Source organism: Canis aureus, chromosome 16 (assembly GCF_053574225.1).
Source record: "Canis aureus isolate CA01 chromosome 16, VMU_Caureus_v.1.0, whole genome shotgun sequence".
NCBI classification, from domain to species: Eukaryota; Metazoa; Chordata; class Mammalia; order Carnivora; family Canidae; genus Canis; species Canis aureus.
Window position 1 is genome coordinate 35295099 of NC_135626.1, and position 283832 is coordinate 35578930.

Below are 283832 nucleotides of genomic sequence, written 5' to 3' on the forward strand. Positions count from 1 at the left end.
GAAAGGGCGCGGGAAAGTCTGAAGCAGGGTCTCTGCGGCGTCACCTGGGGTGCCGGGGCCGATCGTCCGCCTGGCTGCCGCCCCCTCCGCACAGGTGTCCCCACCGGGTGGCCGCCCCCCCGCCCCGCCGCGGCCCGCCCCGCCCCGCCCCGCCGCCCCCGCCCGGCCGGCGTCCGCGTTCTCAGGCCAGGGGAGGGAGCGCGCGGCGCCAGGGCCCCGGGTTCGAATCCCGACGCCGCCACTCCCCGCTGGGCGGCCTTAGCCGCGGCGCTCGGCCTCCCGGAGCGGCCGCCTCGGTGCGCTCACCCCCTCCTGCTGGGGACCGAGTGGGCGCTCGGGAAACGTCAGCTTCCTGCCCGCTTCCCGCCCCCTCTCGTGTTTCCCTCCTCGCTGTTCGCCCTCAGCTTTAAAAAAACCTCCCTCCCTCCCGCGCCCTTTCTCTTCTCGGCTCCGCGGTCTTCGCCAAACCGCAGCCTGTAGCAATGCTGCGCGCCCACCCGGCGCCCCGGGAGCCTCGCCGCGGCCGCGACTCGCCCCGCGGGCCACACGGCCACCCGCGCCCGCCCCGGCCCCGCGCGCCCGGCTCGCACCCGCCTCCACGCAGCCCTCCGGGGTCGCGCCCGGCTCGCGCCCCAGCCCTCCCGCCGCTGGAGCGGCGAGGACGCGGCGAGGCGGGGCGCGCGGGCCGGGGCCGTGGCGGGGTGGCCGAGGGCACCGGGCGGGGCGGCGGGCTCGGCCCCAGAGCGGCGAGCGCCAGCCCCGAGACCGCAGCCCGAAGGCAGCGCTGCAAATAGCCGCGGTTTCCAGCCGGTGCCCTGCCTTGCTCTCGGCCTTCCGGACCTTTGGGATTTTCTCTCCCCTGCTTCCCGCCGCCCTCTCCTCGGCCCGGTGGCCCCTGCCTCCTGCCCGCTGTGCACCCGCCACATCCTGTCCCACGCGAGGCGGCTTCTGCGCTGGCGGGGCCGGGAGTCCACGGAGGCCCAGGGTTCCAGAGGTCGAATGATCACGGAAAACAAGTGAGGATTCACTGAGGGCATACGATGCTCCAGGCACTGTGCTGAGCTCTTTAAAACTGGGGAAATCATCAGGTCTTTACCACCACCCAATGAGCAGCAGCTCCGATTTGCAGATGGAGAAACTGAGGCTTGAGGATACTTCTTAAGTCCTAAAGTCACCGTTTCGACTTGCAAAATGGGAAGCCATCTCCCCCACCCAGCGACCCATGCTGTCACTCTGCCCCCAGCCCTGTATTGCTTGCTCTTAGAGGCTGAGGCCCTGGTGGGAGGTGAGAAGCAGCTGACGGGGGTCTGGGCTGCTAGTCTGCCACCAATTCTTTTTTTTTTTTTTTTTTTTTATTTATTTATGATAGTCACAGAGAGAGAGAGAGAGAGAGAGGCAGAGACACAGGCAGAGGGAGAAGCAGGCTCCATGCACCGGGAGCCCGACGTGGGATTCGATCCTAGGTCTCCAGGATCGCGCCCTGGGCCAAAGGCAGGCGTCAAACCGCTGAGCCACGCAGGGATCCCTGCCACCAATTCTTACTGTCACCTAGAGCAAGCCCAACCTGCCTCAGATACTACATCTGTAAATGAAGGAGATGAAAAGCGAAACTCTTCCCTGTAAGGAAGAGCTCATCAACAACAGTGGAAAACCCAAAGTGGAAGGCCACACCCTTGGGGAAGTTCAGTGGGAAGCTGAGTGACTGTCATCTGGAGTGTTGGGACAGACCAAGAGCCCAGGGCTGCTGGAGCCAGAATCAGGCTGAGCTGGGGGATCTGCATTTTAGCACATGCCATAATTCTCAAGCCATCAGTTTGGGATTCACCAAAGAGATTGCTGGAGGGGAGTGGAGGGGGTATGTTGGGGGTGTCTGCCCCCAAACCTCCACACCTGCCCTCATCCATCTCTGCTATCACTGGCCTGGACTCAGAGTGACAGCACATTTCTTAAGGACCCACTGTGGGCCAAGCACATTCATATCACAGCTGCACTCTCAGATAGCTCTTGGCGTAACACAGCCCACCAGCAGGGCTGCCCTCGCCCAGCCGTCCCCTCTAGGAGAAATGGAGCACAGACCTTCCTCCAGGGGAGCAAAGGCCTCACACCAGGCTGTGAGGCTCAGTGAACAAAGCAAGGGCTGGACTTCGCATCCATTCTCCCTCTGGGTTGCCACTCCTGCACCACCCCCGCACAGAGCCACAGGAGATGTAAGCGGGAGATACTGGGAAAGCCAAAGAAGAGGACCAATCAATTCTTGCTGGAGTCAGGAATAGACTCAGAAAAACTCTATTGTGGAGGTGACCATGAAGCAGGCCCTTTAAGAATGGGTGGGAATACACCAGGTGGAAAAGGAGGTCCAGGCAGAGGCAACAAGCCAAGGTCAAGGTGTGGGGCAGGGAGTCTCAGTCTCATCTGGGAACAGATGGTGCAGCTTGTCTAGGACCAGGGAATGGCTTTGGGGCAGATGGGGAGGGGGCACGTCCTTCTCTAAGCCAGCACATACTAAGCTGAACATAGCTTCCCTGCCAACCATAGGTCTCTTCTGGACTATGAGATGTTAGAAGACAGGGTTGGCATCTTATTCATCCTCTGTAACCCCGTGCCTCACCCAGGCAGTAATAGTAACAGTAATGACAGTTAACGGTGTGAAATATTTACCTCCTTGCTCTGTGCTAAGGATGCATAACCTCATTTCTTTTTTAAAAAAAATTTAATTATTTATTTGAGAGAGAGAAGACAGAGGGAGAGGGAGAAGTAGACTCCCCACTGAGCAGAGCCTGATGTGGGGCTCTGATCCCAAGACCCCGAGATCATGACCTGAGCCAAAGGCAGATGCCTCAATGACTGAGCCACCCAGGCACCCCACATGGTCTCATTTCATTCTACAGCAACTTTGGAAATAAGTTATATTGTTAATCTCATTTTACAGATGAGGATTCTAAGGTTTAGAGGGGTTAAGTGATGTGTCAAGGTCACACAGCTATTTAGTGGTGCAGCTAGGGTTGGAATTCAGGTCTCTGACCACAGGATCCTTGTTCTACACTGACAGATGGACAGAAAGATGGATGGATGGATGGATGGATGGATGGATGGATGGATGGATGGATGGAGGGATGGGTGGATGGAGGGATGGATGGTTGGAGGGGTGAAGAGATGGGTAGATGGCTGGTTGGATGGACGGTTGGAGGGATGGAGGGATGGAGGGATGGATGGATGGATGGATGGATGGATGGATGGGAGACAGGGAGGAACTAAGTAGAGAAGGGCCTTGAAAGCCATGCTAGGAAGCCCAAACATTATGCCACGGGCCATGGGAGGACATTGGGAGGCTGTAAACAGGAAGACACATGTCAGGTTAGGGCTTTAGAAAGATCATTTTGACAGCAGTGGGAAGTAATTTAGAGCTGATGACACTTGAGCAGGAGGCCATTTTTCTAGCAAACCCCAGTTCTTCCTTATGAGGAGCTTTACCCCTTTAAGTGCTATGTTACTTCTCTTAGGGCAAGATGTCCATTTCTATACACACATGGGAACCCCCGATGGAGGGGAACCTCGGGAAGGGGGTGCGCTGTGATGGGGAGACAAGTGGTAGAACATTGAGTTCTGGAGCCAAGGCCTCTCTTACAGGGGAGCAGAGCACTAGGAAGGGAGGAGCCACACAGTCCTCCGCCCCATGCCCAGGATGAGAAGGCCCCCTCGGGCTTCCAGCCAGGCCCCCACACAGTGCCCCATTGTGCACCTGCCACCAAGGGAATGCAGCCAAAGGTGAGGCCAGTGTTGCATCAGAGTGCTAAGCCCTGGGATCAAGTGCAGGGGTGGCAGTGGAAGAGGTCTGGTCCCTCCTCTCGTATCATCGGCCTTTCCAGCCAGCCAGAGAAGGAGGGAAGGGAGTCACAGGAAGTGGCCCCAGGGGCCAGATAAGCCCAAGGAAAAGCAGGGTAGCTGGAAGGATAGAGAATAGGTGGCGCTTCCCCCCTCACACACGCCCCCAAACACACACTAAAGGAGCCAGAGAGAGGACGCAGACCTGTTGGTGGCAGCATCTTCAGGCCAAGAGGGGCTTCCAGAAGGTCCCAGGACAGAGCCGTACTCGCTATGCTGCTCTGCGTCCCCCTGCTTCTCCTGATGGGGCTGTCTGCATGCACTGGGACAGCTGCCGAGGACCTGGCAGTGGGAGCTGAAGCAGGGTCCTGGATAACCTTGACCCTGGAGGTACCTCGGGGCTGATCTGCTGTGGAGGGGTGGGGGGTGGATCCCCTCCACGGCTGCGCATCGTTAACCACGTTGCCTGGCCTGGCAGGGGCACATGTACATGGCAGCAATGGTGTGTGAGTATGTATCTGAGTGTTTGTGTTTTATTTCACACATCCTATGTTCCTGGCACTGTTTGAAAGGCTTCCTAAGTATTAACCAGTTTAACCCTCATATCAACCTTGTGGGGAAGGCACCGTTACTATCCTCATTTCACAGATAAGAAAACTGAGGCACAGAAAGGTCAAACAGTGTGTACAAGGTTATGCAGCTTCAAGAGCACGACTGCACGTTTGCCCAAGGTCAGATTCGGTGTGTCTGTCTATGCATCAGAGAACATTTTCCAGAATTTCCCTTCAAGGGGGTCAACTGGGGCAGGATCACTCTTTCATTTCACGTGTAGAAACTCTTATTTCCTGGTAAGTACTCAGTTTGATTGCCACTGTCTTCTACTAAACTGACCTGAATGCTGTCACTGGAGAGAAATCTCGAAATTCTGCACACGGCTTGTGTTGCACCCGTCTGAAGACTAAGATCCTGAACTTGGGCTGCTCCCAAGCAGACAGAGGAGCGAGGCCAACAGACCAAATAGGATCAGTGCTCAGTGGGGGCTTTCAGGAGGGCAGATGGGACAAACCTGAGCCTGGCTTTTCCAGTCCTGGGATGGTTAGGACCCTGGGGCCACTGCAAGAGCCATCGAAAGAACTGCCATTTGTGGCGAGTTTCCTTCCTGCTCTGTCTGAATGTGGAAATGTGTGTAGTAGAGAACACAGCAGGACCCACCTGGGTTCAAGTCCTAGCTTCTCTGCAGGCTCTGTGTGACCTTGGGAAGGTCGCTGATGCTCTCTGGCCATGAGTTTCCACACCTGTGAAATGGGAGGAGAGGGAAGTAGATCCCCAAGGGTCTTCTCAAGTATTTTTTTTTTAAGATTTTATTTATTTATTCATGAGAGACACACAGAGAGAGGCAGAGACATAGTCAGAGGGAGAAGTAGGCTCCTCGCAGGGAACCTGATGCGGGACTCGATCCCAGGACCCCAGGATCATGACCTGAGCCAAAGGCAGACGCTCAACCACTGAGCCACCCAGGTGCCCCATTCTCAAGCTTCGACATGCTTTGCAGAGTCCGAGTCAATCACCATAGGAGCTGGCCCAGGGAAGCTGAGCGGTGTGACAGGGAGCTCTCTACATCATCCACTTCACCTTGTGCTGCTGGGCTTTCCACCTGTGAGCACATCCCCCTGCAGCTGGGTCTCATGCCTCTTCTGTTTGCCAAGACATGAGAATGGGAGTAAAGGAAACATTCACACAAGTGAGGCAATGGAAGGAAGGAACGAGACGGTGTCAGGATGACCTGATCACCTTGCCAGCTCTGCGGGCTCCCTCACCTGCAGTTTCCCTGAGCTAGGGATTTGGGTTAAATGCATAAGGAAGCCTTCAGTAGGGGAAGAATCTTTCCTGAAGGAAATGGAACCAGCGTTCAGAAACCCAGGGAGGTAGGGAGAGAAGCTTAAGTCTTATTTAACTCATAAGTAGTTATCCTCTCCAGCTTGCATTTGAAGGCTGCCTTTTACCCAGGCAACGTGGTTTTCATGAGCTTTTCAGAAAGGAGTCCAAATCTCCAAAGAGACTTTCCCAGTTCCTGGCCAGGCTCGGCGACTCCTGCCCAAGACAAGCTGCCCCAGCCCTTGACATCCTGGGCTGCAGAGTGGAAGTGACTGAATCAGTCCAGGGCTCAGAGAACAACCCACTCCTGGTCCTGAATGTCAGGACCAGGTCAGCCGTGAGAGGCAAAGGGGTTCCCACTACACCCCAGCCAGGTCCCTGTGGGTCTCAGGTGCTCCAGTGCCACCCCTGGGGAAGGCGGGGACTGAAGAATGCGCCCCTGAACCAAGCCCAGGTCCCATCCTCTTCGCAGGTGGTTTGGGATACTCTAGGGCTCTAGCTGTCTGTCTTCAGCCTTCCTGGAAAAGGAGACCCTGTCCTTCCCCCTCTTCTCAGACTGTCAGAGAGGGGGCCCCTCTTCAACATTCTGTATCCTACACAGGCTGTGTTCTAGGCTTTGTGGCAGGTTCAGGGCACACAGAGATGTGAGGATGGTCTAATGACTGTCACCCACTGTCATCCTCTCCATTAGCATGCATCTCTCCCTCTCAGCATAGCTGAGCAAGCCCTTTGGGGGCTCAGCTTAAGACCAGAAATGGAGGTGACTTTTTGGCCAACATCACAAAGGCTGATGGAAAGAATGAGAACTTCAATCCAGAGCCCTTGGCCCAGAACTTTCACCCCATCAGCTCAAGGATGAAAATGTCTCTGCTCAGACGAGTGGCCTCCATCCCAGGCCCTATACCCTATTCCCTGTGGGAGGCCCAGGCTGTGGGCTAGGGTAAATCTGGGACAATGTAGAGAGTATGGGGGGAAGAGAAGATAGCAGCAGTGAGAGTGGGGGTACCAGGGACGCCACCCTGCCTACGGGGTACCCATTATGAGTTCATCAGCTGCCCCTACCTGTCTATGTTGGAGACATTTTCTAAGATGGCACAGAACCCATGCTCTGGAGTCAGACTCCTTGAGTTCAGACTCTGCCTCCACTACTTTCTGTGTGACCTTGGACACATCACTTATGTCTCAGTTTCCCCATCTGTAGAGTGGGGATAAATCATAGTCACTATGTCATACAGTGGCTTCGAAGAGTAAATGAGATTTTGACTGCACTGTTTGAGCCTTTGAGCCAGATGACTGGGACTCAAATCTGGCTCCGTCTCTCACATCCTAGCTGGTGAGCTCATACAAACCAATGTCTCTGTGCCTCAGTGTTTTCATCTGTCAAAAGGTGACCATACCAGTTCTTACTTGGTGTGGTTTCAGTGAGGATTAAATGAGTTAATACATGAAAGTGCTGAGACTGGTGCTAGGGATGTAGTAGGTGGAATGTTAACTATGAATTATTGTGCCTAGGCGCAGTTTTGTGTCAAGAATGCACCAGAACCAGGTGCCAGCACAGAGCAAGTGGCGTGACACTGCTGTCGCTCAGGTGGCCCTCCCTGTCCATCTCCAGCCCCAGCCTCCCCTTCCCCCGGCTCTAACGATGAACTCTCTGCTTCTCCAGGACGGTGGCATCCCGGGCATTCAGCTCCAGCTCCAGCTCCAGGAGGTGAAGAGGGGCAAAGCAAGCCAGTTCTTTGGGCTGATGGGGAAGCGGGTGGGAGGTGAGTGACAAAGGTGGGTGCTGCCCAGCAGGGAGTGATTCTGAGTGGATTCGGAGACACCAAGCAGAGGCCCGGCTTCAAGCCCAGGCCCCCAGGGGCCGGTAGGTGTCACCCATGCAATAGTGTCCAAATGAATGATCAGCAAACCCTGACGCTTTGGAGAGTTCATTATGGCAGGCTATAGTGATAAACCTGGGATAATCTCTGGCACATCGGGGTGCAGTCACCTTAAGGGTGAGAGCAGTGCCTCCCACCCTGCTGCTGTCCTTGCCGTCCACACTAGGGATGACTCTGGAGAGAGGTGGTGAAGCTGGACATCAGTGTCTAGATGAGTGCACAGCCACCAGCCAAGCTCCAGTCGATTCTGTTTGACTCAGGGAAAAGTATTAAATTGAACCCGTGTTCTCTGAGGGCTCTCTCCATGTGGGAGTCATGTCCCAGGGGGACAAGGAGCAAATAGACTGGACAGTTTTCTCTTTTTCATTGTCAATGTTAACATAAACATAACATAAAACATGTGTGTATATATATATTATCTATATAATATATATACATGTCTGGTTGGGATTCCCTCTCCCTACCCTACACTCTCTCTCTCAAAAAATACATAATTTTTTTAAAAAGATTTTTATTATTTGACAGAAAGTAAGAGAGAACACAAGCAGGGGGAGCAGCAGGCAGAGGGAGAGGGAGAAGCAGGCTCCTGGCTGAGCAAGGAGCCCACCATGGGGCTTGATCTCAGGAATCTGAGATCATGGCCTGAGCTGAAGACAGACACCAAACCAACTGAGCCACCCAGGTGCCTCACACATGAATCTTTAAAACAAACCATCAGTAGGTGAATAGTCAAAATATATTAGGCACACCCATAGCTTTTGTGCCCATTAAAAAGGATGAGACAGATTTGTGGAAAGATATGGAAAGATTGCCAAGATACCAGGTAAGTGGAAGAAGCAAGTTACATAATGATATGCATGCTAGGAGCCTACTTGTTTGTTCAATTGGTTTTCTTTACACTTCATACTTTGGGGCGCCTGGGTGGCTCAGTTGATTGAGCGTCCAACTCTTTGATTTCAGCTCAGGTCATGATCTCAGGGTCATGAGACTGAGCCCTGAGTCGGGCTCCATACTCAGTGATGAGTCTGCTTGAGATTCTCTGCCTCTCCCTCTGCCTCTTTCCTTGCTTGTACTCTCTCTAAAATAAATAAGTCTTTAAAACAATAAAAAAACAATATATTTACGCACACATACATGCAAATACATAGGCAAATTTCTAGGATAAATATCAAACCATCAACAGTGGCCACATCTAGGCTGGGAAGTGGAAGTAAGGGAGAGAGAGTGAAAGGGACCTTAATTTTTACTGTATAAACCTCTCATTACTTGATTGCTTTTACAGTGGGCATGTACTCAAAGACTGCTTTTGTAATTAAAAAATATGCACATAAAAACAGAGAAAACTGGCTGGTGACCAAATACTTCTGGCCTTAGTCTTCTCCTCCACACAATGTGTTCTGGACTGGGCTGCTTCAGGATTCTCTTCCAAATCCAACACCCTGTGAGGAGCAGGGGATGGGGACAGAGGAGAGAGATATACTGAGCACCTAGTATGCTGACATGTGGTGACATCTCACAACAATGTCCCCGTTAGCACCAGTGGGAAAACTAAGATTTAGATAGGTTAAATACTCTTCCAAGGATGCCCAACAGCGACCAGGCACCAGTGACTCCGAAGTCTCTGCATTTGCTGGTTCTCCCACTGTCTCCTGCCTGGAGCAGCCAAGTGGCCCAGGTATACGAGGTCAGTGGGAAGTGACCGGAATTCCACTGACTACCCACCAAAGGCATCGAACCCCAAAGAGCCAGGAGCCCTTCCCGCCTTACACCAAGCCCCCAGGGAAGCAGTGTGGCCCTCATTCCTTCTTTCTCTTTCACCCAGGAATACCTCCTATCCAGCCAGAGAGAAGAACAGGTAAGTGTTGCCCAGACCTTTCTTCCCCCAGCACGTTCCCTGGGGAGGGCTGAGTTGGCCTGGCCACTAACAAGTCAGGGAGGTGGGGGAGATGCTCTGGCCAGGGGCACCCCAGGCTGGCGTTGGAGGAGGTAAGGCCAGCATGGTTTGGCCACTCACTAGGCTTCCCAATTGTTTCCTTAGAAAGGGGGTCTGTGCATACAGGGGGAGGAGTTGCAGGGATAAGGAGGAGACAGGATGAATCTAGTTCTGCCAAAGGTTCAAAATCACTTTGGGTCTAAAGCCCAGAATTGGAAAAACGAACCAATCCCATTCCCCACACTGCACCTAGAAGGATCTGAAAAGTGCAAATCTGAGCAGCCAGTACGCCACTCAAAATCTTTGCTGTAAAGGGGGAAAAAAAAATCAAAAGAAAACCAACCAACCCTTAGCCACCACACCCTCAGTACTCTCTGAGGATCAAGTCCAATGCTCTGACGACTCACCACATCCTCCAAGCCCCACCTCTCCTTCCCCGACTGCGGGCTCTACCCGACGGAGCTGGTCCCCACGGCCTGGGCGCCATGCTGTCCTTGGCACGCTGTCCCGCACTACACTGCAGGGTCATGTGGCTGGTGTCCCCAGAGCAGAACCCCTCCCACCACGGGCAGTAGCAGGACTGCCACTTCCTCTGTGCCCGTAACACAAGCAGTTGCTATTAGAGGTGCCCACTAGGTGTCTGTGCAAGGAAGGGCAAAGGGAGGGAGAATGAGGGAGAAAGAGGTGGGCTTCAATGAAGGAATCAGTCAACGAATGAACCAATCCACGGTTTTTCCGCCAACTCCCAGGATGCTTGAGGAAGGACTGCATTTATGAGGCCCCAACTCTGGTCCTGGCCCTGCCATGCCCTTCTTGGGTCCCAGGACGGCCTTACTCTGCTGCCCTCTTTCTTCTCTGTGTCTTCTAGGTCCACCACCAGGGCACCAGCAAAGACCAACAGAGCAGAGCCTCCTGGGCAGGGTGGGGCCATCTCCGGAAGGTAGGTGAGAGCCTCTGGTGGATGGCAAGGGCCTCATGAGAAAGTGACCAGATGCCTTGCTGCCAGTTTCCATGGTGGGGGCCAGGCAGTCAGCCAGCCAGAGCAGGCTCCCCACAAGCCATTAGGCAGATGTCCGGTAGAAGAGAGCAGTTGAGGCGCAGGGAGGTGGTCCCTTTGGTGATCCAGATTTGAGACAGCCAGAGTCCTGAGCTGCACCCTCTCCACCCCCAACACACTCTGCTCCCCCTCTCGGACCAGCTGAAGCCACAGAGAATGATGTATGTTTTTTCAGACCCTGGAATATCCCCCTTATTCCCTCACTGATGAGTGATTGTAAGAAAGTCATGCCTTTAGTCTTAAGATATTTCCTGTCTTCAACAATTGTGTGGATCACTCTGGGAGGGGTCACACCCTCAGCAGTTATCAGCTAACACCTTCTGGCAGCGGCCACAACCCCAGTGGGTCCAAGGGTACATTCAATAAATGGATGAACAGGCCTGAAGGTAGGTAAGTGAACCAGGCGGCGGTGAAAGATCCGAAGCTCAAGGCAGCCGCCATGGGAGAGGCTCAGAGATAGTGAGCTCCCGTCTGCCCTCACTGATGCCTGACCCCTTCCCCTGGAATGCATCCTCTAGCAGGGTGCCTTTCTAGCTTCCCTGATAGAACACCTGCTCCTTCCAATATAGGCTCTTGGGAACAGAGATGGCAAGCCCTCTATTTCTCCCCTGAGATTCTTTTCTCAATGTCTGTGCTGTTCTATTTTAAGGGCCAAGGAAGTCACCCCAGTACCAAAATGGAAATGAATGTCCCTCCATGCAGTTTGTGGGCAGGAATCCCCTTCTCAGGGAAGGAAAGCAGCTTGCCCAAAGTCACACAGTGAGCAGCTGGGCCTAAAGCTGGGTCTCCCATCACCTAGTCCACAGAGCCTTCCGCATCTCTAGGAGGGCCTTTGGACTTTCAAATACTGGATTACCACTTACCTCCTTTTAGAGAGAATAGCTGAAGGCTGGCTCATCTGTGCCCTGGAGCCGCTTGAGATTGAGAACTGGAAGATAGGGCAGATGAATTTGTAATGGATTGCCTCAGATATCTACAGCCTGAGTTAGGGAGATGGAGGGCCCAGGGAGAAGTGACTAGGGAAGCCTTCCAAGGGTGGAGGACACAGACAAGGTTCCTGTAACCACTGTCATGTACGGAACTCTCCCCAGGCAGAGAGGATGAGGACCAGGGGCCAGAGTGAGAGCCCCCACCACAAACTCTGCAGAGGACTAAACCCTGCTCCTGCCCTGGATGTTACAGCTGACAGCCAGCCACACCAACCTCTTCTCCATGTGTCTCCTGTGCCCGATAATGGTGTGTCCCACCCAGCCTCACTGAACTCACTGCGGTTCCTTCCCTGTCCTCAGCCCTAAGCAGCAGTGATGCACACATGCCCTGTTGCAGTTGCAAGCTGGAGTGACCCTGCCCTCCCTCAGTGCTCAGTCCCCATCTCACTGCTAAGCAGGGCCAAGTGTCACCCACTTCTATGTCTCCTGTCCTGCAACCTAGTAGGGGCTCAATAAATGGACAAACAGCGAGTAGTTTCTTCTCTGGTACAGAGCAGAGAGCAGGAATGGCCTGGGCTCTACACCCTGCCCAGTGATTTGGCAACGCAGGCCGGAGTCGGGCCTTTCCTGAACTGCAAAGGGCAATAGTCAACAGCCCTGGTTCCCACCTTCAGATGGGAAAACACAGGTATGGAGGACAGCCTCCCGCCTGAAAGCAGACACCCTCTCCCTACTCATAGTCATCATCTCAACGCCCCAAATCCCTGGGTCTTCTGACCTGGAGAACTGGGTCCCAGATCCTTCATCAATTCTCGTGTATAACATGGCTATTCAACTAAAGGCTTTCCTTTTGGAACATAGGCAGTTGGTCATGCTCTGAGCACTGGGAAGAGCTCCAGAGGAAGGAAACATTTCCTACCCTCAGGGAGTCCCCAGTCTGATGGGGAGACCACTGTCACTGCGCTACTCCTGTGGTTAATGGGGAGGACGCAGAGGACCCTAGGATGCTTAGAGAGAGACACATCAGCCAGAATGAAATTGTGGAGGGCCAGGCTGGTAATAAGCAGGGAGGGCTGTGTGAAGGAACAAGAGAGACGGTTTGTTGTGAGCCCTCAGGCCTCCCCAGTGTTCCTCCTCCTACCTTGCTCTCAGTGAGCTGTATAGGAGTGGGGCAGTGCACGCCCTTTCCAGACACCACAGCAGGATCCCCCAGGTAACACACTATCAGATCCACTCCCCAACTCCTTACTTTCAGTGCCTGGTGCACACCCACCAGCCCCCATCTCCCCACCCACCAGTGCTGGGAGCCCAAGAGGCAGTTCACGGTCATAACCAAACTTGAAGGATCCTCAAAGATTAAAGATTTTATTTTTGAAGTTTGGGATGTTTAAGAGAAACTGGAGTCCCCAAACACGTGAGTTTCCCTCTGTGCCAGCACTTTGCCAGGAACCCAGATGGGACCAGGAAGATAGAAGAAGTAGAAGACAAATCTGTCCTTGGAGACCTAACACCTTCTAAGGGAGTTGAGATGTGCAAAGCCCATGCCTTGCTCTATTGGTCCTTTTCAAACCCACCTATGTTCCCTCAAGCTTCTGGTTTCTGCACATACCATTCTAGGGAGTTCTTACTCAGAGATCAATGTCTCTGTAAAGCCTTTCCAAGTTGGGAACCACCCATTCACCCCCTCCCCTGAGTTCCCAAAGTACCCTGCACATTCTTCCATGACAACACTTAACATATGATGTTCTAATTCTTGAGTACATGGACCACATCCGATTTATCTTTATCCCAGTGCCAGCACTAGCACTTGGCACACAGAGGTCCTTGGAAAGTTTTGTTGTTGTTGTTTTATTAAGATTTTATTTATTTATTCATGGGGGGGGGGCGGAGAAGCAGAGGGAGAAGCAGGCTCCATGCAGGGAGCCAGATGTGGGACTCGATCCTGGGACTCCAGGATCACGCCCTGGGCTGAAGGTGGCACTAAACCGCTGAGCCATCCAGGCATCCCAGGAGAATGTTTTGACAAAGGACTCACACTTTCTGTCCTCGCCAGGTCTGTCTCTAGAGAGCTATGAGGGAACCAAACTTAATGCAGGTACCTGAAATTAATAGCAGCTAAAACTTATTGCATACGCATCCTGTAGTTCTCAAACTCAGCATGTCCCAATGCTCAACTCTTCACCTACTGCCCCAACGCCAGTCCTCACTGTGGTGAGCATCTCCAGAAATGGTGCCTCTGTGTGCCCTGCTGCTCTATGAATGAGAAACCTGGGAGTTATCCTCCACTCCTCACTCCCAACATTGAAAATGTCCCCTAGCTCTTGGTTTCTCCAAAATCCATCTCAAACTCCTGCCCCCTCCACTACCATGGTTAATACAAACCAGTCTGCTCTTGCCTGGAGGGAAGCAGCCCTCCTTGCTTCCCATCTTACTGCCAGACCCACCTCCATCCATTCTCCATCTGGAGCATGACCTTTTGAAATGAGAAATTGTGTGTGTGGGGGGGGGGGTGGTGGAACATCTCTGGGTGGCTCAGTCAATTAAGCACCTGCCTTTGGCTCAGGTCATGATACTGTGGTCCTGGGATAGGGCCAAGCATTGGGCTCTCTGCTCAGCTGAGAATCTGCTTCTCTTCTTCTGCCTGCTGCTCCCCCTGCTTGTGTGTGGTCACAAATATTTTTAAAAATGAGAAATTGGGTCCTGCCATCCCCTGCTGACCACAGTTCAGCTCTTGGGATAAACCCGAGTTTATCTTGGGATAAACCTAAATCTCATTAAGGCCTCCAAGGCCCAGTGCTCACAGGTCATTCTTCACAAGCCTGGCTCTTCTCAGGCCCTTGCATACACCAAGGGCTTGCTTACAGTGGGATCTATACCTAAGTGCTCTCCACTGTCTGAACGCTGCCCCCATCCTGCCCCCATCCCTCCACTCTTCCTTGGACTATCTCCTCATTGTTCAGGTCCAGGATAAAGGCCCTTCCTCCAACAGGGTTTCCTCCATAACTGAGATCAACTACATCCCTCTAGTTCTACCCACACACCTTGTCCTTTGTCCCTTCATGGCACTGATCACAATTAGAAATTCTACGTATTAATATGTCTCCTACAGACACTTCAAGGGCCATGTGTTTTGTACAAATCAGGCATGCTGCAAAAACAATTTCCGTTCACAGTTACTATCCTTACTCCGTAGATGAAAAGCCACGTGCTTTAAGTTACACAGAGAATGGCAGAGCCAGGATTTGAGCCAAGGTGCCTTCACTTCAAACACCCAACCCGGGGCAGCCCTTGTGGCTCAGCGGGTTAGCACCACCTTCAGCCCAGGGCCTGATCCTGGGGACCCAGGATCGAGTCCCACGTCAGGCTCCCTGCATGGAGCCTGCTTCTCCCTCTGCCTGTGCCTCTCTCTCTGTGTGTGTGTCTCTCATGATTAAATAAAATAATCTTAAAAAAAAAAAAAAACAACCCACAAACACCCAACCCCTCCCTACCTTACTTGGTCTATGCCATAATCATACAGACCATTCTCTGGCAGAATTAAGACTTCACAAGGAATTACTTTTTAGCGGGGCCATTTCAACTCTTAGGAAAGAAACTTCCAAATATCTGCCTCCAGCAAACCAGTCTCTCAGGAGGATCCTTCCAGAGCAGATCACTTTAGGGAATGTTACTGTGTCCTCTTCTAGGAAAACCCCAAGGGAGGTTTTGAGAAGTTGTGATGTTAAGAAACATACTGATACTTTTTAACGGTCTTCCAAGCATATGACTACAGTATCCTTTTTGCCCATACTACTGCGCTCAATGGGCTTGGGAGGACTGTTGAAGTGGAAGATTTCCCAGTAAAAAGGGGAAAAGGGATAAAGACTAATCCAGTTGTACTTTGAGTTAGGTGTCAGAATGATGAAAGCTATGTAGGCTGTCAGCTTATGGAAAGCCTTGAAAGCGAGGCTCAGTGTGACCTTAATCCAATGAGGAAAGGGGAAGCCTGATGGATGAGCAGAGAAGTGACGAGCCACGTCTCGATAGGAGAACCTTCACTTTCCCGATAGTCTTCTGTAAGGAGGTAGCTAATATTCCCAGGCCAGGTAGGGAGGGGCCTCAGCCCCACCTTGACTGACAGTGCAAACAAACAGGGCTTGAACTGGCTCCCAGGGTGCCACTGGATGGAATAGGAATCACGCCCCCTAGAGTTACACAGGGTGGTGTCCCTCTGCCCAACACCTCAGGCAACGGGTAGATGGGACCTCCAAGCCAAACTGAATTCTACTCCTCTCATTTCCTGCACTTAACCCATTGCAGTGTATTGAACCATCCCCAAAACAATGGCTTATAAGCCTTTCTCACAATTCCCTTGGTTGGCAGGACTCAGCTGTGTTCCACTGGAGAGGTCTGGGATTCAGGTGCTACTGGCTACAGCTTCTCGGTCCTTGCATGCATGGTCTCTTACACAGTTTTGTTTACGTTAGCTCAGGCTTCTGGTGTGGAAATACTTCAGCTGGTTTCCAACAGCCAAAGCGGAAGCTGCCAGAATATCATATCTGACACATCCAATTAGTCAAAACAAGTAAAAAGTCAGGTCCACTCAAGAAGGAAAAAAATTCTTATTGGAAGGAGCAGAACACATACCCAGAAATGGCAGAAATTGCTGGTGGCCAGCTCTAGAGATGACCTAGGTTTGTGTGTGTGTGTGTGTGTCTGTGTGTATGTGTGAGACAAGAGTGTAGACTTCTAATAACATTGCAATACAAGCTGTTCCCAGAAACAAATACCCAGTTAAGAAAAGAGTAGCTTCTTGGAATGAATAGGACTTGTAACAGATAAAGGTGTTCTTAGAGAGAACAGCTGGGAGGAGGCATGGCCAATGTTGCCAAAGAAGCAGGTTATTTTCTCCACTCTTGGACATAAACACCCCAGTCCCCAAATGGTGACAGTATGACCTGCATGGACAACTACTGCACAAGACAGGAGAGACGAACCAGCACTAGAGATATTTGTCACCACTGGGCAGTCCTTTGTTTCCTTCTCAGTGACATTCACTGGCATTCTTAGAAGGTGCCACAAAGGGAGTGGGCAATTCTACTGACCCCATCAGCAGGAAACAGTCTGGAAGAGACAGCCATGCAAGTCTGTAGCAGAAAGTTCTAGGGCAAACTACGTGGATCTGGTACTAGAATTCAAGATCCTCACCAATAGCAAAGGGTAGTTTCCAGAATTCCTAGCACACATACGTATTTAGCAAGCAAAGGAGTTTTTGCTTTAATAACATTACAGAACCCTGGTCAGCATTTCGAATATACATGCACCTGCGAAGCATGGGAGGAAGTGGAGACACAAAGGGCTGGGCCTGATCCCTTAGTCACTCCACTTCACTCAGTGGTACCTGTTGGTTTGAGCCTGCACACTCACATCCCAGCTGAGGGTCTCAGAGTGAGTGAAGGCAAGGTTCACAACTGCTCACAGAAGCTTTCTTATACCCAAGTTTTCTTAACCCCAGTATGAGAATGGAATTCGAAAGCTCCATTTCCTGAACTGTAGACAAACGTGCATTTTTGCATCACATGTGTTCAAGATCCAATGCTAGGATTTTTCTCAAAAGGTCTAAAGAGGGAAAAAAAAAAAAAAGGTAAAGGAGCCCTGCTGAGATACACTGCTTGATCCTGGCACTACACACAAACTGCTGCTGGAGGGCCATTTGGCTTATCAATTGGCTCTTCAGACCAAGGCAGGTTTAGAACTACCCTTGAAGTGACCTCTAAGATGCTTTCTGTTCTGTAATCCCAGAGTGTGTGCTGTAAGCAAGCTGTGGTCTTTTTCTAGCAGCCTTTGACATGAAGCCCCAACCCTGATCTAAACCAACTGTCCTCACGTCAATTCCGCTGAGGTCATTCCTAACCCTAGGCAGGAAATCTGCCTAGAACTGCAGGGACAAAACAAAGTTAAGTCAAAAGCATCCTCTTGTTACATAAAGGGTAAACCCAAAGATTTGACTCACTATTCCCCCCTGTGAGAAATAGGGACAGGCAGAGGCATCAGAGGCCTCAAGATGGCATTAATGCATCTGGAATCTGAGAATCAGGGCTTGGTTCCCATAATCCAGCTGCAAGACCACTGAGCCTCCACCTTTGCCAAGAGAAGAACGTCCACCTTACAGAGGTGTGGTGAGGGACACCAGTGAAGAGCCAGTCCTTATTCAATAGTTTTCCTAAATCAGCAGCAGCGTCAGAATGTGGGGCTGGGGCTTCCTGGTTCAAGTCTTGGGCCCCCAATGGCTACTAATAGGATCAACTAAAATCCCTGCTTTCATCTGGAATTTCCCACTTTTTCTGCAATGGCACCCACCAGAAGCATGGAGGCCTATCTATGGCTGAAGCAAGGAAATCTAAAAAGGCAAGGAGAATTCATTATTACTAATGAACTAAAAGAATTGTGATTTCAAGGGCAAAGGTACTGACTGTACACCAAACTTCAAGTGTCCTGATCTCTCAGCATTCCAGTCTCCTGGTTCCTATTATTCACCCCCAGGTTTTCGAAATGTGAGGGAACAGAATTTCCTTTTGATACATATATGACAGGGAGATTTAGGCATACATCATTCTAAGAGTGCAGAAAGGGTCTTTTTTAGGCTCAAGCTGCTCTCCAACCCAGTCTCCACCCCGAGAAAGTGACATACGGGACTCTAATCTTACAAAGGAAAACCTTTAGCTTATCCATTGGGATTAGGTTTTCAACCCTACTGGCTTATGGTGAGCAAAACCATCCATGCATATACAATTTCCACCATACAGGAAAGTGTCAGCCTCCCTTTTCCTGCACTGGGTAAATGTTACAGGTTAATGCAAGGGCTTTCAGATCCTTTCTGCTGGCACCTTTGCCCTTGAAATCACAAGAAAATGAACTTAGGGATGAATTAACACTGAGGCATGGGGTTGAGTTCAGTGGGAAGAGCACAGGACTCTTGATCCTAGGGTTGTGACTTTAAGCCCCATGTTGGGCATACAGGTTTTAAAAAAGTAAGGAATATTTACTAGTCATTGTTATGCATATCTATTAGTCACAACCAAGAGAGGCAGAATTTGTCCTACCAACTAGACAAGTTCATAATAATCACTCCCTCTATAGATAGCCTGCATCACAGAAAAAAAAAAAAAAAAAAAACCCTCCACAGCCACAAACCACATCCCTTAACAGCCAGCTCACTGCTGAGGAAAGTAAACCCCAGGTGTACTCACTATTAGTAGCAGGTCAGCTGCACCCTTTTCAGACACAAAGAAGAGTTCCTGAATGAAACAGGCTTGAGCAGAGAACATGCTTTATTGAGGAGTAGATATAGAACAGCACATTCTACCACATGTGGGGAAGGGTTAGCTTCGGTAAAAGACCTTTACCCCTTAAGAAAACCCCCAGTGAAGTTGCTTTTGGATAAACTTTAACAGTGACACTGAAACTGGCAGGGAGCTGCCACTGAACATGCTTAAAATTAGCTCCCCCCAACCCACAGTGAGTATAAGTAGTGTACACAGATGACAAGAGAAAGGCACAAATGACCAGAGTCGGGATTGTGGGAAGGGCTCCACACGAAGACAGCAGTGTTGGAGGAGACCAAGTTGGGAAGGGTGGCATGTCATACATCAAAAGCTGCCCCAAGATAGCAGGTTATAATGGGCTGGAGAGAAATTAGAGGGAGCATTTCTTCCTTTGCTTGAAACCAAAAATAGAGCAGAGAACAGGGGGAATGGTGGCAAATCCCAAAAAGGAAATGGAGGAGGAGTTCTTGGAAGGGCAGGAGCACTTCAGTTCAAGAGGGAGGGCGAGGCACTGTCAGAGAAGCAAACACTGGGAGGGGGTGGCACTCTGCCTTGCTGAGTCATGGGCTTAGAGGAGATCTGGAAGTCATGTGCACTCATTTCCTACTTCTCCAAGGAGGTTTAGGCAAAAAAAAAAAAAAATCAATGCAAAAATACAGGTGTGCCAGATGAGACTGGCAGGTACGGTGGGGGGCGGGGGGTAGGTTCTGCAGTCTGATGAACTGGTTAGCATGCAGCATGAAAGGGAGAACCGGACACTGTTTAGCCCCTGCCAATGTAAAAAGGAGCAAGGGCTTACGAGAGAGGAAAACATTTAGGGCTGGGCACTTTCTGGTGAGGCAATGAGGACTGGTTTCCTTCCACTGACACACGATGCCCACAGGTGAACTCAAATCAAATTACAGAATCACCACCTGTCAATTCTCTCCATTTCATTCTGATTAAGTTATGTGCAGTTACCAAGACGAATCCATGGGAGAGTTTTAAAAAATATTGGTCTCTTGTCAGCTTGACACGGATCAAAAACCGGCCTTTCAATAAAAATGGCAGAAAAAATTTCAAGTGAGATAAAATCCAAAGGGAATGGACCCCTCCTAGTACACACACTCAGAAATGTTACCTCTTCCCTGCTCTTCCAAAAAAACCGCATGTAAGGAGTAATTGGAAAGGTCCTGGTGGTGGCAACCATGGTTTGAAGTCTGGTATCCGGGCAGCAAGAAGCACTAGTACAAAGTTTAGAAGACACAACACAACCTCATGGGGCTAGAGGACATGAGGAGAACCAGTGACTGGACAGGTACAGTACCAAACAGAACACCTTGGGTCAGTGCTACGAGGGATCTGCACTCAAGTCTAAACAGCGATCCCATCCAGGCAACCTCACTGAGGCCGAAACAACAGTTCCTCAGAACCAGCGTCTGCAGTGTACACGAGGGTCGGAGCCAGGACAGTCCTGAGGGGATGGCCTTCCCAAAGGATACTGTACTTGCCAATCACAAGAGCAACAGAAATGACAGACAGATCCCTAGGGTACGGATTCCTACTGCTGGGGTTCGCTGGCTCAGAGTAACAGGTCACTTTAAGTGCCCTTGGGAGGGGTCCATTTTAAACAGCTTGGATCCATGGTTTTATTGGAGTTAGATCTTTTGGCCTCTTTGGCTATCCACTCATCAATCAGGTCCTGCGGGAGAACAATAGGAAAAATGACTATACACATTCAATGAAAATACCTTTATATATGGATTCCAAAATGCTTGTTAGTGAAGAAGGAATCAAAGGTTTAATAATATACTAAGGTGTGAAGCAGGTATTAAAACTTCTCTTTTGATTTAGAAAATGCTTTCCCCTACAATCCATTTCTTCTGTGTTCCTCAGAAAGAAGTGAAAATCATTGTTCACCTTCCCTTAAACATGAGTCCACTTAAACAAGTTGAATTTGGGCATTGGTTGAGATGACATTTGTTAAAGGAATTTCAAACACCTCCACCACAAGGGGCACCTGGGCAGCTCTGTAGGTTGGGCACCTGACTCTTGGTTTCAGCTCAGGTGGTGACCTTAATATCTCATGAGACCAAGCCCTGAGTTAGGTTGAATGCTCAGTAAGGAGTCTGCAAGATTCTCTCGCTACCTGCCCTGACCCCTGCTTGCCCTAAAGAAATATCTCTAAAAAAAAAAAAAAAAAAAAAATTTTTAAAAATGTGCACTTCCACAAGCTCTGGAGTTAATGAGGACTCCTCTTTAACAGATGGGCAATTTGCTCCAATCTAAGAAAACCATAAATGACAGAAGTACTGTGTGACACAAATCTGCTTAACTGAGCTCCTTCACTTGTGCCATCCAAATTTGAGACAGCTTACTAAAAGCTTCTGATAAGATAGGAGATAAGCCTAACAGGCATCGATGCACAGCATACCAAAAAAAAAAAAAAAAAAAAGAAAGAAAAGAAAAAGGGAACGAGACCCAGTAAAAGATACATGTAGGCAAACTCCTTTAAGGAGTAAAGGCTATTGGGAAGCCCGGGTGGCTCAGTAGTTTAGCACTGCCTTCGGGCCCAGGGTGTGATCCTGGAGACCCGGGATCAAGTTCCACATTGGGCTCCTTGCGTGGAGCCTGCTTCTCCTTCTGCCTGTGTTCTCTGCCCCTTCCCTCCGTCCCCTGTGTGTCTCTCATAAATAAATAAAATCTTAAAAAAGGAGTGAAGGCTACACCTTTCAGGTGTTAAAGCCCCATTTACTCTGCTAAGCCTCAAGAGACATTCAGCACTGAGCCAGCAGCTGACCAAAACTTTACCTGTCTCTTTAGAACTAGATGTTTTCCTTTCCAGTACTTGAGCATCTGAAGGGCTTGCAGAGTACTGACAATGTCCACAGGATTCACAGCTGTCTCCTGGCTAATTTCTGAAATAGAAGCACTCCTAAGAACTGGGCCAAAGTGCAGACACCCACCCCCACCAGCCCCCCACCCTGCTTTAAAGGAAACCCAGATGGTTGGGATTTCTGATACTCAACCCAACTTGTTCAGAAAAAGTTTATGAAGCATTTATTTGATCGGTCCTAATAATTATGAAAGAGAACTACTACAGGAAGAAATCACTCTGGCCCCTAGAGATCATGGTCAGAGACAGGACAGACCTGATTTCTTCTACCCTTCCATAAACATACAGATGTCATACCAGCTCCTCTGTTAGCCAAGACTTAGAAAAAAGGGAACATTTTTCTTTTATCTTGACTTTAATTCTTAACAAAAGTGTTAACTACCCCAAGTTTGTGAAACCAAAATCATATAGCCATTACCAAAGGGCCAAATGCTCTGGAATCCTTAGACAACTTTCATGAGATCTCTGTAGTGGCCCACATCCAGGGGGCCTTCTCTTTGCAATGAAGAAACTGGAATGTTTCCTGGCATTAACTTCTTGGGTACCAGCTATCCTAAAGAGCCAAAAACCAACCTTTGATAGAAATCTCTTTGCCTTGGAAATTATGCAGGTAACGGAGAAGCACTTCTTTCCAGTAACTGCGATAGCTTATGAGCCCCAGGTCAGAGAGGGGACGCTCCGGGGAGCCAACTTTTTCTTCCACTTTGGAAAGCAAGTAACCTACAGGGGAACAAAATGCAGACACTGTATTTCATTCTAATAACAAACACCATGGTGCCAACATGGAAGGCTTGAGAAGGACAGGCTGCTTCATGGTACCAATTAGGCATCAGATATTCAATGAAATATGGGGTGGCTGCTGTACAGTGTGCTGCCTTGTGATAAACCACAGGGGAAGAATGGTGTGTTTGCATTTAGTTGTATTAGTCATTAAGAAAACTCTGCAAGGTTCCATGAGATAGAAACTTTAATAACAATGGTAATCTGTAGGTGCAAACTAGGAATAGAAATGGGAAGCCATTTCATTACATCGCTTTTTCTATTTGAGACTTTTAAGTTTTTATAGATTATTATCTCAATGCTGGATCTCACAAAGCCTCTGGTTCTAACATTTGAATGTTAAACATGATGGGGATGCAATCTGAAAAATCCACTCTGCAAAACTAACCTGCTTTCAACGAATAGGTTAGAATTACAAGAGTTGGAGTGAGAACTTTCAGATTAAAAGTAATTTATAATTCACAACTATCAATTCCAACGTGAATTCCATTTGGAATTAAGTAAGAATAATTGCATGTGGGGAGGCTTGGGTGGCTTAGCAGTTGAGTGTCTGCCTTTGGCTCAGGGCATGATCTCGGAGTCCCAGGATGGAGTCCCACATCAGGCTCCGTGCAGTCTGCTTCTCCCTCTGCCTATGTCTGCCTCCCTCTCTCTGACTCTCATGAATAAATAAAATCTTAAAAAAAAAAAAAAAAGGGGATCCCTGGGTGGCGCAGTGGTTTAGCGTCTGCCTTTGGCCCAGGGCGTGATCCTGGAGTCCCAGGATCGAGTCCCACGTCGGGCTCCCTGCATGGAGCCTGCTTCTCCCTCTGCCCATGTCTCTGCCTCCCTCTCTCTCTCTGTGTGACTATCATGAATAAATAAATAAAATCTTAAAAAAAAAAAAAAAGAATAATTGCATGTGTTTTCTTTAAAAGGAATAAAAATCACAAAATCAGGGAAATCTGAATACTGTAACTTAAAGTACTAAGGAATTTGGATTTTTTTAAAGATTTTATTTATTTATTCATTAGAGACACAGAGAGAGAGAGACAGAGACAGAGACATAGGAAGAAGGAGAAGCAGGCTCCATGCAGCCTGACATGGGACTCAACCCTGGGTCTCTAGGATTCAGGCCCCTGGCTGAAGGCAGCACTAAACCACTGAGCCAACCTGGGCTGCCCAATTTGGTTTTTTAAGACATGAAATAGAGCTTATCTTTTAGAGATGTCTAAGTAATTGAGCTTGAGAATAGAGGTGTAACAAGACTGGCCATGAGATGCTAATCACACTTACAGGGAGTTTTATTATCCAGCTCTTCTTTAAGCTTTATTTTAGGGACATTTTCAAACATATGAGCCCAGGTGGCTCAGTGGTTTAGCGCCACCTTCAGCCCAGGGCCTGATCCTGGAGACCCAGGATCAAGTACCATGTCGGGCTCCCTTCTTGGAGCCTGCTTCTCACCCTGCCTGTGTCTCTGCTTCTCTCTCTGTGTGTCTCTCATGAATAAATAAATAAAATCTTTTTAAAAATTAAAAAAACCTTCATTTTATGGACATTTTCAAACATTTATAAATGTTCCCAAACATGTCCATGAAATGAAATGAAAAAGTCCATGAAATGAAGTTTATAAAAAAAGTATTAACACCTATTCCAAAATACACAAGATATAGTTACCCATCCCCCCATGGATTATGCCATTTCCTGATTTCACCACTTCCCAGGGGGTATAAACATACAATTGGAAGGCTAACTCCAAGAATTGTAATTCTGACTAAAATGTCGTATGACAGTGAACAACGAATAAGATATAGTTGATTCTCATCATTTATAGTAGTTATGTTCTGCAAAGTCACTGCAAGCACTGAATTAGCAAACATGAAACATGCTCCTAGTGGAAACAGGGTTAGGTTTCTCAAAGTCTCTGGTCATATTTACAACCCATCATTATGGTCATCTCATTTTATGTGTTTGTTTACTAATACGTTTTAAAAAATACATTGTTGACTCATTAGCATCAAACTCCAGCCCAACACCAATGCTTGAATGAACCCTATCTAATACCAGTGTTTTCTCTGTAAGGCACTCAACAACAGCCTTTGTAGATGGCTTTTCTCAGCCCTACACCTAGGGGCAATTTAAAATCAGCAACCAGGGGGTGCCTGGGCAGCTGAATGGCTGAGCATCTACCTTCAGCTCAGGGCGTGATCCCAGGGTGCTCGATTGATCAAGTTTCACATCAGGCTCCCTCCCTGTAGGAAGTCTGTTTCTTCCTCTGCCTATGGCCCCCGCCCGTTTCCCATGAATAAAATCTTGGGGGAAAAAAAAAGTCAGCAACAAGGATGCTTCCGTGGCTCAGTCAGGCTAGGCATCTACCTTCAGCTCAGATCATGATCCCAGGGTCCTGGGATTGAGTCCCAGGTCAGGCTTCCTACTCAGGAGCCTGCTTCTCTCTTTCCCTTTGCTCCCCTCCCCCTTGGACTCACACTCTTTGTGTCTCTCTCAAATAAATAAAATCTTTTTTAAGGGATCCCTGGGTGGCGCAGCGGTTTGGCGCCTGCCTTTGGCCCAGGGCGCGATCCTGGAGACCCGGGATCGAATCCCACATCGGGCTCCCGGTGCATGGAGCCTGCTTCTCCCTCTGCCTGTCTCTGCGCCTCTCTCTCTCTCTGTGACTATCATAAATAAATAAAATTAAAAAAAAAAAAAAATAAAATAAAATAAAATAAAATCTTTTTTAAAACTAAAATCAGCAACAATATGCACAAAAATATGAAAAGTATGGCAATAATGGACCGATTGACTGCAAAAGTGCCAAAGAATATTGATTTGGGGATTAAAAATAAATTTGAGGGGATCTCTGGTGGCTCAGCAGTTTAGCGCCTGCCCTCAGCCCAGGGCATGATCCTGGAGTCCCGGGATCAAGTCCCACATCAGGCTCCCTGTGTGGAGCCTGCTTCTTCCTCTGCCTGTCTCTGCCCCTCTCTCTCTTGGTCTCTCATGAATAAATAACAAAATAAAATTTTTTTAAAAAATAAAAATAAATTTGACTGAGTAGGCAAATTCCCAAACACAGAATACACTTAATGAGGCCAAAGCCTCTATTAGGTATACAGACTGCTACTAGGCAAGTCCTTATAAAACTGCAATCCTTAATCAAGGAACAGATTTGAAGTCTTATGCGTGTATGTGCTGTTCCCAAGTCTCAAATAGGGATAATCCTCAAGAGCTTCCTTTCCTACCCTTTATTTCCCCTACTATCAGGTATCAACTGAATCCCGAATTTACTTAAGGGTCAAGATATACCAGGGCTGACCCTATGATGGTCAGATTCTCTCCACATATTCATTCACTTACTGCATGCCTCGAACTACAGCACTCATGGGACAAACCCCAAACAGTTCAGGTAGCCCCTATACCTCTTGGAGCCCAGGTCTTAGCAGATCCACTTACTGAAATCGATGAGCATCTTGCCATAGCCCTGTCTCATGTACTGAGGCATGGTGAGGATACATGACACATTGTAGTTGAGGAATGAATTCTTTTCCTAAAATCAAGAGCAAAACAGATGAAAGCAGGTCACAAGGGTCTGGAAACCAAGGTGTCAGCAGTCCCACAAACCCAAAATAAGGCTGCTTGCAAAATATCTGGTTAACTGGTCCTGGGGAGTGGCTGTCAGGCTCACAGCTGTTTCATCCACGCCCTTTACTGTGGCCAAAGCCATAAATGCCAGGCTTTCCCTTGCTCTGAGACTAGTCTCCGCTGAGAGGAGCTGATGGGAGTTCTTTCTAGTCACATAGCCAGGGCAAGTAGGTGTCAACTGCTCAAGTCGCTCAGGGCAACCCATCTGTAAATGTTAATTTTTCTAAAGGGAGTTGCCTACTGGAAAAGAGAGGGATCCCCAACAGTAAACCCCCATTTTGAAAGGGAGTCAACAATCAAATCACAGCCTGTATGGTTTCTTTTAGGTAAAAAAATTCATGACAGGTAACTTACAGAGACAGAGGGCTGGCAGGGGTTGAGTGGAAACAGGGAGTGTTGCTTAGGGGTTGTTTTCCGGGGTAACCAAAACGGAGCGTAGGGCCTGTGTGGCTACTGCACTACTCTGATGATACAAAAAACACTGAGTGGACTGTGTGCTATGAGAATTAGATTTCAATAGTTTATATTAAAAAATCATAAGCAAAATCTGACATTCAGCCTTCAAAAGCACAGTGGCAGTATCACAGAAGAAGCCCAGATAGAAAACCAGGCGAAAGGAACAGATTCCTGGTTTTAGGCTAATAACAGAGGGCCAAGCCAGAAGTGCTGGCTTGACTACAAAATGTGGGCTTCAGGGTTAGTAGGCAGGGCCTTGGCCAATAATTAAAAGGAAACTCCAACCCACAAGTCCAGAAATGAATAAACCAGAAGCTTTTAATAAAAAATCCTGTATTTTCATTAAATAATCTTTTATACATGGATTTCCGCAACCCTCCTCCCCAACCCTTAAGGGAAGGGATGTCACATCATTGCCCAGGATACTGCCTCTTCCTGTCAGTGATCTGGGTCCCCAAATGCCAACATCAATCACCCTGCTTGGGCCTGTAGCTTCTTAATCTCCAGATCCTGCTGACCTTGGAAAAATATCCAATCAAGTGACAGCCGGTATTGTCCGCTTCAGTCATAACATAAAACAGGAAGGGTTCCACATCATAATATAATGTCTTGTGGTCCAGAAAAAGCTTGGCCAACAGGCACAGATTTTGGCAGTAGATCTGGAAGCAGAGAAACAGAATTTATGTGTGGGCCAGGGATTTCGAAACTTATCAGATAAAGGCCTAAAATTAAGGATTGTAGCATCATTGTGGATGAAGCAGAAAGTGTGGTCAACAGCAGAGTCCTATCTTCTTTACAATGGGAGACGGAGATGGAACAAACTGCTTCTGAAATCTGTGAATATACACGCGCCACCACACCTCCTTACCTTGTTTTTCTTGCCATCCACTTCAAACACGGAGATGGAGCCTTTGCGATAGATCTCATCGCCAGGTGGGTGTTTCCACACACATTTAGCCTGTAAGAGAATGGAATTCATTATCAGAGAAACAAACCTTTCCCAATAAGACTGCTGCTCAAATGGAAAAATGAATCATAGGTCAATTTAGTTAGCAGAGATGACAGGCAGCTGGACACACTTGAGAACATACAGCAAGAATTGTTTTTTTCTTTTCTTTCCTTTTTTTTTTTTTTAGTAAAACAATTAAAGGCTTCTAAAATCATAGTAATGTGTTTATAGTATTTTTATAGCAGTTTAGAACAAGTTTTCTAGATCATATTCCGGCCCTGTTTCAATCCAGGAGATTAAAATCATCTACTATGTAAAAGCCAGATAAACAAAAAATACCCTCGATTATAAAATGCCCTGCACCAACAGGAAATTCTTAAGCAGCTTATTTCTAGCAGCTTAGAGTTGCTAAGTGAAGGCAGGAATACCTGACGTTCACTTTTACTGGTAAAGGTTGTTACTACCTAACCATTAGTCTTTCCTTTGGATTAGAAAAGAGGCCCCCTAACAATCAAGACTAACCTCCGCCAAAGTGTTTCTTTTGTTATATAAGGAATAGTCTTAGCGTGTCTTTCTGTAGCTTAAAAAAAGAAAAAAAAAGAAAAAAGAAAAAAAAGGGCAAGGTAGCCTGGTTTAGCATCAAGAAACTCTGAGGGTGGGTGGGCATCTGGCCACAAGGTGGTACAAGGTGCCTCTTTCCTCACCCTCAGTTGCTAAGATTTAATGCAGCCAGTCAGCCACTGCTGTAAATAGGTGAATTCTTAACAGGTTTTATGTAAATACATTAAAAAGTAGCATTCAGGAAACGTATGTATATGGAACATTTTCTACTAAGTTTTATTGTGACTTGGTCAACTCAAGAATCATGCCCAATTTGTCACATATGAATCCAAATACTAACTGGAATCGCCTCAAGAAAGCTCTATCCCTAAAAAAAATATATATATATATATAAAAAAAAAAAGAAAGCTCTATCCCTAGCCTGTTCCTATATCCACCCATTTATTCAGTGGTTCTTTCCAACAATAACCCAACTAATCCAACAACTGTTTAGAAACAAAAGCCAAACCATTAGTAAAATGACCAAAGAAGGCTCATTTCAGCAATGGGAATCAGAAGACGTATAGAAGAAAAAAAACACAGGTTTTCATTTCCTGAAATTTGATTTTTGTACCTCACGTAATCCAAATCCTCAAATATTCAAAATGTTTACATGACCCTCAATTTTTCCAAACCCTTTTTTACCTTCTGGTACTAGAGGTCTTGCCCTTTGGGGCTGTTTCATTGGTTAATGCCACTGAATAACCAGAAACAAAAAGGAATTAAAACCTACATGGTAAGCAGTTTACAACAGTAAGACTTAGTTTCGCACAGCAAAACCATGTTTTATTTTATCTTCATTGTCTACAACTGCAGCAGAGACCAGTCCTCTGGTACAATTATTCCCCACCAGTCCTAGCCCTGGCCTATCCCTCAGGCAGTCCTCCTCCAATCCACTCTGGTGTGCACAAGTCTGTAGAGTTTAATTCATAGGGGGCAGTTCTAGGCTGCAACACTCCAGACCATGTGTTCCAGAGATGGGAACACAAAAAGTTATCCCCCAGCCCAACTGGGGAGAAGAGTGGGAGAGAAACTGTGGGAAAGCCTGGGCTGTAGATGCTCAACATGCAGAAATCCCAGAAATAAAGGTGGAAGGGGAGGGAAAGAGGGAAACCCTAAAAGATCTTAGAGCCAAATTACTCTGGGACTACAGAAACAGGAAAAGGAAAGTGCCCCGCCCAAGAAGGCTCCTTCCCCTTTTCCCATCCCAGTTCCCAGAAATTCCTTTAAGATTTTTTTACTCCACAACTAAGGAGAGGAAAATGGCTTAAGGCTACAAAATACCTAGTGAGCATTTTTATGAATAAAATGAGTATCACGTCTTTCTTCCTATTTTGACAATGTTAAGAACTGTACAGAACCAAACTTCAGAAGATACCAAAGGATCCATTTTTTTCACTTCATAATTTGTCTCCTTTAAATAAGCATTCATTCAACACACATTTACTGGGCACTTACTGCCCACACTGGTTGCTATGGATACAAAGTGAGTCACCTAGTCCTGTCCCTGTCTAATGAAGTCCATCTAATGAAGTCTACTTGTTTTTATCTAGTTTGGGACACATAAAAACTGTGGGCAGAGGGAATTTATATCCCAAGGAGAAATGGTGAAGAGCAGGCAGCAAGAAAAGACAAGGAAATGTGTGTGACAGGATGTGATTAAGGGACATCAGCTGCTTGGAGTACCACTCAGCACCAGCCATGCCATACAGGGTGAATCCTCCCTACCCTGAAATGCGGCTTTCAATTTCCTACGCCTTTGCCCCATTACTATGGACCAGTGAGAGATGCGGTGAGACAGAGGTTCACCCAGATAGATATCAGCACCTAGAGCTCCTACAGGTCATGGCTATCACCATCACAGAATCCCAGAAAGCTTACCATGTGTCGGCGAAGTATCGTTTGGCTCTTCATGTATTTTAAACAGAATTCGCACATGTAGAGCCGTCCCAGTCGTGCATATTCTTCGGGATAAGGAGAATGGTACCAAGTGTCCAGCTCATAACGACCAAAAGCAATTGTTTTAATCATGTTGCTCCCCTCAGTGATTTGGCCTTGCAGCCTTAACTTCTCCTATTATAGATTTCAAAAAGCAGAAGGATTACAGGGTGCCTGTGTGGCTCAGTCAGTTAAGCATCTGCCTTCAGCTCAGGTCATGATCCTGAGGGTTCCTAGAATCAAGTCCCCCATGGGGTTCCCTCCTCAGTGGGGAGCCTGCCTCTTCCCCTTCCTCTCTGCCATTCCTCCTGCTTGTATGTGCCCGCGAACGTTCTTGCTCACTCTCTCCCCCAAATAAATAAAATCTTTAAAAAAAAAAAAAAAGTCGGGATCCCTGGGTGGCGCAGCAGTTTGGCGCCTGCCTTTGGCCCAGGGCGCGATCCTGGAGACCCGGGATCGAATCCCACGTCGGGCTCCCAGTGCATGGAGCCTGCTTCTCCCTCTGCCTGTGTCTCTGCTCTCTATCATAAATTAAAAAAAAAATTTTTTTTAAATTTTTTTTAAATTAAAAAAAAAGTCGGAAGATTACAATTGATTATCTTTGTTTTTAAAAAGCCAGCAATACACTTGTTTGCATGTCACCATGCTAAGCTATGTGAAAAAATATGACAGAATTGGCTTCTAATTCAGGAGAAGCTTGCACTAAAGAGGGCTACCTACCTAGACCTAGTCAGGAAGGCTTCTAGAAAATTCACCATCTACATTGCCTGCAAGTACAGACTGCAGCTTTTCTCTGCTCCCTATCCTGCTCTGAGTGGGCCTCATCTCTAGAACCTCATAACAAGTACTTGGTAAAATTTTGTTTTTAATCAGGCTGTACCAAACAAACCGTTTTATAAAGGCAATCTCCCACGAATACAAACGCCCCACTTTTACAAAACATTCTAAAACGAAACGGAAAAGATTATCTAGGAATACTTCTGAAACATAGACAGTGCTGTAACACTGGAATTAAAATTCTAGATAAAGTAGAAAATATCTGCATCTGTGAATATCAAGCTCTACTCAATGGCTAGGAGCGGACACTAGGAATTTTTTAATCCTAACCAGGTGGCGAGCTGGGATAGGAAATGCTGTTCCAGAGCACGACAGAGAAAGCAGCCACCAAAGCCCGCTGCCTCCAAGTTTCCGACAAGTCTATTTGAGCATTTATAAATGAAGTATTTGATGCAATTAAAAAAAAAGTAAGTAAGATATTCACTCTACAACCTAAGTATTCCTCAACACATTTAACCTGTTAAATCAGAGGTACCACAAATTTTTTTAAAACAAAGTTGTTGGAAATTCTCCTAGGGTATGAAAACGAAGGGAAACTAACTGTAAAACTTGACCAGGTCATAGATTAATTTCATAAAACACATAGCCAGCCTTTTCCATTATTCCTCTTCACTGTTCAATTCTTTTAGGGGATAGGCTGGAAAGCTCAGGAAAACCTGCAAAGACAAGTTCCTGGAGAGGTGGGGGGGAGGTGAGAGTGTTAAGAGAACAGGAGAGGCTTAAGCAAACAATCTAGAGGCTCTCAGAATTGCAAATTGCTCAACGGAGACCAAGGGCCATCTATAGTCTCACCCAGCCTCAACACTTCGACCAAACAGGTCCATCTGGGAGGTGAGGTGGAGAGGGAAAACCCATCAGGGAAAGAGAAGGGAATTAATTTTAAATATAAATGGGGTGGAGGACGATCAGATAAAAGGATACCTGGGGGGTGGGGAAAGAGATTCAAGCAGTAAAGGACATTTAATTCTTCATCAACTGATTGATCACTTTTCTTGGCAGTTCTACATGTCCTTCACAAGTGGTCCACAGCTTGAAGGTTTTAATACTCACCAAATCCTCTGAAGCCCGGGCTTGTGCTCTTCGGAAAAGATCCAAGTCATACTCGCTAGTCAGGTTTTCCAAGAGAGGTTCCCGAGTGTTCCCATAGGTCTGTCTGTGTTCCTAGGAAAATAATCAGAGTGTGATTCTCTTTGCTTCTAAGAACTTAATCTATTTCATTTCAATCAATGCCAACCAGAGGGCCAACCACAAGTATAAGCTATTTGTTTAGTGCCTACTATATGCCAGGCATTATACTAGGCACCAAGGACTGAGCATAAGACACAGTTATCAGGTTAATGCCAAAAACAACCATTATCCACCCTAGTGAATATAGAAAGAAAATGCTCCTACACTTCCTAAACAGTTTCATTCTTCTCTAAATGAGCAAATTGAGGGTCAGAATTCTAGGCCTCCACTTCATCTGAAAATGTGGACAATACAGATAAATAAAATATAACAAACCCAAAGGCACTACAAATTCCTAGAATCTTGAAATCCGGAAGGAGCCTTGGTGTATACTCTCAGATTTAAGAATAAAACAAAAACAATAAAACCCCACAAAATCTGAGACTTAGGGTCTGAGATTTTAGACTAAAAGGAAAAGCCTCAACAAGGAAGGGTATCTGCACTAAGTGGTCCTTGCTAAATTCTGTCTCTGTGGTCGCTGCATCCAGGACCCTTTCCACCCGTGGCCTGAAGCTCCTGCCTGAGATCTTCAGCCCCAGTGCATGGGAAATACAAGCTGGCCCCTTTAAAAAACATTGTACTAAATATTAAGGAAGAAGAAAGAGGCAATATTCATAGAAAATCAGTAGCATAAAAATAAGCCAGTTCTCACTAAGCATCAAATCTCACCATGGTACTCATGACAAGTATGCTGGCACCGGAAAGAAAGGTCACAAAGGAAACTTCTCTTTTAAACCTCTGATTCTAGCCCTTCCCACTCGGTCCTAACTCCACCTCTCACCCAGAGAATAGAAGACAATGGTTGTTAAGTGGAGTGGATGGCTCATCCCAGGGAGAACATTATAGAGTTCACATGTATATTAGCATATGAAAAAAACATTCACCAGGACCTTGACCTCTAATACAATTTCTTCCGGTTCTTCTGGGCCCCTGTGACCTGTATCTTTTGTTGTTGTTTTTTAAATATTTTATTTATTTATTCATGAGAGACTCAGAGAGAGAGAGAGAGAGAGAGAGAGAGAGAGAGGCAGAAACAGGCGAAGGAAAAGCAAGCTCCATGTGGGGAGCCCGATGACCGATCGGGGACTCCAGGATCACGCCAGGAGCCAAAGGCAGATGCTTACCTGCTAAGCCACCCAGGCGTCCTTTGAATTTGGAATGCCATCTAAGATTCAGGCTCTAAATATTTCTTCTAGTCTAATCAAAAAATTTTTAAGTTTAAAAAATCCTATCCAGCAGTTTTAAACAGGATGGTTGGATCCAAATAACCTAGCTCAAATTACTGGAAAGTAGATGTTTGTAAATTTTAGGAGCTTTTACTTCAGAAACTCTGTTTCCATATGATTTCTGGGCAAATTCTCTCTCTAAACCTCCGTTTTCAATCAACCAATCAATCAATCAATAAAATAAACCTCCGTTTTCTTACCTATGTAATAGTTTAAGACACCATCCATCAAAAAGGATTTCATAGATGATGGGAACAACATAACCACAGTGCCTAACCACTCAATAAATGCTATTATCATGTTACTTATTCCATGTCTACCCTACTTGTAGATAAAAACACTGAATTAGGCAGAGGGAAGCATACAACTTTGCACCTGACAACGCACTGGGGGAACCCTCCCCCTCTACAAACCCAGTAGTCTGGCGTAGGCGGTTAGCTACAAATTCGCCCACCACCCATTTCCTGCTGGTCCATTTCCATTTCATTCATAAGATTATCATTTTCAAGGCAGTGGGGATGACCAAAAAAGTAAACACATGGCTTGGCATATTTTTGCTTTAGTGAGGCTGTGCTAAGTATTCACAAACCATACATTAAATAATCTGGTGCCTAAATAAGCCAATATTCCAACTCCATGAAAAAATAAAAATACATACCAGAAAAAGACAAAAGATCATATAGCAAAACACATGGGGGGTGTGTGTCCTTCTCAGAGGGTGTTTTTTTTTGTTTGTTTGTTTGTTTGTTTTTTTTATTTATTCATGATAGTCACATAGAATGAGAGAGAGAGGCAGAGACACAGGCAGAGGGAGAAGCAGGCTCCATGCACCGGGAGCCCGACGCGGGATTCGATCCCGGGTCTCCAGGATCGCGCCCTGGGCCAAAGGCAGGTGCCAAACCGCTGCGCCACCCAGGGATCCCAGAGGGTGTTTTTTATTGGAATTTTTCTTCTCTAATACTTTTGGTATTTTCAGTAGGAAACACATTTGTTACCACATTTATAAATATCATTTATAAAACACATTTGTTACCACATTTATAAATATCATTCACATATATTTATAAATTATGTTTACCATAAATCTTTATACTTAAGTTAAACTTTAAGCAAAAATTTTTTGAAAAATTTTTTATGAAATGAGGAAATTATAGTTCAAGTTATTTAGATGAAAACAGAGAATCCAAAGCTGTACTTACAGTAAAATCCAAATTACATAAATAAGGCATTATGTAAAAGGTTAGGAAAATATCTCCTCAAATGCTAACCATGGTTACTTTTTAAGGGTATAGGATTGATGTTTCTTTATGTATACTTTTCTTATGTGTTCTGTACTCCCCCCCCCCCTTTTTTAAGATTTTATTTATTTATTCGTGAGAGACACAGAGAGAGAGAGAGAGGAGAGAGGCAGAGGGAGAGGGAGAAGCAGGCTCCCTGCAGGGAGCCCTATGCAGGACTGGTTCCTGACCTGAGCCAAAGGCAGATGCTCAACTGCTGAGCCACCCAGGGGTCCTGTGTTCTGTGTTTCCTATTACAAATGTGCATTACTTTTAGGGCACCTGGGTGATTCAGTTAGTTAAGCATCTGACTTCGGCTCTGTCATAATTTCAGGGTCCTGGGATCCAGCCCTGAATCCTTGGGCTCCCTGCTCAGCAGGGAGTCTGCTTCTCCCTTTCCCTTTTCCCCTCCCCCTGCTCAAGCTCTCTCTCTCAAATAAATAAAATCTTTAAAAAAAACCCATAAGCCCAAAATGTGCATTATTTTTAAAACTAGGAAGAAAGCTAAAATACTACACAAAAAATCTTGTTACAGACTGTATCACCCAATTAATTTTTATCATGCAGGAATTCTGTTTTCCCATTAAGATACTTTCCTACATACAGACATCTCCAACATCCTGGTATTTGTTCAATGGCTAAATTTAACCCTTTACAACTAAAGAGAGGTTTACAAACAACTACAGGATTGAATTTCTGTTTATCTAAATTATAAGGCCATTTTGTTTTTCAAAGACCTCCTGTTTCTACTCTTAACCCAGTTTGAGGAGGATTATGGTAAACTCTAAGGGCCAGAGGTGGGCCCTTCTACTGGAGAAAACCAAATGGCAGATCTGAAAAGCAGAGTTTAGAAACCAAAAACAATCAAATGCGACTGGTAAGAGTTCATGCTGTTTAACTTTTTCTCACCATATATTTCTCTTTCTGCTCTTTGCTCAGCCCAGAATTCCTTTTCTTCCTGAGTTCAGCCACCTTTTCCTTATACCGCAGCTGCCTCTCTGTTGGTGCCTAAAAGGCAATAAGAGGACACTGAGAAGCTAGCTAGAAAATGCATTATGTCAGTAAATTTCAAAATCAAAGTAACAACACAAAACCCAACACAATATGGGCAGGGAAAAAAATGCCACATGTGTTACAGTCACTCTGTAAATACTATGATGATTTTAAAATTTGAAATTGGGTTCCAGACCACCATAGTTACTGTCAGTTAATATGGGTTCAGGAATGTACTTATTTTAGTAGTAAACCAAACAAAACATAAATTAAGGAGGGAAGCCTCCACCAAAGCAACAGGAATAAAATAAAGATCATTTCAATTCAAAAAGCATTTCTTGAATGTTTGCTGTTTTCCAAGACACTGATACAAGAATGAATAAAACTTTTAAACTGAGTAACACGAGAACCCCAGACAGACAAAAAAAAGAATCGCAGCTACCACTCATGGGAGTGCTTATTACCTGCCAAGCACTGGGGATAGATATTTGTTAGATGACTACCCTACCAGGTAGGTAGTATTCACTCCTTGCTATTAACAAGGAAATACTATTTAGGGAGATTAGCTGACCTACCCGAGATCACACAGCTAGCATAACAGAATCACAGTATTCAAATCCAGATTTGTTTGGCTCCAAACCCAAACTTCTCCCTCCTCACCAGGCTTCCTCTGCTATCCACCTATAATCTAACCACAAAAACAGACATCCATATGATGAGCTATGTATATACAATATGTGACAAGTGCTAAGCCAGCATCCTGAGAACCTTAAAATGGAATACGTAAGGAAAAAGTCCCCGGTGGCAAGAGATCTGGGAAATTCCTACAACAGCTGAGAGATGCTCAAGGCCTTGAAGGATAAACACAATCTCTTCTTGGCACAGAGTTAGGCAGAAAGACAGCAAGAGCAAAGACCAAAGGCATTCATGAAGGAACAAGGAATTAAGCATAATCAATAAGCAGGATGTTCAGAGAAGCAGAAAGATTAGGGCAAAGCAGCATCTTGGAATCCAAGGCAAGAGAGAAGTAGAAGAAAAATGAGACCATCAACAAGAGTCAAATGCTAATAAGCACAAGTCACTGGTGACCTCGGAAACATGCCAGCACAGTGAGGGAGTTTGAAAGTAACAAAAGGTTAAAAAGGAGATGCAACATGAGGACATGGAGCAGCAAGTGTAATCTCTAAAATAATCAGGACTATCTGCGATTACTATTATTTTCATAAACAACATGAGCCCTTCATTTATGAAGCAAAAGTGTTTGTCTCATGAAATTTTACTATCTGGAAAGCAAATATGCTTCTGAACGTACAACTGAGTATGAGTCACTTAGAACTACCATGGGGAACAAGAGGCATGGTTAAACCTAATGCCCGTTCCCAGGCAGAGGAGATCCAAGACTTGGCTCTCAGACTGTGAGCGGCCAGAGCTTTAACAAGGCCCATACCTGGTGCCTGGTTGCATGCCTGTTGTTGTCATCTTGCCTGTGGGACAGCATCCTTTCTTCTATCTGCTTATCCCGGCTCTGTGCTCTCACCTGCAACCATCAACAATGTCAATAAATCCACCTGCTTCTAAGACTAAGTTTACTTAAAAGCATAAGAATACAATGGTAATCCCTTGAATTTATGTTGTGCTTCTACTTTCAAAGGGTCTTCGAGTTTATCACCATCTCTACAAAAATAGGTAAAGCAGGCTTCACGGTCTGCTTTCTCAGCCATTAACTGAGAATTAGAGAAGTGAAATCATCACAGCTACACGGTGGTAAGGCGAAGATTTTAATGAAGTCTGATTACTGAGCCTGGACCCTTTCCACCACGCAATGGAGAAGAAACAAGAAACCTAAGGAAGCACAAGAAGAGGTGCAAAGAAAAGGTTGGAAAGCTGGGGGTCAAGTCCATGGGGAAACTCAACTCTGCAATTCTGTGATCTTAACACCAATCACAGCTGTCCAACAGCTTCTACTTCACCTTCCGGAAATGAGGGCTCACATCCAACCAGCTGTCGCACTTCACACAAAAACTTAGCACAGTCAAACCACCACCACTGGCATTTTCCCACAAATCTGCTCCTTTCAAATATTCCCTCTATCGACAGATAGCAACACTTTTTAAACCACCATTGAGTCAAAAACTTGAAGGTCAACCTTGCTGCTGCTTCTCCCCTCATCAAATCCATCAGCAAGTCTATCAGGCTGGCCCCCTCCAAAACATATCCTAAATCCGATCAATTCTTACTATTTCCAATGATACAGCACCTAGTCCCGGCCACCAGCTACTGCCTGAGCTTCGGAGCAGCCTTCTAATAAGTCGACTGCGTCCACTCCTACCCTCTCCAGTCCATTTTCCACAGGCAAACAAGCTGTGATTTTAAAAAGCATTTATGAAATGGTATTACATCTTTGCTAAAGCCCTCCGAGTGCTTCCCACAGCCATCACAATAAAGACATACTCCTCGTGCCAAGGTCTAAAGGTCCTTCAGGATCTGGATCCTGCTTCCTCATTTCTGATCATGCTCCAGCCACACTGGCCTACTCCTACTGGTGGCCCCTCAAACTCCACATAGGGTTGATCCCCACCTCACAGCCTTTGTGCTTGCTCGTCCTTCCACCTACATCTCACCTCCTTGATCTTCACATAACAGTCTCTTTGCCATCAGCCATGACTCAGGTCCAATGCCAACTCCTCTGCAAGGTTCTTCCTTAACAACCTGAACAAAAGCAGTGCCGTACTCCCGTCACTCCCAAAACAGCCGTATCTCTGTATCTTTAGTTTTTTGTTCCTCACACATTTATCACTGCATGAAATTCTTCTTTATTCATTTGTATGTGTTTTGCCTCCCCCAATGAGAAAGTTAGCTCATTGAACAGTCTTTTCTCAGTCAGAAAATCCTCAGATACCTGGCACAGTGTGCAGTCACCGCAATCTGTAACTGAATAAAAATGGTAATACTCTTGATTGCAATCGTTTACCGGGAAACTCAAGGGTAATCAAGTATATGCAAGTACTTTAAAACTACAAAGCTTTCAATAAATGCAAGGAATTAGTTTAATTTTTCCATTTGGAATTCTAAACATAATAAAAATATGTATCTTTCAGAAATTCTATGGATCCTCCAAGTTCCAGTAGTAGAGATGGATTATGCAGAGCCTGATTTCTCTTGCGAGGAAGAAAAAAACTGAAGAAAAATTCAAGAAATGCTTTCCTTCTTTTTCCAGAATTTTCTTTCTCAAACTGAAATTTTTATTTTTCTTTTTAAAAAATAAATTGCTTAAAGTAACTTGTTCACATTGCCGCAAGCCAACAATTTAAAAAATTGTACCTTAGGAAAACTTCTATGTGAAACCATCCACAGTATCAGATCAGGATATTTAAAGACAAGAGGCAGAGGATAGCTCTCAAAAAAGAGACCACAGTTCTTTTCAGAGAAAGACCTAGTGCTTTGCTGGATTCTGATGCAGATGTTTTGGTCTCAGGCTAATGGGAAGACCTACCACTTGCTCTTATACAGAGCAGAAGAAATAATGACCCTCCTCACACAAGAGATTTGGACTGAAGAAAAATAAGAGTGTCTTCAACCTTAAAATCCATATAAGAATTCAAAGTATACATACTTTGTTAAAAGACTATAGAAGACATAAAGTAATTTCCCATCGTGTGGTCTAGCTATTGAATAAGAGAACTAATTCCTGAATCAGAAAGAACTAATATTAGCTAGGGATTCTAATTTTTCTTAGGATAAAACTGGCTCAGACAGGAATAAATCTGTGACCTTGGCGTTGTCAGAAAATAACAGCCACAAGAACAACAGTTAACACTTTGATGTAATGAGCTTGGATAACCTGTCCAAATACTACCCACGCAATCCATTTAATTAAGAACGTTTTCAACTCTTGCTTCTCCATTATTAGTTCCATTCCTGGTAGCTGCAACCCACACAGAACATATAAAATAGGATCTCAGACTCTCCTAAATCTATTACCCTCAAATCCCAAAGGTTATTTAGGACTATATTTCTCAAGAACTTAAAACAAGAACCAGCCAAGAGTAGGTGTGATTGAGGGTAACAAAAAGGAAAAGTATTCTGTAGAAACAGAGAGAAAGGAAAATAATTATGAAAAAATTTAAAGAACAAAATGTCTTCACAGATTCATGAGAAGAAAATCTAATGCATAAATATTGAGATCACATATTTATGCAAATTATTTCCTAATGGAATAGGTCTCTGGCTGTCATTGAAGTCAACTTTCAACGGAAAGTATCAATGCACTACAAGATGATATTCCAAGTATTCCATATATAATCTCCCTATTTCCTTCAAGCATTCATTACATACTAGAATTCTTTTATCTGTTTGACTATTTTTTTAAAAAACAACTGTACTTTTGTTTCCTTCACTAGAATGTAAGAAAAAGGACCCTGCCTATTTGTTCACATTGGATCCCCAGTGTTTAGTAGAGTACCTGACAAACCTTAAGTAAGCACTCACTGGATAACTATATGTCAAGTAATGAATACAATACCTTGCATTCATCAGCTGAGAGGTTATGATAGAGCGGACATCCTGAGATGGAGAAATGTCTCTCATGCTTTCCTGTAAGATGTCCTGTTAAAAGAAGGGAAAACTTAATCTCAAGATAAAAGATGTAAGCTCATAAAGTGATAGTTCTCTGTACGCCAATTGTGTTACCTTCCAAATATATTATTTTTATCCAATATATATCTGATCATAGATTGAATCTACCAAAGGTAAGTGATGTCAGGGCCATAACTTGCACCCACAATAAATTCTTTTCTTCCAGGCAGCCCCAGTGGCTCAGCAGTTTAGCGCTGCCTTCAGCCCAGGGCCTGATCCTGAAGACCCGAGATTGAGTCCCATGTCAGACTCCTTGCATGGAGCCTGCTTCTCCCTCTGCCTGTGTCTCTGCCTCTCTCTCTCTCTCTCTCTCTCTCTCTCTCTCTCCCCCTCTGCCTGTGTCTCTGCCTCTATCTTTCATTAATAAATAAATAAAATCTTAAAAAAAAAATTATTTTCTTCCACAGAATGGATCTGGCGATCTTTGAATATACTTGTAGTATGTTCAATATACTAGTAGTAGTTCCTTCTCTTCTTCTGATAATGTATTTCTCAAATTCCAAAAAATCGTAAAGCCATACATTTATTAAAAAGGAGCAAAAACAACATTTTCTTTTGGTGATATTTAACTTTTCTATGCTAAATTATCAAGTTATATCGATATTAAGTGTTGCTTCCTTTCTATTATGCAATGATATCAAACCTGAATTGAGCATTTTGCAATAATCCAAAAGAAACTTATGGAAAATGAAGAAGAAAATGGACTCTTCTATTATGGAAATAAACATATTTTGGCAATTTTGACCTAGATTAAATATATTCATTTTTTTGGAAGGGGGCTGATTCTGTTTAAAGACTTAGGCTTCCAAAACAATAAATAAATAAATTAATTAATTAAAGACTTAGGCTTCTTCTGTAATCAGATTTTTAAACAGGCAGTTAGTCTTTATAATAGCCAAGCTACAAAAGTAACTCAAGTGTCCATCCATAGATAAATGGATAAAGAAGACGTGTGTTCTACATATATATGTATATATGTATACACGGACACACACACACACACACACACACACAGACACACACAGGAACATTACTTAGCCATAAAAAAGAATGAGATCTTGCCATTTATGATATGGACGGACCTAGAGGGTATTATGCTAAGTGAAATATGATAGAGAAAGACAAATACCATAGGAGTTCATCCATATGAGGAATATAAGAAACAAAACAAAGGAACAAACCAGACTCTTAAATACAGAGAACTGGTGGCTGCCAAAGGGGTTAGGGGGTGGGGGGGGAGAAAGAGGTGAAATAGATTTAAAGGGGCTCAAGAGTACACTTATCTTGATGAGCTCTGGGTAATATATAGAATTGCTGAATCATTATATTGTACACCTAAAACTAAACACTGAAATAAATAGGAAGTTACCACAAGGCACTCTTATGAGAGGACATTAATAGCAATAATATAGAAAGCTCATTTTATCTAAAGGATATACCTCTTCACTTTTCTATTTTTCATGTGGTTTTGGGAAACACAGAGGGAACTGAACATTATTTCCTTTTTATAAGTTTCTTTAACCAAAGAGTTTACAAAACTTCTGGTTAATGAAGACAGCGGGATTTAAAAAATCATATGGGATTTAAAAAGTCATACATGATTTAGAGTAAGCTTTAAAGAATGAAAATAATTCACATATTGGGGGAGAAAGGAATCAATACATGATATGTAGATTGCCATTTCTCCAGGACTATATTATTAAAAATGTGATTTTTGGAGATCCATTCAATTTATCTTGCATAGAAAAAACTACCCTCAGTAATCCAACATCATTATAAAATGTAAAGTGTCAATGTTATAGAAACCCTCCTTTTTCTATAGATATTTCTTAGACATACTTCTATAGATATTTCTAAAATATTATGTATCTATAACTTCTGGGTAAATTATTCAAGTCATGTCTTATTTTAGAATATATGAACTAAAACCAATTTAATGTGTCTATATTAAAAGTGTTAAAAAGGGACAGTTAATTTATTGATCTAGCAATTCTACTGCTATAAATTTATTCCTACAGGTTTTCTAGCAAGACACTAAAATACATACATATAATGCTTCCATTACAGTATTATTCAAAATAGATAAAATGAGAAATAATCTAAATGTCAATCCATACTGGACAATCTTAAAAATTTATAAACTATGGGATGCTTGGGTGGCTCAGTGGTTTAGTGCCTGCTTCTGGCCCAGGGCGTGATCCTGGAGACCCGGGATCTAGTCTCACATCGGGTTTTCTGCATGGAGCCTGCTTCTCCCTCTGCCTGGGTCTCTACCTCTCTCTCTCTCTCATTCTCTCTCTCTCTCTCTCATGAATAAATAAAATCTTTATTAAAAAATAAAAATATAAAATTTATAAACTATCAATGTAATGAATTCTCTGTATTCTTTAAACAGATGGAACCCTAAGTATCTTTTTTTTTTTTTTTTAAAGATTTTATTTATTCATGAGAGACAGAGAGAGAGAGAGAGAGAGAGAGAGAGGTGGAGACACAGGTAGAGGGAGAAGCAGGCTCCACGCAAGGAGCCTGATGTCCGACTCGATCCCGGGACTCTGGATTATGCCCTGAGCCGAAGGCAGACGCTCAACCACTGAGCCACGCAGGCATCCCAGTAAAGTAAAATATCTAAGATGCGAAACCAACCATTATGTTTTCCCTTTTGCGATAACACAAAAGAAATATATATATATATATATGTGTGTGTGTGTGTATAAATGTGTTACACACATGCACACTTGCTAGAACCATTCATAAAAAACCCCCAAGAATAATTTTATATCTGGCGATATGAATAAAGGAAAACTTTTACTTATGCATTTCAAGGCTCCCTGTAGGGTTTTCAGTTTTCACAGGCACAGAATACTTTTACACCAAAATTATTTTTAAAAATTAATGACATTAAAAAAAAAATTAATGACATTATTTTGCTGAACATAAAGAGTGGAACAGGATCAAAGACAATTTCAGCAATGGATTTTTTTTTTTTTTAATTCAGTAATCTCTATGCCCAACAACATGGGGCTTGAATTCATGATCCTAAAATTGAGTTGCATGCTCCAAGCCAGCCAGGCACCCCTTATCAAAAAATAATTTTGGAAGTTCAGGTTCATATGTTTCAAACTTTGCCAGTATATTAATACGAGAAGTCAAAGTAAACTTTCCTCTGATGCAACAGATTTATATTTATCCTTTCATCTACTCCAAGGAGGTTAAGGACTGAGCATAAATAACATACCGTCAGGTCCAACGCAGACCTCATCTCCTCCTATCCATTCTGGTTGCTCTGTCCTAGGCATATTGGCCCGTAAGTGTGCTTCAAACTGCTTAAGCATTCTTGTGTCCCATACCCTTACCACCTGTTTGTGTGTGTATGGTTTGTATATATGCACAATACCTTACCCTCTCAGCACTCCCTCATTTTCCTTCAAGGAAATATCTCTAGCTGACGTATTATGTATCCACCTGTCTTGCCTTTCCCAATTAGACTATAAGCTCCATGACAGTAGGAACTTTGTTTGACATGTTCACAGCTACACCCCCAGAAACTCAAACCGTGTCTGGTATGTGGCAAACAGAGTACATAAAAGTAACAATTTAGGGAAGCATGGATAGTGACTAGCAGAGCTTGAGTCTCTTCCCTTGCCATATGAAAAGTAGATCCCCTTACCATCTTAAAGTACATTAGCTAGCTCTTAAATACTAATGTTTATATGATGATGTCTATTCTTAGTTTTTCATCATTTACCCAAGGATACTGATTTAGGCCTGAAACAATTCTTTTCTTTGAGTGATGACTGGTGTGATGGTTTAGGGGAACTTATTATATACTCTATGCATTCTGAGGAGTTGAAATTATCTGAGAGAGTGGTGCGAAGACCAGGAAAAGATCCAGATAAATTAAATGCTAGGGAAAACATACTGTGGGCCTGCAAAGCAACAGCTTACTCTGCTCTAACTTTTTTCTGAACCTGATGGCCAGGTTGAAAAGTTCACAGATTTGAGAAGCAGACTCAGTGGAGAAAAGCCTATAATGTCAATCAGTGCCTTCCAACTCTAGACAAAAACTTAAGCCCAACACTTGGAATGAAGCTCACTTAAGGAGCGTTAATAAGGTTTAAACCATCATAAGAATCTGTCAGTAAAAGGTAAAGGTCATAAAAAAAAAAACACTGAGATACTCATTTATCTGAGAAGAGATACTTGTCTGGTTTATATTTATCAAATATAGAAGACCTACAACCACCAAAGTCACAAAAGACCAGGGTCTCATCTGTGCCCTTTTAGTTTCATGGCCGTGCAAGAAGAATCTGTTTTTCTCATTTCCTTATCAGCTCTAACCATACAACCAATATTCTGCATTAAGCTCAAACTATGTACCACACAACAAGCCATTTTGAAGATAACTGGTCTTCGGTTTTATTTTTGCAGGAAAGAGGAGGAAATTTTCACAGGGAGCTTTCAATAAACTGGTGGGTGCATCCCACTTAATGTCCTTGCAACCAGATCTATTCTTATTGACAACAGACCAAGAAGCAAAAATACTTCTTGTTTGAGTGGGCAACCCAGTTGATATTCTGAGCACCACTGAAGAACCTAAAGAGCTAGATCACAAGAGAAGATGAAACATTTCTTCATGATCCTAATTTCAGAGGGCAAAAACCATAGAACACAGGTGTCAGAAAGCTGGTCACACTCACCTAGGGAGTTACAGCCTGGAGTAGGACACTTCATATTGAAATTGTAGCTTTCATGGAAGCGACGGCGCTTGGGACGATGAGAGAGATCGCTGCCTGAGTCCTTCAGGGACATGTCCTTGGCAATGCTCTCATCATGAGACACGTTGGGGCTGGAGATGTCTATGTCAGACTCAGAAGAAGGGGCATTTCCAGTTGGAGTTCGAGGTGGAGACTCATCATGATCAGCTGTATTTTTAGTTTCTAAAGCAAAGCAATTGGGAGAGCTCATAAATGGGGTTCATTTAGAGGTTTACTATTCAGAAGAGTTTATGGCTATCATTTAACCAGTGACTTTTAACCACTTATCTGCTATAAAGCTACTAGGAAAATGAAATTAACATCATTCTTTTGTGCTACTTTACATCCTAAGTAAAATCCAGTTTTGGGGGTTTACCTAATATATTTCACTTATCTGTGCTTCTCATAAGCCCCCCATCACAGGTAATCAAAACTGGATGGAAGTAAATTTTTCTTTAAAATGACTATCCAACTCTCCTTCCAGGAGACACACAGGATGGAAGAGAAATGAAAACAGGTGTCCTCCTTGATGACTGACTTGGTGTGAGTGTGAACGAACCTGACTCTTGAGCTAGCGTGTCAGTAATCTAACAATTCGGATTGTAAATCATGGGTTGTAAACCAAATGCCTACACTTGCTGGGCAAGGCCAAATAGAGAACCAACTGTCCACCTTAAGGAGACAACTACTTTTCCACTCCAGTAATCAATGCTGTGAGTGAATGGCCACCACACGTTCCCAGAGTTTCCAGTTTTTAAAAGAAACTAGTAACCCAGGTTTTTATGTTTTGATGTGAAATTCCCTATTTTCAAATGTTGGCAACAAACTTCTAAAAATGTAAACACTGAAGCACCTAAGAGGCACAGTGGCTTAAGCGTCCAACTCTTGGTTTTGGCTCAAGTCATGATCTTGGGAGTCCTGAGATCAAGCCCCACCTTGGGCTCCGCTCAACATGAATCTGTTGATACCTCTCCCTCTCCTTCTGCCCCCCACCATCTCTGCCTCTAAAATAAATAAATAAATTAAAAAAAAAAAAAAAAAGGTAAACGTTGTGCAAGCAAACTAACAGAGCATATTGGCAGGCTATATGCTCCTCAGTCTGTAATTGCTGCTCTAAGGCCTAATTTGGGCTGGTCAATCACAATCTCAACAGCTCACCATCCCTCATTACCAAAGATCACTCCTCCTCAAAAAACAGAGATAAGTGGACTGACAAGCATGACTTTAAGAAAATGTGGTTCAAACTTTCTTCATCTATAGGTAAAAGGGCTCCAGTTCCTTTTGCCTATTATGGGTCCAATCTAATAATTTAATTACTCTAGTCTTCAAGAGTACTCTAATACAAAACTATCCTCAGTGAGATATTCAAGAAAGCAATCAGGTAAACAGCATTTACCTAGCTGAATTTGGTCAGTATAAAGCATCTATCTGCAGAGTGGCCCCAAGCCTTCCTTAAGAGAAAATTGACCAGATCTTCTCTGTAATTGATCAAATCATCCCATACTCACTCACCTCTATCTGAAAAGTCAACCACTTGCTCTGTTTCTGAGCCAGACGAACGAGTCTGACGAAGGGGGTATTTTTTCGGAGTCACTGGGGTAGGCTGTTGCTGACTACGGGTCACTCTTCTGGTAGAATAAGCAGGCTCCTCAGTGCCAAAAGATTGCAAATTTCGAACAGGACTGGAATCTGATCCCCAATTTTAAGAGATAATAAAACAATTAGAGAAGAAGGAAATTTGGGTTTTATTATCCATATGATTTATTAGCTGTATACCCTCCTCTTTATGCCTCAGAAAATCTGACAAATAGGTAAAATACCTATTTTATTAAATAAAATATAAGCTAAAGAGCCAAGATCAGGTATAGAGGTACAAAATAGTATAGAATAGGAATGCCTGGGTGGCTCAGTGGTTGAGCGTCTGCCTTTGGCTCAGGGCGTGATCCCAGGATCTGTTATCGAGTCCCACATCGAGCTCCTTGCAGGGAGCCTGCTTCTCCCTCTGCCTATGTTTCTGCCCCCTTCTCTCTCTTTCTGCGTCTCTCATGAATAAAAATTATTTTTTAAATATATAGTATAGAATAGTTTAGCTCCTGGAATCAAGACTCTCATTCAATTCCACTCCACCATACCAACTAGCTATAGCATTTTGGGCAAGTTCATCTCTTCAAGCCTTTGTCCTGATCTATAAAAAAGGCAAAATACTAGTTGCACATTCCTCACACATTTACCATGAGAAGTGAGATATTTCATATAAAGCATTTAACGTGACTTCTGGTACCTAGATCTAGCGCTTTCTAAATATTAGCTGTATCCTCTCTTCCCTTATTCCAATCCACTAAAACAGATATTCTACTACTAAAGATATAACAATATACAAATATTTCCTTTCCTTAGGGATCGCTTAGGTTCTTTTCTTCCTGATTACCCTCTTGGATACTCTGAAGCAAAATCATAACAGATTTATGAAGAGCGAGGCAAGAACATAGCTTTTGGGATTCTTTGAGATAACAAAACCTATTCTGAAGCACCCAGCATCCTTTTTACATCTCTAATTTGATGACACTTAAAAAAGAACTAGAAAAAGATTCAAAGCTGAAATTAAAGCATATTTTAAATGACAAAGATCTTAAAGTGATAGGTAAATTTTACAGTTCTCCAAAGAAGAAAACTGAAATTTTCAAACTTTTGGGTTAAAAAAAGTTAGTACACAGCTAGGTTAGGCTCAATTCATTAAGAATCTACATTTTGCTTTTGAGAAGGCCACCTTACATAGACTACATTGTGAAGAATATCCCTAGAAGTTGTGCAACTCCACAGTTATGAAGTACAACAACTAGGAAGAGACCCAGGACCCAGGTATTTCCTAGCTGTTTTTAATATTTACAACTTTCAGATGTCCAAGGATGATCAATTATGCTTTGTAAGAATATTATGTCTCTTCCCTTGCATAAACTGCTCCCTCTGCCTACAATAACATTTTCCCATCTTTCCACTGTGAGTTCCTATTAGATTCTTTAGGATTTCCGGGCAGCCCTGGTGGCTCAGTGGTTTAGCGCCGCCTTCAGTACAGGGCATGATCCTGGAGACCTGGGATCGAGCCCCATGTCAGGCTCCCTACAAGGAGCCTGCTTCTCCCTCTGCCTCTCTCTCTCTCTCCCTCCCTCTCTCTCTCTCTCCCTCTCCCTCTCTCTATGAATAAATTAAAAAAAAAATCTTTAAATTCTTTAGGATTTCCACCTTGGACACCTGCCCCAAGTTGTCTGCTTCTTGGAGGCAGTTGTTGAACTTCCTAGATACTCTATGCAAACCTCTCAGAGCTCTTACCACAATGCATGACCACGATCAGCTGAAACATCTATATCTTGCACTGAACTGTGTGTGAGCACCTTAAGGGCAGGAACTATGATTTTTTTCTATCATGGCATTCCACTACACAGCATCATATCTGAATTACACCAGTCATGTATCAAAATTCTCACTATGCTAAAAAAAAAATAAAAACTTTCAAACTGAGAATCCAGAGACGACAGCTACATTTCAGCTGAAATGTTAAACTCAAAAATAAAGTTAAGAACAGTTGTTGAGAATGTTCCCATTTTCTTGCTTAAAAAACTGTTTTTCTCTCCTTCTGCAATGTGTTCATAAAGCAATAACCAAATTGGCACTACTTATGTGCTTGAAGCATATTACAAATTTTCCCCCTTAATTTGTTATCACCTATTGATCATCAGCTTTGTGTATTAACTACAACCTTCCTTCCACCATAGGGAATCCCAGAGCAGAACCAGGAGGGATTAGGGGTACCCTCCAAATCTAAGCCCAGATGGCTAATTGCACTAGAGAACCTTCAAACTACCTTTCAACACAGAGATTCTCCGTTCTTTACTACCAAAGCAAAATTCTAGGTATTTGCAACTGATAGTTTGGTATAACTAGTTATATCTACTAATTGTGTCTGGCTACATTACAGAAATAAATATAAGTTTTGGAAGTCTGAGAAGTACTGAACATCCTCCCAAAACAAGTTCAAGATACTATTTTAAATCCCTGAGTCTAAGCCATTCTAATAAAGTAAAGAGATGGCATTCCCATTTCCATGCTGATGGAAAAGCTGTAGGGAAAAGTTAAACGACTTAAGACATACATGTGTCACACACCATTATATTAGACATAGTTCCTTTGGATCAACAAATTGGACAATACCCCAAACAGAAACATTTTTAAAGACCTGATACTTCTGCAGTCATACACTCTGCATTTTACCAGATTCTGTCACCTACACCAAGCCAAGAGACCAGACCAGTTTCCACATTAACACAATAGTATAATGACCAGTGAGTTGGCTATGAGGCATGGTCAGGAAGAATGAATTCTTATACCTTGGGAACTCTGGCTCAGCCGGGCTGAGGAGCGGGTAACTCGGGCAGATCGCCGGGATGTGCCATCACTCTCTGAACTGTCTGTGTGCTCGAGATCTGTAGAAAAATCGGAATCTTCGGTTCCATCTGAACTACTGCCTGCATTCCTCTGTAACACCATAGATCCAGACATTAGCACAGAAGCATTTACTCTGTGGGTTTGTGTTAACACTGGAAATAAAATGAACCATGATACTGAAAATACTAAGGAAGGATTCAACTGCCAAACACTCTTTTCTTAAGGCATTTAAAATGGAACAACCTACAAATAAAGCACCTTTATTAAATGAACGAAAGAGAATTAATTCTTACTTTATTAACACTAATTCTGTAATAAGTCCATTTATCAGTCAGTACTACAAACTGGAAATAAAAGTACCCCATTCAAAATGGTCTGGCTGACATAACTATGCACTTAAAGTCCATGGTGGTGAGAAATCAATGCTAGAGTCCTTTTAACTTTAGAGCAGCTTTTGTTCAAAGTCTCCACAAACAGCCATCACATTATTTTAAACATCTACTAATTCTAAATATCATGGTCCACAACTCTGATACCAAGAGAACTTAAAGACTAAAATCCTTCTTCCTTATGTGGTCTAACTATGAAGTTTCTCCACACGAATACCAAAGTGCTTAAAAAAAAAAAAAAAAAAAGCAGCTTGCACATGAAGACTTGTAGATACTCAAAAAGAGATATTATCATCTCTTTAATTAATAATTATTTGTCAATTATTAGCTTCCTGAACCATGATTAGCCATACAGATAACTTTTAACAGTTGAACATTAACACTATACCCTTTACCAAGCCAAAAAGGATAGAGAATTTGCTTAGAAAACCATACAAAACTTCAAACTACAAGCCCCTTATTTTCTATTCAAAACCCTTCAGGCCAGTTGTGTTTGAAATTCATAACTTTTTGGCTTTTTGGAAGAGAGATATTTTGCATATATCCCGCAAGTAACGCCTCATCATCAAACACATTAGTATTATTTCTACAGCAGGACATATAAACAATCACACCCAATGAGACACACAAAAACTCTAAGTAGCCTCAGGATAGTTCAGGACAGATTCAGCCAACCAAGTAAGTTACTAAAAACACTTACATTTTCAAGAGCTCTTTGTATTTGGAAACTGCAGAAAGGGGACTGTGGACCTATTCCAAGGCACCAATACTATTCCAGCATTTGGTGAGCCTTAACATAAATACCGTCTACCAATGTAGACCATTTAAGAAGATAAAAGGTACAAATACTTTATTTGAAAACCTCTGTGAAAAGAAATATTTCTGCAGAAATGAGCAAGAATACCACACAACTTTCCAAATATATCAAGGGTAACCTGCCCAGAAAGAAGCAGAGGCTCCAGAGTCACAGAAAATCCCTAAGATGAAGGGAGGAATCTTATAGGTCATCTAGTCCAATTACCTAGATAGTTCGATCCCTGACCATCCCCTCCTGGTTTGACCCTGGAATTCAGCTCTTCTCTCTGGCTTCCACCATCTACTTCCCATCTTACTCCAAAGCATACTTAATTGCTACCTCACTTCCCTCCCACAACACTTAGTATATACCATATACCCCCAAGTAGAGAATTTACTAGCTCCTTCTACAGTTTTTTATGTCCGTTTTCCCCATCAGACTGTGATCTCCTTAAGCCAGGGATCATGTCTAATTAATTCGTGAATCCCCAGCAACTAGCAGAGTAGCAAGTAGTCAATAAACATGTGTTGAACTGAATTAGATTTGTTCTGTAGTCCTGGCTCCGTCGGCTACTGCCTAATGGGAGTGGCTTGGGGGCACTCCCATCAGGCCTGTTTGTACAGCTGCAAAGAAAAGGGATGGGGGTGTCCCTAGGTGACCTCAGAAATCCCATCTAACTCGAGAAAGTTTTTGCTTTACAAACGGCATTTTCTGGCCGCTGTCCAATTGGGCCAATAGGGAAAAATTACGGGCTCAGACGCAACAGGCCTGAGTGGGATCCCCCGGGAGTGGGCGCTGGTTCCCTACCACCCAGTCCTCTGCTTTGTTGTGCCCCCCGCCTGGAAAGGAAGGATGCTCCAAAACGCCGCCTATGCACCTATCAGCATCAGCGGCCGGAAGGGCGGGGATTCGCGCCACCCAATGGCGCTACTGCTACACCGCGCCCCCACGGGACAGACTGCCAAGCCAAGCCAATCAAGAGAGGAGGGATCGTTCTCCACAGCCAGTGGGAGCGCGGCAGGGCCGGGCCCCGACACCGCCCCCGCACGCGGGGAGGTGACCGTTGGACCCAAATGGGCGGTGCCACCAGCCAATCAATATGCTGCTAGGCGTTTCAGCGACCAATTACCGAGAAGAACGCCTCCGAGCCAGGCAAGCAGAGGGCGGGAATAGTTGCAAGCACAGGCCGAGGCCAGGATCGGGCCCACATTTTTCTGTTGGGTATGGACAGGAGGGAGGCTTGCTGAGCTAGGTTCGGGGAAGCGGGAAGTTGGAACCCAACCACTGTGAGGCGTGGCTAACTGCGTCACGTTGCTCAATCGACTATCCTCAGACACCCGCCATCCCTTCTGTCCTGTTCCCCTCACCTTCCTTCGCGGCATTGCCGGCGGCTGCGGCCCGACAGTTCCGATTCGGGCAGCGGCGGCAGCAGCAGCAGGAACGGTGGCTCCGGCGGGCTCCGTGGCGGCCTCTGTAGCAGTCCCAATCCTGCGGACGATCCCAAGTGCCTCCTGCTTCACAGCGTCTAGACCCTTCTGCGCAGGCGCCGCGGGCTGAGGCGCTTTTTCCTTCACTTCCGGCTGGGGCTCGCGTCACCTGACGCTGCGGGCCGGAGAGGGTGCTGGGAGGTTCGCTCCTCTTGCTGAGGCTAGTGAGCGCCATTTTGGAGTTGGGCAGAGAGGTAGCCCAGTGGTAGAAATCCAGGCCAGCCATTTTTAGTTAGGGGGTTGGTACATTTTGCGGACGTGGGCAGCCATTCTTGTTTGGGGCTGAAGCCTGACGGTAGAAGCTAACGGTTCTCATCTTTACCTTGGGCAAAATTTCCCTTCCCGGTCGTTTTAATTTCTGAAGTCGAGGAAGGAAACCCCCAGAATCCATCAGGTGGCTGAAGTTTAACCCCTTCGTTGCCTAATTGGCTAAAGGGCATTCCTGTTTATCGTATAAACTCAAAGTTGGGAAGGGATATTTTGCCCAAGAGATTGTATTTCAAAAGCCATCCTGTGTCTCAACGTGATGGGAATGGGGGCGTGTAAAAGGAACTAAGAAGGGTAGCGTCCATCCTCAGGAAGTTTGTTGTCTGGTAGAGGAGACATTGTCCTTGCCCGTAGAGAGCAGCAAGTCCTTCACGTCGCGGAAGGAGGCAAAACCATTCTCCAGCAGCGGTAGCTCCAAAGAGTTCCCAGTTTCGCTCTAGGGTGAGCGCCCAGCTCCTTCCCCGGTTCTGTGCGGGTGTGAGAGCCGTGGGTGGGGGTGGGGCGGGGGCGGGGGCGGGGCGGGGGCCGGTGAGGTACCAGAGTCAGAGGAGCGGTGAACCCCGTTTAGCCCAAGTGAGCCCTGGAGATCTAGGTGCTTGCGCCAAGAGTTGAGGGAGCGAAGAAGAGGAAGGAATATTTTTAGTGAAGCTAGAGTTTAAAAAAAAAAAAAAAAAAGCATGGCTATTTAAGTAGTAATAATGCTGATAATCAAAGGGTCAGTTTTGAAAGGGGGGAAAAGTTGGTCAGGGATAGAAGGTAAGAAGAGCCATTTTAATAAGCTGGGAAGTGGAGAGCAGACGTTGAGGATTTAACCTCGCGGCTTAAAATGCTTTGAGAGGAGCAAAGCCTGCGGAAAGCAACCGGGTGGAAGCCAGGCGTGCTCAGTCATTTGTTAGAATCCTGGACCCCAGTTTCACCTGAGACCCCCCTCCCCGAGCTAGATAACAAAGCAGCAGAAGGTAAACCATCTAACTGATGAGAAAAACAGAGGATTCTGAAGAGTTCAATGCCAGCACTGTCGTCGGGAATATTCTGGGCCGGTGGTAACACGGGCAGCAGCTTTCAGCATTTAGGATTTAGCTTTTGGTGTTTGGTATAAATACTTCTGAATAACCTACATAAGAACATGTTGGACAAGGGCTTCACGTTTCTTCCTCTCCTATCCCTTCTGCATTTAATTTCCCACTATTACTGTTACTTTGCACTTCCTCGTGTGCTCTTGAGGTCCGTCTTGGATGCTCTGGTGCTAAGAGCATATCTCGGCTTGGGGGTATCGTCCTTAATAGTGTGCCCAGACCGCACTCTACCCACAGTAAATGCTTGCTAGTCAATCAGAACGTTTACTGCCCTCACAAGTCTCTGAATGGATAGCACTCAAAGACGGTGAGATATCCCTCCCTGGAAATTAGTATTTTAGAATAAGATCCTATCCTGACTTAACTGTTCATCATACGAATACCAACATTACAAATGTTCAACGTTAATAGCTTACACTGGATTCTCAAACACTGCAGCTGACACTAAATAATTTATAGTTTCATTTAGACGTGGTTCTTGTCCTTGGAAACTGTGCACTCTGGAAGAAAGATGAAAAAAAAACTAACATCAATAGGATAGAAAGATGGTCATAAGGGAAATGTGTACTTAAGATGAAAGTGGAACAGCTAGGTGTATTTAGAATGAGTAAGAGGCAACCCTAAAAGCTTTTTTTCCCCTTCCTTTCTTTTTCTGAATCAAATATAATCTTTACTTTGAGGGTCATTTTAAAACATCATGGTACAATTAGCTCTTGAAGCAAGAACTGATGTTGGCTTCAGAATTTCTTGACTAGTTGCCCCTAGCCCATCCTCATCCACCAGACTTAACACAGGCAGCTCCGCTGTTTCTTCTGCCTTTACACTTTCACAAAGGCTTTTGTGAAGTCTCCTGCCTGGAGATTTGGGCACCTGGGTGGCTCAGACAGTTAAGCATCCAACTCTTTGTTTCAGCTCAGGTTGTGATCTCATGGGCCATGGGATAGAGCCTACCACCTCAATCTCCAAGCTCATCAGGGAGTCGGAAGATTCTCCCCCTCTGCCGCTCTCCACCACCACCCCTATCTGAAATAGATAGGTAACAGGTAAATCGAAAGAAAGGAAGGAAGGAAGGAAGGAAGGAAGGAAGGAAGGAAGGAAGGAAGGAAGGAAGGAAGGAAGGAAGAATTTGGTCGATGTTCTGTTCCACTTTTTCCTTTCCAAACATGTAATAGGAACTCCTGTTTATTTTATTCATAGCTTTACCAGTACCCAAGTACAGGGCCCCAATGTCAGATTTGGAACAGCTCTACTACTTCTTCCTGTCTGCATTGCTCTTAGACAGGTTTTTGAATTTGTGCCTCAGTTTTCCTATCTGTGAAATGGAAACACACTACTAGCCACCCCACAAAGTTGTTGTCAGGATCAAAGGAGACAATTGTCGTAAAGCGCTAGCGCAGTTCCTGCCGCAGTAAGTGCTCAGTAATTGGCTGCTGTTAATGATATTTATAATTCCCGTCATCCTAGTCATGGCTAACATGCTAATGTTTGTGAATATATCTTTACAAGGTCTAATGATTGTTGCTTTTATCCCTTTAACCCTCAAGTCAGGTCAAGAAACACAGAATGATTACCCAGGAATTCTGTCCCAGGTTTTGAGTCACACCAATATGGGCAAAACACCATGTTTCCCCAAGCCAGTAATCTCCTGGTCCCCAAACACTGTAGAGTATTAATGGAAAAATAGAAGGATGAGCAAGGGTCAGAAGTGGTACAGAGGAGGAAGTAGAGCGTTTTGTCTGGAGGGTAAAGGAAAGGATTTCTAGAATAGGTGAAATAAGAGTGGAGTTTTATAGGACAGATTCGTTTGCCAGCAGACAAGGAGAAGAGGGGCAAAGGGAACAGCATGTACAAAGGCACAGAAGTATGGAACAGCGTCATCCATGGAGGTTTTGAACTGCATGGTGAAGAGGCAAGAGTAGTTTTGGCAACACCCTGATGAGGATCCTGGACTGGAGGTGATGGGGAATCTCTGAAGGACTTTAAGCAGAGGAGTCCCATGATCACACTTGCTCCTTAGAGATCTCTTTCTGGAAGCCAGAACAGAGACTAATCAGAGTGGCAGGAAGACCAGTGAGAATCCTGCTATAACAAATAAACTTACCCAGAGTCGAGGAACTGAACAGGGCAGGGGTTGTGGGGCCTATCATTTTCTTTCTTGGATCTGTATCTTGTCTGCTCAGTCTTGCTTGTAAGCTCCCTAAAAGATTCCTCAATTTCCTTTCAAATGCTCCCATTGCCAGTGAAATGATAGGTGCCATATTTCAAATGCAAAGTGTAGTTGTTTGCTGTTTGCCTCAAAGGTCTGGGAGCTCCTGGAGGTTGGGAGCCTTGCCTGGCTGGCTACACTGCCTCCAGCTTCTTCCTTACTGCCTGACATCTCAAAGGGCTCAGTAAATGCAGTGGCTACTGCCAAGTATTGGCTCAGTTAGGAAAGACTTGCTCAGAACCAGCCACCCTCTCTCCACTAAGCCTGTTTTTGACTAGGGATGTGCCTAGGAGGGATTAGAGACAGTAGCTTCCTCTGTGTGAAGACAACTATCCTATAAGATGGAGAAGCATGCCTTGACCCTTTGAGTGGCTAGTGTAGCCAGGCCAATCTCATGACTTTGTAGTAGAAGTGTTGGCCTCATCTCTGTCTCTTTGGGAGAACCTCAGAGGTTGCCAGTGTGACCATAATTCATATTAAAAATCTTTTCATTCACAGCTGTCTCAAACATGGAATCACTAAGGGCCACTTCTTTCAAATTCTAGGGTTAGAGGTGGCCTGGAACTTCTCTTACCTTCTTGGCCACTTGTGAATTTGGTTCTTGTATCACCCTTATCTTCTACCACCCACCCCCATCCCCACCGTGGGGGAACATTTTGGACAGATCCCAGCAGGCTCAGGCACAGCTCCCCGCCTCTGCAGCTGGGGTTATAAATAACCACCAAAACTAAACAGTCAAATAACCACATTTTAAAAATTGCTAAAAAAAAAAAAAAAAAAAAAACACCCTAATCCTAATTCAATAGCAGTTCTCCCACTCTTGCACTTTTCTCCCTCCTTCCTCCACTTATCTACCTCCCTTCCCTCATCTAAGCTCCCCAGGGAAGTCAATCTGCGCACAAAGGCTGCATGTGATGAAGACATCCTTTTCCATATTTGACAGGGCCAAAGCCCTCCAGGGCTGTAGTTATAGTTACACAGTGTTGTTATGGCAGCAGAGGCCTCAGGGCAACATATGTTCCTGGGTGGTAATTGGGTTTGCTTTAACAGACTGTCTCTCCCTGGGTTCTCCAAGACCAAATTCACTTATCAAGAAGACCAGGGAATTGTCATTATGGATGGGCCTACTTTTTTTTTTTTTAATTTTAAGTAAGCTTTACACCCAACGAGGGGCTTGAACCCATGACTCCGAGATCAAGAGGTGCTTACTCTGCTGACTGAGCCAGGCAGGCGCCCTGCCTTCCTTCTTTTATGTGAGCAAAACCAAATTCTTCTTCATTCCCCAAGATGCAATGTGCCCAGTGATCCCAGGTTGAGACTTTTTGGATGGCAGGCATTTTCATGTATCTGTTCAACAAATATTTACTGAGCATCTGATAAGTGCTAGGATGGGGCTGGGAGCTGAGTGTACACAGTGGATAAGCAGACCTGGTCCTTCCCCTCCTAGAGCAGAGGATGTAGGACAAGTATATAGAGGGAGCTGGAAGAGTATGACTTTTACCTGTCTCAATCCCTTCTACCTTTTCAAACATTATTCACCCAGCAGAATTACACTAAATAAGGTGGTTTTTTTTTTTTTAAGATTTTATTTATTTATTTTTGAGTGTGGGGAGAGAGCGTGAGAGGAGGGAGGGGCAGAGGGAGAGGAAAAAGCAGACTTGCCACTGAGCAGGGAGCCCAACAGATGAGGGGCTAGATCCTAGGACCCTGAGCTGAAGGCAGACACCCAACTGACTGAGCCACCCAGGCACCCCAATGCTAAATAAGTTTTGAGAAAATAAGGCATCCTTAATCTCACTGCTGCCACAAAGCTACTTTTTTTTTTTTTGCCAAATACCTTCCAATTTTTTACCACATGAACACTTTTATTACTGTGCGTGTTTTTGTATAGATGCACCTATTGTTTACATAAAATTCCATACTTTTTACATATTCTCAACATGTGCCGTGTTTCTCTATGGTCTTCACAATTGTAATTATAATCATTATGTGACATTGCCTTGTGGTACCATGACATAATGTGCTCATTCTCTATGTGGGATTGTTGAGGGTCTTTTTTTTTTTTAATATTTTATTTATCTATTCATGAGAGAGAGAGAGAGAGAGCAGAGATACAGGCAGAGGGAGAAGCAGGCTCCATCCAGGGAACCTGATGTGGGACTCAATCCTGGGTCTCCAGGATCAGGCCCTGGGCTGAAGGCGACGCTAAACCACTGAGCCACCCAGGCTGCCCCTATATGTAAAGCGTCACCATCACCATGTGAGGGTGCCAATTTTAAGACACCGTTCCCAGAAGTGAGTGTTACTGCTTAATAAGATCTTGCAGTTTGGGGTGCCTGGCTGGCTCAGTCCCTAGAGCATGCAACTCTGATCTTGCAGTTGTGAGGTAGAGCCCCACCTTGGGTGTAGAGATTACTTAAAAATCTTGGGACGCTGGGTGGCTCAGTGGTTGAGCATCCACCTTCAGCTCAGGTCATGATCCCTGGGTCCCTGGATGAGTCCTGCATCAGGCTCCCTGCAGGGAGCCTGCTTCTCCTCCTTCTTCCTATGTCTCTGCCTCTCTCTGCGTGTCTCTCATGAGTAAATAAATAAAACATTTAAAAAAAATAAAAATCTTAAAAATGATCTTGCAATTTTAGTCAAAATTAAAACTGTGCCTCCAGTGTGCTTTGGATTTGATTTCTGGTTAGGACTTACTTCAGTCTGCCATGTGTTTCTTTACTAGTTCTGTTTCCTCTTCCATAAAATCCTACTTGTTATTCATTTCTCTACTGGGGTCCTGATGATTTTCTTTTTAAGTCTGAATCAGGAATAGATAGATGATGATAGATACATAGATAGATAGATAGATAGATAGATAGATAGATAGATACTCTGTGTGAGCCATATTCAGTTATGGAGTCATTGTTATTAAGAAAAGAGAACATTTGCTTCATAATTCTTGCCCTACTATTTTCTCCTCACTGTTTTGCTCTGGCTTCCCAGTGACCTCTAGGGGGTAAACTAGTCAAGCATGCTCGCTATTGAGAGAGAATACCCCATGAGCAGACCGTAGAGGTGACAGGCATGAAAGCAGTGATGAGGTAGGCTCTGTTTTACCTAAACAAGAGGAGAGGGGCCACTTTAAAAACTGTGGTCACTCTTGCCTACTACAGAAACCTTGAAGATGGTTCTCTCTGCAGACAGTACTTTCCCAGTGACCTAGGAGAAACCAAGTCCCAGGGAAAAAAAATTTCCCAAACCAGTTAAACTTTAGGACGATGAAAAAATGACCCTGAATTTTGCCATTTGTAAACTGTGGGTCATTTTATTTTGTTGGGAGATGCTTTCCCAGGAATGGGGGCTAGAAATGGGTCCCTGTGAGTCATTTACACATGCTTACCCAGCCTCCCTAGTGACTAACTGTACCCAAATGTGAATCAACTGGCCAAAGTTAGGGATGCAAGCTGCAACCAGAGAAAACATTTCTCTATTTAAGGCTAACCAGCACCGACGTGGTCCAAACCCACAACCATGGGCTTCTTAGTCTTGCTGTAACCAATATCAGGGGCTTAGGATGATTTTTTTACTAGTCTAGAAATTACTTGAGGATAAGTGGGCATCTGGTCATTTGCTTACCTGCCTCGCTTTGCCAGTAGATGTCACTACACCAAACCACATTCTCCAAATATAGGACAAGAAAGAAGGAGAGGCCTTGAGAAAGGCTAAGTCCATCCATTGTGTCTTCTCCCATGACTTCCAGTAATAAGAGTGGAAAACTATCAAGGATATGTAAATATATGTGATTCTAGACAGTAATGAGGCGTGAACAAGCAGGTCAAAACCCCAGGTTCTAGGCAATCAAGGGTTCTTACCCAGAAGCCTTCCCCAGATTGGGTGGGGAGACCAGCTGTATACAGGAAGGGTGGCAGGGTGAGCAGGCCATTTAAATGGGGGGCATACATGATAGAGTTATCTAGAAACAAGAGCCATAGTCTTGGGGGTGTTCCAAATGTCACTGCGGAGCTGATACCTCAGGCAAAACACTCCACCCAACCTCCACCCCTGCTCCTCTGTCCACATTAGCAGAGGCCATCCCTTGCCTGATGGCTGCCAGGCTGGGGCTGGCTTATCAGTCCTGGGACTCCCCAGTGCCAGGCAAATATGGCCACACCATGCCAGGACACTGGGAAAGTTGCTAGCAGTTCAGGCCATCATTACTGTTCTCCTTCAAGACAAGTATAAGTGGCATTAGTAATCTGAGAAAAAGAGCCATTGTTAACTCTTCTGTAGATTTTTGTTTCATGTGCTTCAGGAAAATAAAGACTGGAATCCTTACCTGACCTCTAGTATCCTGCATGGCCTGTCTTCTGTTTAATATTCCAGCCCATCCCACACAACCTCATTCTCTGTGTTGTAACCTCATTGGCCTCCCTACAATTCTGGAGTGCACTGGTTCCTTCTGCCTCAGGACCTTTGCACTTTACTCTGCCTACAGGGTTCTTCCTCATACCCTTCACCTGTTTCCATGAATCCCTTAGATCTCAGGTCAAATGTCACTTCCTCATGGAACTCTCTCCTAAAGCTTCCAGACTAGATCCAGGCCTCCATTTCTATACCCTTAGGCATCCTGTATGTTTCTTCATAGCTCTCGTCTCGGTTTGTAGTTATATCTTTATTTATGTGACATTTAGATTCTTTATCTTCCATCCTCTAACACATACCCCAGACCACAGGTTCCATGAGGGCAGGTTCCATTTCGCTTTGCTATTGCATCCCCAGTACCTAGCATAGTGCATGGTGCCCAGGAGGCACTCAGTGACTATTGGACATTTGAAAGCTGGCCAACAGATAATGAAGAAAACATAGTGTTACCCTTTTTTATTTTTATTTTTTTAAAGATTTTATTTATTCATGAGGGACACAGAGAGAGAGGCGGTGACACAGACAAAGGAAGAAGCAGGCTCCCTCAGGGAGCCTGATGCAGGACTCTATCCCCAGTCCCCAGGATCACACCCTGAGCCAAAGGCAGACACTCAACCGCTAAGCCACCCAGGCATCCCGTAGTACACACACGCATATAACATTCATATACAAAATATAGTGCCTAATTCCAGTCACTCAGCTCCCCAGGGAAAACCTATCAGAGTCCAGAGAAAGTCACGTAAATTATTAACCAAAGGAAAAGTGGGGCTTACCACTTGAAAAGACTGTGGAAAGATGGTAGCTGAGGATCTGAGCCCTGCATATGACAATGTAAAGGGGTTACATGCCCATTTGATGACCATTTGATGACCAAATCCCAAAGCACAAAGGAAAATCTTTTGAAAACCAGACCATGGGCTCTGCAGAGAAGTGACCTGCATGTGTTATTCGGCTCTATATCCCTAGCACCTAGTGTAATGCCTGGCACGTGGTAGGAGCTCAAGAAATGCATGGGGAACTCTTTTGTTGTTAAAGCTTAAAGGTATCGACTTAGGTCTGGGGATAAGGTTGTGTGCAGTTACTCGCTTGGGAAACCACAGAGGCCAGAAAAAAGAGAAAACTACGAAGAGGGTCAAGCAGGGTTCTTTTACATGTATAGACAATACCCATACAATAGACTGTTTCAGGGACATTAGGGCTATTCAAGGCTCATCCCTTGACCTTTTGAGATCACACTTATGAAGGGCAATTACCCGGGTTCTCATGAAATGCATCTTCTTCCCACCAGCCAGGACCAAACTGTACACTATATAAAGCCCCGGTCTCACCCTACCTCACGTTGTTACCTCTGACAATGCCCCCCAGACTGTTGGGCACATGCCCTATTGATCCCAGGGGCATATTCTACTCTGGTTTTTCACCAGAGAAGGGAAAATCCCAGAAGGTGGTGCCCTCCAATCAGAAGTAAAAATGGCTGCATCTCTCAGGGCAACCAAAGCCTAGGCCTGGTATTCCTGAGCCCACAGCGGGGAGGCCATTAGCCCCTATCCCAAGAATCCCTGCAACCAGCATCTCTGGCTTTTAGCCTTCCATCCCTGGCACTTAACCCCCTGGCCCCTTAAGCAGGGACATTTCAAATAGTTTTTCTTGGAGCCATGGAGGGTTCAAAAGAATTCTTGTACATTAAAAAAATAAATCCTCCCAAAACAGCTATTGAGCTGCTCGACCTCACTGATTTCTTCCCTGGCCAGACAGCATAAGGCTTACAGAAAAGGCTGCAGATTTGGATGTATGTCCATTAGTTTCATTCCAGCCAGTTCCACGGGTCCCGTCTTAGATGGTACCCGAGTCTTGGGCCCCAGGAGGGGTGAGGGCTGTATCTTGAAACTGAAGGCACAGGCATCAAGAAAATACTTTGACTCTTGTCAGTGGTGTTCTGATGCGTCATGGAAACTAGTCCCAGGGGCTTCCCCTCTCTGGCTTCCCCCCTCCGCTTCCAGCAGGCTATAAATCACGGGAGTATTAAATACTGTCTGGAGGACCCTTTTTACCCCACCCCTCTCCGGGGCTCCCTGTGAAGCAGATTTTTGCAGCACACTCAGAGAGAGAAAAGAGAATGGTCAACAGGGGTGCTCATCATTTATCAGCCAAACACAGTGGTCGGGCACTCTTCCCTGCCGTGTGCTGGGACAGGCTGGGCAAGAGGTGCAGCCAGTGTTTTCTGGCCATGGAGAGCACAGTCCAGCAAGAGTGTACCTAATTTGGCTGCCCTGCCCCAGAAGTGGGGAGATAGAGTCAAGGGGTTAGTCCTTTTGTGATTACAGTGGTTTCAGAATTAAAATACACTTTCAGTCCTGGATCAATTCTTACCTCCTCCTCTGCCAAGTCTTCCCTAGGGACTCCTCTTGTCACCTTTCTTTTGACTCCACGAAGAGCTTTCTCACTTTACCTGCCACAATACAGAAATTTCTTCTTGAGTCTCAGCTCCAGAGCTCTGGCGGCCTTGCTTAGAGAACGGCACCACCCTTCTACCTCCTTTCATTTTTTCTCATTTCTCCCAATGGAAATCCCCCAGCTTCCCAATTTTACTCTCCTCCCCCAAGCTGGAAAGCTTGGAGGGAGCAAATGGATTTGATCCTAGGCTAGTCCATTGAAGGAAAGATATGCCTTTGCTGAGGAGAAGTTCCAGAAAATGTTCAACTCCCACACCAGGAACAGCTGGAACCTGCCAGACTCACCTCCATAATTTCTGAGCACTGCTTTCTGCAATATAAACAAAGTCAGAATTCTAGAGAGTTTAGGGCTGGGGAGGTGGCAAGGAGGCAGGGGAGTGGGTAGTCTGATGAGTGGCATGAGTGATCTGGTCTGTATTTCTAACTCTAACCTAGACCTCTGGATAAGGGGTAGTAACCGCCCCCCAATGGTGGTTATACACATGGTGTATAGGTGGACCTCTCACTTCTAGCTCTATAATCTTCAACTCATTTCCTGACTTCTCTGATCCTCAGTTTTCTCACCTGTGAAATGGGAATAATTATATGTACTATGTAGGATATAATAACTATGAGGATTAAATGAGATTATGTGTGCAAACACTGCACAGCCTGTAGTAAGCATCAGTAAATGGATGTTTTCTCCTAATGCTGTGTAGCAGGAGCACATGGCCTTTAGCATCCTGATTATATTACTTCCTTCCTGAGGTCCACGTGTTACTGCCTCCCTAGGTAGTGCAGACTTCTTGGGCATTTTGAGGAATGCAGGCCCACTACTGGTTCAAGGGTCCCAGAATTTCTGATCTGTCTTGGGAAGAACTCAGAGATGAGTGGATAGGGCAGAGAAATTGACAGGGCTTTTGTCTAAACCCTCGGTTGACGTTCTGGGCAAACACCCAGGAGGTCAAAGAATTGGATAGAGCTTCTGGGTGGGACTTCTAAGGAAGGTGCCAACTTGTGTGATATTATCAGAATGGCATGGAAGAAGCAAGGCCAAACTGCTTCCTACCCCAGCAGAATACAGGCTACTACTTTGTAGACTACCAGGCCTTTGCCCAAGTTGATTGGAAGCAGGGGTCACAAAAGCCACTGGTGGAATGTACTGGAACATTCCAGGCCTTTCCGCCGTACAACCACACAACTCCTCGAGTCTTTGAGCCATCAGGGCCTTTCAGAATTGAGCACAAGCTCCTCACCCTCCATGATGCACAGTAGGAGCAACCACCTGCTCCAAAAGGAGAATGGTTGTCAGTGCCCTGAAGTTACTAAATGGGAGGAATGTCATTCTAGCCCTATGGGAATTTTTCATTAGATGGACTTAGTTGCCAAAGCCATTTTGTTGAGCCAGAGCCATCTTGTGGAATAGATGTGTTGGGTACAGGATATCCACAGGAAAAACCAGGAATAGACACCTAATTCAGTCAGGGCTGAAGAGTTGGACAGGATATAACTGGACTTCGTTGTTTCAGTCAGAAACAGGTTTACTGTGAAGCAAATGAAACTTTAAGAGTCTGAGCCCTTCACTTGCACAGAACCCTTCAGGGCCTTGTACCTAATTCTATAATTTCTCTACTCTTTAACTTAAAGAGGAACCCCTAAGTGATAAGCATTAGGCTTCACAAAATCTGGAACCTCCCCTCTTTTCAGTCTGCAGGACTTTTAGCCTCAACTTCCAAGAGTGATCAGAAACATTCAAGAGAAAAAAAAAGAAACATTCAAAAGTGGTCAGCTGGGGAACCAGTCAATAACTTAAATAACCAGCACCGACTCACCCCTGCCTGAGGCAGTGGCTCACATTAGTGCAGGCAAGAAATAGAGAGCAAGAGGCTCCTGGGTGGCTCAGTCGGTTAAGTGACCGACTCTTGGTTCTGGCTCAGGTAATGATCTCATGGTTGTGGATCAAGCCCCACATTGGGCTTGCGCTCAGCATGGAGTCTGCTTCAGGTTTTCTCTCCTGCCCCCTCCTACTCTTTCTCTTTCTCGAATGAATTTAAAACACACACACACACACACACACACACAAAAGGAGAGCAAATGGTTCCCTTTGCTCAGAGGAGAAGGGACAAACATACATAAAATGACTTAGGAAGAGTACCTGGGTGGCTCATGACATCTGCCTTTGGCTCAGGGCATAATACCGGGGTCCTAGGATCAAGTCCCTGCAGGTAGCCTGCTTCTCCCTCTGCCTATGTCTCCACCTCTCTCTGTGTCTCTCATGAATAAATAAAATCTTTTTAAAAATGACTTAGGAGAAGTGAGAAAGCTATCCATAAGCTAGCACAAAGTAATGAGCTGCAGGGCAGCCCCAGTGGTGCAGTGGTTTAGCGCCGCCTGCAGCCGAGGGCGTGATCCTGGAGACCCGGGATCGAGTCCCACATCGGGCTCCCTGCATGGTGCCTGCTTCTCCCTCTGCCTGTCTCTGCCTCTCTCTCTTGCTGTGTCTCTATGAATAAATAAATTAAAAAAAAAAAAACCTTTTAAAAAAAAAAAAAAGTAATGAGCTGCAAGCCAAACACCTAAGTCCTGAAGGAATCAGTAGTGCCTGACCAGGACAGTTGAGGAATGTTTGGAGGAAGTGAGGTCTCACTGGAAGTTGAAGCAGATGGTGAAGAAGAGGGAGTCGACGAGGGGAGAGTGGAGGCCGGGCACAGATCTCATATACCAAGGCCCAGAGAACAAAAGTGAGGAAGAATCTGTGGTGATATTTTGTGGTTATCTATTACAAAAGCTCTTTTGAGATAGTAGTTTGAGCTCTGAAAATAAGCTCTGGAGCCCATGCCCTGGGTCTAAAGGAAATCAGACTACAGACTAACTTTCCAATCACTCCTTCCTTCTGTTACATTTAGAATCTCTTTGCATTGGATCTCATGATACGTGATGCCTGACTAGGTGCCTTGGTGTGAGGGGAAGGGAGAGGGACTGGATGTAGAATTAGAGGGAGAATATTTAGGATGTTGTAGCTTATTTGCTCCCAGGTAATTGTATTTTTGAGGCCAATTTAAAGAAGGTAAACAGGAAGGGAAGTGGGAAGTCAAGAAGGCTGAGGGGTGCCCGGCTGGGTCAGTAGGTGGAAGATGTGATTCTTAATCTCAGAGCTGTGACTTTGAGCCTTGCGCTGGATATAGAGGCAAATTTTAAAAATACAGATCTTTAAATACAGAAATATTTATTTTAGAGAGAGGGAGAGAGAGCTCAAGCTGGAGTAAGGAGCAAAGAGGGCATGAAAGGGAGAATCTCCAACACACTCTATACTGAGCGTGGAGCCTGACGTGAGGCTCGATCTCCTGACCCTGAGACCATGACCGGAGCCAAATCCAAGAGTCAGATGCTCAACTGATTGAGCCGCCCAGGCAGCCCCCCTCAAATACAAATATTTAAAAAAAATAAAGGGAGCTGAGACTCTGTAGTCTGGGAGTGTGCATAACCTAACCTGTGTTCTCCGAAGACTCTGATCTTTGAGAAGGCCTGGGTGTGGGGAGATGCAAACTTCCCACCAAAGCACTGCTCTAGAAACCTAATGGTACCCCAAGGCACCCATGACCACATGGCAGAAGTAGCGTTCATTTTTGTGAGTCACCGCCTGGGTGCTGGTCACAGCGCTCTGTGTAGTAATGAGAGTGATGACCGAGACACACCTGTTCTCCTTAGGCAACTTCTCTCTTTTAGAAAGGAGGACTTCTGTAACAAATGAAAAATGCCAGCCTGGGTATTCCAGAGGCCAAAGAGCCAAATCTTTTGTCTCTCACAGTGACATTTTAGGGAGATAGGGGTAGCTCTATTTGTTTCCAGAGACATTCCCTTAAAAGATTAGAAGGGCTTGCCCCACATCCGAGATCCCTTGTTCATAAACATACCTAATTCCTTTTTAGGGGAAACAGCTTGATTGAAGTATAAATTACCACGAAATTCACTTATAACACATGTATAGTTGTGTGATTTTTCATAAATTTCTAGAGTTGTGCAACCATCACCACATTCCAGTTGTAGGTCATTTCTGTCACCCCACACAGTTTTACTGTGCCTATTTTCAGATAATCCTTGCTGTCCTTCCCAGCCCTAGGCAACCACTGATCTGCTGTCTCTATGAATTTGCCTTTACTAGACATTTCATATAAACGGAATCCTGTAATATGTGGTCTTTTGCATCTGGCTCCTTTCACTTAGCATCATGTATTTGAGGTCCATGCATGCTATAGCACATAGCAATAGTTGTTCCTTTTTCATTGCTGAATAGTATCCATCTACATTATTTTGGAAGTTATTTATGTTTTGAGGCAACACTGAACAGAATGCAGGAGCCCTGGACTTCTACCCTATCTCTGATTTTCTGAGTAGCCTCTGATCAGCCTTTCCCTTGTTTGGGCATCTATTTCCCCATCTCTAAAATCAGAGGGCTGATCAGGTGGATTCTCTAACATCTCTCTCAATTTTTTTTAAAGATTTTATTTATTTGAGAGAGAGAGCGAGAGAGAGCGCGCACATAAGGAGGGAGGGGAAGGGCAGAGGGAGATGGAGAAGCAGACTCCTTGCTGAGCAAGGAGCTGGACTTGGGGCTTGATCCCAGGACCCCGAGATCACAACCCCAGCCAAAGCCAGACACTTAACTGACTGAGCCACCCACATACCTTCTCAATTCTTAAAAACAAAAAACAAAAAACCCTGCTTTTTTTTTTTTTCAGGGTGCCACCAGAACTGGTATTCCGATATTTTGATGCCTCTGATTCTACATTTACCCTTCACCTGTTTTAAAATTTCTGCCATATCCTCTATTGTTAAGGACAAGGAATCGTCATTTTAAAAGGGCTGCAAGGGATCCCTGGGTGGCGCAGCGGTTTGGCGCCTGCCTTTGGCCCAGGGCGCAATCCTGGAGACCCGAGGTTGAATCCCACGTCGGGCTACCGGTGCATGGAGCCTGCTTCTCCCTCTGCCTATGTCTCTGCCTCTCTCTCTCTCTCTCTCTCTCTCTCTGTGTGACTATCATAAATAAATAAAAATTAAAAAAAAAAAGGGCTGCAATTTCACAGCAAAGTTTGATTCCCACTGAGAGGAAACAAAGAGTGAAGGAGTGAACATCATCTGGTCTGAAAGAAGGAAAAGAAGCCCGTGACACAAGTAAGCCAGAAGACGGGAAGCGGTTGGCTGCAGCAGGGGATGAAATGTGTCAGATGCAGCACCGAAGGTCGAAATCCAGGCCATCTAGTTACCTTGGGAGTCAGAGGGAAAGGATGGAGAGAGAGAGAGGCCACCAGAATGGGAGAAGTGTTGAGGGCGGGGACCCCTCCCTACTCTGTTCCCATAACCTCATTCATTCCTTCAACCCTCCTTCCCAATCCCTCTCCGGCTGCTCTGCTCCCTTCAGTTCTGACCCCATTTCCTCAGGATCTCATTCCCTGAGGAGCCAGGCCTGACATTTCAGACAGAGGCTGAGGAAAGGAGGTAGGTCGAAAAGAAACACTGTGTGTCTGTGTCATCTTATTTTCTCTTTTATTATTTTGAACCAGAGGGCCAAAGACATGAGCACTTGGAAATTCACCTGGAAGTTCAGAGGTAGTTCGCCAGGTACCAAGGAATATCAAGAGCTCTCCATGCTCTTAATAATTGTGACTGAGTATCAGGGTTTGGAGGGTAAAAATGGTGATCTGGAATTCCCATGCTTGTTGGTAATTGTGGCAGAAGTGCATAGGGTGAGGGTCAAGGTGCCCTGAAAGTAGGACCAGACAGCACCTTCAGAGCTAGAATGCTTCTCTTGGCTATGAGGACCCCAGCCTTCTCCTAATTCAGTAGCCAGCAGGGTTAGACTTCCCTGTTGATCCTCTGACCTGCCAGATTGCCCTGTAGCCTTTCGTTGGCAGTACTCCCTCAGACCCTTGCAACTTTTAAGACCCCAGACTTTAGAGGGACTACGTGGGGAGTGGCTGTACCTCCGACTCACTCCTATAGGAAAAATTACTCCAATTCTTTGCATCCTCATTTGTTTGTGACAACTGTGGATGTTCCTGAAGAAGGCTGGGATCAAGGAACCGAGCACCTGCTGTTTGAACCCTCTGAGGCAACTGATTCTCCTATAGCTGACAAACAATTTCTTGACATACGTTGTGTATGTAATCCTCCACTTTTGCTTCTGATCCAAACTCTTTGAAAGCAGGAACCACGTCATGTCTCAGTCAGAATTGCATTTAGCCCAGTACCATTTCTGCATACAGGTTTCTAGGCCTGCTGGGTTGTGAATTCCAGGATAGGGAGCATGTCTCTGAACATTATTGTCATTCCTTAGTGTCTAGCTCTGTGCCTGGTACACAGTCATCATCTGAATAGATTTGTGTTGAGTGAATTTTTTTTTAAAGATTTTATTTATTTGTCAGAAGAGAGAGAACACAAGCAGGGGGGAGCAGCAGGCAGAGGGAGAAGCAGGCTCCCCACTGAGCAAGGAACCCAATGCGGGACTCCATCCTAGGACCTGAGCTGAAGGCAGATGCTTAACCAACTGAGCCACCCAGGCATCCCCTGAATGAATTAATTATTGACAATCATGTTGCTAAAGATGAGGGGGGAGGGGGGGCCAGTAACAAAAGGGTTCTTGTTTGTTTGTTTTTGCAAGCTATACGATGCTTTGTAAGCAAGGCATCTCCCTTAGCAGCACACAGCCTCCCCCCAAAGCCATGGTTTCTTTCAGTGGAGGAAAAAGACAAGGGTTTATCTTCAGATGAGGTCTTCATCCCTGCCATCAAGCCCACACCAAGAGAAGCTATCAGTGATAGAGAAGGGAATAAGAGACAGCTGCGTGGGCATGATACCTGTGTAAGGAGAAGACAGGGATCTCCTATGCATGCTTGCCTTCTTACTCTTCCAGCTAGGTCAACTCGAGTGTCTTCTGCCAACAACTTATCAGGAAGAACCATGACTCTCTGGACTCAGAAGATCCAATTCTTCAGCTGTGCCACCTCCACTGGCTCTTCTTCCACTGTCCAGGTCCTCAATTCCTGGCACCTTGACTTTAGAACAAAATTTAAACACCATGTCCTTGAGACTACCCACATTACCTTTCTCTCCAAGGAAGACTGCATCTGTCTAATACTATGCCATTTTATCTTTAGAATAACTCTGTGAGGTTAGTGGAAGTGGTCCTTGCATAGAGAAAGGAAGCCACCTGCCCAAAGTATTTTAAGATTCCTTATTCCAGGGCTTTTACCTCTCACACACACTGTATAGCTTAACAAATAAAAATTATCCATCACCTCCTAAGAATGCCTGAGAATTTACATGGTAAGGGGTCCTAAAATGGAATATGTTGTCAGGAAAGAACAGATTTCAAGAGATCAACTAGTCATTTTTTGGCTTTCAGGTAGGCCAATGGTCTAGAAGCTGAGTGTTGGTTAGGAAAGTACTTGAATTTGGAGTCAAAAGACCTCAGATGTAAGTCCTGGGTCTGCCATTTACTGAATGGATGATTTGGAGCAAGTCACCTAACACTTAGCCTTCTATAAAATAGGGACAATAAGTCTGTGGGCTTTTTTGTTTTTTGTTTTTATTTTACATGCCTATTGTGAAAATTAAGTGAGATGATGTATGTGAAGCTATAAAGTTCTAGGCAAGTGTTAATTTTAATGTCAGCTGAATTTGCATCTTTGGAGACTGTTTATGTAAAATATAAATAGTAATATCTGTGTTCATAACAAAGTTTTATAAAAATAGGAGTTCCGGTCTGGTGTCAGGCTGCCTGAATAATCTTGGGCATGCTATTTCTTTCTGATACCTCATTAAAGTGGAATAATACCCATCTCATAGATGTGGTCATGAGCATTAAATGAATGAATGTATACACAGTACTTAACATGTAGTTGGCATAGAGAAAGAAACTCAATGAATGTTAGCTGCTACCATTACCGATTTTATTAATGGAGAGGTGGGGCAGGGCGGTCCAGTAAGATCTGATAGAGATCTGAGCTAGAAATCAAAAAGACTCACCTTTTTGGGTCTCAGTTTTTCTACTTGCTCTATAACAAAAATCTATGGTTTTCTTCTTCCAGATTGTCATGAGAATTAAAAAAAAAAAGTATATGCAGACTTTGAACTAATTGGACTTGAGGAACATTATAAATTGCAAGATTTTTTGTTTTAAGAAACTAAGTTTGTAAAGACTCTTGACTTTTTTTTTTTTTTTTAAGATGTTATTTATTTATTTGAGAGAGAGAGCATGAGCAAAGAGAGAGGGAGAGGGAGAAGTGGGCTCTCTGCTGAGCAGGAAGCCCGACTCAGGGCTTGATCCCAGGACCCCAGGATCATGCCCTGAGCCTAAGGCAGACCCTCAACCAAATGAGCCACCCAGCTGCCCCAAGACTCTTGACTTCTTATCAGTTCATCAGTTTTTGTTCATCCCTGTCTGCCTGTGGTAAAGTTGTCCTCTTCATGAAAAAAGAATATAGCATTTCCCAGCCAATAAAAAATATTTCAAATGTCAGATCTTTTTTCTTTTTAGAAGATTTTATTTATTTATCTGACAGAGAGAGCACGAACGCACAAGCAGGAGGAGTGGCAGAGGGAGAGGGAGAAGCAGTCTTCCCACTGGGCAGGATCCCAGGACCCTGGCATCATGACCTGAGTGGAAGGCAGACACTTAACCAACTGAGCCACCCAGGCCCCCCTCAAATGTTAGATCTTGACCTAAATCCCTCAAATATGCTAGAGTACACACACTCTTTGCAAAGAAAACCATTCTTTAGGATGTTCCATTGCCTCAATTTGTTCTGTATATGTAGGGTGATTTTAATATTCAACCAACTCTTGAATTTCCACTTTGGGTATTATCTGCTTTCAATACGTAATCACAGAATGACCTCTCTTAGCCTTGGAGGATGCTCCCAGATTGCCTCCTTTTCTCTGATTAGCTAGTATGGCTTCAGGGAATACCTTCATTTTAACATTAAAGTGGGCAAAAACAGAAATAGAAAGATAAATCTGAAGCAAGATCAAAAATAGAATTCAAAGCTAAATATAAATCTGGAGGGAATTATCCAATTATTTGTATGGTCCCTTATCGCAGACAATCCAGGGTTGATTGCCTTCTGCTTTTTCCTTATATAGAACAAAATGGTTAATAAATACCAAGTAATATTTTTTTTTCTTTTGAAGAGTAATAGTTTTTAATAGTAACTTAAATGCTGTTTTCCTTCCCTAATGTTAGCATGTGATTTTTACAATTACATGTATTTTCTTTGGGGACCATCTCATCTCATTTTGACTTGTAGGTCAGAGAGCATTGCATTGGGAAGACCAGGATTTGCTCATGGAATTACTGTACAAATTTGGGCAAGTTTCTCAGTCACTTTGTTCCTTCCACTCTGCTGAGCTAGACTTGGAATGGACGGCTCTGAAGGGAAATTCCCTGCTCCTTTTCAGTCTCAATATAATTTACAGGCTAGCAGCTGGGTGGTTTTTTTTTTTGGCGGGGGGGGGTGTTGGACCCACACCAGCTAGGGACTTGGAAACGTGGAGAAAGACAAATGTGGGTGTCACATGAGGCACTGTAGCCATTAAGTGCACGAATATAATGCAAATCGCATGCAAATATATGCAAACTTTGCATTAATTTATAGAATCTTAACTTTGGAGCTTGCAAACAGCACTGAGATCCTATGAAGATTCACAACTAATATTTTTAGGTTAAACCAAAAGTAATGCTTTATGAAGTTATCGCTTTCTCGGTGCTCGCCGGGTTCAACTATTGAAAGTTTGATACTCCTCCCTACCCCCCACAATGATTTCACTAGTGCTTGATTCCATCTTACTCCCGGCCCCACCCCCGCTTAGCCTGACGTCACGTGACAGTGTATTTGCATACTACCTGGGACTGGGTGTGACGCTCCCCTTTTCTGGGTCTTCTCATTGGCGGCACCGAAGAACCAGCCCCCTTCCGGGCAGACCAATCAGCGGCCCCTCGGACGGAGGAAAGCGGGAGGGGGCGGGATGGGGGCGGAGTCTTGGGTTGGATCGCTAGGCATCTCGACCAATCATCCTCTGGAATGGGAAGAACAAGCCACGGATTGGTTGGGGGGAGGGGTCTGGGGCTCTCTAGGCCAATGAGAGTTCTGGGCTGAGGGGGCCGGTCTCCGCCCCGCAGAGCAGATAAGCAGCCGCAGCGGGGGTTGGGGGGCTGTGTGGGGCTCGCTGTGGGGCCGAGGCGGGCAGGCGGTCGGGCGGGCGATGGCGGGGGCCGCAGCGGGCGGCAGAGGCGGAGGTCCCTGGGGGCCGGGGCGCGGAGGGGCCGGGGGGCTCCGGCGGGGCTGCTCTCCCCCAGCCCCCGCCGGCTCCCCCCGGGCTGGGCTGCAGCCGCTCAGGGCCACGGTCCCCTTCCAGCTGCAGCAGCCGCACCAGCGCCGGGACGGGGGTGGCCGCGCAGGTGAGCCGGGCCTGGAGCGGGTACCGGGGGGAGGGGGGAGAGGAGCCGTTGGGGGAGGGGGGGCGCGTGACGGGGGGAGGGGTAGGGGGAGAAGGGTGAGGGGGAAGTGGATGGGGGCGAAGGGAGAGAAAGGGGGTCGCGCAGAGTCTGCGAGGGCGGAGGGGGAGAGAGCGAGGAGCGGTGAGCGCTGCGTGCGCCGCTGGGACAGTGTGCAGGGAGTCGGGGCCGGGAGGTGAGGGGAGGGACATGGCAGATGGAGGCTGGCTTTGGGGGCGTAACCGAAAAGTGGGCAGAGGTGTCGTATGGGGGTGAGTGGAAGATGCAGGGGTGGCAGCGAGGTGTGAGGAGGGAGTGAGTGTCGCATGATGGGGGCGCCCTGTGCAGGCTGGCGCTGGAGTGGGGAGCCGGTGGGCGCTGGACGCCTGCACGGGGAGGGGGAGGGGCATGGAGGAGAGCCCCGTAGAGCCATGTGTTACTTCTCCAACTTGAGTTTGGCCCCAGCATCCCGCTCTCCGGCTCTGGAGTTCCTCCCCCCACCCCACTTCACGTGCACTTCCCTTTATGCCACATCCCGGAGCTGATTTCATCCGAACCGAGCCGTTGGAATAAGTTAGTTTAACGGCTTTTACTACGGTACAAACGCTCCGCTCCGATTCCCTACATTCCTCTTGGAGCAGCGCAGAAGTTGTATGTTCCCAGATCATTGACCTGCTTAATATGGCTGTCTCATTCCAACCATCGTGTGCGTGTGTGTATAGTGCCCAGGCAGTTTGCCCCCTGCCTTTCCCTTCTACCCCCACCAAGGCTTTTTGTCCATGGCCTTGCCAGCCAACGTGGCAGTGGGGTGAGGGCCACAATCAAGTACACTGTGGCAAATACCCCCACTTTCTGAACAGCACTGAAACCGTGTCTTAATAGCAGCTTGATGTAGTGGGTGTGGGGAAACTAGGGAGGAGCAAGATTAACCTTGCTTTCACACTCAAAGCTCTGGTAGATCCCCCACAAAGGCAGGCAGTTCAGAATGGGAAAAAGAACCTACTTGCATGAGGAGGTTGGCAATAAGTTGAAAGTGAGGCTTGCATTTGATTCACACCAGATGTGAAAAAGATCATTGCACACTTCCAAAGCCTCAGAGTCTACCAAATGTACAAAAGTCATGGTCCCCGCCGTCTAATGGTTAACGACGTTCTCTGCATCAGAGTTGCTTGAGCTTTTTGCAATTACCAGGCTTGGTTGCTGCATACTCCCCTCCTGAAGTTAGAGCGGCTACAGTGCCTTTCTAGGTAGGAGAGTCTCTGAAGCAGAAGGTCCAAGTCTATCTGGATGGACCTCATTGTAAATGTTAACATTGCATCTTGGAACACAGAAATGGCCAAATCTGGTAGCAAGATGGAGACCAACTAGTAAAAGTATGCCTAGAATCTGGTGGTATAGAGCAGAGCAGTGCCCAGGCTCGTGCCTATCATGAGCTATAAAGCAAACCACAAGATTATAAACCTGTTGGTTTTGTTTGGACTTCCTTGGAGTCCAGGGAAGTTAGTAGAACAGCAAGCACCAGGACCTTAGTCACTTTTAGTAGAAATCAGCAGAAAGCCTGCCTATGCAGTAGCTGGAAATCTATTACTAGTCATCTTTTAAGAGCAGTTATTTTAGGTCTACTATAGAACTAAGTGAAAGGCACAAACACTGATGGGTGCTGTGGAATAGAGAAACCTGTAGGTTTGGATAACTGGGTTCTCTACATGGCCTCTTCCTTTTTTATAGGATCAGGGGCCCGAGGATAACTGGTAAAAACCATAGGATGCTAGAGGTCTGCATACCTTGTTGGATGATTTAGGGCAAGTGGAGTGGTCTCTTTTGTAGGGATTGGTCTGATGGGTCATCCCTCCACATTTTGGTATCCTAGAGGCATTAGTGAGGTCCTTCTCTGGTGTATAGTGGGATTATCTATAGCTTTTCAGTGAGACAGGAGAGAGGAAAGACAGAAGGAAAGAGTGGTCTGAGCCTGTGGACTTCCTTGTGAGCAGACATTAAGGGAATGTACCTGGCCTTTGGTTTGGGAGCACGTTGGCTCTGTGTGTTAACTTTACCGTCTACGTGTGTTCAGATTGTTTCCATTCTTTGCACTTGAGAAGTGGCAGAAGTGGTTTCCTCTAAACCAGTGGGGTATGTGCAGTAGGAGGAAACACCTTGGGTTCATAAACCCTTAAGAGAATCTTCCTGGCTTTGGGTGCCAGGATTCCTGAATTTCGAATCCAGGCCCTGCCATTTACTAGCAGTGTGGTGTGGAGGAGGTTTCTTAACTTCTGTGCCTCAGTTTCCTATCTGTTAAAATGTGAATCATAACTATATCATGAGTGAGCAGGTAGAAAGTGCCGAGGCACCTAGTAGGTGCCATCAGTGTTTGCCACTGCTTATATCATTACTTTTCCTCCACCTAGCCAAGATGAGAGCACTGTTGGCCAAAACCCATTGCCTTTCAGGCTTCAAAGAGCAAACCTATATTGGTCTGAAACCAGTACTGCAGGTTTCAGAATCTCAAGGCCTCCTCTTGCAGTTTTATTCCCTCATCTTTTAAAATGAGCTTTTCTAAACAGGGCTCCAGAACCCAGCTGTTTAAAAAGGCATGTGAGCTGGGACTGGGTTTCAGGGACAATTAGGTGTCCTCACTGTTTCTTTCCCATCCCGAAGTGACATGATGCTCAGGGCTATGCAGTTATTTCTCTACTCCACACCCTTTTGTGTTCCTGACAAGATATATTAGACCTTGTAAAAACAGGATGATGGTGTAAAGAACAGGATTTACCTTCTGTGGCCATTCATCCATGAGGGGTATCTTTATAAAGTGAGGAATGGCTTCATTTTTCTGAGCTGGGGCTAGGGGTGTAGAAAGCAATGAGAAAAATAAAGGTCAAGTCTAAGAAAGCTGAGATCCACCCGTGGGGAATAGCAACCCAAGATAAATTTCTTATGGCAGGTCCCTCTTTAATTAAAGTCTCATTTGTGTCTTATGTCAGTATGTCAATTGGAGGCTGCTAATTTTTATGTTCTTCCAGGACTACTGATGGACAAAATGGGACTGGGAGGTGAATTGTTCTGGGTTCCAGTCTTACCTATCCTGTTTAGTGTCTTTGTCTCCACATCTCTAGAATGAAGATAATGTTTATTTTTATTATTATTATTTTTTTTTTGAAGATAATGTTTAATACAACTTTACAGATTCCCCTCTAGTGGACCAGACCCACTGGGGTCAGCTGGGTGCTGGGGGGAGCCACATGTTGCCTCTGTACCTCCTCTGTCCACTAGAACCTTCTTTTTTTTTTTTTTTTTTTTTTTTTAATTTTTATTTATTCATGATAGGCACACAGTGAGAGAGAGAGAGAGGCAGAGACACAGGCAGAGGGAGAAGCAGGCTCCATGCACCGGGAGCCCGACGTGGGATTCGATCCCGGGTCTCCAGGATCGCGCCCTGGGCCAAAGGCAGGCGCCAAACCGCTGCGCCACCCAGGGATCCCCCACTAGAACCTTCTTAAACCAAGGGGTGGCAATTATGTCCTGCAGGCCAAATCTAGGCCTCTCCCTGCTTTTGTAAATAAAGTTTTATTGGAACACAGCCATGCTCCTTCATTTAGTATTATCTGGCTGCTTTTGCACTACGGTAACAGAGTTGAGTAGTTGTAATAGAGACTGTGAGGCCCACAAAGCTTAAAATATCTACTAACATGGCACTTTACAGGAAAAGTTAGCCTACCCTTCCTTGTCTTAAACAACGTTCCTTACCATTCATTATTCCTGTATAAAGATCAGTTTTAATGCATGTGGTGTACATCTCCTCAGAACATTCTAACAGGGTAAAGAAAAGTAACAAGCCTATATCCCCACTCATGTTTTAGGTGAAAAAAAAGAGGGGGGTCATCAGCTTCCAGGCAGTTCTCAGTATTTGTGGAAGATCAGCACATGTGAGTGGAGGTGCCCCCCCTCCCTGCCCCCACCCCGGCGGGCCGTTGTCAGGTGGCATGTGTTCAGTAGACACAAACTAATTTGGATTTACATAAAAGCTTGACTGTTAGGCAAATATGCATCCCCTCCCCTTAAGCCCCCTCCCAAACCACCCACAACTGCAGTGAACACATCTCAAATCAGTTGGAAATGGCTTTAGGTTTATCCCCTGTTTGGGATTTTTCTCGCTACCTTTTATTTTTTCAAACAGATCACTGACAGCTGGCAGTAGTTGTGGCTGCCTTAAAATACTAGCTTCCCCACAGGGACATAGGATAGGTTTATTTCATACATAAATTCGTTTCTCCAGGATAGCTGTTTTAGTGAATATAAGGCAGCATTGTTATTAACAATGCTATTGGTAATTATTAAACTTCTTTCCTTGCAATGGTTTGAAAACTTAGTTCTTGGGGGATGGGTGTTTAGATAGGTCTGGAACCACATAAAGGAGGTCCCTTATTTTAGAGACCTTGAAAAAAAGTCCTCATTAAATCATGGTCCCCCTGGACCCTGGTGCCAGGAGCAGTCCAACTTCTCAACGCCAAGGAGCCATCTTGCTGTAATGAAGCCAGGGTAGGGCAGTTAAAATCCTTTTAAGAGCTACAATCATTTTTGAAAACTCTGTGATTGAGGCAGCTTCTGTTTGGGAAGCATTAAACACTGCTTAGCCTGATGTTGCCAATTTGCTTTTGACAGCTTTGCTTGTGCCAGGCACATGGTCCCCAAAATGCACTGCTGAAGTCCATCTTAAATGTTACCACCAGTGACCACATCCTTGAAATTTCCGGGCCAAAGGAGTGTGGGTCCACATGTTCTTTCATGTTTTGGATAGCAAAGGATTATATATATATGGGAAGTTCTCCACTCATGTAACCTAGAGCTAGGATATTTTAAACCATTTGAGGTCAGCGGAGGAGGGGTGAGAACAAAAGTGGGTGTGGTGGTAAGAGAACATCATTCTCTCTGGTTCCAAATATAGTTATATCTCCAAAAAATTGGGGGCAGGATCGCAAAACTTCCAGTTATGGTGGCCATGTGAGTGTTGCCAAAGTGGTTGGTGGGCTTTAATGGCAGAGAATGCTTTATTTATATTTTTGGCTAGTTTAGAACTGAATGGTGTGATGGGCAGCAAGGCCACACTATTCTTGATCTTGTTCTCTTTTTAATTAAAGTGTAATTAACATACAGTGTTATATTAGTTTCAGTTGTACCACATAATTATTCAACAGTTCTGTACATTACTGTGTATTCCTCGATCATGTTGAAACTGTAAGAAATCAAACGTCCTTGGGGTGCCTGGCTGGCTCAGTTGGGAGAGCACGCAACTCTTGATCTCTAGGCTGTGAGTTCAAGCCCCATGTTGGGTGTAGAGATTACTTAAAAAAAAAAAAAAAAAAAAAAAAAAGAAATCAAGCATCATCCTCTGGATTTTTATACCTCTCCCATAGAGCCTTTGTGCCATAAGATTTCACACTTTAGGATGTGACATGTTCTGGAGGCAGGTCTGGTTTTGAAATCTTACACTATCACATTTAATCAAACTATTTGACACTAGCTCCAGTGCTTTCCTAGTCTTGCCTGGGCTTACTCTTATTCTACAGGCAGTTTGGAGCCCTTTCAAGGGATTGGGAGGGAAACCTTGCATTTCCTTCCCAGTTCAGAGTGAAGGTGGGTGCCCACTAGCATTTAATTGAGTGCGAGTGGACAATCTCTTCATGGGTTAATACGTTTTGCCCCACCTGGAAGTGGATAGAAGAGGAGCCAGGGAGAGTGGAAGCAGACAAAAGATGAGTAAGAAATCTGGCCAAACCTGCGTGTGTGTCGTCTCCCTATGCCTCCCCCTCCCACCCTCGGGCTGAGGGCTGAGTTGAGTCTTCATAGAGGGCTCCATTATTTGGTTTGCAGGGTTATGAATTAACCAAACACAAGCCGAATCTATTCACATTGTTAGGTCAAAACCAAATCCTGATCTCCGAGAGAAAAGAGTTTTGGATTATATTCGAAGTTATAAATTATCTGTGCTCCAGTTCCTCTCCAGCGGTGTAGAGCTTGTGAAGGGGCCGTTGTTCTTGGGAACAGCTGGATGGAGGGAGTTTCTCTACAGCTGGCTGCCCACACTCAGGCCTTCAGCTCTGGGTCCCCACCAAACCTCCTGGTTTTGAAAACTCTTCCTGGCACTTTGCTCTTCTCCCCCATGATTTTTTTCTCAGGGTCACTACAAAGCTGCATGCTCAGCTTGGAGTCATTTAAATGTTTATCCTCAGGCCCGAATAAGCCTCAGTTGACTTTTACTGTGTCAGAAAACCACAGCCAATCAAGGGTGACTTTAATGAATTTAAGAGAATGCTATCAAAGTATTTCATAACGGGGAATCTCTTAGCTCCAGCCCTTGGGGAACCTGGAACTGAAGTTGGGGCTCTGGACACCTACCCTGCCCTGCTCATGAGCCCCAGCCAGCTGACACTGGGGGTGGATGGAGTGCCTTGGGCTCAGCACTGCCTGCACATGAGCAGTTTCTGTTTCCAACTCCCTAATAAAAAGGGGTGGAGGTTGGGGGAGGCCTGGGAAGATTCCTCTGAGGGCTTTGGTTGATCTGAAGCAGCAGGCCTGTGATCAGGGATGATGAAGTTTTCTCTGAGGGTGCCTGAACGTGGCTCCTTAGAGGGTGGATAGTTATTTGGCAGGGCAGAACTGCAAGTCTGGGATGCGTCTTCTCAGACCCTCAGCTCCCTATCTCGTGAATGGAGGGTGGCTTTTCAAGGTGGAGAGAACTATGCTAATAAGCATAGGTCTAGTCTGTCCCCAGCCCTGTCACCTGAATCCCCTGTCATCTGATCCTCAATGAAACCATGTAGGGGAGCACTGAGGTCTCACCTCCTTAAGAGGGAAAGGTAGGATTAAACATAGGATTCTTAAAAGCAATGTCTAACTCGTCCACAAGAGAATAAAATATAAAATCAAATGGGAGGAGGCATAGAATAAAGGAACATTGGAGAATTAACAGGGATGTTTGCTGTAAGCTTTTTTTTTTTTTTTTTTTTAATTGGCCAATGTATCATTCTTCCTAAGCTTAAATTAAGGTTTTGCTCTTCTCTTTTCCCTTCCCTTTCAAAAGTGGCATTGGCATGGCCCTGTCTGGTCAGCTGTGTATCTTCACTTTCTCAGATGTGTTTAGCCCCTTCAGCTCCATGCTGCAAATTGTGTGCCTGCCTTTTTAAAAGGTAGGCACCTCATGTTTCAAGTTCAAGTGCAATGGAACTCACCCTGCAGCTTGAACAGATTTGAGTGTTTTTGCAGAGGGAGGGCCAGGGCAGATGGGGAGTGTCGTGCTCAATAAATACTTGTTGGATTGAGTTGCTGGAAAGGCAGCCAGGGTGGGGAGAGTGAGCCACACTTCCCCCAGGCTCACTTGAAATGGTTTTTCCCACTTCTGGTCCCCACACACTGTGCCCCCTTTATAATACCTCTCTGCAGCTACTTCCAAGGCAACCTACCCCCCTCCCCCGCTGAAGTGTTAGTGTTCTCTCTCTCTTTAAATCACTGGTCTCCTATTCATCCTGGTCATTGGGCTTGAAGCCCAGCTGGTGGCAAAGACGTGGCATTTCCATGGATGTCATTGCTAGGCCTGTAGGTTCCCTTCCTCTCGCTTAAAGCCAGAGGGTGAGCTTGGGCAGTTAGTTACCAGGTTGATCCATGGAAACAGCCAACATTTAGGATTTTGTTAGGCTTTTGTTAAACAAACAAACAAAAAAGTCAGACTACTTGGCTTTTAGGCTTAGAAGCAGATATGGGTGACAGGCCAAGGAAACTGAGAGGAGTAGTGGGTATCCTTTCACTCCAGGTAGATTTACACCAAATTCCTCATAGTGCTATAATGGCAGAAAAATCAAATCTGAATCAGTGACTTTTCTAGACTGGGGGTGCTTCAGGCTTCACCTAGAGGTGTGATCAGGCTGGAAGCCCCCTCTCCCAAGCCAGGCACCATCTTGTTCTCCTTCTCCCCCCAACCCTGCCACGAGTTGGGAAATGCTACCAAGAAATGCTCTGTCTCATTCCCCACACCCTGGCCACATACACTGTCATCCATGGAGCCCATGTTCCCCAGCTGTTCAAGTTGTCAACCATGGACCTGGTGGCTTAGGCAAATGATTTTATAAATCTGCCCAGCTGTGGGTAACTTTGAACAGAGTAAAATTGCAATTGAGAGGAAACAAAGACAGCATCTTTTACCTTGCCCTCCCTTCTCCTTTTCCCTACCCCACACTGCTGTCCCTGTATGAGTTTTCTGTGCTAGGTGCGTGTTTGATCGCCCACATGGCTTTGAGAGAACCACCGCTGATAACACGTGCGCTCCCTGCCCCACACCTGCAAGTTGGCTGAAAACCTGCTGCACGGCCTCCATTTGGGGATTGTCTTTGTAACTCATACCCATCAGATATGACAGACAAACTGGGGTTGAGGGTGGAGCTGGATGGCATTTGGCGAGACGGAGGGGATGGAGCCAGAGAGCTTTTGCAGCATGACATAGCCTGATGCTAAGATTGGGAAGAAGGTGGGGCAAGTCACACCCATGTGGTGTGTGCACTTCCTACTGCCCAGAGCAGTCGCTGGACTGTCTCACTGGAACTGCAGTCCTGGGTAGTTCTGTGTTCACACGAGAAGGCAAAAACAGCTGCTTCTGTGGAAGAGTCTGGGAATCTCAAATCAATTTTTGTATTTTTCATGGAAGTTGAGTGTCTAGATGGCTCTAGTTTTAACCGTGTGTTCCGTTCATTTAGCTCCTTGTTGCTCCTGGTCAGTACTCTAGAATGTTTCCCATTCATCCTCATGATAGTCCTGCAGGTGCAGGTGGCATTGACTTGTTTTCGCAGATAAGTTAAATGAGGCCCGGAAAGGAAGTGACTTGCCCAAGACCATGTGACTTTAAAGCCGTTTTGCTCCTGATCCCAGGGTTCTTCCTACATGTGTGTGGTGAGTCCATTGTGAATTTCCTTGCAAGTTGGCATCCTCTCTGCTGCCTGCCTAGCACACGCCCAGCCTGCGTTTCCCTTCTGCTTGTATGCCTGTATTCCAGGAGCAAACATTCATATGTTCAGTTGGCCCAAAGTGAATTGGAAAGGAAAGTGGGCTGGAAAGAAGTCTCTTGTTCCTTCAGCACCCCATAAGTGATTATTCACTTGGTGTGGCTATTTGGAAGGTGATGGCTATTCCATTAAATGTGTGATACTTGTGTGGCTTTTGGGTGTCTCCAACTGGTTTGAGATAAGCGATTTCCATGTAGCATGAGAAGCTAACCAGGGACAGTTAGGCCTAGGAGGCAGGCAGGCTTTTCTTGTTCTTGTGGGGTCATGGTCATAGTAACTGAGCTTGGGGCTGTGTCAGGGAGACACTTCTAAGATGGAGCTTACAGGAAAGAGGGTGTCTTTCTTATGTGTGACTACATGAAACCCCGAGGAGCACTTGGGAATAGATGTGGGTGGTGCATTCTTCTGATGGGGCGTAGGTTCAGGTGGCATTACGTCACAATGACAACTTAGTCTTCCATGTAGGGAACTCCTGGTGCAAACCATCCCTGTGCTCTATTTGAGTATGTTCCCTTCTTCTGGCTTTAGGTTAAGTGGGAGTGGTGTCATTGCAATACATGATAGTGCCTTTATGAGACAAGTGTGCGCCCAGTAAAGGAGAATAGCAGGGACTTGACTTCAGGAGAAAGCTCCATCTAGGGACTTGGTGTCATGAATTGCCCAGCCTGCTTCATGGAGGTTACCTAGCCCTCCTGAGAGGGCAGGGCAGGTCTTATCCCCTTACCTCTTACAAAACCAGATTTTGTATGGAATTCTTGAATGTCCTGATAACCATATACTTATGTGCAACCTTTCTTTGCCTGTTACTTCTCAACTTCATAAGATAAAATCTCCTTATAATGAACATTCTAAAAAATAATTCTGTATAATAAAGCTATATCCATAATAATGCTTTGTTGTTTTTTTGTGTGGTTTTTGTTGTTTAAAGAAAAGAGTACACAGCCTCTTCTTCTGTATCAGGTACTTTTTCTGGTCCCTGTCCATGTAATGGTTCGTCCCTAAGCCAGGGCCCCTGAGTACTAGCTGTCCGCCTTGGCTGCAGGGAGGGGAGAGAAGAGCAATGGAGCCATCACCAAGTAGCAAGGCCCTCTTGTTTTCATTTCATCTCGAACCTCTCACCCTCCTATACATCCCTGTTTTCGAGCAGAACAAGCGTACAAAAACCCAACAGTGTTTTATCTGAGTGTGTGTGAGTCTTGAGCATGTAGGTGCTGAGTGTAAGCATGTGTGTGTGTGCAAATGTGTGAAAAAGTACATGTGAAAGAAAGCAAATGACAAAGCAGGTGGGGCAAATGTTTCCCTGAAGGAGAACATGGCTGAAGGTTATACGGATGTTGTATGCACTGCTCTTGTTCTACTTGTATCTGTAAGTTTGAAATTACTTCCAAATAAAAAGTAAAAAAAATGAGTACATGCTAGACTAATTTGACGGTACCAGGAGTTCTTGAGAGTGGAAGTTTTCTTCATCTTACAACATCTCTTATTCTCCCCATTTAACAGACAGCAAAACTGAAGCCCAGAGAAGTCAAGTGACCTGAATTCACAAAGCATACTGGGCCCGGGGCAGGATGTGGGCCTAAGTATTGACCACTGTAGTAGGCCACTCAGGAGACTAGACTGCGGCTTGTCCTTACTACCTGAGCTGGACAATGTGGGCATCAGATTCCAGGAATGATCAGGTGCCTGCTGCGGTGTGCCCACGCCCTGTCCATGCCCCTAGCAGGGGCTCCGTGGGGTTGCTGCAGTCTGCTCAAGTGCACTGAGCACACTCAGGATGTCCAGGTACCTTCTCGGGACAACTGCTTACTTTTTCTAAGAAACATTCTTTCTCTGCTCTTAACTGTTTATGTTTCTTAAAGAGCCTGAGATCAGAAGCCATGGAGTAATTCTTGTGCCGGAGCCGTGGAGTAATTCTACTTCGAGTTTTTATGTCAGAGATCTGAGGGTAAAAGCAGTCGGCTTCAGCATGGAGAGCAATGCCAGAGCATGGGCCTGGGCCAGACAGCTTTCTCAGCTGTGCACCCTAGTCGGTTTGTGAAGGCATAGGAGCCCAAGGGAGGACATTTGTGTGGTTTGGTGCAGCATGTCTGACCAAGTGGACAGGAATTACAACTCTGTACACAAATTGGGGGCTCACTGTCCATCAGTGAGAACCTGCCAACCACAGGGCCCAAGGTGGGGTACATCTGATCATCTTAGGGAGCCAGGTGGAGGGAGAGGTTCAGACACTGCTGTTTGCTTCCTGGCTCCTCTAACACCAAACCACATACTCTACATCCCTCTGTGCTCCTTGAAGGCACTAGAATCATTCCTGACTGTTTTGCTTACTGATTATTTCCTGTATTCTCCCTCCACCCCCGGCAGCTTCCAGAATTAGGATAATTGAATGAGATATACTCCACTTCATAACATAGAACAGTTTTGAAAATCTTTAGTTTTAGCATGTGTCCTTTATCTGCAGGGCCTCCTGGCAGCCACCCTAGAGCCATGAGATTGAGGTTAAGTTGGCATCAAAAGATTTTTTTTTCATGGCCTCCAGCCAGTTATGTGAAATAGACCTGTGAACATTTACTATATTATTACCCCAGCTTATATATACTTAGATTGCTGGTCTTTAGGCAGTTATAGTTATCCCCGCTATTCTCTGATTCTTCTTGGCTCTGTCCTACCCCAAAATAAGTGCTGGGTGAATGACATCCCTGGTCAGAACAAGATGTAGGAGGATGAGGAAAAGCTGCCGCCCGCCCCGATTCCTGTTGGGTTGTGTGCAGCATGGAGGTGTGCAAATGGCCAAAGGGTCTCCTTAAGACAGCAGTAATGGAGCCTTTGTGTTTCAATTCTTAGATGTATAGATAGAATGTCTTGGTAATTAACATCCCAAACTATTTTCCTGGATCAAATTCTCCTTTATTTCAGGAAGCTAAGCCTTTTCTTTGCCTGACTTATAAAAGAAGACACTAGACCTTGATTCTAAGAGCAGACACAAAGCTCTTCGGGGGTGGGGTGGGGGTGGTGGTTGATCACCAGTGCTGTGTGTTGCCCTGTCCATCTCTGCCTCTGGAAGCACATGTAGCGAGGTGACCTGACAAGTGTCCTTCTGCTCTGAAGTCATCAGTGGTCTCGGGCATACACTGATGGTAGAGAAAATCTTCCCAATATTATACCTTTCAAGGCTGTTTCTGGAGGGGCCATCTGATCTTGCTTTTCAGACTAGGTTTACCCTGGAGGCACTGCTTAACCTTTGAGCCTCCCTTAGGAGATCCGAACAACTGGCAAGACAAAAGCTGCAGCACAGGGGTTGCCCTGGAATGTTGCCCAGCACACTTTGGGGTTTTTCCACCGGTAGGGCAACAACCTGGGAATTTGCCTGGGACTTGGGGTCAGGCTGGATTAGGTCCAAGATGTCAGAGTCCAGGGGGGGAACCACTGGGTGGGATATAGTGGACTCTTGGGTATCTCCCCTTTGCAGCTGGGGACACAGTAGAACTTGCAGAAGGAGATGGAGGTAACCAGAGAAGACTTTCTGCAAGTGGAACGGTGTGGTCCATGCAGTTTTGTGAGGCTGCCAGGGACGGGCAGAGTGACCCTAGTAGGATTTCAGACCCTGAAGGCAAAGCAAATCCTGTGACCGGAACTTCCTGGTCCTGAATAATTGAGCAATTGCTTCTTAGGAGCCCCCCTCCCCACTCTTCAGCCCCAAGCAAAATGAGCCTGACAGGTTCCAACCTAGTGAGGTGTAGCCAGTGAGCAAACCTGCCCTCTGAGCTCTGATGTTGGCTTGCCTCGTCATGTGATCAGACTTTCTGCCTGTGGCTAGCCACAGGTAAATTGAGTGCTGTTTATACCCTCTTGCTTGGTCTGGGAGCCCGGAGCACAGCTGTCTGATCAGGCTAGGTAAGGCAAATCTCTCTTTGAATGTGCGCCTTCCCCGCTTCCCCCTTAACTTCTCTCGCCCCAGATAATAGCATGGGCTCTGAGCTTTCCATTTAGCTGAATTGGTCAGTGCCATCTCTTATTTACCCTTTAATAGTTGGGGAATTCTAGAACTAGTCAGGCTCAGACTCCTCTGCTGTACTTCCCTGCCTTCCAGGGAGAGGGGGGCTGGGGGGAACTCCTGAGATGTCTGGGGGCATGTAATTCTCTCTTCTCAGAGCTGTTCAGGGGCAGACTCCATAGTCTTCCTCCTCCAACTGTGATGAGCAAGGTCTTCCTTTCACCTAGCTGGACTCTTTCCTATTCTCACTCAAGTCTGTTGACTTCCCTTCATTTTTGCATCCACATAGAAGAAGACTGATAAATTCTAAATCTTTTTTGCCATTCCCATTCCATACCTACCTTCCTGTCAGCCATTTTTATCCTCCCATAAGATCTCCCTGGTTTCAATGTTCCCGTGGAGGAGCAATAATGGCAGGTGGATGCCCAGCACTAACATTGCTGGGCATAGCCGAGGTTCTGTCCAATTCCAGCTGTGTTTCTGGACCAGTAGGAGCCCCTTCATTCTGCCCACAGTCTTGGCCTTGCTCCTGGGATGATGTGACCTTTCTTAATTTAACATTGCCTCCTTCACTCAGTATCTTTATTCTACTTTGTATGATTTACATCTTTCAATTCCTTGCTACAGATTAAGCCTCATTCAGTGTTTCGTTTCTTCTTGCCCACCTTCCCGTTCCCCAAATTAGAAGTCCAGAGCAGTGACCCAATTGAATTTGACTACAGCCTGCCAAGATGGAAATGCTGAAGGGTTTAGATCCTTGCTGAGGAGTGAACTGAATTTCCGTTTTCCCAAATTAAGCCAGTTCTTCCCCTCCTCCCCGACTTTATTTTGGAAGAATTTCAAACCTACAGAAAAGTTATAAGCACAATGTTCACCCACTTATCTTTCACCTAGGCTCACTGAAAATTTTTGCTACAATTGTCAAATCTCTCTTCTCTCCTGTGTATTACATCTGTGTGTCTAGATTTATATGTACATCTGTATGTGTTTGTTTTGAACTGTCTGAAAATAAGTTGTAAATATGACACGTTTTGCCCTTAACTGCAGTGGCATCTCCTGAGAATAAGGCCATTCTTCTATGTAATCACGATATCATTATTACCCTTAAAGAGATTATCTATAATCCTGTATATCTAGTATCCAGTCCATTTTCAAATTTCACCTCTGATTGCTCTTCTTTTTTTTTTTTTTTTTTTAATTTTTTAAGTAATCTCTATACCCAACATGAGGCTGGAACTTACAACCTTGAAATCAAGAGTCCCATGCTCTACCAATTGAGTCAGCCAGGCGCCCTTTGTTTTGTCTTTGGGCCAGAATCCAGTCAAGATTCTTATTTGGTTAAAAAAAAAAAAAGAAAAGAAAAAAGAATAAGAAAAAAATTCGTACTTGTTTTTTTAAAGAGTTTATCTAGAATTCCTCTCCCACTCATGTTTTTGATTTTTGGTTTTGAGTGACTTTGAAAAATGTGGACCAGTTCTGCCTTCTAGTTATCTCACATTCTGGATTTTTTCTGTTTTTTCATGGTGGCAATGAACTTGTTCCTCTATCCTCTCTCTTTCCTGCAAATGGAAAGTTAGGTCCTAGGGCCTGATTTGATTCAGGTAAAATACTTTTAGCAAAAACATTTCATGGGTGAAGTTGTATACTTTATATCACTTTAGGAGGCATATAAGGTCAGAGCATCCATTACTAGTAATGGCTAAATGATCACTTGAGGTGGTGGCCACCAGACTCCCCACTGTAAAAATACATTATTCTTTTATTTATTTTTTTTAATTTTTATTTATTATTTATGATAGTCACACACACAGAGAGAGAGAGAGAGAGGCAGAGACACAGGCAGAGGGAGAAGCAGGCTCCATGCACCGGGAGCCCGACATGGGATTCGATCCCGGGTCTCCAGGATCGCGCCCTGGGCCAAAGGCAGGCGCCAAACCGTTGCGCCACCCAGGGATCCCACATTATTCTTTTAATAAGTGGTTTATGGGGTGATACTTTGGCATTAGTTAAAATGTTCTGTTCCCCACAATATTTCTTCCAGTGGTGTGGCACCCACTAATGACTCTTCTAATAGATTACTTTGGGAGTTTTATAAAGCTAATTCTGAATGAACACTTATGGATGTGAATATGGACATGAGAAGCTCAAAGGAGATATAAAAATATTTTTCTTTTGGTTTTTGAAATCATCGGTGTAGGGGGAAAGCAACAAAATGGGGTCAGTCAAATTCTGTCAAAGACTAGGTATTTTGTATGAGTTGGTATTGATATTAAATTGAGTAGTAGGGATCCCTGGGTGGCGCAGCGGTTTGGCGCCTGCCTTTGGCCCAGGGCGCGATCCTGGAGACCCCGGATCGAATCCCACGTCGGGCTCCCGGTGCATGGAGCCTGCTTCTCCCTCTGCCTGTGTCTCTGCCTCTCTCTCTCTCTCTGTGACTATCATAAATAAAAAAAAAAAAAAAACAAAAAAAAAAAAAAAAACAAAACAAATAAATTGAGTAGTAGTTGCTTACCCTGGCAGTTTGCTTCAGGTCAGGGGAAGGCAGGTTGGCTGGAGCTAAAAATAAGTCCTAATTGGTTCACAAAGCAGAAATTATTTTGATTGGAAGTTCTTCATAATTCTGTTCCTATTTCCTTTTCTTTCTTTCAGGCAGTTTCTGCTCTCCTTACTAGAAAAGGAATCTCTCATTTTTCATTTGTCTTCTCACCCTTGACCCACCCAAGATACCCAGTGAGTAAAACAGTGTTCCTGAGATCCAGGTATGATCACCCTGGTTCCTAGCAAGGGAAAAAAGTAGAACCCTTCCAACTTTGGACTAGTTCCTGAACCAAAGCAGCCAGGCAGTCAAGACAGTTGAATCTGACGATGGAACACAGGGATCCAGGTCTTCTGGGGAGAAAAGATCTGCATCTCAGTTTCCTCTGTGACACTGGAGAAATCAGTTCACCTCACCTGTGACCTGCCCCCGCGCTCCCCCGCCCAGAAGCTCTGCATCCTTTTCCATAGATGAGTTCACGAGAGTATAGGGTGCACACCTTCAGAGCAGAAATCGGCAAGTTTCAATCACAGATGCGCTCTCACAGGGTTCATTATAGATGAACCTCCTCTATCTCTGGTTCTTCCTCTCCCTCACTTATCTTACAAGACTACCTGAGAGCTGACTTGGATGTCATGATTTCTTCTTGACTTGATAGGAATCAAATTGTTGTAAGAAGTGAAGATATAGAAGGGTTTATGCCTGTCCTCTGAGTTTATGGGCCACCCAGAGATTTGTCACTCCCAAATAACCATGGGTGGGGATTTTTTTTTTTTTAAGAAGAAGAGGGCAAGGCTATGTGCTATTTATGCTATTCTTGCAGAGGCCAAGTGGATCCCAAAGGAAAAAGCATGCTCCAATCACTAACTGCTAGTATTTTGTTTTGCTTTAAGAATGTTGAAATCCTACAGAAGTCTTCAGAGAATTCAGATAAAAGGTGAAAAGTTCACACCACTTCCTTTTCTTCTAACTGCAGCTTCTTGAGAATTGAACAACCGTCTAAATAACTGGTGTCTACTCTATTTAAATATACATACACACACGCACGCACACACGCACACTTGGGATCACCCTTTTTCCTCGCTGATACAAAGACTGTATTCCTTATTTTTTTCCCCCCACAGTGACCTCTCTAGATGGGTTTCTCCTGGCGCTTCTTTCCAGTTCCCATAGATGTGATCTGCGTGCTGGGAAGTCAGACACATAGCCAGAAAGAAATATTTTCATGTGAGCTGCACACTTAACCGTGGAATTAGTAATTAACAGAGGGCCTGGCCAAGTAGTTTTTTCATGCGTATACAAATATCATCACTTCTCCCTTTAGATATGCCTCCTTGGTAAGGGAAATGTGATGCTACTCTTCTTTCCTTCTTTCTTTTTCAGTCTAGTTTCTGTAGCTTCTTCTCCCCATTGTGGCTGAAATGAGCTGCTTGCTTGGTATTGAATAAAGTGTTTTAAGCCCCAGCTTTATTCTTCCTGCCAGGATGGATGGGTTCTCCTTGGGCTTTCCAAGGAGGGCTTCTAACTCTTGTACAGTCATATTGGGAATTTCAGTTTGACCACAATTTCCCTCCAAAACCCACACACATCCCTGAGTTAAGCAGTTTAGCAGCGCTAGGCCACAGGTTGCTCAGAAGACTGCCTGCAGTGTTTAATCCCAACTCGCATACCGAAATGGAAAAAGAATCCCTATAAAGCTGCTGGAGGGGAACTTCCCCAACTTAACTGCCAATCTGTTATTGGGGAACTGTTTAGAAATTCTGATTCCCTGGTTTACTTTGCTCCTCTCCAGATTAGCATACTCCTCTCCTTCCCCACCCCCAGCAAAAGCACTGTATCACAGCTGGTGGGGGGTGGGGGACAGGGCAGGACCTGCTCCCCTGATGGCCAGCCAGTCTGTGTGCCCGGCCTCACCTTCCTATACTGCCTCACCCCTGCCTACTCCTCTTTCTGAAGGAGGATCAGTGATGGAAATAAGCAGATTGTAGAAAAACGTGTCTAATATCTCATTTTATTAAAAAGATGCATACATGCATGCACACGGAGAGATCAGGAAGGATGTGGATAGGTGGCAATCTCTGAGCTGGGGACCAGCACAGTTTTTATTTTTCAGTTTTTGCTCATCTGCATTTTCATGTTTCCTCTAAAAAGGTACAGCTTCTGCTATATTAAGCTATCTGTCTTTAAGAGGAGCAGTGAGAAAACTAGGGCTAATAATGCTTCAAAGCCCAACAACGTGAGAAAGTGTCTCATAGCTCATTTGTTAGACCAGCTAGTTGTTGAGTTTGGGCCACATGTATGATCTCATCGGCTGTCCTTCTGCCTTCTGCAGTCCTTCTTGGGTATTTTGGGATCACTGGGCCTCGTGTTAATGGAGGGTGGGGAGAATAGCCTTGTCTCACTCTCCAGGCTTCTCCTACATTGCTTCGAAGGTAGTAATGTGAGTGAAGCAGCTCCCCCTAGATGCCCAGCTGGGACCCTTTGGCCAGCCACTGGTTTCTCCTTGTGAGCTGCCAAACCTCCACCCCACACTATCTGGCCAAATTGAGAAAGGCAGCCACAAAAGCCTCACTTCCTGCATCATCTGCTGCCTTCCCCTGACCCCCTCTTGCTCTTCTTCTAAGTGCTGTCATCCTTCTCCTTTGGGTTCCCAGGGTGGGGGGTTGCTGGTGTGGTCAGGCCTGAGCTGATTTCTAGCCAAGGAGAGGAGGGAGCTGCGGAGACAGTTTGGTGGTCCTTCTGAAGAGGCATTGGCTGGGGGGACCCCCAGGGGCTGTGCCTGGTAGCCTGGCCCTTAGGGATTATAGCAGCCTTGTGCACTTCACCCATGTCGGTAGCTGCGTGCACTCCTCCCATATCACCGGTGCTCGTAGACTGGCTCATCATAGGCGCTCAAAATCTGCTCACTGGAGGAATTAGTCAGTATATGGTGGTGCACCAGGCCCCTCTTGGCTGTTCTCGGTCCAATGTCTTGTCTGCTCTGTGCTTTCTGCCCTCTGGTCTAACCCTTCAGTGCTCAGACACCTGACTACTGGCGCTCTCCACTTAGAACCCCTGTCCTCGAAGCCATACAAATGCAGCAGTTGGGAAACAGAACCAAGTGTCTCTGGAAGATAGCACCTAAGGCTTCTTATCTCCGGTGTGTGCTGTTTTGTTTTGTTTTTTCCATTTGCTGTTGCCCAAGAACCCAAGCATCCGCCACTGCTCAGCTGCATGGTGAAATGGCCTGGCCCTGTGCCAGGATGCTTCGCCAGGTGGTTGGGCTGTGGAGGCTGCTGCATGCGATGGGCCGATAATACCCCACAGCACTGTAAACAGGACACTCCACCCTCCTGCAGGCACCCAGCCGGTGCCCCGGCAGCCTGCTGCTTTGTCATGACCTGTCATGATATGGGCGTCCCTTCTCAGATAGGGGAGCCGATTGTCCTCTTGCCCTCCCCCTGTTTCCCAAATCTGAGAGGGTACTTTCCAGAAATGAAACAGTTCAGCTTCCAACCACAAGCAACCGTTGTAACTTCTCAATGCTGCTTCTTTGACCATAATCACACAATGGCAGGGCACAACCCAATCCCCAGATCTTTCCAGTGTATCCATGAGGGATGAGCCCATGAGGCTCCTATTTTGACTATATTGGCTTGTGAGATTTCTTTGGGACGTTCCCAACTGAGCAAGGGCTCCGTGGACAGCACAGGACATACAGGCAGCCTCTCCATTTCCTCAAGGTGGTGTCCATGCTGGCTCAGTCACTAGGCAAGGCTTTGACAGTCTATAAAGAAGTGTGGGATAAGGAAGGGATAGTGTGGTCGGGACTCATTCTGTGTGTCTTTTCTGGGCTATCTTCTTTTTCTAGGCTCTTTTACCCCCACATTCTATCCTTAAGAATTGTGGAAGAGGGAGGGATTAAGTGACATTAACTGGTTCAACCTAATCAGTCTAATGAAGACTTTAAAGCAGTTTTGCATCTCACCTTCTGTTCTTGAGAGCACTTCTAGGAAGTAATGTAGGCTGGGATTGAGCACCCACCTGCCAGATGAGAGAGTAGGCCCAGGGAGGTTGGGTGTTGTTGACTGCTATAGCATCAGGAGAAAGGTAGAGCCTTGGTCAGAACTGGGTCCCTCACATCTGAGCCTCTTCTGGATATTGGGGAGCCACGCCGCTCCAGCCTGTTGCCCCTTTGAGGATGGTACAACACCCATCACTGTCTGATTCTAGCTTTGGTTTGTGTTGTATTTGGGGGGAACTTGACACACTGGTTTAGCCCTTCATCAGTTTCAGCACCCAAATTAGCAGGAGCTCACCAAACCATTTAGGGCCAGGTTTTTGAAATAAGTGGTAAGTTTTCTTTACTTATCAAAATCTAATTTTTCAAAAAGTGCTCCCCTTCCTATTTTCTGGATGAGAAGGGAAACACGGCATTTTACTCTCTTCAGTGGTGTCAGGACATGCCAAGAATTGGGGGTTGGGGAGGGGAAGTGGGGACTTGCTGAGTCTCTGAGACAGAAGGTGGTTCTGTCACCATGTAACTGGTAGGAACTGTGCCAGTGATAGGATGTGGTCACCCTAGAAATAAGGCTGAGGCCGAGCTGTCTCCTAAAAGGAAAAGAAACGGAGTCAAGGCCTCCAAATTGACCTCAATGCAGTGAGATCCTCACAGATCTGGCAGAGAGGAGGGCATGCGTTGCCCTGGTTCTGGATTGGGTTGCTCAGTTTCTCTCCATTCCTATCTGTTCCCTCTATCTATCTTTTCTTTCTTTTCTTTCTTTCTTTCTTTCTTTCTTTCTTTCTTTCTTTCTTTCTTTCCTTCCTTCCTTCCTTCCTTCCTTCCTTCCTTCCTTCCTCCCTCCCTCCCTCCCTCCCTCCCTCCCTCCCTCCTTCCCTCCCTCCCTTCCTTCCTTCCTTCCTTTTGTGTGTTTTTTTTTTTTTTTTTTTTGTATATGGAGAGCAAGTCAGGACCCATGATGCCCTCAGAGTCTTTGTGAATCACTTTGGTCAAAGGTAGCCAGAAAGCACGTAGAGTTGACCAGGGTGGGTGGGTGGATTCTTGCAACAAATTCCAGGATTCTAGGTCCTCCCTTTGCCCGGGAGTACTGGGAGTACGATCCCATCTCTGATTACTGCCTTTGAGGTTGGATTTCTACTGTAGCTTGTGAGTGGGGTGGGATATGAGGGGTAATGTGAACTTATCGGATGGGTGCGGTTTAAATTGTCCCTGGGAGATAGTAGAATCCCAAGGTTTCAAAGACTTCAAAAAAACCCAAACCAACCAACCCGAGAAACAGAAAGTCAGTATAGACATCTGGGCAGTGCCTGCCATCAGAAGACTCCCTTCCCTGAAAAGGAACTAAAAGTCCTTTCTGCAGGTGTCTAGGCAGTTATCCCTGCAACCTCAGAGGGTGTTCCTGATGCCAAGGGGCTGGAAGCCCACGTGGGGTGATTGAGGAGGAAGGAGGCTTGGGTTTAGGCATAGGACCACATCAGACCTCATGGGCAACTGAGTCCAGTCTGAGGTAGGTTCTCCCTGGGCCTTGGTTCCCTAATAGTCCCCCCAAGCCCCTTTCAGGGATGACCAGAGAGTAAAGACTCAGATGAAAAGACTGTAGAGATGGGGCAAAACTTGAAAGCTCTATATAAATACCAGAGAGCCCTTGTGGTCTCAGTGAAAGAAAAATCTCAAGGAGGCTTTTGCAGCAGCTTCTGCTGAGGGGCTCAGGAGGCTGTTCTCAGAGATCCCCTTTCTTTGCTGCTTTCCCTGCCCAGGAGTCATGGCCCTCTTTCACACAGTGATGAAGCAGCTATCAGGATCACCTTGTTCTGGCCTTTAAGCCAACCTCTTGCTCATCTGCTTCCCACCTGCCTCTCTGCTGTTCTGTTATATAATCCTGTAAACTTGTTTTCTGAGGCTACCACCTGCCTCATCCCTGGGTTCTCATGTATGGTTTTGGAGGACCATAGGGCAGCAGTGTTGTGTCTGACCTGCCTGCCAGCATGCATCAAAACCTCCCCAAAATACCTGGATTGTCACCTTTTGGTCTCAAACCCAGGATAGGAAAAAGAGTGGTTGGTTGACATGCTAGTGTGGGAGATGAAGTTGGGGCTTGAGCCCAGCATGCCTATCACTGACTTACTGGGTGACAAGATACGGAGGAGAAGAGAGAGGTCAGACCTTCCTGAGTCAGAGAAAGGAAGAGACAGGCAGCCCTGGGGGCTTTACTCATGGGGAGTGGGTTGAGCATGGATGTACAAGGCAGACAAACTGAATCCATGATATAATTAGAGCAGTTGTTCCCTTTAGTAACAGTTTTTGATTTTACACAAAAACTCAGGTGTCTGCTATTCGCCAGCCCAATGTTTCATCACTGTATGGAGGTATAAAGATAAGTTAGAGACAATCTTTGGCTGCAGGTTGTTTATTACCTAGGAGTTAAAATACCCATAATCCAAGAGGGTGCTAAGTACTAGAAGAGTACAAAGTGCTGAGGAAAATCAGAAAATTCTGAGATATTCCTTCCAGAAAATCCAGAAGGCTTTGTGGAGGTGGAGGCAGTTAGGCTGTCCCTGACCCACAGGGCAGATTTCGACCCTGGGCACCTGTGCAAAACCTTAGAGGAAGGAAGTCACAGGACATAGGTAGGAAATGATGCATAGTACAGCCTGTTCAGGACATAGAGACCTTGAAGAGGAATGAAATGTACAGGAAAGGTAAGTGGGACCAGAACCTGAGGCCTTTGACTATTGTCTTTAAAAATGAGCCTTTGAAGAGTTTTAACAGAAATGTTAAGATCTTTTAAAAGGATGTCTTGCGGATCAATATATACTGTTTGGAAAAGTGTTTATGGTATAAGGTGAAAACATATTGTAAAACAATTTGTACAGTATGATATCATTTTTTATTTTAAAGCACATACACAGCAGCAGTCTGGCTGACAAGGATAGTGATTATCTCTGGATGTCAAGATTTGAGGTTTATCTTTGTTTATATATTTCCTGACTTTTCTGCAATTCACACTTACTACTTTTGTAATATATCATTTTTCTTTGTTTTAAATGAGCACATATGATAGCTGAGGGAGAGGACTCGGAAAGATGCTGAATTAGATAAAAACAGACTGAAAGTTTTCCATGCAGTAACATTTGTGATACCTAGATTGTGGGCAGGAAGACCCCTCAAATGCCCAATATATGGGAGCAGCTAAGCAAACGACTATACCAACCTAGTGGAATGTTATGTAGTTATTGGAAATAACAAATGTGTAGATTGTTGAGACTTGGAAATGGGTCTATGAAATGGATAGAACAAAGCAGAACATAATATACATTTCACATTGATTATGTCAAAATGTGTATAAATATGTAAATGGACTTGGAGGATATACATAGTGTGGTTAGCATCTCTTTTTGTTTTTTTTTAAAGATTTAATTTATTTATTCATGAGACACAGAAAGAGAGAGAGAGAGAGAGAGAGAGAGAGGCAGAGACACAGGCAGAGAGAAGCAGGCTCCATGCAGGGAGCCTGATGTGGGACTCCATCCCGGGTCTCCGGGATTAGGCCCTGGGCTGAAGGCAGCGCTAAACCACTGAGCCACCCGGGCTGCCCAGCATCTCTTTTTCTATTATGGTAGATGCTTACCATAAGATTTACCATTTAACTATTTTAAGTTCATAAATTCAGTGGCATTAAGTACATTAGTATTAAGTATTAAGTACATTAAGTACATTCACAATGTGCAATGTGCAACCATCACCACCATCCATTTCCAGAATATTATCATTATGCTAAGCAGAAACTCTGCCCATAAATAATACCTCCCCATTCCCTTCACCCCCTGTCCCTGGTAACCTCAATTCTACTTCCTGTCCATATGAGTTTACTTCATAGAAGTAGAATCATATACTATTTGTCCTTCTGTGTCTGCTTTATTTCACTTAGCATAATGTTTTGAAGTTGTGTAGAATGTATCAGAATTCCATCCCCTTTTGAGACTAATGAGCCATTGCTCACTGTATATACCACATTTGGTTTATCCATTCATTTGTTGACAGACATTTGGTTGCTTCCACTTTTCAGTTGTGAATAGCACTGCTATGAACCTGAGTGTGCAAATATCTCAAGACCCTGCTTTCAATTCTTTTGTATATTTATCTACCAGGGCAACTGCTGGCTTGCATGGTAATCTTATGTTTAACTTTTTTGAGAAACTGCCAACCTGTTGGTGTCTTTTTAATATAAAACTCTTCAAGTTTATTTATACCTACGATCCCCAGCTCCTTTCACTGTGCTTAATGCACACATGAATTATCAAGGGATTACTACAGATGTGAAAATGTTTCTGCTCTGTTTAAAGGAAAGAGCCTTTATAGATCTTAAGATAGAATGTTTTGAATGTGGCCATGGAAAACAGGGTCAACCCAGATGATTGAAACTTACAGATGATTCCAGAACCTTTACATTTTATCAACAGTTTCGATTTTTACCTTCTTCCAAAAAAGCTTTAACCAAGGTAAAAATTAAATGGATGGATTTATAATTGCTTTATTTTTGTCCTGTGTAGCCAGGAGTCAGAGACAGAGGAGGGAACCCAAAGACTGATTTTCCTAAGCTGGATTCCTCTATCCCGGATGGTTGAAAGGAGTTCTATTGTTCTCTTTGTCTCAGTCACCTAGGTTCCCTGAGCTAACCAGTCTTGAAGGAAATATGAAGAGTTCTTCAGTTAATTGAGTTGAATTTGTGCAGTGCTTAGGAGCCCTGCAGTGGGTGCCGGAGAGAGGCAGGCCAGGGGATAAAAGATTGCCACTTAGAGTTTCCTCATTAATGATGGGAAACGGTCCTGTTCTCAGGAACTAGTCTGAGACTTAGGAATTCAGGGCTCATAGTCCATTAGGAACAGGAAAAAGAAGGCATATATAAAATAATCCCTTGTCCAAAGTAAAATGATGTAAATTGTTTCCAGTGATAAAGGCCAGCTGGTTAAATCAGGACAGCTCTGGTCAGACTATATCTGCTTTATGGGCCACTTTGAGTAATCTTTTAGTATTACAAGTGGATACAAGTGAAGACGTGGCTGTCAGGTGAGGCTTTCTTAGGAGAGAGAAGGTTGTTACCACGTCTCCTTCCTCCATGCTGATGTCAAGGTTTGCGGGCTGTGCTCTCTTCCAGCCAGCGTCCCATGCTCCGTGGCCCCAGAAAAGTCAGTGTGTAGGCCTCAGCCACCCCAAGTCCGACGTACATTCTCCCTGGACACCATCCTCAGCTCCTACCTTCTGGGCCAGTGGCCACGAGATGCCGATGGGGCCTTCACCTGCTGTACCAATGACAAGGCCACCCAGGTAATGACGCGCTCTCCTAATGGGTTAAGGATGGGGGGGAGGGGGCTGGCTGAGGAGGCCTTTGGTCTATTTACCAACTCTTAGTCACTGAAATGATCTGTCCTGAGTTTTGGCTGTACATCTTCGCCATGTGGCTTTTCAGCATCTGATATTTACTGGCTTGGTTTTCTCTGTAAACTTACGTGAAAATGAGTTTGCATTCCACCTGGCTAGTGGAAGAGAGAACTCAATCTGGGCTTTCCAGTCTGGCTTTGAGTATTTGTGTGTGGGTAAGCAAGAGTTGACTTTGGAATCTATTCTAGGTTTTCAAAAATGAGATTTACCTTTCTAAAATTAAGCAGGCCAACATTCAACCAAGTTCGCATTCCCCAGACAACTGGAAGAAGGGGCCAGAAAGTGTGTCGAGCCAGGAGAGATCCCACTGGAGCAGTAGGAGTGGAAAGCTCTCAGATAATGAAGACTTGAGCCCTAGCCAGCAGCCCATGGGAGTCTGGTGGGCTCATTTGAGTCCTTTGGAGCCCAGGACTTGTCTGTCAGTATTTTCTTTCCTGGCAGTCTTTTCAGTAAGAATCCTAAACTTGGACGGAACCTCCGCAGATCACCTGGCCCACTGGTTGGTTTTTGAATAAGATAGTGTTCACCTGAGCAAGCAGTCATCTTCCGTGTGAAATTATACAAAGATATTTGTTCCTTTTTTTTTTTTTTTTTTAAGATTTATTTATTTATTTGAAAGAGAGAGAAAGTGTGAGAGTGTGTGCACAGGGTTGGGGGGGGGGTAGTGGGGGAAAGAGCTGAGCTGAACGCAGAGCCTGACATGGGGCTCAACCTCGCAACCCAGAGATCATGACTTGAGCCAAAATGAAGAGTCTGGCGCTCAACTGACTGAGCTACCCAGGCTCTCCTATCCAAATATATTTCTTAGTCTCACTCAGAACTTCAACGTTCTTAGCAGTTGTTAAGAGTCAAATATTTTCCATTTTGATAGATTTAAACCCATTCCTGTTCAACTTCAGAACAAATGAGTTGTTCTCAGGAAAGAGGAAACAAGGTAGGAAGAACACCAGCTCAGAAGCAGGCCCCATCCTGGGGGGGTCCTGAGCACGTTGGCTCTTCCTTTGCCAGCCAGGGGCAGGTGGCCACTCTGCTTGCTCGCAGGTGGGGTGACGGCCAAGTGTGAAAGTGTTTTGTGTACTTCTGTCCCCCTACCTCCTCTTCTGTGCACATCACATTGGTCCCTTTCTTTCATTTCTTTAACAAGATCTATTTTCAAATGTTGCTAGTGAATGTCTGAATGCCCAGTACTGTTCTTGGCATGTTGGAATGAAGAATAAGGAAATGAGAACAAGATTTGGCCTCTACAGGTCTGGATGCCAGTTCCATGAAGGCCAGTGAACAGACAGCCAAGGGATGAGATGGGGCCAAATGTTTGGCACAGTTTAGAGGAGAGGAATTCTCACGGGAATGCCCCACCTTGAACCAACAAGAATTTGCTGCAGCTAAGATCAGTGGCCCTCTTTAGATCTACAAACAGAATTTGAAGGGAGGACACACTCCAGTGGTGAACAGCGGGGGCCGCCTCCTTGGAACTCTAGGCGCTTCTGTTCCCTGCATCCTTTGCAAAGGCTGAGTAAGATGACTTATGCTTTGCCCTCCCAGGCCTGGAGTGCACGCCCCCTTCTCTTTGGAAAGGAGTGTTTAATTCCAATAATGTACCAAGTCAAAGAGGACTTCCAGGAGGACAGGACTCGAGGCTGCTTCCAGGTTACAACCTCATGGGTGCAACCCCTTTTACCAGGTGCAGGCTTCCCACCTCTCCCTGTTTCTGTCACTTCCGGCCACCAACCTTCTAGGAAGCCTCTACCCCACTCCTTGGAGAGTGTTCTCTTTGTCAGCTCGAGGGGGGGTTGGCCTCAGATGTTCCCGGGCTGGATTTAGAGGCATAGGCTCTAGGCTATGTGTTTTTGCTTGGGCTCCAGCTGCAGGCCAGATCTTTTATATAACAAGTCTGGGCTTCTTGCCACAGCAAGGCAGAGGTCAGCGATGCGCCTCCGTGGGTCTGGCAAGGCCATGCTGTGCAGCTTTCCTCTTTTCCCGGGATGGGCTCCAGCCCTCGAGGAACTCTTAGCAACCTGTCAATATTGTGGCTGCAGTCAAGAGGTGAGAGAATTCTGATCAACGTAGGCATCCAAACCAAAATATGCACTTTGCCCATCTTTCATTCCTGGCCTGCTGGGAACTCTCTGCTTCTAGATTTTGGGTTTCCATTCAAATTCCTGCTCGAGCCCCCCTGGCCTGGCACAAGCTACGTCCTTCAACTCTGGCATTACACCAGAAAGACCTGAGGCTCCCCTGACATCTCCCGAAGTAATTGGTGTTCCTTCTCTACAGAGCATGGGCATATCCCCAGAAAGGACTAGAAATGAGGGAGGGCTTTTCCTGGGGAGATACAAGGGAGCTTGGACAGGGTAGAGGGAAGGTAGGGAGGCAGGATTTACCAAAGCCCTTGAAAGCTTTAATGTTGTTAGAAAATAGATTGCTGCCAGCACCTTTTCGTTAATCTCTGAGCCCTGCGCCTGCCCTCTGCCCCTTCTCTTCCTGACACACCAGCACTTCTACTGTGTCTGGCAGGCAGACCCTCACTTCTGCCCTCTGATTTGCCCCCCACCCCAGAGCCAGCAGCTAGAATGTGTGTGCTTGGAGACCACATTAGTCCTGGCATTCCCAGGGACATACCTTGTAGTGAGGGCAGCAGCCCTGTTCGGCTGAGCAGCTCGCCTCTCTGAACCTCCTAGAGGAAACAAGAACCTGGGCAGCAAGCACAGAGTACCTGCCTATTTAGATAGCCAAGCATACTGCATTCTTGAATCTTCTTTGCAGGGTGGTTACCCAAGTATGGGGGGCACGGGAGAAAGAGAGGTAGATGGGTTTTTGGGGGGAATGGTTGTTCTGTGAAGTCGTGCATGTTCTGAGCCAGGAAGAGCAATGGGGGAGAGCAGACCAGGTTTTCCAGAGATAAGCTTTGTGAGCCCAAGGAAGAGCTTGGGTACAATGGGAGTGGGGCACAGAGTGGCCACCCAGGGAGGACTGGCAAGGCTCCTGTATGCAATCACCATCATATGGAGGAGGTTCATTGTGTCTTAGAGGATTTTGTCAGGATTCTCCAAACTAATCTGAGTATGTTTTTCCCTCTCTGGACTACTGTCTTCCCAGGTCAGCTGGTAAACCAGAGCTGGCCACCAAGTGCTCTGGGCTGGCACTCCCAGTGGCTGGGCCAGGGTGGGCAATGGCTGCACATGCCCATGGTTGTGGTCACTGCCTCCCTTCTTGCTGTGTGAGGCACTAGGATCTCTGTGCGCTCTCCTGGAGGGAAGAAGTGGTCTCACGGCAGCTGGAATGACTGTTTGAGCAAAGTTCCCCCATTGGTCTCATCCTTTAGACAGATGGGTCCTGGGGCACCTGCCCTGCCTGGCCCCCTGTTCTGCTCATCCCAGCCCTGCTTCCTCTACATGCTCCAGGTGAGCAGTGGAAGCCTCTATGATAGAACTTTTTTTTTTTTTCTTCTAGGCTTGATTTAGCCTGTGGGAGGAAAAAAATAGCTTAAGTCCTTAACAAATCTCAGGGAGTGTCTTGTAGGCCAGAGGCAGAGGCAGCATACTTTGGGAAGACTTCCCTTTCTATGACTTTTCCCTACTGTGTTTTCTTTCCTTTCATTACTCTTTTCCCCAAGCCAGCGCCTCGGCGTTTGGTAATGACACACAATTCAGTCTGCCCATCACGGGCTTTCTTTGTGGGTGTGGGGGCCTGGGCATGGCGCCTATTTTCCAAACTGGTGAGCGGGACCAGTTGTTCAGCATATGGTTTGACAGCAGCACAGAATATTTGAAAATGGGTCCGTGATGGAAAATCTGAGGGTTATGTAGTCACTGTAGGGCCAGGGATGGTGTGGCCTTGGCCACCTGCAGCCAGAGTTCTTGGCATGGGCCAGCAGACCACCCTCAAAGAGGCTTTTCCTGCCTGTGTTTCACCAGAGTCCCCAGGGGGCTGATTCCCTGCCGAATTTCACTTCAATGCGTAGTTACTGAGCATCTCTACCAGGCCAGGCACCACACTGTTCTCTGTCCCCTCTTAGATATATGGGCTTGTGCTCCCAGGGCCCAGCTGGCTCTGCCAAGGTCCCTGGAGATGGCACAGCTGGGACTCCTGCCTTGGAATCCAGGTAGAAACTGAGTTGAGGTGGCGTCAGAGAAACAGGTTCCAATTCAGAGGGTTTCCAGCTCCATCCCATCCTTGCCTTGTCCTATCAGGCTGTTCTTTGGAAAGCTGCCCTCCACCCCCATCCCCAGTTATCCTTCCACATGTTGCTCTGGTTGCTCAGAAGCCCAGGCAAGGCTTCCTTAGTTGGACCCACATGCAGTTTTACATAATCCGAGCATCATCTACACAGTTGGCTGATGTCACTCATGGCTAGAAAGTGGCCCTGCTTCTCCCTCAGCTGCGCCCCTTGGGCCAGAGTGTTAAAATAAATCTGTTCCAGTGCATGAATCCCTTTGACAAACAATGATGTTTTGGTCCTCTGAGCTCAAGCTCCACTCTGCTTCATCTGGAATGATTCCTTCCATTGTCGGCCTGCAGCATGGTTTGACCCTTGTGCCAGAAAAGGGGCACTCTTTGAAGGGTGACCTTCCTTAGCTGTGACTTTTCTGTGCCCCAGGGTGACCTTGGCCCAGACCTCTGTGATGAGACCCAGAGAAGTGGCCTGTCTACCCAGATGTGCTGGAACTAAGCAGCAGGGCCTGGTCCCCACTCTTGACACCTCCAAGTCAGTGGGAGGGGCCAATGCCCACACTTGTGCATGGGCTTGCTTTCCAGATACTCAAAACGAGTCTTTAAACGGCTTCAAACACAGGATGACCTACTGTATTCGGTTCCTAGGGCTGCTATAACAGATTACCTCAAACTTAGTGGCTTAAAACAACAAAACTTTATTCTCTCACAGGTCTGGAGGCCAGAAGTCGAATTCTATTTCACTGAGCCAGGATCAAGGTGTTGGCAGGCCTGCATGCTCTGGAGGCTCTCTGGGAGATCCATTCCTTGCATCTTCCAGCTTCTGTTGTGGCTGCCAGTGTCCCTTGGCTTGCGGCCACATCACTCCAGTGTCTGCCTTTGTGGTCACATCACCTTATCTTTCTCCATGTGTGTCTAATTGCCCTTTGTCTCTCTTATAAAGACACTAGTAATGGCCCATTTTATTTGAATAACCCAGGATAATATTCCCATCTCAAGATCTGTAACTTAAACACATCTGTAAAAACTTTACCATAGGAAGTAATTGGTTTCAGGGATTGGGACCTGGTATCTCTGAGGGCCATTTTTCAGGCTGTCACACCTACTTGACCTCATCTTCTACTACTTTGCCTCTCGGTCGCTCTGCTCCAGCCACACTGGCCTCCGTATCATTCTCAAACAAACCAAGCTTGCTCCTGCCTCAGGGCCTTTGCACTTGCTGTTCTCTCCATCTAGATCACTCTCACCTCAGATATCTGCGTGGCTCACACCCATATCCTCTTCACATTTTCCTTCAGATGTTACTTTTTCATTGAGGATATCCTTGACATTTAAAATCATGTTCTCCCTCTCCACGTTCCTATCTTCTCTCATTGCTGTGTTTTTCCTCTTAGTACTTATGACTGTTTAAACTCTGTCCCCAACTAGAACATAAACTCAAAGGGTACAAGGATTTTTGATGTTTTGTGAATTGCTGTGTCCCCCGCACCTGGAACGGTACCTGACACGCAGTATGCATTCAGTAACTATATGTTGAATGTGTGGATGATATATACTCTGAGCCCATCTGTACAGAGGAGACGTGGAGCAAAGGAGCAGTCAGTACGGGGTAGACAAGTTAGGAGGGCTCGCTGAGGGGAAGGCTGGGAAGAGTTGGTAGGGCAGGCCCTCTCAGTTGGAGAGGCCAGGCTTGGAGGTCCAGGGTAAGGGGAGAAAGGAGGCAGAGCTAGGTTTGCCTGGGTGGGATGAGTGCCCAGTACAGAGGGCCCATGGAATGGAAGGTAAGATGGCAATATCCCTGACCAGAGAGTGGCTGGGTGTTGAGGCAAAGTGATGGCCTTAGCAACATAGTTTACACCGAGGCAGCAGCAGTTGCTGGAAGATGTGGGTGAGCAGAGAGCAGTGGAGTAAAACGGACCGAGAGAAATGATCCCAGTTTGGCAGGAATTTTCACATCTTTTCTCAACTCCAGTGCCAGCCCCCATTTCTCCTTCCACCCCCTCACGCATTTCGGAAGGAAGGAGGTAGTTGAAGATTCTGTAAGGGATGTTAGTAGAACTGTTGGCAGCCTGGATGGGGCTGTTGTGAGTGCAGTACCTTCCCGGTGGAAGGGAAATGGGCATCGCCACCTAGGCTTGTGCCATCTCTCCTCTGTGGCCTCTGCCACCTTCCAGGGACAGCAGGCTTGCGTGGTGCTCAGGTTTGCTGAGCAGAGTTAGTGATCTGTAGGGTTGGCTGTGGAGCCTTGGGAGGGGAGGCATGTTTGTGGGTCTGCTGGGCTGAGGAGGCTCTGGGAGGGGGGACCTCCTCCTCACTCTGTAGTATGTGCAGCGTCTCCCCTGAGGCTCTGTCTGCCAAAACCCAAGTTTGGGGGAGACGCGGGCATTTGGAAGTAGACTAGCTGCTTGGCTGCCGTCTACTGTCACAGGCAGCTTTACCTTGAGGGCTTGGGCTGCAGCACTCTTCCTGAAGGAGGAGGGGTGTGGAGGCCAGAGCCCTGGCTGGTCTTCCCTGTGGGGCTAGCATAGGGGAAGGAAGGTGGGGCAGCTGTCTCACCCTGGTTGTGTCGCATGGTCCGGGAAAGGTCCTGGTTCAGCAGCTGGGAGAAGGGAGAGCCAGGGAGACTCAGCCCCCTGTGGCCCCTCCGTACAGCTGTCACACGGGGCAGTCTGCCTCCCACCCCGAGGCTCTTCTTCACAGCTGTTGGGTGGTGAGTGGTTGGGTTTTTTCCCCCCCCTCTATCCTCCCCCTTTTCTGTTTGCAACAACCTCTCGGGGGAGGTCAGCAGATCTGTTGGAGGAGACGGTTCCCAGGCCCTCGTGGTTTGGCAGCTCATGCAAAGAAGTTAGAGCTGGTTCCTCTGGAGCATTCCCCCTTGGGCCCCTCCCTTGGAATAGAAGTAGGGGTGTTGGTGGTGGGAAGTGATCTAGTTGTCCTCTGCCTCATGCTTTTTAAGCCAACAGTTTCCTCCCTCAGGTTGGGGCACAGGAAGTGGGTTACACCTCCCCCTGCCTCATTCTTGGGTCCTTGGCCTTTGATGCAGCTGGTGGGTGGGCGGTGGGGTGGGACATGGCCAATCTGAGAGGTCTGTTCTCACGAAGGGCAGCATAGGGCTCAGGAGAAGGAGCTGTGATAAACTTGAGAGAGGTCAGGGTAAGGGTCAGGGCTGAGTTCAGGATTCTGGCTTCCTCCTTGCTGAGAATGTACCCTCCTGTGCATATTCAGGAGGACTTTGGGGCGCCCAACATTCACTCTGTGTGCAGGGAAAAATCGTGAAAAGGAGCTCGAGACCCGGCACTACATGGAAGTCTCCTACTTCGGTTGAAGATGGAGGATGGGGGACCTCTACTGACATTTTTCCTGTTTTACCAAGTAATGATTGCTAAATGGAGTCCTGTCTAGTAACTTGTTTTTCATTATACTCCCAGGAACCTGAACCTGTGCTGGACCCATAAAGGGTCCAAGAATCGAGGATGCCAGTGGTTCCCTGAGCCTGTGTTCTTTTGGAGCTGGTTGGGAAAGACGGGGAGTGGGGGGTAGAACTTGCCTAATGGTGGGGCACCTGGAATAGCTGGGGCCCTAATCCACATGCAAAAGTCATAAGACAGTAAAGAGCAAGTTAGCCTTGTTGGCTCATCAGGGAAGGCTTCCTGGAGGACGTGGATCCTGCAGGTGGAGAAGCCTCAAAGGATAAAAGAGGTGGGCAGTGTTTAGGAGGCAGATGACAAGACGACAGAGAAGGCTTCAAAGAGCCACCACTTCTGTCTGGAAGTGGCTGCTTCCCCAGAGCCCGACTGGGAAGCCACTCTGTCTCACAGGGTTTCTCTCCCTGCAGACCCCCCTGTCCTGGCAAGAGCTTGAAGGTGACCGAGCCAGCTCCTGTACACACAAACGATCAGCATCCTGGGGCAGCACAGACCACCGAAAAGAGGTAACTGCTCCCTTTGACTCCCTGGCCATGGTAGCTGCCTCCTGTCCACATGCAGCACCATGGATGCATCTGCTCCAGAGTGGCCTTACATCTCCGATCTCACTTGCCTGGATCTAGCCTTTTCCTAGTGAGATGGCTCCTTTGAAGCTGCCTATCAGCATCCTGGTGGCTGGACTTAGGAGTCCAGGCCCTTCTGCCGGCAGGCAGGGGCTTTGCCAGTGACTGCTGGTGCCCTCCACAGCCAAGTGCAGAGTGGGAGCCACCACTGTTCTCGCTTTACTTTGAGGTTCTATCCAGATAAGCCATCCCGAGGCTGGAGAAAGATCGTGAGTTTCTAGGAACCGAAAGCCCCCAACCTCACATCCTATTTAACTACGCAAACAGCCTTGTTTTTAAAAGAAGGGAAAAATAGTTGTGGGTTCCCAAATGCTTTTCCCTGGCCCTTCCCCTCTCTCAGGAGGACTCTAGTCACTAAGGTAGAGTAAAGAGAAGCACAGACTGGGATTCCCAGGCCAGGTGGCAGCCCCTGAGGGCCGACTCGCTGGAAGTCATCTCAAGCCCCTCTTGGTTGCAAGAACAGAGTGAAAATGGGAAAGGAATGCTCTACAAATTAAAAACTAGTGGAAAATATGAAGTATGTAATGTTGGTAATTATCAGAGTAAGCAGGTTATTTATACTAAATGTGGAATCCTGGTGTGAATGGTGCCTGATAGCAAATCTAGAAACACTTTCTTCTTGGCAATGGTCATAACTTGTATGGCTATGGGCAGCAAATCTATTCTCTGAAGTCCTATTTAATTTGGGCCCATGTTTATTTTTTAAGGATTTTATTTATTAGAGAGAGAGAGAGAGAGAGAGTGAGGGAGGGAGAGTGCACAAGCAAGGAGCAGAGGCAGAGGGAAAAGCAGACTTCCTGCCAAGCAGGGAGCCCAACGTGGGACTCCATCCCAGGACCTGAGATCATGACCTGAGCCAAAGGCAGTCGCTTGCCCAGCTGAGCCACCCAGGCGCCCCTGGGCCCATATTTAAATAGATCTGCATCTCCTGAGCATTTGCCAGCTGAGGACAAGTAGGTGCAGAATTATAGATGTGACAGGGATAATAGCCCAGCCTATTGATTATAATACATAATTGTTACAAGATCTGGAAGTCAGGACAAAATCTGATATTCCTCCTTGAGAGTCTGCTCCTTGCTCAGCTCAGTCTACTTTAAAATGGTGGTGGGGTGGGGGGATCCTTCCATCCTTCCTGGTTCCAGGGCCTTTGAGATAGCTGTGAATGTACTTTGAAGAGTGAATTCAAAAACATCATTTCCTATTTCTATTAATAGAGTAGTAGTCCACGACTTTGGAATCCGTGAAAGACAAAAATGGGTTCGGCATTGCATATTTTGAAGTTTTTGGAAATTGATCCATCTGATTCATTTTTCCAACTGATCTACAAACTACATGATCATTCAGAGACACCACATATCTAGTTAGTAAGGTCTCCAGCTTGCCCGATGAATTCACCAAGGTTTCTTGAGAAATTTTCCATCTTCCTTTTATGCATTTTCATGGGCCTCGGGCAGGAGCCACGCCTGGGAAGAGGGATCCTGTGCCCTTTAGCTTTGCTTCACCTGCTTTTCCCTCTTTCTCCCTACCCCCCCCCCCGCCCCCACCCGATCTCTGGGCTGCTAGATTACCAAGTTGAAGCAACAACTGCAGAGGACAAAGCTGAGCCGCAGTGGGAAAGAGAAGGAGCGGGGCTCCCCACTCCAAGGGGACCATGCGGTACGCGGAGCACTGAGGGTATGTTTCCGCCCCCTCCCCAGGCCGCTCCCCTTGTTGTCACTGGTGGTGGTCCTCGTGTGGGCAGGTTCTCTGGGGCTTCCTGCTGCTGACTGAGCTGGCCACGCTGCACACCCTGTGGCCCCATGGCTGCCCAGGTGGCTTGGGCGCAACCTCAGGCTTGCTGGGTGAGGCTGGAAGGGCTCCTTGTCCTCGCAAATGGCTCTCCCCTCAATCCCCGCACCCCTCTCCGATTGAGTGGCAGTGAGCCTGCGGACTCTAAAAGCCCCTCAGGACCTCTCAAAGTGCTGACTTCCAGAGAAAAGCCCACTGAGCTTTCCCATTGCAGTCTGTCTCTGTCCCCAGATCCCCCTTTACTCGCTTGGTTCTGCTGTGTAGACAGGACATGACTCCCTGTTCAGAACTAGTCACTGGATGGGGCTTTGGGGAGGTGGGGGGGGGGGGTCTGTGATCACTCCATCTGCCTCCTCCTCAGGCGTCCCCTCCCAGCTTTCCCTCAGGGTCACCTGTCCTGCGGCTCAGCCCCTGCCTGCACCGGAGCCTGGAAGGGCTTAACCAAGAGCTGGAGGAGGTGTTTGTGAAGGAGCAGGGTGACGAGGAGCTTTTGCGGGTGAGTGGGGGCGTGCTCTCACTGTGTAACAGCAGAGTCGGGGTGCGGGCCAGTGGGACTCTTGCTTTCTGGTGGCTCCACGCTGCAGCCATGTCCTTGGTGCAGGGCAGACCCCAGCCTGCATGAGGAACACAGATCGAGTTTGTTAGATTCACATGGACTCAGCCACCAGGCCAGCAGAGCCAGCAGTGGGGCTGGGGACACGCTTTTGTGGTGCTGAGTGGAAAGAGAGGGAGCCATGCTGGGTGGAGGGAAGGCTCCCCAGCTAGAAGTAAGGGGCTTCGCATCACTCTCCTGCCAAGGCAATGGCTCCCTGCTCCCTGTGTCCTCATCCCCATTGCCCTCACTGGCCTCAGTTGTCAGTGTCACCACTTCTCCCCCATGTCCACCTAGTGACCTGCATTTATTCTTCATGCCCAGTTGCCCCTGTGCATCCTCCCCCAACCCCCAGCCACCCCCTACCAGGCACAATTATTTGCTGTGTTTTCTGCAGTCTCAGGCACATTTTTATACTGACACAGTATAATCGGAGAATGCCAGTTGGACAGTATTTATATAATTCTAATGGGCACACTCCTTAGTTTATGAGTTACTTGCTAGTTGATTTTTAATTTACGTATATGTAGGATTTTATACCCACCCAGATACCCGCACACAATGTGGTGAGCTGCAGGTACAAGTAGCATTGATGGTTAAGAAGCAGGGAAGAGGGTATTTCACTCGTGATGATGATGGGCACACCTGTCCTACAGGGGCTTACGTGGTTAGCGTCCTGGGGGTTTGACCCCTATTGTGCTTCCCACAGGTTCCTGGAGAAGGTCCCTGTTCTCTTGGCCCACAGCCTGCTGTTGGCATCACCTTGATGAAGCAAGACAAATAAACATGCAATTTCAGATTGGGTTGCAAATGCTAGGAGAGAAATAGGGAGGGCTTTCCCTTAAATCAGTGACTTGAGAACGCCAGGTCCAGTTACTGCTGTGTGTTAGGGATAGAGGCCAGAAGAACAGCAAGGGGAGGAGCTTAAGGGTCACTGGTGCTCTGCTGGCCTGAAGAGAGGGGCCTGAGAGTCCTTCCCCACCCTCTTTCCTGGCAGATCCTTGATGTTCCTGATGGCCACCGCGCCCCAGCTCCCCCTCAGAGTGGCAGCTGTGACCACCCCCTCCTCCTCCTGGAGCTTGGCAACCTTGCCAGCTCTCCCTCCGTGCCCCTGGCATCCCCCCAGCCTTCAGGCCAGGCCAGCCGTGAGGAACACCGGGGTGCAGTCGAGGAGTTGTCATTCATCCCCAATGACAAAGGTAAGCTGAGGGGTCTGGGGCAGCAGGGGGCCCTCCCACCCTTTCCACCTCTAATCAATTTCAAGCTTGGGAGCCCTCCTTGCCTAACCAACTGAAATATCTTCATGGGTCATCTTTATTCTATATGTGATGCCAGTAGTAGCAATGATCTTTTGCATAGATTCTGATTTATAACTTACATAAAGTCTGTGCCTACACTTCTGTTCTCACTGTGACCCAAGCAGTGCCTCTCACTCTCCTGCTTTGGCTAAGGTTCAGCATGCTGAGTAGAAAGCCCATGGGTCTGTCCAGGTGTCCACTGCACACATTACCAGCAACAGGTCTCAAGGTGGTTGTGAAAGATACAAAATAAGCGAATGTGGCCTCTTGCCCCAGGGTCACACTGTTTGACTCGGATTGAAACCCAAGCTTTCCGACTCCAAAATTTCTACCTAGTCCTGTGCCTGGCTCCTTTACAGGAGGACGAGACCCAAGCCCTTCCTCCCCACAATAATGATCCTCCTGTCCTAAAGCATTGTGGCCTGCCTCACCGAATTGGATTCTCATAGAGCCCTGTGAGGTAGGCTGGTCAAGGGCATGATCTCACAATACACAGAGGCAAACAGAGCATAGAGTAATAAGGAATAAATGTGAGATAAATACAGATAAAGTCAATATTTGCAGCCTAGGCAAAGTACATTCGCTGTGTGGAAAGGGAGAGCGATTTTCTCCCATAAGTGGGATTGAGTAAAGACTGCTTCTCTGAGTCAGTACAAGAGCTCTTCCTGGAAGAAGGGATAGCTTTTTAAGACTGTGGAGAGAATGAGGCTGTGGTAGGCTGGCAGAGCAGGGTGGTGCAGTCTTGGAAGAAAGCAGGGAGACAGAAGTTAGGATTTCTGTAAGTCAGACTTAGAATCCCGATTGCAGTCTTCCTCCTGGGAATATAGCATTGCTGTTAGACCTGATTTTCCCACCAATTTAACTGTATTTAAAAAAAACATTTACTTATTTATTTGAGAGATAGAGAGTGGGCATAGGGGGAGAGGGGCAGAAGGAGAGAGAGTCTTAAGCAGACTCCCCACTTAGCACGGAGCCTGATGCAGGGCTCAGTCTCACGACCCTGAGACCATGACCTGAGCCGAAACCAAGAGTCAGACCCAACCGACTGAGCCAGCCAGGTGCCCCTCAACTATATTTTGTTATCCTGCACAACAAGAGACGGATTTTTGTAAGCTGCCTCAAAGATATTTTAAGGTAGAGCGTGGACAAACAACCTGGCTTAGCATAAGCGCCACCAGCCCTCTCACTGCATGTCCCGGTCTCGCCCCTTTACACTGAAGCCTGAGCCCAGGAAAGCGGGTCAGCTCCACTGGCCTCTGCCTTGCTCTGTTTGCAGCCTCCTCTCCAGGCCGCCCAACCTGCCTGGAGGACAGCAGCCCGTCTCCAGTCCTTGCCTTTGCCGCCTCTCCTCGGCCCAATCACAGCTACGTGTTCAAGCGGGAGCCCCCGGAAGGCTGCGAGAGAGTGCGCGTGTTCGAAGAGGCCACGTGAGTACTTCCCGCGGATGGGACGGGGCGGAGGGTGGGGGCGGGGGCGGGGATCAGGATGAGCCCTGGGCTGTCCCCTCTGAACTGCCCTTCTTCGGTCCTGGACTCTCTCGGCCTGGGGCCGTTGTCAACTTCAGAGATCCGGATTGCACTTTTTCCATGATCAAACTTGTTGACATTACCTACTCTGAGCCCTTCAATCTTTGCTTATCATGATCTCTATGGAAACCTGCTCTCTGCCCACATGCCAGCCACAAGTGCTGCAGGAGCTGGAAAGGAAAGAGATCTGAAACTCGAACCCTTTGTTTCTTCAATTTTTTTCTATCCCTGGGTAAGGTGTGAGTGTGCTAGACAGTAGTCGAGAGAGAGAGAGAGAGAGAGAGAGAGAGAGAATATATACTAGCAGAGATGGGAAGTGTCCCCACTGGAGTGGTGGGGGCACCAAACACAGCTTCCTCATTGCTTCTGAGTCAAGTCTTTACCCTGTGCCTGCAGTGGTTCAAGTGTCATCAACTCCCAGACCTAAATTTCTAGTCCTTACAAGAAAGGACTATGGAATATCCCCAAACCAGGTGGGACAATTCAGAAGCCATTCTGATGATGATTGATCTCTTTACCACAGCCCCCTCCCACGAGCAGAGAGAATCGAGGGCTGAACCTTCCCAAATGCCCACCCGGCCCCCTGTAACAGGTGCCCAAAGAGCTCACTTCCTTCCCCCCACCAGCTTGGTAGTCAGCGAGGCAGATTCTCAGGCAGATTCAGGCCAAATCTCAGATTTGGTCATAGTGTGTGAGCTGAGCTGCAGCTAGGACAGGGTTTGAGCCTTGAGAGCTCTGTTCGTTGCAGATAAGGGAGGGGACAGTCCATGGTACTGGCAGAGGGTTCAGCTAGAAGCCAGAGTGGGAGTTATGGAGAGAACCATGGTCCCCGGGGTTTTTGCTCCCAGCTTTGCTCTTGCCTGGTATAGCTCTCCAAGAAACCTGGCTCCTCAGGGGTGGTATGGAGGCAAAACACCAGCTCCTGCAGCTTCAGCAGACTGGGCTCTTGTGTCTTTCCCCAGTCCATGTTATATTCAAGTAACTGCAACCTGGGATTGCTTGTGGAAATTAGGCTATTGCCTGTCCTGATTCTTCCACAGACTCATGGTGCCAGCAGAGGTCTTAAAGCCATCTCTTCTAGCTCCCTGTCCCTGTGTTAACCCTTTAAGAGAGGTGGTGACTCTTGGGGCACCTGGATGGCTCAGTTGGTGAAGCATCCACTCTTGATTTCAACTCGGGTCATGATCTCAGTGTTGTGGGATCCAGGTCTGTGTCGGGCTTTGAACTCAGCAGGGAGTCTGCTTGAGTTTCTCTCTCCCCCTCTCCCTCTGCCCCTCTCCCTGCTTGTGTATGCATGCTCTGTGTCTCAAATAAATAAATAAACCTTAAAGAGGGGGGTGGCTGACTCACCGATTGCTTTCTAAGATGCCCTGGGAGAGAAATTCTCAGCTCATTGGGGCCTCGTCACTGGATCAACTTTTCCCATTGAGAAGTTCTTATGTTTAGCAATTCCTCTGTCACGTTTCCTTTTCCTAGCTGCTGATCTTATAAGATGGCCTGGATTTCCCAGGGCAGGGAATCAAGCCATTCAGGGTCATGCCGTTTGCCCCCATGTCCTTAGAGTGGTGCTTGGTTTCCTGGGTAACCTTCCCCATGTGTGCATGCACACACTGAGAGCAGTCCCCTCTCCTGCCCATTTTCCACTGTCCATAAGGTGGGATTCTCGTAAAGCCTTCTTGGTCAGGTGAGATCCTGCTGCCCAGGCCTTCCCAAATACACCCAGCACATGGATCTTCACCTCTTCTTCACCTATCGCTCTCTGCTCACCCCTGCCCTCCTTGTGTCTCGCTCATCTTCCTCGGTTTGAAATTTTTTTAGAATTCTATAATTAAAGTGGTCATCAATTTACCATACTATATGCTAAGTTCATCTTTCTGTCTATATAGTAAAGAGGAAGGCAGTCAAGGGATCTGCTGGCAACAGAGCTTCACCATCGTACCACACATTTGCCTTCTTCCCGCAACCCTCACAACCAGCAGCTTCTCAGCTGCTTCCCCCTCAAAGCATGGCCGAATCTTCTTTATCATAAGGATCCCTTACTCTACCTGACGTCACTCCTTTTATCCTTCCATTTCTTCCACATGATCAGAAGGGTGGGGATGGTTCTTTCCACATGAAAGGTAAGGCAGGTGGGTTGAGACCACAGGGTGAGTTAGAGCCCAGACCTCCTAATAAGGTCTGCCTGCCTTCTCTCAATGGTTGTTACCCTTGTGTCTCAGCAAGGCCTTTGAAAAATCACACCTTTCAAATGTGTTCAAGAATGAGACTCCTGAAGTTGGTAGATTTTAATGGGGGAAACACCCCCCCCCCAGGGGGCATTTGGCAATATTAGGAAACTTTTTTGGTTGTTACAACATCCAGGGTGCACAGGTGCTCCTGGCTTCTAGTGTGTAGGGGACCAGGGATGCTCTTAAGCATCCTACGATGCACAGGACAGCTCCCCACAACCAAGAATCATCCAGCTCAAGATGTCAATAGGGTTGATACTGAGAAACCCTGCTTTAGGCTACACAGTCTTAGAAAATAATGTTGCCTGGTCTCTGTTTCTAGGCAAGCTGTCTGCCCCCCAAACGCTGTTTACTGATGACATACCTCCAATTAAAAGATCCCTTGACTCCTCTTTTAAAAGTCACATTGTGGGATCCCTGGGTGGCGCAGCGGTTTAGTGCCTGCCTTTGGCCCACGGCGCGATCCTGGAGACCCAGGATCGAATCCCACGTCAGGCTCCCGGTGTATGGAGCCTGCTTCTCCCTCTGCCTATGTCTTTGCCTTTCTCTCTCTGCGTGTGTGACTATCATAAATAAATTAAAAAAAAAATCAAGTCTTACAATTTATAAAAAAAAAATTAATAAAATAAAATAAAATAAAATAAAATAAAATAAAATAAAATAAAAGTCACATTGTCAGGAATCTTCCTTCCTGCCTACCTTCAGGTCCTCCTGTTTCTAGCTGAGGTAGATTTCCCGTTGTTTAGCCATATTCCAAATAAATGGGTTGCTGGAGGCCTAAAGGCTTGTCAAGGCTCAGTCACCTGTCATTTTTTTGGTAGAGTCACCATCCTATTCAAACAGAGACCCAGCTCCTTTGTCCCCTGATGCTGTGATGTCTCCCATCCCTTCTCACTGGCTCTTTCTCTACGTGTGTGTGTGTGTGTCTATGTTTTTCTCTCACCATTCTCCAGGTCCCCAGGCCCTGACCTGGCCTTCCTGACTTCCTGTCCTGACAAGAACAAAGTCCATTTCAACCCGACCGGCTCGGCCTTCTGCCCCGTCAGCTTGATGAAGCCTCTCTTCCCCAGCATGGGCTTCATTTTCCGTAACTGCCCCTCAAGCCCGGGGTCCCCCCTGCCGCCCCCCAGCCCCAGGCCACCGCCTCGGAAGGATCCAGAGGCCTCCAAAGCCTCCTCGCTGCCGTTTGAGCCATGGCAGCGCACTCCGCCATCAGAAGAGCCCGTGCTCTTCCAGAGTTCCCTGGTGGTCTGAGGGCCCCAACCCTACCACTTCACCATGGAGACCAGTGCCTTGGTGGCAGGCCCCTCCCCAGCTCCCCTGAGGTTGGGGACAAAGGAGCCCTTCCCTCTCGGCCTTCGAGCACTTTCATTTATTGTGTCAAAGCCCCGGGTCCTCTTTCTGATGGACACCGGTCCCTCCGGATGTGAGGGGACCTGCCTTCTCCACTAGCAGCTGGGCAACTCACAAGTCACACCTGTGTTCTTGCCGCCTCTCTCACTTGGTGGAAAATTCACCCAGAAGGTCTTGGGTCCCCCACCTCTGGGTGTGAGTCCAAAGGACTATATCTGGGCCCCTTGACCTTGTCATGGAACAAGCTGGCCATGATCAAAGGAGAGGGGACACCACAGATTTCCTTCCCTCTCCTCCACAGACATGGAAGAGGAGACCTGAAGATAGATACCCCCGTCCTCCCGGCCCCCATCCCCATGCCTCCCTCTGATTGGAGGAGCTGACCAAAGCAGCCCTAAAGGGCCATAACACTTGACCAATCCAGCTGCTGGCAGAGGGGGGAACCAAGCGTTTTCCCAAGTGGCATTCTCATCTCGCTTTCACCCTAAGATTGTCTTAAGCAGCAGCCCAGCTTGCCCAGCCCCTGGTGGGTGGTGGGGGAGAAGGAGAGCTGGCATTCCTCTAGGTGGCAAGCGGCGACTCTACACCCTCCACCTGCCCCAGGACTGGGTTGGATTAGAAAAATGCCTATTTTTCTTGTATCGATGTAGAAACTCTATTTTCTCCCAAAGACACTATTTTTGCAGCTGTTTGAAGTTTGTATATTTTCCGTACTGCAGAGCTTACACAAAATTGAAGAAGAATGTTAATGTTCAAGTTTTCTTATCCTGTGTTTAGAAGTTGTTTTTTGCAGATCTTGGTGTTAATAGACCAAATAAATAAGTATTCCCAGCAGCTTGAGGTTCTGTTAAATGTTTTTTTTGGGGGGGGGCGGTGGAGAATGGGATGGAGATTGAGGGTTACTATATTGATCGCTTCATCCACGTAATGATGTGGATGTGGGTGTTGTATGGATGCCCAGAGTTTCTGTCCTCAGGTCATGAGGCTTGGATTCTTTAGATGGACATCTAAGCAGTAGGTCCATGGAGAGGCTGTCCAGAATGAATAGCATGGTGGAGGTGGGGTGAAGGAGTCAGTGGGGAAGTCACTTATTCTGGGTGAGTCTGGCAAAGCTCCCTAGGGAGAATGGGTTTGAGAGAGGAAGTGAGGGTGACCAAGTCTGACATTGTGGGTGCTCCTTGCACTGGCAAGGGGAACAAACCAGGGAATGGTGGTTGGGTTGCATCTCTTGGCACAGGGTTAGGGAAGCTTTAGCTCTTCTGGAGTATTCTATCTCATGAGTACCCATAGCACAGAGGGGTTTGCAGCCTCTCAGCTTTTTTTTTTTTATTTTATTTTTTAAGATTTTATTTATTCATGAGAGACACACAGAGAGCAAAAGGCAGAGACATAGACACAGGCAGAGGGAGAAGCAGGCTCCATGCAGGGAGCCTGATGCCGGACTCGATCCTGGGTCTCCAGGATCACACCCTGGGCTGAAGGTGGCGCTAAACTGCTGGGCCACCCAGGGATCCTGGCCTCTCAGCTTTATAGAACTGCACCTGATAAAAGCTCAGAGGCTTTGGGGGGCCGGGGGGGGGATGCGAATGACCATCCCAACATTCTGATGGTGCTTTATGATTTACAAACATTTTCACTGGACATATTATCCCCAGTGTATGGGTGAAAAGTTGACTACCCCAAGGGAAGTCATAATAACTACCATTGTATCTATATCCTAAGACCTCAAGACAAACTCCCAAAGGCGGCTATGCCAACTATCATTCTTTGGCTTGGTAAGCATCAGATCGTGTCATAGCACTTGGCATAAAATGTTACCGAAATACCACCACAACCCAATGAGAGAAATGTGATCAATCCCACTGTACTAAATGAGAGGACAGAAAAGATTGTATAACTTTACTCCAAAGACAGATGCAAAGTTGGGGAGCTAAGATGAAGCAGATCATTTGAATCCGGTGCCCATGCTTCTAACTACAGCGCTCTCCCGCTTGTTATTTTCCCACCGATTTCTGATGAGGAGACTTGACTCAGAGGTCAAGAGAATTGTTTGTGAAGTCCCAGTGGGTGAAGCCGGTGAGCTGGGACTGGAACCCAGGTCTCTCACTCCAGCTATTGTTTGGGCCCTGGAATCACAGGCTGGCTTGTGAATAAGCCACTGGGCAAGACAGCAAATGTGAGGGGCTCCCCACCTCCACTGATAGAAAGGAGACCCGGGTTTGAGGACAGACCCTGTCTGCTATTTCTTACCCCTCCCCCTGAAAGATGTTTGGCCTACCCCCAAAGCCTCAGTGAGTCAGGCCTGGAGTGATGGGTGTGGTGCTGCCCCGAGTTTCCTTCCTTTGGCGGAGGCTGTGCCAAAGGACGGGGCTCTCAGAAGCAGAGAAGGAGCCTCTACCCAGATAGCAGCCCAGAGTCCATTGGCTAAGTGGGGCTTGGGGGTTGTAGTGCAATGTCCTGGGGTCTTGCCCTAGCCCTTGGTGCTAGCAGGTAGCAGGTGAGGAGGCCCAGCCTCGAATGAGAGAGGGGTAAAAAGAGAGGTGATGAATGGGAAATTTCGAACCTGGAGGGCCACTGGAGGGTTGTGTTCCATCATTGGTGAGGTGTAAGGCCCCAGGAGAAGATCCACTTCGGTAAGCTTCCATTTCCACTTACAGGATGTGAGAAAATAAGATCAGAGTTGGGGAAAGTGTAATGACTAATGATAGCTTAAGCTTGCTCACAGCACACTTGACAGTTTATGAAACACTTTCACAAATCTCAGCTCATGTGATCCTCGGAACAGTGAAGAGGCGACAAGGTGGCTTTTGCTAATTATCTATCCCTAGTTTCCAGGCTGGGAAAACTGTGGCTCGGAAGGTAGGCGACACGCGTAGGTGACCCCCTTGGAAGCCTAGTGATGCGCCCTTGGAAGGAGGCCTTGAACACTCTGGCAGAAGGTGAGACGCTGACGCGGGGCAGCAGCTAGGGGGCGCTGAGGTTCCACTGAGACTTCCCGGCGTTAGGACCCAGCGGAAGCCTGACCGCCGACTGGGGAAGAGATCGTGGGATTAGCCCAGCCGGCCGCACCTCCTCCCCGCTCACCTGTCCGTCTCCGCAAAGCGCAGCCAATGGGTGAGCTCCACATCCTCATACGTCATCATTCCTCGCCTGCGTAGCTCCTAGGCCGCCCCGCCGAGTTCCGGGTCGCAGCTGTCCTCGGAATTGCCTGATCGGAAGAACCCGAGGGTACGGAATTGGTGCCCGAGCGGCTGACTCCCTTGGTCAGCAGGGACGAAACTAAGGTCCCAGGGCGGATCTCCTTTACTTGGGGACGGCTTCTGGGTCCCAAGGCGTCTCCCCCCGCGGAGGCCCTGAGCTGGCAGCTCTGGCGGTGGCTGCTGGGGCCTACTGCGCGGCGGTCTCATGCAGCTCCTATGAGGCCCCTGTCGCCGGTCGGCGATGTCCGGCTGGAGCTGTCGCCGCCGCCGCCGCTGCCGCTGCCGCTGCCGCTGCCGGCTGTGAGCGGGTCTCCGGTCGGGTCGTCCGGGCGTCTCATGGCCGCTAGCAGCTCCCTGGTGCCCGACCGGCTGCGCCTGCCGCTCTGCTTCCTCGGCGTCTTTGTCTGCTATTTCTACTATGGGATCCTGCAGGAAAAGATGTGAGCGGATTCCTGGGGCCGGAGCGCAGACCTGTCCCCCCGCCCCCGGCCCGGGCGTTCCCTCTTGCCCGCGCCCTCCCAGCACCCCCACACCTTTGCCGCCGCGGCAGAGCCTGCTCACATTTCCAAAATGCGAAAGTTGGTCTCCGGATTCTCGGGACCTGGCTATTTTTCTTCCCTTGTTTTTCTCCCTGTTGGTTCCAAGGGCTTGGGTTTTACAGGGTGAGCAGTCTCCCCACCCCCACCGAGTTTCCGTGCCTGTGCCACCTTCTCTTTGGGACTTCCGATGTTTGCAGACAGCGGGACGTTCCGACGTTTGGTTCTTTTGCCTTTGGCCTTACTGCTGTAGCCCAAATTCTTTCATCTGCTATTTGGGGGTACCTCGTTCCACCGTCTGTTTTTCCACATTTCCTCTAGCTCCATCCTTTACGGATATTCTTTCCCAAGGCTCCGAGATCAGCAGCCTGGGATGTCTGCTTTCTAGATCCAATAAAAATCAGCCCCCCTTTTGTGAACGAGGCCAGTGAACCTTACCAAACTGTCCCGTCGTCCGAAGAAGCAAGATCATTTTAAAGCTGTCAGTGACTAGACATACTAGATGGCCCCGAACGAAAATATACTAATTCTTCTCCCTTTTTTTCTTATCATTTCATTCTTAGAACAAGAGGAAAGTATGGGGAGGGAGCCAAGCAGGAAACATTCACTTTTGCCTTAACTTTGGTGTTCATCCAGTGTGTGATCAATGCTGTGTTTGCCAAGATCTGTGAGTACCTATGTAGTAAATCTGTTGTGTGCCCCCCTCCCTGTCCACCTCTGAGGTCTTACTCTCAACATTCCCACCGTCCTTAGGACGTTCTCTGTTCAGTCGACAAAACCAATGGGTTTGGAATGGGGCAAAACCCTATTTCCTTAAATTAGACCAACTTCTGAGTCAGAAATGTGCAGAGAATGGGTCTTCTGTGTTCCAGATCCCCACTGGGAATACTTAATTTTTTTTTTCTTCTTCCCTTTGAGTTTCCTTTATGTGCACGCTTCAAACATGTTTTGAGCTTCTCTCTTTGTTCCCTGGGAGCTACAGCAGAGCTAACTCGTCCCTTGAACTGAATGAGCCCCCATTTCTGCTCTGCATGTGGTCTTGTGCTTGGTGTAGATGAGACTGGAGAGTTGAATAATCTTCAGAGGTTTTTCCAGTCTAAGAGGACAGAAATATCTTATGCTTCTCGTCTTATTTGACATATTCCTTTCATGTGGCTTCAACTTTCGCTCAGTGGCCCATCCTGGGCCCACCAGGTTTCTCTTATATGTTTTTTTATCTTTTTCCAGTGATCCAGTTTTTTGACACTGCCAGGGTGGATCGTACTCGGAGCTGGCTCTATGCTGCCTGTTCTGTCTCCTATCTGGGTGCCATGGTCTCTAGCAACTCAGCACTACAGTTTGTCAACTATCCAACTCAGGTGAAACCTCAGGGTGTGACATGGGTTGGCTCAGAAGTTGTTTGATAAGAACTAAGAATTCCTCGCTCAGGTCTGTGACTTAAAAGAGAATGTGGTGGAGAAATTCAGAGAGCAAAGAACTGCAGATCTGAAGCATAGTGGTGGTGGGTTGCCCACAATAGGCTGTGGTTTCTGGTGCAGGCCCCACAATTACTCATCTTAGCATAGCACCTACCACAGTGCCTGGCACATCACAGAGGCTCAGATATTATTTGCTGAATTTCATTTCAGGTCCTTGGTAAATCCTGCAAGCCAATCCCAGGTAAGCAGAAGATGATCTCTCCCTCTACCATCGTCACCCTTCCTGGAGTAGGCTCTCTGTTCCTCTCCCAGAGCTGTGTATCCCTGTGGAGTGGTTATGCCAGCCCAGCTATCTCCAGTGCCGTCCCTTTGTCTTTTTCTCCTGTCATCCTGTCATTTCTATATCACTTCCGATGGTATTGGGTATGCATGGGCTGGAAGCTAGAGGCTTACCTAGTGTTTCACATGCCAGTCATTTTGGTGTCTTGTGTGCTTACATTGTCATTAGACATCCTAAGTTGCATTTTGATCATCAGTTTCTTTCTCTCAATCTCTCACACGTTCACTGTCCCCACCCTTGCCCCCGTTCCTTCTTAGATCTTTCACCTTTGTTCTCTGCCTTTTCCCTGCCTTATATCCTTTGTTCACCCTGTTGCTCAATCGTCTGTATCTAGGTGCCAGCCTTGTGCCTTCCTCTTAGCCTCTGCAGGCCTTCCTTCTCAGACATTGTTTTCTCCCGGGAGTCTCTTCTTGGCTCCTAAGAGGACAGTGTTGGGCTCATCAATGCCTGTGGGTACCCGAATTTTCCACTGTTTCTTCCCTGTAGTCATGCTCCTTGGAGTTACCCTCTTGAAGAAGAAGTACCCAATGGCCAAGTACCTGTGTGTGTTGCTAATTGTGGCTGGAGTGGCCCTTTTCATGTACAAACCCAAGAAAGTAGTTGGGATGGAAGAACACACAGTTGGCTACGGAGAGCTGCTTCTGGTATGTGATCCTGGTGGGAAAGGCAGCCTTTTCCAGTAATCACAACCAAGGAGCATCCCACCTGGGCATGTAAAAGGCCGGTTATATGTCAACAGAGATTGTGTTGCTCCTTGCCCCCATTTCTGGTCTTTGTCTCTTGCTGCGTGGCCCCTGGCTCTGCTAAGGCCATAGTGGGAAGCCCGAAATACTTAACAACAGCTCAGCTCTCCTGGGGAAGTGATGACTCTGAGGCCTGCAGTTAAATGCTAGTGTGAGGCCAGAGAGACCTGAGAACAAATAGGGAAGGAATAGCGTGTCTCTCATTGTGGCTTTCTGAGAAACCTGGAAGCCAGGAGTTTAAAATAATACTATAGTAGCTCTTGCTTACTTTGGATTAGGTATTGTTCCCAGTGGTTCACCTATTCGTTGGTTAATTTTTACAACAGAAACCTTATAACGTATAAAATACTATCTCCATTTTCCTTGTAAAGACACTGAGATACTAAAGTACTATTTCCCTTTTCATTGTGAAGACACTGAGATACAGAGAGATTAAGTCACTTGTCATGGTCACATGGCTATTAATGGCAGAGGTAGTGGCTAACTTTGCCCGGGCTTCTAATCCTGGTAGTGTGACCACAGAATCCAGTCTGGATTACTACTCCAAGCCAGGAGCCTAACAGGCCAGGACTACATTTCCTTTCTCTACCATAATGGGAAAATATATGGCTCACCACAGTGAGTTTCAGGCCCCTGCACATGAGGCTTCATGGCACTACGTTAGGAAGTGCTAGGCTTCCCATCCCACTCTGATTACATTAGGACTCTGTGGGTCAGATAGCTTTCTGTTCTAGTGCCTGGGTGGGGCAGGAGGCAGTGATCATGATCTCTCTTGACCCTTCACCCATGACCAAATGGTAGCATTTTGTTCTGAGGACCCTGTCTTAAGACAGCAGCTTTGTGAGGAGTCTCAGAGAAGTGAGTCCTATGTCCTGGGTTAGGGAGGGGCCCTGGTGGCCTCTTCACTGCTGGGTACATTCTCTCTTTTCAGTTATTATCTCTGACGCTGGATGGACTGACAGGCGTTTCCCAGGACCACATGCGGGCTCATTACCAAACAGGCTCCAACCACATGATGTTGAATATCAACCTTTGGTCGACATTATTGCTGGGAGCTGGTAAGGAGTGGTTCTGCTATTCTTTCTGTGTATCACCAGGGGGCAGACTGCCCCCCTCCAGTTGATCCCTAGCTCAGATGGTGGTTGCTAATTTTGCCAGGCCAAAGGCCTGTTTCAGCTCTAAGATACCCCTCTGTCCAAACCCCTGCCAAACCTTCCTGGAGAAACCTTTCTTGGTGGGTTCTGCTTGCTTCTCATGACTGGCACAATCATGGTTAGACCTGTGCCAGCTACCGTGGGAGGACACGTGGTAGTGGGTCACAGAAGGACCTTGGGAGAACTTCCCCTCTGAGAGAGATGAGATATTGGTATACAAATGTAGTTCGAATATGAGTGCATTTGCTTTTAAATCGGTGTTTCCTAACCTTTTTTCAAATCTGGACACATGTGGGAAGTATCTTTTGAATAGCACAGTGGGGTTAACAGAGGAGACTGCTGATGGCTGGAGGTGACCAGTGCTTGGAGTTGCCTTAGGCTGGAGATGTGTGTATCTCCCCAACATCTGACATTCTCTGCTTCCAGTGACTTTGGCAGAAGTAACGAATTGACTCTCAAGCCTCTCTTAGAAGAGTCTTTAGTTAGTTTTCTCTAATCAGGAAACTAGGAATAGGATGCCTGGTGGGGCAGTTTGAACTCAGTTCCTGCACTTCCCACACCTGGCTCTCCTGCAGAGTACTTTGCTGGGCTATGTACAAACACATGTGCTGGCACAGGCACACAAGGTGTGCCATTCATCTTTGGCATTTCTCCCCAGGAATCCTGTTCACTGGGGAGCTCTGGGAGTTCTTGAGCTTTGCCGAAAGGTACCCCAACATCATCTATAACATTCTGCTCTTTGGTCTGACCAGTGCCCTGGGTCAGGTGAGTACCTCGAGATGGGGTGGCTTGGCTCCTCAAGAGACACTGACCTGGCTGGGAGAAGGGGTGGCAAGGCGAGCCCTGATGTCCTAGCACAGACTTTAGATTTTGGGGTGGATCCCCAGGGCCAGCCTGATCTTGTTTTCTCGGTCTCTCTAGAGCTTCATCTTCATGACAGTTGTGTATTTTGGCCCCCTGACCTGCTCCATCATCACCACAACTCGAAAGTTCTTCACTATTTTGGCCTCTGTGATCCTCTTCGCCAATCCCATCAGCCCCTTGCAGTGGGTGGGCACCGTGCTTGTGTTCTTGGGTAAGTTTTCTGCAGAACATCTCCAGGCACGTGAAGCAATAGTCACAGAGCTTTATTTCTTTTTATTCTAATTAATTAATTTTTTTGAGAGAGGGGGGGAGTGGGGAGCAGGAGAAGGAGAAAGAGAATCCTATGCAGCCTCCCGACTCCACGCATAGCCCGATGCTGAGCTTGATCTCATGACCTGAGCCAAAATCAAGAGTCCGACACTTAACTGACTGAGCCCCCCAGGCAGCCTGTGATTGATTTAAAATGATACTTTTTTCCTGAGATTATATTTATGAAATTAATTTAGTTATTTTATTTTTAAGGTTTTTATTTATTTATTCATGAGAGACACAGAGAGGAGGGGGAGGCTGGGCAGAGACACAGGCAGAGGGAGAAGCAGGCTCCATGCAGGGAGCCTGACATGGGACTCGATCCTGGGTCTCCAGGATCAGGCCCTGGGCTAAAGGCGTCGCTTAAACCGCTGAGCCACCTGGGCTGCCTGATTTAGTTATTTTAGAGAAAGTGTTTTTAAAAGAGAAAAAGAAGGGACACCTAGGGGGTTCAGCAGTTGAGTGTCTGCCTTTGGCTTAGGGCGTGATCTCAGAGTTCCAGGATCAAGTCCCACATTGGGCTCCCTACAGGGATCATGCTTCTCCCTCTGCCTGGGTCTCTGTTTTCACTTTCTGTATCTCTCATGAATAAATAAATAAAATCTTCAAAAATAAATGAAAGGAAATATTGCCTCTAATGCACCCTTCCTAATGAGCATTTCATTTTAGTGATTTTCCTCCAGTGACTTAGGTTCCTCAGACACTGAACAGGATAAAACTATTATAGTTAGATTTGTGCTGCTGTGGATGAGCTAAGAGAACTAGCTAAAAAGTTTTGACATTTTTTCTTCTAGTTTCACTGTACTTTATTATTATATGTAATTGCCTGAATCTTGGTGATTTTTTTCATTTGATGCAATACTTTTTCTCTGAGTGAGTTCTATAAAACCAGTATTTGGAGTTAGTTTTATTTAAAGCTCCAATTTTGGAGAATCAAAGCTGACCTTCCCTCCCCCACTCCCCCTCAGAATCATTGGTGGGTTTCATTTCTCCTCATAAACCTAAGCCCATCTTCTCCCTTTCCATAGGTCTCGGTCTCGATGCCAAGTTTGGGAAAGGAGCCAAGAAGACATCCCACTAGGAAGAGAGAGACTACCTCCACTTCGAGAATATTTAAGTTATTGTCTCAAATATGGACATCTCTTGGGCAAATGGACACAATAGGGATAAAGGACTGGGTTCCAGTCTGTTTTTGTTTTTTTGTGGGGTTTTTTTTGTTGTTGTTTTTTAAGAAAAGGAAACAAAAATCACATATTCTTTAAAAAGTGCTTGGATTTTAACAAGACAGAGTTGCCAGTTTCTGTACTAGATGACCTGGAGCCCAGCCTAAGGCAAACAGAGAAGAGAGAGGAAAGAGGCAGAGCTTGATACTCTTTGCCCAAGCTCCCTCTCGGATGTGGGTAACCTGGCTGGGTGGCTAATCCCTCCCCACCTCCCCCGCCACGAGCCCAGGCATTGTAGGGAGAAGCTTTAATAGATTTGCAGTTGGGCTTGTGGCCTCAGTTCCCACAGGTGGAGGTCCAAATCTGCCAGGACAGGTGGCTGGCTGCTGAGCCAGAGAATGTAAAAATCACTGTATCTCTTCAAGCTCTGGTGGGCAAATATTTCTTTAAAAACTCCAGATACAGTCTTTCCTCAAGAAACCTCCCTTGAGGTTGGGGGAAATGAGCCCAGAGCCTCCAAGTCTGCTGTGCTTTCACATTTCCCAACGGCCTCCTCTTCAGCCAGAGCTCCAGCAAGCTCAGAGTGGAGACCCAGTTGTATATATCATGAACAGCTTGGGAAGGTCAGTTCCCTCCCTCCATCCCTGCATCTGTTCTCAGTCCATGCAGTCCCCTCCTGGGGAGGCTGTATTAATCCTATTCCCTTGTCCCCTTCAGCTGCTAAAGCATTGCAGTCCTCTGCTGTCATGGCTGTGCCAAGGTGTCCCCAGGCCAGCTTCTGCCTGTTGAAAGGGATGCTGGGGGAAGGCATGGTGGCTGGGTGCTGGCACAGAGCCTCTGTCAAGTTTCCTGGGTGGCATCGGGGGGGGAAAAGGCGGAGCATGGAGCAGAGCCACCTGCCCACAGCCGCCTTCAGAGCTGGAAATCGCAATCCTCCATGGACCAAACTTTACACATGAAAGTGCATTTCCACCAGCTGCAACTTGCACTCCATCTGTTCAGCAGCCCCAGCCCCTTGGCTCTCCAGCTGGGAGCCCAGCCTCCTTCCTGAGCGGCTGCCTCGCCATCCCTCCCCAGGCTTTCAAGCCAGCCTCACTTGCACTCGTTTTGCTCTCTAGGGCCTCTGGTGTTGCTGCAGCTCTGCCCCCAAGGCCCCCACTCTCTTCGAACTCCTCCTTGAGAGAAGAGGCTTTAAGTACATCTGACTGGACTTCCTTCCTTCTCCACCCCTTTCCCCTTTCTGTTTTTTATATCCCAAAGTTTGCAGCAATTAGCTCCTTCTCTTCTGGACTGATAGTTCTTCCAAACTGTCTTCTGTGGATTGGATAGGAGGTTAGAGGGTGTGACCAGTGCTGGAGACAGGCCTGCTCTCCTGGCCATCGGACGATCGCATCCACCTCACCCTTCCCAAGGAACTGTCTCAGAGGTGCCTAATTGTAGGCACCAAGAGCAAGACAAAATCTTCAACAGCCCAGCATCGCTGTCACCTGATAGCAGAGCTAGTATATCCTACCTACTGTGTGCTGAGAGCCTGGCACTGGTGTATCTGTCCACCCCCCTGTCTGCCCACCTAACCCATCCCTCCTGTGTGCCTTGTACTGTGAACTTGCTGGGAGTTCAAAGCTAACTAGGACCAGTACTTCCCCTCTGGGGGGTTCATAGTCTAAGAGGGAGACAGGTAAACAAATCATTGCATCTCAGATGCGCAGAGCTAACAACCAAGTGTCTGGGCAAGGCGAGGCTTGAGCTGGAGCGTGTGGGAAGATGAAAGGAGGAGGAAGTGGAGCCAAGTGGGAAATGGGCTTTTCAACTGCCTGGCTCCCCCCCCCCCCCCCCCCACACACACACCATGCTCTTGCCCTCAGGTCAAATGAGAGCAGTGGCTCTGCACTGAGGCAGTTGTTCAGCTCAAATGGGGGACAGGTGAAGATGTGGCATGAGCTGCCGGTATGCTCACGTGGCACACTTACCTATAGGATCTCAGGAACCGAGTGTGCCAAGTTAGACCGCGGTGTATTGTCCGCGGTGCTCTGTCATGGCATAAGGGCTGATAAATGTGAAATACCAGGCAAGTCCCAACAGAAGTAGTGATCGCTAACCCTGGGCGGCCCAATGCCTCCGGTTTCTTAAGATCAAAGGACTTTTCATCTGTAGTTAATTCTCAGCTATGTGTACAAGGGAAGGAGCCGGCACACAAGTTTCCCCAAACACTATGTTTTTAGTTAGGGGTGTACTGTATTTAATGCCTATTTTGGTCACACCATCAGGTCAACCTCCTGAGCTGTTGGTCTCAGGCTTGTGGTAAAGCAGTTTGTCCATATCCTGGACCCCTAGCAGCCTCGTGTAAGGGGAGTGGCCCACCAGTGTGATTTGGAGTAAAAACGTGGCGAAAGCTATTCTGGAATTAAATATTAAAAGAAAGAAAGAGTCTACTTGTAATTCCTATCCCTTTCAAAACATTTCCTGTATCTTTCATGTGACACATTGAGGAATCAATGCCCTTTAACACCCTCGCAAGGAGGGCGGAGCAAGCACCTGTCCCTTGCAGAAATGGAAAAACAAGTTAGGGAAGGTTAAGTGACCTGCGGTAGGTCCTTGGGTATGTGCAGAAGAGATTCACTAGAACGCAGGGTTCCTGGAGTCCTAGTTACACCTTGGACTGTGCCCTCAGGCGGGGAGAAGCAAAGCTCCTCAGGAGGCCCACTGCCTGTGCTGTCTGCTCCCTCTTGTCAGTGGAACAGTTTGCACATTTTATGAGTGGTGGTGCTGGTCACTTTCTCCAGATGCCGTGGCAGAGAAATTATCCTGGGTCTCTGCGGGATCATTCAACCCTTCCCACTGAAAACACACCAGCTGTCTTCAGGAGCCACAGTCTCATATCTATTGAACTCCCTTCCCAAAGCTCTTTAGTTCCTGAAAATTTGTCCTTACAACACTCCTGGCGGGAGAGCCTAGGCCAGGACAAGTCTCCCCACATTTGGGATAGGGAGACTGAAACCCACCAAAGTGGATCAGCTGAAGTTCCATGGCTGTGGGAAGACAGGGCCCAGAAGTGAATCTTCACTTACCCCATGTCAGAAAGTCAGCAAGCTAAGCCACTGGTTCCCAGCAATTAAGATTTCCTGGTCCAGTAGAATTTCCAAATAATTGGGGGGGGGGGTGGCTTTTTATTACTTTTTTTAAGTAAGGACATTAAAAAAAAAAAACCAACCTATTACCAATATGGCTTACAACAAAACATTTTAACTCCAAAAAATTTTAGGAAGAGCTCTCCACCTCAAAATAAAGCACCCTTCTTCCAAAGAAATTATAGTTTAAATCACACCACAATGTAGATGAGGTAATTTTTTAATTACAGAAAATGTTCAACATAAAATGTTATTCCATGATAATGCATTGTAGGCTGTATCCTTATGATTGCTCGCTCAATACAACTTGGTCCACCAACGCTGGAATGTCACATAAACATGCTGACAAAGATGGAAGCACCCTGCAATGAGGTCTCACATCATTTAGAACATTCTGAGGGAGTGTGTAAACAACATCCCCCTCACCTGGGCCACTTCTGTGTTCGCTCTATAGGGTTAGAAGGAGAGCAGGCCATGGGGGTCAGAGAGCTTTCCAGTAAGGGCTGTAGGAGGGAGACTTAGAGATCTGGAGCACCCTGCTCCAAGATCTACTCCCAAAATGTTCCAGCCGTGGCTTTGATCACCTAGCTCAGAGCGGCCAGATTTTGCTCTGGAAGGTTTTCACCTACCAATTAAAGCCAAGTTCTGACAGATTAGTTCTCAGACTCAGAACCAGTAGGCCCTGCCTGCCATGACGTGAAGGGCGGGAATGGCAACAGAGAGGGTCTTGGAATAGGGAGTGCCTTCCACTCCACTGAGGTAGAGGTCCACAGCGCTGGTGGGCTTTCTGTCCAAATATGCCTGATTCTCTGTTTTTTCTGGGAAAAGTGGAAGAGGAAGGAGGTTCAAAGCATTTATGGAGGGGAGGGACCTAATGTTTCTTCCCGCCCACTTCTGCGTTTTGTCTTGGTGTGTGGGTGGCCAGAGCTAGCAGAAGCACCATGTTTCAGTTTAGGTTCTGACTGGTCACCATTTCCTCCTACTCAGTGTCTAGAATGGCCACATTAGAGACCACAGCCCTAGAAGGAATGTGTCACTCTTGTGTGAAGGCTTGGAACTCCCTCAAACTTTAAGTAAAAGTGTCTGTGCATGAAAAAATAAGTGTCTCCGTGTGTGTGCGCGCGCGCGTGCAGGCATAATGGCACAAATGCTCACACATATGTCAGCTGGTAGGTTCATTTTTCTGTAATGAGTCCACAGCTCTCTTCAGATTCTCAAAGGGGTTCATACATGATATCTGCCATAATCCTGAGGCTCATTTAATGAAAAGCAATTTCCCAAATACAGTTGTATACCTGGGCACCACTGCAAAATATGAGAAAGCACCATCCCAGCTCTGCTTAGTGGAGGGAGTGGGGTTGAGGTTGCAGAGATATGCCAGGAGTGTAACACAACCAAGTTCATTTCTGGTTTTCTCCTGGCCCCTCCACACGCTTTATAAGCTGGAACTGTCCAATTTAGCAAATAAAAACACAGGATGCCTGGCTACATTTGAATCCCATATAAACAACACATAATTTTTTTTTTTTAGTATAAGTATGTGTCATCTAATGTCATACTTGGGACATACTTACGTTAAAAATTATTTGTGCAATATTTGAGACGTGTTGTTTATCTGAAATTCAAGTTTAGCCAGTGTTGCGTATTTACTTACAAGACTGTGGCATTAGTCATTATTACACATGTTCTCACCGGTCTTTCTTTTCCTCTCTGATACATCACCCCTTGCAATCCCACGCTTAGGGATTCCAGGTACTTTTGTTCAGGGCCAAGCATTGTCGAATTCCCCCTTTTGGCCCAGGGGAGCTGCAAGCTTAGACCTCGTCAGCAGGGGGCACCATTTTCTTAAAATAGATCCCCAGTGGTGTTTCAAAGGCCTCAGAAAGAGGCCGTGGGGCATTGAATTGAATTCTATTTGCTGCTCCTGTTTCTCCTCCTGGAGCTTCTCCCTACCTCACACCTTGCCAGACTCCTCTCTGAAGCAAGACTCTGATCCTGTTACTTCACTCCTTAAATCACTTCTAAGGGTCCATGGTTACCATCAGAACGTGGCATAAAAAGTGCTTCAGGATCCCACTGGAGTCTCTTTTCCCTGCTTCAACTCCTGCTGCTTCTACCCTACGTGATCCCACCCACCTCACACTTCCAGCATCTCCATTCACCAGGAACTATTTGCAGTTTCCCTGTACACTCTCCTCTGTGACTACGGTTTCCTCTGCTTGGAATCCCTTTTTCCACCTGGTGCTTCTAGCATTTCCATTCATTCAACACATTGCACAAACAGGTACTGAGGCTAACTGGGTACCAGGCACTCAGCCTTGCGCCAGGAGAGACAGTGTAGGTGCAGAAAGGCAGCCAACCTATAGCCCCTCCCTTGTGCATCTCACCATAGGAGGGGAGAAACAATACACAAGTAATCAAATCAACAGGATACATAAAATTAGTTCCGGAGTTCACCAGTCTGACTTCTTCCAGCAGAGTTGAGGGCTTTTTGTTTTAAGGGTCCCGGATTCTAACACCTGTACAATTGTTGCAGAAGCACAAATGAACGAAGATAGCCAGTTGACATTAACAGGGAAGGGGTAGGGTAGAGAGGTGGGGGTGCGTGCCCTGTGACAAACTGAGAGTTCGTGTCCCATCCAAAGGGCTTATCATCTCTTCCCGATTGTTACTAAATCAATCCATCGTTTCAAAAAGATATGGAAATACTGATTTTTATATGAACTCTTTCAATTTTTAAAATTCTTACTAGGTAAACTAAACACACCTGTAGGGTGGGTTGGGCCTTCTGGCCACTAGTTTGCCACCTACCATATAGCAACACTATATTACTGCCTTGTATCTGATTAATATTTATGGATACTTGCTTCCCCAAGACCCCATCCTTGTGTCTTTCGCCCCTAACCCAGTGACTGGTGAATGCTGGGGGCCAAACATCAATCTGTGGGAGGGCCGAAAATAGGGAGGGAAGAGGGACACGACTGGGAACAATAGTCGGTGGATGGAAGTTCTTATTACTACTGCTCTGGGTGTGGGGCAGATGGAACAAGGAAACCTGAAACAGTTTGTTGCTGAGCGTGCCTGTGTGCGTGAGTGAGTTCCCATGTTAGCAGGTGTGACAGCTGGAAAATGTGTCTAAGAACCATCAGCTCCTCTCTTGGTGGGCTCCCAAGCCATCCCTCCCCATTCTTGGCGGATGGGAGGGAGGAGAAGAATGCAGGGTTCATGGTAGCCTCCTGGCTTCCTTCCAGGACCTGTAGTCGCTGGCACAGAGATCAGAAAGAGCTTATATAGGCGTTTGGCACCAACTGATACATCCTCAGGGGAAGGTGTCTGGCAGCTGCTGCCACCCACCGCCTACCCACTCGAGTGCCCACTGCATAGCAAGCAGTTTGCGGGGGGCTCGCTTGATCAGAGTGAGATCATCAAAATGACCCTTCACCCTGCACTGGGGAGTCAAACATATATGAGTTAAAGAGAAAAACAGGGGTGGCTGAGAAGGACCCCCCACTGCAGCCCCTCAGAGACAGAGCAGGAGCTTGACCACTGGAGCAGTCTGCGGGTTTCTGCTAATGATATGCTGTCCTCTTTTATCAGGAGAGGATGCTTCCTCGTGCCCACACAGGGCATCTCATATACATTCTTCCTACCCCTCTGCCTAAAAACATATCTTCAGAAAATAGACATCAGAGGCTTAGAATGTATATTTTGGTCTAATTTTCAGGAGAATTAACTAGATCATTCAGGAATCAGAGCCTCCATCTTGGCCCTGAAATCTCTTGTAAGGTCTGAAAACGCAATATTCTGAATCAGAGAGTGTGGAGGGGATGGGGGCAGCCTGGAGCACATAGGAGTCACTCTTCCAGCTGGACTGTGAACATTTTGCCCCATGACTCCCTTTCTGGGGAGAGGTATCTTGAAAACCAAAGCCACCTCCAGATTCCAGGCAGGGTGCCTCTTGTTCCCTACTGGTACTTGGTCAGCCAGAAGCTTTGAAGCAAGACTTCCAGGAAGCAATATCTCCTGCAGGCGGTGCTGACTCAGCCCAGACTCCATGCTTTAAGTCTGGTCCTTGTCCCGGACTAGCCAGCAAAGGCAGAGGCGCATAGGGGGCTGTGCTCCTGGCTGTGCTCCAGCCGCCAAAAAAGGGGGGCAAGGGGGGCACGGACCCTGAACTGTTTCAGCTTTTGTTAAGGGAAACGCAGAAAGGGACTCAGGAGTGGCCTGACCCCCTGGGTTCCAGCACCCTTTTATGAAATCTATCTTTTCCACGTTCCCAGAGGCAGGGATGTGGCTAATTCAGTACTTTGCATTTGGGAATGAGAACATCCTTTGATATGTTCCCTGGCTCTCATTTCTAATCTGCCATGGGGGTGGAGGTGGTAGCTGACCATCTCTCTGACTTTCCAACATCCTCTTCTCCAGATTACCCTACTTGGATTAAAGGGTGATTCATGCTGCCTCTCTCCTCCTGAACTTAGCCACGAACTATCTGATTCCTTCCACCTTTGCTTCCCTCTCCCCTCCTCTCTGCTCTCCCTCCCTTGGTCCTTTGCTATCATTTTCCTCTCTCCATACTCCTATCTTCTCTCTCTCTCTCTCTCTCTCTCTCTCCCTGCGGTTCTGATGGCAAATCCTTTCCCTGGCACAGGCCCTCCACTTGCTCGCCAGCCCTGCTGGATTACTCTCCTCTTTCTGTAGCTTTTATCCAATGATCTCTCTGGCCAGGCTGGTTGGAGCCCTCTCCTCTGGCCACCCTGACTCCTGCCTTCCTGCTGCTGGCAATGCTATCACCCACAATTCATTTCCATTTGGGGATGGGGGTGGAAAACTGTCTGGAATGAACTGGGAGATATTTGGCGATCTGCTCTACGTTCCAGTCCAAGGGCCCCGGAAGAGAATCTTCTGGAAGAGGACACCATTTTACAGAGCATTAAGGGCTGCAGGATCTAGTTTTAATGAATGTAGGATCAAAAGCTTTTTAGTCAGCCAGTCCTTAGAAACAAGAGCTCAGTGATAGGGAGGACTGGAGACCTTTGCCACAGAAAACAAAGCTGTGACTCAAAGGCGTCACATAGATGCTTTCCTTGCTCATCCACGTTCCTGAGTTTAATGTCTTTGGCTTGGGAATTAACTTTGAGACTTTTCCAACATAGATAAAAATAGAGCTCATAAATGCCATCACAGGCACTTTCCGATAAGGTGGCCTTTTAAGGGAAGACTGGGCTCCCAAGCAGAGGGTATGAGTCAAAGAGCCTGTGAGCCAGTGTTGAGAATACCGAAGACCAGCCAGCTGACCGGCCTGTGGCCCAACAGTGGAGGCAGGAAGAGGAAGCTGCTGGAGGTTTCTGTGCCTGAAACCACAGGAACCAAGGTCTCAAGAGGAATGTTTATATCACTCATTCATCTGTTCATTCATCACACAAGCATTTATCCGAATGCCTACTATGTGCTAGGAAGGCTGTTTGGTGTTAAAAACGTGACAGAGGAAAAGAAAAAGGAAATCCTGTCCCCATGTAGTTTACACCAAGTGAGGGATAGAGACAGGGGCCATGTAAGCCCGAGTGAGGGGGGTGTGTGAGATGGGAGGGGCAACTCAGTTCTGGGGTGGGGGACTCGCACAGCCTCCTGGAGGACCAGATGGGTAAAATCAAAGCCTGGATAACCAGCAGAGAATTGGCCAGGGGAAGGTCGGGGGTGGGGCCAGGGAAAGGTGTAGGGAAGACTATTCTGGTAAGAAGTAACAGCATGAGCAGAAAGAGAGAACTTGGTTTACTGGTGGGAATTAAAAGTAGTCCTGTGTGTGACAGAAAACTGTATTGCTAAGTGGGATGGGGAGGGTAAGAGAGGCCTTGGAGACAAGGCACTGTCCCTGGTCAAGAGTCTCTCACCCTATTTTTTTTTTTCATTAAAGATTTTATTTACTTATTCATGAGAGACACGGAGAGAGGCAGAGACATAGGTAGAAGGAGGAGCAGGCTCCCTTGCAGGGAGCCTGATGGGGAACTCGATCCTAGGACTCCAGGATCATGACCTGGACCACTGAGCCACCCAGGCGCCCCTGAGTCTTTCGCCCTATTAAGGAGTATGGACTTTATTTTGAAGGTAACAGGGAGCCATGGAAGGGTTGCCTGCAAAGAAGTGAGTCAATTGGACTGGCATTTTACAGATCTCACTCTAGCTGCAGAGCAGAAAATGAACTGGAAGGGGGAGACCAGGGGCTGGGAGGCCAGTGAGGAGGTCACCATCATTCAGGGGAGAATTAGGGAAGTGTCAGTGAGGATGGAAGGCAGTAGGCAGAGCTGAGCTATAACTGAAGTATGGAATTGTCAGAACATGGTGTTGCATCTGAAGTGTGCTGGAGGAATCAGGGACCCAGTTCCCAGATGTAGCTACTTAGTGAGATAGAGAACCCTGGAAGAGAAGCACGTTTTAGATAGGCTATGAGGTGCCTAGGGGACATCCACCTGAGGATACCAATCTGCTAGCTGGGTGTGTTAAGATGGGAAATCAAGAGAAAGACCTGGCTCGAGATGGATTTGGAATATTCTTTAGCAGATGGGTGGCAGTGGAGCCATGAAAGTGAATGAGCGATTTGGAGGCAAGTGAGGACAGTGTGAAGAGGAGAGGAACTGAACAGAAGCTAAAGAAAATGGATATAAAAAGGATGGCCAAAGGCAGAGCCCCCAAAGGAGACTGAGAAGGAGCAGCCAAAGGAGCAGAAGGGAAGCCAGGAAAAATGGTCTTCTGTTGTCGGCCTTGTTCACCTGCCACGAGTGCTCTGAACTCTCTTTAGGAATTCACTCCTCCCTGATCTAGGGCCTGAGGTTTGGGTCCTAGGGAGGGAGGCTGGCTGGCTCTGCTTAACTCTTGTGACCCACCTCCTGCAGCCCCTCCCACTTGTTCTCTCTCTCCAGCTACTCATTTCTCTTGAGATTCACAAAGTCTCCCTCCTCTTCTTGGCCCTAGGAGCTCCTTGTCTCTGGGTCACTTTCCTTCCTCATTTTCCTTCTCCACATCCCTAGCCTACTGACCTTTCATGTAGGCTTCCAACTTCTGCTCAAGCCTTCTTTGATATTCCAGACAAGACCAGAGTTTTCTACCATTCATTCATTCATTCTTTGTTCGTTCAGCATGTACTTAAGCACCTTCCGTCCACACATCCGCAATGGGCCGAATGCTGGCACGTTATGGAGAGCAGAACAGGCTGCTACGGAGCTGACAGCTGATTAGAGGAGACCCACAGTAAACAAGTAAATACTCAAAAAATTAAAAATTGTTGTTAGTACTGTGAAGGAAGTAAATGTGGTACCATGATAGAGGATAACGAAAGGTCCTCATTTGGGACAGGGTGGGTGGTCAAAGAAGGCTCTCTGTGGATGTGAAATTAAACTGAGACCTGAAAGAACCAGCCATGTGAGAAGTTAGGGTGGAAGTGTTCCATGCAGGGGGAACAGTAACTGAAAATGTCTATGGAGAGAAAGGTCTTGATGGGTTTTACCAGTTCCAGGAATTGACACATGGCCAAGACAGCTGATGCAAAGACAGGGAAAAAGGGACATGAGACCTGGTTGAGTATGAGACTCTTGTAGGCAGGGGTACAAAGTTTGGGTTTTATTCGTGGTGCAACGAGAAGCATTCAAAGGTTTTGAACAAGGGTGCAGTGCAATCTGACTTAGGTTTTAATTAGATTGCCCTGGTGGCTGGGTGAAGAATGGATGGAGAGACAAGCCAAACACCAGGAAGACTAATTAGGATCCCCTCACTGTGGTTCAGGCCAAAGTGGGTGGTGGCTAAGGACTTGAGTGGGACTGGGAAGATGAAGAGAAGTGGATGGATTCAAGGGATACTTCGAATCTGGAGATTCTGGGAATTGCTGATGTATTGGGGAAAAAAAGGAGTTGAAAGATTATTCCTGATTCCTGGCCTTAATGAGTGGAAAGAGAACCAGACTGGCTTGACTTGACCTGCCCCAGCCTCATTTGTCCCTCCATCCCCTTCCTTGGAGCCCCTGATGCAAATCTTCAGAAGCCCAGAGCTTGAGAAGCAAGTGTCATTCCAAAACCACCGGTTTGGAGAATCGTTACGGTTCCTTCCAGTTTGGGATTTCCTTAAATTCTAAACTGAAAATTCTATCTGAATAAGGAAAATATTCCTATTTATTCTGACTTCTCTTGTAGTTACATTGGTAGAGCTCTGTACCCAGGGAGCATTCAGTAAGTGCTAGTTGACTGTTCACTTTTGCACAGACCTTCCAATAATTGAATTTTAGATTAAATCCTTTTTTAAAAAAATATAAGATTCTATCATAGAGTAAACTTTCAATTGAAATCAATTCACCTTGATAAAGTAGAGTCATGGCAAGGATGATCTAAAATTGTAAAATCCAAAGTAATTTCTGCTTGACTTGAAGCAGAGGAAAAAATGTGTTTTTGCTAAACTAATGATCTACATTTAAGTATATGTTATTTTAGCACAAATGCCAACAGGTGGTGGGTCAATCCCATTTAGAATAGGACCCAAAAAAACCCACTGAAAAGAATTTATAACGGTGAATAATCTATATTTGCTAATATATTCTTTGTTGAGAACAAATATCAACCCTCTAAAACTTATTTTGAAGCAATGACTTCAGGTTATTTTTAGAGCAAGTTAAAGACGCATGAGATGACTGTGTTGCCAGTCCAAGGCAGAAATCAGAGAAAAGCTACGACTCAAAGTTGCCACTTCCTCTCTTCTCTTTCCCACTGCTGCTTCTTTGCCTGGCTCCCCACTCCTCAGCCATCATGTTTGCCAGCCATTTTTTCTGGGTTAAAGACTCAGAACTCCAATTGATCTACAAGCATATCGGTCAAATCTTCAGATAATGATGCCATTCTAAGCCTTTCGTTTTATTAAAGGGGGAAGTAAAGTAACATAATGGCTTTCGTATGCCAAGCCATTTTGAACAAATATTACATCATTCGATGCCACGTATTACCCTGTGATGGGTGCCCACTTCACAGATGAGATGGGAGAACTGGCCATCTAGCATCTGATCTGCTTCCTGTGTGAGATGAGTCCTCTGCTATGGATAACATCAGTGAGAAACAGGGCTAAACATTACACCATGAACGCCATGGCAGTATGGTGGTCAGGGCCCAGGTCAAGCTGAGATATTTGATGGCACAGAGAGGTCAATAAATGAACTACTAGTAATTTTGACTAGCGGGCTCCCCGTGGCATCAGGGCCCAGGACGTTGACCAGGATTGGCCACCTGGGTGCTACTGCCTGGGCTTTGGGTTTGCAGCATGATGCACAAAGATGAAAGGGGTTTAGACATCTTTTGCCACAGCAGCAGTGGAAGTCATATGTCTGGTGGTGGCACTTTGTAGCAGTGCCCAGAGATGGGACCTCCTGGCCACAGTGTCCTGCTGAAGAAGCTTGTTCTTCCTCCATGAGCCAGATTTCCAAATCTGATTCCTCAGTTCCTGTCAGTTCTGGAAACCAGAGGTATCTCTTCAGGAAATTCCAGTTTAGGTTGATAGAGCCAGAGCTGGTGTAGTTCTTGCAACCAGAAACCCTGACCCATCTGTGAGGAAACAGACTCCAAGTCTTGTTCAGGGACCCCAGCTAGCAAGTGGTAATGTTCTGGCTGAGACACCTGTGGTATTTCCTTGATTCCCTGCTTCCCAAAGAACTTGAAAGAATTTGAGAACGGGGGTGGGGGGGTGGGGGGGGTGGGGGTAGTGGTGGTGGTGAATGGTATACAGAGTAAAGCAGAGCTTGAGGACCTGCAGCTGTGTAAACACTTACCCCCAAACCCACATTCAGGAGCACACCCATAATAAATGGGGTCTGCTCTAGGCCAGGGACTCTGCTATGCTCAAATATTATTTCAGTTAATCCTCACAACAATATGATCCAGTGGACATTATTTTCTCCATTGTTTGGGTGGAAAAACTGAGGCTCACAGAGGTTTGTCCAAGTTTATATTATAATAAGTGTTAGTGTTGGGTTTGAACTTGAGTCTCCAGACAAGGAGGCTGGAACTCATTAAGCCATAACTATCTCACTGTGAAATTTAATCAATCAATATTTCTCCATTGCCAATTTTCCATTAATCCTATTGTGGCCTCAGCACCACCTCAACAATGTGTTCTTGTTGGCATGCTTCCTTGCATATGGTTGTACACTTGTGTCCCAGAGGGTGTCATCTGTCTCTGTTCCTTTAGACTGGGAACCTCTGGAGCACAAGACCAGGCCTCTGCACTAAGGATATTCCTTCCTGCATACACATGAGATGTGGTATGGACACATGGACATATGGACATGTCTCTGATGTCCATGCGGTGTTCCACCATGGAAGGCTATGGGCTGGGGTTCACTGATTGGCCAACTGAATTATTGTATAGAGAGGAGAGAAGGACTGCATCTTGCTACAGTGGTTGCAACTGGATGGGAGTCTGTACTCATCTGTTCAGTCCTGCCTGCCTCCACCTCCTCTATAGCTTCAAGGGAAATCATGCCTTTGCTTACTGGACTGTAAAATGGAGCTGAAGATCCTTGTTGGCAGGATAAAGACCAGATGTCTTATGGTCTTTTGAGACAGAGCCCTTGCCGAGACCTGGCTCATGACAGCCAAGGAATACTTTGTCATCTGTGTTTTGGAATTAAGAAAACTGAGTTCAGCACGTTTCCGACCACCACAAGGAGCAGTGAATTGAATTGGTGCCATTGTAAGCTTGATTGTTGTTGCATAGATAAAACCCTCATTAAGTCCCACAAGAGGAGAAAAGAATTTTCTTTTGAAGAGAGAGGAGTGGGGGGGGGCTTCTTGCTTGTCTGCGGTTACAACAACAAAACAGTAAATGGAGGAAATAATGAAATAACCGCACTTTCCCTCCCCAAACCTCGTCAAGAGGCTGGGTGAGTTTTTAATTAGTGCTTCGTTTTCAATAAATCCGTATCTGTACGTGGCGCTGATTCTTTCCTGGATAAGGGAAAGATAATAATGAGAATCCTATTTTTCAGTCCCACACTAAAGGGATGCCTCGTATATTTAATCATGCTGTAGAAATCCTGGCAGCTTTCTCTGAGCCCAGCCTCTGCTCTAATTACATTTCTAGATTTTAGTAAATTGAAAGGGAAAATGTAGGAACAAAATAATTAAAACCGAAGAGGAAGTGCATATTAAAAAGGAGAAGCTGTTTAAAATTCTTCCACACAGTGTTTCCAAGGACATCTACAGTCGTTTAATCAGATCTACACCAAATCAAAGCCCTTTGTACAGAGGCTGGTGGATCACATCTCAGGTGGGCGGGATGGTCCCCACAGCAGAACGGGAGCCTCATTGCACCAGGCTACAGATGGGACTCATGTCCTTCTAGATCTCTGGAGATTCAGGGCCAGCCTGGACACGCTGCTAGCACGGAATCACTAGCCCTGAGGAGTTTCCTCCCAGTTTCCAGGCAGAAGCTGACTATACCAATTGATTAGCCCCAAGTGTGAGGTAGCTAAAGTATGTTGTCCATGCCTCGTTTCCTTTTCCTGAACCCCTTCCCCACTCTGTGCTCCTCCCTCCAAGGAGTACACTTTTTCTTTCTTTCCTTGCCGATCTGTGAACTCTCAAGTAAAGAGTACAGGAACTGAACATGCTCAGTGCCACCAGGAGTCAGCTACTTGAACCGGGTTACCGGGTTATCTGTGGGGGGCTCCGAGTTTTCACAAGGACCAAAAACCTTGCTGGCTTCCGCTAAAGGAATGACTGTTGAGGATGATGATGATGAGTGGAACCTAATTGGAAAGTTGCAAGCATCAGCCTACCAGGTGACGAAAGCTCTTTTTGTTTAAAGCAAGGTAGGCCCAGGATTTACATCACTGTGAAAGTCAGGACCTCCATTTCTCCATCACGCTCTCTGAAATACAGTTGGAGCAACTCTAGGAGCTTGGAATGCTTTGTCTATGACTCCTAGGACATTTTCAGCTGTGTGATTGTAGGGCGCGCTCGTGTCCTTGAAAGCAGAGGGCAGCCTGGCACCATCAGGGGTTTCTTTCCAAAACCCTGTGGCTTTGCTCACGAGCTCCTGGGCTTTCCTAATCCTGGCGCCAGGATGCGTGTGGCAGGAGACAAGTGAGCACAGTCTCCTGGAGACAGTCCCATGGCAGCAAAGCTTCCGGAAGCTGTTCCCAAGTGAGGGCCCACACTTTATCACCTCATGACCTGCAGGTACTTCTGGTTGCTCTTTTGGGTCTAATGCCTCTGGCACTTGAGTGCATGTGTCTGTGTGATGACACTACCTCAGTGTGGAGAAGACACACTATCTGCTCCCAGTGATTTGGCTTGATTCAGTCGGAGCAACGTTTAAAAGTTTAAACTAAAGGAAAAGATGGTAGCAATCATGAATCACTGACATCACTCTAACATGGGGGTGACTTTTTTTCCCTTTTACTCCACTGAGGAGTCCCTGATGGCCCTTGGGAGCCAGGATGCGAGGCCCACTGGAGACCCAGGTGTCCAAGACAACAAACTGTCATTGAATCAGCTCCCTTTCAGTTAAGCCACCCACATGCCCGTCCTCCCCCCCACAAGAAAACCGAGAGGTTTTGTTTCCAAATGCCAACATTCAGTTACTCTCAAGTCTTTAGCATTATTGTAAAGTCCAAAAAATATTTTACTGACACAGAGCTGTTTAGAAAAAGCGAGGGAATGCAAGTTAAAGTTGTTGGTAATCCACGAATTTCTGGCAAATATAGGTTGCTATTGTTCAATGCCTTTCCTGCTACGCCGCCCCCCCCCCCGCCTGCCAGGCCTCTACTCGGGCCTCGCACCTCCGTGGAGTCCGCCGCGCCCCGCGTGCAACCCCCTCCGCGTTCCCGCCTCTTTCTAGTCAGGCCCCTCCTCCGCCTCAAATCCCTCCGGCCCCGGGAAGCCGCCCGGACGCACGCGCACTAAGGGAGGTAGGCGGAGTCTTGAGGAAGTGGGAGGAGGGGAGGGGCAGGAGAACCCAGGGAGGGGAGAAGAGGGGCGGAGGCCGCGCGGGGTGGGGCCCGGCGGGTACGCGCTCGCTGCGTCGACGTGCTGACGCCATGACGCCCCGGCCGGTGTGTGTCGGTGTGTGTGTGTGTGAGTGTGCGCGCTCCGAGTGTGTGTGTATTTGTGTATCGGCGGTCCCGCAGGTCCCGGATGTTGCGGACAGTATGAAGCGAGCGCAGGGGGACGGGGACCAGCAGCTGTCGCCGCCGTTCTCAGGTGAGTGGGGGGAGGAGAGTCAAGGGAGAGGGCTGTCCTGTCGGAGTGGGGGGGCGCCTCCCTTAAGAGGTGACTGACCCCAACTCCCCCCCCCCCGGAACCCCCCCCCCGCCACACACATACTCTTCCCTGTCCCATATCCCACACCCTGGGTTACGTGGCCTGGGAATGCCAGAGCCTAATCAACCGTTCCTTCTCCCAATCCCAAGCATTCAGGAGACACAAATGCGCCCCCTGCCTTCAGCCCCCCCATCGTTTTCCCAGCCCCATCCCCCTTGCCAAATAGTGAGCTGTCGCCTGCGGCGAGATGGGTGACTGCGCATGCGCGAGTGTGAACGAGCTAGGGGTGCTTGTTCGCTGCCCCCGGGGCGCATGCGCATCGCTGTGTTGCAGGGACCTGCGGGATAAAGAGCCCCTTGACCACGCGCCCGCCTTCTTCCCAGACAGTGGGCTGCCAGATAGTGCGCCTGTTGCTCGTATCCAAAACGGAGAGTTTAAATTATTTGACAGACTTACCGACAAAGCACTGTTTGCATCTGGTGTTGCCCTAGAGACTCCCAGGCTACTAACGCCTTCCAGAGCCAACGTGCCCCACGCTGACCCTTCTTTTGAAACTGTCACTGCAACTTCTAGTTCCAGCATTACTTTTCTTTCCTCTCTTAGTCATGCTGTACTTTTAATATAAACATCTCCTAAACTTAGTAGTAGGTGCCCCAACCCATTCAGTAATTCTGGCAGGGGATTTTGGTGGCCTTTCTAAGGAGTTACTGAGGGTCACAAAAATAAGGGGGACTACCTTTTAGTAAAATTCTTAATTGTCTTAGAAGTACATAAGGTAGCGATAAAGAACACAGTGTAAGGCTTTGAGCAGTAACTGTAAATCAAGACATCAGGGTTCTCTCCAGACCTCGTGTGACCTATTTGCCTCTTTTTTTTTTTCTTTTGTAAAAGATCTTCCTTTTAAAAAAAAAAAAAAAAGGATCTTCCTTAGCACTTTCAGTTTTAGCTGTACATTATTGATGTTCTGTGAACATCACATGAAAACAAAAGCAATCTGAAACTACTAGTGGAAAATAACTTACCCTGTGGAGGTTTTAACTTGAAGCAGTGGGAGTGATGTTTCTTGCACATTTGCAGATAACGAAGAGCAATATAAAATAAGGAATTCTAAAGTACAGTGATATTTCAGTGATCTAGGACCTAGGTTTTCAGTTGGCAGATTATTCATAGTCCTTAATTTGCTGCTTTATTGCCGCTCTCAGATACTTCAATGCTTCTTCCCTCTGCCATCAGAACAGGGTGAGGAAATGATAAACTCTTACAAGCAGAAGATTTGCTGAATAGCATTGAAATGAATATAGTTGAATTGTTGGGGTGGGGGGCAGCCTTTTGTGTGTTTTTCAATTATCTTTGCCAAACCTGTTTCCTATCTGGATAACTGGGAATGGGCAGTATTAGTAAGCCTTATTTTCTATTTTCTTCCTTTGTGTCCTTTCTTTGGTATTCTAGCAAAGGTTTCTTGGCTGCCATTCTTTTTTTTTTTTTTTTTTTTAAATTTATTTATGATAGTCACAGAGAGAGAGAGACAGAGGCAGAGACACAGGCAGAGGGAGAGGCAGGCTCCATGCACCGGGAGCCCGACGTGGGATTTGATCCCGGGTCTCCAGGATCGCACCCTGGGCCAAAGGCAGGCAGGCACCAAACCGCTGCGCCACCCAGGGATCCCTGCCATTCTTAACTGTAGTACCTTACGTTTTGGAGCCTTAATGTATGTGTGTGTGTGTGTGTGTGTGTGTGTATTAAAACGCATATATATATACACACACACACACATACATATTTTCACTTCCCTTTTTAACCCTGGCCTTTGCATGGTTCAGCTGTCTTTTGTGCTGTTTCCTGTTGCCATGGTTTCAGTGGGAACCAAGAGATGACATGGAAGCAGGACAGGAATTTAGGGGGCATATATCATCTTGTTTCCTGGAAAGAGCTGGAGACTCATCTTGTTTTCCTTGTGTGAAGAGTGAGAAGTATAAGTTACTGTGATAGCTCCACACTTAGGGTGGGAATGGTTGGTGTACAATGGCACTTTGGTGACTTCTGTTTGAGCCCTTCATAGTGGTTAGTGAACTGAAAGATGTTCACTGATGCCTGTGTCCAGACTTGCATCCGGTTCTGGTAAAAATCTTGAAATAAAACTATCGAGGTAATAAATATCCATTTCTCAGAAGGTTTCTGTCATCTCTGATGCTTTGGGTTTTTTTTTTTTTTTTTTTTTTTGATGCTTTGTTTTTATCTGGAAACATTTCACCTGGTCTAATGGCATATTAAAAAAGTTTTATGCTGTGAAGGCATGATTGCTTTTAGGATTGAGATGAGTATCATTGATTTGTATTGGTGTAGAGCCATGTTTTCAGAGGCTCTTTAAAATGAGTAACTCATGGGGCGCCTGGGTGGCGTACGCAGTTAAGCATCCCATTTTGGTTTTGGCTCAGATGGTGGTCTCAGGACCCTGCGATCGAGCCCCGAGTAGGGCCCCACACTTAACTCACAGTCTGCTTAAGACTCTCTCCCTCTCCCTCCCTCCCCCACCATGCACTCGCTCACTCTTTCTCTAAAATAAATCTTTAAAAAAACAAGATGGGTAACACATACACATAAAACAAAATTCAGAAGGTACACAGAGATAAAAATTTTCCTTCTTTGTCCTCTTTTCATCCCTCTAGTTAAAACCTCTGCAAAGGAAACTGTTGTTACTCGTATCTTGTTTACCCTTCCAGAGATAGCGCTTCTACAAGTATATACTACTTATATACCCTTTTAAATTTTTGTCTTTGTTTATTGTTTTACACAAATGGGAAGATACTATAGCCATTATTCTGCACTTTGCTTTTTTCACTTAGTATATCTTGGCCATCATTCCATACAGTAATAGAATACCTTTTGCTTTTTGAAAGATGACAGATACTCCCTTGTACAGATGTACCATCATTCAGCCAGCTCTGATTATTGGGGACTTAGGTTGTTTCCAGTGCTACAGTTAATTCCTTGTATGTGTTTTTTAGGTACATGGGTATCTTTTGGGTAAATTCCTAGCAGAAGTGGTGGACCAGAGGATATATGCATTTTTAATCTTGTTAGATATTGCCGAACTGCTTGCTGTAGAAGTTGTACAAATTTATATTCCTGCCAGCAGTGTAGGACGCTGCCTCCTTCCTCACCAACACTGTATTATCAACATGTTTTTTATCTTTATGCAGCCTTTCATCTAAGATTTTAAGTTCTTTATGTGGCTTGTTAAGTTTCATTACCCCCAGGAGTTGTGGATAAATGCCGTCACAGTTTTGCAGATGGGAGTGGTGATGGAAGATACTGTTTGACTGAAGAGTAATGTCATGAGAATAAAGTCATATGCCTGGATAACAGCAAATTCATGACACTGCTCAGAAGACATGTAAAACTCATGCTTCCTTTAACTCTTAGATGCTAGTTTCTCTAAGCCCATAAGTGATGTTTTATGATCTCCTTTTGATAGCTTTGACTCAAAATTGTTTGTACAAGCGAACTGCCATTCTGTTGAGGAATTGAAAAGCTAACCTAGTTAAAGGTGCTTTAATGAGTACTTTCACAAAATCTTGGTACTAGTACTTTTTAAAAATCTTCTGATTGTAAAGCTGTGAGGAATTTGAAAATAATTTTAAAATGCCTGTGCCTGAAGGAGCTCACAGTCTTGTTAGAAAACCAAATCTCCTGAATATGTGAAATAGTAAGAGAGCGGTTCAAATGGGAACCATAATACACTGTGTTCCATGTTGAGAGGACTTTGTAAGAGAGTGATAAGGTTTAGAGGAGAGTTCCTTTGGGAGGCCTTCCTGGAGGAAGTGCATTTTGAGCCCATCCTCACCCTCCCTTTTACAACTGTTTGTAATTTTAACCATACAGAAAAATTCAAAGAATAGTACAATAATCACCTTTATACAAATTATCCCCTAGATTTCATAATTCACATTTTGTTATATTTGCCTTATGTACATATGTGAATATGTTTATATGTATAATATGTAAATTTTTATGTTGCAGACATCATGACATCTTAACACTTTCATACTTTAAAAACCTCAGATGTACCTTCTTAAAGAGATTGTTTTGCTTCATTGTTCTTATGGTATATTGTCACAGTTAAGGCAATTAACAGTAATTTCCTAAAACCATCTAATATCCAGTTAATGTTCAGATTTTTCTCCAAACATATATCTTTAGTCTTTTTAAATATTTTATTTAGAAGCCACAAGAAATTGCCTTTATTTATTTATTTTAAAGATTTTATTTATTCATGAGAGACACAGAGAAGCAGAGGAAGATGCAGGCTCCCTGAGGGAGTTCTGCCTGATGCAGAACTGGATCCCAGGACCCCGGCTGGGATCATGACCTGAGCCAAAGGCAGACACTCAAACACTGAGCCACCCAGGCACCCCAAGAAATTGCCTTTATGAAGAGATTAGGCCATTTTCTTATAGAATATATTGCTTCTGGAATTTTCTGATTGTTTCCTCACAGTTTCATTTAATTTGTTCCTTTATCTCTGTATTTCCCACAAATTAGCATTTAAGTCTAAGGCCTGATTAGATTCAGATTAAATACTTTTGGTAAGAATTCTTCATAGGTGTTGCTCTGTACTTCATATTGGGTCACAATAAGAGAAATATAATCTCATATTATGCCATTATTAATGATGTTGAATTTGATTGATCATTTGTTCAAAATGATAAATACCAGATTTCCAGTGGAGACATTTTTTTCCTTCTGTAGTTAGTAAGTAATCTGTAGAATGGTAACACTTTGGAACTATACTGTTGCACTTCTCTAGCAGTCTTTCACCTAATGATAGTGATCCTTGTCTGAACCAGTTATTTCTTTGGTTGTTGCCAAATGCTAATTTTTTAATTCTATTCCTTTTACATTGATTAGCCTTCAGTCTTCTATGAAGATTTCCCTCATCAGTTCAGAATAATAATTTCTATCAAAAAGTTAGGAAAATTCTTAATTTTCCTTTCAACAATTTCCTGAGTAAGGAGATGATATAATAATCACCTCACTAATGGTGGTAAATTAATTGTTTCTTTTTCTCACTTTTTTTGCTTTAGTACCATTGTAAATGCATGGACTTTAATTTTTTCTACATGTTACCAACAATTGTAGACATTTTTTTGAAGCTCAAAATGTTTCATATTTGGCTTGTGGAAGCCTTTTAAGCTTGGTGTAATGAGTGCTTCCTTGCCCTCTGGTACAAGAAGTTCCTGCCTCACTTTTGTGTCTTTCCTGTCCTAGGTGTGGAACCCTCATCTCTGTGTGTGTGTCTGTGTGTGTGTGAGAGATATATGCATATACATGTGTGTATACACACCCATATGTGGGATATGTACGTATACCACATCTTCCCTTTTATTAAGTTGTTCATCATGGAGCTTATGGAGCCAACATCTCAAACCTGAAGGTGCCTTTATTCTACCATAATGCACTAGTGTTGGACTCATTTCTTCTGTGCCACTGGCATTGCTGGATTCTGCACCTCACAGATTCCTTGTCTTTTTTTTTTTTTTAATTTTTTAATTTATTTATGATAGTCACAGAGAGAGAGAGAGAGGCAGAGACACAGGCAGAGGGAGAAGCAGACTCCATGCACCAGGAGCCCGACGTGGGATTCAATCCCGGGTCTCCAGGATCGCGCCCTGGGCCAAAGGCAGGCGCTAAACCGCTGCGCCACCCAGGGATCCCCAGATTCCTTGTCTTGAGTACTCTTTGTGAAAGATGGGTAGTACTAGTACCTTTGAAGACAGCACTGCCTCCCTCCACCTCCCTAGAATAAAGTTAGCTGTAGAAGAGTCTGGGAATTTCTTCTCTCTTGAGTAACCTTGCTTGCTTTCTGAGATGAAAGGTACACAAAATGGAATTTAGAGACAGAAATTGTGTTTATGAGCTTTCTTGGAGATGTGGGGTTTGAGTGTTCTGAAAAAGCATCTTAGCATGTACGTGCACAAGTATATGTTTGTTTTTCCTCCCTTTTCCTCATTTCTCCACACGGTTGGAATGTTATGTAATATTACGCTGTGATAGCATAATTTTTTCATTATCACTAGATTTTCATCGTAAAAAAAAGGAATGAGACAAATTGTTCTTAATTAGGGAAAATTTTCAGATAGGCCATGAACTCTGTATCTAGCTGTCTTAACTCAGGGTCTGGAACAGTGCTGAATCCTGTGGATTTTTGTCATGACCTGAGACTCAGGAGAAATGTTGTCACATCCAAAGTGTTTTCTTAAAATCCATCACATTAATGAAGGTTAATACAAACAAAAGAAATAGTGGAACTGCATTCTAAAGGGGGTTTTAGGGGCTAGACTAATTCCTGTCTTAGCAGAAAATGTTTTATTAGACTCTTACCATGTAGTGGTATTTTGAGTAATCTTACTGATTTCGAGCTACTCAAGGCCTGCTAATAACAGTATCGTAATATTTATCTGAAATTCTTTTTTTTAAAACTCTCTTGTCGTATTTACTTCCAGACTTAGTAAAGTAATTCTTAACCTGGTTTCATAACAATACTGGCCCCATACTAAATTCTGGTTGTGTATTCAGGAAAGTGCACCTGTTTCTTGTGTTTGTTTTTAGGCGTGGTGAATCACTATGAAAAGCAAGGCTAACACATTTGCCGCTAAGTTCCAATAGCTTCTTTTACTTTTGTTTTTGACAAACTCATTATAGGAAAAAGATTCTGAACTATAATTTCTTTGAGAAATGACTTGGGCCTTCATTCTTACAACTACAGTCACGTTTTAATAGAATTGGCAGGAGTTGCCTGGCCACTCTGTGTGGCAAAGCTGGTCATGCTGCTTGGGGAGAGCTGGATGCAGGCCTCAGAATGGAAATTAAACATTCAGACACTAACCCTTACTTGACTGTGAAGACCTTTATTCTTGACTGTGTCTTTCTAAGAAGCTCTTGGCACAAATCTTCCTCCTGTGGCACTAGCTACATTACAAAGGGCTTACAGTAGTTCTCTTAAAGCCTCTAATTCCTCCTCTCTAGCATACCTATTTGTAAGAAAAAAATGTGTATGTCATCATTCATCTCCTTAAGTTGAGATTTAGGTATTTAGAAATAGGTGCTTCTTTCTGTTTCTGTCATTTTGACTACTTTAGATACTTCATATGAGTGGAGTCATATATGGTATTCGTCCTTTTGTATCTGGCTTATTTCCTTAGCATAATGTGCTTGAGGTTCATCTCTGTTGTACCACATGTTAGAATTTCCTTCCTTTTTAAGGTTGAATAATATTCCATGGTGTGCATATACCACATTTTGTTTATTCATTTATCCATCGGTGTTCACTTGTGTTGTTACTTACACCTTTTGACTTCCGTGTGTCATGCTGCAAACATGGGTGTTCAGCTCTCTCTTTGAGATCCTGTTTTCAGTTCTTCTGGGTATATACCCAGAAGTGGAATTGCTGAATCGTATGGTATTTCTATTTTTAATTTCTTTAAGGAACTGCCATACTGTTTAATATAGAGGCTACACCATTTTACATTTCTACCAACAGTATGCAAGGGTTCCAGTTGCTCTGCATGCTCCCAACTCTTATTATTTTCTGAGGGTTTTTTGATAGTAGCCATCCTAAGAGTGTGTTTAAATATTTTTAACTTTATTTTATCTTTTATTGAAATTAAGTTTTAAATTTTAATAGAGTGAGATTTATTATGTTTTTCCATTTTCATTTGTGGTTTTTGTGTCTTAATGAAGGAATCCTCCCCTATACTGACAATTATAGCCTGTAACTGTTTTTTTGTTTTGTTTTGTTTTTAAGATTGTATTTATTCATGAGAGACACAGAAGCAGAGACATAGGCAAAGGGAGAAACAGTTTACCTGCAGGGAGCCCAATACGGGATTTGATCTTTGCACCCAGTATTACACCCTGAGCCGAATGCAGACACCCAACCACTGAGCCACCCAGGCATCCCTCTTCTAAAGGTTTTAAAGTTTTGCTTTTCACATTTAGGTCTCTAATCCACATAGAATTTATTTTGATGTTTGGTGTGAAGTAGGAATCTAACGTTTTTCCATAAGGATAACCCTGAAGTAGGAATTTAATTTTTTTTTCTGTAAAGATAACCCAGTACCCCACGATTATGTACTGAATAGTCATGTCTGCCTCTTACTACTTTATAATGCCACTTAAATGTTTCTGCATTGCCTCTTCTGTAATGTTGGTCTGTTTGCCTGTCTCATACTGGTACTACACTGCCTTAATTAGCTTTATAATTGTTCATATCTAGTATGACAGGTCTCCTTATCTTATTCTTTTTCTGTTCATCAGCATCCCTGAAAAACCCTGTCAGGTTGGTATATTTTAATTAAGCCATTTGCTGTCTAAAATATATTGACATAATATATAATGGCCTTCTCAAAAAGAAAAACAAACAAACCAAGCTTACTTAACCTAGCAGCTGACCATTAAGTTTGTCTCTTGTTCTGAATAAGCCTGTAATTTCCATTCAAATTTTAGTTTTGTTGGAGTGATTTTCATTTTTATATGGGGATATGATCTTCAAATGGAGGAGAACCTTGATAAGGATACCAGTAAAGCACTCTTGTTAACAGTATTGAAGTTCTGTGGCATCAAGGCTTTCTTGATTGTAAGGAAAAGAAACGTATTTAATATAACATATAAAAGATTTATCAAAAGGAAACAGTTGTAGTAGAATCCAAGGAAAAGCTGAACAAGACCTTAGAAATTCCTGGAACCAAAACAGTTCCAAGGACTTCAGCCATAAGACTTAATGGGCTCTGGTGTTCTGCTGTAAATAAACTTTCAGTATGCACGAGGCTTAATTCAGATTCCTTTTTTTTTTTTTTCTTCTAAGATTTTATTTGTCTATTTATTCATGATAGACATAGAGAAAGAGAGGCAGAGACACAGGCAGAGGGAGAAGCAGGCTCCATGCAGGGAGCCCGATGCGGGACTCGATCCCGGGACTCCAGGATCGTGCCCTGGGCCAAAGGCAGGCACTAAACCGCTGAGCCACCCAGGGAACCCCTTTCTCAAAGAATTAATGACCTTGTAAAGACCTATCTCATGTTAACATAAATATCTTCATGAAAAATAACTTTTCAAAAAATTAGAAGAATGTGGCTTTTTTTTTTACACTTTTGCAAATCTCTTAAATATCTTACTTATAGAAGCTAGATTTTCATATCTATTTGTGGATTCAATCTGATATGACTGATGGTTTTGATTGAAGTATTTGAGGAAAATACAACCACAAGGGATATGTAGTTGGAAAAGGAAGAAGTATTTGCAAACAGTTGTGCATATTCTTCTCTGATACTACACCAAAACTTGACAGTTGTAGTTTCTTAAAAGTTAAGTTTCAGTATGGAATCTAAAATCTTTGATGTTAGGCAGCCCCGATGGCACAGCGGTTTAGTGCCGCCTGCAGCCCGGGGTGTGATCCTGGAGACCCAGGATCGAGTCCCATGTCGGGCTTCCTGCAAGGGAGCCTGCTTCTCTCTCTGCCTGTGTCTCTGCCTCTCTCTCTCTCTCTCTCTCTTTCTCTGAATAAATAAATAAATAAAATAAATAAATAAATCTTTTAAAAAATAAAAAATAAAAAAAATAAAATCATTGATGTTACTGTTAAGTTAAAATCCATTGGTCTGTCTTGCAGTTTGAATGGGTTTTTCACCTGTTCATGATTTGATAACACGCATTGGTTGTCTGGGAAACATTGGTTCATTGAGTTAGGCAAATTTTCCACATGACACATTTCATAATGCAATATAAAAAAAAATGTTAGGGACTCTTGGATGGCTTAGTCAGTTAAGCAACTGACTCTTGATCTCAGCTCAAGTCTTAATCTCAGGGTGGTGAGTGCAAGCCCTGCATTGGGCTCCATGCAGGGCATGCAACCTGCTTTAAAAAAAACAAATAAAAAGCCCACATTAGTTAATATCATAACCGATCTCATCAGAAAAGTCTGTAAGTATTGGGAATCTGTCAGGAGCTACAAGATTTCCAAAATTCTAATTTTTGATTAAAAGTTCAAATTTTATCAAGAAAATTTATTGCTTTATCAAAACCATTCTTTTTTTTTTTTTTTTTTTTTTTATTTATGATAGTCACACACAGAGAGAGAGAGAGAGAGGCAGAGACACAGGCAGAGGGAGATGCAGGGTCCATGCACCAGGAGCCCGACATGGGATTCGATCCCAGGTCTCCAGGATCACGCCCTGGGCCAAAGGCAGGCGCCAAACCGCTGCGCCACCCAGGGATCCCTCAAAACCATTCTTAAGTGATATTGACTTAAAAGGAGAATCACCAGTACAAGATGGTGAAAGACACCGGACTCTGGTACAGTTTGATGTCATTACCTTGATTTATGCTAAAGCACCAGTAGTTTTACCATTGTTGGTTTTGTATCACTAGTGCAAATGTCAACGCAGTGGAAAAAGGCAAATGATTTCTTAGTAGTATGAAAATAGTTTCAACTTTATGAACTCCTTGAAAGGGACCTCCAGGGATCAGTGGACTACATTTTAGGAACCACAGCCTTATGAGAGGGTGTGAGTAGGGAAACAAAGGCCTATTACTTGAGATACAATAAGTGTTCGTGGTAGAATTTTACTGCATTGTTGCTGCTATTATTTACCATCATTTAACATGATACAGAAATGAATAGAATACTTTAAAAGTTTCAGATTTCTTGTTGAACAGAAATGTTTTCCTAGTTGTGATCATTTTCAAACAGCAGAGTTTAAGGTATCCAGATTTTCAACCAGATATTCTTTCAGGTATGTGATCATCCCATTTTAATATAGCTTATGGGATTTATATCCTTGTAGTAGCACATGCAGCTTAATGTTTTTTTTTTTTCCAGAAGTTGACTACATTAAAAAATATGAAATCCAAAAATTTGGGAAGATCTTGCCTTAGCAGAAAAGGCATAGAAGGGGGGATTAAGGGTGAGAATCTGCCATTCCAGCCTTATGTCTTTTTGATTATTAAAGGTCTTGCTAAAGAGAATATCCCTTCCCCCACCTCCCATCCCCATTTAAACATATTTTATGATGGAAACAGGAGTGGTGGTGTTAACGACTTTATTTCAACAAGTATCTATTGAGTGACTATAAATGAAAGGTTTTGTAAAAGGTAGGGAAGGGATATGTTGTGAAATGAGTGGGGAAGTAAACCAGTATTACATATTGGGGTATTTATAAGAGGAAGGGATCATTCAGTTGGGAAAGCTGGGGTGGGAGTCTGGACTGTCTTCGTGAAGGTTACCTTTGAGTTGGGTTTTGAAGGGTAGGAATTTTAAAGGCTGGAATTTTGATTGGCAGGGATGGGAAGGGAATTCAGGCAGAAGGAACATCATAAGCAAAAATGTGGAGGTGGGGAAATGCAGTGTGTGTTAGTATATGGTGTGTACTGGAAATAATGAACAGTGCGGTGGAACTGAAGCAAAAGAAGCCTGAGATAATAGGAGGTAAAATAGGAGAGAAATTGGTCCAGAACGTGGAAGGTCTTCTATCAAGGCCAGGCATTTAGGCTTTAATGTGGTAAGTGATGGAGAGACTTTGATAGATTTTGATTGAAAAATAACACGCTCAGAGTGTGCTTTCAGAAAATGTATTCAATTTCATTCATTTATTCATTCATTCATTGACTGTTTTTTAAAATAGTTACTCTGAAAAATAAAATAAAATAGTTACTCTGTGCCAGTTAGTCATGAACAACAGCATATACAATGGTGAACCAAATAGAAAATCCTATTCTCATGGAATTTCCCATCTAGGAAAGAAACTTCAGCAAATAAACACAAATGTAATTACAAATTATTAATGAAGGAAAGGAATAAATTACTGTTGGGGAATAATGGGATACTTCGGTCTAGTTGAGGGAATCTGGGAAGGCCCTGCTGAGGGAGCTAAACATTAACTGAGTAGCTCCCTTGTGCTGGATACTCTTTCAAGTACTGGGGATATATAAGGAACATAACAGACAAAAGTCCCAGCTCTCATGAAGTGCATATTCAGGCAGTAAATAAGGTAAATAAATTATGTGGTATGTTAAAAGGCAGTATGTCCCAAGGAGGAAAATAAAGCCTAAGAAAGAGTTAGGGTATGTTGGGGTGGATGTGGAGGTTGCAGTATTAAGTGGAATGGCTATGAAATGTCTCACTAAAGCACTACAGAGGTGATATTTGAGTAAATTATCTGTAGAAGCTGCCAGAGCTCTAGGCAGAGGGAATAGCAAAGGCAAAAGCCATGAGGAATGATGCACCTGGTGTGTTCAAGGAGCAAGCACGGAGGCCAGTGTGGCTGGAGTTAAGTGAGCAAGAGAAAAAGTAGAAGTGAGGGCAGAGAGGTTAGTGGGAGTCCAGAACCTGCAGAACAGTGGTTCTGTCCCATAACTGCCTCTTAGAGTTACCTGAAGAGCTCTTAAATATCTGGGTGCCTGGGCTGCACCTCATACCACTTAAATAAGAACCTTTGCAGGTGGGACTCAGTGGCAGAGGCAATGGAGAAGAGTAGATGGATTTGAAAAGTATGTTAAAGAAAGAATCCATTTAATTATAGATTGGTTGTGAGGGTTGAGGAAGAAGAGTGTCAAGACTGACTCCCAGCTTTCTGGCTCAAGCAGTTGGATGTGTAGAGGTGCCGCTTACTGAGATGGGAGTGGGAGATAAGAATGGGAGGGGCAAGTGTGGGTTTTGGAGGGAAGATTAGAAATCAGGAGTTCAATTTTAGACATGTTAAATTTGAGATGCGAACATGGCTAAGTATAAATATGTTAGGTAGGCAGATATATGAGTGGGGCTTGAAGTGAAGTCAGAACTTGAGGTAATAAATTTGTATATCATGTGCTTACGATGGTCTTAGAAGTATCTAAATGACATCACATAGGATAGATTTGATGGAAAGAACTAGAGGTGTGGAAACTGGTTAGCCTGTTCCAGCAACTTGCACAGGGAATGGTGCTAGTGTGAACTGGGAGAAAAGAAAGTGAGTTGGAGATTTGAGACCCTGGGGAGCCTTGAAGGGGTGGAGGTGGATAGTAGGCCAGGAATGCAAGACAGCTTTGAGATACCAAGCCTGGCTGAATGATCGGTCTGTTAGCAGATATAAAATAGTCAGGAGGAGCTGCTTTGGAAAAAAAGATAGTTTGGCTTTGCATGTATTGACATTTAGGAGAGGCTGCCTAGCAGGCACACAGTTGAATCTATTGCCCTGGGTTTTCGAAGAGCAGATGAGGCTTGAAAGATAGATCTAGGTCTCATTTATATAAAATTGATTCACCGTGGGAGCGGCAAACTTTATGAAAATAAACATCCAAAGTCTCTATCATAACTTCTTTGGTCCTCTGTGGTGTGGTTCCTGCCTATCTCATGTACGCTGTTTTCCTTTGTTTGTTGTGATCAAGTCGCCCTGGCTTTCTTTTTATTTTTCCAATATATCCAGCTAAGTCCTCCTTCAGGGCTTTTGTACCTCTTCATCTTGATTCTTCTTTTCCACTTGGTAAAGGGAATAGGTGTTCAGGAAAAAAATTTCGGAAGTTGGTATCTGGGGAGTAGAGAATATTCCAAGAGATCCTGGCTTGGGTAGAGAGTGTGGGTGAGCATCTGAAGTAGAATGGTGGTGGGAGCCATAGACCGTTGGGGTTCTGTTGACACCAAGACACCGAGCACCATGCTGGTCTTATGTACTGCAGGACTCCAATCTGTTGACCAGAAAGGCTCAGTCAGTGGTAGTTCCCTTCACGTTGGTGATCTGATGGTGGAGTAGTGATGGAGAGATGGTTGTCCTTTCAACATGAGACTCGATCCCGGGTCTCCAGGATCACACCCCAGGCTGCAGGCGGCGCCAAACCGCTGCGCCACCCGGGCTGCCCTGTCCTTTGAAATATAACTTGACTTGATAACCTGACTGATTGCCCTCCTGTCACCACTTACGGAAATGTCCTCTGTGTAGGTGAAAAACTTCCTTCAGTGAAAACTGCTGGTAAATTATTTCAGAAACTTCTGGCTTGAAGAAACACATGAAAACAGCAGGGAAATGAGTTACATGTTGATTTTGATGCATTGTTAGGGACTGTACTGCTTCTCACGAGCTGGTGCATCACTCCTTAAGTGGTAGTGACAGTAGTAAATGTGAGTAATGCACCATACACACAAGCCTTTGGAAAGAGATGTATGTAATTGCAAAATCTATACTGTATTTTTATTCAGAATGAAAAGATTTGCTGATTTTAAATAATAAGAAATATTTTTCTGATACTTTTTCTGATTTTAAAATAATAGGGAATAGAAAAAAAAAACCCAAACTTAAAAACATTGCATGTCACTAAAAATAATCTTTTAAAATAACTACATAGAATTCTACATAGAGTTTTTTTTTTTTTTTTAAAGATTTATTTATTTACTCAGAGAGAGAGAAAGGCAGAGACACAGGCAGAGACAGAAGCAGACTCCATGCAGGAAGCCCGCTGTGGGACTCGATCCCGGGTCTCCAGGATCACACCCCAGGCTGCAGGAGGCGCCAAACCGCTGCACCACCAGGGCTGCCCAGAGTTTTTTTTTTGTATGAATGCCTCATATTTGGTCAATTCCCTACAAATGAACTTCCTTTTTCTCTAATTTTTGCTTATAAATTATGCTCTGATGAGCATCCTTATACATAAATATTTATACATGATCAGATCAATTTGTTAGGATGGATTCTGGAAGTGGAATTGTGTGTTAAGGGGTATGCAGTGTTCCATTTTGTCTTAATTATTTTTCTGATACTTTTATAGTTGGATATTTAAACAGCATTAAAGAACATTTTAATAAAGGAAAGAATCTATTAATTTGGTAGCCATTTTCCTCTTTCCATCTGATAAGTTTTGTTTCTTAAATACCCAGTTTTAGGTCTTACCAGACCTACCTAAAGAGAATTTGGGAGTAGGGAAAGACATACACAGAAGAATTATAGTACTCTGCATACTATGTTAATTATCAGGTAAGGGTTCTAAGTAATCTTTGTTAACTGCCAAGAAAGTGTCAGTAAGTATGATAGGAATTCAGAGGGAATTAGGGTGATCAGGAAAGACTTCAAGGCAATATGGAACTTGACCTGGATCCAGAAGGATAATATTCAAATAAGAGGTAGGAGAATATTCCTGGCTTTCAGAATGGTGTGACCAGATTTAAGGAAGCCACATGAGTGTGTATGAGCTGACACATAGGCTATAGTCTAACCAACAACTAGAGAGCAGGGTTCATGTGGTGGTGTAGTGGAGAGGCTTGTGTGGGAGTTAAGTTATATTCCAGAGGACTGATTTTATTCTGAGCACATCTGAAGTTGTTCAGCATGGAACTAGAAGATAGAGCAGATACATAGATGTGGCCCAATTTAAACAATGCATTAAACTCTCTCTTTTTTTTTACAAGAGGTTTAGAAGAAATTTACTTACATAAGTGTATTATTTAAATAATGAACTTTCTATAGATCTTAAAAGTTCTCATCACAAGAAAAAATTTTCTAACTATGTGATGATGGACATTAACATTGATCATTTTGTAGTATTACACATATATTAAATCATTATGTTGTGCACCTAAAGCTAATACACTCTTACATGTCAATTATATCATAAATAAATACGTGAACTTCCCAGTATTTAAATATTATGTAGTTTCACAGATATGTTGCAACTTTGTAGATCTCCATTTCTTCTATAAAACCAAAGAGTTCAGACAAGGTGGTTGCTGAAGTACTTTCTGGTGCTGAGATTGCTATGTAACCATTCAAGAATACCTTGATTTGGGCAGCTCGGATGGCTCGGCGCTGCATTCAGCCCAGGGTGGGATCCTGGAGTCCGGGGATCGAGTCCCATGTTGGGCTCCCTGCATGGAGCCTGCTTCTCCCTCTGCCTGTGTCTCTGCCTCTCTCTCTCTCTGTGTCTCTCATGAATAAATAAATGTTTAAAAAAAAAAAAGAATACCTTGATTTTATGACATAAATTCGTCTGCAGTTAGGCTGATACCCACTCCTAGCTCCTTAGGCATAATAATGTACCCCCACATCTTTGAGAGCAAAAATCTTCAGCTGGATGATTGTCTCCTGGCTCCTCAGGTCTAGAATGATTCACCTTTGGAAATTCAGTTGTTCTCACCTTTTATTTCTGAGTGACATTTAGAGATTTTTGTTCAAAAGAATTTTGTGGCCAAGATTGAGCCTCAAGAGGATGCTGGGAGGTTGAGAGGGATTATTATATAATAATAGTTTTAAATGATCTTCCTGTTATTATCCATAGGAATTTATTTTATGCTGGCCTCCTTTTATTTTGAAATCACTCCCATGATGACTTTAATGTATGGCCATGCTATGTAAATACATTTTATTAGTAGTAAAATGGTAAGGATTTATTTTTTACTCTTTGTTTTGAATTGCATAACAGCACTTTTTACCTCTTTTTGTATGGATAATTGAGAACTGACTAGTACTTTTTTAAACTCAGAGACTTCCTATTTAAACTGTACAGTCATCACAGGGTATTGTATAGAAGTGTTGAATCACTATATTGTACACCTGAAATTAATATAACACTGTATGCTAACTGGAATTAAAATAAAACTTAAGGGATCCCTGGGTGGCTCAGTGGTTTACCGCCTGCCTTCGGCCCAGGGCGTGATCCTGGAGTCCCGGGATCGAGTCCCACATCAGGCTCCCTGCATGGAGCCTGCTTCTCCCTCTGCCTGTGTCTCTGCCTCTCTTTTTCTCTCTGTGTACTCTCATGAATAAATAAATAAAATCTTGAAAAAAAAATAAAATAAAACTTAAAATGCACAATCAGGTTCCCAGCTATTAGATGCCTTCCACCTAGCATCCCATTCTTTTCACTAAACTGTACTGTGTTTGACTAAAATGTTGTATTTCAGAGAGAACCAAGGTAAGATGTTGTAAAGTGACCAACTAGCTCTTCTGATAAGCCCTCTCAGGATTCGTTTAATGTGATGGGGTCTTCAAGATTCAGGATACATTCTGAAGTTTTACAAGTAAACTGTTTCTTTAGTGTCACCAGAGTTGACTGGTCTCAGGGAAAAGTGGCTAAACAAACTCACAAGGGGTTGACAAATAAACCAGCATGCCATTTGATTCATTCATTCATTCATTTTGGGGAGGGGAGGCAGAGGGAGAGAGAGAATCTTTTTTTTTTTTTTTAATTTCTTTTTATTGGAGTTCAATTTGCCAACATACAGCATAACACCCAGTGCTCATCCCATCAGGTGCCCCCCTCAGTGCCCCATCACCCAGTCACCCAACCCCCTGCCCACCTCCCTTTCCATCACCCCTTGTTCGTTTCCCAGAGTTAGGGGTCTCTCATGTTCTGGCACCCTCCCTGATCTTTCCCACTCATTTGGGAGAGAGAGAATCTTAAGCAGGCTCCATCCCCAGGGTGGAGCTTGATCTCCCAACCCTGAGATCATGACCTGAGCTGAAATCAAGAGTTGGGATACTTAATAATCCACCCAGGCACCCAAGAATGCCATTTTATTAATTTTCATTGAAGGGTGGTCTTTTCCATGACCTAGAAAACTGTCTGTTTAGTCCTGTAGTGTCTACTTCCTGTAGTGTCAAGGTATTATTAGCAAAAACTAATAGCTAATGTTTACTGAGGACTTACTGTGTCGCAGGCACTGCTTCAAGCATTTTACGTATATATAAGTCATTTGATCTTCATAATAACCTTACAAAGGAAGTATTCTTACCAGTATTTAACTGGTGAGGAGTCTGAGCCACAGAGGTTTTTTTTTTATTAACTTGCCTGAGATCATGTAACTAGTAACTACTGTGTGGTATTAAGCAAAAGGTCACTTGGTAAGCCTAGAATCTTAGCAAAGGGAAGTAAAAATCCTCGAGGCGGTTTTATCTGGATCTTGATATAGTCACTCATTCCTTTTTAAAGCATTTATTAAGCACCTACTGTTTGCTGGATATTGCCTAGACACCAGGCTTACCGAGGTCAGTACCACAGTTGAGTGCTGCCCTCCTGGGACTGAGTCTAGTGACAAAGACAGGTAATCAGAGCAGCAAGAGATTTGCACGTTGAAAGCAAAGAGGAAAAGCATTTAAATTCTACTTGGAGAGATTGGAGTAGATGTTTACAGAGGTGGAGGAAAGGCCTTTTGGGTAGAGGAAACACTTTATGCAAAGATGTGCCAAACACTAGCTTATTCTGCAGGAATGAAACAAGAAAGTGTTGCATTAATTATGATAATGCTGCAGTATAATAATGTCCTGAACTAATTAAGCTGTTGGTTGTGGGGATTAAGAGAAACAAATGGGTTTGAAAAAAATTTCTGAGATAAAATTGACAAGACGTGGTGATTGACTAAATTGGGGGGTGGGAAGTGGAGGTACAGGTAGTGAGAGAGACTGGGGAGTTAAGGCTAACTCCACTACGTCTGGTTTGAGCACTGGGTGGATGGTAGGATCATTCAAGACGATCAGGCTTTGAGGGGAGGATGGGCTTTCATTTTGGACCTGCTGAGTTTAAGATGCCTATGAGATAGCCATGTGATGTTGACCAGCAGGAAGCTGGTTTGCAGTGGAGAAGAGATAGGCATGTACATGGTGACTAAAGCCATGGGAAGTCATGAAATGGGGGCACTTGTAGGGATGTAGATTAGCTAGAAGGCAGGAGCAAAAGTGGAGGGGGGCAATATTCCTGTTTTCAGTAAATCCTTGTTTAAATTTTTAGGTCCTGTGTTGTCTGCTTTTGACTTGGTAGAAATCTTGTTTTTTGAAGTAAGTGTCTTAATTCTTTTACCTATGGTGGTTATCTTAAAATTTATACAAAAACTGTGTTGTATTTTGATTGCAGTGGTGCTTACATGTGATTTTTGTCAAAATTCACAGAGTGTACACAAAAAGTTCAATTTTACTGCATATAAAAACTGTAAAAAAAAAAAAAAAGAGAGAGAGAAGGAAAGGTGCATCCAGAGTTTGGATCCTTTTTTTTTGGGGGGGGGAGGGGTGTTTGGATCCTTTTAAAAGGATCTGGTTAGAGCTTTTTATAATGCCAAAACCTCATCTTAACGAATTTCTCTAAACTTTGTCTCCAGTTCCTTAACCAAGCTCACAAATACTAAAATGGATGGATTTAAATGTATCCATTCTTCTCTTACTGGATTATCACTTCTGGAAAGCAGAGAGGCAAGAAAAGAGCTGAAGAATCTACATACTGGATAGTGAGCACAGTTCTGACTCCAGTCTCCGAACTACCCACCGCCCCCACCCCCGCCTATAAACTGTGAATGATTTCACTGTAAATGTCTATAGTGCTTTTTAAAATAAACAATTTTTTTTCTTTTTTTTTTTTTTTTTAAGATTTTATTTATTCATGACAGAGAGAGAGAGGCAGAGAGGCAGGGACATAGGCAGAGGGAGAAGCAGTCTCCATGCAGGGAACCCGACGTGGGACTCTATCCCGGGTCTCCAGGATCACACCCTGGGCCGAAGGCGGCACTAAACCGCTGAGCCACTGGGGCTGCCCATAATTTTTTCTTTTTGAATAAGTTCCCATCTCCTTCAAGTATTGTAAGGATTGGAATAGAGATCATAATTTCATTCCAGAATAAAGAATTAGGATAACAGTATCATTTTTATTGTCAACTCTAAAGATATTCTGAATTAGCTAAATTAACATCAGTTATGAAAAGTCAGAGTTCATAGACATGAGATATTTATTGCAGTGATTGGGTTAATTCTAAGTGGAAGTCTCAAGGTCATTGGACATCAGATTTTGACCATTTATTATGCAACAGTAGAAAAATAAGACCCTCCCTTTCTCCACTAGGCTGCCTCGACTATTGTGCCTTGTTTAGAGTGCATGTGCATTAAAAGCTGATTACAGTGGGGAAAAAAAAACAAACTACTTACTTTGGAAGTTATTTGTATTACATGATCTGATTGGATAAACTTTTGTGGCAAGGATGGGCAGTAACCAATAAATACGTACTTGTATTCCCAGACTGTCTGTAGCCAATCATAAGCCATTGCTTTCTCTTAGGTCATAGTAGTCTGCCATTCAACATAGCAACTCAACCAAATGCTGCTTTAGTTTGTTTTTGACAGTATGTGCAAGCTCAGTATTAAATTGAATGTCTTTGGATTTGATTTTTGGATTAGTTTCAAGTAGTCATTTGTTTTTCTGTCCTTGATTCATTGCCACTTAATACCAATCTCAAATCCAAGAAACAGATTCTTGTGTGTCTTGGAAACAGTAGATTGCAGTGAAGGACGTAATTATTTCGTCTCAGTCTGAGGTCTGCCTCTTCAATTATGTAATTAGAATATTTGTTTTTGTTTGGTTTATAATTTTTATTTGAAAACTCTTAACCTAAAATTTTTATCTACTAAGCTATGAACTTCAGTCTGGTAGATGGGACATTGAACTCCATTAGGTAGAATTTGCCAGCACCTAGAAGATTTTAATTTTTCTTCAGCTGCAATCTTAAAGGGCTGACCAATCATAGGCCTTACAGGTAAGGGCTTCTTTATTAGTAGTAGAATTTGCGGACCTCTCGCATGATTTTTTTTAGTGTCATGGGCAGGACCCTTGCCAGGTAACCCTTGTGTTTGACTCTGCATCCCATTTAGTTCAACTCCTCCTCCCTTTCCCAGTTGATGCCTCATTGGATACTGAACTATCTGCTCTAAGTCCAGTGTCTGTAGTTGGGCCCCATTGATCATTTGTGGTGTATTCAGAGCAAGGGCTGAGAAAACCACTCTCTTTTTTTAAACTCTCACTTTGAAAGAAATGCTTCTGGCTCTCAGTGTAGGATGTGCTGTGCTTGGTTAGTTTTGTATGTAGGCCTTGATTCTGAGTGCTTCAGATTGGTGCTTAAGATTGTGAGGTTTTCTTTTGTGTTTTGTTTTTTAGTGATCCTCTGATAATATAAAAAACTGGCAATTTCTTAAGAGATTTAGTGTTGGGTATGGTTGGTTTACTTGAGTGAGGAGAGGAGAGAATGTGTTGGGAATAATCTCATAGTAGGTGTTCCTAAATTGTATTTTCCCAGTGTTCTTATAAAATTAGGAGGAGCTCCTGCCAAAAACAAAGTATACTGCATTAGATATACTGCATTTTCCTGACTCTAAAATAAAAAGGTTTTTTTTTTCATATTTCAGTGTAACACAAAAGTATTTTTTGTTTTTTTCTCTAGAATGTAGAATGTGACAGCATACTACAATTGAAGATGTAATACTGATAATTATAGGAAAGTAAAATGAGAACTTTTGTATATATTTATTATGTTTTTAGAAATACATGTGCTCCCCCCATACATGTGCATATACACACACTATAAAAGTCACTTGATATTTAGGTGGTCCTTTGTAAATACTTCCTACTAAACTAAAATGGTAATTTTCAAAGTGGATGAATACTTTAAAAATACATCAAGAGTTGCTTCCTATATGCTTTATTAGCAGTTTTATCACCTTTGGAATCATATACTATCCCATTTAATTTGAGAATAAATAGTTAAATTCATAGGGATCCTTTGCCAGTGACAAAGATAAGGAACTAAATTGACCTCACTGTGTTGATAAACCTCTCTAGGTGAAAATAGCCAGATTATATGTGAAGGAATTGAGCTGTACATGTCATTAAATCCACAACCCGATCTAAAAGCTACATGTTCTTGGGATTCATAGACTCTGCAGTACATACAAGTTGCTCACCTATGCTCCTTTTGCTTCCCACCTGAAATTTACTTTTCTATCAATATCTTCTTACACCTCAAGGAAACAGCAACACTTAAATCTTTTTTTTTTTTTAAGATTTTATTTATTGGGCAGGGGGTTGGGGTGACTGGATGATGGGCACTGAGGGGGGCACTTGGGATGAGCACTGGGTGCTATGCTAAATGTTGGCAAATTGAACTCCAATAAAAAATAAATAGAAGAAAAAAATATTTTATTTATTTATTCATGAAAGACACAGAGAAAGAAAGGCAGAGGCAGAAGCAGAGGGAGAAGTAGGCTCCAGGCAGGGAGCCCGATGCGGGACTCGATCCTGAGACTGCGGATCACGCCCTGAGCCAGGGGCAGGTGCTCAACCACTGAGTCACCCAGGTGTCCCAGCACTTAAATCTTACAAACAAAAAAGTACCACATATCATGTTTGCTATATTTTTATTTGAAGTTGTTTACTTAATTCATAAAAGATATTTCTGACCCTTTTTTTTTTTTTGTCTAAGTCTCACTGGTTCTTTTTGTTTGTTTTTCTGTCTTTGGCCATGATGAGTATCTGTCCAGTGGATAGATGCTCAAAGATGCAAGGAATCTGGCAATCATTGGGGGAGTGTGTACAACATTTGTAGGGCAATTTGGCATTATCTATCAAAATAAACAGTGTACAGGCTCTTGGGCTTGCTTGCATATATGTTCAGATACACTTGTTTGCTAGGTTGTTTGCTGTAGCATACACTTGGAAACCACATATCAGGGTACACTGGAATTGTTTGCAACCTTTAGAAAGAATAGGTCTATGTGTGCCTCTAGGAAACATGAATATGTGTGTGCACGCTCGCGTGTGTGTGTTTGTTGGTACATGCCCCCTTTTGATTTTGTACGTTTTTTGGATTTGTTTCTGAAGCTACAAAACAGTGGTTGTCTTTAGGCTTTAGAAAGAGGGATTTGGGTATCTGGAAGGAAGCTTTTACTTTTCATTCATAGCTTTCTATAGCTTTTGAATTATTTGTACCGTATTTGTATTGATTTTAGTTTTCAGAAACCATATATGAAGATTGGCAGATATGATTTTTTAAAGATTTATTTGAGAGAGAGTGCAAGTGGAGGGAGGGGCAGAGAAAGAGAATCCTCAAGGAACCCCGTGCTGAGGGCAGAGCCTGACACAGGTATCTGTCCCTTGACTCATGAGATCATGACCTGAGCCAAAATCAAGAGTCAGACACTCAACTGACTATGCTGGTGTCCCAAGGCAGATATAATTTTAACTTTATTTCTAGAGGGGCATAGACTTGTGCTCTGAGAGAGACCTTGGACAGTCATCCTCAATTTAAGGCTGAGAAAACTCAGATTTAGGAAAGCATCTAGAAAGCCTGCACTAGAATTTGGGTCCCAAGGACAGCAGAAGCTTATGAATATATTGACTTGTTCTATTCTTATTCTATTTATCTAACTGATGTCCATTTCTCATTGTGAAGAATTGATTTTGGAAGACCCAATAAAATGTTGACCTTTAGTAAGATAGTTCTTAAGGTAACTAGCTCTGGCAGTAAAGATAAAGTGATAGTGGTAACTTTTACCCACATTTTGTAACTTTAGAGGCCCAGTCCCTTAAAAGTGAAATTATATATGAGTTCTGTAAGCTTTTAATATTTGAATGTTAATTTGTCCAGAGCTTCCCTGTTTAATTTGAATACCTCACTGACTCTTCTAGAGTTTTCATTTTTATTTATTTTTTAAAGATTTTATTTATTTATTCAAGAGAGACACAGAGAGGCAGAGGCATAGGCAGAGAGAGAAGCAGGTTCTGTGCAGGGAACCCGATGTAGGACTCGATCCCAGGACCTCAGGATCACGCCCTGGGCAGAAGGCAGATGCTCAACTGCTGAGCCACCCAGGCATCCTTCTTCTAGATTTTTTAAATTGGTTTTACTGAATTTTCATTCTCTCTGGTATCCAGGGGTGAATAGATGAAGAAATTATTTTTGTGATTCAAAAGGGCTTGCTATTTAAAGGCAAAGTGTACTGTAAAAGATAGTAGGAGAATTGTTTAAAGGAAGAAAACTTATATATTAAGGAGAAGCTCTCAGTTCTTGAAAGTCTGAGCAGTTCTTCTTTTAACTCTGAGTCTTGGGATCCCTGAGTAGCTCAAAGGTTTGGCGCCTGCCTTCAGCCCAGGGCGTGATCCTGGAGACCTGGGATCGAGTCCCGCGTTGGGCTTCCTGCGTGGAGCCTGCTTCTCCCTCTGCCTGTGTCTCTGCCTCTCTCTGTGTTTCTCATGAATAAATAAATCTTAAAAACAAAACAAAACAAAACAAAACCTCTGAGTCTTTTTCCTGGCTTTTCAAGGCCAGAAAGATTTTCTACTTTATTCAAACTAAGCAGAGGTGCCTGGATGGCTCAGTTGGTTAAGCATCTGACTCTTGATTCTAGCTTTCAGCTCAGGTCATATCTCAGGGTCATGATCTCAAGCCCTGGGGCGGGGTGGGGGGGGTTGTTCTGCACTCAGCAGAGAATCTCCTGGAGATTCCCTCTTTCTTCTGCTTCTCCTTCTGCACCATTCCCCACTTGCACTTGCACTCTCTCTCTTTCTAAAATAAATCTTTAAAAAAAAAAAAAAAACAAAGAAATTGGTAATGTTAAGGCTAGTAGTTCAACATGGGACTGGAAATATTCAATGAATATTTTTTATAGTTGATTGACTCTAGGGCTCCAGCAATAGAAACATATTTACTAATGTTAAGATTAGTTGTTAGGGGATTCCTGGGTGACTCAGTAAGTTAAGTGTCTGCCTTTGGCTCAGATCCTGATCTCAGGGTGCTGAGATCGAGCCCCATGTCAGGCTCCAGTCTGCTTCTCCTTCTCCCTCTCCCTCTGCTCCTCCTTCCTGCTTGTGCTTGTGTGTGCTCTCTCTCTTTCTCAACTAAAACCTTAAAAAAAAAAGAAAATATCTTGAGGATCAGAGTCAAATCATGTCTGTGCAGTTTTAATCAGTAAAGGTTTGGTTGAATTAAAAGGGAAAAGAGGCTCATTAGAGGGCCAAGAACAAATAGAGTGGCAATTTTATGTAATCCCACACCCTTAGGGAGGAATCCAATCTGTATAGCCATGTTATTAGCTTTGTTGTTGTTAATGTAGACTGAGCAATGGAAGTGGATAGTCTGACAGTTGACTGAATTCGAACAACCACATGAGGTAAGACTGGATTGCTAGACTGGAGGATGTCAATGGTAGATGTGTTTGCTGCTCTGTTTCTAGTATCCTTTCTAATAATGGAGACCAATTAGAAACCAGTTAACACCATTTCAGGCAAGAGAAAACTACGTGGAGCCCAGGTGGCTCAGTGGTTTAGCGCCACCTTCACCCAGGGCAGGATCCTGGGGACCCGGGATCAAGTCCCACGTTGGGCTCCCTGCATGGAACCTGCTTCTCCCTCTGCCTGTGTCTCTGCCTCTCTCTCTCTCTCTCTGTGTCTGTCATGAATAAATAAATAAAATCTTTAAAAAATACATAGAAATGGATAAATGTGGAATGTGTTAGGAAGCAAGCATGCTGACAGGACTTGCTGATAAATGGGAACCCTAGGAAAAGAGGGTTTTTGGCTTGAGCAATTAGGTAGAACAGGGTGCTGTTTAGTATTTTAGTCATGGTAGACATCTCAAATAAATATTAAGGAATGGTAGAAATTGTGCTTTTTAATTCTGTTAGCTTATGGCAATGGAGAGAGCTCTCGGGGAGAGATGCTGGTTTTTTGGAAACTCAGGCTAGAAAATTACTCTGGTATGTTAGAACACTAGACATTTTATTTAAAAAAATTAATGACAGTTAGATGCTAAAGTATAGAAAGTCATTCTTAAAGTATTAGGACATATGATTTGTTCCCAGGGTCCAACCTTGAAAGCAGGCATGAGCCTATCAATGATTAGCCCTGGTCTCCCTTAATAATGGTGCTCAGAATTAGTTAGAAAAAGAGCATACTTTTCAACAGTGTTGCCACTTGAAAATGAAGTGGGAATTGAAAACTAGGGTATAAAAATGTATCTTCTATCAGATATTTTTCCATTTCCTACATGTTGACTAAAAGACCCATACCTGACGGAAGAATCACTTAGTCATAGGAATGATAAAGTTTTGGATTAGGAGAACTCCAAGAGTTGAGTTCTGAACTCAGATCTCTTCATAGCCATGTGACCATGACCTTTGAGCTTCTGTTTCCTTATTTGTAAAATATTTGCCCCACATGCCTCATGGAGCTGTTAAAAGTCCCAAATAAGATCTTAAATACTTTAGAGACTGAAGCAGTGACTGATGTTTGTGAGGAAATGGTTATATAGGCACATTTAACACAGGATGACCTCAGAAGGCCTTTTAACAAAGACCAAGAGGATGGGGAAGTAGTGCCGTGGGTCACGCTCTGTTGTGAATCTTGAGGCTGTGGTTTCCACTAGGTTGTCATACCTAACTGTATGGACCTATTTATTCTCAGTGGTCTTACAATTCTTAACCAAAATGCCTTATGAAACAGTCGGCCCCAGATACATTTCAATACTATAAAGATAATAAAACATAAAAGAAATTTTGGTTTTGCTGTCTTATTTGGTAGTTGAAGCTGTATTGCTGTATTCCTGGCCTTCATGCCAAAATGAAAGGCAGCAAAATATGGTTAGTATTTTTTACTTTAAGTTTTCTCCCCTTTAGCTGACCTTTAGGCTCTGGCATGGGATTTCGTTTGGTTTATTTGGGAGTATCTTTTCCTTAAGAAGTGAAAAGTATAAATATGCCAGAGGCTTACTAGTATATGAAAGCAGCTGTTGGTCAGCAAGAGAATGGAAGGGGAAAAAAAAGGATTGGGGATGGCAAAAAGCAAAGGAAGAGGGAGGAAAAATGTAATTAAAAGCGGAGAAAAAGCTTCAATCATTTCAAAAAGTCTCAAGTTTCCTTTAAAAAAAAAATATGTCTTTGAGTTCAGGCACAAAAATTTGAGGTGATTACAAAAGGAGGGATTAATCCTTTGAGGGGAATGAATAAAATTAGGGAAGACTGGAAGACAGAGCTTCAGGAGGTTAGATCATAAGATGGTGGAGAGGAAAGAGAAGGTCCTTTGTGGAAACGTGGCAGATTTATAAGGATATGCAATCTCTGAAGATAGGCTGGATTGCTGTATTAGTTGTGTGTAAAATGTGTTTTATTGGGGTGCCTGGGTGGCTCAGTTGTTTAGGTGTCTGTTGATTTCAGCCCAGGTCATGATCCTCAGGGTCATGAGACTGAGCCCCATGTGGGGCTCCATGCCCAACGCTTAAGCTTCTCTGTCTCTTCTCCCCCAACTCCCCCTGGCCTCATGCTCGCTCTCACATATGCTTTTTCTCTCTCCAAAATAAATAAAAATAAAACAAAATGTGCTTTCTTGCTGAGATATATGAAGTCAGCCTCTTCCTCCCTCTGCTTAAGTAAGCCCAGTGCTATGTAATTCTGGTCAACTGGAAAAAGTATTTTTACCAACAAGAGCTAGTTTTTTCATTGTTGAGAATATCTGGACTGAATTCACTGGCCTTTTTTTTTTTTTTTTTTTAGACTACATTATTGTCTAAGAGATTTCTCTGATGTCGTTTTTAAAAAATCTTTTCTAATTTACTTTTCCTTCTGAATTCATGGTTTTTGAAACTTTTTTTTTTAAAAGGCAAACAAAAAGTGGAGAGATTTTGACAAACTTCTCTAGCTGAAGTCCCCTATTTACTTTTTCTGTTCTTTTTCCCCACCCTCACTCCCTAGAGACAGCCTATTATCATGAATTTATTTCTTTATTTATTTTTATAGATTTAAAAAATTTTATTTATTCATGAAAGACACAGAGAGAGGTAGAGACACAGGCAGAGGGAGAAGCAGGCTCCCTGGAGGGAGCCCATGGGACTCGATCCCAGGTCTCCAGGATCACACCCTGGGCTGAAGGCGGCGCTAAACCACTGAGCCACCCGGGCTGCCCTATTATTTTGAATTTAGTGTGCATTTGCAGTGCAGTGTGTGTGTGTGTGTGTGTGTGTGTGAGAGAGAGAGAGAGAGAGAGAATATGTAAATTCTGTGACAGTCATTTGGTGATTTTTGTTTGTTTCTTACTGTTTTTCAGGGTCTATCTGAATGCATATAAATCTCAGTCCCTCGTTTTAGCTATTTAATTTTTATTTCACTATGAATATTTTAGTTTTCCAAACCCTTTGATGGATCTTTAAGTTGTTTTTATTTACAGACAGAACTCCAGTGAACAGCAGCCACATGTGTATCCCTATGCTTTCCTTGTTGTTAGTTGTTGGTTTTGTCATCCTTGTTGTTATAGTTTTTGCTGCTTCCGTGGCTTGATTTTTTCCTAAGTATCTTACTGAAATTCTCCACTTGTCCCACCACTTTGATATTCACATCATCATTTGGGGGAGAAGGAGGGATGAGGATACCCTTTCATAACTCAGAATACCAATTTTATTAGGGTGAGAGGTTCTGAAATTTTCTTTTCCTATGGATTCTCTTTGGAATCTGATAACTTTGGCAACTTTTGCATTTCAGTATTTGTTTTTATTGTCTCATATCCAGTAGCTGTTTTTCATAAACATCAATAACTCCTCACCTCTTCTGTTTTCTCCCTTCTTCTTTATTCCTTTTAACTCCTAGAATACTTCCTACCCACTAAGTGTAGGCCTATTCACTGATCTCCAGGCCAGTTCAGGCAATTCTTGTGTTACCTTCTAAATTCAGCGTGATCTAGACAGAGCTGATATTTATGAAAGAATTTCTTAGAGCATTCTTAGCCAAAGTAAGCATTAAAAAATATAAGCCTTCACCTTATATTAGAATTATTATTGATAAATTTTGTTCAGGGACCATATGTTTCAGTGACTTTCATTTATAATTTCTTTGGACTCTTTAATCCACTATATTTATTATTGCAAGGTTGAGTATATTTTTAGTTTTTATGCTCCTTGTCTTTTCCCCTTTAAATGTGGATGCTATTCAGAGCTTTGAGCGTTTTTGGAATGCTGAAGTGTTACACATGAAAACTGTTACTCTTCTCTAATAATACACTCTCCCTGCTGGGAGTGTTTGAGTAGGACTTCCTTTCTTAACTAATTTGGGCCACCACCTCATGTATGAATATATATTCATGACATTTTAACCTCATGAATATGTGTACTATCTTAAAGATTTGATAAGAATTTCTTTATGAAGTATTTTTTAGACAATTGATAAAACCTTAATGTAGAAGCCTTGGTAATAAGTATAACTATGAAATAGCAGATGCCTGTATATTTTCTTGCAAATTTATTCATATCTTAGGATATGGTTCAGGTCACAAGTATTGTGGTTGGAAAGTAACTTTTGGATCTAGACTTAACTCCAGTTTTAACTTGAACAAAGTATTCCATCAAAAGTATAAGCTCTGTCTATATGCTCAGACATATCTGTTGTGTCACTCAATAGGCAGTTTTGTTTAGTGAATTATTTCCTGCAGGCAATGTAATTACTAAGTTTTTTTTTTTAAAGATTTTATTTATTTATTCATGAGAGACACAGAGAGAGAGAGAGAGAGAGGCAGAGATACCGGCAGAGGGAGAAGCAGGCTCCATGCAGGGAGCGGGACATGGGACTCAATCCCGGGTCTCCAGGGTCATGCCCTGAGCTGAAGGAGGCGCTAAACTGCTGAGCCACCCGGGCTGCCCTTGAAGGGAGTTCTTTACCTGCTCCTTTTCACGTCAATCCCACAATTTATATATGCTGGGGAGAAATATTCCTATTTTTAATCTTTCTTTAGAATAAGATTATGTTCTTATATGATTCACTAATAGTACGGAGTTTTGTTTTCCCTTTCACTGGAAACTGCAATAACAATCTTTGATACCTAACTCAAAAATAATTTTTAAAAAATTAAAATTAACTTTTTTAAACTACAATAGATTGTAGTCACCTTCTTGGGATATTTCATCAGGATATATAACAGAAGCCTTCTGTTTCTGTAGGAGTAAGAAATATAAAGAACTTTCTTCTCAAAATTATATTTTGTTTACATAATTTTTTAAAAACATCTTTTTCCCCTTCTATTAAAACATGCTCATTTAAAACAAAACAACTTAAAAAGAGTAAAGGAGGCAGGCTGTCTTTGTGCTGCTGCTTGTCAAGAAGTTCCTGTAGCAGGTCCACCGGTATACAGCTCACCAGCACAGTATAAGGGAGCTCTTGTCTTTCTGAGGTTTCCCAGCATTGTTATTACTAGAAGAGGTACTGCACATTTGTTAGGGGAAAATGCAACTTAGTTTGTATCAACTTTTTGTAAGTCTTACCTTACCTGTTATTAATACTAAGAAGCCTGCAACTTGTTTGTGAAACAAACTTTAATAAATTTGACATAGAGGAGCACCTGGGTGACTCAGTGGTTGAGCATCAGCTTCAGCTCAGGTCATGATCCTGAGGCCCTGGGAGCTTGCTTCTCCCTCTGCCTATGTCTCTGCCTCTCTCTATGTGTCTCTCATGAATAAATAAATAAAATCTTCTAAAAAAAATTGACATAGAGGGGAAACATTTTTCTTTAATATATGGAGGTATTGTCTAGTCTTTCATGAATGGAAATCCAAAAGAAAAAGATTAATTCAGCCATTTATTAAATAAGTGTTTATTTCTGGCTTCCCTTGTGCTAGACACAGTTTGGGTGCAAACAGACAGGAATTTTTCTTTTGTACATTCCAGATACAGTAGGATAGATGATTTTATGTGCTAGACGAAAAAAATGAAGTAGTGAAGGAGAACAGGATGGTAGCCTTGGGGGTAGGGATGGTATTTTTAAGGGTGTCAAGGAAGGCCTCACAGAGATAGTGACTATTACAGAAAAACCCAACAATGGTGAGGGAGTGTGCCAGGAGAATATCTAGGGGAAGAGTTACTCAGGTGGAGAAAAAGTACAAAGCCCTGAGGCAGGAATGGGCCTGTTCTGTCTCAGGAACAACAGCAAAGAAGGCAGTTTGACTGGAACATAGTGAGCTTAGGAAAACATAATTGGAGGTGAGGCCAGAGAGGTAATGAGGTCTGATTGACAGGCCAGGCCTTTTTCAACCCTTACAAGGATTTTGGCTTTTATTCCAAGTGAGATGGGAAGTCATTGGAGGTTCCATCAGAGGCCACGATTAAACTATAAAGGTAATAACAAAAAATACTGTATCTTGGCTTTGCTTTCAGAAGCTTTGGATTATTTCTTATACTAATGTGGGTTTTAACTAATGGCTCCTGGTAACCATATGTAGATTTAAACTTTTGTGTCCATACTATAAATTTCCCTGAAAATATAGGTCTTAGGTGTTTCATTTAAATTGAAAGAAAGTACGATAGGAAAGACAGTCTATAAGTATTCATTCCTAGATAACCCTTCTTTATTACTGACTTCTTATTATGAATTGTCTTGGAAAAAAATCAGGGGTGTATTCCGTGTAAGATATTGTATTCACTGATACAGGAGGATATATACATATATGTGTGTATGTATGCATATACATATGTAGCTACTCTAATATGTCTTGAACATTTTTATTATGAAATATAAAACAGAAAAATGCATTAAACATGACTGTATAAAGATGAATTATAAAAAGCAAGTACCTATATAACCACCACTTAGACCTAGAAAATTGCCAGCACCCAGAAGTTTGCTGTATTGTGCATTCCTTCTAAATCATAACCCATACTCTTGTGCAGAGGCTGACATTTTTGATAATCATTTTCTCTATGATTTTACCACCTAGGATTTCTTGGAAACCATTATAATTTACTTTTGTCTGTTTTTGAACTTTATATAAATAGAATAATACATCTGTGTTGTTCTGTGCCTTCTTTCAGAACCTAACAATATGTTTGTAACTTTCATCCATGTTGTTATATAGAACAATAGTTCAATAGAACATAGTTCAATTTCATTACCATATAAGCTTCCTAGTACATGGATGTACCATAATTTATGTATACATTCTACTGTTGATGCTTTAGGCTGTTAGAACAATGCTGCTATGAACCTTGTTTATGTGTGCTGATGGATGTCCTGATGGAATTTCTCTGGGCCATATTTGGGAGTGGAATTGCTGGATTTTTAGTTTATTAGATAATAAACTTTTTCAAAAGTGGTTGTATTATTAATTTGCGTTCCTACCTACAGTGTGAGACGTGTCCCTCTGTTCCTCCCAGTCCTCATCAGTATTGTCAGACTCCTTAAATTTTGCCAATCCATTGGGACTGAAAGTGTTCATTGTAGCAAATTAATTGAGAGACCAAAGCCTTAAGCTTAAAAAAATTAGAGTAAGGAACTAAAAGTATTGGTTTCTGTTTTAAGAATCACCAACATTCAGAGCATTTTTATTTCTTAAGAGTTGGTTGGCATCTTCCGCCTAGCAGTACTTAACAGAGTTTTAAGAGGTATTTGTCTACTCTCAGAGGGTCAGGAACCTTGTCTGGTTTTTTGTTGTTATTGTTTTTACCACTGTGTCTGAAAGAATGCCTTGCACAGTTGGTGTTGAGTAAATATTTGTTAAATGAATTCAGCCTGACTCTTGATACTCTTAAATCTTCTGATCAAGGTTGACCTGTTTTAGCATCAGTAGTTGAGGACAGTTTTTAGTAAGGGCTCCTTCCATTATTAATGATGATGTTAGTATTGACTGATTTATGAAAATAAGAGAAGCTTATTTGTATATGTACCAGTTAAAGTTAGTGTTTACATTTTCAAGAAAAGATTCTATTTTTAAGGAATCACTCAAGTGTGTATGCAGTACTTCATTTTTCCACAAAAGGGAAGAGAGTGCTAGAATTTTCTGCCTATGTTAGGCTTCTAGAAGCCTGGCAACCACTCTTATCTCTGTTTCTGTTTTGAGTTACTTTGTAGACTTTGGGAGATAATTAGGGTGGTGGTGGTGTTTTAGCCAAGACATCTCCCCAGTCTTCACCAGGAACCTCACTGTGGTAGCAGTTGTTAAAACTGTAGGATAAGTGGCTTTGTTTAAATGTATCTTTTTTAGGGTAATTGACCCACAGAGCACTTTTTATAAAGGGCATTTTACATAAAGAGAAAATCATTCTTTCAACAGTTTGTGAGGTAGCCGACACATGTGATGCTAACACCCCCATGCTTGTACGTGTTGACATGAAGCAAACCACTTACTTCGTTTTTGCTGCACTCATAGGCCAGTTGATTAGAAGAATTAGCTTGGATTTTTCAGACTTTCATATATCTAAGTATATAATCTTTTTGAGAGATGACTAGAAAATAGAATATTCAGAACTATTGATAAAACAGAAGAATGGTAATTTTGACTAGTAAATCCTAGCAAATGTATTACCTGCTTTTGTAAAATTTTCCCTCTCAGAATAGCCAAAATAAGTAAAGACTTGTATGAGATTCAGAGTCTAGTTAAGTCTGATTCATCATCTCTATTTCCAACAGAGATTTCCTGTTAGACAAGACAAATTAGAGTTCTTCCTACTGACTTAACTTGGTGAGTTTTTACATAGTTTTATTTTAAACATAGTTTAAGATTATGAGGAAAAAAAGCAAATGAAATATACGAAGATATTTACCATGACTTTAAAAAAATGCACATCTGGAGTACAATCTACTGTTTCATTTCAATGCAAATGGTATGTAAAGTTGGAAGTCATATAAAGTAAACATGTAAAGTTTTTGTTTCTTTTGAATAATGAGCATTACAAATGGTGTTAAACATTTTTCATAAGTGACTTCAAAAGAAGTCTTATTCGAAATATTCTTTCTTGATGTAAACATAGCTATTTGTTCAGATCTTCTCTGGTGACTACAGCTTGTAATAGAAGGCTTTACACTAATGGTGGAAGGGAGAAAAGTTTGGATTTACATTTGTAATCAGTAATATAGAGACCTTAGAGTATGATGATTTTTCTCCCTAGAAAAGATCTTCAGGGAAATGAGAATTACAGTTTATAAACAGAAATAAAGCAACTCAGGGGCTTCATTTTACAATGTTCAAGGCATTTGATTCTGAGCAGATTGCCTTTGTGTATGAATGTTGAGCTCATCTCTGTATGGGTAACTTAAAAATTGTTTCTACCATTCGGGCCAGCATCTTAAAAATTTTACTTTTTTAATGCTTCAAATGTTTATGTATGTTTTTACAGAGTTTTATTGGGTAAAATAGGTATTATTGCATTTTGGTCTTTTAAAATCTGACAAATTGTTAGGAGCCAGGAAATTCTGTTAAGACAGACATTCTGTCTAACTTTCCCCTGTTTTGTCTGCCTGTGTGGTTTTACTTTTTCCTTGTGTCATGAATTTTGGAATGAACATTTAAAACTGAGAACTTCCTGCTTGTCCTTTGTTCCATTTAGCTTAGTTAGAACCTTAACGTTAACACAGAAATTGGCTTATTCTTAATAACTTTAGAATAAGAGGGAATTTATTTTCTGCAGATGGTTTCTAAGTAAAGAGCATGGACCTGGATCTATGTGAAAGTCATCAGGTTTTTTCTAGCAAGACCACAGTTAAAGGAGATTAAAGCAAAAATATACTTCGATCTCTCTTTCATAGTTGAAGGGAGTTCTAAGCATCTCTTATAAAGAACAACATCTTCAGAGAATACCACATTCTATACTGCTAGATAGTAGTAGTTAATACTTAAGAGAATAAGGGTACCTGGATCGCTCAGTGGTGGAGCGTCTGCCTTTGGCTCAGGTCGTGATCCCCAGGTCCTGGGATCGAGCCCCGCATCCGGCTCCCCGCAGGGAATCTGCTTCTCCCTCTGCCTATATCTCTGCCTCTCTCTCTCTGTCTCTCATGATTGAATAAATAAAGTCTTTAAAAAAAAATGCTAGAGAGAATTGGTTGCCCTTGTAGTATACCAGATTTTCTGGAGTAGATGGGCCTTTTCAGCTTCTAATTTAATGAACTTAGTCCACACAGTACCCCTAAGACCAGTTTGGACGATCTTCTTTGATATGTATTCCTTGAGGTCTTTCTGTAGCCAACTTGTGTTGGCAAGAAATATTTTTAAATGGCATGACTAAAGTATAGATGGCTGAAGAGAACTGTATGTTAGATTTGGCTTCTAGAAAAGCCAGAGGACCCTGTAGGGTTATGCAATCTCTGCCTGTTTGCTTCATGAAATGAGTCTTCTGTTTTTGAATTCCTTGCAGATTGGACACACTTAATTGTATTAGGGCCAAGCCTTTCATTTGTTTACTATTTGAATTTTATGAGGTTCTCTGTAGTTGAGGGTGAAAAACTATAATCTCCCAAATCTCGAAACAGCTTTGAGAATATAATTATATAATAAACATATCTTCTTAGCCATAAGGTTTTTTCCCTCTTCCTCCTCCTCTTCCTTCTTTTTTTAAATTCTGTTCTAGCTCTTGTTTTAGAATGAATTTTCTCAACCTAGAGGAGAAATCTTTGATAACACGTGGGATGTGTTAAAATATTCATCTTTCCTAAGTTTGCTCTTTGTGGCCCTAGAGATTTTTGTCCAAGTCATCAGTGTAATCAACACAGTATTATAATTTGCAGAAAGAGAGAAATTGCTGATTATTTGGTTCTGCCTATCTAACTTCATTTCTGAAGGTGTTTTCCTTTGGAACTGAGATCCGCTTTGAAGTGAAATAGCCCCTTTATAATCAGATTTGTTTACTGATTTGAATTCATGTCATTCCATTTCAGACATCTCCCAAATGATGGATTTTGAAAGTGGTTTGTGGAGAAGCTTAATCTGATGAACCATATCTACCTTTTTTTTTTTAAGTAGTTGGAAGAATTGTTTTTGTTTTTGTTTTCCTAGCAGGGGTTCAGTAATTAACAACAGAAGCACATCACCTGATGGTATTAGCCCAGACCTTGTGAGACCTATGCTTATTGCAGCCATGATTGGTTGTGCTGGATCCCCTATGCTGATCTGTGCTGGATCTAAGAGGAGATAAGATCGTGTTCTATAGATGCATTTAGCTCAGTTAGTCATTTTTACCTAAATTAAAAAGCAAAACAATTCAAAAAGTCTTTTTTTTAAGGTCTCAAGAGATGCTATCCTACAAGACTGCTGAATGGCATCTGCCCCTTTCCAGGACAGACCTTTGCATTTGGAACAGCATGCATTGCATTCTCCTTGGATATATTTTTGAGGTAGTGAACTATGCTAGTATGTCTGTATCAACAACCCTTATATAATTGATAGTTTTTAGGGAGAGGGAATGATTCCCCAGCCCTTAACTTAAATTGGCAATAAATTTTTTTACTCTTTCATTTTTCTGATAACTGGAAGAGTTTCATCCAAAGTGAGAATTATTCCATATTTTAACCTTTGAGCTGGCTGCTAAGGTCTCCTTGGGGACAAGGACACTTTGCAGTTATTTATAACCTGTAGAGAAGGGCAGTAGGCTGTAAACAGCCAGCACACACTAAGGTTTGGGAGCCAGTGGGAGCTGTCTGTTGGTTATCCTACTCCTTTCCATGACTTGAGATTCTTTCATATACCTTCTTGTTCGTCTTCATCTTGGCTTTGTCTGGATGAGCCTCACTAGCCAGGCTATTTCTGTAAATCTCTCTCTTACAACACTTAGATTGAGAAGAAGGTAAAATAGCCTTTTATGTTATGAAAGTGTATCTAACCCGTACAATCATTTCAGTAGCTATGCTCACCTAAGGTATCTGTAAACTGAAGAATCTTAAAAGTAGTGATCTGCATACATATTAGTATACTTGTTTCTGAGTTTTCCTTGAATATAATAGTTGCAAGAATAATTCAACTCTTAATTAGATAAATATTTGGCAGTGGCAGAAGATATGTTCTATAAATTAGCCTGCTATCGAAAACTTAGTTATATGTCTAGGCATGTTTCAAAGGTATGTCTGTCTCTATATATTTATACAGGGACATGTTTACATGTGTATATATTCAATGTTAAATATCTTTTCTCTGTACTTCATTTTTAAGAAAATCAAACCTCACATCAGAATATGAAAATTTAATGTCAAATCTAAGTAAAGATGCTAAGGATCTGCCTCAGTTTTATTGATATGTTGGAATTTTATTATATAGACTACAACTTGAAAGAACCCTCAAGGTCTATCTTGAATTCCTGGTAGCTATTGTAGTGATACTTTTTATAATCAGGACTGGCCTAGTCTGGAAAATATGCTTATGTTACTGTTGTCTTAGGATTTGGGAACTCCCCATTTAGCTTTAGAGGCTTAATTACCTTTTTCTCCCAAGTTTTCTTGGACTTTTTTTTTTAATTGAAGGAGAGTATAGTTTTGGAACATACTGAATGAGTTCTTTGAAATTGGAATGAGATCAACTGATACTTTTCTTTTTGAAAATGTTTTATTGTTTTAAAAATGCGCCTGGATTCCTATAGCTGATATTCACTCAGCAACTCCCAAACTTTAATCTTCTAACTGGAGCTCATTAAGGAAAAATATGATTCTCAAAGACAGTAATCTAGTTATTCAACAATTTTACTGAACAAATATTTATTGGGTGCCTGTTATAATACTATTTTAAGCATGGGGAATACTCTTCCCTGATTGAGCTTAACTTCTGGTGGGAAAGACAATAGACAAGTGAGAAATTGAAAACAAGATCATTTCAGGTAGTGATAATGAAGAAAATAAAAAAAAAGGTAAGGTAATGAGAGGGGCAGGCTGGAAGTGTGGGGTCAAGGAAGGCCTCTCTGAAGAGATTATATTGATAGGACACTTAAATGATAAGGAGCTAGCTATGAAAAGATCTGAGGGAAGACAGAGCTTTCCAGGCTAAGGAAAAAGCCTGATGTGCTAAGTAGAATTAAAGACCTGAGTGACTAAAGCACGGTGATTTGAAGGGTAAGTGTTAGATGAGGTCAGGGACATACACTGAGGTCTTGGCAGTCATGACAGAGGTAGATTTTACTCAGATAGCAGTGGAAACCACTGGAGAATTCCTAGCTTGTCTCTCATAAGGGTCTGATTTGTAAGCCATCTCATCATTTAGAAAAATTAATTGTAAAGGCTACTAATAGCTTTAAAATTTTTTAAATTTTATTTGGAAAGGTAATATATTCACATGGCTCAAAATTCAAATAGTACAAAAAGGAAATACAATGGAAAGTCTCATTCCCACCCAAGTACCCCAGTTTCCCACCCTTGGAAGTAACCAGTATTCCTAGAGTCTTACATAGCTTTATAGAGAATATTATGTATATGTTAAAATAAATAAATATTTTTGCCTCTTTAAATAGGACCTTCTCATTTTTTTCCACAGATTTTTGTTACATTGTCTATCTGTATCATAATTCATTTAATCAAACCCTTGTTGATGGACTTTTAGGTTGTTTCCATTCTTTTGTGATTACAAATAATGCCACAGTGAAAAAATGTTTTATATTTGACATATTAAATATATCAGTAGGATAAATTTCTGGAAGTGAAATTGCTGGATCAAAGGATATGTGCATTTCTTATTCATTCTGATATACATTTCCCTTCATGGAGAGTGTAACAATTTATACTCTAATCAGAAATGTTCTCTTTACCCTGAGCAAGTGTTATCAAACATTTTGATCTTTGCCAATTCACTGGGTGAATCAGTGTGTGGTTTAATTTGCATTTATCTTATTATGAATGAGAGTTGAACATGTTTTCATATATTCCAGAGCCACTGGTATTTACATTTCTGCAAACCATGGGCTATTCTTCACCCATTTTTCCATTAGGCTGTTGACTTTTCTTCTTGATCTTTAGATTCACATAACATGAAATTCTTTTGTTAAAGAATTAAAACAGGGATCCCTGGGTGGCGCAGCGATTTGGCGCCTGCCTTTGGCCCAGGGCGCGATCCTGGAGACCCGGGATCGAATCCCACATCGGGCTCCCAGTGCATGGAGCCTGCTTCTCCCTCTGCCTGTGTCTCTGCCTCTCTCTCTCTCTCTCTGTGACTATCATAAATAAATGAAAATTTAAAAAAAAGAATTAAAACAAAATAAATACAGTGTGTATGTCTCTATAAAGACAAAAACAGTTATCTTTAACTTGTAAATTTTATGTAGTGTGAATCTAATAAAGGATATAAGAGAAACTCCTCTATCTTTCCTTTGTTTATTGAAGTCTCTTGATTGCTTTTAGTTTAAGAAGTGTCGATAAATTAAAAAAAAAAGTACACTTAGTATTTTGTTAGACTGAATTGCAATAAGTTTACCTATGACAAATTTTTCAAAAGTCATTCAAACCTTGCAACAGAGGAAGTCCGTATGACCTGTAATAATCTATCCTTAGGGTAATGAGAAAGAGGTTATTACCTCATAGGCTGTATATTATGGAGGACACTGTAACAGAAGAAATACAGACATTACTTTGAGGTCACATCAGTTTCTTGAAAATGAATATATCCAAGTCTTCGCATAGTTTTGTGGTTGGGTTTTTTGTTTTTGTTTTTGTTTTTGGAGTTTGTTGTTTTTTTGCATCTTCTTTTTGGGAAAATGCAATGTCTCTCAGGTTTATAGATTTTATTTATTCATGAGAGACAGAGAGAGAGAGAGAGACAGGCAGAGGAAGAAGGCTCCATGCATGGAGCCCAACGACACACCCTGGGCTGAAGGCAGGCACTAAATCACTGAGCCACCCAGGGATCCCCTGTCTCTCAGGTTTAAAATAGTTATGACATTGGGATTTTATTCCTTACTTGGAAACTGTACAAGGCCTTAAATTAAAAGAAGAAAAAGTAATAGGTGTTTAAAAAGTCCCTAATAAACCATTCTTTAAGAAGCTATGTTCCCAGCCATTAGTTTGTGCATGTTTGTGTGTTATGTTGAACCACATGAAATTGCCAATGTTTGGCTAGTTTGGACTTACCAAACAATTTCATGGTTCAGTCTCATATCTCCTCAGTCTTATTCTTGTATTATTTTTATTTATTTTTTTAATTACTGTAATTTTTTAAATTCCTGGATCTATATGGCTAACTTACAGATAATCATGTATGTGATATACCTGTGTTGGTTGTTGATACTTTTTTTAATTCTCTGGATGACTGGATGGGATTGAAGATGGAGGAATGCTTACAGGGAATAAAAGAAAGATTAAAAAAGAACTGTAGAAGCTCTTTGTAACACTTATCAGAGAGTCCCTTTTTTTTAAAGATTTATTTATTTATTTATGATAGACATAGAGAGAGAGGCAGAGACACAGGAGGAGGAAGAAGCAGGCTCCATGCCAGTAACCCAATGCAGGACTTGATCCTGGGACTCCAGGATCGCGCCCCGGGCCAAAGGCAGGCGCTGAACGGCTGAGCCACCCAGGGATCCCCTTATCAGAGAGTCCTAACCCAGCTCTGCGTATACTGCAGGTTAAGCTATTGGGACGTTTTCCTCCGTTGTACAGGGTATTCATCTTCTGTTCTCAAAGAATCCTGATTACATAAGAGTTTAATTCAAATTCCTGATTCATGTTTTCAAAATGAAGGGAATTCTATCCGGACTCTTTCCCCCTTGTAGAATGCAGATACACTTGGTCCTGGATGAGAACCTTAGTTTTACCGGGGCTAATACTTGAGAGTGCCAAGGAGTTTTTGGCTTTATGTGTAACTCACCGAAAAGAACAAATTAATGATTCTCATTACATTGCAATTCTAATATACTCAGGACTGTTCAAAGGGCTCTTTTGGAGATATGTGAGAGAAACAAGCAGAAAAGTTAATGAACTAGATAGAATGCAACTGGATAAATGTTTCTCAGTCATCAGAGTATTTTCGCTGAATGCCTTGTTTTAGGCAGGCTGTGCTAGGTGACAAGAAGACATGAAGAAGAGTGGCAAGTTCCTTTTAAAGAGCTTCAAGTCTACTGAAGGCAGCAGAAGTGTCCATAAGTGTAAAAGATGGCAGAAAAGAAGTGCATCCTATAGGCTCCATTGAAAGCACCATGCATGTGCATCATGACAGCATTAATATATTTTCTTTTTTTTTTGTCTACTCTCCAGAGTTTTATCTTTCTTATAAAGATTTTATTTATTCATGAGAGACAGAGAGAGGCAGAGACATGGGGACATGGGTAGAGGGAGAAGTAGGCTCCCTATGGGGAGCCCATTGCGGGCAGAACTCGATCCCAGGATCCTGGGATCATGACCTGAGCCAAAGGCAGACACTCAGCCACTGTGCCCTGCTCTCCAGAATTTAATGTTTTCATTAGATTATTACTACTACTGTATTGATTGACTGGAATCTCTTGGCAAAAATAATTAACAACTTTATGGTCTCCTAATACCTGCTGAGATGCGTTCTGTTAGTGATTGCTATTGGTTGCTAACTTGTTACTACCTTCGTTGGAAGTTGAGCAGTATTACAGTTGACAGATATTTTAAAGTATATTTTTTAGTGTGACTCAGAAGACATGTCACCTCATGGGTCAGGATTTAATAGAGTAAACAGGAAAATAAATGGTGGCATATAATAGATATGTTCAGCCTCAGAGTTGTCAGCATACTGGGAAATTTGCTAAGCTTTGGAAAAGAAATTTCTCACTAGAGAACTTGGATGGACTTGTCCTAACTTGTTGGAAACCAGGGACACTATATTTTGGTGCTAGTTGTCTCCTACAAAGGTACTCAAACCATGACCCTCAAATAGACCTCCTCTTTTCTGAAATTGTTTTTCTTCTGGGCACCTGCAGCATTTGGCATGAAGTGCTAGAGAGTTCATGTAACCCCAGGCTACTTTGCTGATGAACACTTTGCTCATGGTGCCTGCTATGAGTGAAATTAATTAGACTTGTGCTATCCTAGTCAATTTCCCTCTCAGCAGGTTGTGTGGTTAGAGCTCCTCAGAGTCTAAGCTCATCTTCCAGTTCTACTAGCTGCTGGGTTGGACATTTCTTTAAAATTGGAATAAAGGTGATAGTATTAAAAAAAGAAAAGAAAGACCAAAAAGACTTGGCCACAAAATAAATGAGAAGCAAAAAAGAGAGGAAAAAATAGCCAAGACAAAAGTAATATTTTTTTTTCTGATTGTAATAATGGACCATGGTTTAGTAACAACAGTTAAGCCATTAAAATAAACTGGTTTTTAAACTTGTCTTTTTCTTAGGCTTAGAGAATTCTTAAATCATTTGTTAGATAAATATGTAGTATTTTTTTAAACTTCAAAATAAACTTGTTAGTATTTTATGATCCCTCAGTATAGAGCTGCACCACACACCTCCAGAGCCAAATTTTATGCTCTTAAGTAATGTGTAAAATTCACATCTTCATTGCCAATATGCCCAAAAGATAGTTTTAAGTGGGAATTTGGAAATTTCATTCTGGCTCTTACAGGGAGTAATGGTAACTGGGATTTGTAAACTAAGGTGCATTTACTTGTCACTAGACAAGCAATTCTTGAGAATGTGTTTTCCATCAAATGGAAGCCTAGCTTGATCACAAGTTACCAAGTGTAGCATTTGGTTTCTTGAGTATATCATGGAATTATGAATTGCACAAACCAGAGAGCCCCAGTTGCCCCTGTATTGCTTAGTTTGCTAGCTTAAGCAAAATAGCATGTCATGTATATATAACTGTTAACTCCATCTGCAATTGCATGGGATGCTTTAGTTGTAAATATCTGTAGGATAGTGTTTAAAACCAGTGGGGACTCTGGTAATACCACTGGTATCACTCTGCGGGGATACAACTGTACCCTATTAATCCCTTTCCATGCTTATTACTTAAGTAGCCAGTGAATGTGTAGGAGTTGAGTGATTTTGTTGTTGTTGTTCATTTATACCTTTCTCAACAAAGGATTTGAGGCAGTTTCCAGAAGTGTTAACATAAAAGAGTAAATAGTTGAGAGAATTATAGTAAAATGAGTAACAGTATTAAGAAAATAATAAAGCTAGGGCACCTGGGTAGTTCAGTAGGTTAAGCATCCAACTCTTGATTTCAGTTCAGGTCATGATCTCAGGGTCATGAAATCAAGCCCTGGGTTGAGCTCAGCCCTCAGGGAGCCTATTTATCCCTCTCCTTTTGCTCCTCCCCCTGATCTCTCTAAAATAAATGAATAAATAGAAATCGAAAAAAGAAAATAATAAAGCTATTATAGAATGAGCATGTGATCCTACAGTTTCAAGAGATGGCTTACAAATTTGTCTCATGGCTTCCTAGTAGCCAAGCAAAGAGGGTGATATGATCAGTTATATTCATATTGTCTATGAACAGCTGAAAACAAACCAGATGATCAGGAAAGAAATTTCTGCCTTAGATATTATAAACCAGTATTTGATATAATGGAATACACCCTAACACTATTTCTGCAATACAATATATTTTTTTAAATAAAACAGAACAGTAGGAAAAATGGTATATACTAAAGTGGCTGTCATCCCAAACTAACAGGCATATATATTTTCATATTTGCTTCAGATCATCCTCATTTGAAAAGAAACAGGAGGGGCATCCTGGGTGGCTCAGCGGTTTAGCACCGACTTCAGCCCAGGGCGTGATCCTGGAGACCCAGGATCTAGTCCCATGTCACGCTCCCTGCATGGAGCCTGCTTCTCCTTCTGCCTTGTGTCTCTGCCTCTCTCTCTCTCTCTCTCTCTCGAATAAATAAATAAATAAAAATTCATGGGAGACAGAGAGAGAGAAAGAGACACAGGCAGAGGGAGAAGCAGGCTCCATGCAGGGAGCCCGACATGGGACTCAATCCCGGGTCTCCAGGATCACATCCCAGGCCGAAGGCAGGGGCCCAACCGCTGAGCCACCCAGAGATAGATCCCTTTGAGATGTCTTATATCCTTGTCCCAGCCTCGTTCTTCTCCCAGCTTCATTCTCCCCTGCTCTCCCATTGTGAATCTGATGCATAGCTTGTCAGTGTTTTGGTTTTTTTTTTTTTTTTACTTCTACTGAATGCATATATCATATCTGTAAATAATGTATAAATCCTAAATTTGCATAAATAAGGTACTGCATATGACATTCCAAAACTTGCTTTTTTTCATTAGCATTGTGTTTGATCTCCTCTCCATGGTACTGCAGATCTAGTTCATTAATTTTAAATCCTGAAATATAGCCTTCCACTATATGAAAATAACCCAATTTAGTTTTCTATTTCCCTCTTAATGGATTTTTAGTTTGTTTCTAGTTTTTCACTGTTATAAGCAGTGCTACCCTGAATAGCCTTCTCTGTGTCATCTTCTGCCCACGTGCAGAGTTTCTCTAGGGCAGTGGTTCTTAAAAATGTGATTTGCAGGACCTGCAAATCAAGATCACTGGGGAACTCGTTAGAAATGCAAATCTGTGGTCCTCCCTCCAACCTCTGAATCAGAAATTCTGGGGATGGAGCCCAGCATGGTGATTGAGTTGCACGCTGAAGTTTGAGAAACCCCTAAACTAGTGCATATACAGTTAAAGTAGAATTACTAAGTCTTAGGGTGCGTGTATATTCAATATACCTCATACAGGAAATTCCTATCCAAAGTATACATCCTGGTTTACAGTCTCACCAGCAGTGTGGGAGAGTCCCCATATCCCCATACAGGGTATGGTTGATTTTTTTCTTGCTGTCTGGAGGGTGTAAAACTTAAAGGGCTATTTTATTTCCCTTTTTATAAACAATATTTTTTATAGGGTAGTTGGCCTTTTTCTTATGGATTTTATAAAAAACTTATATATCAATTTATAAATTATCCCTTCATTATGCATTGCAAAGTCTTTTTTTTCCCCCCAGTTTGTTTTTTGACTTTGTTTATGGTACTTAAAAATTGTAACCAAATTCACCAGTGTTTTGAATGGCTTTGTGTTTAGAAAGGCCTTAGAGGGGAGAATTTGGATTTGGATTTGATTTGCTGCTGGAACACCTGTTGAGCTGTGCAGTTATTTGAAGTTGGTCTGAGGGTTATGAGACAGGTCATAGATTTTGGAGTCATTTGTATAAAGGCAAAACTTTGACACTTGGGGTGGATAAAATGAAAGAGAATGTAGATTGAGAAAATGATTGAAAATTAAACCATAGGAACAAACAACACTGGAGAAAGAGAATCCAATAAGCAAGATTGAGGAATTATCAGAAAGCAGAGAGAGCAAGGAAAAGAATCTGAAAAATTGGATAGTGATAGAGTATGTCAGTGAGAAGATCTCTAATGCTACAGAGAAAGGAACACATCCAAGAAAGGGGTTAATGTTGCCTTTCAAGAGAGCAGCCAACAATGAGTTGGATAGAAGACTGCTCTTAATAAGTTTGCACTGAAGTGTAGGAGAAGATGAGACAGTAGTTAGGTAACAAGGTCAGTTTCTTTTAGGAGTGGAGTATTTGTGCCCCCAGAGAAAGAAGCCAATGGCAGTTGTATGTGGTGGTCATTATGCTGTCTCCTCTTTGGCAGCCTTTTCATGGGTGTACTTTATATGCCCTTTGGGTAAATTCATTTGATAAGATAATATTAGGAGTTAGGTAGAGGATTAAAATAGGGCGATAGAATTGTGACCAGGAGGCTGCCTTAGATAGGTGGTCTTCTCTGAGGTTAACATTGAATGCTAAGGAGCCATTTAAATGATAAGGTAGAGCATTCCAGGCAGGAGACGCAGTTTCCAGTCTACAAGGTCAAACGGAAATAGGATAGTATACCATTAATCTAATAAAATCCTCATGCTTCTTGGGTCAATCAGGGTGAAGAGAGAACAGAAATCTTTGTCCCCTGACTTTGGAGATCTTGTTTAACCTTCAAACTGGCGATGTCAAGGGTTCCAAGTCCTCCACCTCCGGCAGAAATGTCGAGTGGCCCTGTAGCTGAGAGCTGGTGCTACACACAGGTAAGTTAATGCTTTTTTTCCTTGTAAATTGTATATCTTGGGAGGATTTTGGTGAATGAAAAGAGTAAGATTTCTTTTCTTCGCTCGGTTTCCTGCTTTCTCCGGAAGTGTCTCAGGACATAACTGTCAAAGGGCAGATAGATGAAGTACTTGTCGGTTTTCCACATGGCATCTGTATGTCCTAGGCCAGTGTTTTTCACTGGAGATTGAAAGCGGGGGCATCTTTGAGACTAGATCCACTTATATCCACCTTGATGGAAATGTGTTCCTCTTTGGGCACTCACAGGAAACCAGGTTTGACATTTGCAACCCCAGGCAGTGGCATCAGCATCTCAATTGTCAAACACTGCTTTGAACAGAAGCTTGTTTTAGGTACGGCTTTATTATCTACTTGCCCACCCCTGTCTGTGTTTTTCTCACTTTCCACCCAGTGTTTCTCAGAAGTGGAGAAATGTTAGGAAAGCAGTTGGTCACTGTGAGATTTCTTAAAATGTGGGTGAGGGACAGAAAAAGCTGAGCCTCCATGCCGGCCAGACAGGGCTATCTTCCTGTGGGAATCATGCAGATGGAGGGAGGATGGGAAATGATTATTTGATCAGCCTGTTTTTCAGGTTGCCCACTTCCTATTTAATCACTTCTTGGTTTTCTGTCAACAGATCAAGGTAGTGAAATTCTCCTACATGTGGACCATCAATAACTTTAGCTTTTGCCGGGAGGAAATGGGTGAAGTCATTAAAAGTTCAACCTTTTCATCAGGAGCCAATGATAAACTGAAATGGTGAGGAAGACTATATCTAGCTGTAAAATTTTTTCTAAAAGTCACCTGTTTTGCGTGTTTTTTTTTATTTTGTTTTTGTTTTTAATTTTATTTATTCATGAGAGACACACACAGAGAGAGAGAGAGAGAGAGAGGCAGACACAGGCAGAGGGAGAAACAGGCTCCATGCAGGGAGCCCGATGTGGGACTCAATCCTGGGACTCCAGGATCACAACCTGAGCAGATGCCCAACCACTGAGCCACCCAGGTGTCCCTTGCGTGGTTTTACAACAGAGTCTCACTAGAACATAAGATCCTTGAAGGCAGAGATTTTGTTTTGTTCTTCATATATTCCCCAGTGCCTAGAACAGTGCCTGGCACATGATGGGTGTTTACTGTGTGCGTATGTATACACACACACACACATGCATGTGTGTGTGTGTGTGTGTGTGTGTGTATGTATATATATATATATATTAAGATTTTATTTATTTATTCATGAGAGACACAGAGAGAGAGGTGGAGACACAGGCAGAGGGAGGAGTAGGCTCCATGCAGGAAGCCTGATGTGGGACTCGATCCTGGGACCCCAGGATCACGCCCTGGGCTGAAGGCAGCGCTAAACCCCCGAGCCACCTGGGCTTCCCCACGTATCTTTTTTTAAAGGATAGATTATTTATTTATTTGAGAGAGCAAAAGAGAGCACGAGCTGGGAAAAGGGAGAATCCTCAAGCAGACTCCCCACTGAGCACAGAGCCTGACTCGGGACTCAATCCTAGGACCCGAGATCATGACCTGAGCTGAAATCAAGAGTTGGCCACTTTTAACACCCTGAGCCACCCATACATCCCTCACTGTATATTTGTTGAATTAGTTCAGTGAGTATGTCAGGGATCAGCAAACTCAAATGGCTGTAGAGTAATATAAATGAATAAAGAGGGCCAGTGTTGTAAATGATATTCATATATGATATGAGTGTTGAGTGAGCACCCTTCTAAAAGGGATGGTAGCTGCTCAGCTCCAACTGTCTTTAGCTATGTGTGAATAAGGGCTGACTTACTGTTTTTGCTGATGTTTTAAAAAGAGCAAGAAACTTAGAATTTGGCATAAAAATCTCAACTTTTAAATTGTCTGCTCTTAAACAATAAAGGAGATCTGTTTGCTTATGTAACTGGAATGCCCAGGGTGTAGGATGGTTTTGAAGGTAGTTTGATCCAGCATCCCAGTGGTGAGATTAAGGATCCCATCTCTCTCTGTTCTCCACATTGTTAGCCATCTCAAATCTAGCATCCATTGTGGTTAAAGGCTGATTGGCAGTAGCAGTGGGTATAACCCATTACTATCCACCAAATTTCTCTGAATTAACTCTGTGGCCAAGAATACATGCACTGCCTGGTTTAGGTTTGAGTTCCCTCAATCTCTGTGGCAAGGGGAATATAATCTGAGAGTGGTTGGGTCAATCCCATCCAAAGCATGTGTCCCCTTGAAGAGGAGCTGGCAGTTATGGATACAACCATATGTTCACTGCCAAGACCAGAATGCGTGTGTCAGCCACCCAGTTTTGATCTCTGATAAACCATGAAGAGTTAAACCACTCTCCTCCCATTTAATATTTGTTGGCTATGTGTACTAAGCAGTGTATTGCTAGGTGTTGAGAGAATGCTTTATTCTGAGGCATTGTATTTATTTAATAAATGAGAGAAAGAGTGAGATAGTGAGCACAAGGGGGAAGGGGTCATGAGTGATCTCATGATCCTGGAATCATGACCTAAGCTGATAGCAGGCAGACTCTTAACTGACCGAGCCACCAGGCACCCCTCTTAGGCATTGTATTTAAATTCATATGCTGAGCACAATGTATACGGCATTTGCATTCCCCAGAGAGGCACTAGATTGGGCCACCTGTTTGAGAGAGGTTCCATAACACTGGCAAGGCCTAAGGTTACATATGGCCTAAGTATTATATGTGGTAGAAGCAGTGTGAACCACATGCAGTTCAGCTAATGACATTTAGAACTTAACTCAATTGAACCTATTAAATCTGCCTGAAATTTGTTTTGATTCATTGGCAACAGATTGTCATCTCTAACTCTATTTGGAAGCCTCGCTTGGAACTCTACCCTGTGTAATGAGAGTTTACTTTTGTCTCTGCTTCTTACATACTGTCTTCTTTATTTTAATCTTAGGATATTATTACCAGATTGATAAAATATCTGTAAAAGATGAGGTACTATTCACATATTTCTGTGGAATATTTTTTCTCTCATAAGGTGATAGTAAAGAGCTCAACAACATTTTTTAGGGAGAGCGGGTAGGGACAGAGGGAGAGAGAGAGAATTTTAAGCAGGTTCTACACCCAGTGCAAAGCCCGATGCAGAACTGGATCTCACAACCCTAAGATCATGACCTGAGCTGAAACCAAGAGGCAGATACTTAACTGAGCCACTCAGATGCCCCCAACATTTTGTTTTTCATGATTTCACTGTAGTCCTGAGAAAAGAAGAGGCTTCCTTTCCTGAGATTGAGGATTAGAACAGAATGGAAATAGGCTCAATTTTAAAATATTTTAGGGGGAGAAAAGGGTGATTTGGGAGGTTAGGAAAGAGGCAGAGATGTGAAAGATGTACTGTCAGTTTGTAGGATGCCCCTTTACTTTTGTTGTTCACTCTTTAACAGGTGACTCAGGTTGCTCTCAAAAAGTGGTTCCCAAGTAGCCATTCTGCTGAATCAGAATCTCCTACTAAGGGGCCTGGATTTGTTTTTTTGTTTGTTTGTTTTCTTATTGTTGTTTTTAAATTATTTATTTGAGAGAGAGGGAGCACAAGTGGGGGAAGGGGCAGAGGGAGGAAATATCCAAGCCAACTTGTGCTGAGTGAAGAGCTTGACGTGGGGCTGAGTCCTCTGACTGGTGAGTGCAGGATCTGAGCTGAAACCAAGAATTGGAATCCCAACCAGCTGAGCCACCCAGGCACCCCTGAGTTGGTTTTCCTTAACATCTTCCTCTCTTGAGAAATAGATGTTGTGTTTCTCCTGTCACTTAACAAAGCCTATAAACATGTATGCTTCCGACATATATTTTTTTTCCTATCTGTTTTGGGCAGGTGTTTGCGAGTAAATCCAAAAGGGCTAGATGAAGAAAGCAAAGATTACCTGTCACTTTACCTGTTACTGGTCAGCTGTCCAAAGAGTGAAGTTCGGGCAAAATTCAAATTCTCCATTCTGAATGCTAAGGGAGAAGAAACCAAAGCTATGGGTAAATGTTCTTATCTTCATTTGACTCTTTATTTTCACATCAAACAACTTTGTAAGCAGACAAGTTATGGATTTGATCTTTTATTTTTTTACTAAACCTAAATATGGCTTTTTTTTTCCACTTCAGAGAGTCAACGGGCATATAGGTTTGTGCAAGGCAAAGACTGGGGATTCAAAAAATTCATCCGTAGAGATTTTCTCTTGGATGAGGCTAACGGGCTTCTCCCTGATGACAAGCTTACCCTCTTCTGTGAGGTGAGTCCTTTTACTCCAAGGTGAGAGTAGCAATTCCCAGACCTGATGGGTATGGGTAGACTTAATTACACTGTGTCAGGGATGGAGAGTGAGAAAAATCTCAGAGTGGAGTGGTGCTGCATAAATGTTATTTCTGTGATTGAAACTGTGTCACGATTTTAGGCTTGTTGGGCACTTCAGCTTTCCTCTTGTTACTGTTCTTAAAAACAAAGATTGTGCACTATCTTGGCATGAGTGATTTTTGACTGCTTAGATTAGGGTTCTGGCTTTTTCACTGGGGGTGTTTTTAGGTAGTATGTGGAAGGAACTGGTGCTCTAAGTGGGGAGAATGACCAGCAGCTCGATATGTGTATTTGTCCCTTAAACTTTCTGACTTCTGAAATACGAAGTCCACTTGTGTTTGACCACAGATCACTTTCCTTTTCTGCACTACTAGATGACTCTTATCAGGAGTTGAGTATATCCAGTTTGTGTTGCTGGAATAGTTGTGAAACAGGATGGCAAGAACCATTTTTTCTAGAGTGAAGGGTAGATAAAGCTCTCTAAGTCGTGGTCATCTAGGAGAGTTATCTGTTGTCAGCCAGGAGAGTCTTTCTCTCACCAGAGACCTAATAGCCTGTCTGGGTTTATGGGAGAAACCTTGAAGTAATATTCCCAAAGTGAAAGTGAGTTGGAAAGTGGTTTCTTTAATGAGTATATACTAACCAGTTACTTCCTGCTGTTCTCAGTACATTTACAAATACTCATAAGCTCATAGCATAGTAAGTGAATAAAACCTCCAGTCTGTTGGGATCTTTGTATTCCCTGTACTCTGTATGGTCAAGAACCACTTCTTGAGCAGCACCACTTGAGAGTGACCACTGTGTTTTCAAGGCGAGGGTGCAAACAAGTTCCCCAACTACCAGCGTGTTCTGCCATATAATAGGCTCACACTGTGAGTTAATGAGAGTTCCAAAGGCTTACCGCCACCTGTGCAGCAGGGAATGGTGTCCCTTAAGGATCTTGCCCTTTCACTCTTGCCCTTTCACAGCAGAGGCCTGGCCAGCAGTAACCAGCTTCACTCCCCAGTCACAGCTCATTGAGTATTTCTGCAGAATATTTGCTGCCGGTTGGATGCAGAGTTTATTAAAGTACTACACTGAATACTAGTAGTTGCATAATAGTTACCTCCTCTCCTTTTTTGTTGCAAAGTAAAAGAAGTATATGCTAGAGTGATGGCATCTCTATAAATATGTTAGAATGTTGTGGTTGGTTTTGTCTGTGAATTTGAATTTGGAGTTCCAAAGAAGTCCTACTAGTTACAGATCATACTCAGTTGCACAAGTGAAAAAATGAGAACAATAGGTGATTTTGTGTGAGGTTCGACAATATGAAAACTTAAGACCATCCATTCAATCTTCATCTACCTTAGAGATCTATATTTCAGGAAGATTTAAAACTAATGGAAAATTCTAATTCCTGTTGGAAATGAAAGCCAGTCTTTGAACTGTTCTCTGAAGAAAGAGAAATCTCCTCTAAATATTGCCTGTGGTGTTTTAGGCAAAGCATTAACCTTTATTGCTGCATTTTCCAGTCCATAGTCCAGCCTTTTCTCTCTTGCTCCCCCTGCCACCCCATCCCCCCAGATGGTTTCCAGCCACTCCAACCCCTGTACTGACAGTCTCGATTTGGGAACCTCTTGGACTACCCTCACTTGGCAGTCTCTCATCCTGTGGCTAAGTCCAAGGCTTCACTTCCCCATTTGAAATTCTCTGAGGAGAAATCCTGTGGTTAAGTTTAGCTTTGTCTTACTGACTTAGAAGGAAGTGAGATGACACTTTGGAAATGAGGAGCTGTTGAACAGGGAAGCGTCTGCTGAGTTCTGCTGATGCCATCGGTTTCTTACCAGCGAACCAGGTGTGCCATCTGTTCCACTCACACTTCTCCGTTGGCCACAGGTGCTGAGTGTTGCTTCTCATACTTGGGCTCGTGCCTAGTGAGACTCGTTTCTGTTCCAAGGCTCTCTGTGGACTTAGTAGCATTCAGCATTGCAAGACGGTTGCGTGGGGGTGTGTGTTGGATGTGTGGGTTTTAAAAATGTCTGCAGCTCATCTGAGTTCTTCGTGCTTTTCAAAGCTGGATCATTCTTTGCTATACACTCTGTCCTTTTGACCTGTTGCTCCCTTCGGTCAGTGGATTATTTATAAACAAGTATTTTAGTTTGTGTTTATGTTTTATATGTTATTGATTTAGCTGCTATTATTATTATTATTATTATTATTATTCAGAGGCTTTTATGAAGTCGACAGCCACATACAAATTTAGGTCTTGAGTTCACCACTGCTCCATTCTTCATTCAGGCTTTGGCCCTGGCACTTTCATCCTATCTGCTGATGGATTATTTAAAAACAAATGTATTGCATCTTGATACAAAAGTACAGTTCTGTGGATTTTTTTTTTTTTTTTTAAGATTTATTTATTCATGAGAGACACAGAGAGAGGCAGAGACATAGGCAGAGGGAGAAGCAGGCTCCCTCTGGGAGCCTGATGCAGAACTTGATCCCAGGACCCCGGGATCATGACCTGAGCCAAAGCAGACACTCAACCACTGAACCACCCAGGTGTCCCTGTTCTGTGGATTCTTCTGGCTGTTCCTAAAGGCCACAGGAAGGAACCCTAAGGTGAAAGGCTGAGAATCACATGTTTGTGTTTGGGCTTTATTTCAGTGGTATTACTGTTAATGAACGTTTAAATGAAATTAGACTGCATACTCTCCAAATGCTGAATGGGTGGTCTTGTTTATAATGGTGCCATACTGGATTCACCTCCAGTTTTCAGTGATGTTTTTGTCTGTTAAGAAACATGACGATTCTTCCAAGTTGATGTGTCGTACTTAATTTATTTGGAAACATTTTCAAAGCATTCCCTGAATTGTCTCTTATCACAGTCCTTTGAGCTGGATTAGTCCTGTTATCTTCATTTCATGTTACAGGGGAGAGAGGCGATGCCTAGGGAGGTCAGGTAATTTTTCCTACCGTTGTACAGCAAATTAGTGTCATTCCACGGCAACTCTGCATTTTCCACTTCTGGTCTGCTATGTGGCACTAAGTGGACCTAAAGCCATTCACCTAAGGAAACACCAACGCTACCAGATTTTCCTAGCAAGAGTATTTACTTTGGTAATGAAAGAATCAGGAATACTTTACACTTTAAATTTTCTCTTTAATAGTTGGGTTCACAGAAAATATGCATGAAACGTTTTTGCTTCTATTGATCCTTCCCTCTGTTTATATTAAAAACAAATAGCTACTTAACATTAAAGATGCAGATATTCCACCTTCACTGTACATACCTTTGACAGGTAGAAGATTCCAGGGTCTCTTTGTAATGTTGTAGTTAAAGTTGAAATATGAAATATTTCATGTAGACACTAGTTGTCTCTTTATTTTTTTTAAGGTTTTATTTATTTAGTCATAGACACAGAGAGAGAGAGGCAGAGACACAGAGGGAGAAGCAGGCTCCACACAGGGAGCCTGATGTGGGACTCGATCCCGAGTCTCCAGGATCACACCCCAGGCTGCAGGCAGTGCCAAACCGCTGCGCCACCGGGGCTGCCTAGTTGTCTCTTTAAATATCCCTTTCCTTCCTAAACTATCCTTTCCTAGCTTGGGAATATGTATGTTTATCAGATTTTAAATATGTGGGTCTTTTCTTTTTTCTTTTTATCATTTTGTTAATGGATTATTTGGATATATTAGTTGAACTGTATGATAACGCCAATATTTGATTGTTCTTGACTTACAAAAAAGGTGATTTTAATATGTAACATTATTTAGGTTATAAACATACGGTAGTAAACCTAGCACCTGACCCAACAGCATCACCAGTAACTTGGTACTAACCTGTATATGCTTCTTTGCTATCCCTTAGACATATTGTCCCTACACTCAGAGGATAATAATAAATAGCTGTTGGAGGTTGTAGGATATCATTCCCTTATTTATTATTTGTATGCCTGAACAATGTACTTTTTTAGGTTTGCTTGCTTTTGTGCTTTATAAAAGGTATCAGAATGTATGTAGGTCATGTCGGTAATGTTGCTTTTTTTCACATTATACATCTAAAATGTATTTATATGGTGGGTGTAACTATAGTTCTTTCATTTTTAGTGCTATGTGATAGTGTGTTGTGTGAATATACAACAGTTTGTCTACTCATTCTCTTTGATGGACATTTAGATTGTGACCAGTCTTTTGATTAGAAGTCATGCTGCTGCTATAAACCTTCTATATGCAGTCTATTTTTTCCTTGATTGTTTTGATTATATAGAAGTTAAAAAATATATTTCCATTGGTCTTACTTTGACTTTTTTATGTTTAGATAAAATGTACAAGAATTGGCACAGTCTGTAATCTTTTACGAAATTTTCTTTTTTAAGAAAAGGAATTGACTTTAAAAGTGAGGCCCGTTTATGACTTGAAATGTAGAGGGTTATACAGCCTTCCTGAGACATTTTCATGTAGTCATTTATAAGACGACATAAATGTCACAGTCACGTCATCTTCACAGCTGCAATTCTGAATGAGTCTCCATAGTCAACTTTATAGGCATTAAAAAAAATCTTTCGTTTTTCTCAAAATGGTCTCATTTTAGCATCATCATTTGCAGAGGAAAACAATCCCTTCCTAAGTTAAAAGTTTGGGCTCTGAAGACTCATTTGTGAATGCCATTTAAAATTTATTTTTAATTAAACGTATTTAATGTTGGTAAGAGGTGCCAGACATTCAGCGCTCTGGAGACTCCAGGCATCCATATATCTACAGAACAAGTCTGGCTCAGACAGTAAAGGTACATTCTCCTTCCTGCTGTGTTCCTGTCTGTGTCTGGAGAGAGGAATTGCCCTAGTGAGACAAGTCACAGTCTTTGGGCCCCACTCATTACCAAGCATGCATCTGACCAGCAGAGGGTCCACTGGTAACCATAGCTTGACATTCAGGTTAGTTCTTGCCAGTTCATTTTACCCCATCTAGTAAATTGTCATCAAGTGTTAATGACTCTGAGCTCCTGTCAGCCAGATTTAATTTAAGCTTAGGAACCCAGTGCCAAAAGCATTCTCCATTCCCTCCATTGGGCATCCCAAGAGATTCCTGCCTTTCCCTATGAGGAAGTTGGATTTAATTGGTCTTTTTCCTTTTCCTTTTCCTTTTTTTTTTTTTTTTTTTAAATCAGTATTTTGAGGCTGTAACTGGAAATCGGAGACTTCTACTTTTGGTGTTAGTATGAGAAAGTGGCTGAACCAAATTAGAGATCTTACACAGGGCAAGAGTAAATCTCTGTGGGGTAGTTTGTACTGGGTCCTGAGCTATTAAAATAATGTTATAATCTGGCTCTGATTAATGTGCTACTGATGTTAAGTACATTCATAATTGATTAACTTGGCTGCTTCATTGCTTGAGATCATAACAGTTAGTTTGAAACAAATGAATACATTTCTTGACCTGATGGTAAATATCTCACTCCTTCACAAAAGAGATTACAGGTCATTTGGATGCCAGGGAATTCACTTTGCCTCTGGGTTTATGACTACATTTAAAAGATGACTTGCATCTCGAAGGTTGAGAGAAATTTGGATCATTTAGGATGTTCCTAAGCTGTCTTTCTCATCTAACTGGTAGCAATAACAAGAATGAGGAGCTGATTCTCAAGGTTTGTGAGATCTGCTTTGATATTACCATTTCTAACCCCATATGATGGAGGAGGTGAAGCATAGCAGTGGTTGTTAGAAGACTGATCTGCAGAGACTGCAGATCTTATCTTCAGTTTGGTAGCTTCCATATATTTCAGAATGCTACATGATTTATAAATCCTTGTACTTGGTATCGTAACAAATTTATCTGAGTTTCACTGACCCGTCTAGAAGTTACCTTGGTTTTTATCTAGGCTGAACAGTTAGTTCAACCAGTTAAAGCATGCTGCTGTTGAAGTCATAGTGGCAAATTGGATCCCTCTGTAAATCTTTTGTCATTCTGTTCCAGAGCTATAAGTGCATGTCTAGCTGGGGCAAGCTATCTTGTAGGTCATTGTCACTAAGGACTGAGGAAGGGTATCCATTCCAAGCCCAATTCTTTCATTAGACTAACATCTGTGAGGAAGTGCTAATTATTTACCAGGCCCAATAAAGCTGTATTTTATTTTCATGTTCCAGACCTAACTAAAATAAGGGAATTGCTTTTAAGGCTTATCAAAGATTTTTTTTCTTCTATAGGGTGTTAAGTGGTAGTTTCCATAAGAGTTCTTTGTATTTAACCTTTTGCTTAAGGCGGAATAAGGTAAGTAAATATTTAATATGTGTTTAGATCAGTGTCCCTGGTTTTACCCAGGTTTTCAGGGCAGAGGAGGAAGAGTTTATTAGCATTTGGAGGAGAAGGAGATTTGTGGGGCTTTTGCCTCTCATCCTAAGATGGTGTAAAATAAGTATGATTGTGATTGTGGCAGATTGGAAATTACTTGATCCACAGGATAAAGCTTTGATTTGTGGAGGTGGTTTCAAGAGAACATGACTAACATTTGTATCCGAATGTACTACAGCATTGAGGTAAAAGTCATCTCTCCTCCTGCTGGGAAGAAAATTCCTGGTAACAAAACCTTCGGATTGTGTTTCCTTGTCTTTCACAGGTGAGCGTGGTGCAAGATTCCGTCAACATTTCTGGCCAGAACACCATGAACATGGTGAAGGTCCCTGAGTGCCGGCTGGCTGATGAGCTGGGAGGGCTGTGGGAGAACTCTCGGTTCACGGACTGCTGTCTGTGCGTTGCTGGCCAGGAGTTCCAGGCTCACAAAGCTATCTTGGCAGGTCGGTCATTATTCACAGGAGCTTTAGTTTTGGTGAAACACGGGAAAACAGTGGCTGCATAATCACCTTTTGAATAACATTAGCTTTTTGAACTGGTGCAAAAAAACTGCAATCAAATATATATTTTTTTAGGGTGGGGACATTAGTCATCATAACCCAGTAGCCTGCTCTCCATAAAAGTGGTATTTTGGTTTTTCCTCTTTATATATAGGGGACTTAGGCACTGGATGGTGATGTGTATTGAATGCCTTTGCACCTAGAGGGCGGATGTCAAAACACTGGTTAAGAGCAGGTAGTGGCCCTGAGACAGGAACTTGGGTTGTAGTGGAGAAGATCCTGCTCGGTACTTAACCACCATCTAGCTGAGTGCCCCCAGCCCTGGAGTGTTAGCCCTTCTTTCAATATAGACATACTAGCAGAATGAGAATTTGCTAGTGATGTGGAGGATCAGGTCTTACTTTAATAATAGGCATTTGTCCTGAAGACCAGAAGGGTTGACAAAGAGCAGGAGCTGATGGGGCAGGACTAACTTTACCTCCCCATGAAGGAAGGCATAGCAATCAGCCATAGACTCCTGTTCAGACCCTAAGACGTAAGAGGAAATTGTGTGAACTTTCAGGCACCAGATTTCTTACCAAGACTCTGAACTCTATCATTCTAAAAAATACACCTGGCGGAACCTCAGTCTGGCTCAGTCTCACCGTCTTCCTGTTCCTGCTCTCAACTAGGTGGTTACTGTCTATTGCCAAAGGAAGTCACCAGCTCTTAGGGTAGTGTCTGCACGCTCAGCTAAGCTCTTGGCACTGCCACGAACTCTTACACAGATAGACAGTTAGCTCTCTTTCTTTTTCCTTAACAATAGATACTTCATACTGTTTACTAGTCTCCTTTAATCTCCCAACTCCTGAAAGAGTTGCTTGCTACTTTTTCTGAGAGAAAACTGAGGCCCTTCTCCCTTGGCTCTTACCTCTCACCTCACGTGCATTTTCCCTGCTTTCTCCATGGAGGAGGTGTTCTTCCTCGTGTCCAAAGCAGGCTGTCTCTTCTACTTCTGTTTCATATCACACGCCGCCTTCTCAGAAGCCTTACTCTGCCAGCTATCCCTTTGTTGTCTGGTATCTCCACCATTTCTCTTTCTCCAATTGCCTCTTTACCCTCAGCCTGGAAACAGGCTCAGCCTTCTCTCTCTAGTTATTCATTCATTCATATTCATTTTCTCTGTCTCTCTCCCTCTCTCTCCTTCTCTCTCTTTAAATAGAGCTAAGTTTCTTGAGTTAGCACATTTACTGTCTCTACTTCTTTCCTCCCACTTATCCTCAGTTCACCTCCATGCTACGAAAGCAGTTTTCCAAAGTTCTATGACCTGCTAATTCCTAAATTTGAGGGATTCCTTAGCTCATAGTTTGACTTCTTTTTCTTGGTTTTCTCCTGATGCTCTGGCTCCTTCTGATACATGGCCTCCCTCTTCAACATTGGTGTCCTTAAGGTTTTGCCTCGCTTATTCCCTCTCTCCCTCTGCTTATTGCCCCCTCCCCCAGGTGACTTTGTTTATTCTCATAGCAGCAGTTCATATCTAGCCACTGAAGACCCTCTAAGCATACTGCTGCTTTGGACCCTTCCTTTTTTATTTTTTATTAAAAGTCACTAGTCCTTTTAATCTTTAGTTTCTGTGATGTATTTACTTAGTACCTTATAGTTGATAAGGCTTCTGAAATAAGAGCAGTGAGGATTAATGTCCCTTTGGAATAGATTAAAAAACTGAGTCTCAAAGGGTTAAGTGATTTGCCCAAGATAATGTGGTTAGAAAATGACAGATCCAAAATTAGTCTTTTCTGACATAAACTATAGGCCAAAATTCAGGTTACCTTTTAGCTCAGAGTCCTACTGTATATTCCATCTGGTCCTCCTCTCTCGGGTGAAGATTGCTAGTCTCCATTTTCACCAAAATCTCTGACTTATTGGGCAACATGATAAAATTTGAGGTTTTTAGGCCTTTTATAACTTTCATGGTTGAAATTAAGTTGACTTATTTTTCTGTGTTTATTAGACCACAGTGGGCATGGCTTAGAACTCCATTTCTCAACTTTCTCCATTATCCCCACCTCCCCAAGGAAAAAAATCAAATTATTCCTAGTGGAAGACATTAAATACTAAGGATTAAGCCTTCATCAAGAAGGATTGAACTTTGAAGGACCACAAATGGTTATCATACCTAAGATTTTTTTTTTTTTTTTTGCCTCTTTGTGATATTAATCATCTCTATTGTGAACACGTGGCTTGGGGGAACAGACCACCTGCCATAAATAAGCATGCACTTTATCTAGTTAATGGATGCTGTCGAGCCCTGCCCTGTTCTTGGTCTCCTTGCCATGTGGTCCCCTAGAAGTGGAGAAAGTTGGTGTCATTGTTCTAGGCAAAAATCTGGGTATTAGGATACCCTGCTTAGGCCATGAAGGGTCTTCGTTTGAACCCCCAGATCTGCCCTGAGGAGATCATTGTCATCTAACATAGGTCACTTGAGTAATTATCTGGTTGGAATGGAGCTAATGAGAAATTATTTTGAAAGTACTGACTTCCTTTTCCCCCTCTGTATTATTATTCACTTCTTGATATAATGTACGAAGAGAGGAATTTTATTATTCTGGTATAATTTGAGGCTAAGCCTTTTTCTGTAGCAATGGGATAGGAAGGAAAGCGCTCTCCTCTTCATAACAGAAGAACCAAGGAGTTTCAGTGTGATAACCTTATCTATCTCTGTTTCCCTTTCACTTTGTAGCTCGTTCTCCAGTTTTTAGTGCCATGTTTGAACATGAAATGGAGGAGAGCAAAAAGGTATGTAACAGAATGAAGATACGTCTTTTTAGCTAGGTGACTGGATCCAGATGATTTCCCAGTTTGACACCAGATTTATTTTTCCAGTCGTGTTATTAAAATGGAGTACCATTCTCTGAACAGACACTTTCTGAGAGCAGGGATAGGTGGTCCGGAAGCATTCTAGGTAAAGCAGACTCACTCTATCCCAGATAGATCATCCAGTTTTGGGTGAGGGTTTTAGACATGTGTTTCTACTCAAGCAAAGAAAGACCAAAAAAATCAAAGATACATAGTTATCTTGCTCTTGTATTTGAGAAGATAAAGGTGGTGCATATGATGGGAGAGAAGACTGTTCAAAGAGAGTTCCGTTCCCATCCATGTTAGGTTTTAGATGGTGCAAGCCTTTTCTCCCAGCAGAGCTTAAAATCATGAAAATTGTTTAGGGATTTTGTTCTGTTGGAATGTTTCTCATTTTCAGTTTTTCTGGCATAGAATCGGGTTGAGATCAATGATGTGGAGCCTGAAGTTTTTAAGGAAATGATGTGCTTCATTTACACGGGGAAGGCTCCGAACCTCGACAAAATGGCTGATGACTTGTTGGCAGCTGCTGACAAGGTGAGATAAGACTAGACAGAGGACCACAAGGGGAGGAGTGTTTGTGACCTCTTGGGTTTGATGACTGGGCCTCTGTGTTACATAGTGGGTAAGCTGAGGATGTATCTGAGTGTGGCCAGGAGAGTCCTGGGTTACATCTTGGTGCCAACACAGTTATTCATGTAGTACCCTTTTTATTTTCTGAAGTGCCCTGCTTTAAATGAAGTAATTTATATGGTCACCCTAATTATAGAAAAGAAGGGTAAGTTTGATGTCTACCTCTCTTCTCTTCCCTATCTCCCATATAAGTATAGCGATATGAAAGATTAAGATAACACTAACGTTTGGCTTTATAATTTGCAAAGTTCTTGAGTTCATAAACTTTTTCTTTCTAAATAAGGGTTTTGTTTATTTTTATTTTTTTAAAAGCTTTTTTTTTTTTTTTTAATTTATTTATGATAGTCACACAGAGAGAGAGAGAGGCAGAGACACAGGCAGAGGGAGAAGCAGGCTCCATGCACCGGGATCCCGACGTGGGATTCAATCCCAGGTCTCCAGGATCGCGCCCTGGGCCAAAGGCAGGCACTAAACTGCTGTGCCACCCAAGGATCCCTTGTTTATTTTTTTTTACAGTTTTTCTTTTAACTCCAGTTAGTTGACACTGACATACAAGTGTTATATTAGTTTCATGTGTACAACATAGTTCAGTGTATTGAACAATCCTGTATATCCTGTGCTCATCACAGGACAAGTGCACTCCTTAATCTCCATCCCCTGTTTTCACCTTTTCCCTCACCCACCTCCCCTTGAGTTTTGATTTAAACTTTGTCAGGAAGAGAATAATCTTTTACCCAGGGTCATGGTTAGCATTTTCAACTTTTACCTAAGTATCTATTGAAATATATCGCATTCAGAATTACAAGATGATCAGTAGCTCTTTTGGAAAAAAGAAATACTACTGCAGTACATGCGTACATCTTTCATAAGATTTGAGAAATGTTAGTGTGTGAAAATTAAAGTATGGATCTTAGAACCAAGGAAATAGGGTAAAGACCAAAAACAGTAAGCCAGTGATTGATTCCTATAAAAGAAGTTTGGGGGAAAATGTGAGTGAAACACTTGAGTTTAAACAAGTCAAATTGGGGTTCTCGTGTGTTTCTATCTTACTGCAAGATTTCTCAGAATCTTATTAGTATGTCAATGTACACTGTGAGTTTTCTAAAAGAATGATAGCATTTCTTTAGTTAGCCCTGAAATCCTTTTCCTCAAGAACCACTGCCAGGAATTAATGTCCCCCAAACACACCTTAGGAAACTGATTTTCATTATGTAGACATGTCAGAAAGAGCTCAATAACCTGTCCTCCAAGGCCCCTGTGGTCTGAGGAAGCACAAGCTGAGGAGGTGGGAGTGGGTAGCTCTTTTTCCTTCTGAAATTTGTCTTAAAAGTACTTATACCTGGCCAGCAGTAGACCCTGTGAGAAAGACCGTTCCCTACTGGACTTGCCAGCTTCTCTTCCTGCCATCATGCTGTGGCACCCATTGGGGGGCAGAGCTGGCTCTGACCTGAGGGCACTAGAGCCCTCCCAGGATTTACCCATAGGAAGAGTCTCTTCCACCTTTCTTTGCACCTCAAGAACAGAGAAAGTGCATGTTTTGACAGTGGAAGCTTTGTCTTTATTGATCAGCTTTTTGGAGTGTTGGTAGAGGATGAGGCACATAAACTGTCAGCCCTGCTGATGAAAAGGTTTGGATGGTAGCTGTATCGTTTCAAGATTTTGTGAATCCAGTTAGGCAGTGCGAACATACTCCACCCTCCCAGTCTAGTTCCCTTCTGACCACAGGAATCTTGCTTTCAGTGGAGGCAGTAAGAAAATATACACTGTGAGCTCTGGGAAAGTAGAAGACACAGCTTTTTGTAAACATGCGTTTATAGTGATCCTGTCTTACCAACCCTCTGATTTTCAGTGAAGTTTAGACACAGCAGGTATTTACCCCCCTCATCTTCTAGCCCCCATAAGGATAAATTGTATCAAAAGGCTCACTTTTCAGACAGAAATACTGAGGCTCAGCAGTGTATATTCTCAGGACCAGGGTTTGACATCTGTGTCATTCCTCGGTTTTCGTTCCTGCTCCACAGCCAGAGAACCCACTGGGGAACCCCCTGTAAGTACACAGAGTATAGGGATCAGCCTGAACTGACATTCTATGGATGGTATTTTCAGTACAGTGTGTTAAGAGATAAAGTAGTTGAATCACAGCAGTGCTTTAAATTTATGAATGAGAAGTGAAGGGTGCATTTTCAAATTCCATTCAGAATTTCCCATCAGACAGTCTTTGCTCCAAGCTTATTTGAAAACATTTTGCCTTTACACCTTGTTGTAAGCGTCAGGAAAATAGAATAAGAAATCTTTCATGGAAGGATCTAAACATCTAGAATTTACCCCAGAGGCTGAAACAGCTTCTTCTGAGCTTTTCCAGTCTCCTGGGGACACGTGTAATTAGACCAAAAACAAAACAAAACACGTCGGCCAGGCCTGGGAGACACAATTTCAATCTCTTGGGTAAGTACAGCCATTAGGCAGGTTTTTCAGAAGCATAATTAAGAAAAAAAACTTTGTCCCCCAAGGGATAAGAATGGCTACTTTTGTCTAATTATGCAGTAGGGATCAGAACTATTCACAGTAAAAGTCCTTTTAAAAGAAATGTATTGAGAAAGGATAAGAGGAATGTTCTGTGCAGCACTGTATAAAGACTGAACATTTACTCAACCTTTTCCAGCCTTCTAAAACAAAAACAGCAACCTAATTTCTTGCTTGTCTGGTGTCATTCCTGTTTTCCATGGAAACTGTTTTCCAGTTACTCAAATGTAAAAAAATTAAAGCTGTACCAAAACCAATAAAACTCTTTTTGCTGCAAGAGATCACAGTGCCAGCAGATATGCCTCCTCACCCAGAATTCATAAAAATAAAATTGTCTTGGTTTGATTGCCATGATTCAGCCAGAAGGGGTTATTGTGTCATTGAGTTCTGAGGTCCTTAAAGTGGGACTGATATGGAAACTGGATACCCTTAAAGCAAACTGTTCTCCTGTAAGCCAATTAATGGCATTTTATTTTGTGCCTCCTTTTATCCCTTCCTCCTCCTCACTCCTGAAGTTCCTTAGTAAATTCATAATCTCATATTTAAAAGCACTTAGTATAGTGACATCAAAACAAATCAGCTAGATCAGATGTGCTCAGTATTAACCTAGACCTTCATTTCCAGAACATTTATACTCTACTTGGAAAATAGAAGTTTTTAAACCAAAACCGGATCCAGGGTCTCTGCTGCTTTGTTCCTCTACCCTGAGGATCTTGACCTCAATCCCAGTAAAGAAGACTCCACTTATCCCTTTCTCTTTAAAAGGAGGCCTTTGGTTGACCCTCATTCAGGACCAGCTAGTGGCAGAGATGCTGGTGAAAGTCACCACAGGGCTTCTTTTCATAGCCCGATGGGCCAGTTGGGATACCCTGCCGGGCTGGTGACATTGCTTAAGTAAAAAGGACTGTGCATCACCCTAGTTTGCCTCTGACTAAAAGGATAGCAGCAATGTAAAATGTAATGCCCTGTTGGCTTGAAGCAGGGTTATGCTGTAAGGGAGGGTAGATGATGGTGGTCCAAGAAACAACTTCAGTCATACTTGAGGCAGGGTGAACTTGAGGTTGTGGGTATATGCCCTCATTGCCATTTTTCTTAGTAGGTAGACTTTAGAACTTGAATGGCAGCCATGAGCATTATTTTCAGCCTTGGGGCATGCTTGTGCTTTATCATTGCAGTAGTAGCCTTGTCACGCTCTGTGCAGTTTTGCTTGGGAATCCAGTTCTGTGGCGGTCCTGCTGAGGAGCAACAGCTTCAGCGGAGGCAGCCCAGAGGCACTCCTGTCCTGACCACAGCAGTGCTTGTGTTTTACAGTATGCCCTGGAGCGCTTGAAGGTCATGTGTGAGGACGCCCTCTGCAGTAACCTCTCCGTGGAGAATGCTGCAGAGATTCTCATCCTGGCTGACCTCCACAGCGCCGATCAGTTGAAAACTCAGGCGGTGGATTTCATCAACTAGTGAGTTGGCATCTTCAAAGCTGTTCTTTCAGGAAAGTTTGGGCTAGCTAGAGAAAAGAGAAAGACTTTGAATTAGCGAGTAAAACAGGCAAGTGGTTTCATTAACCCCTTGTAATAGTAAGTAGAGGGTTTTCATCTTTCCCTTCCGCTTGACAGGATGGAATATGATTTTGCTCTGTCTCATGGGGCTAATCCGATTGGTGAGAGAGGTGTTTTCCTTCCTCACGGTGATGGGAAATGATGAAATGATAAAAGTGGCTGGCCTGGAAAAGCGGTGTGCCCCGAATGGCAGTGCCTTTGCTTCCCATTCCCTGGTTTAGAGGATGTAGATCTCTGGAAGAACAGAAGTGTGTTTTGTATGTTAGTAAAATGTATCTCACAACTGACTGTGGAATGGGGAAAAGAGAAGGGATAACCAGTAGTCAAAGTTGTTAAATACTATTTGGAGAAAGAAGCATTCTTCTCAGTAGACTAGTTCCTTCATCCTAAGATGACAAATGACCTGGCCATATTACTCTGCAGTAATTCTCAGTGGGGCATGTTCTACTTCCTTGCCTCTTGGAGAACAAAAGTTGGGAAAAACCCAAAGGGGAGAAGCAGAACTTAAAAAGCCATCATAGCATCAGTTCCCAGCTGAGGCGGGACTTAAAGGTTGCCAGGTGAATGGATGAACATTCTTCAACACAGAAAACTCCCCCAAACAGGAATCAACTTTCTCTTGTGTAAGGCTGTTGGTAAGGTTGTTTCAAAGGAGTTTACCAATTGCGGCAAAGGCGGGTGGGAAGAGACTCCTAAATGTTCATTCTAGTGACGGTTTGCTCTGTGCTGGATACTTGGCTGCTGCTTATTAGATGTTAACCATTCAGTAGAGTGTGGTTATGATCCCCCCTCCTTTTTGATCGAATAGGCCCCAGGCTGTGATCTGCTCTGTGGTCAGGGACTACAATAATGGCAGAGCCAAGTGCAAGCTCAGAGCTGCTCAACCAAGAGAGCCCTTCCTCTTTCTCTGTATTAGCCTCACCGGTGGATATAAAGAGCATTGACAGTGTAGAGAAGAGCTTGAGCAACATTCCACCCTTCGTTTTTGAGAGTATAGGGGCTCAAAATCTAGGTTTTCAGAGCTGCTGCAGCCCCAGCCTAATCACCTGTCCACACGTTGTCTGATAGACTCCAGGTAGAGTAAGGGTTTGGCCTGAGGTTCTTGCAGTGGCACCCTTTATAGTGAACTCTGGGAAGTTAGACTGCCCAGGGACTGTTTACTCCATCCCTTTCTCTCGCCGTTGGTAATCCCTCTCTCCACATTTCTCCTAGTCATGCTTCGGATGTCTTGGAGACCTCCGGGTGGAAGTCAATGGTGGTGTCACATCCCCACTTGGTGGCTGAAGCATACCGCTCTCTGGCTTCAGCACAGTGCCCTTTTCTGGGACCCCCACGCAAGCGCCTGAAGCAATCCTAAGATCCTGCCTGTCGTAAGACTCCGTTTATTTTCCTGAAGCAGCAGCCACTGTTGCTGCCACTGACCACCAGGTAGCGCAATCTGTGGAGCTTTTACTCTGTTGTGGGGGCAAAAGACTGTATCGTGGCCCCCAGACTTTTAAAACAGCACTAAATAAACTTGGGGGAAGTGGGGGGAGGGAAGGGCCCGGGACCTGGGGCTGCTCAACCTAATGAAAACCCTGTTGCTGCGTCACTGTGTTCCCTTTGGCCTGGCCAAGTTTGATACTGTGGGGATTCAGTTTAGGCGCCGGCCCTGAGGACATCCCAGCGGTGGTACTTCGGAGAAACCTGTCTGCATCTGACTGAGCAGAGCAAATCGTCAGGTGCCTGGAGCAAAAAGGAAAAAAAAAAAAAAAAAAAAAAAGGACATTTAGTTTTAAGAGAAGGGAAAAGAAAAGAAGAAAGGATTTTTGCAGAATTTCTCAAAAATCAGTTTGTGGATTCCAGTAGTATTTATGTTGAGAGAAATTTTAGTCCATCCAGCTGTGCTAAAACTTGGATATTTGTGACCACTCACCACCATACAAGTATCAGAAGAGCTCTCTTGTTGTTAGCACTTATTGTTTGCAAGAACAGAATACATCCTTTTATCCTTTTATGAAAAATGACAAGTGAAGGCGAGAGGGGAAGGAGGTTATTTGAGCTGGAAGATGCGTGTTCTGATGTGGTGGCTTTTGCAAAAAATCTTTATTGGTGTTGAAAACTGGAAAAAATAATTCATCCAGAATTCATACTGTCTTGACAAGAACTATGGTTCTCTGTTTTTAGATATTGTGGAAAATGTTTTTTGGCATTTTTCTCTGATTTTATTTCTCTTCCCTCCCCCCCCTTTTCTAAAAAAACAAAACACAAAAACAGAACAAAAAGAAGAGAAAAGAAAAGGAAATTTTATTATTAATGCTGTGTGACAAAAATCCCAGCCCAGATTGCTCAGCTGTTTGTACCTGACTTGCCACCTGCATAGGAGCCAGTCCTGTTCCTTCCAATTCACCCCTTTCCTACAGGGGAGAACTTCCAAATGTTAATTTTTTTCTTTTTGAAAATATAAATAATTACTATTTTGTACTGTGTGGTATCTCTGGTCTTTTGTTTCACTTACCTGGCTGGTTTTTGGGGTCTGAGTTCCTTAAGGGATTTCGAAGGCCTAGTTTGGTTCTTCAGTTCCAGAGATTATATGTGAAATGTCTGTCTGTGGGGATTTATCACGTCTCCCTCATCTCAAGCTTCCTCTATGAGCTCCCATCATCTATTACTGTCTTGTCCTTCTTGAGTATCTCACAGGCCACATCCTAATGAGGGATCAGGCTCCTGCCTTTGCCAATGCAAGTAATGGGAGTGGGCTTTTTCTATGCCCTACAGGGTTCTAACACCTAACTCCCAATCTCCCTTCTCCTAGCTAACTAGAAAAAGATCAAGGGACGTGAATGTGGAGATTAAATAAAGGGAAATTATTATCTCTAACTGGTTCTGTCACTGACTTGATGTGTTTCCAGAAAAGTTAATGTCTGAATTCCCAATGGGCTCACAAGGACTCTCCCGGGCTCCTCTGCCTTTCTCATAGCAGTGTTGGACAGGACAGGACAGTGGGACATGCTGGAAAATGCATTGGCCACCTGGCCAACATGTGTACTATTTGACCTTAGATGGAGCCTCAACATATTCTACCTTCCAATTTCCCTTCAGTGACTTTGGCCTTTGCAGATTTTGCAGTTTTCATTTATCTTGGCGGTCCTAGAATGGACTACCTATGGTGTAGCATTGATACAGTCAAACACAGGATGTGCTTGTTGGAAACCACTCCATCGTACTTCTTGGTTTCCTCCCATGTGTCCCATACATGAGGAAACCTCCAGTGCCCTGCATTGTGGCTGCTGGGCCACCTCATTTCCACTTTCCAGGTCAGCACACTGGGCCCAGGATCCAGCATGTAGAGAGTCTCCTCGGGCCACTCTCAGGACACTCTGGGGCCATTCGCTCATTTGCTCAGCTCTTCTCAGTTTTCACTAAACCTTCACATACATTAATTCATTTACACTTCCCAACCACCATGTGACAGACAGCACCCTCCCATTCTAGAGCAAAGAGAAGTGGAAACCCAGAGAAGTCAGTGACATGCAACAGATCACACAATGTCGAGTGACAGTTCTTCTGATGTGGTACCCTGAAAAGATTATGTAAGTATTGGGAGGTAGTTCCATTTCTGAAAAGTTTCGGTACAAAATCTGAGGTAAAGCTTCCTTCCTATGGGAATAGCAAGAGCAAAGCTATAGAAGATAGGTCTCCTGTCCTGTTCTTCAGAGGGGCCAGGGTTCCAGCCTGGCTTCAGATTTGCTTTCCTCCTCATTCGTAGAAAGCTGTGGGTTGGGGGCCAGTGGGTTCAGGGAAAAGTCCTCAGGAGGGTCGAAGTCCTGGCACTGGGCTTCCATAAGGATGAAGGTCTCTGGGGATTACCTAATATTTTTGGGATTTCCAGTGTGGGCTTTACTGTGGGTACAAAGCTGTTAGGATTTCAGGTACAGGTGAACCTGCCCGATGCTTCTCCTGTCATTATTATATTATTTCTGGACATGTTTGTTTTTGTTTAAATGATACAGTTGAAGCCATCTGGTTATGACAACATCAGAGCCCCAGCATACTGTTCATAAACCTCCCACTGCCACCACCCCCTCCCTCAGCTCCCCCACATCTGAAATTTAATTCAAGTTAACTCCACAATCTGGGGCATGTGCTGTCACTGCAGAGATGTCCGTGCCAGTGGAACAGTTGGAGATTTCAATTCCACAAGGATATAGCTTATTTATCAAAACAATATTTCAGGCAAGTAGTTTCACAGAACCTTTGGAGTTGCAGTTTGAGGTCCAAACAGAGTATCTGGCATTGTTCCCCACCCCCCTCCTCCCTGTTGTCAGCCCTCCTATATCTGGCCATCCATGGAAAATTTTCCCATTCCTTGTGTGGAGATGAAACCTCTCTGTGTTGCTGTGAGGCATCTCAAACACCTTTATGGGGTTTAACAATTCAGGTAAGAGAGGCCTTTCTCTTATCACTGGTAAGTCTGCCGGGCTTGTGGATCTTTAGAGAGAATCTTTTTTCTTTTTTAATTCTAGCCAAGGACATCAAGATCCTTTCTTAGGCCGAAAGATCTCTGGCTTCCCCATTCTGCACATCCCTTTATAAATCTAGTTTAAACCTATTGTGGGTTCTCCGTATTGTGTGAGCCTGTGCAGATGAAAGGAAACAGCTTGTATGTTTATGAGCAGAACAACAAACAGAGGGGGAGTCAAGCTGTACTTTGAAACTGACTGTTGCTTTGTTCTGGCTCCTCAACTCCTAGAGAACAGTATCTGAATCCCCCAATAGGACTGTATTGGATCCTTCGGTTTATCTTCGTCAAAGACAAACTCTTGGCTGGCACCCAACCTTATTTTCCACAACCAATTATCTTTTTAATCAGCCTGGGCCCCATGTGTTTCCTTTATCTCATGACTTTTTACTGAACTCTGCCCTACATCATTTAGATTCATTTCTAATGGCTGGCTGACTAATCTAACATTCAGGTGAGGATCGTTGGGCTGCTCTTTATGTACGTGTATGCACAGGGTGAATATGTTTTCCCCCTTTTAATTTCAGAGGTGACCACACCACATTGGGGCCTTTGACCCAATAGGTGGATACCTCACGGAGGCAGTGAGCAAGAAAGCAAATGTAGGATGATCAGTATTTGGGATAATGAGCTGGGAGAACCAGAAGCTTTGACCTCCAGATGAGAGCAGAAACTTGAATGTTGTTGACTGATGAGATCTTTATGCTGCTAAGCCATTAGAAAGATGAGCGCTCCCCCTCTGTAAATCCCATAATGCTGGAATAGAAAGTGGCATCTGGAATACTGTTTGGTTCTGATTCCTGCAGCTCCAGGAAAAAAGAATTTTAGACTTGAGGGAATTCAGCACAAGCAACAGAAATGATTAAGGAGTTGAAGGGGATCAACTCTACGGGGAAAACATTATGAAGATAAAATACTCGTTACTCAAGTACAGGAATGTAGCATCAGGACCCGCAGTTTACAGATCTCGCAGGAGTTCTGAACACTTGCCAGCTTGTCTTACATGGTCCCCATTCATCCCAATCGTATAGCTTGGGAAGGTGATAGCATAACTTCCTCAAGGTCACTCAACCTGACTCTGAGCTAAGAAGCAACAGAAGGCAAAGGAGTAGCTTTAGGGCTTAGGCCCAAGGCCCAAAGAAAAAATGAAACTCCCCAGAGTGCTTGGCAGTGAAGTGGACACATGCCTGCTCGTGAGGCTCAGTTGAAATCGGGGGAGTTGTAGCTTGCTTTCTCAAGACCCCTTAAGGTGAGCTCTTGACAAGCCAAAGGGAAAGAAGACACCCCCCCCCCCCCGCCCTGCCCATGGTTCATCTTCTTCTGACATCACAAACAGATATCCAGTGAAGTGAGATGACATGTTCAAGGTCACAGGGATTAAAACTCAGTCCATGGGATCCCTGGATGGCTCAGCGGTGGAGTGCCTGCCTTTGGCCCAGGGTGTGATCCTGGAGTCCCGGGATCAAGTCCCACAAGGGGCTCTCTGCATGGAGCCTTCTCCTCCCTCTGCCTGTGTCTCTGTCTTTCTCTGTGTCTCTCATGAATAAATGAACTCTTTTTTAAAAAATATAAAATAAAAGGCCAGTGATCCAGCAAACAATGGCTTGAGCACCCAGAAGGTGCCAAACATCATGCCAAGCCAGGATTGGGGAGAGAGTGGGATTTCTCTACTACTTCAGTCTAATGGAGGAGGCGGGGGAGTGGCTCTCAGAAACAGAGAGAGAGAGAGGTCATGACATTGAGGACTGAAGAGAAGAGAATTTTAGCAGTAAGGAGGTCACTGGTTACCTTAGAGCAGTTTGTCAAATGGTGGAGGCAGGAGGCAGAAGCCAAGACTGACGAGAAGGTAAGCAAATATAGAATGAGTAGAAGCTACGCTTTCCAGAAGTTTGGCAGGGAGAGAAAAAAGGAATCTCTCCCGCCCACTCTTAAGGACTTATGCCTCAATTTAGTCAACACATTTATTTTTGTGTAGAAGTCATGGTGTACGGGTTCCGTAAAATTACACTCCAGTAACTGATATTTGTAATAAAATGTATATAGAATAATTACAAGTTTAAGTTGAAGAAAACAGTCACCACCTTCAGCCTTACACAATTTTGAGAATGATTTCCTAAATTTAGATGGACCTATGTTTTCTATACTTTTTCAATCTGTCCATCTTCCAAGTAAAAGTTAGATTCACGTTTACTAGTGACCTTTAAAATATTTTAAGGAGCCAGTGGTTTGGTTAGGTGGTGAGCTACCAAAATGTATAACATTCAGTACCCCAAAATGTATCCCGTAATGGGTAGCTTTGCCAGTTTCCATGGTGTAGATACTCTCACCGGGGCCCAGTTCAAACTTTATGAAGCGCAGAGTTAGGAAGCATGCCGCTCACTGCTGCTTTTAGTATTTCTGCCATGCAGTTACAGTAGACCTATAGAACCTCAAGAGTGTAGGTAATGGCAAAATGTGAAAAAATTAGGGATGAATTTGGAACATTTATTACCTTTGCTGTTAATCATACGTTAATATAATTTAATTTTTAATTAGCTATTTAACCAACTCTCAACCTTCCTAAAAATTTAACAGTTGGCTCTAGAGAGCCAGCGTGAACCAGCTCCAGCACACATCATTGGTATGGTTTCAAATCTGTCCTCTCAACATCTGTGCCCCTCATTATTTCCTGTTATGCCACAGCACTTGAAAATGCTTTAAACTCTGTGGTTTAATGGTAAAATGAAGTACGATTGACCCTTGAACAACAATGCAGTTAGAGGCACCCCTGCCCCCATTGTGCTGTCAAAAATTTGCATATAACTTTTGACCCCCACCCTGCAAAACTTAATATCCTGTTGACTAGAAGCCTTACCAGTAACATAAACATATTGATGAACGTATTTTGTACGTGTATTATATGCTGTATGCTTACAATAAAAGTAAGCTTGAGAAAATAACAGGAAAATCATAAGAGAAAAATGCATTTGCAGTACTGCACTGTATCAAAAAAGATCTGTATACGAGTGGACCCACGCAGTTCAAACCCATATTAAGCAATCTATAAGTAGTTTGACATACATGAACCAATAGTCCTATTATTACTATATATATTTTTTGGGTAAATAAACATTTTACTTCTATCTCTTAAAAGTATTAGAAGTATTTCATTGAACCACTAATGAAAAATGGGCATATCCCCTGACAACATGATCCAGTATAATTTCGAGTCATTCCAGGGTTGTGATCTCCACTGAGTATCCTTCCTGCCCCCACTACCTCTGAACAAAATCAGAAGAGAAAAAAGGGAGTGGTCAACATACCACTGGGTGATCCCCAGGGTCTTCCACACCAACCTAAATTTAAGAACCTTGCCTTGGTTTAGCTTTTAAGAATGTATTTTCTTTATTTTCTTTACTAATCATTCATTTCCACATTCAATATATGATGTGCCAGAGACTGTGCTGGTTTCTAGGGGTAAACAGCGAATCCCACTAACTGCTCCCTGACTTCCATGGAGCCTAGAATCTTATGAGAGAGTGTCCTTAATAATTTGACAGACACGTGATGTCAAACCATGCTGAGCATTCTGAAAGAAATATATGGGCTACCGTTGAGAGCCTGTGAGCAGGGAATTGATCTGGGGGGAGCCAGAAGACTTCCCTAAGAAAGCAGCTTTTGAGGTGAGAGCTGAAGGCCAAAGAGCCATCAGCCTGGGAAGGTGGGGTAGGCACACTCTGCACAAAAGAAACGGCACATGTCAAGTCCTGAGTGTTGGGAGGGAGCTCAGAGCACCCTAGAGCCTGGAAGTCTGGGTGGCTGGACTGTGGACGAGTGTGGCAGCGAGTTAGACACCAGAGCTGGGAGGACCTCCCTAGGTCACAGGTAGGATTTAGGTACTTAATTGAGAATGGTGGGAAATCATTAAAGAGTGTTAGGTGGAAGAGGGTGGCAAGATTTCATTTTAATAAGATCTCTAGCTAGAGTTTAGAAAAGTTAATGTTGGCAGTGGGGAGAGGGAAGGCCAGAGCTAACAGAACATGCACTCGGGAGGTAGCAGAGCCAAGAAGTAGATCTTTTTGAGAGAGATTTAGGGGGCAGATTTGGCAGAACTTGATGATGGATTGGATGAGTAGAGACGAGGAGGCGACCAGGATGGACTCACCCGAATAGAGACGGATGGGAAGATAACAGGCTTGAGGGAAATTAGATCACTGATTTCATCTTATTTGTTGATCATGAGATGCCATGAGAGGCATCATGTGGGCTGTTCAATGTATGAGCCTAGCACTCAGAGGGAAGACGGGGACTAGTCGGAAGGTTCTGGAGATACTGGTCTATAGGTGGAACTGAAGCCCTGGGTGTGTTGGATCCAAAGAAGAGTACAGAGTGAGGAGAGAAGGGGCCCTGGGATTAAACCTTAAGGAATCCTTAGCCTTGAAGGCCGGTAGAGGAAGAGAAGTCACAAAGGAGAAGTGGCCAGAAATAGACAGAAATCGAAGTGAAGAGGACCAATATGAAAGAGTTAAACGTGTCAAATGCTGTCGAATGAGAGCAAGGATTTAAAAATGTCCATTGGAGCTAGTAACATGGAAGTCCTTGGTGACCTTAGCCAGGGCCACTCAGGGAAGGGCCCGGGTGGGGGGAAGTGAGGAGGGGGTGGGAGGTGACGCATGAGCCGGGAGAGGGAGGACAGGCTCCGGCTTCAGGTATGGCTGTGAAGGGAAGAAGTTCCGGGGGTGCCTGGAGGGGGAAATGAGTAGAAGGTGGTGGGCTTTCCCATAGGACAAAACCTGTTTGAAGCTGGTGGCAAGTCTCCAGTAGAGAGGGGATGGTCCATGCCCTGAGGTGCTGAGCACACAGAGGGCTGGGGAGCTTAAGAAGGCCGAGGAGGGACACCTCTGGGTGTGAGGAGAGTCCTGCAGACACAGGCAGTTTGTGTCAAGGCGGGCAGAGCAAGTGTGCCCCTGGGGACTTGTGAGTTTTCCGGTGTTTAGTAGAGAATAAGGTCAATGGCTGAGAATTGCCATTGACTGGGATGGGGTGGGATGGAGGAGTGGTCTGACCAGGTGGTGGTGGGGGGGGTGCAGTTGGTAAGAGTGCAGCGCTGAGGGGCCAGCCCAGGCTGGTGTTTGGCGGCACAGCATCTGGAGTCTGGGAGCCTGGCTCTGCTCTCCCGCCGCCACTCGTGGTCCTGGCCAAAGCACTTGTCTGCATCAGCCTTAATTTTCTCATCTGTAAAATGGGCATACGGCATAGAGTTCTCTTGGGAAATTAATGAGAAAGTACATGTCAAGTCCTTAATACGGTGACTGCCATTCAACAGGGCTTCAGAAAGATAAACTGCTGATAATGTCATCACCACATAATTCCAGTTGGTTCTAGCGTAAGCCATATACAGCCTTTGGGGCCCATTCCCTTTTTTGATTTCTTGGAATGGAATGTAAATCTGCAATGAGACACTGAAATGGGCAGGTTTGGGAGAATTCCCTGCGGAGAAAGGACCTGCGTCCAGCGGCCAGCCTGGCGTCCGTGAGCTCCACGCCCTTTGCCTGCTGTGGTGTGTGGAGGAGGGGGAGTCCCCAGAAGTATCAGGAAGGAGTCAGCCCGCACCACATCTTTCAGTCACCTGGGATGGCGCATGTATGATCACCCCCGTCGCCACCGTCACAGTCTCGGGAAGGAAGCGAGTAGCGCTTGACATGAGGCATTCCAGGGAGGAAGGTAGGAGGCGGGGCAGAAGGCCTTGGACTTGCAGATGTGAGAAGAGGGCCTGGGGAGGGGCCGGCCGGAACTTTGGGACCCGGGAGCCCTGCGCCTCGGGCTTCGGCTGGCTTCTGAGGGACCTGGGAAAGATGGGTGATGCATAGCTGCTAATCCAAGCCCATCTCCTCCACACCATTTTTGTTCTTGGGCTCCTCTTCGTTTTCCCTCCTTCTCTACTCCCCGTCCTTCCCTCCTCCTGGAGCATGGAAGCTTCCATTTATTTCTCCCCTGTTTTCCTAGACATTTCCCTCCCCTGTCTCCCGTCCGGCTCACTGGAGTGACATCTTGAGCCTGATCCTGCTGCATTAAAAAAATAAAAAAGCCTGCCTACAACGAGCCCTCCAGTGCTGATCTCTGCTGAGATGAGGCAGATGGCAGAGCTTGAGTAAGCAGCCCCCTCCTATCCCTGGCCCGGCGCTGCCAAGACTGGGAAATGGGGCATTTGTATACCCTTCCATGCTCCTGTATCCTCCACCTAGCCCCTGTTTCCCCAAACCAGCATCGTTCTTGTCTTGTGTAGATGCTGCCCGGCGGGGGCTAGCCACCTCCTGACCCGGGTCTCCTCCCTCCCTGTCAAAGACTCCCATGAGAGCAATGAAGTTCGGACGACATCTGTGAGTCAAGATGTAGTAGCGAGGTTGTGCGTGTACCCCAGGCCCTTGGCCCTTCTCAAAGTGTGGAAGAAATGGGTCACTCAAGGCCCAGTCCCCAGGGGGACTCATCCTCAGGAGTAAAGTCTGAGGTGGGTACGTTTTGCATACCCTGCTCTCAGGGGGGCCAGCAAGGGACCATGGGCCATCCAGGGTAATGAGAAACTGATCCGTGGGGTGGAGGTGACAGATGGAGGTGACAAGTGGAGGTGACAAAGACAAGGTAGGGGGTAGGGCGAGGTAAGGCAGGAGGGGCCCTGGGCAGGCTGCCTCAGTACGCTTGGCTGACTGCTCTATAATCCTGTGCTTCTAAATAAAGACCCTGTGGCCACCTGCATTCTCTGAGCCTTGTGGTATGTTTACAAGCAGAGGTCCCGGGAGGGGAGGACACAGACGAACCTCCTTAGTGCACCACCGGGTCTTCTGGAGTGCAGAAGGGGGCTTCTGGGCCCAAGGAACTAAGTAGTAAGGCAACCAAGGGCCCAATTTCTTCACCAGAATCAAGGAAAACAAAAATAGATTCCTTTGTATGCATCATCTTTTATAGACAGGACAGACTTCTGACCTCCCCTGCGTGGGCTTCCCCCACACATTCTTCCTGCAGCAAGAAATGAATGCGCCCATGGCCATTCTTCCCCTCACTCCCTCCCCACAGGCTTGGCCAAGATTTGGGAGGGCCGTAGTGTGGGACTACTCAGAGCAGCTCACCTGGTCGCTGCCTCGGTGCCAAACACAGTTCCAACTGCTACACATGTTCTAATTCACAACAGCCCCTCACAGGTAAGGATTATCCCCATTTTACAGATGGGGAAATTGAGACACACGGATGTTCAGTAACCTGCCCAAGGCCTACAATTAGGAAGTGGCAGCCTGGCTTCAGATTCCAGGCTCTCGACCACTGCCCTACATGGCCTACCCCAAAAAGAAAGAGGAACCAGCTTTCTCTCCCTTGCTGTGAGGCTCTGGGATGCCCGTGGGGCCTGGCAGGTGGGTAGGAGGACCAGGCGGTGCTAGATGACAGTAGCCCTGCCCTGACGTGGTGCCACCATTCACAGAGTCAGTTTGTTCCTTACAGGAACCATGTGAGCAGGCAGGGAAAGAACTGCCATCCAAGGCCCAGAGAAGCCTGAGACCAGGCCAAGATCACATGGCAACTACGGTGTAAACCCAACTCTCTTCAAACACATTACAGCTGAGGGATGGCCTCATTTTGACCCCAAGGTAGGGGTGCCCTGGCTCCCTGGGACTGAGCAGGCCATTCTTCCCCAGGTGGGTTTACCTCATAAGCCATGAAGGGGATCTGGGGCAAGGAAGCCTGCTCTAATGGAAAGAGCAGGTATTGGGTTAGGATCCACAAGGCCCTGGCTTTTCCCATGACTCTCAGTGATTCAGCTCGAGAACTTGCCCCTCTCACTGTGCCCTCTGAGCTAACCTGGGTCTCCAAAGACCCTTCTAGAGAAAACAACATATAATCCTGGGGACAGGTGGGTGGAGAGGTAGGCCTCTCTCCTAGCCAGGAGGTCAGGCATGCCAGGTGGGGACAGTGGCTTGTCCTCCTGTCATCGCTTCCTTTCAGCTGTGGGCATGCCTCAGCATGAAGGGCTTGGTGTGCAGGACACGGGGGTGCAAGTCGTTCATCAGTTAGGCCTCGGAGGTAGGGTCTCTGCCTCTGGGGAGACTCCAGGCCACCTGGCCAGCGGCACATACCCCACACCTTCACAGAATCTCCATTCTGAAGGACCAACAGCTCCTGTGTCCAGTCTCTCAATTAGTCTAGCGGGGAAATCCACATTTCCTATTGTTATAGTCCCCAAGTTGGCAGGGACACAGCACTCCAGACTCAACCTGAGTCAGAGATAGGAGCAGGATCTTCAGAGAAAGCTGTGGGTGTCAGGGGACAGCAGAGGACATGAGACAGAGTGCCAAGTAAGGATTGGCAGGGAGAGGGGGAAGGGTGGGAAGGGTGGGAGCAGAAAGGCCTAGGTTCCCGGGGAGCATGTCCATCAGAGCCAAGGACGGAGTCTCCCCAGCTCAGCTTTGGAAGGAGAACCCTTGGAGTGGTGTGGCAGGGCCCAGTGGCTCCCAATATTTCCCCTTGCATTTCTCCTTCACCTTGGAGTTTCTTGCTCCAATTCCAACCACTGACATCATGCTGACTCCAATAGAACATTTCCTTGAAGGCCATGGCTCAAGTGTGAACCAAAACCTTTTCTGGATCTCCTGGTGCCATGGAGACTTGCTGGAACTTTCAGAGGCTTTATTAAACAATATTTGTTGAATGAATGAGCACTAAGGGAGAACAGATGGGTGTTAGTATGTGGTGTCCACAAGGCTTAAGAAGAGCCGGGCTCACAGAGCCTGGGTTTCAGAATCTGCCCCTGCCAAGGCTTGGTGGGCTCTGGCCTGGCCCGGGTCCCTTCCTTCTGCCTTCCTAAGTCGGAGCCACCTGACGCCCAGCACCATGCAGGTCCTTGCCTTACTGGTGCCCAAGAAACAACGCAGCCCTCTACAACCCACCTCGGCCACTGGCTTTTGTTCCCCTCCCCAGGCGGTTGCCTGTCCTTGAGGAAAGACCCCATTCTCAGGGACATGGCTTTCCTTCGGTGGATGCGAAGGCAGCCCTGTTTCTTAAGCCTGACCAATTCGGGAGGAATCCATAGCGGGCCTGCTCTTACCCTGAGTGTCCTGGGCAGGGCCAGGGTCTCAGGCAGCTCAGACCCGAGCTTCTGCGGCCTCTGGTGGTCCCAGTGCAAGCACCAAACCAACGCTGACAGTGTCAGTTTCTAGATCCTGCTACTCTGCAGCCGAGGGCCTGGTTGGCCTGGCTCCCCTCCTGGCTGCAGACCAAGCCAGAAGCAGGGGCCACGCTGACTGTTACGTGCAGTTTGTATCCACCGGGTGGAGGTACCACTGTGCTGCCCTGCCCTCTCCCCTCCCATCACAGGGCCCCTCCTGCATTGGACTTCCAAAGCTGTGTTGTTGCAGGTAATTAAAGGGTTTTAATTAAATTAGGATCCCATCTGGCTGGGATCAGTCAGGCCCTTAACGAGGATTGTGTGTCACCAACATCAGAATGTGGATGGGGACTCAGACGTGCAGGGGTTGAATTTGGGGACTGGAGGCCTTTCAGAAGGGGTGGAGAATCCTTCTGAGCCCGTCAGGGGCTCCCTGCCATGGTGTAGCCACTCTTTCCACCTCCAAAAATGGAGATTGTGGGCCTCCATGCCAGGGAGTGGTTGGGGGTGGCGGGGAGGGGGGAGGACCAGAGCTCTCCCCAGTTCATTCCTGCCCGCAAGACCTCTCTGATGTGCGGCAAGATACGTGATCATTAGCTCATTTCTCCGATGAGGAAACGAGTCCACAGAAGGGAAGCACTGAAACACATCCACTGGGTTGGGTGGTGATAGATGTAACTAAGAAATGGAGACCCAAAGCACAGTGGCTTAAATGAGGTAGAAATTGGATTTTTCTCTCACATAAAAGTCTGAAGGGAGGCAGCCTAGGGCTAACATGGTGTTTCTAGTCCACAACATTTTCTATTTCACAAGGCGTTCAGCAGCCAAGCCTTCCCCCACTCATTGCTCTGTCACTTCCAGGATGTGACTCTTATGCCCATGGTCTAAGATGGCAGCGAGAACTGTCTTTCAACTGTTTTATCAACTGTCTTTCTAGAAGTTGCCAAATAACCCTTTGGCTCACTGGCCAGATCTCAGTCACAGGACCCCATCTAGGTACAAGAGAGGCAGAGGGATGTAGTATTTATCTCAGGTAGCCATATGCCCAGCTAAACACTGAGGATTCTATTCCTATGGAAAAAGGGGAAACGCATATTATGGGACAATTAGTGGCCTCTGCCTCATGCATTATGGGGCAGAACCAGGCCACGAAGCCGAGTCTCCTCCCTCCAGCCCAGGGCCCTTCCACCCAGCTACGCCAGGAGCAAGGCTGAAGCTGACAAGTCCACATCCAAAAACAAAGGAGGAAGAAATCATATTTGTCGAGTAAGTCATTTAGTTTTTCCCCCAATGCTTCAATGTAGGTAGATCCCTAGGTTTTCACCTAAGGAGGTGTGGCAGACGATGTCCTTTGCCCAAAGCCACCCAGCTAATGAACTACAGACCCAGGATCAGGACACAGATATAAATTCCTGCAGCACATATGTTGCCGGTTCAGGGGCAGCCTCTGTGGTTTGCGAGGTGCCAGCTGGTCCTTTGGGACCATCTAGCCAGGTGGCCCTGAGATGATGGACTGGAAAGCTTTGAAGTAGGCATCCGTCACTTGGATCATCCGGTCAGCTTTTGAGCTTGGCAGGCCGACAGGAAATGGGCCCCCATGGAACCAGAGCCCAGCCCCCGACCACTGACTGCCAGGTCTCCTCTGGCATTTACGCCTTAAGGATGACGGCAGCTGCCACTCCAGGACTTTGGCATAATTGACAGGTGCCACCCCCGCCCAATCTTGCCTCCTCCCTGGTGGGGCTGGTGGGGCCTCTCTTTGCCTGTCACCCCACTCCCCCCACCCCCCACCCCCATTCTCCTTGCTGTACCACGGGACTCAGAGTCTCTAGAAGTAACATTTCTCTCTCCCACTCCCAGTCATGGCATTGGATCACTTCCCAACACAGTAGCAACTGGTTCACTGTGTCTCCCACAACCCCCTATAGCTACCTAACTTGATAATCTAGGTCCCTGGTCACCCCCTGACCTTCAGCTGCCTCCACCCCCATGCATACCCTTCCCCCACTTCCCTACCCACCCACCACCTCGTGCATCTCTGAGCAATGGGCCCTCGCCTCAGGAGACTGCCACACGCAAGGTCACCAGCATCCCTGCCAAGGACGGGGAAGGGGGTGACTCAGTTCCCGCTTGCTCATCCTAGGGAGGAAAAATGAGGGGGAAGGAGGAGAGAAGAGGGACCTAGACACCTATTGCTTTTGCCTTAAGCTTCATTCAGAGGAAGACTCAGCTTTGCTGCCAGTTGACCTAACATGGATTCCCTCTTGTCAGCTTCACAGACGGCTGGGAAGATTCGCCCCATCAGAGATGGGGACAGTGAGACCTAGACAGTACCTGCCCCCAAAGCCAAAGGTCAGAGGCAGCCTCCACGTGTTCTGGGAGCAAGCTTTCCTCCCTAGGTCCATATTGCAGTGCTTGCCCTCAGGAAACTCCAGTCTGATGAGGGAGGCACAGATGCTGGCCTCACGGGCTTTTCAATCAGATGTGGGGTTACAGACCCCAGCTCCTCAGTCTCATAGGGTGATTTGGGCCATGACCTCAAAGAGCATTCAATCTGCTAGGCTTGCTCCACTCAGATGAAGGAGACAAGGACTCTGCCCTGGGGAAGCTCCCCAGCTAGGTTGAGCAGATAGATGGCACAGCTGGACCACAGGACCAAAGGCCCTGTCACTGAAGTGCAGTGGTGGGGGAGGCCGAAGGGTTGGGTAGGGGAAGGACCTAGAGCTTCTTTTCTGGAGCTTTCCTTCCAGAGGAATCTGCTCTCCAGTGTTTGGCAAGATCAAGCAGCAGTTTATGTAGTGCCTGGTGGGGATCCATCTCCCTGGGGAGGATGTCACAGACATTGCTCACCAAGGGGGCAGAGGTTGGCGCCCTCGTGACGAGAGGCAGTTGTGTAGACCCCTCACCTTTGTGAGGACCACAGGGCATAGGAAATATCTGGTGGTGGCAAGAATATCAGGGCCCAAAGGTCTATTCCACAAGACTTACAAATCAGGAGAAAATCTATTAGCAAGATCCTAGCCGAGAAGAGCAGCCAGGTTAGTGTGGCAGAAAAGGAGGGATGAGGCAGTGGAGTGTGCGCGAGGGTGAAATGAAGTTATTAAAATGAACCCATCCCCTGCTCAGACGGAATGTGTGCCAGGCAGGCCAGCCCTCCAGCTGTCCACAGCATCTGGCTCTCCATGAAAGAGGAGCCAGAGGGGGTGGGTCAGAGCATCCCCCGGTCCTGCTAATAGTTCAGCCAGGCCAGGTGAGGAGGGTCAGGACCGCTGCCCTCCTCTTCCTCCGGTGCCCACAGGGTGCGGGAGGCAGTGGTGTTTGGGAGGCATCCACAGGTAAGAGTTCCCCAGGTTCCAGCAGCCCCGAGCCCCCCACCCAGGGGGGCCTGAGCCCCTGGGCCTGCCTGAATTCCAAGCACCTGTCCCAAGGTGGGAAAGGAGAGAGTGGCATGGCCGGGTGGGAGGAGTGTCACAAATCTCTGCTCAGGAGAGGTGGCCCCAGGAGGCACGATGCAGGGGAAAGCTGGAACAGGAGTGTGAGCTTGAGTCATGTGCCCTTTCTGGGTCACTTCATAAGCAAGGTGGCTTCTAAGGCCTCGTCCAGCTCTAATCTGCAGTGAGAGGAGCAAGGGGGCTGTGCTGAGTGCTGGTGGGCAGGGGAGACAAGCTAGGAGTGGCAGGACCACCTTCCCTTCATGCTAGGACTCTCCTAGCTGTGGCTGCATGGCCAAAAGGGACCCAGGGGGCCTGAGTGCTGCCCCCCCAAGTGAGCAGACCTCAGATGACCTTAGAGAGGGCATTGTGATCTTGGTACCCGGGGCTCAGTGTTCTGCGCACTGAGCCTCAAAGGGCCCAGCTGACTCCCGGGCGAGGCGCCACGGGCAGACATCCTTCCCAAGGCCTTCCCATAGGCTGGGGCAGGAGAATGGCTGCTCCCAGGCCTCCTTCTGTCCCCACTTCCCCCCAACCTGGCCTGTTGCCGTACTAGCACATCACCAGACTGAGAAACCAACACTCCGATTCTCTGAAAGGACCCTTCCAGGAGGTTTCCCCAGGAGAAGCAGCTGGAAGTCACAGTGGGGAGAGAGCCTCAGAGGTGTCTCTTCATCTTAGGGAGCCAGAGCCAGAGCCAGAGAGGAACACAGAGGTCATGTGAGTGGTCCTCAGAGTGTGGGCCCTGGGCCAGTAGCATCAGTATCCACCCTGGGTCCTTGTCAGAAGGGCAAATCCTTGCACCTCACCCCAGCCCTACTGAATTAGAAACTGGGGCCCAGAAATGCATGTGTTAAACGATGCTCCCAGTGATTCAGATGCCCACTCACATTGGAGAAGCTCTGGGTGGGGCAAGCTCCTCAGTTTACAAAGAAGCGGAAAGAGACCCAGAGAAGAGAATGGACTTATCTGAGCCCACGGAGCAAAATACTGATGGCGAGAGCAAGGTTCCCCCACCCCGGGCCCACCCAGATAATAGCCTAGGGAGGCCAAGGAATACAATGGCCCATCCCACCTACTAGCTCTTCCTCCCCATGCTGCTTTGCAGCCGCTGCCCCCCTACACCCAGGAGCGTGCCAAGCAATGTCTGCCCAGCCTTCCCGAAGGCTCCAGAAAGGGGGCTGGAGAGGGAAGCCCCAAAGCTGTCAGTGAGTGGCAGCTCCAGCAGCTATGGGAGCCCCACAGCTCTGGTCTCCAGGAGATGTCCTGCTGCCATCTGAGCAAGGCTGGCTGGACATGGGGCACCCAGGGCCCTTCCCTGCCCCAGACAATTCGGAATCCAATGCCTTGGGAAAGCTTTATTCCCGATTCCAGAACAAGACTCTGCACACAGAAGTCGACAATCAGGTGATGTCACACCCCGCCCACCCCTCCCCCACCCACAGACAGACACCATGGAACAGGTCCAGCACGCCCTTGACCATCTGGCGGCCCCCAGCCCCATGGGCCAAGAGGGGAGCTGCTGGCTCTACCCAGGTGAGCCCCAGGCGGACAGGCAAGGCTCACCCACTGGACAAGGACACTCCTAGAGGAGCCAGCAAGGGATGGCGTAGCAGAGGGACACGGCGCAAGGGTGGGCTTCCATCTGTGGCCTTGGTGTTGGGAGACCCACAATCACCCTCTGTCTCAGCTTAAGGATGGGTGTCCCATCAGCACAAGGGTGAGCAGGGTGTGGGGGTGGGCAGCAATGGCAGGAGAGGGAATCTTGGAAAGGTATGGCCTGGCTGGGAACAGATGGTCTATTTGTCAAGACATCAAGAAGACTTCAAGGGTCACCACTTCAGCCTCAAGCCAAGCTCAGTCCATAGTCTAGGTCAAGGGCTTACGGGGGGCCGCCTCAGGGAGGCCCTCCCCCTACCCAGAGCTGGTGCCCAGGCAGCCCCATCTCTGCCATCCTTTGTTGCCTACTTGGTGTCCACGCTGGTGAAACGCCCCTCTCTTTGTTGCTGTTCTTCCTCAGGATGGCAAAGAGGGAGCCAAGGCTTTAGGCTCCTCTCCATCACTTTATTGGGGCCACACTGGTCTGACTTCCCCAGGGACCTCCTGGACCCAACATCTTCCCGTTGCTTGGTGGGGAAGCCCCGTGGGACTGCCCAGAGAACCCACTCCTCCTCCAGTGCTCATGTGTCCCAGTCGCTCCACCACCTCAGGCTGGGGCCAACACTCAGGACCCCTTCCCCACCACCACCTGCGACTTGGCCCTGGCCCCACTTGGCATCTCCTCCTCTCCACCCACCCTCCCTGCCTGAGGTCCCCCCGGTCCCTTCCCTGCCCAGTGTCCAGCCAGATGGCCTCCTCCGTTGGGCAGGCCTGTCCTTCCAGCCCCAGCCTGGCCTCTGCGGCCTGCCCAGGGTCACCCAGAGGGGTAGTAGGGAGTATCGCTGTGGTAGTTGTAATCTGGGCACACCTTCTGGACCAGCCTATAGTCTGTACTGTAGAAGGCGATGTAGACGCAGACGACTTTGAAGGGCTGGGAGCAGCTCCAGGTGGCCGAGCTCTGAGCGTGGTCTCGGGAGCAGGTCTTGGCTGGGTCGTGGGTGCAGAGCGAGGTCCGGCGGCCCCTTTCCACCTTCTCCCACTCCATCCGGCAGTTGAAGATTTTGGAGGCCTTGGCTTCGATGAAGATCTGCTGCTCCTGGTGGAACTCTACAGCTTTACTGGGGGGCACGAGGCTGATGGAGATATTGCCCTGGCCTGTGGCGTTGTGTCGGAAGTGGACGCTGAAGGTCCCGTTGCCGTGGTCCACAATCTTCCCCGTGACGAGCAGGTTCAGAGCCACCGTCTTGATGTTGGAGTAGAAGTCACCCCAGCCAAAGATTTTCTTCACCTTGGCCGAAGGTGGGGGGCTGAGGTTTGGGCGATTGGGAGGCTGCCCAAGGACCCCCCATGCCTCCCCAGGCGGAGCCAGCAGCCCTAGGAGGGTGGAGTTGGCCATGGGGCGGGACTTAGGTGAGATGTGGCCCCGCTTCCGAGGCATCCGGGGCCGGGGCTGGCTCTCGTGGTCGTCGCGCTCAGGGTCCTCTGAGCCGGGAGGGCCATCATCCTGGCCATAGATGACCTGTGAGGGGAGTTGGGAGGAGAGTGAGAGCCCTGTCCCTGAGGACCCAGGAGTTCTGGTCGCTGTTTCCCACCAACAGCCTGACCCTTCTACCGCTCTGAGGCTGACGGATCCCTGCACATCACCCACTTACGCTAGGGGCTGGGTGTGTACACTCTGGCTTGTGTCATGGTCCCATCTCGCCTTGTGACATTCAGGTGGCCTCCATCTCCTCCCCGCCACTGTCCTGCCTCTGGCCACTACTCCAAGTCTGGAAAGATGGTCGAGAATGCTCTCCCATGGGCCATGGCACCAGAGAAACACAGCCCCTGCTCCTGGGGAGTCTCCAGTCTGATGGGGGAGGCCCAGCTTCCGATCTTGGGAATGGCCCTCAGCTGATGTCAGAAGCATAGCCCTGCGCTGACGCAGGAGAGGTTGTAAGGTCACGATTTCACAGAGGAAATTCCCTGCCTCAGAGAAATTCACAAGGCGATGGGGAGGCATAGTTACTGCCCTCAGGGAGCCCTGAGTGGAATAGGAGAGCCCCATCCCTGTGCTGGGAGAGCCCCGGTTGACAGGAGAAGGGCAGCCCCTGCTTTTTGGCACTCCCTAGTCTGTGGGATGAGACATCGCCCCCCTTATCCTAGGATATTCCATCCCCCGAGGTTAAGAGAATTAATTGAACCCAGTGACATTTTCTCCCATGTGCAAATGCAGTTTAGGTTTTGGCAGAAGGAATAAGAGGAGCTCAGGAGTGAATTCCACACTCAGGATGGCCAAGATATGGAAGGTCAAAAACTCTGAGGATCACTGATGATGACACACCCCGACACCGTTGCTCCAAGAGGCAGGAGTTCTTATTATGCCCGTTCTACAGATGAGGCCACCAGGACTCAAAGGTTACATCCCTAGAAGGCTAAGTCACAGAGGGTCAGCCCTCCGATTCACCCCTCACTTCTGGCCTCATGGACCACATAGGTCCGTTTATGGAGGTTCTGTCCAAGCTCCATCCCCACCTGGAATCTTCTGCCAAACTGCCAAGGCTTGGCCAGCATCTGCTGGATCAGCCATGGCAACAGGCAACACCTGGGAAGGCCTCCTGGAGGAGCTGTGGGGAGGGCCAGCAGGACAGCGTGACCCAGCTCAGACACGGGACAGCTCAGGAGGGCATCAGGGAGTAGACAAGGTTTCCTGAGGGCAGCCGCCTGGTGTGTGCTTACTCAGCTTCTAAAGAGAGTACTCCCCCCTAGGTGTCTGCGTTAGAGCCCCAGGGGCACCAGCTCACAGCTGGGCAGCCTGTAGGTTTGCTGGTGACCCCTGGGGTGAGGATAGGGGGATGCCTGAGTGCTGGGCTCTGGAGGGCTCTGGGGCCCCGGGGTCTTCATGCCCCCCACCCGGGCCCTGGCTATGCCTTTAGAGATGTGCTAGGTGGCCCTGCCTGCTAGGCCCAGGGGTAGGGTAGAGAGGGGCAGCCAGGAGGGGGGTTCCGGGGGGACTGGGACCTGGGGCTGCAGACCCTTGTTTACTTGGCCACGGGGGTCGCAGCTGAATGGCTGGAGGGTGGGGAGTGGGACAGCAGGTGTGGATAGGCGAAGGGAAGGGTGCTTCCACTGTGGCAAAGGGAGGTGGCACAGAGCGGGTGGTTATTGTTTTGAGGAAACGGGCAGGTCCAGATGTGGGGCCGAGGCTTCTCCACGGCAGGACTGGGGGCGGGGGCGGTCGGAGGGGAGCGAAGCCCGCGGCGGGGGGCCGGGGTGGGAGTCCCGGGCGTCCCGGGCGGCAGGACGCGGCGAGCGAGCGCACGGGGAGCGGGCTCTGGGCGCTCCGCTCAGCTGCCGCGGGCGCCCGGGGCGGGAGCCGCCTGCCCAGGTCCTGTGGGGCTCGGGCCGCGCGCAGCCGGGAGAGGAGAGGAAAACAACAGGCGGGGAGGGAGGGAGCGGGAGGGAAGGCGCGAGCGGGGGCCGCGGGGCCGCCCCCCGCCTGGACAGGCTCCGCGCGCCGAGGGACCCAGGTCCCGGGCCCTCGGGGTCCCCGCGGTCGGGGAAGAGCCCGCGGCCCCAGACCTGGCAGGTGGTCGGCCCCGCCACCCACCCACTCCCCTTCCGCGCGTCCCGGGGCTCCGGGACCCGGTCGGGTAACCCTGGGCGCCCCGCGGCTGGCCTTTTCCCTCGTGCCGGTCGCACCTCCCGCCGCCGGCGGCCGAGTGGGTGGGCCAGCCGAGCACCCTCTCCCCGCCCCTATTAACCCTTGCGGTCCGGTCTCGCTCCTCGGACCCGCCCTCTCCCCCAGCCTCCGGGCTTCCCCTCCATCCCCGGGATGTCGGGGGCAGGGAGAAAGTTTCCGGGCTCTCCCCCGTCCTCCGGGCCCCCGCCCCTCGGCGCAGCTCCCCGCGGGCCACTCACCAGATAGAGGCTGCCCTGCACTAGGAACACGAAGCAGCAGCGAGTCAGTTGCATCTTCCTCCTTCGCTGTCGGGCCCCTTTCTCTCCTCTTTTCCTGCCGGGCTCCCAGGCCCCTGCCTCGCCCCTGCTGCCTCAGGCGCGCCGTCCCATGCTCCGGTCCCCCGCTGCTCGCGGCCCTCCCCTCCGCCGGTCGCCCGGGACCGACCCCGCCCCCTCCGGGCCAGCTGTGCAGCCGCCGCCCCCCTCCCTGGGCCCAGCTGCGCGCGGCGCGGCCCCCTCTCGAGGTCCCAGATGTGCGCCCCGAGCGCCTCGAAGGGCCCCAGCCGCGCGCTGCCTCTGCCGCTCCAGATCCGCGCTCGGCGCCCCCCTCGGTCCAGCGGCGCTGCTCTCGCCCAGATGTGCTGGGGACCCGCGCGCGCGCCCGTCCCTGGCGCTAATTCCCCAGACCAGACGGCCCCTCCCGCCCCGTCGCGGCGCGCCCCCTGGCGGACGCCCCTGGCCGCGCCGAGCCCCGCCGCCCGCTCCCCGCGCAGCACCCCGCCAGACTGGAGCGCTCCTGGCGCCCTGGCGGCTCCGCTTCCTCGTCCCTCCCACCGGCGGCGGCGGCGGCGGCAGGTACGGTGAGCCCAGCCGGTACCTCCGGAGTTAACTCCTCCCCTGCCGGCCTGCAGCCGGGGGACCTAGGACGAAGGGGGCAGGACGCGGGGGCGGGGGACGTGTCGGCGAGGAGGCGAGAGGATGGTGGCCCTGGGATAGGGACCCTACCCTTTGCATCCCCCTGGCAAGGCGCCTGTTCCTCCGCAGCGGGCATTGGGAACCTGCTGCCCTACCCTGCACCCCAGGAGACCTGGACTTGGGAAAGGTTATTTTTTCCAAACCCATTCCAACAGCCAAAAAAGCACGTCAATAACGAGTAGCCTATCCCCACAGCTGAAAGTCACTCTCTCTGCAAGACTCGCTTTTGTGCTGAGGGAAGTTCTTCTAGATGTCTAGCTTGTGCTCCCTTGCTATAATGTCAGTTTCTTTCTCTTCTACTTTACTCGGAGGGGCTACGAGAACCAGCCCCCACCACTCTGTCCAATCACTGTGATGGGAAACTTTTGGCCAGAGCCCTGGATGAAAAGGTCACTCGGGGCCAGGCTGAATTCTGGGGCTGGGGTGAGAAGCTGAGGACTAGGCAGGTAAGGTCTCCCTGAAAGCTGTGTCTGTGCTTTTCACTACATACCCTCCCTGGGACCCAGGGACTGACCAGGCTGGGACACGGTGCTCCTATCCCAAGGGGTCCTTTGTAATCTCTGACCTCTGCAAACCTCCAGGGCCAGGAGGAAGAGCAGGGCCCTGATCTGAAATCCCCAAAGGCTGGGGGGCAGGGGGGAGGGGGAGAGGGGTCCTGTCCTCCATCATCCCACTCATATCTGTGTTTCCTTGCTGGAATTCCAGGACCCTCTTAGTCCTTAGAAAAAGCAAAGGTCAAGTCCTAGCACCCCTGGAGGCTGTGAGGGTGAGGAGGTACCCCAGCAGTTGGAGCAGCCCCAGCCTGGGCCAGGCCCAGGGAGCACGCTGGGTGGGCACTCGGCTCTGTGGCCCTCCAGGCCCGGCTTGGTCTCTGGCTGCAGCCCCCAGCACGCACCCAGCCTCCTCCCCCACCATCTGCCAGGCGGGTGCGCGGGGAATGCAGATGAATCTTAATATCAGCCTGGGCCAAGTGCGATGAGGGAGACAGATTCTGCAGAACCCAGACAGCATCGCAGAGCCCCCTTCATTCCTCAGGCGCCCTGGGCAGCACCAGGAGGCAGCACCCTTCCCTGGTGGGGTGGGGGGTGGTCTGTGCATGTCTCTCAAAGACCCCCAAAGTCAGGGGAAGAAGGAACAGATAAATCCTTGTCTGGCCTCTGAGCCTCTGGTCAGGCTGGGAGGGAGAAGCTGTCGGCCTGAGCGTGGGCAGCTGGTTCCGGTGCTCAGCTAGGCAGAGGCGGAGCCGGGCCCACTCCCTGTCCATCCCCAGAAGGTCCTATACCCGGGAGGACGAGCACAGGTTTTCAGGCCAGACAATCCTGGATTCCACTCCAGGCCTGGCTGTGTGACCTTGGGCAGGTTGCTTTGGTTCTCTGATGCCAGTATCCTGATCTGTTGTTGCAAGAACTAAAAGAGACAAAATGTGCAAACAAAGCTCAGGTACAGTGGCTGGCGGGCAGTCGTGGGAGTGCAATAAAGGGAAGTTCTCGCTTTTCTACTTCCCACACATTTGCTCTGGCTGCGCCTCCTGCCAGGCTTGCCCTCCCTGCCCTCTCGGCCATTTCTGGCGCTCACTTCCTTCGAGCGCCCCCTCTGCATTCACCTGTCAAGCACTAGCTGAGCCTGGCTTCAGTGCCAGGTGGCAGGCAGGGTCTGGGATACAGAGATGAATGGGACGCCGTCCCTGCCCTCCAGGATCTCACTGGCTAACGAGCAACCGAGATGGAAATCGATGATTATAATTCAGTGTGGTGAGCAGAATAACGGATCCCCGTAACAGGCATTATGGATGCACCAAGTCTGGTGAGGGCAGGGTCCAGGAGGGTCAGGGGTGGCCTTCTGGAGGAGGTGGTGCCGAGGTTGTGAGGAAGAGTCAGCCAAGCAAGGGCCATTCCTGGCAGAGGGCACTGACTGGTCAGAGGTAGGAGGTTGGAAGCAGAAGCTGTGCGTTGTTACTGAGGTGTGGAGGGGAGGAGAAGAGGCTGGAGCGGGAGGCTCTCAGTGTGTCGGGTCATGGGTTAGGACTTTGGAAGGGTTTTCAGGGGGCTGGTGATTATAGTCAGATTGCATTTTGGAAAGCTCCTCTCTCTTCACCAGAGAGAGGAGAGACTAGAGGGAGAGAAAGGGAAGGAAGGGGAGGGAATCAGGGGATTAAGGCAAAGGTCTGAGGACAGAGAGGACTGCAGAGGACATCTTTAGGAGGCAAAATAATCTGGATGTGGTTGTTGCTGAGACGAGAGAGGAAGGGAGAAAGGGAGTCGAATATGATACCCAAGTTTCTGGCATGGGCAGGAAGGCAGGATGCTTGCTGAGGTGAGCTGAAAAGGTGAGGGGGTCAGCTTTGGTCATCTCAAGTCTGGGTGCTGCTGGTCACCCAAGGGCCAAATGAAGTCTAACCTGGGGTGCAGGAGGGGCGGATATACAAGAGGCACAAGAGGCTTGGATGGGAGCCTCGGGCACCCTGTCATTTAAGGGATGGGTAGAAGGAAGAACAGCCCCTAAAGGACCCCAGCAAGGACCTGACGGCCAGGGGCAAGAAAGGCAGGCCGACTGGTCTCGGAAGTGGCGGCAGCGCTGGGGTTCTCACAGTTGAGTGTGCCAAGCAGAGTGAGGGTTCTTGCAGCACCTGCAGATCCTAGGATCCTACCCCAGGGAGCCTTTCAGAAGCTGGGAGCCCAGTACCATGTATTTTTATAAGCCCCGACCCAGTCTCAGGTGATGCCAGTGGAGGTTACCTCTGGACTCTGATGAGCTCTGGTGGGTGGGGAGGTCCGGAAATAGGGGATGCGCAGCAGCGGCTCAAAGGAACAGGGCGGCCTGGCAAGGGAGAGACAGAAAAGTGACCGCTGGTTTTGGCTGAGATTCCTCCGGTAACTGTACCCCACCTCGGTGCCTCTAACTGCTCCCAGGATGGGAAGGGAGATCACAGACCCCAAATACTGTGAACTCTGTGCACAGCTTGCAGGACATAGGCCCCACTCCTGCACATCTGCCATTCAGGCTAACCTTTCCTTGTCGTCATCGTCCCCAAGGCTCCCCCCTCCATGCCCGGCAGAGGGCAGCTGCTCAGTGCAGGGGCAGAACCCAATGCACGAGGCCTGCCTCTCAGCCCCCAGCCTCCTCCGTGCCTCCCCGTGCACGCTGGCTGCTGGCCGCAGTAGGCATTTGCTTAGCACCTCCTCTTCCACCTGTTTCTGTCTCCCCCGGGGAAGGAGCCTGTCTGCCTTCTTCTCCTCCTCCGTCCCCCCACCCAGTGCTGCAGGAAAGCCAACAGCACAGGAGGTGCCTGACCAGTGCTTATCGAATGGATGGGAAATGGGGTTCCTGATGCTTTGAAAGGCAGAGAATGGATGCTCCTGAGCCAGCTGGAGCCAAGAAGTCTGGGGGTGGGGCGGGGGACATAGCAGCAGATCATGATTGTTAACAATCTCTCATGTTTACCTGGCAGTTTGCGAGTTTAAAATGTCATGATGGAGTGCTACGTACAGGGGACAGGGGAGCCCAGAGAGAAATCCTAATTCAAATGAGGAGGCTGAGGACTCAGCAAAGAAATCGGTCCTGTGATAAGAGGATCAGCCCAGGTGGGAGGGGAAGGAAGGAACCTTCCCGGAAGGGGAAGCAACTGCAAAGGCCAGAGATGAGAGCAATGGGATTGGGGTTCTGAGAAGCTTAGATGAAAGGATGATTTGTTCCACAAATAGTCATTGGGCCTCGACTTTTATGTCGGGCCCTGGGCTGGGTGTAGGGGTACAGCTGTGATCGGCAGTCCTTATGCACAAGCTCTGACAGTGACAGAGATGAACCAGCCAAGCCCACGAACACACGAGCTCTAGAAGATGGTGGCAAGCGGTGTGAGGGCAGGACAGCAAGTTCTGAGTGAGAGTGAAGCTAAAGAGGACCAGGGAAAACTCTGTGAGATGTGACATTGCAGTTGAGACCTAATGGCCAGGAGGCCTGGGCCACCGCACAGCGGGGGGGGGGGGGTCTTCCACGCGGAGGGAACAGTACCTGTGAGGACCCCGGGACTCGGAAGAGTCCAGCACTTTGAAGTGTGGCCCAGGAGGGGAGAATGAGACTGGGAGCCAGGCTAGCAGGCAGGGCTGGATGGCCTGGTGCTTCGTGGGTCCAGTTAAAGGTTTCGGGTTTCATCCTGGGATTCAGGTGGTTTGGGTTTATTACAAGTTTTAAACATGGGTCAAATCTGCACTCAGAACAATCACTAGAAAGACCACTCTGACAGTCATGTGGAGGGTTGATTTGAGAGAGGGCAAAATGAAGCTGGGAGGTGAGGATGGGCTGATTTGTGGCAGACAAGGGGATGGGAAGGATGGAATGGCCTTGAAAGATGTTTAAGGGGGAGTCCCTGGGTGGTTCAGTGGTTTGGTGCCTGCCTTGGTCCCAGGGCGTGATCCTGGAGTCCTGGGGTTGGGCCCACATCTGGCTCCCTGCATGGAGCCTGCTTCTCCTTCTGCCTGTGTCTCTGCCTCTCTCTCTCTGTGTCTTTCATGAATAAATAAATAAAATCTAAAAAACAGAAAGAAAGAAAGAAGAAAGAAAGAAAGAAAGAAAGAAAAAGAAAGAAAGAAAGAAAGAAAGAAAGAAAGAAAGAAAGAAAGAAAGAAAGAAAGAAAGAAAGAAAGATGTTTAAGGGATGCAACAGAGAGGAGATCGACTCAAGGACATGAGGCTGAGGAGTCAAAGATAACCCCTGGCTTTCTGGTCCAGAGAACAAGGCTAAGAGCAGGTTTGCTCAGGGAGATGCAGCGCCTGCCCTCGACAGGTGGAGTATCAAGTGCTACAGGGTGCTCAGGTGCAGTGAACAGCTGGGGGCCGAGTGCAGGGCCCACTAGAGGGATGAGACTGGGAGCTGTGGGAGCTTGGAGGATCTTCAGAGATGAGGTTGTAAGGAGCTTGCACAGAACAGAGCATAGCAGGGGTGCAAAATGGGGCTGCCACGGCCAGTCGTGGAGGCAGGAGTGAGGAAAGAGAAGGGGCACCAGGACAGGGGAGGGGCAAGGGAGCAGAAGAAGCAGGTGGGAGACACGTGGCCCTGAGGACCCCGAGGAAAGCTGCCCGCCTCACATCTCAAGCCTGCGAGGCTGAGGTTTTGAGAGGTCATGTGGTCTCTGCCCCTGCCTCTGGCAGGATTGCACCAGCCAAGAAGGACCTTGGGTGTCAGGGTTCGCGTATGCCCTCTCCTCGAGTGGAGAAGGTGAGCACATGTGGTCCAGCAGGCCCGGACCAGGGGGCATCTCTGAGATCTGCTGTCTGGGTGATCTCGGGTGAACCTCTTCTCCTCTTCAGGCCTCAGCCTCCCGGATTAGGGGAATCCTAGTGCCCATTTCATGAGGTGAGGACTGATGAGTGTGAGAGTATCTGGCTCTCCCCTGGGAACAGAGAACACCCCCCCCCTCCACCCCCGGCGTGGGAATTGAGCTAGTGGAGAATGCTTTGTAAACAGAGAAGCACTGAACAAAAGGAGTCTGGCCAGGCTCCCTGCTGCTGCATCTCTGTATCTTCAAAGGTGAGGAGCAAAGGGGAGAAAACAAGGCCGGAGCTGCGCTGCTGAACTGCAGGACACCTGGCAAGGAGCCGACACCTGGCACCGGGTCACCTGTCCGCCACCTGTCGGCTGGACCCGGGTCGCTGTGGTCAACACCGACTCCCCGCAGGGGGCGATGGAGAGATTGCGCGGGCGTGTCGTGTCGGAGGCGAGTGGGGTCAGCGCGCCACCTGGTGGGCACTTGGGGAGCCTCGGGAAGGCGAGGACCTGCGCCCGCAGCGCCCCCGGGCCCCCCTCGCCCGCCGGAGCGCCGACCTCCCCCCTCCCCTCTCGCCCCGCGCCCCGCGGGCAGGCGCTTCCGAAAGACCCTTTAAAACAAGCGTGTGCCCCCCCAGAGGCGTCGTTGCGCGCCCCAGTTCCGCAGCCAGATGGCCCGGGGACCGCTATAGCTGGGAAACGACTTCACCTGTCCGCGCTCCAGTTCCCTCGTGGGGACGATAACAGTATCCAGGTACGAGGTGGTTGAGAACAGCGTCGGGCACATAGTAAGTGCTCAATAAATGCTGGCTGTTGTTACATTCCCATTCAGTTACTGTTCAACCACGGATTTTCAAATCCCGGGAGCTGGGGTGCGGCGCGGCGGGGGGTGGGGGGGCAGCTCCATGGTGGAAGTAGCCTCAGCTGCCAGGGGGACAGGGGCTTCCTATGACTTGGTGCCCAGAAATGAGCACCTCAGGGTTTTTATTTCTGCAACGGGTCAATATAACATCTGTAGTGAGAAGTTCCCGCCTCCTTTTCACGGGTGGGCGGAGAGGCAGGGCACCCCAGGATCCGCACGGTCTCCCGCACCCCTGGTCCTCGGGTTTGCCTCCTGAGTTCTGGCCACACCGGCCCGAATATACGGGTGCGCGGCCCTCTGGACACCCCCGCCCTAGACACTGGGGTCGGAGCGCCAAGTGGCCGCCACCGCCGGAGGAGGTCGGGAGCCGTCTCTGCCCCCCGCCACCCCCGCACCGGGCAAAGGGCTGCCGGACGCTTCTGCCCCTCACCCGCCGACAGTCGCCGGGGCGTCCAGAGGCCCTGGGCTGCGCCTTCCATTTCCAGGCCGGTGGTGACGCCTGGCGGCAGAGGGAGGGACAACCGCGACCTCCACCCAGCAAGGAATCCCTGCTGAGAAGCTCTTCTCAGGGGCGGTGCTGGGCGAGGTTAGGGCTAGGTAGGAGTTGGGGGGTGGGGGTGGGGTGGACGTGGGAGGGTGGGGGGGTGGGGAGCAGGCACTATCAGAGGGATCCAGGGGGTAGAAGAGCTTCCCAGGGCAGCATCCTTGTTAGGGAGATGGAATCTGAGGCCTTCCATCCAAGCCAGATCAGAGATGGGGCGGCGGAGAGGGGGAGTGGGGACTTCAGAGGAAGACTTCCCTAGTTTTCTTCCTCCACCCCATTTGGGGTCATCATTATTCTGGTGCTCCAGTGCCCCCAAGATTTCAATGGGAGTGGTGCAGGGCAGTGCCAGGGGGTGGGGTGGAGAGTGAGCCTAAGAATGGTCACAGCCAGCAAGGGGCCTCAGTCTGCAGGCACAGAGGCCTAGAGACCAGCAGCAGACTTGGAGGGGCAGCGGGAAGGATGCCACCTGGAAATGCTTTGCTGAGCCCTGTTCTGTCCTGGACCACCAGGGGAGTGTGGCTGCCCACACCCACTTCCTGCCAGCTCAGCACCAGCCTACTCCTGGCCCTCGCAGGCAGGCTCAGGCTCGTGGGGCCTGACCTCAGCCCGAAGGCATGACCTACTCACTCCTGAATGCCCTGCCTGAAGTCAGCCACCTCCAGGATTTCACAAACTGTCAACTCGGGGCAAGCAAAAATCATACTCCGCACAGGCTGACCCACAGACGTGTGGCCTCCTGTGCTCCCCACTCCACGAAGGGCCCCACCCTCCAGGTCTGTCTCCTGCTTCAGATCCTTGGAAGTTTTGCTATAGCCCCAAACTAGCCAAGCCAGGCTGAGAGCACTGCTGAAATGTTACCCAAATTCTCTCATTTATTTGCACAACCCAATGAGGTAGTTTCTGTCACTGCCACATTTTACAGAAGAGAAAACAAGCTTCAGCAGACAAGGTGATCCCAAGGATCCATGGGGAATACTCTCCAGAGCTGGGATTGGAACCCAGGTGGTCTGGCTTCCAACGCCCATACTTTCACCCACCGCACCAGGGTGTCCTGAAGTGAGGTATTTGTGGAGGTGGTCCTTTTTTAATAGCACAGATGAACAACGTTAATTTTCATAGAAATGTTTCTTTTTATGGCTTTTCTTCTATTTTCCTTTACATATAGCAAGGGATACTGTTTCCTCATTTACAGAAGGCATATAAAATGTCCCTTGAAAATGAATTTTAGAGGGGAAAAAGTAGCTAATTGAAAGACAAGTACTAAGTATCCGCTAGCACGGGTGGAATGTGGAAGTGGAAAAGGTGCAGGTGTCCTTGCAGAAGCGCGCTGAGCAGAGGAGGGCAGTCTGTTCAGCAGGCTTGCGAGTGCCCTGGCCCTGCTTACCTGGCCCGTGGCCCTCTCCCGTTCCTTCCCCACCCTCACCCCCCTGGCTGGGGCCTTGGCACCCCCTGTAGCTCCCCAGACACACAAAACGAGGCTTTGTCTGGCCCTGGTGCCTTTGTGCACCCTGCCCGCTCCGCTGGACCTCTGGCCCTTGGCTGCCGGGCAGACCCCTGCTCACCTGTGGCGGCTTCCCCAGCTCAGACAGCATTTCCTTCTTATTTATTTATTTATTTATTTATTTATTTATTTTAGCATTTCCTTCTTGAAGCTTTCCCTGAAATGCAGTGGCCATGTCTCCCAACAACTGTTCCCCCATGTCACCTGTCCCCACCGCACTGCACTGTTGCACCTGTTGCACTTTGTTATTTCCCCCTTCACTCCCCAGAAGACAGGGACGACATTTTCTGATCCTTGCACAACGCTGTCCTCCTAACAGCGGCTTTCTCGTGCCCTTCGAACATTCAAACCCATCCCAGTGGCCTACAGCGCCCTCCAGCGGGGCTCAATTTATAATCTCCCTCCTCCTGGAGGAGGAGGCCTCCTGCGGGGATGCCTGTCTGGGGAACCCATCAGTCCCAGCCCATCACCTACCATCACTCCCAGAAAGTTCATCACCATTTGAATATCCTCATTTCAGGAACCTGGGTGGCTCAGTGGTTGAGCATCTGCCTTCAGCTCAGGTCATGATCCCAGAGTCCTGGGATCGAGTCCCCCATCAGGCTCTCTACAGGGCTCCTACTTCTCCCTCTGCCTGTGTCTCTGCCTCTCTCTGTGTGTCTCATGAATAAATAAAATCTTAAATTAAAAAAAGAGAATGTCCTCATTTCCTCCCTATTGTCTCCCCTCCTTCATTGGAATGTAAGCCCCCTAAGGGCAGTGGGCATCAAGGCTGCTGTCTGATTTTCCCCAGGAAGTCCAGGTTCATGCAGGGCAGGCAGCAGACATGTGGCAGGTCTCACTGCCTCCAATTTGTCGAGCAAACGGCTTCAGAGACACAAAGAAAGCCACCACTCTTTCAACCATGTCAGTGACCTCAAAGGTGTGGGGCTGGAAAGGGAGAGAGGAGATTATCAAAGTTTTCTCTAGATCCCTCTGGTTTGTTTAAGCTGTTACAAGGAACAAGTAGTACTATGGCTTATAATTAAAAAGAAAATCCAATAAAGTTAATAAAAAAAAGAAAGGAAATAAATTAAAGTTTTCATTTCCTGGAGAAAAATCAGAAAAAAGCGGAAGGCTTCGTGTGGGAAATTGTTTGGCCGGGAGCACAGAGAGTCTCCTGAGGCTGGGGATTGGGGTGAGCTGAAGAGGATCGAGGGTATGGTGGCAGAAGAGAGGTTGGGGGGAGACAGAGAGATTCCAGAATTGTTATAGGAAGGGTCTGGGTAGGGCAGCCTGGGTGGCTCAGAGGGCTGGAGACCCAGGATCGAGTCCCACATGGGGCTCCCTGCATGGAGCCTGCTCCTCCCTCTGCCTGTGTCTCTGCCTCTCTCTCTGTGTGTGTCTTTCATGAATAAATAAAATCTTAAAAAAAAAAAAAGGAAGGGTCTGGGTAGAAAGGGTGGGAGGCAGAGGTGGAATAGGAAGCCTGTCTAGCATTGATTTGGGGCGGTTGGTGGGGTAACTTGGGAATCCTGGCCATCCCTTGGAGGCACCCCTGGGACATAGCCAGTCCCAGGATCCAGTCCCTGGCTCAAGCCCCCGTGGGGATTACTCATCTCCCCTCTCCTGGCTTCAGTTTTTCCAACAATAGGTTCTCCCAGCTTGGATGGCCGCATCAGTGGGCGCTGACTCCCGGGGCCGGGGAACCAGCGTCGGGGCCGGAGCCTGCGCAGCCCGGTTCCCCCCTGCCCCGCCCGCCCGGAGCCCTGAACGGGCCGCCTCCGCCTCCGGCCAACAGAGGGCGCTGCGGCGCCGCCGGGCCTGGCGGGTTCCGCGCGATTCAGAGCCACTTGCGGGCTGAGGGCCTGGGGGTGCCCCTGAGTCTACTGCCTCCCCATCCACGGATCCTTCTCTCTGCTCCCCTGGTCGCGCCAGTGTCCGCAGGACTCGGGTGTCCGGTTCTCTGGGCCTGGGCTGAGGGGAGCAGGCTGGATCTGGAGGCTGAAGGGCTCAGAGAGTCATTCCTTCCATGCCCCCACCTCTCCTCCTCCATCCCTGGAGTGTCCCCGTGTGTCACCTCCCCCCCCCCACCCCCCACCCCCCGCGCCCAACCCCACCAGGCCTGCCCAAATCCAGAGCTGGCTGGGCCCCCAGGCCCCACATCTGTGGGCAGGATCAGCCCTGAGCTGCAGGCCTCTCACTCCGGAGTCTTGCTTCATCTCATCCCAAGAAAGTTTCTCCTTCCCGATTTCATGCCTCATTGGCTCTGCCATTCCAGACCCAGCAGGCTCTTAGGTGTGGGTTGTCCTGGCATCAGAGGAAGCGCTGCTGCCTCTCCGATGCCTCATTTGACCCTCCTGGGTTTCTGGCTATCCGGGCTACTCTCCCTGGAGCTGCCTGGGCCCGCAGATGGACCAGGTCCTCAGCAGAACACAGAGGACTCCGGTTGCCTGTGGGCCAAGCCCCCAGCAAAGCCAGAGAAAGGGGGCTCCCACCAATTCCAGGAGCTGGGCAGGCCCAGACTTGCTGTGGGAGGTAGAGGAATCACTCTCTGGCTTGGTTGTTGCCCAGCTGCCAAAGGGGAAACCTATGTTGGCCATGCCTCCCTGGCCATTTGTGGTCCCCGGGATGACCCTCAGCAGGACCAAGGGCCCCCATGAAGCTGTTGATCCAGGGTCAGTAGTGGGTTGGTGGGGCTTCAGGACAATGCACTCCAGGTCAAGCTTCACAGGAGGAGCCCTGGCCCTCACCACCTGACATGCAGAGTGGACAGTGTCTTTCCCGCCAGGTTCTCAGGGCGGGGAGGCTGAATGAATGTGTGGGGAGGAAGTGAACAATCAGCACCCTGGACCAGTGTGGACAAAGACCCCACACCCCAAGTCCATCCCCTGTCTCCCCTTCCCCATGTGGAGTCCTCTTCTCAGGATGCTGATGAACCTTGATTGGCTCTGGGAATCGGACCAATGGGCAGCTCCTTTTCAGGGTGTCCCACACTGTCATTGGTTCCTGAGTCCAGATGGAGCTCACATCTATGTACTTTAGAGACACAGTGAAGGAGGTGACCACGTGTGAATAAGCTGTATCAGGAAGGCGTGGGCTGGACACTTGATCGGTTTGCTGGGAACTGTCACCATGATGGGGGTGGGGTGGTGCGCAGGAGGGCACCATGCTTAAGACTCTGCCAAATCCAGGTTCAAATCTGGGCAAGGACAAGCCCTAAACACAGACTCACTTTCCCCACCTGTATAGTAGGGAAAACATATCTTCAGCAACACAAGGTTGTTGTAAAAAGTGAACAGTAGGGGTGCCTGGGTGGCTCAGTTAAGCGTCTGCCTTTGGCTCAGGTCATGGGGTCTTGGCATTGAGCCCCGCATCAGCAGGGAGTCTGTTTGTCTCTCTAACCCCTCCCCCTTGCTCATGCTTACACTCCCATCCTCTCTCTCAAATAAATAAATAAAATCTTAAAATAAAGAAATCCTTAGAGCCAAATGAGTCTATCCTATTTGATGAAATGAGAATTCAGACCATAAATGTTCAGACTCTTGTTTGGTCCTCATAATCCTCTGCGGTGAGCCCACGTTACAGACAAGCAAACCAGGGCCCCGCGAGTCTGTGACACTTGCCCAAAGGTTCACAGCAGAAAGGGTGGAAACAGCATTGTCTGATTCTGGCACACAAGCTCTCCTCCTAAAATAAACAAAATATAATTTAGACCAAAGTGCGCTCCGTGTAATTGGCTAGCCCCTTCTTACAAATGGAGGATTGCAGGCCCCAAAGCCCTCTCCAGCCCCTAGACAGATAACTGGAGCCAGTCCTGTCTTTTCAGCCCGCTGCTCTGCCTCTGGATTTGCGGAGTGAGTGGTAATAGTAGAGGATTTACCCTGGAGGTGACGTTGGAGGTGGGATTTGAAGGATGTATAGGAGTGCGCCCTCTGGAGGGAAGCCCATCCAAGAAGAAGGAAAGCATGAGCAAAGGCAAAGAGGTGTATTTATCATGGAGGAGGGTCAGGGAGGTGTTCTTGGTGGAGAGCAGGGTGAATGAAGTCCGAAGGCAAAGCCCCCCAAGGGAACCGTGTTGAGGATTCATAGGGCAAGGTCTGGGAGGGGGAGCAGCAGAGTTAAGACAGAGAATGTGGCTGGAGCGTCTTGCAGGGGCAACAAGGTTCCAACTGCAGGACTGTAGCTTTGACTGCAGTGTCCTGGGGACCCACTGTGGGGAGAGCTACTAAAAATAGTCTCCTGTGCAGGACCCCTGCCAGTTCTTGCCCATTTGGGAGTCCGCTGTTTAAAGCACTTACTGGCAGCCGGCCGTGGCAGGGGGACCCAGCACAGGGCCTGAGGCCCTAGGGAAGGCTGAGTCGTGTGTACCATGCACCAATTCACACGTGTAGGGTGCACTTGGTCTCTTTGTGTGTGTGTGTGTGTGTGTGTGTGTGTGTGTGTTTATGTGTGTGACTCTCCCTTAGTATGCATCTGATGAGGGGAGGCGGTAGAGAGAAACAAGCCTCTAGAGAAAGCTCAGCACCCCAGAGATCAGAATTCTGGAGTCCCTTAGAAATGACTAACCTGGAGGCACATGTAAATCAGATGCAAGTTATGTGCAAATAAGCAGATTTCTTCCTTCCTGGCCGGGGCTGAGGCCGGAGAGTCCTCAGGGGCATGGGCAGTAGAAATTGAGGCTCCGTGGGTGATGGGAGCAGAGCCCTTTGTCCCCTAGGTCTCTCCCAGGTCACGGATGAAGGCTCTGAACCCCATGAGGCTCTGTGGCTATGGGAGCTGGCGCCAGGTGCCCTCAGACTGCTTCCCAGCTGTGGGAGTGCAGTGAGAAGGGAGAAAGGTGGGAGGGGGGCGGCTGGGAGCTGGGTGGGCGCTCCCAGACCTCCGAGGAGAATGGATGTCACAGTGACAGCTGGCCCAGCCTGCATTCGATGGTCAGACGCAGTTGCTGGGCGCCAGGACAGGGATCAAGGGCAGACAGAAGCCTTGGAGGTGGGCAACTGGGCCCCTGGGGTTTCCGGTGGGGCTTTCTCTGAAGCTCAGAGCACAGATAGATGAGGCTGGGGAAGCCTCATGCGACCCTCTGACCCCCTTTCTGTGTGCAGGGGACCCGGGACCCAGGGACACCACACAGAGACCACCCAGTGTGACTTCATGGGGTCCAATGGCCCAGGCTTCCCACTTCACCAGGGGTCCACATCCCGACACATGCGCATGCGCTACCTGTGCAGTGCACACAACTGCACCACAAACGCTCTGCAGTCTCTGCGTCGAGCCTGTTACCGCACCTGGAACCATTTACCTGGGCACTCCCATCCCCCAGGCCTGAGCACAGGTGCCCAGACATCGGTCCATGGATGTCCAGCAGGGCCTTCACCCACCCCTCTTCCCCTATACCTCTGCACATGTCTCCAGACAGGCGGGGGGGGGGGGGCGGTGGGCAGAGGGGTGCATGGTTTCCTGGCCCCCATAAGCCCCCCAATGTGTTGTACTCACTGCTGGGCATGTTGCCATCTCTCTCTCTGATCTAGTTTCAGGTTCACACACAGTTGGGGGGTCCAGCTGCCTCCAGAAGGGGAGCTTTGGTGTTTGTCTGGCTCTTAGGCCATTTCTCCCTGGGAAAATTCTCTTCCCTGAGGCAGGGGCTATGACTCTTCCCTTCCCCTGGGGGTCCTGAAGGCAGAAGATGCATATGGCCCATCAGGTGAGAGCTCCCTGGGGGTGGTGAGTCAAAGGTAAAGCCTCAGAGTGCCAGGAAGGGAAATCCAGCCTGACCCAGCCAAAATCCTGCCAAGAGGTATCCTCACCTCCTTCCCGATGCTACCTTGGCCACAGGTCCCTCCTGCTATTCAGCCAGGTCGGGCCCAGGGAAGCAGTGACACAGGCCCTGTCCAGAGACCTGTACCCCTTTCTTCTAGGAAGTCCTTCTTAGTATCAGCCTTAAATCTCTCGTGCTGGAGCACTTCCTCTCATTTGGCTTCATGGAGCTTTTGCACGAGGTCTCTGACCTTGAAGTTTTCCACAATGTCTTGTCCCTTTTGTAGTAAAAAGGGGAAAAACTGAAGGCCAGAAGGGACTTCAGTGACCAGCCTAAGCCCATCGTGTCATACGAAAACGGACCAGTAAAAAGGGATTGCCCAAGGCCTGCAGGAATTGAGGGCAGAGGCTGGGAGTCGTGCCTCCCAGAGCTTGTTCTCAGGCCCTCCTTGTTCTAGTAACCTCTCCCGGGTCTTCTTCCAACTCCAGTACTGCCCTCAGGCCCCTTCTGATGGTGAGCTGGGACCTGCGGTCTCAGCCCAGTGCTCCCATTAGCACCCACCCCTGGGGTCAGCAGCTGAGTGAGCTTACAGTGGAGGGGAGGGCAGCAGGCAGCAGGGCTGAGCCCCAGGGGAGACTCCCTGGGCAGGTGACTGTCCCCAGGCCTGGCCACACCCCAGAGATGTGCCTGAGGTAGGTGGCGGTGGGGGCCCTGCAACCCCAGCTGCAGTGGACCGGCTCAGGAAATGACAGGCAGCCTGCGGGTGTTTCAGGATGATACAACCCGATCCCCCCTGCTTTTGGCCCCTTGGGAGGAGTGGGTCCTGGAGCAGCCCCAGCCCTGGCAGGAAGCAGACCCTCTCTTCCGGAGCAAACACTGCCCTGACCTCAGGCATCTCTGGTATGAAGGGGAAACACAGCCCCTGCCCTCAGGGAGCCCAGGTCTAGAGCAGACAGCCCGTCCCACTTTCCTTTAATAATTCACAAGTCATCCTTCCCAGTGCGGTTTGTTTAATGTCTGTCTCCCCCCACCGGCTGGGATCTCAGCAAGATCCTCATTGGATTTGTTCACGGCTGTGTCTTGCACCAGCACAACACCTGGCCTCCCGCAGATGCTCAAAGAGAGGTGTTGAATTGAACAGTGTGTGCGGAGTCCCAGTCTGCTGACTTCTGGGGCGGCGGGCCGGGGCGGTGGGGTGGGGTGGGGGGTGGGGGGAGGTCCGGATGCTCTCCAGGAGCTACTGATTCTCCTCCTAAACACAGACATGGCCCCAGCTTGGGCTCCCTGGCTCCCCCTACCCGCCCCCCTGGGTAGGGGCAGCCCTTCCAATCTCACTGCAGCCAAAACCCGCACCTGAACAGCCACTTCCAGGCCTCCAACCTTCCATGGCTCCCCACTGCCCCAGGAGCAACCCGACTCCTTGCCTGGCACCCAGAGCCTTTCACACCCAGCCTCACAGGACTTCCTTCCCGCATCCTAGCCTCAAAGCCCCAAGCCTCACCTCCCCCTGCCGGCTCTGTGCTCCTGTAATCTGTCTCTCTGAGCATCTCTCAGGACCTGGAAATCTTGGCCTGCTCACCTGCAAACCTCTGTCCGAACACCAGGATGAGGAAGTTGGAGAGATAGGCCAACGGCCCCCCGGTAAACACCCAGCCCTCCCCACACTGCTTCCCACCCACCCACCCACCCACCCAGAGCTCTGCTCACCACCTTCTGAGTTCCTTCCTATCACCTGCCACAGTCTGAGATGATCCTGTTTGCTGGTTGCTTACATGGTCAGTGTCTGTCTCACCACTAAAGCATGAATTCAAGACGGTTCTGATTTTATGTCTGTCTGCCTAGAGCTGGGCACTGCTGTGGCCCGAATGATGGTTGAAGACACTGGCTGAGCGGTTACGATGTGCCAACATCGGGCTGGGGGCTCCGCACAGATGTCCCCTTACAAACACGGTAGCAGCTTGGCCAGGGACGTGCTGCCGGTGGGCCAGGGGCTCCAGTGGGAGCCCAGGCTTCACCCACTATGCTGTGCTGCCTCCAGAGCAAGGCAACACCCTCCTCCAGACCCTGCCACCGCCGCTTCTGCTCCTACTGCTCCTGGGCCCATCTCCTGGCTCTCTGCTTGGAGGTTGAGGAGAATTAGAGATGAGAGGAGGGGTGGTCGGCAGCTACCATGGCAGAGGGACAGCTGTGACCAAGTCAGAGTGGGAGCAAGGGCAGACAACAGAAAAAACTTCCAGACCCTGACTCCTTGGGGACAAGAACTGTGTTTTTGTTTTTGTAAAAATGAGTGAACTTGTTCATTAGAGAGCAAGGAAGGACTCTCCTTGTCCAGCCAAAGGAGTCTGCTGGGACGGTTAAGGAGTGGGGACATCCGGCTGGAAGCAGGGAATGGCAGAGAAGCCTTGGTGGGGGACTTCTTGGGGCCGTGCTGAGAAAGAAGGGGTTAAACACCCCACACCCATCAGCCTGCTTGCTCAGGCTTCTGACCGGTGTGTGCTTTGGCTCTGTCTGCCTGAGGTGTCCCCTCTTTGCCCTCCTTCCCAGGGCTATTGGCAGGCCCGCTGTCCCACAGGCCAGCCGGCCAGCTGTGCAGCAGTCTGAGACCGTGTCTGGGACGAGGGGCGTGAGAACATCTGGGGCTGGGTGTGCAGGGCGGGGAGGCAGTGGGGCAAGGCCCCTGGTGTGTCACGGTGGCACAGAGGGGCTCCCAGGGCCTGGGGACACACCGCCGAGCTCCTTCGGCTGGCGTGGTCTGTGTGGTGCAGGGGCTCGGCACAGGGGCTTTCCCTGCACAGCTGCGAAGGCGGAGGGAGCGGGCCGCTGGCCCGGGGCTGGGCGCGCAGCAGCACTGGCGGCCTTTGCTGAGAGAGGAGGATTGTTAGCGACAGTCTGCTTTCAGACGGAACCCGCGTGTGGGCGAGCAGGCCAGGCACACCCCCACGTTCTTTTCTCTGCCGGGGTGTGACACATGGGCCACCCTCACCCACCCCCAGCCTCAGCGGCTCAGCAGACTCGGTCAGGGGCCAGATCCTTGCTCTTCCCATAGCCCGATGGCCCGCTCACACTCCCAGCGCATACTCCAGATGTGATCGATGATTTGGTTACTGTGTGTGCCCCGACTCGTCTGAGATCCCTGAGGTCCCCTCTCTGCTGATTCAATATCGTGTTTACAGCGCCAACCCCAGTGTCTGTCTGTAGCGGGGGCTCCACGGAGAGAGGGAGACAGGACTCTCAGGAGGTGTCCGTGACAAGATATCATCATGTCCTTCCCCGCTCACAGAAGTTCATGTTCGTGGCTCCCTGCCACCTCCCCAGCTGGTCCGTTCTCAGCCCTCGCTCTCGGCTTTCTAGTCTGATCTTTCAATCTGAAGCCCTGTGGTCAGCAGCCACATTGTTCCCCAAATTCACTTCCCTCAAGCTGTCCCTTTGCCAGAACAGCCCTTCCCCTGCCCACCCCCAACCTTGGCTACCTTCAAAATGCCACTGGAGCCAACTCAGAGCATCCCTCCTTTCAGAAGCTTTCCTGGACTTCCCTAAAGCTTTCCTGGACTCCCCTAAAGGTATAAAGTGACTTCTTTATGTGGAGTTGGCCTCCCCCTCAAGGATGGGGATCTCAGCGGCCAGGGTCATGGCCTCACCAACCTGCATGCCTTATGCATGTTCAACTGCCCTTTGTTGAATGGAAGTCAAAAAAAAAGAAAGGTCCACACCTGGCCCCCTTCCTCAGGCTAAGGGCATGCTCACTGTCACACAGCCCAGAGATGGCAGAAGTCTGAGGAGGGGGACATGGTTATGTTACAGGGGCCCCCCATGGATGGGTGTGGTAGAGGCAAGGCGAAGGTGATGCCCAGTGAATCGTGCCTTCAGATAATCCCTTCCCTTTGAGCGTGGACAGAACTGTGACTCGTGTCTAGCTGATGAAATATGACAAAGGTGAGGGCTTTTGCAGATGTAAGGTTCTGAATCAGTTGGTTTGGAGTTATCAAAAGGGAGCTGGTTCTGGGTGGGTCTGACTTAATCAGGTGAAAGCTCTTAAAACAAGAGTCAGAGAGATCCTCTTGTCAGCCTTGAGGAGGTCACCTGTCCTTAGTGAGAGGACCCCATGACAAGGAGCTGAAGGCAGCCTCTGGGGGGAAGCCGATCCTTAGCCTCAGGACTGAATTCTTCCAAGAAAAGAGAGAGCTTGGAAGAGGATCCGGAACTTAGAAAGGAGTGCAGCCTGGCCAGCACCCTGACCGCAGTCTTGTGAGACTCTGAAATGAAGCTGGACCCAGACTCTGATCCATGGATCCATGGACACCATAAACGTGTGTTGTTTTTGTAAGCTGCTAAATTTGTGATAATTTGTTACTCAGGAACTCATCCAGGGGGCTTGAGAACCACAGACCCCAGGGAATGATGTAGGGGTAGGGGTGGGGGGTCATGGGGTAGGAGGAAACCCCATACCCGCCCCAGCTCCCACTCAGCTCCACCTCCAGACATGGCCTGGCAGTATCAGAGTGTGGTTCAGCGAGCCTGTATGAAGTCCAATAGGTCTCAGTGGGGGATTTGAGGGGTACATTGTTTGGGGGCCCTCATCTCCGAGTTTCCTTGAATTCAGACCAAAGTCGGGATAAGGTTAACTGTATCCCAAACACATACCCCAATCCTAACACCAACTGTAAGGTCCCAAATTACCATAGAGGCAGTGAAACATGGATTCTCCCCCTTCCGACCCCCCTCCTGGGCCTCGGCGCCTGCCCACGGCCCAGACAGCCCCGCACAGACAGCTGCTACTCCCCTCGGCTCTTCTCCTGTTGTTGAGACCAGGCCCGGCTTCAGGGGAAGAGTTCACAGCCTCCATGGTGGGTCGGCAGCTGGGGCTCCAGATGTGGGGGAACCCAGAGCCTAGAGATAGTGTTACACCCAAGTGGCTGATCTGCCCTCCCAGGAGGGGCAGGGAGGTCAGGGGTGTCTGGGATAGGACACTCTGGGAGGGGTCTATTCCTACTGCATCACCCCAGCTCTGCTCCTAGGCCTCCTCCTGGGTATGAGTAACCCAGGTCCCTGACCAAGAGGGGTGTAAACGCCACCCCCTTTTGGGTCTTCTCTGCCCCCAAAGAGAACCTGACCTGGATGTCCCAAGACCTTGCCGGAAGCCTCCAGCCAGAGCAGCTGGTGAGAAGAGCCTCACCCCCTCGCTAAGGCCCTCCTTTTGTCCACAGTGAATACCCCAGGATTGGGTTTCTCCAACTCACACCCCCTCCCCAGCCCCTGGCCCAGGGCTCCCATCCATCCTGTCTCAGGCAGGGCCTCTCCAGGATGCAGACAAAGAAGGCATCTCAGATTCCCTTGTCAGGGCGCCTGCCCTTTGATCTGCTCCTTTCTCCTGCCCCAGGGATTCTGAGGTGCCCCGAAGAAAGCTCCCTCCAGGGACAGGCACCCAGAGATAAGATCTGGGATGGGAGGGAGCCCAGGACACAGGAGACTTTAAGGGGGTGTCAGCAGCCTCTCCTGCAGGCTTCCCTCTGCCTGCCTGGGCTCCTTCCCTCCATCTAGGCCACTTCTCTCCCCAGACCTCAATCTCCATGGGACTCCTGGCTGGGACATCCCTAGAGCACTGAGGCCACCTTCCTAGCAACTTTGCAGGTGACAGATGCCCACTGTGTGGAATGGTGCTTCTCCAGATGGAACCCCAGACCACGTGCTGCAGCAGAATCACCTGGAGCTCAGAGACCCCGCCCCACTGAACCCAAATCCCCATGGGGTGCATGTTCAACAAGTTGCCAGGCTGACAAGATAGGGCCACACTACTCCCCACCCTCACAATCTTCAGGGGTGCAATAAAGCATCCGCCACGAGCTGCCCCTGAGTCCAGTCCTCGACACCCCCGCGGGGCACTGGATGGGAGCTCTGGACTCCTGTGAGATCTCCAGGCCAGAGCCTCTGGCACAGCACAGACTCCCCTCAGCCTCCCGGAGGGAAGCAGCACCCCCGGGCCCAGGAAAACCTGGGTCTGCCCTCCCTTTCTGCTCCTCCGGGGGGCTGCAAGCCTCAGGCCAGGTCCACGCAAGCCCCTTCCTCCTCGATCTTTCTCACCAGGGTCTCAGAGCAGACAGGGTTGCAAGCAGCTCAGAGTTGGAGCTCCCGGGTCAGACAAAGGCAGGTTGGGCCTGCCCCAGCTAGTACCCCAGGGTGACTCCCAGGGCCTCCTGGGGTCCCACTGCTCTTGGTCTGCTCTTTTCTCCCGTCAGGTACCTAACTTTCCCTCCCCTGAGTTCTCTTCTCTCCTGCTTCCTATTTGAATCTGGCCCGTAGCCCCGCCCCTGGCCCCGCCCCAGCACCCCCACGCCATGCACACTTCACCCATCTCCCCCTCCTGCGCCCTGGCAGGGTCATCTTAGACTCAGTAAGGAGACCTGCGTGGCACAGGGGGCTCAGCCAGGAGTCTTAATTAACTGCGAGATTTCAAGCTGGAAGAGACCTCGCAATCCCTTCGCTCTGCCCCGGACGGAGTGAACGGATTGTGTTTGCCCTCCCTCTCAAACCAACCCGAACAACCAGACAGGATATGTGAAACAAGGTCAGGCGATGAAGGACAGTAATCCCCGAGGGATAGAGAACCAGGAAACGGCAAGCTGGGCTCTCAGATCCCCCAGCTTCCTGCTCTGAGGTTTCCAGGTTGTGGCCCAGGGAGAGACACTGAAGCAGGGCCCAGGCAGGGGGCTAGGGGCCTCCCAGAGAGGAGGGGTAGGAGTGAGTGCCAGGGGGAGACCAAGGCACACAGTGTCTACAGTTGGTTGGAGAGAGTACCCAGGAGGAGAGGTCTGCACAGACAGCACCCCCAGATCTTCAGAGGGGACTCCTTGAGTGTCAGGCTGAGTACTGATCAGAACACATGGATGAGGAAACTATCCAAGGCTTGGAAAGATGATCTCTTCTCTGAAAGGAGGAGAGAACAGTGTCCATCTGGGAATAGTGTCTGTTCCCACCAGCTGGACTAGAAAAGCTCACAACCCATGTAGTATTGGGTAGACTACTCAGGAATGGGGAGAAATTAGCCCTAGACTAAGTACTGCTCTGGACCTCCTTAAAAAAAAAAAAAAAGATTTTATTTATTTATTCATAAGAGATATAGGCAGAGGAAGAAGCAGGCTCCCTTGGGGAGCCTGATGTGGGACTCGATCCCAGGACCCCAGGATCATGACCTGAAATGAAGGCAGATGCTCAGCCACTGAGCCACCCAGGCGCCCCATGGACCTGCTTTTGACAAGAAGAATGGGGTCGTCTGGCTGGCTCAGTCGGTGAAGGGTGCGATTCTGTATCTTGGGGTCGTGAGATTGAGCCCTATGTTAGGGGTAGGGATTACTTAAATAAGTAAATAAAAACTTTATAAAAAGAAAAAAGAATAAAGTTGGAGAGCTCACTACCTGATTTCAAGTCTTATTATAGAACTATAATAATCAAAGCAATGTGGTACTGGTATAAAGATAGACAAATAGACCAATGAAACAGAATGGATTCCAGAAATAACCTACTCATGTAAGGGCCACTGATTCTTGACAAAGTACCAAGGCAATTCAGTGGAGAAAGGACAGTCTTTTCAACAAATGGTGCTAGAAGAAGGGGATACCCTTATGCAAAAAACAAAAAAACAAAAAAACTGATCCACATATGACATCCTACACAAAAACAAACTCAAAATGTGACAGACTTAAAGGTAAAACTTAAAATTATATAACTCTTAGGAGAAAACATAAGAAAAGGTATTTTTATTTTAATAATAGAATATTAATGATTAATGTTAATAAAATATTGTTTATCTTATAATCTTGGGTTAGGCAAAGGTTTCTTAGCTATCACCCCAAAACCAGGATCCATAAAAAAGCAAGTTGCTAACTCGAACTTCATCAAAATAAAAATCTTCTTTTCAAAGACACTGTTAAGAGAATGAAAAGACAGGCCACAGACTGGGAAAAATATTTGCAAAACATATTTCTGAAAAATGACTTGTATCCAAAATATACAAAGAAGTCTTAAAACTCAACAAGAAAACAAACAAACCAATTAAAAAATGGGCAAAAAGTCTGGATGGACACCTCCCCCAAAGAAAATACACAGATGGCAAATAAACATGTGAAAAGACACTCAACATCATATGTCATTAGGGAATTGCAAATTAAAACAAAAACAAGACACCTATTAGAATGGCTCCAGTTTTAAAAACAGACAACACCAATTGCTGGCAAGGACGGGAAGCAAGAGGAGCTCTCATTCACTGCTGGTGGGAATGCAAAATGGTACATCCACTTTGGAAGACAGTTTGGCAGTTTCCTACAAAGCTAAATATATGATCCAGCAATCACACTCTGAAGCATTTACCCAACTGACTTGAAAACTTTATGTCCACAGACATGTTTTAGTAGCTTTATAATTGCCCCAAACTGGAAATGATCAAGATGTTTTCAAAGGATGAAGGGATAAACAAACTGTATATATATATATCTATCCAGAGGAATATTATTCAGTGATAAAAGAAAAGATATGGATGAATTTTAAGTGTATATTTCTAAGTCAAAGAGACCAGTCTTTTAGGCTACATATGATTCCAATTATAGGATTCTGGAGAAGGCAAAATTATAGTGATGGTGAAAAAAATATCAATGTTTGCAAGCAGTTTGTGGGGGAAGAAGGAAGGGTTGAATGGTTGAAATGCAGGGCATTCTGTTTTAGGGTGATAAAATGAATCTGTATGACACTGTCACAGTGGACACATGACAGTGTGCATTTGTCAAACCCATAGAACTTTACAAAGAATGATGAATCATGTATGCAAATTTAAAAAATCATTTAAGAGGTTGGGAGACCTCAGGAAAGAATGCAGAAGGTGACAAAACGATCTACTAAAAATGTATGAAACAACATCGCAAAAGGAGATGGGGAGAAAAGGGTGCTCTTCTAAGTCGCCTTGGAACTGAGTAGCCTCTGTGAGACTAAAGTCAACAGAAACTGTACGTTAGCACTGCACTCACATAGGTACGGTAAGCAATTCTGCTATTGGTCTAGATGTATCCTGGAATTGAGCAGGATAAATAAGTGGCAGGCTGCAAGACCCAGGTTTCTCACGGGGTAGTGGTGTAGGTAAGCAGGAAAGGGGGTTAGAATGATAGAATGATTTATGGATTAGAGTTGGAAGCATTACTATATGGTTATAGGTAGAAATATTTGCAGTCATATCTATCTACAAGATCTACAAGGGGGGACACCTGGGTGGCTCAACAGTTGAGCATCTGCCTTTAGCTCAGGGCATGATCCTGGAGTCCTGGGATCAGGCCCCACATTGGGTTCCCTGCAGGGAGCCTGCTTCTCCCTCTGCCTGTGTCTCTGCCTCTCTCTCTGTGTCTCTCATGAATAAATAAATACATTCAGGCAGAGACACAGGCAGAGGGAGAAGCAGGCTCCATGCAGGGAGCCCTACATGGGACTCAATCCCAGGTCTCCAGGATCATGCCCTGGGCTGAAGGCAGGCGCTAAACCACTGAGCCACCCAGGCTTCCCTAAATAAATAAATTATTTAAGAAAAGAAAAGATCTACTTGGGTTAGGATTCGTATATTGTGGTGCTCTGTCAACTGAGAGCCCGTAGAAGTAACCACACCAAATTAGAAATAAGCATACTTAGTTCCCAGATCTTAACTTCCTTTTTTAACTTAACATATAGTGTATTGTTAGTTTCAGAAGTAGAATTTAGTGATTCATCAGTTGCATACAACACCCAGTGCTCTTTACATCACGCACCCTCTTTAATGCCCATCATCCAGTTACCCCAACCCCTCACCCCCCTCCCCTCCAAGGACCCTCAATTTCTTTCCTGTAATTAGGAATCTCTCACAGTTTGTCTCCCTCTCTGTTCTCGTCTTATTTTATTTATCCTTCACTCCCCTATGTTCATGTTTTTTTCTTAAATTCCACATATGAGTGAAATCATATGGTATTTGTCTTTCTCTGACTGACTTATTTTGCTTATTAACTGACTTAATACCCTCTAGTTCCATCCACATTGTTGCAGATGGCATGATTTCATTCCTTTTGATGGCTGAGTAATAGTCCATTGTATATATACACCACATTTTCTTTATCCATTCATCTGTCAATGAACATCTGGCTTCTTTCCATAGTTTGGCTATTGTGGACATTGCTGTGATAAATAGTAGGGTGCATGTGCCCCTTTGAATCACTATGTTTGTATCCTTTGGATAAATACCTAGTAGTGCCGTTGCTAGCTCACTGGGTAGCTCTATTTTTAACTTTTTGAGGAAACTCCATGCACAAGTTTGCAATCCCACCAACAGTATTACAGGGTTCCCCTTTCTCCACAACCTCACCAACATCTATTGTTTCTTGAGCTGTTAATTTGAGCCATTCTGACTGATGTGAGGTGGTATCTCGTTGTAGTTTTGATTTGTATTTCCCCAGTGCCACGTGATGTTGAATATTTTTTCATGTGTCTGTTGGCCATTTGCATGTCTTCTTTAGAGAAATGTTTGTTCATGTCTTCTGCCCATTTCTTGACTGGAGTTTTTTGTTTTTTGGGGTGTTGATTTTGGTAAGTTCTTTATAGATTTTGGATACTAGCCCTTGGTCTGATAAGACATTTACAAATTTCTAATTTCTTAATTTCTAATACCATTCTCCAACAAAAGAAACCAGGGGTTCTTGGAGGGAAAAAAAAATGGCTGATTTTAGACCTGAGCAGGAAATACACCAGATGAGGCTGGAGAATCTTGTAGTGCCAGAGATAAGAAAGTGCTCAAACAAAACAAAGCAAAACAAATAGACAAACAAAAAAAACCCTCAATCATGGTATGTCAAAGGAAAATAGGACCTAACTGAAAAAGCTTGAAATAGCCAAAGCTGGCTATTGAGCAACAAAATAAGTAAATAATTTGAGCAACAAAGTAAGTAAAGTAGTATTGAATTATAACTCAAAGCATAAAACAAATATCCTTAAGTCCATATTGATATAAATTATTGAGTAAGTAAATAAATGGGGGAAAAGAGACAAATCTCCCATGCAGAAGTCCAAAAAATTTATATATATGCCCCACTCTAGGTGGAGCATAGTTTCCCATTCTTGAAATGGAGCTCTTTCCTAAGAGTCCAGTATGGAAAGTGGGGGTTGGGACAAGGAATAATTTTACAGCAGAAACAACTGACAAGCATTATCTCACCCGAGTGATCAAGGTTAACAGAAACAGTGACAAGCGATGTTATTAGATGTACCCTTGATATGATACAATAAAAATGGCACTTCTTTCCCCAAACCCATAACTCCAGTGTAATCATATAAAAACAATGGAGAAATCCCAATGGAGGGACAGTCCACAAAATACTTGACCAGTACTCCTAAAGAAAGTTCAGGTCATCAACACAAGGAAAGTCCGAGACATTGCTACAGCCTAAGGAGAACATGACTACTATGGGGTATCCTGTATAGGCACTTGGAACAGAAAAAGGACATTAGGAGGGTGCCTGTGTGGCTTAGTTGGTTAAGCATCCAACTCTTGATATAGGCTCAGGTTATGATCTCAGGGTTGTGAAATCAAGCCCCAAGTTAGGTTTCACACTCAATGTGGAGTCTCCTTGAGATTCTCTCTCCCTCTTCCCCTCCCCCTACTCACATACTCTGTCTCTCTCAAATAAATAAATAAAATATTTTTTAAAAGATTTTATTTATTTATTCATGACACACACACAGAGAGAGAGAGAGAGAGAGAGAGAGGCAGAGACACAGACACAGGCGTTGGGAGAAGCAGGCTCCACGCAGAGCCCGATGTGGGACTCATCACCATGCCCTGGGCTGAAGGCGGCGCTAAACCGCTGAGCCACCCGGGCTGCCGCCCAAATAAAATCTTTAAACAAAGAAAAAAGAAAAAAGAAAAAAAAAAAAAAGAAAAAAGAAAAAGGACATTAGGCAAAAACGACGGAGATCTGAATAAAGCATGGACCTTCATTAATATTAATGTATCGATACTGACTTATTAATTGTAACAAATGTACCATATTGGTGTAAGATTTAATAATAGGGAAAACTGGGTATGTGATATATGGGAACTCTGTGTACAGTTTTGTTTTGTTTTGTTTTGTTTTTTTGGTAAATCTAACAGTGTTCTAAAATAAAAGGCTTATTTTTTAAAGATAAGAAAAATATTTATAAAGCATATATCTCATAAAAGATTTATATTCAGAAACATAAAAAGCTCTCAAAACTCAATAAGAAAACATACAATCCCATAAACAGTAGGCAAAAGAGTTAATTTTAATATAGATGATATATGGATGGCAAATAAGTACATGAAAAGTGTTCAGTGCTATTAGTCATTAGGGAAATGCAAATTAAAACTACAATGAAATACTACTACTACACACACACACCAATTAATAGCTACATTTTTTAAAAAATGAAACTGATTGTGCTAAGTATCAATGTGGTCACAGAGGAAGTGAGATTCTCATTCACTGTTAGTGGGAATGCAAAATGGTACAACTACTTTGGAAAGCAGTTTCTTTTTTTTTTTTTTTTCAAGATTTATTTATTTAATTTAGAGAGCGAGAGCATGTGAGTGAGTTGGGGGAGACAGAGGGAGAGAATCTTCAAGCAGACTCCCTACTGAGCATGAAGCCCAACTGGGAGGGGAGGGGAAGCTTCATCCCACAACCCATGAAATCATGAACTGAGCTAAAACCAAGAGTCGGTTGTTCAACTGACTGAGCCACACAGGTGCCCCAACAGTTTCTTAAAAATAAAATATATACCTACCTTACAATCCAGCAGCCATTCCACCCCCTCAGTGTTTTTCTAAGAGAAAAGTAACATATATGTCCATACAAAGACCCACACATGAAGGTTCATAGCATCTTTACTTGTAATAGCCAAAATTGAGAAACAACACAAATGTTCCCTTCATCAACAAGAGAATGGATAAACAAACTGTAGCACATCCATGCAATGGAATATGATTCTCCAGAAAAAAAAAAAAAAAAAGGAATAAACTATTGATTCTGGCAACAAGATGAATGAATCTCAAAGTAATTATACTGAGTGAAAGAAGCCAGATCTGTCTCCCCCCCAAAAAAGTTGCATGCTAGATGCAAGATGATTCAATTTATGTAAAACTATAGAAAATAGAAACTAGGACACTTGGGTGGCTCAGGGGTGAGCATCTGCCTTTGGCTCGGGTCATGATCCCAGGGTCCTTGGGACCAAGTCCTGCATCAGGCTCCCTGCAGGGAACCTGCTTCTCCCTCTGCCCATGTCTCTGCCTCTTTCTGTGTGTCTCCTTTGAATAAATAAATAAAATCTTTTTTTAAAAAAATAGAAACTAACCTGAGTGACAGAAAGCAGATCGGTAGTTGCATTGGGTTGAGGGAAGGTATGGAAGAAGGAGGGATTACAAAGGGCATGAGGAGGGATGCCTGGGTTGCTCAGTGGTTAGCGCCTGCCTTCGGCTCAGGGCGTGATCCTGGAGTACTGGGATCGAGTCCCACATCAGGCTCCCCACATGGGGCCTGCTTCTCCCTCTGCCTATGTCTCTGCCTCTCTCTGTGTGTGTCTCTCATGGATAAATAAATAAAATCTTAAAAAAAAAAAAAAAGGGCATGAGGAAATTCTTAGGAGTGATGGACATATGCCCTATCTTGATTGTGGGGAGAGTCTCACAGTTGTATACATATGTCAAAACTATCAAATTATACATTTTAAATCTGTGCAGCTTCTTATATGTCAGTTATACCTCAATAAACAAACAAAAATCTTGAAGGAAAACTAAAATATCCTTCAGTCAAAATTTTTAATTAATTTATTTAAACATCTTTATTTTAACTAAGTAAAATATGCATATGGTTGAAAAATTAAAGAATGCTGAAGAGACTAAAATAAAAAACAACTTCTCCCTGTCCCATCTGGGCTCCCCAGGGAAACTTTTGAATCATTTTTATTTTTAGGTTCTACAGTGATTGTCTTCTTATCTCTAATTTTTATACTGTTATTTTAAAACATTTTTTTTCTCTTCTTTGACTTGTCAACTTTAGGCATTATTGATTGCTTGCCTTTTTGGACTGATGAAAATTTGGCTCTCAACCTCCCTATCCCTCTTTCCCTCCCAAATGTGGTCACACTTCACTGTTCTCAGACCCTCCATGCCTCATCTGTGCAACATCAAACATCACACATCAGGACCTCTATTGCTTTTTCAGCCCACCATAGATGGTATCGCTTGATTCTCCACATTGGTCACCACCTATCTTCTCTCCATTCCACCTCCCAGCCACTATGAGCTATACTTTTTTTTTTTTTAAAGATTTTATTTATTTATTTGACAGAGAGAGAGACAAGTACACAAGCAGGGGGAGTTATATGAAGAGATGCAGGGTACTCACTGATTATGGACCATGATCCCAGGACACTGGGATCATGACCTGAACCGAAGGCAGATGCTTAACGTACTGAGCCACCCAGGAGCCCCTGAGGTGTACTTTTGACATCAAGCCATTAACATTTACCTCCTAGGCTGTAACCATAGATAAGTCCTCTGTGATTTGTCTAAAAGTTGATATTTGTTTAAAAACAACAACCAATACCAGTATCTGACCATGTAAATATCACTTACTGCAGAGCCAGGTAGTGTGCTATGATCCAATATAACTGTGACAACCAGCTCTCATCATTTTATGGATGAAGAAACTGAGATCAGAGAGGTTCAGTGTCATCAGAACAACCCTTCTGGTCTCCTAGAACATGGCTTCCAAACTCTTGGTTACTCTGGAGTGGGGGGAAACCTGAACCAAGGTAGTTGCTACTTAGTTTGCAGTTAGAAATTGGGGTGGAATGGAGTCAACGAAAACCAAGACCCTAAGCCTTCATGGGTAGAAGTGCCATCAATTAACAGAGCACCAATAGACAGTTTGAATGAGTTTGTCTCTATGAAAGAGATTGATTCAACAGTAACCTTTCAAAACAGAAACCAGGTCCAGATGGGTTCACTGGTAAATTTTAACCTTTAAGGAAGAAATTTTACCATTTCTCTACAGAATTTTCCTGAAGACAGAAGATGGGAGAATATTTTCTAACAAACTCTGAGACCACCATTACCCAAATACATAAACCAGACAAAGAAATTACAAGAAAAGAATATTATAGGGACACCTGGGTGGCTCAGCAGTTGAGCATCTGCCTTTGGCTCAGGGCGTGATCCTGGGGTCCGGGATCAAGTCCCATATTGGACTCCCTGCGGGGAGTCTGCTTCTCCCTTCTGCCTATGTCTCTGCCTCTCTCTGTGTGTCTCTCATGAATAAACAAACAGAATCTTAAAAAAAAATACCACAGATCAATATCTTTTATGAACATAAATGTGAAAATCCTCAGAAAATATTAGCAAATCAAATCTAGCAATGTATAAAGAGAATTACACACCTTGACCAAGTTGGATTTATCTGAGATATGCAAGTCTGGTTTAGTACTTGAAAATCAATTCATATGGGCAGCCTGGGTGGCTCAGCGGATTAGCGCCGCCTTCAGCCCAGGGTGTGATCCTGGAGAACCGGGATTGAGTCCCACATGGGGCTCCCTGCATGTGGCCTGCTTCTCCTTCTGCCTGTGTCTGTGCCTCTCTGTGTGTGTGTGTCTCACATGAATAAATAAATAAAATCTTTTTAAAAATTGATTAATATAATCCATCACTTCAACAGGTTAAAGAAAAGTTACATGATCATGTTGATCATTACAGAAAAAGCATTTGACAAAATTCAACACCCATTCATGACAGAAACTCTCAGTAAATTAGGAATAGAAAGGCACTTCCTTCACTGAAGAAAGAACATCTGCAAAAACCTATAGCTAACATCATACTTAATAGTGAGAAACTGGAAGCTTTCCCATTAAGATCAGAAACAAGGCAAAGATGCTTTTCTCATCATTGTGTTTCAACATTGTCCTGGAAGTCCTAACGACTGCAGTAAGACAAGAGAAAGAAATAAAAGGTCTGAGAAGGAAGAAATCAAACTGTCTTTGTTTGTAGATGAAATGATCATCTATATAGAAAATCTAAAAGAATTGGCAATAAAACTCCTGAAACTAATAAGTAATTACAGAATACAAGGTCTATATAAAAAGGCAATCACTTTCCTATAAACCAGCAATGGATGAAATTAAAAACACATCATCATTTACATTAGCATCCTCCAAAAGGAAATACTTAGATATAAATCTAACAACATATGGATAAGATCTGTAGGAGGAAAGCTACAAAACACTGATGAAAGATATCAAAGAAAAACTAAATAAATGGAGAGACATTCCATGTTCGTGTATTTAAAAGCTCAATTTTGTCAAGAGCTCAATTCTTCCCAACTTGATCTACAGATTCAGTATAATCCTAATCAAAATACCAGCAAGTTATTTTATGGATATCAACAACATGATTCTGAAATTTAATGTGGAAAAGCAAAAGACCCAGAAGAACCAACTCAGTATTAAGAGAAAAAGCCAGAAGACTAATAATACTTGACTTCAAGACTTCACTATAAAGTTATGGTAATCAGAACAGTGTAGTATTGGCAAAGGAACAGAGAAATAAATCAAGGAAAAGAATAGAGAGCCCAGAACCAGAGCCATACAAATACAGTTAACTGATCTTTTGACAAAGGAGCAAAGGCAATACAATGAAGGAAAGATAGTCTTTTCAACAAATGGTGCTGGAACAATGTAGACATCCATGTGCAAAAACATGAATCTAGACAGACTTCATGTTCTTCACAAAAATTAAGTCAAAATGCATCGTAGATCTAAATGTTAAACGTAGAACTATAAAACTCCTAGACGACAGTACAGGAGAAAATCTAGTTGACCTTGAGTATGGTGATGACTTCTATTTATTTTCTAAATAAATTTTTAAAAAAGATTTTACTTATTTATAAGTAAACAGAGACAGAAGTAGACTCCATGCAGGGAGCCCGATGTGGGGCTTGATCCCACGACCGTGGGTTCACGACCCAAGCCGAAGGCAGACACTCAACCGCTAAGCCATTCAAGTGTCCCTTTTCAAAATAAATTTTAAAAGATTTTCTTTTTAAGTAATCTCTATGCCAAATGTGGGGCTCATATCAATGACCTCAAGATCAAGAGTCATATGTTCCACCAACTGAGCCAGCCACGCACCCCACTGACAGCTTTTGAGATACAACACCAAAATCACAACCTGAGAAAGAAATCATCGATGAGTTAGATTGATTAAAATTTAAAACTTCTGCTCTGGGAAAGGAGATGTCAAAGAGAACAAGAAGATGAGCCGCAGAGAGAAAATACTTGCAAAAGATACATCTGATAAAGAACTGTTACCCCAAATATACAAAGAACTCTTACAAGTCCACAATAAGAAAATGAACAACCCAATTCAAAACAGGCAAAAGACCTGAACAGACACTTCACCAGAGAAGCTACACAGATGATAAGCAAGCATACGAAGAGATGTATGATGTTCCACATCATCTGCCATTAGGAAAGTGCAAATCAAAGCAATAGTGAGACACCACCCCACACCTATTAGATTGGCCCAGATTTGATGCACCAAAAGCTGGTGAGATCGTGGAGCAACAGGGCTGGTGGAAATGCGAAAATGGTACAGCCACTTTGGAAGATGATTTGGCAGTTTCTTGATACTCACAGTGGTGTATCCATGTCATTATACATTTATCCAAACCCATAGAATGTACAGGGAAAGTGAACTCTAGTGTAGATATGGACTTTAGGTGACGTGGTATGTCAATGTAGGTTTATCCATTGTAATGCATGTGTGGTACGGGATGGAGACAGTGAGGAAGGATGTGTGTTGTGAGGACAGAGTATGTGGGAACTCCTGGTATTTCCACTCAATTTTGCTGTGAACCTAAAACTGCTCTAAAGAAGATGAAGTTTATTTTTTTAACTTAAAAAAAAAAGATTTTATTTATTTATTCATGAGAGACAGAGAGAGAGAGAGAGAGAGAGAGAGAGAGAGAGAGAGAGGCAGAGACACAGTCAGAGAGAGAGGCAGGCTCCATGCAGGGAGCCTGATGTGGGACTCGGTCCCGGGTCTCCAGGATCACACCCTGGGCTGAAGGCGGATGCTTAACCACTGAGCCACCCAGGTGCCCCAAAGATAAAGTTTATTAATTAAACAAAAAAGAACAGAGCACTGAGGGAGGGAACTTCTGTTACTGTTGTTTTGTTTTTGGAGGGGCAGTGCAGAATTCTTCTTGCATTTTGAGCATGTGGAGTTGGAGATGTCTGCATTTATAGGTACCCTGAAAATTGGGCCAAGGAGAGAGGGGGTGCTGAGATCATAGACATAGGGGTCATCATGGCAGTGGATCACATGAGCTGGGAAGACAGCAGGGCCCAGAGAGTAAAGGCCCAGAAGGGGACCCAGGAGCTCTGGCCTTGGGGCAGTGGACAGGTAACTGTGTCATGGCTGCACAGGGAAGGCCGTGGCTCAGGGAAGATGAGGCCCTTAGATGCTGGGAGGGTGAGTCCCGGGAGGCCCCACCAGATCCTACAAGGAGGGGTGCCAACTGGGGGAGGAGGGGAGCAGGGTGCTTTGGTCAAGGGCAGAAGGGAGGACGGAGGGAATGTCTTTCTCTCAGAATCTGGAGTTTGCCAGGGAAGGTGAGAGGACAGAGGTCCAAGGGTGGCAGTGCTCAGAAAAGGTGTTTATAGGACAAGGGAAGTGAGAGAGTGTTTATAGACTAAGAGGACAGACTCTGAGACAATCCAGAGCACAGGTGGAGGAGTAAGGGACTTTTTCATGGCTAATTTAGATTTACTGTGGAAAAGGTATGACACCAACTCTTAAAACATTTTTTTTGGAAAACACCCATAATGACAGCCCTCATCTTGCTCAAAGATTTCTTTTTCTTCTGATGTCCAGAAGCTTTTCCTGGCAGAAGGGAAGAGAATCAAGGAGGTCCTGTCCCAAGACCTTGGCCTTTGCAGAGCCTAGTAGATGTAGGGGGCTAGGGAGTGGGGGGAAGAGGGGGCTGGGAGGGGTTAGGGGTTGGGAGGGGTGAAGGCACGGGGTGTGGGGGTTGCTGGCTGGGATTTAATGTGGACTCATCAGAAATGAATCCAAACCTTGTGCCCCCCCCGCCCCGGCCACCCTGCTCCGAGTGCCCAGCCCTGACCATGCGCGTGGGGGAGGCGGGGAGGGTCGCTGGCGAGTGGGGGAGGCCGGGCAGTAATTGAATCCAGGGGCCTCCAGACAGAGGCCAATGGCTTTTCCCGGCCTAATTAGAGGGATTTTTTTTAAACCCAGGAAACAAATCCATATGGTCTGCTATTCGTTTCTCAGGCTCTTTACCCTCCTGAAGTCGTAAATGTCGTGGGCTTTTTAGCACCGGAGCCTTGGGAAAGGGGGAGGGCCCGCAGCTTAGGTTTCTCAGCAGGAGCCCAGTCCAGGATCTGGGGGCCCCCAGGGCCAGGGTCCTGCACACACCCCCACCTTAGCTTTCTCTGCTGGTCCTGGCAGGCGGCCTCCGGCCCCCACCCACGCAAGCCTCCCCATCTCCCTCAGGCCTTTCCTCCAGCCAAAAACACTCCCCCCCCCAGCCGGAGCCTTCTTTGCTGCTGACCAGTCCGTCCGTGTGGCCTTCCCTCTGCCTCCCCCACCCCCTGCATGGGTGCCCACTGCTCTTTGTCTCTGTGCTGTCCTGTGCGTGTGACCTGTTTCTCCCATCAGACCGGGAGCTGATCAGAGACCAGAATCGTGCCTTTCCCATCAGTCTGGGGGCTTCCTAGCAGTTGCTCTAGACATTCAAAAAATCTGCTCTAAAGAGCAGGAGATGCTGAGGTTAGGTCTAAGGCAGAAGGGGGAGATCTGAGCTTTGCACTTACCCAGGGATGGCTCGAGAGCGACTGGAACCCTGCCCAGCTTTCCATGGGCATCACTGGGCATGGGGTCCTGGGTCCTCCCCCGCGGAACCAGGGCAGCAAAGGAAGCTGGACAGCTTGGGATTTGCTGCAAAACCAGGAGAGAGGCTCCTCTGGTTGGTGGCAAGTGACCTTGCTCAAGGCCTTCTAAGCTAGGAGGTTGGTTTGGGAGAACTGAGGTGCATGCAGGTGAGGTTGGGGGCAGGCCAGAGGAGCCTGCTTTCTGCCCTGGAATCCTCCAGAACTTGTTGAGCTTTGGCTGTTCGTTTGCAGACCCCTGTCCCTAGGGGATAGTGACCAGAGTCCAGGGTATTTCCAGGCCGAGGTCTCAAATGGGTTCCCATCTCTGCCCTACATCTGTGGTGTGACCTTGTGAGAGTCACTAAACACTGAGGCTCAATTTGCTCATCTGTACAGTGGGGTGGTTGTGCTAATAGTTGTTCATCAGGCACAAGGTGTGAGGGATTGATGAGTGAGAGCCAGTCCCTTGTTCCCACAGAGCTGACAGTTCGGGTGAAATGAAGGAAGGACCTTACTAAAAGTCTAAAAGGGGTTGTGTAGGGGGTTCTATGTGGGAGAGCAGCCCAGAAATCAGACAAGCGTCCGGTGCATTAATCTCTAGTGCTGTATCAGCTGCAGCCAGACTCAGCCACTGTACGCCCCCACCACACACACACACACACACAGAGCCTTCCTCCAGCTCCAGCCCGTAGGGCCAGGCTCCTTCTGTCTTGCACGCTGGTGTCTGTGGGTGGCTTCTCTTTCTCCACATCATCTCCACATCATCAGCCAAGAGTGGGGGAAGGCGAGAGCTGCTGGCCTGGCTGGAGCCAGAGGGACAACCGTGAATGACTTTTGCCAAACCATGTCAAGCTGGATTAAATCACAGTGCTGGCCTGCCTTCATGTGCTGCTTTCTCGGTTCTTTCTCTTTCTCTCCAAGTACCATCCGGGTTCCCCTTGAATGGCAGTGTCCTCACTGAATGGTGGGAAGTCTCCTTGTGGAAGTGGGTCCGGGCAGGTGGCAGGGAGATGGGCTGGGCTCGCTCCAGGGAAGGGGAAGGCAATCGGTATTCATGGGCTTTGGAGCTCCTGGTGCCGGGAACAGGGGAACAATGAAGTAAGTTGGGAAGAGTTGCAGAGAGGAATCAGCTTTGAATTTAATAGAAGATATTTTAAAGCCATAAAGATATAAATCTAATAAAAGATATGAAGCAAGAACCCCAAGTGGAGTAGAGCCCCTCCTATGCAAAGCACTGAGGAGATTCTGGAGGCAATGTGAGAGGGAGGTCTGGGAGGGCTTCTTAGAGGAGCTGGAAAGGGCTGAGGCTACAGACAGGGCTGGGGTGAGGGCCCCACAGGCAGCAGGTGCAGCAACAAAGGCCTCACGAGGGGAATCTGGCCTGTCCTCAGGTAATGCATGTCACCTGTCTGACTGTAGGGTGGGAGATAGGCTGGAAGGGCAGGGTAGCGTTCCTATGGGGTCTCTGATGCCGAGGTGGTGATGATGATGCTACCCACTGGGCCCCAGGGCTGTGCTAGCTCTAGCCTCCCGTACATTAAGTTTCCCAGAAAACCTCCCAGGTAGACACTGTCTCTTCCCATTTTACAGCTGAGAAACAAAGGCTCTGCCAGGATACGGACTACCAGGTCCAAGATCCCAGAGCTAGGAAGTGGCAAGGCTGGGGTTTGAACCCAGGACTGTGTGACTCCAAAACTCACATTGTTTCCATCTGTGTCCTTTGAGTGATAGAGCCAAAATGACCAGCAGCAAGGGTGGGAGGAGTGTTCTTCATTTTAGGGGCCCAGGGATGGCTCCTGTGGGGCTGTCTGGTGGGACCCAGCAGGGCCCAGGGTAGGGAGGAGTGGGGTGTCTTGAAAGGGCAGACTTCTCTAAATCCCAAATTGAGGTCTCAGACCCCGAGGAATCTCCATGGACTGGCAGAGTGGTGGGCAGCTGGGGATGCACGAGGGGTCTGGGCACAGGGTTGCAGGGTGGCTGCGCTGGTCTTATGTCCTCTCCACCAGGACTAGCCTATGTGGCTCTGTGCCAGGCTCCCAGTGGCGCCAGCCTCCTGCAGCCTGGGTGGGGGGCTGGGAGCAGAAGGGAGGGGGTGTTGGTGGCCATATCAAGGTTAAAACACCAGGGATCCCCTTTCTTCTTCCCCGGGTGGGTTCCAGCTGTCCCTGCCACTCTGTGCGAGGGGGCAGGGGATTCTAGAAGGGGAGCGAGCCTTTGGAAATATTCGAATGGGGTCAGCTTATTTTCACCCTCCATCATTCTGCTTGAATTCCAGTCCGTGCTCCAGGCCCCCTAGCTCCTCAGACCAGCCCTTTGCGCCAGCCTTTCCTTGATGGAGATGCTTTGTTGACAGAGGGCTGCCTGGTATCGGGGCACCAACTCTTGAGTGCGGGTCACCCTGAGACAGCCTCTATGCCATAGTCTGCCAAGCTGACTTCCTTCCTATTAAGGGTAGCATGCTCCCAGATGGGGGAGCCAGGCCCCCAGCCCTGGCCCCCGTGCTCCCTCTCCTGTCCCTTGACTAGCCTGCACCTGGTGCTGTGGTGGTGGGGCGGGGCGGCGGGGGGGGGCATGATCTGGCTTAGACGGCAGCCTTCTCCCTCCCAACCCCCACCCCCGCCTGAGTCACTGTTCTGGTTTGCCTTGCTCCGGGGCTTTTGGCAGCTTCCCTGGAGAGGCGAGAGGCAGGCCTCAGCCTGACAGGCATGTGGCACTCTCTGGGCATGTGCCCAGCCCATGTGTGACCCCAGGAAGAGGTGGGACTTGGTGCCCAGAGCTGTCCAGGTGGCTTCTGCGGGAATCTAAATGTGATGCTGGCCACTTTTTCACTCCTGCCCTGGCTTTTAGCCAATCATCGCCCTGGAAGGGCTGGAGCAGGGCACTGGCTCATGGAGCCTAATGGCTGCTTAGTAAAATCCCAAAAGAGATGGAATTTAGATTTAGATTTAGAATTTGAGACAATTTCCCTCTTCCTTTTAACTGAACTTTGAGCTCCTTGAGAGCAAGGCACTGGTTCTTGCCAATTAATCCGGCACCAGAGGCAGTGAGATGGATGTGAGGGCGAGCAAGGAATGGGTGGCGGATAGATGGTGAAACTGTTGGGGCAACAAAGAGGGGTAGGGGCCTGAGGACCAAAGCACACTCGCCTTTGCTGGCCTGGTCCCTCAAGCTGTGGAATATCACACAGAGGGGCTGGGCTGATGGAGCCAGGCTTCGGAATCTAAGAGGAGAGGGATGGCTCAAGGTCAGCCCCCCTGGACCACAGAGATCACCTCCTTCTTCCTCCTCCGTCTAGTGAAGTCCCTCCTCCAGGCAAGCCCTATCTCCTTCCCCTCTCAGCAAAACTTCTAGGAGAGTTATATAGGGTTCCTCTGTCTCACCTGCCATCTGCCTCCTGCACCCCCTCCTCCAACCCGGTGGCCATCCCAGCCCCTCCCCACGGTGTCCCCACCGTGCTGGCACTGGGGATCACTATTCCTCCTCCTGGTAACTTGCTCCTTTCTTAGGCTGCTCCGACGCTGCCAGGTCCTGGCCTCTCCGCTCACTGGCCTTTCTGGATCATCTCTGTCTCCTTCTGCTTGGTCACCTAAGCAGGCCTGTCTTAGGGCTCTCTCTCCCTCTGTCTAGTGGGGACCTCACCCAGAGGCTGGCAGATGGTTAAAAACATTCCACTGTAGCCTGGAATTTCCCGACTCCTGACACATATAACCAAATACCTCCTGCCTTTCTCCCCTGAATGGCCCGCAGGCTTCTGACACTTAACAGGGAATGCAAGATCTTCCACGAAAGTCTGCTCCTCCAGGGCCGCCGACTGGCTGAACAGCAGCAGCAGGCCCTCAGCTGCCAAAGCCCGAGACCAGAAGTCCTGGAGACTCCTCTGCGGCCCGTTCTGTTTCCCATCCGATTTGGTGCCAGTGCGAGGTCATTCTCCCTTCTTAATATTTCCTGAGTTCCTTCCCTCTTTTCCTCCCCGCGGCTAGTTCTCGTGACTGAAGCACGAGCCTCCCAGCTGGGCTTCCTGCCTGCTTCCTTCCTCTCCTTCCAGAACATTCTCCAGCTTAGATAAAACCCAGTAGCTGCCCGTTCAGTCCAAATGCCTCAGGCTGGCATTGGGGTACTTGGTGCCCAGATCTGGCCTGATTTTCACCTTGTTCCCATTATTATTTATGCCGGTTGAAATTAATGCCTCCCTGCTCCTCGTTCCTTTGTCTTTGTCCCAGCTCTGCCTGAAACATTCTCCCCACGTTTTTTTCCACCCCTGCAATCCAAATCTCGACCATCATCCAAGGTTTAGGTCAAAGCCTCCCTTTCAAGTTCCTCCTCTGGTCCCTGCAGCCATGAGGACGTTCTCCACCTTCGGGCCCCCCAGTGCCTCTTGGTGGCCTTTGATCCTAATGTCCACCATGTTGTTTCATGGCGATTCTTACTGGAAAGATGCATTGAGTCTGGGGGTGGCACCTCTCTGGGGTTGCCTGGCAAGGAGGAAGGAACTCAAATGCTAAGCGAGGATGGGGGCTCCATTTGTAATTTGGGAGCCCTGTTTGGTAACTGTACCTCCATCCCCCCACTTTGGGTCCCCATGCTTCAAGAGGGGTGACAGTCCTGCCTCAGGGGTGGTGTGTGACCTCCACCATAGCCAATTACTGATTGCCATTCCGTAGCCACAGGGATGGGCTAGTCAGAACCAAGGGCATCTGGGGACTTTGCACGGACTTCTAGAACTGAGGTCTTCTCATTCCCAAAGGCTAGGACCCAAAGCTGTAGCCATCTTATCACTATGAGGGAATCATCCAGGGAAGGAAATGAAGGCAATGGAGGCAAGAAGCTAGGTCCTGGGATGCTGCTGGAATCTGAATCAAGCTGTGCCTCGAGCCGGCCCTACCCCTGGACCTTTCCCTCTGATGGACAGTACATTCCCTTCAACCACCCTGGGTTGGGTTTTCTCCCTCTTGCAACACCAAGAATCTGACCTGGTGCACAGGGTGAGGAGAGGAGAGCTCCCAGGTGGCTGGCTTCCCGGCTGTCAGCACCATCTTCCAGGGGGTCATGACGGCATGGCCTCCCTGGGCTCCGAGGCTGGCCAATGGAAGCGGGGCTGCTTCGTGCCCCTGGCCCGCACATTCGGCGCCGACTGCTGGCATCCCAAGGTCCGTAGGAGTAGAATGAGAACCATCTGGACTGCTAATTGAAGCTGTAGGCCCCAGGGTAGGGCTGGGCCCCTGGAATGTGGATGCTGAGCCCTGAGCCTAGGCCAGAGAGCATCGAGGGCTTCTCAGGGAGGTGTTGGGCTCCCACCGGATGATGCACAGGACCACCAGATTCTATGAGTCACTCAAATATGGGAAGAAGATGGGAGGATTCCCAGACTTTTCCAGAGAGAGCATCTGAGCAGAGAGGAGACCCGGTCTTACCTTTCCCAGGAGCCCTTTGGGAATGTTGCTGGAAACAGCCAGAGCAGGGATTGCCGGGAGGGAAGCACAGGGGATTGGGAAGTGCCCGGATGCTGTGGGAAGAGGGTTGGACCCAGGGCCCTGAGGGGATGCAGGGTGAGAGTTGGAATGTTCCTGAGTATTCCTTCATGACAGAGCCCTAGGAAAATGTTCCTGGCATCCTCTGGCATGGTTGGGGGAATGAGAGAGTAGAGTTGGGGACCACCCTGCAGAGCTCTAACTCTCAGCTGGGCCTGAGAAGGATCCCCCTGCACATGGGGATGAAGAGGGCCTCTCGGTGTCTCCTTTGGGGAGAATACTAGGTGTCCATATGAATGGCGGCATCGCCCCCAAAGACCAGCAAAGCCATGTGCTGGGAAGTGGGGGTCTTTGCTGGGGTGGGGGAGGGCTCTGGAGCCTGGGGGAGGGCCCAAAGGGGGAGAACCCTGCAGGGAGCCTGGCGTGGCTGGGAGGATCAGCCTGAGGGCAGGAGTGTCGGAAGAGTCAGGAAAGAGGGGACAGGAGGCTGCAGGTGCCCCCCACCCCGCCTCTGCTCTTCTGCACCCAGAAGCCTGGGGGCTCGGTTCTGTCCCCTGGCCTTCTGCCCACCAGCTGCCACAAAGCTGGGGAGCAATCTGCTTTGCATTATCAGAGGAGTCGTCACCCTCAGGCATATGGTCAGCAGACCCCCACACACACAGCCTGGAGCATCATGGGAAATGTCTTCTCCTGACCCCAGCTCTGGCCCAGCCCCCTGGAGCACCCTGGGCTCAGTGGCCCCACCACACCCCTCCTCACAGGATGAAGAGGCCTTTCACATGGTTCCAATCTTATCTCAGCTTCACTGAACTGGATGAAAGAGGGGAAGGAGGCACTAGGGGAAGACAAGGGACCCTGGTGGGCAGGCAAAGATAAAGGGTCTCATCCTCTAGCCCAGAGAACGAAAGAGATAAAGGGAGGTTTCCTAGCCTGAGCAGAGAAGAGAGAGCCACGGGGCTGGGGGGTGAGGGTGGGAGGGGAGAGCTATAGGCCTCAGGCCTAAGGGTTCTGATGACAGGGAAAGAAACAAGGCGGCATCCTTCGGTCCTCCGAGCATGCCAGGGGCTCCAAACAAGTCCCTACTCTGGGACTTAAGACTCTAGAATTGTCTGCCTGGTGTGATGACCGCCAGCCACATGCAGCTATAAGCACTTGAAATGGGGCTAGTCCAGACTGAAATGTGCTGTAAGAATAAAATACACACTGAATTTTGAAATCTTTATAGGAAAAAAAATAACAAATTTCATTAATAATTTAAAAGCATTGATTATATGTTCGAATAATACTTTGGCTATATTGGGCTAAATAAAATATGAAGTTCATCTCACCTGCTCCTTTCTACCCTTGTAATGTGGCTACTAGAAAACTAAAAATCAGGGGATCTCTGGGTGGCTCAGCGGTTTAGCACCTGCCTTTGGCCCAGGGTGTGATCCTGGAGTCCTGGGATCAAGTCCTGTATCGGGCTCCCTGCATGGAGCCTGCTTCTCCCTCTGCCTCTCTGTGTCTCCTATGAATAAATAAATAAAATCTTTTTTAAAAATCATGTATATCCAATATTTCCATTGAATTGTGCTGTTCTAGCACACATGCATTCATTTATTCCACAAATTTTTGTTGGGTGCCAGCTATATGCCAGGCAAGGTGCTGAAGATTAGAAGGTGAGCAAAACCAGACCCCATCTCTGGATTTCTGAAGTTTACAGTAATCAAAGAATTAGACTGCAAAGATTTCTGAAGAAAAGGAGTGGAATATGATGTCCTCTAGACTTGGAATCAAGAGACCTGATTTGTGTCCACAGTATGTGAAAGCTTCCTTAAGGAAGCACTTGGGAAAGGAGAACGTGTTCTAGACAGTGAGGACAGCATGTGCAAAGGCCTCGTGGCTAAAGGGAACATTGAAGCTTGAAGAATTTTACGAAGGCAGGTGTGGGGGAACACAGAAGAGGATGAGGATGGCTGGAGGAAGGCAGGGAGTCTGGAGGAGGTGGCAGGGGCCTTGTGCAGACCCTGAGGGCCACATTAGAGATGGGAAGCTGATAAGCATTTTTGCCCTTGGGGTTGGTGGGTAGAGAAGGAGGGATGGAGAGGTCAGGCTGAAGGAACACAGAGAGGGTTTCTCACCAGTGCTGGGGAGGCGGTGCAAATCTGCAGTACGATGTCTGTAAGGGACCCCAGGGACCCTAGGCTGGTATCAGCTACTTCTGTACCCCCTTCCCAATTCTGCACACCCTGAGGAGCTTTTTAGAGTGGTCTCTTCTCGCCATCCCTGTGGCTTCCTTTGCTTCAGGCTGCCATTGACTTCCACCCTCCAGACTTCAGCCCAGAGCAAGTGCTTTCTTCAGTGGAAGTCTGTCCATGCACCCCCCCCCCCCCCGCTTAAAACCCCTCCGTGGCGCCCCAGTGTTCTCAGAACATAGTCCAGACCCTTAGCCTGTCTCTCTGTGAGCCTGTCTGCATCTGGCCCTGCTGACCCTCTGCTCTCCCTGGGCTCCAGGCACAAGAGCCTCTCCAGACCCCTGGGTACTCTGGTCTCTCTCTTTGGGGCCTTTGCTGAGCTATGTCCTCTGCCAGGAATACTCTCCTCCCTCAGCCTGTTGACATCAATAAGGGCTCAGATTCCCCTTTCTGACCTGTCTTCCTTACCCCCTGGTGAGGGTGGGCCTGGGCTGGGGTGCCCCTCTCACCCCTAGCATGGCACTGCACGCCACACACGGCCCGTCTGCTGTTTCCCCCTCAGGATTGCTGGAGTGGGTCTCCCTTATTCCCACAGGCAGCATCTGGCTCTTCCCTATCAGAATGGGGGCTCTTTTAGGGGAGGAATTGTGCCTCCCTCATCAGATAAGAGGTACCCAAAGTCTGGGGCTGTGTTTTCTCCAGCAGACAGGAGGCACCCTCAGGACAGAGATTGTCTCCCCCATCATCCTGGGGGTTACCCATGATCATTTCTCTTACCTACTCTGAATCATAACCCTCCACTTACACTCCTTATAGCCCTCCCAGACATGGTGGGGTTGGGGGGGTGCGGATAGAAGGCAGCCCTCTGCTTTCACCCCATGCCTAACCCTTGGCTGGGACCCTGCTGGCCCCTGCCATGATTCTGAAACTAGGAAGATTTGTTTGCTGTTCTTTCTGGGAAAAGCAAGCCTCCCATGGCCTTCCCCGGCATCTACGATTCAGCCCCACCAGAAGACCTGGCCAAGTGACCAGCAGAGGCTGAGCGGGGGCCTTAGGCCTGGGGCTGGGAACCCTGCTGCTCCTGGGCCAGGCAGGGCTCAGAGCCAGGCTGCCAGGAGCCGGGGTTGGGACCTGCCCCAGAGAGCCGCCAGGGAGGGGCCTGCCTCACTGAAGGCCAAGCAGCCAGGCTCCTGCCAGGCCATCTGGAGCCAGACCCTGGGTCTGTGCATGTGTGTGGGTGTGAGTGTGTGTCTCCCAGGCCATGTGGGTGGCTGCGAGCTGCGGGGTTGTGACCCGGCCCTCCCCTGGCAAGGAGGCAAGCCTCTGGCTCCCCTGTGGTCAGTTTCACTTCTGACATCTGGTCAAGTTCACAGCTGGCCAGCTTCCTGCGTGGTCATTTTCACTTTTCCTCTCCAAAATCTGGGGGCAGAAGGCCCCCACTCCTTCCCTATCCCACTTGAATTAACTCCATGGCTACACATGTGGATTTGCTCGATTTCTGTGAAAAACCCCCCATTTTGTGGGGTGGGGACAATAGGACAGGAATTCACCAAGTTAGAAATTATACCTGGGTCCCCTCCACACACAACCCTCCTCTGCCCCCACACTGGCTCCAATCACGTACGTTTCCAGAAAAATCTCTTTGCACTGCTTTTCTTTCTTTGCTATTATAATGCTCATCATTTATGTTTTATGTGTAGGTTTTAGGAAGGCCCAAGAAATGATTACACAGGATGCAAGGGGGAGGTGACAGGGGGTCTGGAGCTCACAGCCCCCAGCTGGGGGGTTGCCAAAGGGTTTCATCTTGGCCCAGAGGGAGGCGGGAGGGGCCCCAGAACCAAACACATGCTAAAACCTACTTGCGGTACCCCAGCCCCGTCCCCACCTGCTGCGGAGGACAATAAATACACTCAGATTCTGTCCCGCTCTCCAGGTTCCAGGTGCACAGGGGAGGGGCCAGCAGGTGAGTTTCCTCCTCGCTGTCAGATCCATCAGATCGAGGTCATGGAAATGCCATTTACTTACAAGGCTCCCAGTCCCTTACACGGAGTTGGGAGCACCCTGGGCAAAGGGGAGGCGGTGGCTGTCACCACACACCCTGCTTGGGGCTGGGTTCGTTCATGCTAAATAGAGGGGCGCCACACTCATTCCAACGTCAAGCAACACAGAACAGGCCAGGAGGGACTTCATGAGACTTCATGGCCCCTTTCTGGCACCAAACTAGGGAAGCAACAGTCCTCCGCGGGGTCCGCTACAGTTGGGAGGGGCGCCTCTGCGGGCCGCAGACTCCCTCAGGTCCTTCTTGCCGCATTCCCACACTGGTCCGCTTCTCTCCACTGCAACCTCCGGAGTCCAGCCAAACCCGCGCTTGCAGGAAAAGGAAGGACGGGGGTGGGGGGGGTGGGAGCATTCCTCCACGTGCAGGCCCTTGGACTCCAGACGCCAGCTCAAGCCTCAGCCGTCCTTGGCCCGCCAAACCAGGGGCGAGGGAAGAGGGCAAGCTGAGTTCAAATCCCTTCAGTGCTTCTCTGGCAGCTGCCCTGGGCAGGATCCGGTCCCAGCCCAAGAGAAAGAACTCGTGTAGAAAAGCAGATTTCTCATCGTGTGTGTGTGTGTGTGTGTGTGTGTGTGTGTGTGTGTTTGTTGCAGATCAGGGGTCCTTATTCCCTGACCCCACGGGCTGGCTCTAGGAGAAGATACTGTCTTGTGTTGGCTCTGGGTCTGTGCCGGGATGGAAGGCACCTGTAGGCTGGGCCACACCATGGATGCCACACTGATGTGCCTGAGCAGAACTGGCAAAGGGACCCCTTTCCACAAACCCTAAACCATGCTCAATCAAATCCATCACTGACCATGATGGATCAATGGACCAGGCCTTGGGTGAAGCATCCCCATCTCCACAGGGGTTGGACGGGGCCTGAAGATGCTAGAGGACAGGCTAGATTTGGCTTTGAGACATTTCCCAGAGGGTTGCCTGCCCCCCCAACCCCTGCTCCCTGCCCTCAAGCAAACCCGAGGCCTGCCCCCCCTAATTCAGAGAGTGGGGGGCCAGCCCACATATGTCTTCCCCATTGCTGGGTGGCTTTGGGCCAGTCACTCCCTCTCTCTGGGCCTGTCTATATGTAAAACAAGGGGGGGGGTGGATCAGAACCCCCTTCCAACTCTGATAAGCCTCTGATCATCTTCATTTTGGGCCAGAGAGGAGGATGAGGGGGCTGAAGGAGGATGTAGGCCACAATGATGGTCCCTCATTCCCCAGGTTCACAGTGTAGAGCCTGTGGCTCTGGTTTCCTCAGTCTCTCCCTTTGAGTCTCTGGGGCTTTGTCCTTGCCCCCAACACCAGCCTTGGTGTCAGCCCCCCAGACCTGATACCTGTGGAGGTGGGAGGGGCTGGCCCACCCAGCAGTGTGGGGAGAAGAGAGCAGAAGATTTGAGATGTGATGGTTGGGGGCAGGGTGGGAGAGGTGTCAGGGGCACTTCTGGTGCTGGAGAGAGTGATCAGAAGCGATGGGGCCACACAGGAGCGGGGACAGGGCTGTGGCGTAGGGGCCCAGGGCTCCGTGGCCCTGCCCAGAGAAGCTCAGCTCTGACGCTGGCCCGTGGGGGCTGGCTGGAGCATCAGTCGTCGTCGGAATGTGGGGGCAGGGCAGGGGTTCTGGGGCAGCTCACACTGGAGACGTGGCCGTGGACTCGCTACACAGGCTCTCCACGATGTCGGCTCGCTGGATGCGGCGCAGAGCAGCCAGGAGGGCGTCGAGCGTCGCGCTGTCCTGGGCGGCCCAGCTGGCAAGCAGGGCTCGGGCTGGGCAGGCCTCGTGGGTGAAGGAGTCTATGTGCTCAGGCTGGTAGCCCAGCTCACCTGCCAGGTGCCGCCAGGTGTCCCCCGCAGAGCCATTGAGCAGCTTCTCCACCTCCTCCCGCTTGGCTGGTGGCAGGCTGCTGTAGAGACCTCCATCCCCCTTGAGGGCTGCCAAGAACCCGGGGGGAGTCAGGGGTGATCCTCCAGACCCCCTTTGCCCTACAGTGGGCCTGGGGGCCTGGGTAGGACCCAGGAAGGGCTGAAACATCTCTCCTCCCAGTGTGGGGAACCCCTGAGGGCCTAGAGGCAGGGGGATTGCCCAGATGAGGTCCTGGATGGGGGGCAGGGCTGTGGAAGGGCCTCGGGGTGCTGACTCACATCCCCTATCACCCACAACTTCAACCCCATCCCCACCACCTAACCCCAGCCCCGCCTCTCCACAATCAGTCAAGAGAGGAGCCAGTGGGACTTAGGCCCAGACCACAGCAAGTGTCCTGGAGCTGGGCTCTGGGCTACTAATTAGGGTCCGTAATTAACTACTTGTTCCCCAGAAGTCCAGGGCGGGAGGCTAATTGCAGCCACTTTGGGGAGTAATTAGCCCTAGGGGGGACAATTAGCTTGATGAGTCTGGATGCCCTGCTGGAAAGCCCTCTTCTACCCATTCGCGGCTTCTGCTTCTCCCCTCCTACACGACAGAGGCCCTCTCCCCTGTCAGCCAGCCCTCTCCCCTGTCTGGCAGTCCCTCCTACAGTCTAACCCTCATCACTCCTTTTCTCCCTACCTCAGTCCCCTGGCCCAGCCTCACTGCTCACCCTGGCCTGCGGCCGTCTGTGTGTGGGGCTGCTGGTCATGCAGGCTCTGGCTGTCCACAGAGATGCCACTGTCACTGTGGAGCTTTTCTCCCTCCGGCGGAGGCGTCTGGTTCACGGGCCGGCTGTTGGCTCCTTGCTTGTTCTGCTTGCAGCTGTTCCACCTGAAGCCAGAGGACAGGCCGAGTCTCAGAGGGCGCGAGGGCCCTACTGGCCAGGTGCCCATGGGATCTGTGCTCTGGTGTGTGGGGGCTGGGGCCACGGGAGGTACCCCATCACAGCCCCCTACCGAGGTATCCGCGGTTCTTCTTTCTCTCCCGTACTGGCTCCACCGCTGGCCTGTACTGAAAGCACCTCGAGGGCAGAAGGGCTCTCAGGCCTCCGCGACCACTGCACACGTTCAATGTATGTTCACGGAATGAATGGTGCGTCAAATGATTTCCCAGGAATTCCTTTTTTCCCAATCTACCCTGCTAAACTACTCCCACATGTGTGCAGGGATATACACAAGGATTTCCTCTGCTATTATTGGCAATAAGAAAAAAATGAAAACAAATCAAAGGTGCCTCAATAGAAGACTGTTCAAATAAATTAGCATCCATCCATATGCTGAGTGAGCGGTTACAAACAATCAGATAATCCATATGTCCCGAGGATAGCTCTCCCAAGGGAGATTAAGTGAAAAAGTAAGTTATAGAGTATGGATAGTGTGATCCCATTGATGCTTTAAAAAAAAAATACCCTGTGTGTTTACACATAACTATAAAAAGTTTTATGTATATGTGTTTAGAAATGCACAGAAAATGGCTGGAAAGGATTCATTCCAAAAAGATTCTGATGAGAAGGGAGGTAGGATTTGGGGAGATAAAAGAGAGCCTTTACTTTTTGCTTTACAAGACGTTGGTCTTGTTTGCATTTACCCAAACAAGCATATATTACTTTGATGATATTCTTTTAAAGAATGGAAAATGCACTTAAACATTTAAAACACTTTCCAGGGGGCGCCTGGGTGGCTCAGTGATTGAGCGTCTGCCTTTAGATCAGGTTGTGATCCCGGGGTCCTGGGATGGAGTCCCGCATCAGGTTCCCCACAGGGCACCTGCTTCTCCCTCTGCCTGTGTCTCTGCCTCTCTCTGTGTGTCTCTCATGAATAAACAAAAAAAATCTTTAAAAAAATTAAACCCCTTTCCAGGGGTGCCTGGGTGGTACAGTCGGTGGAGAGTCCGACTCTTGATTTCGGCTCAGGTCATGATCTCAGGGTCATGAGACTGAGCCCCGCATTGGGCTCCACACTCATCAGGGAGGCTGCCTGAGATTCTCTCTCTCTCTCTCTCCCTCCCCCTTTGCTCTTCCTCCAGCTCATGCTCATGCTCACGCCTGCACAAACTCTCTCAAATAAAGAAGTACAATCTTTAAAAAAAAAATAGGTAACTGTGGGTAAATGGGATTTAGGGGTTGAGGGCACAGGTGGCTGGTAAAGAAAGCTTGGTGTGCAACTGGGGGTGGTGAGCCAGGGAGGGGCACAGCATGGGAGCGGGGAGGTGCTGGTGCCAGAGTAGGACAGGGACCATCCCCTTGCCTGCCTCCTGCTGACCTGCCACACCCTGGCATGGGGCAGCTGGTGGTGAGGATGAGCGTGGTTTGGGGCAGAATTTAAAGTGTAAATTTTCAGGTCACCGTCACAGTAAAGCCCTCCTTGGGAGCAAAGACCCTGCTCTCTGTCCCCTGCCCCCCACCCCCGCCTCTCACCTCTTGAAGGCAATGTAGGCCACTAAGCCCACAACCACGGCGGCCAGGATGGAGCAGTAGACAGGGATGAGGTTGTCAGCGGTTCCTCGGGTCACTACAGGCTGAGAGCTGCCCATCACTGTGGTCACCACATCTGCCATGGTGCTGGCTATGATTTCTTGATCTGGAGGTAGCTCTGGCTCCTCTGTGCTGGGGGCGGTGCTGTCCGAGTCCTCTGAGGGTGTGGACCGGGTAATCCAACGGCCAGGGATCTCTGTGGGAAGAAGCTATAGGAGTGAGGGCCTGCTCCCCAGCCCCCAGCCCTGCCCTTTCACTTCTGACCTGCTCCAGCACCTTCTTCTCCGGTCCCTGCCCCGCTCCAGGTGTGAGAGTGCCCAGCCGTTACACACACGGGTGAGGGCTGGGATTGGGTGTAGGAATCATGATGGTGGAGAAGAACAAGGGCCTGGGTCCTCTTCAGCACTGTCACTAGCTTACTATGTGACCCTGGACCAGTCCCTTTGCCTCTCAAGACCTCAATTCCCCATCTACAGAATGGGGATGCTAGAGAGATGGTCTCTAAGCTCCCTTGGATCTGAGGTGCAGCTGTGATCCTAGGAAACTATTCTGCCTCCCTGGGTACCCAGAAGCCTGGCATAGAGGTAAACACACAAAGAAGAGAGAGTGGGCACCAGGGGACCTCTAGCAGGAATCACTCTGGGGAAATATTGTAACTTCCCTCATCCCAGTTTGTCCCAATGGCCCCAGTCATCCCAGTCCTAGGGAAGGATGAGGGTACCCAGGTCTAAACAGAGAGCTACCTCCCTGCAAACTATCTCCCCAGGAAGTGGCATTCAGCCTCCCTTCTGGTTTGTGATATCCTAGCTCTCAGCCTGGACAGAGTAGGGGGTGCCCAGCTGGCTGGCTTCCCTCAGCCAGTCTGTAGGCAGTTGCTAGCTTCTGCTTCCTGCCCCGTGTGGTCCCCCAAACCAAACCATCTGATTTTGCCACCCAGAGAAGACAGTGTTGGGTAGCCCAAACCCTCCCTGGCAGAAAGCAGACTGCTGGTGGGGAGAAGACCTACAAAGAAGGTACTGCCCGCTGCCTGGGCTGGGGAGAGGCAGGAGGGACTGTGCCTTGCCACCCACCTAGGCCCTTTCATCTCAGTGGGCACTGCCAGCCTCCCTAACAGGGGACCTGGCACCTCCTGGCACTAGTGGGTGGGAATTTCCATTCAGCCACCCAGCCAGGGGCAGTGCCAGGGGCTGTGGGCTCCAGATGACCTGGGGGTACCTGTCTGGGCGAAGTTGCCTGCCCCATCTGTCCTCACTTCCCACGCCTGGGGCAGGGAAGGAAAGCAGACAGGACATGCCAATGGGGTGAAGGGGAGGCACTTTGCTCCCTAGCTCCGCCCCACCCCACCTCCAGTTTGCCCACCCAAGTGGAGTAGAAGCTGCCCACTGGTCTCTTGGGCCTTCTCAGCTTGAGATGAGGATGGTTCAAAGGCCCCCATTTTCAGCACCTTCTGAGGGGTTAGGCCCCCAGATGTGGATCTGGAATCCATCTGGCTGGTGCTAGGGAGGAGACTGCCATCTGTTGCCCCATCTTCTCCTCCCCCAGCTCAGTCCTAGGGGTAGGGTGAGGAGTGGAGGAAACACAGCTCTGTCTTTTGGCAGCCCCAGGCAGGGTGTTGGACTTGAAGGGTCTTCTTCTCCTGCCCTGTGAGGGGACTGGGCAAGCTGGGTCTGCGCCTGGAGGCTGAGGTAGAGCTGGCTAGGGCGGCCCCCACCCCAGAGGCTGAAGGTATGTTAGGGATGTTGGTGAATTAGGCCACCAGAGATTCCAGAGATTCCAGAAAATCTCAAAGGGGAAAGGTTGACAATGGGCATTAAGGGACAGACCAGGCTGAAGACAGGGCTGTCTAGGGCACTTTCTCCTCATCTCTCCAATCCCCCCTGGGGTGAGGTTAGGAGGGGAGGGGCACAGCAGGATGAGATCCAGATGTGGCCATGTCCACCAGCATTCCAACCCCCTAAGCCCTTGGTGAGTCCTGACAGCCATTTCCGGAATGGGAGCTGTCAGACTTGCGTGTGGAAAGAGGGACCAGGTTACTCCTAAACCCAAATTTCACTGGGGTGAGGGGTGGAGGGGGGTATCCTTCTGCCCCAAGGCTGAGTGAGTCACCATGTTGACACCTGAAATGTATATGCAAGAAAGTACAATACCCTGGAAGGAGGAGGGGGGCAACCAAACCACCATCCAAGTCCATTTCCTGAAGTGTTCCCTCTATTCAGAGCTGCCATTTAACCCTTCAGAGGCTAGAGCAGAGAACAGAAGAGGAGATAAACACAGCCCTCAGGGGTACCCTCTTCCTTCAGGATGGCTGGGAAAGTAGGGTGGTATCTGTGAGGAATCTGTGAACGCCTCAAAAGGCAGGGCCCACCCCTCCCCCGCCACAACCTTTCTTTGCTCTAACCGCGCCCCGGACTAAGTCCCCCCCACTGGCTGGTCCAGACTTGCTCATGAACTGTGCTGCCCATCTGCCTCCTGCCAGCTGCTAAAAATCCCTCCCTGCTCTGCCCTGTGCCTGACGCCACTTGCCTGTCTCCTGGCCTAGGGCAATCGCCACTGGAACCACTAGGCTCTGGGCCCCGCTCCTCTCCCCTGACCCCCAACCAGGAAGCTTCACACACACACACATCCTGGCCTCAGCCCAGTTTACCCACCCTCCACCCTGAGCTCCCTGAGCCAGGGATCATGGGATGTGGAAAGAAGGCATGCTCCCCATGGCAGGCGATCTGTCTCCCCCATCTGATTGGTGAATGACTGAAGGCCTAGGCTGTGCTGCCTCCACCAGCATGCGGGAGCTCCTGGGAACCAAACGCTGGGGCAACTTCTACTTCATCAGACCGGGGCAAAGGTTGTCTCTTTCCTTCAAACTGAGGGGGCTCCCGAAGGAAGTACTGGTGCCTCAGAGTGAGGGCACCCTGCGGGATGGGTCCTGAAGGGAAGTAGCTATAACTAGGTGCCCAGCCCCAGGGTGATGGACCCAAGTAAAGGCACTGTCAACCTCTCCCTGCAATAGAAAAGCCTACTTGCCTCCCTGCAGACGGATGTCACCAACCAGAAAATAAAAGAGTTCTGCTCTGGCTGGTCATCGGGCTTCCTCCCCCCATCCCAGGAACTGGGTACACTCCTTGGGGCCCCAAGCCTGGCTAATGGGAGTGCACCCAGTTCCTACCCACCTGGGGCTGACAGCCCTCCATGTGCACCCTGTCTCATCCTTGGGCTCCTGAGCCCTGGGCCTGCTGCTGCCCTTCTTCCTCTGTCCCCACCACCTCCTTAGAATTCCCTGAGTCCAACCTCATCTTGGCTAACCGGTAAGCACAACTGTTGACCCGTCCCCCAGATATCGTAAGTTGATCTCACAAGGGGGCCAGCTACCTTGCCTAACCCACGACACCCCTGAAAACTGTATGACCAACGAGGAAACAAGGGTCCAGAGACAAGAGTGACCCCCCCCCCCCCCAGTATCACTCAGATAGTGACAGGGCAAGTTCCATCCCAGGTCCCAGAGCTCCAAGGCACTGCGGACCTAGACACGGCCTCAGAGCCAAAGGGCCCCAGCTCCTGAGAGTCCTCAAGCCCCTTTCTCCAGTCCAGGGAGCTCGTTCAAGGATCAGACATGTCCTGCACTGTGCCTGTCCGTGGTGGCCACCTGTGAGGTGCTGATCTGCGGCCCAGCCAATCCCTAGCTGGCAGCCACAGACGAAGAAAGGTCTGGAAACGGAGTTGGAGCGCGGTAGCTGCGGCCCCGCAGGAGGATGGGGGCTCTCCAAACACCCACGGGAGGGCACCCTGAGAGGGGTCCCTGGGGCCTGGGGTTTCCGGGAGGGTGGCGGGTGCAGGCTCAGAGGCACCCCCGCCGCCCGGCCCGGCCCGGCCCGGCCCTCCCGCCCCCGGGGACCCCGCCCCGCGCGCTCACCCTCGCACTCGGCGTCGGCCCAGCGCGTGCACTCGCGCAGCTGGCGCTCGGTGTCCTCGCACACGGTGCAGGGCAGGCACGGGTCCACGTGGTTGGCCTCGTCGGAGTACGTGCCGTCGGGACACTCCTCGCACACGGTGTTCTGCCTGTCCTGGCACGAGAACACGAGCCCCGAGCCCGCCTCGCACACGCGGCACGCCTCGCAGCGGCCCGTCGTCTCGTCCTGGTAGTAGCCGTAGGCGCAGCGGCACACGGCGTCGTCCGCCTCCACGCACGGCGCCGACATGCTCTGCAGCCCCACGCACTCGGTGCACGGCTTGCACGGCTCGGTGGCGCTCACCACGTCCGAGAAGGTCACGCCTGAGGGCAGATGGACAAGGGGGACGGGGGCAGTCGGGGAGAGGGGTGGTGTCTGTTCGCCCGCCCTCTGGGTACCGGGACGTCGGGCACCCTACTTGCCTCCTGTCTCGGGATCCCCAGGATCCCCCTGGCTCCAACCCAGGGGGAAGGACGAAGGGGGCCCCAGGCCTGGAAGCCCTGACGGTGAGGCTTCGCGCGGGGCTAACCCAGCTGGAGCCGCGTGCATTTCTCAGCAGAGTCCCTTAGCGAGTTCCCAGCCCTGTCCCCTTGTTCCCAGCATGATTAAGGAATAATCTGAGCGTGGTTCCCACCCGGCCCTCCCCGCGGGCCAGAGCTGGGCTGTGAACCCAACCCAGGCAGGGCGGGCCTTCACCAGGGAGCCTCCTCCCTCCTCTGCTGTCCTTCTTGTCCTCTCCGCGGGTGGGGGCTCAGGTGTGGCCTTGACCAAGGCTAGACCGCAGAATGTCCCACCCATGGCGCTACCCCACGCCGCTTAAGGGCTTGGCTCTCGAGGGTGGGGATGGACTTCCCACGAGGCAACAGCAGGAGGGCTAGAAAGCAAGAAGGACTTGCCTGTATAGTCTTCTGCCCTTCCCAGTGGCACAAAGGGGAGATTTCCGAGCTCACTCTTGACTCATGCTCTCTTAAGGGATGTGAGGGGAGGAACAGCCAGGGGATGCCAGGGTCCTCTCCTCCATGTGCAAGGCGGGGGAAGGCACAGAGCCAAATCTTCTTTATTCCTAGCCACCCAGTGCAGAACTCTGTGCCAGTCTGAAGCCAAGAGGATGAATCCTTGCTCCAGCCGCAGAAAGAGCAGGATTTAGGAACCAGGGACCAGGGAAGGAGGGAGCGTTCAGAATGTGGAAGCAGAAGTAAAGACTAGGATCCCACTGGAGGGAAATTGAGGCCTGCCCTGGGTTCTGATCTCAACCCTCTCAAAAGGAATCCAGAGGCCAGATGGAGCACCAAGTCGTTACCTTTGGGGTGGGGGGGTGGAGGGGGGAAGCAGAGGTAAAGAAAGAAATGCAGAGAGAAATGAAAGGGGAAGCAACCAAGAGAGAAGAGAAGACAAAGCAGGGAAGGGCCTGGAAGGAGATCAGTTTCGAGTCAGTTCTGGTGGAAAAATGAACCCCTCTGTCTCTCCTCCCAGGGATGGGGCTGACCTGGACCCAAAACCCGCTTCTAGAACTTCTTAACTGTGTGACTTTGAGTGTTTTACTTAACCTCTTTGAGCTTTTTTCTTTCTCTGTAAAATGGAGAATAATATCTCCATTCACAGGTTGTGGCGAGGAAGAAATGAAATTCTCCCATAAAGCACTAGACACCCTGCAGGGTTCCTAACAAAAGTTGAGCCTCTGGGGTGGACGATGGCAAGTCTGGTGAGCTTCGGTAGCAGGGATACGGTGTGCAGAAAGGACTTCCAAACCTAAACAGCCAAGGCAGGATGTCCAGCATATACAAACAAGAGGATCCTATCTGGTTAGCATGTGGCAGGGGGGTGGGTTTAGTCACAGCAGAGGGGGAGAGAGTGGAGAGGGGGGCGCTGCCCCTGGGAAAATACAGAAAATTAGTAAGAAAACTCCTCGGAGACAGTTTTAGGAGGTGGGAAAAATGTGGTCTTTTTTGGCAGAGAATGAAGGCAGGAGCTTAATGGGTTTCCTTATGGAAACGTTTTGAGGATAGAGGGAAAGTCCGCTGGGGTCTCCATCCCATAAAGTGAGCTTATAAAGGCAGCCTGTTAACGCAGCTGGAGGCAGGGGGAGGGGAACAGAGGGAGCAAATGGGAGGGAGGACTCCTGCCACCACCTCCTAGCTGGTCTCCAGCTCCTGTCTCCCTTTCCCTGGAGATGCTAGAGATGCCAGCCTCTCCCCGGCTCCTCTACCCCATCTCGTGCTATGACAGAAGGAAGTAAGTTCCCATCCTGGGAGGCTTAGGGTCCAGGGTGAAGAGGACCTGGGGAGGAGTCTAGGAAACAAGAGAGGCAAACTCGGGAGGTTCCAGCATAGCCGATGGTTGGCCAACCCTGCCCTAGGATGGAAACCCAGTTAGGCCAGGGCAGGTGGCCAGATGGCAAGGTGGCGAAGGCATTACAGGATGTCTAGCTTCCCCATCTAGGCCCAGGCATTTCTCTGCTACGGGATGGAGTTACAGGATCCACAGGCATGGAGAGAGGAAAAGGGTGCGTTTGGGGACACCAAGGAGTTGGGGTTGCCTGGTAGATAGGCTGTGTGTGGGGGGTGATAGAGAGGAATCCACAGGTCAGACTAGGCAAATGGGTTCAGAGATCCCAGTTCCTGGGGCCCCTGGATGCCTCAGTCAGTTAAAGCATCTGATTCTTGGTTTTGGCTCAGATAATGATCTTGGAGTCATGGGATTGAGCCCCACATTGGACTCTGTGCTCAGCCAGGAGTCTGCTTAGGATTCTCTCTCTCTGCCTCACCCCTCTACTCTTCTCCCCTGTATTCTCACCCTCTCTCTCTCTCAAATAAATAAATATATCTTAAAAACAAACAAAAGAGTTCCCAGTTCCTATACCTTGCTCCTGTCATGATTAAAGAAGAATCTGGTATGGTTCCCACCAGCCCTCCAGGTGCCTGGCGAGTGCCAGGTAGAAGGCAGGATGCGACTCTAGACAGGAAGGAAAGGTTTCTGGGCAGGAAAAGAGCACTGAGCTCCGGGGGTGCTGAGCACTGGGCTCAGTACACCGCCCAGTACTGAGGCTAGAGGCATCCAGGCTGGTTAAAAGCACAAGAATTCAGACCCCAGACCCACCGTTCTTCTGAATCCCTTAGCAACAGCCCCAGAAGATAGGGTTCTCTCCCCTTTTGAAGACATCCCAGGCAAGACAGGCCACAGCAGCCCTCTGCCCTCCCACCTGGCACCACCCCACAGTGAGGACTGCCTCAGAGTGTTCCAGCCCCACTCCTGCTACCTCTGGAAAGCTCTGCTTCCTTGATCAGAGCTGGGGAACAGTTGACCACGCCTTCCCAGGATCCCCCAAGGTCAGTTTCCA

At 46.7% G+C, this 283832-nt stretch overlaps 7 protein-coding genes and 3 long non-coding RNA genes across 25 annotated transcripts in view; 6 read left to right on the forward strand and 4 right to left on the reverse strand.

Annotated features, from left to right (window-relative positions):
* The first annotated feature begins 3881 nt into the window (after nucleotides 1-3881).
* TAC4 (tachykinin precursor 4) lies at nucleotides 3882-12133 on the forward strand. Its single transcript, XM_077852378.1, has 5 exons — nucleotides 3882-4212; nucleotides 7361-7460; nucleotides 9400-9432; nucleotides 10379-10450; nucleotides 11659-12133. Exons 1-5 carry the CDS (start codon nucleotides 4096-4098, stop codon nucleotides 11688-11690), a joined length of 354 nt encoding a protein of 117 aa, XP_077708504.1. The 5' UTR covers nucleotides 3882-4095; the 3' UTR covers nucleotides 11691-12133.
* Nucleotides 12134-18778: 6645 nt separating this feature from the next.
* On the reverse strand, nucleotides 18779-52270 carry KAT7 (lysine acetyltransferase 7). 4 transcript variants are annotated; one of them, XM_077852816.1, is made up of 15 exons: nucleotides 51961-52270; nucleotides 49351-49446; nucleotides 46481-46657; nucleotides 44912-45151; nucleotides 40102-40184; nucleotides 37027-37116; nucleotides 35496-35594; nucleotides 31907-32017; nucleotides 29963-30154; nucleotides 27401-27490; nucleotides 27051-27191; nucleotides 25888-25981; nucleotides 22249-22395; nucleotides 21591-21697; nucleotides 18779-20481 (listed from the first exon to the last, which is right to left on the reverse strand). In XM_077852816.1, the coding sequence occupies exons 1-15, from the start codon at nucleotides 52253-52255 to the stop codon at nucleotides 20380-20382; spliced, it is 2064 nt and encodes a 687-aa protein (XP_077708942.1). In that variant the 5' UTR covers nucleotides 52256-52270; the 3' UTR covers nucleotides 18779-20379. The 4 variants fall into 4 exon arrangements, with proteins under 4 accessions (XP_077708942.1, XP_077708945.1, XP_077708943.1 ...); XM_077852819.1 differs by having other exon boundaries at nucleotides 49351-49498; nucleotides 51961-52121; XM_077852817.1 differs by lacking the exon at nucleotides 37027-37116.
* LOC144286410 (uncharacterized) lies at nucleotides 51781-70954 on the forward strand. Of its 4 annotated transcripts, none has more exons than XR_013354483.1 (4): nucleotides 52174-52788; nucleotides 67205-67637; nucleotides 67885-67961; nucleotides 69376-70954. It is a non-coding gene; the product is annotated as an uncharacterized LOC144286410 (long non-coding RNA). The 4 variants fall into 4 exon arrangements; XR_013354484.1 differs by having other exon boundaries at nucleotides 52175-52788; nucleotides 67905-67961; XR_013354482.1 differs by having other exon boundaries at nucleotides 51781-52788; nucleotides 67205-67961.
* A 1756-nt stretch (nucleotides 70955-72710) lies between these two features.
* Nucleotides 72711-115810, forward strand: FAM117A (family with sequence similarity 117 member A). Of its 5 annotated transcripts, none has more exons than XM_077852821.1 (8): nucleotides 72711-72921; nucleotides 97690-97859; nucleotides 105979-106074; nucleotides 107755-107865; nucleotides 108341-108475; nucleotides 109569-109770; nucleotides 111146-111296; nucleotides 114577-115810. In XM_077852821.1, exons 1-8 carry the CDS (start codon nucleotides 72726-72728, stop codon nucleotides 114875-114877), a joined length of 1362 nt encoding a protein of 453 aa, XP_077708947.1. In that variant the 5' UTR covers nucleotides 72711-72725; the 3' UTR covers nucleotides 114878-115810. The 5 variants fall into 5 exon arrangements, with proteins under 5 accessions (XP_077708947.1, XP_077708949.1, XP_077708948.1 ...); XM_077852823.1 differs by lacking the exon at nucleotides 72711-72921 and adding an exon at nucleotides 89428-89471; XM_077852822.1 differs by lacking the exon at nucleotides 72711-72921 and adding an exon at nucleotides 89659-89761.
* LOC144286412 (uncharacterized) lies at nucleotides 107741-110313 on the reverse strand. The gene is made up of 3 exons (XR_013354486.1): nucleotides 109950-110313; nucleotides 109236-109333; nucleotides 107741-108593 (listed from the first exon to the last, which is right to left on the reverse strand). It is a non-coding gene; the product is annotated as an uncharacterized LOC144286412 (long non-coding RNA).
* Nucleotides 115811-118224: 2414 nt separating the features above from the next.
* Nucleotides 118225-124825, forward strand: SLC35B1 (solute carrier family 35 member B1). The gene is made up of 9 exons (XM_077852826.1): nucleotides 118225-118616; nucleotides 119276-119379; nucleotides 119940-120070; nucleotides 120341-120371; nucleotides 120957-121114; nucleotides 122145-122271; nucleotides 123026-123132; nucleotides 123289-123442; nucleotides 124569-124825. The coding sequence occupies exons 1-9, from the start codon at nucleotides 118393-118395 to the stop codon at nucleotides 124619-124621; spliced, it is 1089 nt and encodes a 362-aa protein (XP_077708952.1). The 5' UTR covers nucleotides 118225-118392; the 3' UTR covers nucleotides 124622-124825.
* A 16048-nt stretch (nucleotides 124826-140873) lies between these two features.
* Nucleotides 140874-207799, forward strand: SPOP (speckle type BTB/POZ protein). 5 transcript variants are annotated; one of them, XM_077852831.1, is made up of 12 exons: nucleotides 140874-141063; nucleotides 159865-159911; nucleotides 174319-174370; nucleotides 186496-186639; nucleotides 187296-187417; nucleotides 190498-190649; nucleotides 190776-190903; nucleotides 197558-197735; nucleotides 200512-200567; nucleotides 201042-201164; nucleotides 205095-205237; nucleotides 206549-207799. In XM_077852831.1, exons 4-12 carry the CDS (start codon nucleotides 186562-186564, stop codon nucleotides 206691-206693), a joined length of 1125 nt encoding a protein of 374 aa, XP_077708957.1. In that variant the 5' UTR covers nucleotides 140874-141063; nucleotides 159865-159911; nucleotides 174319-174370; nucleotides 186496-186561; the 3' UTR covers nucleotides 206694-207799. The 5 variants fall into 5 exon arrangements, with proteins under 5 accessions (XP_077708957.1, XP_077708958.1, XP_077708953.1 ...); XM_077852832.1 differs by lacking the exon at nucleotides 174319-174370; XM_077852827.1 differs by lacking the exon at nucleotides 159865-159911.
* Nucleotides 207800-222816: 15017 nt separating this feature from the next.
* On the forward strand, nucleotides 222817-226692 carry LOC144286415 (uncharacterized). 2 transcript variants are annotated; one of them, XR_013354487.1, is made up of 3 exons: nucleotides 222817-223118; nucleotides 225050-225296; nucleotides 226213-226692. It is a non-coding gene; the product is annotated as an uncharacterized LOC144286415 (long non-coding RNA). The 2 variants fall into 2 exon arrangements; XR_013354488.1 differs by lacking the exon at nucleotides 222817-223118 and adding an exon at nucleotides 223135-223805.
* On the reverse strand, nucleotides 223742-228122 carry NXPH3 (neurexophilin 3). The gene is made up of 2 exons (XM_077852833.1): nucleotides 227898-228122; nucleotides 223742-225516 (listed from the first exon to the last, which is right to left on the reverse strand). Exons 1-2 carry the CDS (start codon nucleotides 227949-227951, stop codon nucleotides 224812-224814), a joined length of 759 nt encoding a protein of 252 aa, XP_077708959.1. The 5' UTR covers nucleotides 227952-228122; the 3' UTR covers nucleotides 223742-224811.
* Nucleotides 228123-271774: 43652 nt separating this feature from the next.
* The window catches only part of NGFR (nerve growth factor receptor), a 19675-nt gene continuing 7617 nt past the window's right edge, over nucleotides 271775-283832 (reverse strand). Inside the window, exons 3-6 of the mRNA XM_077852834.1 lie at nucleotides 280459-280818; nucleotides 276495-276747; nucleotides 274749-274909; nucleotides 271775-274104 (exon numbers count right to left, since the gene is read on the reverse strand). Coding sequence (XP_077708960.1) covers nucleotides 273803-274104; nucleotides 274749-274909; nucleotides 276495-276747; nucleotides 280459-280818 — 1076 coding nt within the window. The 3' untranslated portion in view covers nucleotides 271775-273802. The remainder of the gene's footprint in view (nucleotides 274105-274748; nucleotides 274910-276494; nucleotides 276748-280458; nucleotides 280819-283832) is intronic.

Excerpts from the sequence above, each read along its gene's own strand:
- TAC4 (XM_077852378.1), top strand. The coding sequence starts at position 4,096 with ATGCTGCTCTGCGTCCCCCTGCTTCTCCTGATGGGGCTGTCTGCATGC. Across the intron at positions 7,461-9,399 it reads GATGGGGAAGCGGGTGGGAG|GAATACCTCCTATCCAGCCA; the intron begins GTGAGTGACAAA and ends TCTTTCACCCAG. Across the intron at positions 10,451-11,658 it reads GGTGGGGCCATCTCCGGAAG|GCAGAGAGGATGAGGACCAG; the intron begins GTAGGTGAGAGC and ends AACTCTCCCCAG.
- KAT7 (XM_077852816.1), bottom strand. The coding sequence starts at position 52,255 with ATGGCGCTCACTAGCCTCAGCAAGAGGAGCGAACCTCCCAGCACCCTC. Across the intron at positions 27,491-29,962 it reads CGATACTTCGCCGACACATG|GCTAAATGTGTGTGGAAACA; the intron begins GTAAGCTTTCTG and ends ATTCTCTTACAG. Across the intron at positions 25,982-27,050 it reads TGATTGGATATTTTTCCAAG|GAAAAGAATTCATTCCTCAA; the intron begins GTCAGCAGGATC and ends TCTTGATTTTAG.
- FAM117A (XM_077852821.1), top strand. The coding sequence starts at position 72,726 with ATGGCGGGGGCCGCAGCGGGCGGCAGAGGCGGAGGTCCCTGGGGGCCG. Across the intron at positions 106,075-107,754 it reads GCACAGACCACCGAAAAGAG|ATTACCAAGTTGAAGCAACA; the intron begins GTAACTGCTCCC and ends CTGGGCTGCTAG. Across the intron at positions 107,866-108,340 it reads CGGTACGCGGAGCACTGAGG|GCGTCCCCTCCCAGCTTTCC; the intron begins GTATGTTTCCGC and ends CCTCCTCCTCAG.
- SLC35B1 (XM_077852826.1), top strand. The coding sequence starts at position 118,393 with ATGAGGCCCCTGTCGCCGGTCGGCGATGTCCGGCTGGAGCTGTCGCCG. Across the intron at positions 120,071-120,340 it reads TTGTCAACTATCCAACTCAG|GTCCTTGGTAAATCCTGCAA; the intron begins GTGAAACCTCAG and ends ATTTCATTTCAG. Across the intron at positions 123,443-124,568 it reads CACCGTGCTTGTGTTCTTGG|GTCTCGGTCTCGATGCCAAG; the intron begins GTAAGTTTTCTG and ends CCCTTTCCATAG.
- SPOP (XM_077852831.1), top strand. The coding sequence starts at position 186,562 with ATGTCAAGGGTTCCAAGTCCTCCACCTCCGGCAGAAATGTCGAGTGGC. Across the intron at positions 186,640-187,295 it reads AGAGCTGGTGCTACACACAG|ATCAAGGTAGTGAAATTCTC; the intron begins GTAAGTTAATGC and ends TTCTGTCAACAG. Across the intron at positions 190,904-197,557 it reads AGCTTACCCTCTTCTGTGAG|GTGAGCGTGGTGCAAGATTC; the intron begins GTGAGTCCTTTT and ends TGTCTTTCACAG.
- NXPH3 (XM_077852833.1), bottom strand. The coding sequence starts at position 227,951 with ATGCAACTGACTCGCTGCTGCTTCGTGTTCCTAGTGCAGGGCAGCCTC. Across the intron at positions 225,517-227,897 it reads TGCAGGGCAGCCTCTATCTG|GTCATCTATGGCCAGGATGA; the intron begins GTGAGTGGCCCG and ends CTCCCCTCACAG.